The sequence below is a fragment of the Natrix helvetica genome (assembly GCF_964273705.1).
Source record: "Natrix helvetica genome assembly, chromosome: 4".
NCBI lineage: Eukaryota > Metazoa > Chordata > Lepidosauria > Squamata > Natricidae > Natrix > Natrix helvetica.
Genome location: NC_138550.1, coordinates 130,193,591 through 130,481,948, shown reverse-complemented (window position 1 = coordinate 130,481,948; position 288,358 = coordinate 130,193,591). Strand labels below are relative to the sequence as shown.

General features: G+C 37.0%; 1 protein-coding gene across 1 annotated transcript; it reads left to right on the top strand.

The window, feature by feature from the left end:
• Positions 1-95,327: 95,327 nt before the first annotated feature.
• Positions 95,328-285,312, top strand: TOX (thymocyte selection associated high mobility group box). The gene is made up of 9 exons (XM_081953440.1): positions 95,328-96,039; positions 197,116-197,181; positions 210,467-210,709; positions 242,592-242,867; positions 257,733-257,963; positions 273,591-273,671; positions 276,270-276,656; positions 283,594-283,745; positions 285,174-285,312. The coding sequence occupies exons 1-9, from the start codon at positions 95,926-95,928 to the stop codon at positions 285,208-285,210; spliced, it is 1,587 nt and encodes a 528-aa protein (XP_081809566.1). The 5' UTR covers positions 95,328-95,925; the 3' UTR covers positions 285,211-285,312.
• Positions 285,313-288,358: the final 3,046 nt, after the last annotated feature.

Here is a 288,358-nt window from a genome sequence, read left to right as displayed (position 1 = left end):
ATTAGCACTCTTCCTGAGAGCTCTTGAGACCATTTGCGGGTTTATCTGTGCCCTTGGGGTTACCTGTAAGAGTGCAAATGGGGCTGGAATCTTCTTGGAACGGCTTCTAGAACTGCGTTGTAGACAAGAGATAGGTGATGTTTTATCCCTGCCCTTCTATTTAGAGAGCATTGCTCAATGTTAACATAAATGGTCTCCTTTACCCCTCTTTCAAACCAATGGTCCTCTCTATCCAGAATGTGGACTTTGCTTTCTTCAAAAGAGTGGCCTTTATCGAGTCTATCTTAGATGGACTGCTAAATCTTCTACTGATGTGTTTGCTCTCCTATATTATGTCATGTGTTCGGGAAGCAGTTGTTTTGTTTTACCAATGTACAGATCTGCAATGTCTCATTGAATTGTATTGCATATATCACATTGCTCAGTGTCTATGTGTTTTATCCACGGGGTAGACAAGTTCCTGTCTTAGTGTATTATTGGGTTTAGAGTGTACATGTATGTTGTGTTCATTGAAAATCCTTCTGAGCTTTTCAAATATTCCTGCAACGTCTGGAATGACAACGTTGCTTTGTTTGTTATTCTCTTCTTTGTCTGTTATGGAGGAGTTTCTGCTGGGTCTTTTTCTGGATTTGATAAAAGCCAGTTGGGTTTATTATTCATTTATTCATTCATTCATTTTGCAGTATGACATTATTTAAAACAAAGCTTTACACCAACAGAAAAGACATCCAAGGGAGCCATGATGAAGTAATGTATAATTGAAGAAATAATGCAGAATATGTAATTTTCATGATTTGTGTTATGTGATCATGGTACAAATGATATTAATCATGTATGACATTACTTGTCTCCCTTTTTACTTCATGGATGCTTATACTGGTAATGAGACAATGAATTTATGATCCAAATCACAAATTAGCATCAAATTAACTCAACTCTTCAAATCAAATTTTATTTTTCCATCAAATTAAATCAGAACATGGTTACTTTTACATACTTCTTTGAACATGAGATTAATATCACATGTTGGAAAATATTTTTATGCTTAGTAACTCTACTAAAATATTTGAAATTAGGAATAATATACACAAGTGAATGTTGCATGTTTAATAACTCGGTAGCATGACTTGTACATTTATTTGTTATATGACATTTTTTGATTAACTTTAGAAATATTATTTCTTAAGTACTTCTTATTTCATGTAATCACATTTCAGCGATTGTTTGGAAGATGTTTAATAAGAATTGTGACTAAGTGACAGAGCAAAAATGAATCATTTTGAAAATTGGAAAAATAAACATACAAAAATATTCAAAATGACTTTGGGATGACAATTTGGAATGGTTTGCACATTGTATAAATGTATGGTTTCTGCAACTTTTAAATTGTAAACCCTCAGGCGACTCAAGGCCATTTCTCTATTATTTCATTAATCAGTATTAATTTTGCTCATTCAGAGGATATGTTTGCTTTAACAGAATATTTACCCATCCACCTACTTCCATTAAAATATTACATCAAAATGTATTTTAAATTTTTGCTGTGATATACTATTTGCATGGCACATACACAAACACACACACACATACCTACAGTGCACATATAAAAATGTGAATGAAATAAATATGAAAGTTTTGCATTCATTTCCATTGAAAAGACATACAGCTAAAAATTCTCCATTGGCATTGAAGCAGTTGGACTGCAGTTCCACTTCTCTATTCTAAATATCTCTATTGAAATGCAGTGCACTCTTACGTGTATGTAAATTTCAAGGCCCTCATTAGACACTCCATAGTCAGTTTGGATTGGATAGAAGAAAGGGTTAACAGTCTCTCCTAACGCTGTTATTCAAATTCCAATTATGGAACTCTCCATAAATGGCTTGCTGTTGAATGTTGATGTTTATGCATGTACAGTAATTCCAATAGTTTTTATTATCCTGCAAATATTTGACTGAACAGTTCAGCTGTTATTTTTAAAAAAGAAAGCCTTACCCAAAAAGGCTGCTATGAAGGAAATAGTTCCATTCCTTCCAGATTATGGATGGGGAAGCTTTGCCGATCTAGGAGTTGTTAAATTACAATTCTCAGCCTTCTTCACCATTAGCTATGCAATCTGGTACCCTATAAACCAAAATACAGCACCATCTGTAGTCAGATAAGCAAAGTAATATTTATTCAGCCATTAACCAGCATAGCATCATCTTTAGCAGTGATGGCTAACCTTTTTGTTGTTGTGTGCCGAAAGCGCCTGATGCACGCGCACCCATAATGCAATGTGTGCAGGACACCCTGCGCTTGGGCACAACCCCCCGTGTTGCCCCTCCACCTGTGCACATAACCACCCCGTGTGCTCCCTGCACATGTGTGCTATCCCACGCATGCATGAACATCTCCTGCATGCACCTGTGCATGCGTGGCAGAGACCCAAAAACCAGCTATCCAGCGGGAGGCGCACATGCATGTGTGGTGGAGCTGATCTGGGGTGACGACTTGCGTGCTTGCAGAGAGGGATCTGCATGCCACCTGTGGCACGCGTGCCATAGGTTCACATCAGGGATCTATAGGGTGCAGGCAGAAATTTAAAAACAAAACAAAACCAGTAAGTTAGAAAAGATGGGCCACAAATATTTTTGTTTAGAAAAAATGAAGTATACTTATATTTCTTCTGTTGAATTTACAGAATTTCAAATGTCTGATAATAATGTATGTTTGACTGAAATTTTCTTTGATCAATTTTCAATTCAATCTGTAAGATATGTGTGAAGGCTGCACAATACATCTGTCTGACATAATTATCTGGGAAGAGCTCAAATTTGTTGATCCCATGGAAGAGGAAAGGGTTCTTGGGACTGGAAATGTGACTACTTATGTACTAGATTTGGATCGAGATAGTGGTGATACATCTTTTAGGAAGAAGTTAGTTCCACTGTCTCTTAAACAGATGGGCTTTTTCACTCTCTCATCAAGAGACTATTTTTGGATCCAAGTTTATCAACAATTTTCATCCTATCTCCAATATTTCCTTTTTAAAGTTGATTATTGAGAAAATGTTTGGCTTGCAACTGCAGAAGTTCCTGGAAGAAATGAATAATGAGTAGATGGTGTTATGCATGAAATGAAATGAATTACGAACTAAATTTTGCTTTGGGTTTCAGATACTGATTCCAATACTAATCATACTAGTAGACCACCTGAGGCAGAACTAGAATGAGTTTAATGCATCCATCCTGACTTTCTGTAATCTCCCAGCATCCTTTTACACCATCAGCTGTGGAATCTTTTTGGATCAGCTTCAGGATTCAGATTGAGAAGCAGAATGTTCCAGTGGTTCCCTACATATGCTTTGTGAAATTTCTCAGGGTTCTAACTTCTCTCTGTTCCTATTTAGCATCTACATGAAACCACTGACTAAGATCATCGGTGTCATGGAATTAATTATCATCAGATACATGTCTATCACAAACTGACCCAGTGATCTGCCAGGGTTCTTTCTTGAAGATTAAAGGCTTTGGTCCAGACTACACAAGATTAAGTAGACATGGATTTTAGAATAATCTTCTCCCCTCCAATATCTGAAGGCATTAATTTTTAATTCTAAATGACAGAAAAACGGATGCACAATTTGGTTGTCTCCTCAGATTTATGACTCTTGCAGGTGTTAATTGTCCAAGAGGCATTTGCACAGCTCCACAATATTGTCTATTCCTAAATAATAATTTTCTATCAGTCACTCATTCCTTCATGTTCCCCTTAGACTATTGCAACATGCAATAGTGGGGTTGCCTTTGTATACAATTTGGAAGCTGCAATTTGTCCAGAATACATTAGCACAAGTAGTTGTGATATAGCATAATATGCCCATCTAACATCACTACTTTGTGAGCTGCACTAGTTTCTAGTTGGCTATTGGTTCGAGATGTTAGTCATCACCCATGAATCCCTTCACTGTCCAGAGTGTTCTGACCCAGGTTTTCTTAAAAAGTAAGAAGCAGAATCTTGGTCCAGCATAACTGTGAATTCCTTTCAATCACCGTCAACAAGGTTTAACAAACAGTCTTTCAGAGGAATGCTTAACAACACAAACCTTATCTTGCTTGGTGAGCTGCCAAATAGCTAGTTTCCAAATGCAGGGCAAGGCAAAACTTGGCACAGAGTCTCTTATAGTCACAAGCAGAACTTTTCACTCTTGAGATGACCGAATGAATGAATTGTTTTCTGCAAAAGCCCAGTCTCCTTTTGCTCCTCTTTTGTTTGGAGGGACCAATCAAAGCCAAGGTGTGGCTTTATTACTAAGTTGACTCTGCTTTCTTAGTTGTTCTTGTCTTCTGGCAGCTCTGCACATGCACACAGTGGGAACAGGCTCCAGCTCTTCCTCTGCCTCACTGCTGTCTAGCTCCCTCTCTGCCTCCGATGCAGAGCCCTCATCTGAGCTTTCTTCAGCCCCAGGACTGGCCCTTGTTCCTCCACAACCTCCTCACTGTCTGACTCTGCTGCCAGTCCCACTGGCTGCCAGCGGGCTAAACACAGGGTTGATTTACTTACACAACTACCTATGTGCAATTATATCTGGTTTTTTTTCATGAGATCTAACAGGGTAGACAAGATTTGGCCTTCATGAAACAATTGGAACCAGAAGCCATGACTTCTTTGTCACGGAACCTGCTCTTTGGAATAGTTTATTTTTCAAGATTTGGATGGCCCAGATCCTGTTAAGACTTTAAAAACTCAGGTTTTCTCCTGATCGCTAAGTTATGATGTCAAATGAATGTGTCTGGAAAATGGTTTAGGACTATTATGTGTATTGGGTCTTGATTTGTGATATTTCATTTTGTGTTGTGGGTTTCTTTTTTAATTTTATGTTTGCCATTCAAAATTGCATTTGCAAGTTGAGCAGCCAAATAAATCATTTAAGTAAGGTACAATAAATAGAAATCATATCCATGACGAATAGAGAAATGCTGCCGATAGGAACTAAATGTGAAAAACCAGAACGTAATGTAATATTGTCAATTTCTTATTTGAATATTTTAAGAAAATGTTAAACAATCTGGGGTTGTTTATTATATTAAATAATAGAAATGTCAAAACTGAAGAAAAATTGAAAAGTGACTTGAATATTTCTTTAGGGAAAATGATCTCTCAGCAAAATAATGAAGATAGGATCATTCCATTTAGTTAATTCCATTGTAAGTGGACTATGCCATTTTTAATAATAGCTTACTCATTTCTTCCTCTTACTCATAAGATTCATTTATTTGATTTATTAAAATATGATGGTGTCAGCATTAACCCTCCCCTTCTCATTCTTTGTTTTCCTCCCTATGCCCTTCCTCAGTCTGACATCATTTATACAGCATATACAAATTGGCAGCACAGAATTCAAATAAGGTTAACAGGTGTTGGGCAGTGAGGATGGAGAAGATCAAAGTGTCAATTTTCTCCTCACTTTTTCATATTACTCTACTCAACTTCACAGTGGGGGATTTACATTACAATTTACATTAGGGTAAATCATTGTCAAACTCTGCAATAAATCACCTAGATAAGAAAACTTTTATAACTGTTTGTAGATATTAAGTCAATAATGAAAGAAACTTTGTTCCTGCTTTGTACTTCTGCCAGCAGGTTCTCCAAAACATCTGCTCTCATAAGACATCACAAGCAATAGTTGTTGCAGGTTAGGCTAGTCCATGATAGAAGTAAATTTATTTTTAAATGCCAGGTCCTAAAAGAAGACATATCTACTTGGTATCTCATTATAAAGGAAATAGCTTTTATGTCACCCTATCAGCAGCTGTGCAGCTTTGAGGAAAGCTTGAAAGGTCACGATCCGTACCTTTAACTCTTAACTAATTTACAATTTTTGTATGAGAGGAAGAGTGGGAGAAGAAGAATATACATTTCAGGAAAATCATTATGTTCAGTGATGAAAAATTATAATGCTTGATTTTTTTTAACAATAAAAAAATGAACCATTTTCTAAGTTTCATTCCATTTCATTCTAGGGCAGAAATGTCATCCTATACTTCTAGAACTATGTAATGTAGAAAAAGTTCAGTATTTTTCATACCAGATCTCCTTCAAACTGATGAAAGACCATTTGTTTTTATCTTTTAAAATTGTGTTATACAAGAACAGAATTTCAGAAAAAGCTTCTCTGGGTGAATTGAGAAAGGCATATCTGTACACGACATTTTAACTCCACATTCATTTTCTAAGGAGACTATTGCATCCATGATGTAACTACCATAGCTAGACTATGAAAATCTACTAAGCCCTGGATGTTTGGGTCCAAACCAGGAAAGTTACTAATCGTAACTTACCATTAGTAACTTAGATACATACATCACACCTACTCCTTTAAAAATGCTTCTTTGTCTTGGAATCATATTATAGCGGCATGATTCCATATTAAAAATGCATTTCAGTTAAGGAGCCACTGCTTAGGTATGGCAAGATATTTTGGAGCAGGGAGTGTCTCCTAAACTCAAATACATATTTTCCTGAATCATCACTGTGCCTGTCCAGGAAATGAAGGTTCAGCTTCAATTCAACTCAGCTTCAGAAGATATAGCTTCATGCAACACTCCAAGGCATCTCCCAGTGCTCCCCCTGCCCACAACTGAACAATATAACAGGAAACAAGTGACAACGCAAACATTATCTAACAATAAAGTAACATCATCTCTATGTCCATCAACAAACAATCTCCAAGACAAACTGGAAAGAAATTCACCATCATTTCGGAGAAGCAAACATTTACAAAAATTTGGCATAGCATTACCTAAAACTCTCCCACCACTTTATAATTATATTTTGACAGAGACATTCTTTATCATCCTTTTCATCAGTATCTGGAAACCTTCAGCAGTTGCCAGCCCACTACAAGGCCCATAGCCTATGCCTGGGTTTAGCAGTGCCAGACCAGTAACCACTCTCTTCATTTCTAAGTGCCTCCAATCTAGTGGCTTTGCTGCACGGTAGAAATTAAAGGAATAGTCTGAGCCAGGGACTCTGATTATAGCCCATCAAAGCTTGCTACAAGTCATTTTGCCCAGAGGCTCCCTTTAAGCTGAATCCAACTTTATATTTTTAAATACAATATTCTACTTTTCTGCTCAGAGAAAGTATTCCTTCCAAACCAACTTAATTAGTCCTATATGCAACTTAAACCTGCTGACTCCTGCTTCATTTTTTTTATCAAGCAAGAGCCAGCTAAAGATTAATATAGAAACTGATTTGATAGTTCTTTTTAATTCCTAATATCATTCTATTCAATTTAGAAGATTGGTAACAAATTTAACATAGAACTGACCATTCTCATTAATGTTTCTGGTTTAGGATTGATTTTTCAGGAAGAAGCATTTAAGTGATGAAAACTGCAGTTTGTAACTCTTGATTTATTTCTAAAACAATCTCATTTTAAAATCACAGAATTATAGAGTTGGAAAGGACATTTAGGTCATTAAATCAGCCACCTGCTCAGGAAAGAAATTTAAATTGGGAACTGGTAGGACCGGTTTCTCACTTATGGAATGGTTTCTAAACATTGTCAACCCTTGAATTGTTTCACAAGTTTATTTAAAACAGATATTGTTAAACTCAGCTATCAGTATTGACTTTATTATTTGAGACAAGAGAAACAGCTCTGCATCAAATCAAGAGTGGTTGCTGTCTTGGTGTTAAATCGATGTTTCTCAAACTTGTCAGCTTTAAGTTGTGTGGACTGCAATTCCCAGAATTTCCCAGGCAGAATGGCTTGCTAGGTAATTCTGGGAGTTCAGGTTGATACAACTTAAAGTTGACAAATTTGAGAAACACTTATTTAAACCAACTCTACCTGTCCTGGATATTTTTGGAAGAAGCTATTTTCCTCCTGCTTCTCCTTCTCTGACATTTAGCAATAGAGGACCAAGATTTTTCAAGATACCCCTGGTAGATGTAGTTTCTCCAGGATCAATGCCTTAAAGCAGGGGTGTCAAGCTGGCAACACATGGGCTGAATGCCTCAAGCATAGGCTAAGCCCACCACAGCTCTGTGAATGGAGAAAACAGGCTGCATAGTCCAGAACTGTGGTATTACAATCTATCAATCCATTTTTAATTATGATCAATAGTGCTGAGATATTCCAAATATAAGCCATTCTGAGTTGATTAAAAAAAAAAACAGGATAAAAATGAAAGCAACTTTGGAACCTGAAGACTACCTCCAAAAATATATTATGGTAAGGATATATAAAATTTACATGCAATTATACAATTTGCCCACATTTCTTCAAACACTACAAATGGCCATCTAATAACTGGAATATTGGGGTCTATTTTTGCAGATTTGTAAGTGATACTGTGTGAAAGAGAAACAGTAGCCCCCTTCAAGCTATTTAATTCACGTCCCTTTATTTGAGAATCAAGGGGCAGCAAGGTAATATCTGGATCTCATGCAGTGGTTCAAAATGATAATTTTATCTTCATATGAGTAAGAGTTTCCATGACATGGCAAAGACAATAGATGATCAAGGAAATAGAATACAAATTGGTAGTAATTTTTGTATCCTTGTTGGGCTGTGACCTTTGTTGCTTATACAAAAATCCTTGTTAGTTCTAGTACAGAATTTTGTCCCTTTTGTATCTAGATTGCCTATTTAATGCCAAAGAAAGGTCTAAAAGAGAAGATAATCAGGTTTTGCATTATAATTCATTCATGAACCATGGCTATTAAAAGTACATTTATTTTCTACAGACTCCACCATTTGTATCTTGTCTAATGTTACTATATAAAGAAATTAAACAAATGTTAAATATTTCAAAACCACAAGGAAGAAGTGCAAGGAAAAGAGAAAAGAAAACTCTTGGAAGCAAAAAAATGTCTTAGAAAATGGGTCATGATTTGCTATGCATTGATATCATACAATAATGCCTTAGCCTAAATGTCTTTCAGTGTTTTAACCAAATTACCCTTTAAATTACCAGCCAACTGCCAGATGCTTTCCTCATTTATGCCCTCTGTAATTCAAATGCCTTCTTAATTTAAACAAGTGAGATGCTATAAATGTCTCTTTAGTTTAAAAGAAACAGACATACATTGTTGTTTGGCACAAGAGTGTCAAGCATTTATTGGGTCATGGAGTCACAGCCCCAGAGCTAATGACAACCTTACAGGGGCTCTTAGTAAGGAGTGGATTATTGGGGAGCATGGCACAAGTCAATTATGATCATCTCTGGGAGCCGACTGGATAGTGAAGCTTCTCCTAGCATCTTTCCTTCCTTCCTAGTTTTGATGGAAAAAGATAAGCAGATAAGACATATACCGAGTAACAGATCATTTTTGTATGCTTTCAGTTTTTTAATTTTAATTTTGGATTAAAATACATTTACATAAAAAATATATAACATTTTTGGATAGTTCTGTATGTAGCTAATATCATTGTAAGAAACTCCCAGCAAATGTTGTATTGTCAACATATTATTCATGATATTACTATGATATGAATCCTGTTTTAAAGTTTCAGGAATGAGGTACATCAGGATATTTTAAAAAAACTTTGAGAGACAATTAATTTTAATAATACTGATGATGATATTATTGTGATTTACCAGCTCTTCTTGTAGACTCAACACAAATAAAGAATGCTTCTAATGTCCTTTAAAAACAAGCTGTCATATATGTGTTAATCTGCCAGAAATGATCTCTATTATCTCTTATAATGTTCTTCCCTCATCCCAAGTAGCAATAAATGATAATTTAATACCGGAGACACTTTACTCCTTCATAAAAGGTAGCCAAGGGGTATTGCAAAAAGTATTAACAGTCAATGCATATTTTATTTGCAAGATTTTGTCTTGTTTTCATTGTGCCTATTTTTAACTTGTCAGATAAAACATAAAATGTCCATATAGATTAGGAAAAGGAATGAGAAAATTCAATCCTGTCCATCTGAAAAGACAATTATCTTTTGTCTTTTCCCCATGTTTACATTTCAAAACCTGCTGTTAGAAATATTTCTTAAATATATTATAGTACACCATTTTTTAATTTTATAAGTTAGGAGTGGAAGAATACGGAGACAAAGAAAAAAGTGACTATACTCATGTTTGTAAAAGTATTTAATAGCTCTGGATAGGTAAATACTCTATTTTAATTTGGTACGTGATTCAGATCAGGACATTCTGGCATATTTCTTGTTTGGAATAGAAATGTTAATTTTGCAGTGTATCTTTTAATTTATAGGTAACATCACACATACTTTTTCTCAGAAAAGTCATATAACACATAGTTTGTTTTTAATATTATTTTTATGCCTTAATTATTCTTCAAATAGAGCTAGAATTAAGAGTGTTGTACAATCCTACTGAACTCTATTGCCCTGCAGTTATTTATACATACTATATAGAGGTATTTATTCATTGAATCTAGTGGATTAGTAGTCTAGTGTTAATCAAACTTAATTTAAGAGCCATTAATTTTAACTGTTCTGTTATAACCATACCAGAATTATATCTAGGTCATTCTTTTCAGTTGTGTTATGGAAGATGAATTCTTCTGTACAAACTTATACATAGTATTATAGGACTTTGAAAACCAGTGAGGATCAGCAATATATTTGAAGTTGCAAAGAGAAAAATGTGTAACTAAATTGATTCAGACCCCCTCAGAAGTATTCTTTTTTGCCTTCCAAGAAACCTAATCCTATATGTTTAGATTACAAAATATTGGTTTAAGAGCTCAGAGATCCTAACTAGGTGTGTTGTATAAGTTATCATTGTAGAGCCAGAGAAAATGGTTGCAACTGACAGCTTCTTTTGTTAAAAAGCAAAACAGGTTAAAGGTAATAGAATTTTTATGTGCATGGGACCACATAGAGCAGGGGTGTCCAAACTTGGGAACTTTAAGACTTGTGGACTTCAACTCCCAGAATTCCCCAGCCAGTTCCCAAGTTTGGACACCCCTGACATAGAGGGTCATGGCCCCTTTTAATTCATTGACCAGTAGGACACTTAAGTCTGCATCAGTATCAGAGAAGCAGGAAAAGGGGACATGTTAAAAATATGAGATCAAATGATGAAAAGGAGTGGTGAATGAAAAGACTTTTTAAGCTCCTATAGGAAGATACATATTATTGTCTTTTATCATTTGTTTTAAAGATCTTGCTTTCACACCTAAAAAACAAGTGTCTATCATCAGTGGATATAAAAAGTCCCTGTTAAAATGCCAGTTTATTGTGATATAAAAAAACAGAGCAAGATAAATCACTCCAGTTTATATGTTATCAGCTGCAGTGACACAGTGGTTAGAGTGAAGTACTGCAGGCTACTGCTGCTGCTTGGCGGCTGCTTGCTAACTACCTGCAATTTGGCAGTTCAGATCTCACCAGGCTCAAGGTTGACTCAGCTTTCCATTCTTCCAAAGTGGGTAAAATGACAACCCAAATTGTTGGGGGCAATATGCTGACTCTGTAAACCGCTTAGAGAGGGCTGTAAAGCACCCTAAAGTGGTATATCATAGCTCTGCCTTTAATACCATTCTACACAATAGGTTGTTTCTTAAATGTCCAATTTGGGTATAAATCAAAGGATTTGTTGTGGATAAAGGATTTTCTGACAGATAGGCCACAGTCAGTAAGGATGGAATCTCACCACTCTTCTACTCTGATATTAAGCATAGGAGCCCCCCGGACTTCTGGTTCCGACGGCTGACGGCGACGGGCAACTCGTTGCTCGCTCCGGCTCCCCGGTAGGCTTTCCCACTTCTTGGGGGGCACAGGACGCCCCGTAGAGGTGTCCTGCCGGAGGGGCGGCATCGCGGGGGATCCCTGCATCGGCGGCGGGCAGCGGAAGGTCCCCTGCATGCTCAAGGCACCGGGGAGCAGATCGGAGGGCGCATGGGCGCGTCTTCGCTGACAGGCTGTTCGGAGTGAAAAAAGAAAGCTGAAGGATGCAGCGGCGGAGCGGTGAGGTGTAGACTCCCTTCATTCCTATTACCAACTTTAAATCTGTCAGCTGTGCAAACTTGAACTTTTGGCTTGATTTGGAGAGGTGCGGCTGGAGGGGAGGGGGATTTCCCCCCCCCCTTGGACAAGCGGCTGGAAACAAGAGAGCTCTCAGCCCCAAGGGAAGGAGGAGGGGGAGAGCCAAACCAAAGATGTCACACCCCTATTAAATGGATTTTCAGATTTAAACTTTTAAGGTTTAAGACAATGAGACAACGAGATCTGGAAGCCCTGGGAACTTTGAATTTTGAAAACTTTATTTGTTGCCTCAATACCCAAAGCTGGCAGGGCAAGATGGCACACTTCCGTTGTCTTCATGAAATGTGAAACTTGACTCCACCTTTTAGTTTCAGGCTTCCGGTCTTTGTCTCCGTGCTACCTGGATAATTCTCTTGTGGATTGTTTGCTTCTGAACCCCCTGGAGTGAAAAACGACTGCTCTTTTGCCAGGGTGATTAGAAAATTCCCCTGTGCCTGGACTCTCTGTCTCCTGGACTCTCTTGGCTGTTCTATCTCTCTAATTGATTCTTCTTTATACTGACTGGACTCTTTATTTTATAAACAATGGCATCTAAAAGACCACCTCCTGGAAAGTCAGGCTTTGCTGCCTCTGCCCCAACATCTGCAACCTCCAGTCCTAGCACACAATCAACGTTAACAGCCTTCAAGCAAACTAAATCTACAGACCTGGAGCTTCATCAAATGCTTCAACAACTTCTACAGGGACAAGAGGAAATAAAGAGACAATTGAAGGAGATGAAAGAAGAAATTAAAGAGAACCAGGATAAAATTAATAAGAACTCACAGAGACTGGATCTTTTGGAAGATGGGGCGGCTGAGATGAAGGGGGGGATAGAGGGTTTGCAGAGGGGAAACAAAGAACTTGACACCCAACAAATGAAAATAGAGTTTGAGAAAATGTCTTTTTATCTTAGATTTCAGAACGTGATGGAGACAGATGATGAAAACATAAGGGACATCATGACAACCATTTTGGCTGATTATATTCAGAAGGAAAAACAACAGATGGGGTGGGAAATAGACCTGGCCTATAGAGTGAACTCAGCGTATGCTAGAACACACAATGTCCCCAGGGAGATACACATTAAATTTCTTAGGAAAAGCACAAGAGATGAAATCCTGAATGCACAAAGGGGGCAAGCCTTGACATACAAAGATAAGGAGATAGCCATTTTGAAACAGATCCCCAAGAAAGTGAGGGAGAAAAGAAAATTTTATTCACAATTGGCGAATAAACTATACCAGAAGGGGGTGTGGTTTCGATGGTTACTGCCTGAAGGTATGCTAATATTCTGGGAGGAGACAAGAGTTAGAATTAATACACCCATAGAGGCGCAGGCCTTTATGGAAAAAAATAAACTACTCCTAGAAAAACCAGAAGACACTTCAGTAGATGTACAAGACACGGGAGGGGCCGGAGCACTGCCAGCTGAGGGGGATGGGGCGACATCAAGAAAGCTCAGATCACACAAATAAGTAAGAAAATCCATGTGATATAAACTGACCGAAATTACCAATTGAATTTACCACACTGACTATATGCTACTATGTAATATTTGAATTCTATGCAAATGTAGACTATGAGTTTGGAGGGGGTGTGTGCACCTACCGCATTTCATGGCTGCCAAAATTTGTAACCTTTCCCATACCTTTTCCCTTTGTAAAATATCAAAAAACCAATAAAACTTTGTTTATATATTAAAAAAAAGCATAGGAGCCCCCCAGGGTTGCTAAACCCTTCCTTTATTCTTTGTACACACCTGACTGTACCACATTGTATAACACCAACACAATTATTAAATTGGCTGATGACATGACAGTGGTGGGGCTTCTTAATAAGAACAATCAGTATGCTTATAGGAAGAAAGTACAAGGGCTGACATTGTGGTGTAAAGAAAATAATCTTATACTTAACACCCAAAAAACTAAAGAACTTATAATTGACTTCAGGAGGAAGAGAGATGTACATTTACCATTGTACATAAATGGTGAGGAGGTGAAGAGGGTTGGTAGTTTTAAATTTCTGGGCATTTATATCTCAGAGGACCTCTCATGGACTATGAATGCTAACACGCTTGTGAAGAAGGCACAGAAGAGGCTGTACTTCCTGAGAATGCTAAGGAAGATAAATCTATCTCAGCATCTACTTCTGTCCTACTGTCACAGCACCATTGAGTGTCCTGACATACGGCATTCTTGCATGGTATGGGAGCAGCTCTGCAGCGGACAGAAAAACTCTACAGAGAATCATTAAAACTGTCCAGAATATCACTGGGCTTCAGCTACCATCCTGGATGACGTCTTCGCATCTCGCTTTGAGAAAGTTGCATAACATTCTCAGAGACTCTTCCCATCCTGCTTACAGTCTTTTTTGACTGTTGCCTTCTGGCAGAAGATACAGAACAATTAAAACTAGGACCACACATCTTCTGAATAGCTTTTATCCCAGAGCTATAATTGCATTCAACAATGAACTAAACCATCAGTGAGCTATTGGACAGCACTACTTGGTCTGTTGTGTGGATGTGTGGGTGGTTTAGGAGGGGGAAATTTTTTGGTGTGGGTGTGGGTGTTTGGGGATTGCTATATGTGTTGGGTCTGGTCTCTGGGTTTTATGTGAATTTCGTTGTATATGTAAACTGTGTATATAAGTACAATGACAATAAAGTAAAGTAAGTAAGTAAGTATATAAGTCTACGTGCTATTACTATTGCATACTATTACTATTGCATACCATTACTATTACTATGTTTAATGTAACATATAAGATGTACAATTCAGTTGAAAAATAAACTGAAATCTTTTCAGAAGAAACAACAACAGATGTAAAATAATAATTATATAATTATATAAAATAATATTGCATAAGCATGCACATAGTCACATAAGTAGGGATGTGGCTGTGTTCAGAATTAACCAATCACATTCAAAGTTATGTTAAATAGTTATCAGTGCACACTTCTCATCAATTAAAGTGACTATGATCAAGCCCATATAAAGTTCAGCTGTTCTAGTAGGATTTTTTCTGATATTTACTCATTTGTCTTCTACAGTAAAAGCCATGATCTGAAAAGAGGTTTCAAAGCATAAAAGGCATCTCATAATTAGAATGTATCAGTCAGGAGAAGAGTTCAAAACAATTTCAAAAGCTGAATGTATCATGGAACAAAATGAATGGGACTGATTTTTTTTCACCCAAGTTTTTATTTTGGAGGTATTTTTAAGAATCGGCATGAGGATAGATAACCTCTGAGAGGTATTTCCACCCCTGAGCCTCTTAATATGCTCAATGCCAAAATAAAAATCAGCAGATTGTTGGCAAGAGAGAAAAGACCTCTTACTGTTCAGCAGCCATCTTGGGAAGGAGCTCTAAACTCCCCTAGTCTCTCTAAACATATCATTACATACAGTATATTTTGGTAAGTTAGTCAAGAACACTAGGTAGTATGTACCAGATAATAAAACTTTTAAAAATCTATATGCAAGGCATTTGTGGAAATGTAAGGTACTGGACTTAATTGGGCATGGAGTAGGAAAACATAGATCAAGGCCTCTCTTGACTATGCCTGTCTCTCTCAGCCAAATAAATGTTGTTGAATAGTTTATAGTATGTGAGAGGTGGGGGCAGAGGGGGAGCTTCATCAGAAGAAAGAGCTTGCCATGTGTTCCCTCTTCCATCAAATTCTTGAACTTAATGTTTCAGTGTTAGCTTTCTTTCTCTCTAGAACCTTTATACTGTTGCACCAGAAAAAAAAGTATTTAATATTGATCCTTTAAAAGATAAATATGACATAGTTGCATGCTCATTTTGTTAAGTTATTAAGGTTTGTTATGATGCTACATTCTTTGATTTCAACTACAGAATGCAATATGACAGAATACGGTCAGAATAGGATTGTTGAAACCAATCAAAATGATAGATGCTAAATCTGGATGGGATAAACATCTTTACATAGCAAAGACATGGGTAACTATGAGATGGATGGCTCATAAATTCACTATTGACAAAGTTTTATCAGTTATTTTTAGTCTTTAAATCACTTTGACATTAAACATGGTGAGATAGGTACTTTTTATCATGCGAATAAAGATCTGAACAACTAGCAGGTAAAATTTGTCTGTGAATGAGAAAATGAGTTTATATGCAAATATTTCCCATGATCTGTTTATTATGCTTAACATAAACTTTTTGGAATTATTCTACATTTGACAGATAATTTAGTCTTACATTTATTAAGTATTTAAGGACTGACAACATCACATTAATTTTCTTTATTTCCATTTTTTTTCTTTTTAAGGATCTGCTAAAACTGCCGCCTTTACAGCAAGCCATCCATACATAATCCTCTGTAGGGTTTTGGAGAAAGAAAGAAAAAACCCTGAAGCTAACATTTTCAGGGTTTATAAATTGGTTTGATTTATTTCTGTCTCTAAGGCCTAAAACCATTTATTAAAATAACAAAACATTCTCCAATGCTGGTGATGGAAGAACAAAGTCTCCCCGTTGACTGTGTGGTGAGGGTTGACAGATGGCCAAATGGGGTGATAGATTTGATTTTAATGTGTCTTAAGAGAGCAAATGAACCAAAGGCAATCTTCATCTCATGTGAAAAGTTGGATTTTTGTGTGGCTTGTCTTAAACACTGAAGTGCAATTCTCACAGCACTTCATTGATTTTCCAATCAAGCATTACCGTTCAGATGGCAAAAAATAGGGTCACACTACTTTTATAAAGGTTTTCCTGCCTCCAGCATCACACAATTTCTCTGGAAGAGCTTGCAAGAACTAGGATGCAAGTTTCACCTGGTTCAGCTTATTCAGTTTTTTTATGTTCTACTATTTGGGCTGTAAAGTGAACTTTGTATAAAACAAGGCAATTTGGTCAGGGAAGACACTTGCATCACAAACAATATGACAATAAAACTGCAGACTTTCTCACCCTTTTATAGCAAGGGTGACAAAGAATATCGTGTCATTCCCTGACACGAGACTGGCAAGAATACACATGACAAGAGAGACTTGGTATCACCTAAGGTTGCATAAAAGTGACATGCAATAGGATACCATGACATTTTCAGCAAAGTCCTCTGTTTAAATCTAATTTAATTTGATTTTTATCTCGCCTTCCAGAGGCAATGGTTTAAAAAGAATGAACACTGATGATTTTTCTTATGATTCAAGCACTGAAAGAGTGGGGGTTTTAGTTGTAAGAAAAATGTTAGCAGATTTAAAAAAAGAAATGTTATGGTCCATTCAAGTGTATTTTACTACGCTATAGACATTGAGAATGATTACGTATCTGATCCTAACTATAATAATGCCAAAATATGACATTGCATATAAGTATGTAAAGAGTAAAATTTAAGCAAACACAGCTCACTGATGGAAATAATGAGCTCAGTGACATAAAACAATCAGTTCTGACTAAAACAAAAATTACTTCTTTAGTTCTTTTTTTCCAAACTTGTAAAAGTCTCTTATGCCATCATTTGGCTTTATGGCTTTAAAGCTTTAAAAGTAATATAAATTATTTGAGTAGTGCTTGGTTCCCTTGGTTTCATAGAAACTTTCAAGTCACTTTCTTGTCAGCAAGATGCAAGTAGTTTGTCATTATCTTCTTCTAGAATGTATTTATATGCTATTGGTTTGTTGACTTCCCAGGCTGATCTACAGCCATGGGAATTCTTGGCAGTCTTACAAGTATGAGCCAGATCCAATCCTATTCAGCTCTTTAACTTCAGCTAAGTCCTGCTAAAGAGCCCAGCTTTTCTGAATTTCTCTATAGCCCTCATAAATTTTAATTATACTCTGCTTTAAAAACAAATCTCAAATCCATAATCAATTAATATGGTTATTTCAGCAAAAACCTTGTTGATAAATCTTCAATAACACAGAGAGAAATTTAAAGCATTTTATGACCAATGATTCCCCTTCAAATGTTGCTGCATTGCCTCATTGTAGCAGGGTGATGTTCCTGGGAAGGATCAGCAAAATGCCAGGACATTATATCTTGAGAGGTTTTATAATGCAGGAGAAAATAAACAGGAAGAGAGAGAGACAAAAAGATGACAACCTCAAGAGTAGCAAGATGGATAGACACAATTACAATGGTGTACAGTACACTAAGAAGACCTGAAGGACCAATGGTGTACACTAAGAAGACCTGGATAAAATGTACCTATGTAATCTTAAGAATGGTATTGTTGGGTGGGTGGATGGATGGATGGATGGATGGATGGATGGATGGATAGATAGATAGATATATAGATAGATAGATAGATAGATCCTTAGAAATGACCAAAATTATCTTGACATGAATAACATACTCCTATCGTAGAATAACCTCTGCATTGATATATCACTACAGATGCATTTTACATATACATACCTTATACTGTGCAGGCATAGTAGAGCTGTAGAGCTGATTTATGGATATCTTTGCAACCCTCTCAGTAATTTTGATATGTTTATATTTATGTATCAGTTGTTTTCATGAAGTCTTTGCTAATGCATATAGTAATCTGCTCATGTGTAAATATTTGCCAAAGAGGTCTGCCAATTTTCAGTATATTGCTGCCAATCACTACAAAGGCAGCAACAATATTGTAGAGAAATATTAGTGGATCTGCACAGCAAATTGTGCTCATCAGCAGTTCACTCAATCAGGTTGCATATGATGGCGCCACTATGCAGCACATAAATCAAGGAAACCTACTCATATAAAATGAGGTCTTTGTATATTAATCTGCCAGGTCAATGAAAGGAAATGGCACAATGAAACAATTCATGTCCCATACTCTCTTTATTCTTTTGCAGCTATAAACTAACAAGACAACTCTTCAGTCACATGTTTCCAAGCACTGACTTACTGTCATACTTATGCTGTTATAATAGCAGAAATACAAGTTTCACAGATACTTGGTGAGTCATGCACTTCAGTGCAAAATATACATAAGAATAATGGTTTGCAAGTCTGAAAATAGGCACATTGAGATATAAATTATGGCCGGGCAGACATCTGCTCTGTCTAGTTTAGCTTACATGGAAAATTGGGACGATTCATTTCACATAATTACATTCTTGCCTTTCCATGCAGTGGGGGAAGGAACACATAGGACCTTTTCTTTCTCTTTTTTTCTTCAGAATTCAAGTGAATTAGCACTTGTGAGAATATTAGTAGACCTTACTATAGAAGAGGTATAGCAGTCATCAATGCATTATTTCTAGTTTTGCAGTCCCCCCAAAAAAATCTTGGGTTTTTTTGTCCTTGCTATTCTTTAGTTTGAAGAATCTGTTTTTAAAATTATTTTCAAAGGGAATGTAAAATGCAAAAGGAATTCTTATCGGTGGGACCCAAGATTCTTGCATCACCTTTATGAAGGCATGCAGAGGTCTGCAACAGACCGCAATTACTCTGAAAGTCTTTATTGCAGCAAAACCCTTTAAAGAGTCAATTCTAAAGAAACAACTCAAATAGCTTATGATGCCGCTTCCTAGATAGCAGTGTCACAGAAAGGCAATTGTGGTATTCTTCATCCGTCACAACAAGAATGTAAGCTCAAATGTTGTTTGATCAGAGCAAAGTATGGACAATAGTATGGACAGTTTTGAAAGTAAGGAACAAACCAACAAAGAAGCTGAAAAGATTTATTAAACAAAACAAAGAAAGATAAAATAATTTTTAATAAAGCTGAAAAATATTCATGGGGAAAGGACCCAAATAAAGCATGGCAATATCAATAGAGAAGTGTGAATGCAGAACAGACAGATCTATCCTTGACAGGGCAACAGTGAATGTTCTCCAGATTATATCCAATTAGCGCATAATGTTCTTGCTGAGTGTCAGGGCTATCCTGAAGTTCATCCCTAGAAAGGCTTTCAAAGCATATACAGCATACTATTGCAATTACTCATATCTTTCATTAAGTCCATGTGTTGTTTACACTTCTTGGCTATCAGCTTTCAAGCATTTATGTGAATAGTACCATCTACAGGTGGCTGACCTTGAAGATCGCCAAATGCCTCTAAAGGAAGAGATAACACTCCCTGCATCAAGCAATGAAAAACAACAGAGAAAAACAGTAGGAGGCAAGAAAGGGAGAGAAGCTCAAAAAGTTGCTTTAAAAAAAGGTCTAATATCTTACCAAGCCATACTATACACAAGAATATAAAAGAAAAGCCAGTTTATATAGGGAAAGAGAAAAATGGACCACACCATCTCCATCTTCTTTCTGATACAAATGTACAGAGACGTCCTCAAGGAAAATAAAATAAATAAATCAAACAGCAGTGACTAGGGAATCAACATGCCATTCCCCCCCCCCATTAATTACAATTTATGTAAAAGAGAGACTTCAAGGTTTGTTTGTAGCCATTGTCTTGATTTTAATATAGGTGTCTTATATCACATGGGAGCAAATGAGCCAGGGGAAATTATGAAATAAAGCCATGACAAAAACATAGGTACATTTATGTAGTAAGTATTATGTATTTGCTTTCATCCCCCCCTTGGTGTGGTTGATTTGAATGTTGCTAATTTTATTCATTGCTAATTGTTGGTTTTAACTTTCTGTAAACTGTCCTGAATTGGAAGGAGGGGGAGCAGGCACAGGGAAAGAGGGAATTGAATATTCCAATTTTTAAATATTGGCTTGATATCCTTTTCTTTGTAGATTTAAAATACAGTAGTACTCAGTGGAGCTACGCAATTCCTTTGCACACACCTGTTTGTATACAAGACATAATGAAGAAGTTATTAGATATAAGCATAGCATTTGGGCCTAAAGTATCAAAACAAAGTATTAAAGAAAATCTAGATAACTGCTGGAATACATTTTATTAAAATATCCCTTTTCTATTTATAATTACTGATTTCACCTTTGTTCGGATGTGATGAAACCTGACATCCTTTTTGATTCTTATTGTCCATTTTTGAAAAAAAATAATACCCAAAAGGCCTTTGAATTCACAATTCTTTATTAAGAGCACAAACAGCATTATTCAGAAGCTTGTTTAAAAAAATCTTTACAGTGGAAGTTTTAAAAATGGAGAACAAAGACTATAATTCACTATTAAAAAAAAGGGTCAGTTCCAATAATTTTCAGCCTAACCAATTTACATTCTACTTGTAATATTAACATTATTGTAGTTAAATAAAACATTCCCTGTGTGTTTACATTTTAAATGACTTTTTATTGCACTTGTGCTTTTGTTTACAATTAACCAATAAAATATTTATTTTATCTCAGAAATATAACAAGGTTTTTTGTATTTTAATTAGATTTTATCCAAAATCTTCTCCTCCCTTTTAACATATTTTATGACCCAATCCACCACAGGATGTGTTTATCAGAAAATCTCATTATTTTTTAATACATGGCTATTTATTAGTATATTGTGCATATAATAAACTATGCATTGCTTTGAATTGATGAATACATTTACATTCATTTGAAAAAAATGAATGGCCTTATTCAGTTAATCTTACATTTCATATCTCAGAAACACTAAGAGTATAATATTTACATGTTTTAATATATCTTGGGGTTATGTTTATGACTGCACAAGTTTTATTGTAACAGTCTGCAAAAATTATAATCCTGGAAATGGGGCATCATGCATTTTTGTATTGTAGACTAATTCTAAACTGCCTTCTGTGGCGTCAGGATTGATTTCTTACAATTCATATAAGAAAACAAATACAATACATTATTTTCACAAGCTACATGGAACATACTATGATATAATGACTTATTCCCCCAAAGCATTTGACTGTTCTCTGTTGAGAAAGAATAGAATATTTTGTATCATTTAGCCTGACTTCACTATTATTTTTGTTTTTTAACAAAAATATTTTTTTATTTCTAAAAAAAAATATTGGTTTTTCCAAATGCACTAAATTATAATATACTGGATCCCTGAAAAATGAAATGGTCACTGTCAGTATTATAATTATTACCTTTTAATCATAATCTGTACAATCATAATTTGTAACTATAGCTCATGTGTGTTTGAGAGTGTACTGGGTGTATGTTTTTCTGTTAACACGTACTAACTCATATTTTATAATTAGGCTCTTCTACATTATTAATTATTACAATGATTCCTTCCAGTTTTTATTTACTATTGCTATTAACTGATTTATTTTCCATCCAAGACTTTCAGGATGATTAAGTAACAAATGAGGAATTACATGCTGATAATCTCCATTTTACAATTGCAAAAGAGACTGTTTTGAAAAAGGTGATTTCGGGCTTATTATAATATAAAATAAAGTAAATTTCAAATGACATTTATAAATACTTATAGAAATTATGTAGAAAAATGAAAATATATTACTTATCAATCTTAGAATTTATCAATGGTGCTGAAGAAAAAAAAGATATTTTCCTAGTCCCAAGACATTTATAATATTTAAATTTCTGCCATGTGATAGATAAACTAAAAAATTTTCATTCTTCTTCATCCAGGTCAATTTTATTTTAAGTGAATTTTAAATTTATATATTTATATATCAATTTAAAGTTTTTATTTAAATAAATAAAATTGCACTGGAGAAACTTTAAAAAGCATTTTTGAAGAAATAAGATAAGAAAGAATACGTAACTCTCTTATTCCATTCTTAACAGAAGATATAAACAATACCATGTTGAACCTTTCTAGTTTCTTTTTCCTACAAAAGAGGTTTCTGCTTTTCTAAACCAGACTCTGGTTACTTTAGTATTTCCTAGAGATTCTCCTGTTTTGAGTTGGTACAGGTATTGCAAAAATACAGTTGTGCTGAATCTTAATATTCTCAATGTGAACATAGGAACTCTAAAACAAAAGTTCATACCTTTTTGACTAATATACCGAACAAAATGTTATGTGTGTACAATGAATCAAACAAAGGGTACTTGGTGGTGTTTTTTTTACATTTATTTCCCCCCCCCCCCGGAAGAATGAAATATTTTGGAACTATTAAAAAGGCAGAATATTATATTTCCTTAAAAGAGAAATGGCGAAACATGCTCTTGGAGGCAGAAAGCAGCCTCCAAGTCTTTTTAATAGTCCCAGCAGATACTGAGGCCAGATTTTAGAAAGGCAGATTTGGTAATCCATTCAACACAGGATATTTAAAGACAGGATATTTTGAAACAATGGCAGATGGTAGGATTAGCCCTGCTCAAGATCCAACACAGGACAAAACCATTAAGCCACAATAGGAATTATTGCATCACCTCAAAGCAGTCCAAACGTCAACCAAACTTAGTTCAGACAAACACCTACGATTTGTACTTTGCCTATAGACTCAGATATGACCCCTACATAACCGTACATGGCCCCTTGGGAGTCTAACAACGGACTATATTTTCTTGCACAGAAACAGGAAGCTCAAGTGTATAAAGAAAGTATAACCGCCCCCCTCTCAACTCCATTTTGTCAGCTGCCGAGAACCCGTTTGGTTCTGCTTCATCATTAAACCATCTTTCCAATCAGCCTCCATATTTCCAGTGTCTTTCTCCCGGCTTAGAACTGAACCAGGTAGATATTTCTTCCTACATTTCTAATCATTATAGATTTACCAACAACATACTGCCCACCAAATGAAGATGAATTTATCAATATGATAAGGTGTTCCACTATGCAGCCTTGTTCAATTTCTGTGCTCATCAGATGTGTGGATTTCAATTCCAGTTGAAAGATAGCATTGCTGTGCTAGCTAGCTATTAGTTTAATTACAAGCCAAAGTGCTGGCCTTGATCTTTAAAACTGTACATGGCTTAGCACCTGAATATTTGCTGAAATACCTTTTCCATTTATTTTCAATCCAATCAACACTCATAACCTGGGAGAAATTGTGGTTGAGGTTCATAGAGCTATCTTTTTCTATGGGTATACCTTCAGTTGAAACAATCTTCTTGCAGAAATTTAACCTATCCTAATTTTACAGGCTTTCCATAAAGTATTAAAAATTGAGTTATTTTGAATGTATTTGTGGAGATTAGTTTACACCATCAGGCTCACTGATTATTATGATTACTAGTTAAGAAGTAGCTATAGGCCACCACCAAGAGGAACTTGTCTTTATGAATTACCAGATACAGAATCTTATCAGCAAAAACAATTATGAACTCTAGAAATGAGCTTAAAGTACATATGGATGAAATTGATCCAGTTCCTAAATAAAACAGTATGTTTCTACAGAAGCACCACAGGGCACTGCTTATAAAGCTCTAATATCCAGAAAGGACCTGAATTTAATAAAAGGTGACCAAGTTCACAATCTGCATTTGAAATAATGTAGGATATGTATGCATATACATTTGTATTTTCCAAAAGTCCTTCATTCTTTTACCCTAGGATTAATTATAGATATGTTTCTTGTTCACTTATACATGGCAAGAGGAATAGGACTATTAGATAAGATCAAGAGCCGCTAGTTTTTCCACTGCATCTCTATTAATTAGATTTGTATAATGTGCAAATACTAAGTTAAGAATTGCATCATTTGGTCTGGTTTTCTGACATGGGGTATCCTTATCCAAGAGAATAGAATGAAGCCAGTATGTTTTGGTCAGACAAAGAAACCAGCAGAAACTAGTAGCAAATAGTTAACACAGATAGAATCATTGTAAAGCTGAAAGTTCAGAAACTAGCAAACCACAGGAAAATAAATACCATATATATGCACCATATTTCTTGGTGCTTATTAAAGGGAACAATCTTTGAAAGTAAAGAAAAGAACATTAATTTAAATTGGGCAGGAAAGCAAAACAAATACCATAACTTTTTTTTTGAAATCACAATTTATAAATAGCAACCCAAACTGTCTGTTTGACTTAGCAAGTATATGAGGTTTAATTTAGCTCCCAGTATGTCAATGAATTCCAGATGATTTTTGCAGTCATATATTATGGATACCATCTCTTCAGTGTTTCAGTGAATCTTGAGAAGCCAAAATTGTGGCCATTCTATCTTTTAAGACAAGATGCAATTGTTAAGTGCATAGTTCCATTTAAAAAATAATAAAATTTAATAGGTAGTCAAATGAAACATAGCATAAAAATTATTCTCTCTTTGAAAAAGAATTAGGGAGAGGAAATGAAAACTTTTAGATGTTTTCTTTCTCATGCAATGCTTATATTGGCCCTGAATTTGGAATTTCTTATGCTTAAATTTAAACACCTGAGCAATCTTGGAAGAGGTCTCCAACAAAAAGAAATAGAAAATTACATCTGTTCAAAATTATTAGCATGATGAGGCTTCATGTGGTGAATGATAAAAACCAAATTCTATTTTAAGGGTGCATACAAAATAAGTGGGAGAATATTTACATAGAATTATTAAATTAATTAAACCTCTGAATTAACCAACGAGGCTGAAAATGTAATGGGAAACAATGAAAGAGAATGTAAGAGAAAAACAACCTCTACTCCAACAATTACATTGAATAAAGAAATAACTTCTTTTAAAAAATTGGCAATGTAGTAATTTCTTGCATTTTAGCATAACCAACCCAACAGTCAGGATGGATAAGTCACTTCTAGTTTCATATTTGGAGGTGCAATGATAGGGAAAAATAAACAGCATGTGCCAGTTAGATTTTTTTTGTTTCACGCACTGAAAGATACTTAAGTTTCATTGCATTCCTGTAGGTGAGTAGATCACAATCTATTATATCTTCCTCCCCTGCCTTGCCATCTTTAAGATGGCTAAGCAAAGGTTCTGGTACTTATTCTATAGTTTCCAAACATTTGTCTTTTTTCAAATGACACTGTAGCTAGGAATTTTGAAAGACTAAAAATATTGTTTTATTCTTAAAGAATAAAAAAATGGCTAGAAATCTTTGACAACTTTTAGTGTATCACAAGATAACATTTGAAATTGTTTTAATACTGTAGTCCCTTAATATATGCATTGTAATTGTAAAATGTTTCTACAACACAAAACCCTTGAGAAGAGATTTCATGTAAGTTAGGATTAAATAAAAGTAATACAACTGGTGAACTGCCAGATGAGTGGAAGAAAGCAAATTCTGTTCAAAATATGTTCAAGAGAAGAAAAATGACAGATTGGATCACACTAGACATAGAAAATTTATAGGAGATCTTAAAGAGACTTATCTTTTAACCCCATTTAAAAATTCTGATTAGCAAACTAGATAAATGGAGCCATGTAACATGACAGTTTAGTGAAAATGTGATTGGTTAAACAAAATCATAAACAAATGAATGGTGATTCTCAACCAATTATAGAGGGATATCAAAGAAAGTGCTGCAATATTTCTAAAAGTTAGAAATAATGTTAAATATCTCAATAGGTTGAATGAGCTAAAAGTAACACAATGATAGTTAGCAGAGATTAGGGTAAAGTTTTTATCTTAGGAAATAAAAACAAGTGCATTAAGAAATGTACAGTATTTGATTTATACTATTTGTGAAAAGATCAAACTATAGGAACAGCGTTAGCAATGTGATATGGCTGCAAAACATTTCAATGCTACGCTAAATTCACAAGTTTAGTATTCAAATCTTAAAAAGAATTTTTCCAGTTATGATAAGATCAGCTCCAGTTGCATGTTGGAACAGTCTCACGTCTATATAAGTTACAGTAAATTTTGGTATAAGAGATATCCTGGAATTGACTACAATATTCTTCCTCCTGATCTATTTGATAATGCTTGTAATCTCTTTGAAGTTATACATATATAGGGACTATATATAGGGATTGACAGAGGTTCAAAGTGATTGGCATCTGATGCATGCCAGCCCTAATTTTGTTGCACCCTTACAACTGGTTGTAAAGATTATGTTAACCAAGCTCAACCAACCTTGAGTTCCAACATCTGCAATAGACTAGGGAATGTTTTAACTACTAGCACAGGATGTGGGTTGGAATGAGAGAGAAGCAGTCCAAAATACAAGATAGGTTAATTAAAAAAGCACACAAGACAAAATTACTTTTTTAATCCATATTTGTTTGATCATTGATGGAACACTGGAAAAAAGTAATTTTTTCTGCTTTGTATAGGCTGTAGTGGTACTGTCTGGATTGCCTGTGTTATTTCATTTCATTGTAGTCAAAGACCTTAAGTTCATTTGGACACTATATCAGAAATGCTACCTCCTTGGTACGACGTGTGATCTTGAAGCTCCAAGATCGCCATCGATATCTCTGCCGCTGGACAATCTTTTTGGACCTAAACTGTCCTGTAGAAACAGTGATAGAGAAGGGCATGTCAGGGGAAAAAACACCCTGTTGGAGATCAATGGACCGTGGCTGTTTCCCTTCCGCATATCTTTTGAGATATTGAGAAAAATAAGTCTTTAAAGTATTCTAATTAATAAACAAACTTTAATAATAAAATAATAAAAGTAAATGAAACAGAAAATAACTAATTGGTTACATTTTGATAATGAAAACTACGTTTGCCAAAGTTGGCTGCCGAACAAAGAAGAGAGGAATTTGGAATGTGTAACGCGTGCGCAATAAATCACTTTCAGATAAGAACTTTTTGTTTTATGACCTGCGCAATAAAGCTTTCTTAGTTTAACTCTTGAGTGTCAGTTTAGGCAGTTCAGGCTTAGCAAACTTTTTAACATCGTGACACCCCTTCTTTTGCTAGTCTGGGCTGACGTCATCAAATCATCAATTAAGGCACATCTTCTTTCGCAGATACTCGTGTTGATTTGCGGCGAGTGGTTTGTTAAGCATGTCTGCGATCTGATCATGTGTAGAAACATATTGCAATTTAACAAAACCTTGCTTAACTAATTGCTTTGTGTTTTGATAACGAATGTCAATGTGTCTGGACCTAGAACCTGTAAAATGTGACTCAGAAATATAAACAACAGATACATTATCTTCCATCACGGTGATTGGTCGAATCGGACGTGTCCAGATATCTGTGATCAAAGCATCAAACCACGTTAGAGAATTACAAGCATCTGAAACACAAGCATATTCAGCTTCAGTAGATGAACATGAAACAAAACTCTGTTTTCTCACTTGCCAGTAAACAGGACAACCATTTAGGAACATCATGTAACCAGAAGTGCTTTTGCGTGACTTCTTGTCGCTCGCCCAGTCGGCGTCGGCAAAACAAATCAACTTTGGTTGATCAGTGTGTGTTGGTTCTAGCAATAACTTCATGTGCTTAGTGTGTTTCAGGTATTTCAACAACTTCTTAATGCATGACCAATGAAATTGTGTTGCCTTACCTACGTGTCGTGATAAAAGATTAACACTAAGTGCGATGTCAGGTCTGGTCCAACTACTAATGTATAATAGTGAACCAATGACTGAACGATAGAGTGTTTGATCCTCGAACTCAGGACTTGGTTCATGTGTTAAGTTGTGAAAATCTGTTTGCATGGGTGTCTTTGTTGTGCTAGCATCTTTCATGTTGCAATGATGTAGAATGTGGTCAATTTTCTCTTCTTGTGAAAGACTAAACCCCTTCTGTGTCTTTTCAATTTGAACACCTAAATAAGTGCTAATGTGTCCTAAAGATTTTAGTGTGAAGTATCTCTGCAAACTTTTGGCAAAAATCTCACTCATTTTCTTATTTGGACCAATATAAACAATATCATCAACATAAACAAGAATTATCTCATATGCATTGTTAGATCTTTTTGTGAACACGCATTCATCAGTTTCGGACTTAATAAAGCCCATTGAATTTAGTTTGTCAGTAAGACATAAATACCACATTAAACCTGACTGTTTCAGACCATAAAGACTTTTGTTCAGGAACCAGGTATCCCCTTCTTGCTTTCGGAATCCTGGAGGGCTTCTCACGTAGATCTCTTCATCTAGGTCTGCATGTAGATAAGCTGTGTCTACATCAAATTGGAAAACTTCTAAACCAAGAATAGTTGCAGTGGTTAAGGCAATTTTTACACTTTCAGTTCTGACTGTTGGTGAGTAAGTGTTTGTGTAGTCCTCAGGATAACGTTGAGCGAAACCCTGAGCTACAAGTCTGGCTTTGTATAAAGACTCACCATTCGGTTTCTTCTTGATTCTGTAAACCCATCGGGTGCCAATGACTTTCTTGTTTGCTGGAGGTTTTGCAGGTGTGAATACATTAAGTTTCTTCAAACTGTCCATTTCATCCTGCATTGCATCATACCATTTGTCTTGTTCTGAATCAGGAAGCTGTTTGATTTGTGTGAATGTCTCTGGAGGAAGAGTAACGTTGCAAATCAAAGGTACTGGTGTTTTTGTCAGTTGCCATGAATAACGTTGTGGAGGGATTCCTTTTGTGGCCCTCTTGGAGCGTCTAGGAACATCAGTCCAGTCTTCTTCTTCTTCTTCATCATCATCCTCGTCCTCACGTTCGTCGCTAGCATCAGCATCCACGGGTTGCAAAGACGGAACATCAGGTTGTGAAGAACTGGTAGAAGGAACATCTGCCTGCGAATTATCATCAGGCTGCGTGGCATCTGGAACACCATCTCTAGGAAAATAAACTTCAGGATCATTGGAATGAATCCTGGACCAGTCAATGTCTTCCTCAAAATTAGCAGATTGTGAAATGACAATCACATGTTTAGTATCAATGAATTTGTACCATTTTGAATTATCATCAATACCCATAAATCTCAGTCTCTTTGCTACTGTACCTCCCTTTCTCCTTTGACTTAAGGGAGTGTTCACCATAGCATATAACCAAAAATGTGGAGGTTCTTGAGATCAGGCTTGTAGCCATACAGCATGTAGAAAGGAGTTTGATTGATTACACTGCTCCAAGTACGGTTGACAATGTAATTTGCATATTTGATTGCTTCACCCCAGTATGCGTTACTGAGATTGGCATCTTCTAGAAGACAACGCATCATGGTTTGTAGAACCCTTTGTCTTCTTTCTACGACTCCGTTATGAGCCGGTGTATATGGAGCAGATGTCTGATGAAGAATTCCATTCTTACGCATCCAGTCCTGGAAACGCTGAGACATGAATTCTGCACCACGGTCACTCTGGATTCTGGCGATGCGAACTTGGTATTGTGTAGAAACAAACGCTGCAAAGTCTTTAAAGATCTGAAAGGTCTCAGATTTCTCTCTCATAGGATATACAAATCCATATCTAGAATGATTATCTACAATTGTTAAAAAATACTTTCTGCCACCAAGTGTTGGTGGGAAAGGACCCACTATGTCAGTGTGTACCAAATCAAAAATGCGTGTTGACCGGCGTGTAGCGTGTTTGGGAATTGCAGCCGCCTTGGATTTAGCCTTTTTGCAAACCGCACAATCCAAAAACACCTTACACCCCTTTAGATCCAAACCTTTTGCGAACTCCGGCATCTTTCTAAGAACACGGAAACTGGCATGCCCCAATCTTCTGTGCCACTTGTGAATACACCTGGAATGCAAAGGTTTACCAGTTAGTGAATTCTCAACATTAACAGTTTCATGAGGACCCTCAGGCTTGCTCTGAGCAATCTGTTTCTGTTTTCTCTGTTTGTTGGCTTTAGGAGCCTTTGGCACAGTAACGCTTTCTCTCTCTGGGACAACTCTCTCTGGGTTCACATTGTGCCTTTTTGGAGTTTGCATACTTGCCTGTGCTTGCCCTTTAGGCTTTGGCTTTAAGTAATAAACACCACCAATCAGCATAGTTTCAGCAACAATATCACCATCTTTAACTAAGTAACTTGCTTTTTCGAGGTGGTGAACCTGGGACTTTAACTCTCTAGACAAGTGACTTTGACTAAGCAAATTACTGGTTGCTGAAGGTATGTAATAAACATCAGGGATGTGTGTATCGAGTTCTTCAATGTAAACAGTTCCTTTTCCCATAACCTTGCAAGTGTGGTTGGTGAAGGAATACAGTTCTCGATACTCGGGCTCTGGTTCGCCCATCTCTGTGAAAAGTTCCCTTCTGTGGGTAACGTGCACAGCTGCTCCACTATCTAAAGTCCACAAAAGACGTCTGTCGAACTTTGGATCAGGTTGTGGAACGTTGGTTATGGCCAGTGTTGCAAGTGGAGCTTGTGGATCACGCCTTGGACCACGACGACCTTGTCTTCCGCCTCTACCTCTGCCTCTGGAATCTGTTCCTCTGGGCTGGTACGTGGCGGGAGCTGGAACTCGTTGGGGACAATCCCGGGTGTCATGTCCCACACGGTTGCAGGTGTAGCATTTTGGCATCCTTGGAGCGTAGCCTCTTCCTCGGAAGGGACGTCTGGCTGGAGCCTTTGGTGCTGGAGGCCGTTGCAGATGTGGGGTAGCTAACCTGATAGCTTCGTCTTCCACTAAAAGTCTGCAAACGTGGTTAACTGTGCGTTGAGCAATAGGCACGTAGTTAATCTTTGCAACAGCATCTTTCCATTCATAATTCAATGAGTTAATGATGATGCTAATCATTTGGATATCATCGATTACATGGCCATTTTGTCTCAATTCACTTCTCATTCTTTTCAGTTTGGTCAAATGTCCACCAATTCGTTCACCAGGTTTCAACTTCGAACCATGGAACTCGGACATGAGCAAACATGAGGATTCAATTGAAACGGGCCTGTAGCAATCTTCCAAAATAGCCCATATTTCTTGGGCAGTTGCATCAGGTGGAAAGATACCTTGGATCTCAATTTCCATTGACATGAGTAAAGTCGTGATAGCTCTGTTTTCGAGATCTCTTATCGCAGGTGTCCAGGGCTGAAGGGGAGGATTAAAAACCATGGAATGTGTGCCTTCTCTTCGAAGCAAGAGCGCAATTTCACTGACCCAGGCTTTATAATTCTCTCCTGACTCCTTTAATTTGGACTCACCAGTCAAGGGGGTGACTGTGAATACCTGCTGAGGAACAATTTGTTGCTCAGGTTGCAAAGCTGGTTGTTGAACCAGGGGATGCTGGGGTTGCATCATTGGCCTTTGCGTGGCAACATCAAATTGGCTTCCTCGAATTCGCCTTTGGCTTTGCCTTTTTCCATCTAGGGAGAATTCCGCACCGCCAGGGGGTGTTGAAGACTTAACCTTTGAGGGCAAAGTTTGGGCTTCTGTAAAACTCATAGACATATCTCTGAAAATTTGGTCCAATTGCTTAATCTTTTGCTGTAATAATTTTTCTCCGCCAGCAGATGGCAGTGCAGCTTCACTTTTTGGCTGCCTCTCCTTTCTATACGTATGCGGAAGTTCAGTTGACTCAAAGGGACCACATGACCTCGGTGACGTGTACATGTCTCTTTGTTCTAATTGACCAATGAACTCTGTGGGGTGTGTCTTAGGCTGTTGTTTTGAAGAAGACAAGATGGCGTCCTCAGACATTTTGGGAGTGGGGGAGCTTCTTCTACTTCGCCTTATCTCTTCAAAACACACTCTCGCCTCCCTAGCATATTTTTCAAACAGTTCTATTTGATCTAGATAGCTTTGCATTTCTTGCTCATCTGGGGAGATGTCATAAAATCTGCTTTCTGCGTGGGAGGATTTTTTCTGTGCCGGCAGTTGCCATTCATCAATCGTTTGATAATCTGCGAGGGTCTGGGAATGGAGTGGCTCTGGCAGAGTGGGAAGTTTTGGCTTGGCCCCCAAAAATTCATAATCTCCTGGAGATATTTTAGAAGGAGGAACCACTGACCTCGTTTCGTGGATGTCGCGTCCTGTAGCTCCTTCTCCCATATTTGGCTCGGCACCTGAAGGAATTTGTTGTTCCTGAAGCACGTTTTGATCTTGCTTCTCTGTGTCCGAGGGAGCCTCCTTGTCAGAGGAAGCTGATCCATCTGTGCTCGCCCCATCTTTCTTTTTCTTTTTTTTCTTTTTCTCCGACATTGCTAATTAGGCTTAGTCGGTTATCTTAAGATAGCATGAAGGGAAAATACAGCCATAAATTGTAACCATCTCAGCTGGTATCATCAAAACCAAAACTCTGCTACCAAGTTGTCAGGGGAAAAAACACCCTGTTGGAGATCAATGGACCGTGGCTGTTTCCCTTCCGCATATCTTTTGAGATATTGAGAAAAATAAGTCTTTAAAGTATTCTAATTAATAAACAAACTTTAATAATAAAATAATAAAAGTAAATGAAACAGAAAATAACTAATTGGTTACATTTTGATAATGAAAACTACGTTTGCCAAAGTTGGCTGCCGAACAAAGAAGAGAGGAATTTGGAATGTGTAACGCGTGCGCAATAAATCACTTTCAGATAAGAACTTTTTGTTTTATGACCTGCGCAATAAAGCTTTCTTATTAACTCTTGAGTGTCAGTTTAGGCAGTTCAGGCTTAGCAAACTTTTTAACATCGTGACAGGGCACATCCTGTTGATCCTGGGACATTGCAAAGTCGCTGGTAGATCTAGGAGAAGCCCTTTTTTCCAGCAACAGAGAAGCAGCCATTAAGCTGCTGAAAGTTGGGACAGCTCCATAATGGAGGAAAAGCTGGGGAGAAAGTGTGTCGAATTGGTGAGATAATTTTTATTATTAGATGAGAGAACACCCTAAAAGATCAAAAGGTCAAGCGGCAAGCGGCAAGATTAAGGTCAAGGAGTAAAGTTAAGCCTGAGTCAAATTTAGTGTGTTATTTTCTTTAATCCTTTTATTGCTGGAATTTTTACAAATGCTTCTTATTTTTTAAACTGGACTGTTTTTTATTTTTTTTATTTTTTTAATACTTATTGTTTAAAACTTACTTTCTTTTTCTTTTTTCAACGTTCTATTGCATTTTCTTTTTTAAAGTTTTTCTTTTTTCCCTTAAGTTTGGAATATAAAGAGGGAAGTAAAAGTAGAGAAAATGAAGTAACACTGCCACTTAGAGGCTTGGAGGCTTGGAAACATTGTTTTTCTTTTCTTTCTTTGATCATTTGATAATCTTGTGCAAAGTAACAGCTGGTTTTACATTTTAAGGACTCTGAGCTTGTTTATTGAAAATGATAGAGGGATGAGCACGGATTGTTTATACAGGTGCTCCTCTGGGGTACTATCAGTAGTTGGACTGGAGTGAAAAGAAAGCTTGGAATTGTAAGAAAGAAGATTGCAGTGAACTTGGAAAGAGAACTGTTAACTTTGTTTGGAACGTAATAAAAAAGCCTTGGATTCTATATACTGGCAGTGTTTACTATCTGGAGGAAAAAATCAATACAGATGATGTTGCAGCAGGAAAAAGAAAAGGAAGTGACATTGTAGATGATTATGCAAAAAATTAAAAAAATACAAGAACAGAGAACATTGAAAAGAGAACAGAGAATATTGACCAAAGAACAGGAAAAACAGATGAAAAAATTGAGAATATCCACTAAACAATGATGAAATATGAGGACAGATTTCAAAAAATTGAAGAAAAAGATGAACAAAGACATAAGAAAATTGGAGATATTGACAGTAGATTGAGTGTGGTTGAAAAAGACAAGAGGGGAATATTGGAATTGGAGATCGACAGATCAGAATTTTACCTCAGATTCCAGAATATAGAAGAAGAAAAGGTAGAAAATTTGGCAGAAGTAATGATAGAAATTCTGACAGAAGCATTGGTGATAACCAAAGGGAAGATGATGGAAGGAACAGACGAGGGGTTTTGAGTTTTTGCAAGATATGCAGTGAAAAACAAGTTGCCAAGAGAAGTCCATATAAGCTCTACCAAGAAAACAATTAGAACACAAATACTACAAATGGCAAGAGATAAAAGATTGTACTACTATTGGATGGATACAGGATGATGTAATGAAATGTTATAATAAAAATTAATTTAAATTTATTTAAATTTAGAATATTTCACATAAAATGAAGTAATAATAGTTATAGTCAAATAAATGATTAACAATGGTAATAATGTATACATATATACTAGATTGATAATATGAGATTTTATATAAATTGTAAGTGAGGACTATGGAGAGGATGCACAAAAGTTTTGTAACCAAAGATTTAAAAAAATTATACAGAATATAAAATAAAGATGTACTACTACTGGATGGTTTTAGGATGATGTATTGAAATGCCATAATATAAATTTATTCCAAATTTAGAATATCTCACATAAAAGGAAGTAATAATAGTTATAGTCAATTATTGTATATATCAGATTGATATATATATCAGATTGATAATATGAGATTCTATATAAATTGTAAGTGAAGACTATGGAGAGGAAGCACAAAAGCTTTGTAACCAATTGACACACTGTATGTAACTGGAAGATGTTTTTATGTTTTATGTTTTTCTGTGTTTGTTTGTTTGTTTAAAAATAAAAAATAAAAAAATAAATACTACCTCCTCTCTAGTCATTATGCACTCCATAATGTTTCTTCTCTCTGGTCAGTATGTTCCTCTAGTGTTTCTTTTACTAATTTTTAGAAGTTCACCAGTGGCTTTTCCAAAACATGGTCATTAATAAAACAGTAAAATGTGAGGCTACCATGAGTACCAAAGTATCTTTTAAAAACCAGAAAAAAGGCAAGAACTCTGGCACTTCCCTCCTTTGGCTCAAGTGATAGGAAAAATGAAAATTTCCAGTGTTTGAGTTTCCTTTTCTTTTCTTTTTACAATCTGTTCAGAAAACATAAACAAGAATAGCAACCCACTAATCGGAGACCATAGTAAACATAGTATGGGCTGACTATAAGGCCTATCCTTGTACCCAAAGCTGAGGACTGAGTTAAAATCCAAAATTCCTTAACTTTTTTCATTTCTAGCAAGTTTACATAGAGGTCCAGGTTGACAAGTTGGGAGTAACAATTAATAAAGAATTAATAGGTCTGTCCTCAAATCAGTTATCTTCAGTGTGGTATTCTACTGGTTCGGACCAGTCTGCCCGAACTGGTAGCAGAAATCATGGGTGGCCCCACCCACCTGTCCCTGCTTTATGGCATCCTATTTAGGCCTTTTTAAAGCTAAAAGCGCATGTGCGGAAGGTGGAGGGCATGTGCACACTCTCACATTTGCGAACTGGTAGAGAAGGTAAGTAAATACCACCCCTGGTTATCTTGCAAACTGACCACAATCATTTGCCCCAAGTAGAGCGTGGTCAAATCATAGTCGGAGACTGGAAAAAGTGAGAGGAATATTATTCACTTTTACTTAAAGGCACAATTGTTTCCTAAGCTTTCATTTTCAGTTCTGTGACAATGTCCCTTTCTGTAAGTGAATTCTGGTGATAATTAATTGATTGACTTTTTATTATTCTCATTTTCCTATCCATTTAGTCTCCGGGAAATTTCACCCCTTTGTTTTTTCTATACACACACACACATAAACATTTTAATTTGCAATTGTACTAGCTTTTATTTAGTTTTAATTATTTTTAGTTTTATTTCTTCACTTATCTACTATATATTTTTTGAAAATAAATTATTGTCTTTTTATAGATACATATGTCTGCTTTGCTTGCCTTAATAAAATAGCAATAACTGAAAGGAGACACATATGTTCAAGAAAATTATTAGTTACTTTTTTTTAACAGGTTAAAATGAGATCCTGAAATGGGATAGGCAGTCCCTCCATATTCTTTCTCATCAAGGGCATATTACTTGACATTGATAATATTGTGAGCTTCTTTTGGGTTAGCATTCTGCCAGAACAGCATACTGTTAAAATTCCTCTACCTTTCTACTGCAAGGCTCTGTATTTATACCAAAAAAGTCTGCAGTGAATATCAAATAGAGCTACAGAATTTGTGCAGTCAGGAAACCTGATGAAGCAATACTCCTGATCACACAGAAACTCTCTAAATTCATTCCCTCAAATAAGTAACATTTCTACTATACAATAGTCATTTTGAATAATTACTGTGCTGGAGGAATCAGTACTGCAGGACAAATCCATTCATCTGCCATATTTTGGCGTAAGCATAAAATGCTAATAAAAGTTGTTAGATACTTGTTCTAACTACAGTGGTTTCCACCAAGGTCCTCTGTTCTGGTGGGAACAGAGGTTTAATCCTATTGGTCGAAGGGTCTGACAGCTCCCTATAAAAGGGCTGCTGTCAGACTCAACCTTTGCTGGATTGTTCTCACTTGTTGTACTTAATAAAGAGCCTGTTACCATTGAGCCTGTGTGTACCTATCCATTACCCAATTTAACACTGGTGACGAGAATGGGATCGGAAGGCAACTAGGCGAACCAAAAAGAGTGTAGCAATCCAGCAAGTACATCCAGCCCAGAGCTCAGCGCGGCTTCGAACAGCCATTTTTGAGTGGCAAACTCAAAATGCCCTCTGAACATAAAATGGCCATGCACGCCCCACTGACTCCATATGACCCAGTCACCGAGCACTGGGACTCGTACATGCTACGATTTGACTGCTTCCTCAAGGCAAACGACCTCATGGGCCTTTCTGAAGGCTGCAAGAAGAACATGTTCCTCGGATATTGTGGCCGGGAAGTGTTCGAGATGGCGAAAGACCTCTCTCAGCCAATACCACTGCAATCAGTCTCCTGGTCTGTGCTCCAGCAGATGCTGAGGACCCTCTATGCACCCAAGCTGTCCAAGCATGTTCACCAGCATGAGTTTAACATCGGGAACCAGAAAGAGGGTGATTAACAAGTACAATGCGGCGCTCCACAAGGCCGCAGCGTACTGCAAATTCTGAGACCTGGACCAGCTGATTCTGGACCACATAATTTGCGGCGTGTGGGACATTAATCTACAGAGGAGGTTACTCGCTAAATCTAACCTCACTCTGCCAATCGCCTTGGACAAAGCCAGGGGGACCGAATCAGCCGTCAAATCTACTGAGACTCTGCAGTACCAAAGCGCTCCACAAGATGCGCGAAAGAGTACAAGCATTCATCGCGAGGCTGCAGAAACTGAGAGCTCAGAGGGTGAGGAAGATGAAAGCTGCCACATGCGCAGTAGCCGCACCCAGCCAGCGCACAAATTCAAATCTTGCGCTAGCTGCAGAGGAGACCATGCCAGATCGGCTTGCCATTTCTGCAACACAACCTGCCAGCACTGCGAGCAAAAGGGGCACATTGCCAAGGTGTGCCACAGCAAATTCCCTGCCACTATCTGACAGCCTAGAAGTGCACCAACCCGCCAAAAGAGGCCCAACTAAGGGGCCTGGCAGAAGCCACTCTGGCACTCAGAGGGCAACAATAGAGTCACCTACCATACGTCAATCGGCCAAGTCCACATCAGGCAGCCAAAAAAGCTGAAGATCACAGTCCTCATCGAGGACTCTCCATGTGAAATGGAGATCGACACCGGGTCATCACTGACCATCATGCCCTGGTCTACCCAAAAGCAGGCTATCCCTAGCCTAGAGAAGCAATATCGCACTCCTGACATCCGTCTATGAGATTACCAAGGAAACCGGGTCCCCATCGTGGGCCAAGGCACCTTCCAGGTGAAGTTCAAGCAGTTCAGCGGGAAACTCCCAGTGACAGTGGTCAGTGGCAACATGCAGAGCCTCCTAGGGCTAGATTGGTTCCAGGCTCTGGGCCTAGAAGTGACCTGTATCAACGCCTTGAAAGACAACGGTGCTGAAGCCATCTTTAAGGAGTTCGAGGATGTGTTCAGCACAGGTCTGGGTAAGTATGTGGGGACTCCAATTTCCTTTAGTTTGGACCCCAACATAGCCCCAATAAGGATAAAACCCAGGAGAGTACCTTTTGCTCTCCTCCCCAAAATTGACAGGGAAATTGACAAGCTTGTAGGCCAGGGAATCCTAGAGCTGGTCGATCATGCTCACCGGTAGATCCCTATAGTGACACCTGTCAAATCTGATGGGTCTGTCCGCATCTGCATGGACTACAAGTGCACAATAAATAAAGCATTACAACAAAGCACCTACCCTGTACCCATTGTACAGCACCTCCTTCATTCATTAGGCCCCAGAAAAATGTGCGCAAAATTGGACATGGCACAGGCATGCCAACAATTGCCTGCAGATGGTGCTAAGGCAGAGGCCCAAACCATTGTGACACACAGGGGTGCATTCAAATGCATTCAAGTGCCTGCAATTCGGTGTTAGTATCACCCCTGGGCTGTTCCAAAGCATCATGGAATGGCTTTTGCAGGGGATTCCAGGAGTGGTCTCCTATTCTGATGACATCTTGATATCGGCTGCAAATGAGGCGCAACTTTTCAAACATATACAAACAGTTTTAGCTTGAATTAGAGACAAAGGCCTCCATCTCAAAAAAGAGGAATGACAAATTAACGTGCCAAGGGTTGAATTCTTAGAGTAACTAATCATGGCTCTGGGATTCACCTGACCATACAAAAAATCAAAGCAATTCAGGACATCACCACACAACGCAATCAAACCCAGCTGCAGGTATTCCTTGGGCTCTTAATTTCTACAGCGTCTTTCTTAAACAGGAAGCCACCATTGCTGAGCCATTACACCGTCTCCTGGCTAAGAACACGAAGGGGTCCTGGGGCAGAGCTGAGGCTGTTGCATTTGTCACGGTAAAATGACTCCTGTCCACGGACTCCTTTCTGGTACAATACAGCCAGACCCTGCAGTTGGTGCTGACCTGCAGCGCTTCCCCATTCGGTGTTGGCGGCGTCTTCAGCCACCGTATACCCAACGGAAGCCCCTATTGCATTTTACTCCAGGAACTTATCTGCCACAAAGTGGAACTACAGCCAGCTGGACTGTGAGGCTTTGGCTGCAGTGGCCAGAGTAAAGAGGTTCCATGAGTATCTCTATGGCCGGGACTTCGAACTGGTTATGGACCACAAGCCATTGCTTGGCTGGAGATCGACCTACCCCAGTGTCATTATCACCTCGCATGACCAGATGGACCATCTACCTAGCTGCCTACTCCTACCATCTCATCCACCAACCAGGCTCCACTTTGGGGCATGCTGACGCTCTAAGCCACTGCCCGCTACCTGAACTTCTCACTTACTCTACCACCGAGACAACAGTCCTCCTCATTGGCTGCCTTGAGACTGGCCTGTCTCATCCAGTGACGTTGCCCGTCACTCTGCGAAGGACTCCATCATCAAAAAAATGTTGAACTGGGTGTGGAGGGGGTGGCCCAAGGGGCTATTGGGGCTGATTTCAAAATGTATTTTGCCAAACCCGATGAGTTATCGGTTGTAAATGGCTGTTTACTTTGGGGGACCGGGTCGTTGTTCCACCCAAACTGCGTATTGCAGTATTAGAGGCTTTACACATAGGGCATCCTGGAATTGTCAGGATGAAGTCTTTGGCTAGGAGTTACATGTGGTGGCCTAACATGGACAGGGAGATCGAAGAATGGATGGCTACCTGAACACCGTGCCAGGACTCCAGACCAGCTCCCCCAGAGGCGCCCACTAAGGAGTGTGAGTATCCTCAAGCACCCTGGTCAAGGGGGCACATTGACTTTGCTGGCCCAGTTCACGGCCAGACATTTCTCGTAGTTGTGGACACCTACTCGAAATGGTTAGAGGTAGTCCTGATGACCTCCACTATGGCAGAAGCGGTAATCAAGGTGCTATGGAGGCTTTTCTCCATGCACGGCCTGCCCGATATCTTGGTCTCTGACAATGGGCCCCAGTTCATGGCCATGCAATTCGAGACCTTCCTAGCAGCTCAGGGAATCAGGCATTCCTTGGTCGCACCATTCCATCCAGCCTCCAATGGTCAGGCGGAGTGCATGGTGAGATCTGCAAAAGAGGCCCTCTCTATTGACCAACTCCGTGGCCGCCTCTCCAACTCCACTCTTAGACAACCAGAGGTAACTCTTGCATGAGTTAGCCAAAGCCCGACCCAAACAGAGCAAACACTAACTCCTTCCACTGCCAGCTCAAGCATGAGGGTATCGGGAAACTTATCTGGTTATGTTGCAGGCCCGCAGTGAGGTCCGAGTGAACCGGCTCTAGAAGCTGCAGCCGCGGCCCGTGAAAGGTTCCAGGAGCTTCCACCAAGCGGAGCTGCGGAGCAAACAGGTCCGTCCGACCTGTCCAAGGAAACCCCTCCTACTGAACTGCACAGGTCTGGCAAAGCTACCCAAAATCTGCCTTCCTGCATGACTACGTAACAAGTAGGATTGTTCCATCCAAGAGGGGAGGGGTGTTGGATTCTTGTTCTAACTACAGTGGTTTCCACCAAAGTCCTCTGTTCCAGTGGGAACAGGAGTTTAATCCTATTGGTCAAAGGGTCTGACAGCTCCCTATAAAAGGGCTGCTGTCAGACCCAACCTTTGCTGGATTGTTCTCACTTGTTGTACTTAATAAAGAGCTGTTGTTACCATTGAGCCTGTGTGTGCCTATCCATTACCCAATCTAACAAAAGTATTTATACTGAGTTGTTGGATTGCATTCTAATTAGTCTTTTTTTGGCAAGTATTTAGAGGCAGAATGCCTACCTTTTGCCACTCAATGTCATATAGACAACCATTCCATATGTTTATTCTTGGTATTAATTCTTCTGTTTTATAACCTTTCTTTCTTTCAGTTATGGAGGAAAGCAACGCTTTTACTTAACAACTTTCCATGTTACTCATTTGATTTTAATTAGTATTTCTAGAAATATCTAAGATGACTACTACTTGGGTTTGGGGAAAGAGATTTCCGTGTTTTCAGGTGCCTTAAAAATTATTTTTTGGATTAATGAGACTGTGATATAATTCTACAATTAATTTGCCATCTGTGAAATCTTTTAAAGTTTATATCACGGTCATATTATTTGTACTATATAAACTGCCAAGCACAGTGATGGTAGTACATAGCAGCTAGCTACTTGGAGAAACACAATCACACTTCCTTTTGCAAATATTGTGCAAAATCCATAAGAAGTTGTGGGTATCTTGCAAGTTGGACAATTTAAAGAAAAATACATCTGCAACATAGACTATTGTCACAACAAAGAGGAAATACGTATAAGAACCAAATACAGTAACAGTTGTAACATGTTCTACTTTTTCTTACAACTGGCTATAAAAACTAGCAGGGACTGAAAGTTACTCAATAGTTTGGTATCCATCCATTTTTCATCAATACTTGTTGAAATAAGATCTAGTTAAATATACCTATTATCTGGGTAGTCCTTGTTCACAAACTGGTCCAGAATGATTTCAAAAGACTTTAGGAGATTTTTCTCTTTTAAAAAGGAACTTCATATGAATACAGTGTTCAAATCATATAAGTGAAACCAGTGGCTATAGCCAGAATATGAAAAGTTCACTTAGAGTGAAGCTGAATGGTTTTAATATGATTTACTGAGTTTTAAAACCTGTATCACGGTTTTATCTACTAAGAAGATGATTCTTAGGACTAAGAACTAAGGACTAAGTATCTTTGCCACTTTCACCTGTTTAAAATTATAATCCTTTACTATTATGACCATTTGAAAGTATTGAAACCAATGAAGTATTAGTATGCTTACTCAAGTCTTTGCATAAGCACCTTTCTCCTTAGTAGAAATTCATGAAGATTATAATATTTGACACATGTACCATAATCATACTGCAAACTGTATTAGATTTCTCTAATTCTCATGTGATCTTTATTATGATCAATACCATAATATGAATAGGAGAGTTCACATATTCATTTATATCCACAGGTACTTCATTCTAGACAGTTTCTTCTGTGAGATCACAACATATGCACTTTGCTTAATTTAATGCCAAAGGAAACAATCCATTTTCCCATGGAATTTTACTTTGTCATTCATTATAAATTTTCAAACTGGAGAAGTGTAAAACTCATGGGATTGTTTATGACTGACACAATATTTTATCTGCATAGTGAAACAACACACTTATCAAATGAAAGAGAAGAAAAATTACTAGAGATTTGATCTCCCTTACAGCTCTTAATAGTAAAATACGCAGTGTGATTAATGGGCCTGTCAACTATAATGGGAAGAATATGTAACAACTAACTGTGCATTACTTGTTTGTGATTTTTATCTTATATAAGCTCAGCCAAGTGTAATATGGTAAGATTAACTCTTTATACTTTAAAGTAAGACTAAAAATAATATATCCTTTCCTCCATCCCTTCCAATTTTATTAACATCAAGGCTTTGGGCACACATTTCATTAAATCAGTCATTTATAAATAATGTTACTATACAGGATTATGTTCATTTTAATTATCTAAGTAATAAGAATTTGTGGGTAAGCAGTGCTACCTGGATTTAGTTGCCTTTGAAATATGTTCACTGGGGTTTTATTAATGTATTGTAACAATTGTGTTTACTTAGAAAAAATATTGATTGAATAGATATAGTATTATAAAATTAAATATTTATTCTTGCTATAGAGGATATATCATATAAAAGCAATGTCAAGGATATACACATAAGTGGAAGCAATGATATCTCAACCTGATATAGGAAGCCATATGATTGGGGGCTGGTGGGGGCAGAGAGCCAAGTCATGATGTGACTTTGCCCTTCCAAGCAACAGAATGGTTGTGTACTTTATCTTAACTGTTAGTAAAGCAGTTTCTGCCCATAAAAAATCAAGCAGTCAAAACCAATTTTCAAACCAGGTTAAGAATTCTGAAGAAAGGACATATGTTTGAATCCATCAAATGGTGAATGATTTCTTCAAAGAGAATATAGTTTTGCCATCTATGAAATAGGTAATGGCCCAACCCTTTCTCGAGAAGTTGTTACTATATCCCAAAAATCTGAACAACTTTTGTCCAATTTCAACTTTTCTTTTTTTAGAGAAAGTTATTAGTGCTGATTATTATCTGTAAAGCTGTAAATGGCCTATAACCAGATTACTTTGACCTTCTCCCAGTGGTATTTGCTCAACCAACAATAAGGTGACCAAAGTCTAGGAATGTGATGGCGAACCTATGGCATGCATGCCACAGGTGGCACACAGAGCCATTTGTCAGGGGACTCAAAGCGTTGGCCTGTCAGCTGGCTAGCGCGCATGTGCACGCCGGCCAGCTGATTTCGGCCCTCTTTTGAGGCCATTTTTTTTCACTCCAGAGGCTTCCCTGAAGCCTCCAAAGCGCAAAAGAAAACGGTCCTATGGGCAAACTGGAAGTTTGGGAACAAACTTCCGGTTTGCTTGCAGGGCCATTTTTTACCCTCCGGAGCCTTCAAGGAAGCCTCCTGAAGGCCCCTGAAGGCTCCGGAGGTTGAAAATTGGCCCTGCGGACAAACTGGAAATCACTTCCTGTTTTCTTATACGGTCAGTTTTTGCCCTCCGGATCCTTCAGGGAAGCCTACTGAAGGCCCCTGAAGCCTCCAGAAGTAAAAAATCGGCCCTATGGGGAACCCGGAAGTCACCATTCCTGAACTTTCGGGTTCCCTGTAGGTCCTTTTTTTGTCCTCTGGAGGCTTCAGGAAAGCTCTTGAGACCTCCGGAAGGGGTCCGGGGGGCAGAGAGGCTGTTTTCACCTTCTCCAGGCTCCTAGAAAGCCTCTGGAGCCTGGGAAGGCAAAAAAAAATGCAGCAAAAATGGGGGAGTCTCTGGTCGCACGCATGTGCACGCGCATAGCATTATGGATGTAGCACGCCAGCGCACGACCCCCTAGGCTCCACCCACTTTTGGCACAGCAGCCAAAAAGGGTTTACCATCACTGCTCTAGGATCTTTCCTTGGGATGCCTTAAGATATCTTAAGAAATGTTTATTTTGCATGATGGTGCCTGTTCTCTGGAATAATGTGCCTGACAATATACAGTTGACCATAACTCAGAAGGCCTTTAGAAAGAGAATTAAAGTTATTTCTTTTTACATTTGTGTCAGTATGGTTAGATCTCCCTAATGGAAATCTAATAAATTTGAGTCCCTGATTACTGATTTTTTGAAATATTTGTTTTTAAACATCATTGTTTGTAGTGGCTTTGATATTCTTTATTGACTTCTTGTATGCTGCTCAGAATTGTACTGTCTGAGTTGTTCACCCATATAAATGTTAAAATAAATAAGTCAGTTGCAACCACTGAGGTGGCAGAAGCAGCAATGGTTATATCTCTTCCTACATCCATCTGTTTCTTCCTTTCATGCTGTCCTTCCACTAGTTTTTAATGAGTTACTGTACCTGGGCCAACCACCAAAATCTGGACAACCACTAGACATTCCAGGAGAGAACTATGGCAAGCTCTTGACTCTTTGCTACCATTTTGTAGTTGAGCAGAGAAAATATAGTAGTATCAGCTCAAGATTTTTTGAATGTATAGAAAAACAGTGGGTGGCAAGTGGACTCCTGATATCTGAGGTAAGATCTAAGAAACCTATAGCTAGCAACACTGCTACAATTGAATCTCTTTAAAGAATAAGTAGTTTAGAATGCTATTATCCTGTATCCTTTGGTTTTTTTTAAAAAAAAGACAGAAACATCAGGACAAATAATAAGCAGAAAATGAATGAATCCAGTTCACAGAGATTTTTACTCTCTGAACGTACAAATTCTTTACCTTCTATTTAAGCATTATGGCTTTACTGTAAATTCAAAACACACTAGATCAGGAGAAATGCTTTCTAGTTGAATAATACCACCATTGTAGTTTTTACAAAAAGTTTTCTAGGATAAAACTAGATAATATTTTCTGGGTTTGCCATTTAGTTACTGCCTTTCTAACTACAATTTATTTTTGTAGAATTGACTGGAAGGATAGAGCAATAATGTTGCTTTGTCCTGATATTCTGTGCTAACAGCAAGCAATAAACCAAATATTGTTTTCCCAGAACATTTGATTTATATCTCAAACACTGTATTAAATACTGGATGCAAAGGGTGAAAAATAAAGGAGCTAGAAAAATAGTAGTACTGACCCTTATCACTTACGTATGCAAGATCATTACCACTGTAATTTCTGTATTGATACCATTGCTGTTATAAGAATCAAGCATTTTTTTTAAAAAATCAATTTGAAATCATAATGTTTCCATCCATACTATGATTAAACATAGAGTCACAGGCCTTTGCTTTTATGCTTCTTTTAAAAGCTAGCAGATGATTAAGTGTTTCAGAGTGAGGGAGAGAGAAAGGGGCGGGAGGCCTTCGCAAGATTTGTTTTCAATTTTGGCAGGAAATGCCTTCTCTGGCTTGCTTTCCTACCACTGCCATGTGAGCAGTCTGCTAATATGTAAAAACATGCCAAAAGAAAAATCTTTAAACCACACCTTCTGACATTAATGACAGACTATTCATGTTTTACTGCCAGATGCCAAGAAAAGCACTCTGTTCTTTGGAAGTCAAGCTGTGTGAAGTGAGAAAATTCTTAGGAAGTGTGTTTTGAGTAAGTATAATAATAGCATTTCATTTGCATGCATGTCAAACATCATGGAATGAGTATTTCACATTTTAATCATTATTTACTTCCAGAGGTCTACATGTCAAGGATGACTGTTGTGAGGGCACTGAAAAATTCAACAGAAATGCTATATTTCTTCTCCTCCTCTTTCACTTTGAACTTGTACTGTTATAGATGGCCAATCAGCAAGTATCAAGAATAGACTTCCTGTTCAGGTTAGGGTCTGGCCATTGCTTCATGGTCATTCAATGCATTTATAATTTTGCCTTCCTTCTCCCCTTCTCCATCCCTCACATCTTGATTGGGGTCTTAAGATGAGTATTATATTTTTATCCAGTGTTTAATGCCGGTTTTACAACTCTCTCTGACAGTATTACTAGAAACATGTATGAAAATATCCCTAATGTATAAGACCTGTTTTTTACCTGAAGGAGTAAATAGATGCATGAAAAAAAGTCACAGAGAACTATCAAGCAAGTTACTTTTAAAGATGTAGGTCCCAAATTGAGGGTGTGGCCTAGAGGTGGAGCTCTCGCCTCACAATCACAAGGTTGTGAGTTCAATCCTAGGTAGAGGCAGATGTAGGGTCTCCTGCTTGGGCAGGGAGTTGGACTAGATGACCTGCAAGGTCCCTTACAACTCTCTTAATATGTTTAAAAAAATTCAATGAAACAGTTTCCAAGGCGGCTCAGAATGAATAATTACAGTGAAAAGCAAAGAAATCAATTCATGTACTGCTGGTAGGGAAGCTATTAATAGTTTTAATGAAGTAATCATGGGGTTATGATAGGTAAGCATATGCCCTAGCTTTCAGTGTTCATAACTTTATTTTGATGCTGCAGGCAGAGAAATAGCAGTCCTCAGGAGAAAGTAAATTTCCAAGCAGCTTTGGATAAACCATAGTTTTCGCACTATAAGATGTTCTGGACCATAAGACGCACCTAACTTTTGGGGAAGAAAATAAGAAAACAAACCTGCCTCTGCCTCCCAGCAATTTGCCTCCTTGCAGCAAACAGCCTGGTCAGCTTCAGCACAGCCTGGTTTAGCATTAGGAGCTGAATGGTGGTTGGATCAGCCTCCCAGAATACTGCCAATCCAGGCTTCAGGGATCACTGCTGCCCATTGCTACCATCGCCACCCATAGCCATAATTGCTGCCTATTGCCGCCTCCATGCACCCCATTTTCAGCCTCCACGTGCCCCATTTTCAGCCTCTCTGCCTCCCATTTTTGGCCTGTTCCAGGCAGCGGGCATCACCACCGCCATTGCCATTCGGCCAAAAATTGCTGCTTGGAATGGGCCAAAAACAGGATGCATGGAGGCCGAGAATGGGGTGAGTGGAGGCTGAAAATGGCATGTGTGGAAGTGGCAATAGGCAGCGATGGCGGCTATGGGCAGCGATAGTGGCAATGGGCAATTGTGATCTCCGCAGCCTGGAACAGTTGATTGGTGGTATTCCAGGAGGCTGATCCAACCGCCAATCAGCTGCTCATGCTAAATCAGGTTGTGCTGAAGTTGATCAGGCTCTTTGCTGCAAGGAGGCAAATTGCTGGGAGGCAGAGGCAAAAGGTGGGGGCTGGTGGGTGGGTAAGGCTTCAGCAACATTTGCTCTATAAGACAAACAGACATTTCCATCCATTTTGGGGGTGAAAAAGTGCATCTTATAGACCGAAAAATACAGTAAATGTCATTGAAGGTTGAAACCTGTCACCTAATACAGATGAATCTCAGCTGCTTATCCATCTCTTGATAGGGAAACAATAGTTTTGGAACATTACTGTATCATCAGCTTTGACTGTTTCTCACTCTCTTAAAGGAAACTGTATGTACTAAGAGCGCAAAAAATATATTTAGCCATTCCCATTTTCATTTTAAACATTTATTAAGACTGGAAATTTATCATTCTTTCCAGAACTAGTTTACATAATGAAGCTGTGTAATAGTGTATGAGAACAACCTTTGGAGATGGGTGAAGAGATGCTGTTAAGAAACAGGGATAAGAGAGGGCGCAGCCCAAGCTAAATAGTGGCTGGAACAAGACGTTCAGAAGGGACCTTCTCTAGTTTCTCAGGCTGTAAGGGAGATGGTGAGAGATTTGTAATTTCACACTTGCAACATTCTGTTAATGTAGCCTTATAATAAAGTAGAATTAATTCATCTGGTGATGTTTCCTCTCTGGTCTATCCCGCAAGGCTGACATCAATCTTAAAAGTTTGAAAATATAAATCTGTCACCATCTCCTTTACAGATTATAGGTGGATAGTGGGCAGAGCAAGAGACTCAGAAGGAAACCTCCTTGGTTTCTCAAGGTGTAAAGGACACTTCCAGCAGTGAACGTCCCCCTCAAGGTCTCACGCACACCAGCAAAGCCAGATTTTGATATCCTTCCCAAAGGTCAAATGAAGACGACTGTATAAAAATATTCCACAAGAATGGGGCAGGGATAGTATCTATGCCCCCTCCTTGTGGTATTTCATAGATGTATGTGACATATTTTTCCTTCTTGACTTCTTCTGTAGCTTCTGCAAGAGAAAGAGTAAATGATTTTCAAGGCTATGTTTTTGTTTTGTGTTCTAAGAATCTTTTTTTTTCCTTGCAGAAACAGAAGTATGGCTTGAGGGAAAACATCTGGATTAGAACAACAACTGAGAAATTGCTGTGTGTTCAGTAATTCATTTATCCATTTCTACACAATTGATACACATTCATATATTCTGTATCAAAGCTACCAAGGGTGGGTATTTTCCAAACATTTTTAGCTTGCAAGGTGATTGATCTTACCATATCTCATGGAAAACTCTTGTTACATTATGAATGGAGTGAATGATAATCCAAAAGCCTATTTAAAGAGATAATTGTTCAGGAACATAAAATTCAACTATTAAGTCAAAATTGTTTTCTGTTACTATGAGATGAAAATATCACACTGATTTTAGAGTTTTCCTCATGGCCAAGTTGATTATTTGAGACAGAATATGAGGGGGGACAATTCTCAGTTTTTAAGTGACATAAGATGCACTTTTAGAGTTTGTCAATTTAGATGCATGTAGTTATTTAATCTTACAATTCTGTTCCTGAAGGAGAACTGTAATGCACTGAAAAATACAGTTAATACTAGCATCTGAAAATTGTATATTATTGCTAAGACTAACTGACATTGTTTATGATATGACAAGCAATACTGCATTGAAACTGGAATTAATATTGCCTATTTAGCTGTTGGTATTGCTGTTATTTAACATGAATGTATATGTCTGATTATTTACATATTCTTGTTGAAATAGCGAAAGAGAGAGAGAGAGAGAGAGAGAGAGAGAGAGAGAGAGAGAGAGAGAGAGAGAGAGAGAGAGAGATGATTCATATAATCTAACGTGTGTGTGCTTCTGTGTATGAATACTACAAGTCATTAACAATTTAGAAATAAAAAGGTCTATGCCCAGCAATGTAGAAGATAATCAGTTTTGTGAAGAAATAAATTAGCCTATTTCATTTGTATGTTTAAAAGTAGACAAATCTAAACCAGAATTAGTAGCTAAGAAATAGAGATGTATAGCCTGAAACATGAAATTGCAAAGCATTTGAGAAAAAACAATTTTAGTTGGCAGTATGAATAAATAAAATCCATTATGTAGAAAAGGGTGAAAGCACAATGACTTTCTTAGCTATAACTAAGCTAAAATGTAAGTGAATTGCAACACAAAATAGTAACTTCTAGTAAATAACATGTGCAGGTTTAAAAAATGTAATGATGTTGTCTGTTTTCCTGATGTGCATCAAATCTTAGCCAGACTAGTACTAAATAATATATTATATTTTAATGCCACTGCATGTAATAAACTGTGAAGCTGTCTTTTTTTGAAGGGTAAGATTTTCTCAATACATTATTCACACTAACGCCATTAATGAAATACAAAGAATATAGTAAGATCTACAGTGTTCATAATGTAGATGTTGTCTTTTCAAAGAAGGGCTGATTGTATTCTGAATAGGTCAGTCTGTGGGCCTGACATTTCTCTTCAGTTTTCCTATGACCTTTTAATCAGTGCCTTGTTCTTCCACTGTAGAAAATGGAACTGTCTCTTTTAAATCAGTAGATGCAAAAAGCCCAGTTTAAACACCAGATTTATTGTATTGCATTATTAAAATTACAATAACCTAGTGCAGAAAAAGTTACATGTGGACATGGTAGGAGATAAACAACGTTCAGGAAAATTACAGATGAAAAAAATGAAGCAATAGGTAAAAGCCCTGTTAACCTGAAACTATGATTTAACAGAGTGGCCTTCTAGCTTTTTAACACCTGGTATTTCACATCAGTAATAAATCCTGAAAATTATTATTGAACAGTATGTTAATGTATAATATTCAGTAATACATTTTTAATTTATCAAGCTGACATTTTCCTTTAGTTTATAGAAAAGACATTAGAAATAATGTATCAATCCCAAAACATAAAAATATTTTGCTTTAGAATAAAGATTTTTGTGTTAGGATAAAGGTTTGCATTAAGAACAAATAAAGAAAAAGAAAAGCAAGAGAGGAACCTTGCATAAATTACCAGTGTACTATCAGGCTGATATCCAAAATAGTTGTTATATGTCTGGAATCTCTGGCAAAATTAAACCAGGTCAAGAATTAGCAATAGGAAAGTGTTGGACACTATACAGAGATATTTAATAGGAATGTTGTTAAAAATGGATAATCTGATTTAAAATCTACCATAAAGCTCGAGTAATGAGGATTTTCAGATTATTAATATGCTATCATTATGTTTTCCATTTGGCTCTCAGTTTTGTTTTAGCATTTGCTATGAAACCAGAGAGGAGTATTTCAATAAGAAGGAAAAGTGATTATGAAATAAGTACTATGCAGATAGTATTTATAAATGGAATACTTGTCATTTTTTATCATGATAATCACTATCAAAGGAGAAAAACTAATTATTGTTGTTTATTATTTTTTCTACACAAATTTTTGCCACACTAAGAGACCCAAACCTGCTTCTAACTGCTGTATATTTTGTGAGCATTGAAAGTCTGCTGAACAAAGGCGAGTGTGCAGGAAGTATTGCTTGGTTCAGACTTCATACTTGTGGGGAAGTGAATGAAAGGGATACTAGCAAACCAATAAATAGATAAAAAATAGTCCAATAAGATGAAGGCATGGCTGGAAAATAATATTCAGTAGGGACGAAATGGACATGGCCTTCAAAAGAATGTGAGACTTTGGAACTGAAACTGAACTGAATGGGAATTGTTTGTAAGAGTACAGTATTCTCAGAAACTCATATTGTGGATGTGAGATGAATACTCACCTTGAAATAAACTACATCAGTGGAAAAAAACTCATGCATAGCTATGGAGTAAGGCAGAATATTGGTGGGTTTTTATTTGCGAATGCACATGTTCCAAAGCAGAGGTGGTATTCAGCCAGAACTGGTAGTGGAAATTTTGAGTAATTTGGAGAACCGGCAAATAGTCTGGCTGCTTCCCACCCTCCCAGCTGATCTTCTTTTGTTGCCCTAAAGAGGAGAACGGAGCTGGAAAGCAGGTTAGTGGGGTTGGGAGGGAATGGGGATTTTTCAGTATCATTCCCCTGCCATGCCCACAATACCACACACACAAAGCACACACACAGAACAAGTAGTAAAGAAATTTGAATCCTTCCACTGGTCCAAAGCAATAATATTGGCTTGTTGTCTAACATAATAACCAGCTCTCTAATGAGCTGCTTACTCACTGATAAATTAGATTTCTACTTTATACTGGTTAATGAACTTGGCCACTAAGCTCCAATAAAAGTTAGAGCTCTTCTTTTACCTTTTCAGTAGAATAGCAAGAGTTCTCATTATTAATAATCGCAACAGGATTTTTTAAAAGACCATACTATCATTATTAGTCACAAAGAAGGAAAAATCTAAATTCCATAGACATTGTTTCTCTTTTAGGATAGCAAGCTGTTGCAAATTTTTGAGTTTAAAGAACTATTCTTTGGCCAATTATAAATTAGGTTACCAAAATTAAGTAACACAAAAAGAAAATTAGGAATAGAATTTTATGTGAACAGTTTTAAATCTCAATATTGCTGCTGAAAAATACATCGCTATGAGCATATGAAAGAGTCTGTTGAATTTCTTGAGTTTATTATAATATATTTATAACTTGGTACTGTCAAGTAGGCAATTCTGAAAATTGCCCCAGAACATCTGTCAGGCAACAAGGGAAGATTGATATACCTCTTTGAACCATTATTTTGGATATTCATTAGTAGGGGAACTTTATAGGTTTTTTATAAAATCAATACAGATGCTCAAGCTCAAGGTCTTTTTAATAATTGGAAACATACTCATCACCACAACCAAATTCTATAATCTTTAATAAAGGTTCTTTAAGAATTACATGTTATTTTAAGATTGACAACATACTTTTCTTCAGATTAGATCAGGTTTCCATGATATTATTGTAAAAAATGAAATGAGGAAAAAACCTTGAACATGATATGATATGATAAAAACCAATTATAGAAAATATAGGAAAATCTAGTTACATAAACTCTGTGGCTGAAAGAAAACGAACCTTTCTCTCTTTTTTAAATAGATTTTTCCTTTAATAAATGGAATTCTCTGGCATGCCATAAAAGATTCATTCCTTAAGCCCTAGTTTAAAATTGACCAAAGCATGTGGGTTGCTATTATTGTATTAGGTAATTGTATTAGCCAACAGTGGGAGATTTTTTTTTTGTCTCATATTCTAAAATATATTGACTGGCTGTGGTGACATTTCTTCACCTGATAAATATGTGGACAGGAAGAACTTGTTTTTACTAGTCAGGTTTAAGCAAGCAAGTGAAGGTACATCACATAATTAAACAAGGGCATTTATTTTTTTTATCAGTGGTAGTGTTTGGCATATTTATGTGGCCATTGAGTAGATATGGAAATCAAAAGAATATTTCTTAAAATCTCCTTTGTTTGAGCATTTGTTTGTTTGTAAAGTAAGTTAAGAATTCCATCCAGGAAAGACAGAATGAAGGAATGGGAGGGGAAGGGAAGGAAGGAAGAAATGAAAGAATGAAAGAAAGAAAAAGAAAGAAAGAAAGAAAGAAAGAAAGTATTCATTTAGTCAATTGTTTGATGAAAATAATTTATTTTTATGTTTCTGTAATGGTGACTATTACAACTGATGTACATAGACAGTATAAACAAAAGAAAATGACATGCTAGTATATAAAAATTCAGCTTTTTGAATCTTCTCCCCCTTGGAACACTTTTGAACTGTTGCGCCATTGTGTTATCATTGTTGTTCAGTGACACAAGCATAAGCCATTCATCAATTTGTAACTCCCCCATTTCTCTTTCTTTCTCTCTCTCTCTTTTGCTGTCTCGCCTTGTTAATAGTTCCCTAGAAATCCTATCACTTTGCTGGAGGATTGATGTAAGTCTCCAGCAATTAACATAATTACAAGCCTGATTATCTTCTAATTGCATTATGAGTATTTGGTTATTCACTACACAAATTAGAGAAAATTAAAGAGGAGCAAGATCCTGTGGTGTGGGCGGCATGATTTTGAAAACTGTTATGAGCATCCAAATGCAGCAATGTAATGAGACAGTGAAAATATATGCTGTATCTATTTATTTCAGTTTAATGTTGTTATTGTCATTGCAGAAGACTTTAATTTTCCTTCTGCAATATTTGATGACATTTTATTTTCCAACTCACAGCAAAGATGCTAAATGCTAACAACATTATATCTGAAGTAAATCCATATTCTTTAACATAGATTGTCAAGAATGAGATTCTAAGCACTACTTTTGAGAATATGCAGTAGAAAACAAATATGTGGATATGTGTTGTGCAGATTTTTACTAGGATGATTAGATTGGATAACCTTATCAGGACAGAGTGACAAATCAAATTGGCTGAGCAGTTCAATGCATAGATTTAATACAGTATTTTCATAGCCTTCTGACAATTTACTGGCAGAGCTGGAAGCATCCATAACATTTCTTCAATGGTGGTGGGAAAGGGGTGGTGATAGAATGTTCTCTGTGATCTGACTGACGTGACTAGCCAGCCAATGAATGTTATGAACTCTATGAACTTTGCCAATCATACAACTGGAAAAGAAACATGCTTCTATTTTTTTAATCTCTGATCTGCAGTTTGTGTCTCCTTCTTCTGCTAGAATTTGTTTAGGTAAGTATATGCCAGAGACAGTGAGGGAGATTTTTAAAAAAAACATTTTTTTGGTTCTTTTTCAATTCTTTGTGTGATTTATTTTTTCAATTTCTCTAATATGTCTCGTTGTTTTTTAGTATATCTTGGTTCCTTCCCTCTTTCCCCTTAATTTTTTTAACCACCAGCCCCAACAAAAATGGCTTTTAAAGGAAGCCCCCAAAGCCTGTTTTCTTTCTGTTACTTATCTTTTCTGTATTATTTATAAGTGAGGTCTACTGTAAATCACTAAGTAAATTTGAGATAGTGTGTTTTCTTTTTGACTCCTATGTATCTAATAATGAACATATTTGTGTAGTATTAATATATTATACATCATATTTGTAATAGGAATAGCATGCATATCGTTGGAGAAGTGAATTCGATGTCACTCTCTTTAGCATCCTATGAATTATCCTATCAATTATTGACCACAAGGGGTAATGAGGTTTAGACAGACATTTGAGAGCTTCCTCTTGTTTCTTCTTTGTCACTGCTCAAAGTGACACTGCTCATAGGTCACTTCCTTTTTCTTCTTCTTGTGCTCTCATACACACAGCACATGCTCTTTGATTCTAATTAATGATATGTGTGACTTTGCCTACCCCTATAATACATTTTTTGTCAATACATTTCCCTTTCTCTTATAATAAGACCTTCCTCATTAAGCATTGCTCAGATCAGATTTATATTCTAAAGAATGCTCAAACCCACACACAGGATGCTTGAACCACCAGCACAGATCATGAACAATAATCTGCCAATCTCTCATGCAGCAAGGGTCATGTGTTATTAAATAGAAGCAGCTACTGCACCAGAAAAAAAGATGGAGAGATGAGATAAAGTGATGAGATGTATCCCACTGAACCAATAACTACTTTGGAAGAGAGGAAAATAGAAGTATTTTCTATAAGAGAGGAAGACATTACAGACAAAGTTGCTTTTGGGGGGGGAGTAAGGACATTGTAATCTAATACTATATAAACCCTACAGACTTTTAGCTGTACAATTTGGGATGAACATCCTTTGAATGGTGTGGAAGTAGAAATGGATTTCCAGAGGAAACATTTCAGACTACGGGGACCAAGACCATATTCAGGTGACCCTGAGGACACAAATAAACTTCCAAGTGCGTCAACAACTTCTAAAAGGATGCAAATGACCAGCTGTCTGCAAGGAATATAAATCCTTCCATTCCCCATTATTCTGTCAGAGATGAAGAAGCTTCTTGGATGAGAAGCAAAACATCTTTAAAGAAAATAAGAAAGTCCAGTTGCCTCCTGAAAAAGCACCCTTGGGACAACCATGACCTGGATGATTGAGAATCTCTACAGACTTTTTTTTATAAACCCTAATCTATGTCTTTCAGAAGGTGGCAACTGTTATCTTTACAACTCAGTCTTTGGTTTGCAGTGGCAACAAGAATAGATGGATAAATTAAGGATGAAGCTTAGAAGATTTGCAAAGTAAGATAGTTGATATAGCAGAGAGGAGGCAGGTAAAATTATAAGTCTAATCCTTCAGATTGGAAGAGTATTAATAGATTTCTTAGCCAAAGGAGTTATTCACATTAGTCTTATATCCCGGTTTCAACTGAAAATGAGTATCCTCCCTGTTAGATATTAGCATTAAACACTGTAAGTCTCCACTCAGGTCCGCCACTAGGGCAGGAACAAGGGGTTGTTCTGATTGGTCGGGCGGTCTGCCAGATCCCTATAAAAGGGGAGCTACTCAACCCCATATCAAGCTGGATCACTATTACTACTAAATAAAGAGCTGTTGTTGTCACTATCGTCTGTTCTCTCGTTGCCCGAATCTAACATTGGCGACGAGGGTGGGATCGAGAGACAGATAGGACGAAGAAGCCACCTCCAGAATCTACGGATCCAATCCAGCCCCGGGATTCGGCGGAAATCCCGGCAGCCATCTCAGCGCGGCAAATTCGAACGCAGACAAGATGTCGATGCACGCTCCACCAACTCCATACGACCCAATCGCCGAGCATTGGGAATCCTACATGCTGAGATTCGAATGTTTCCTCGAGGCAAACGATCTCACAGGAGTACCGGACTCCCGGAAAAAGAATATGTTCCTGAGCTACTGCGGTCGAGAGGTTTTCGAAACGGCTAGGGATCTCTCTGAGCCAACCCCCAGTAACATGGATGGCGCTACAACAGACGCTGCAAACGCATTACGCGCCAAAACCTTCCCGCCATGTTCGCCGCCAGGAATTCAACACGAGGAACCAGAAGGCGGGAGAATCCATCAACCAGTACGTTGCAGCGCTTCGAAAAGCAGCAACACATTGCGAGTTCAGGGACCTGGACGAGCAAATCCTGGCACGCCTCATATGCGGGTTAAAAGACTTTTCGTTACAAAAACGTTTGTTGGCCAAACCCAACCTAAGCCTGCAAATTGCGCTAGACGAGGCGAGAGCATCTGAATCAGCGGACAGATCTTCCGAAACAATACAACGCCGGTACAGCGCGATCCAGACGGGAGCCAGACAAGCCAAGGTGCATTATGAGGCCGCCGATCAAGACACCGAGGACAGCGAATACGAAGACAGTCATCGCATGCGGAGCAGTCACACAAGACCGGTGGGGAAACCCGAATTCCGTTTGCCACCCTCCGCAAGTTGCGGAGGGAACCACCCCCGGTCTACCTGCCGTTTCAGAAACGTTGTTTGCTTGCATTGCGACAAACTGGGGCACATCGCAAGAGTGTGCCGGAGCGAAGTCCCTGCCACACAATGGCAGAATCAGATGTATCACCGACAGAAGCCCAACCCAGGGGCTTGGCGAAAAAACAAAGGGCGCCCAGAGAGAGAACCAAGGGAGTCAGCCGAGAGAGAGTATCCCCAAAGAGCTGAAAGGGCGTATTCCCAGAGAGCTGAGAGAGAGTATTCCCAGAGAGAACCATTAAGAACCTATCTCACTACAATAGGTCAGGTCCGCACAAAGCGGCCCAAAAAGCTGAAACTCACTGTCCTCCTGGAGGACTCCCCTTGCGAGCTTGAAGTCGACACGGGATCGTCCCTGACGATCATCTCATGGTCAGCCATGAAAAAGGCAATTCCGAGCCTTAAGAAGCGCCAACTGAGAACACCAGACATCCTGTTACGAGACTACCAGGGGAACAGGGTCCCCATCGTGGGTCAGGGCACGTTTCGGGTCCAGTTCAAGGACATCATAGCCCAGCTGCCCGTGACCGTCGCCAGCGCGCCATTACAGAGCCTCCTGGGACTGGATTGGTTCAAAGCCCTGGGGCTAGAAGTCACCGTAATCAACGCCGTGGAGAACAGCAGCGCTGAAGAAATTTTTAAGGAGTTTGAGGATGTGTTCAGCCCCGGCCTTGGTAAGTATGTGGGAAAGCCTATATCATTCAATTTGGATCCAAAAGTGGCGCCAATCCGACTCAAACCTAGAAGAGTGCCTTTTGCACTCCGCCCTAAAATTGACAAAGAAATCGATAAGCTAGTAGAGCAAGGGATCCTGGAACCGGTGGATCACGCGCGCTGGGAAACCCCAATCGTGACCCCAGTTAAGCCAGACGGGTCAGTCCGCATCTGCGCGGACTATAATTGTGCGCGGGCACAATTAATGTCGCCCTACAACAAAGCGCATATCCTGTGCCCGTAGTCCAACACCTATTGCACTCGTTGGGGCCAGGGAAAATTTTTGCAAAATTAGACATGGCACAAGCATATCAGCAGCTGCCTGTGGATAGCGCCACGGCGGAGGCCCAAACTATAGTGATGCACAAGGGTGCTTTTAAATGTAACCGGTTACAATTCGGCATAAGCATCGCTCCGGGTTTGTTCCAAAGCGTCATGGAACGACTTTTGCAGGGTATACCAGGAGTCGTCCCATATTTCGACGACATCTTGGTGTCGGCTGCAAACGAGGAGCAACTAATAAAACGTGTCAAGACTGTTTTGGCCAGAATTAGAGAAAAGGGTCTCCGCCTTAAAAAGGAAAAATGCCAAATTAACGTGCCTAGCGTAGAATTCCTGGGTTATAGAATCGATGGACTGGGTATACACCCAACATCGAAGAAAATTAAGGCGATCCAGGACGCCCCCACACCACGAAATCAGACCGAGTTGCAGGCATTCCTCGGACTTCTTAACTTCTACAGCGTTTTTCTAAGACAGAAAGCTACCGTCGCTGAGCCGCTACACCGACTCCTAGCCAAGAACGCGAAATGGACCTGGGGACGTTCCGAGGCAGCTGCCTTCGCCGCAGTCAAGCGCCTGCTGACTACCAACTCTCTACTCATACAGTACAGCCAAACCCTACCACTGGTATTGACCTGCGATGCATCACCTTTCGGCATTGGCGCAGTACTCAGCCACAGAATGCCAAACGGGAACGAAGCCCCCATTGCATTCTACTCAAGGACTTTGTCATCGGCGGAACGCAACTACAGCCAAATGGACAGGGAAGCGTTAGCCGCTGTGGCTGGAGTCAAGCGTTTTCATGAATATCTCTACGGCCGCGATTTCGAACTGATAACAGACCACAAACCATTGCTGGGTCTTCTGGCGGGAAACCGCCCCACACCGGTCTCCCTATCCCCATGCATGACCAGGTGGACTGTTTTCCTGGCTGCGTATTCCTACAAACTGATACATCGACCGGGTTCCACATTAGGGCATGCAGACGCACTCAGCCGTTGCCCATTACCGGAACTGTTAACAGACCCCACTCCAGAGATACCGGTACTTTTGATTGACTGTTTGGACTCTGGGCCAGTTTCTTCTATGGACGTTGCTAGGTTTTCTGCTAAGGACAATGTAATCAAACAAGTACAAACTTGGGTATGGAGGGGGTGGCCCAAAGGGATTGTGGGACCCGAATTCAAACTGTTTTGGTCTAAGCGCGATGAACTGTCGGTGTTACAAGGTTGTTTATTGTGGGGGGATTGAGTTGTTATACCATACAAACTGCGGAGAAATGTATTAGAGGCTTTGCATGTTGGGCATCCAGGGATCGTAAGGATGAAAGCACTAGCTAGGAGTTACGTTTTGTGGCCGAACATGGACAAGGAGATAGAGGAATGGGTAGCCACTTGTAATCCATGTCAGGAGTCCAGACCAGCCCCCCCTGAAGCGCCCGCTACGGAATGGGACAAACCGAAAGCACCCTGGTCGCGAATATACAGCGACTTCGCAGGGCCAGTGCAAGGGCAAACGTTTCTAATAGTTGTGGACGCATACTCCAAATGGTTGGAAGTAGTCCTGATGACTTCAATTACGGCAGAGGCAGTCATCAAGGTACTACGGCGACTTTTCGCCATGCACGGCCTGCCCGACCTCCTGGTTTCCGACAATGGGCCCCAATTCATGGCCATGCAATTCGAAGCATTCTTAGCAAGTCAGGGAATTTGGCATGCCCTCGTCGCGCCATTCCACCCGGCGTCGAACGGACAGGCAGAGAGAATGGTGCGATCTGCAAAAGAGGCCCTCGCTAGGATGGGCCCGGGTGATTGGCAAACACAAATAGACCATTATCTATTAATCCAACACATTACCCCTAGCGCCACGACGGGAAGGAGCCCTGCTGAGCTCCTCATGGGTCGCCGTTTAAGGTCTCACCTGGACCGGCTTCACCCAAATTACTCTGCCACATCGCCCCCAGACTCCACAAGCAGAATTCGGAACTTTAGCATAGGGGATTCAGTATACGCCCACAACTATGCAGGGGGGACACTGTGGATTCCGGCAAGGGTAATTGGCATCACGGGTCCTCGATCATACTTGTTAGAATTAGAGGACGGTAGAAATTGGAAAAGACACATAGACCAACTCTGAGGTCGCCTAACGCACTCCAACCTACGATCAGCAAATGAAGACTTCATTCCACCGGAAAATCAGCCGATGCAACAACCCGAATATCCAAACACAGATGACTACGGCACTACGGAGCTTGAGATGGAATCTGAGATCAACGATAGAGCGGAGCAGCCTCCCAGCGAGGGAAACCTACCATCCCCAGCCAGCACTACGGAACAAAAGGAACACTCCGATCTCACGCCCGCTCCAACACAACCCGAACTTCGAAGATCCACCCGAGCAAGGCAGAAACCGGCATACTTACAGGACTTTGTCACTAACCAGAACACTAAATCTAAGAGGGGAGGGAAGTTAGATATTAGCATTAAACGCTGTAAGTCTCCACTCAGGTCCGCCACTAGGGCAGGAACAAGGGGTTGTTCTGATTGGTCGGGCGGTCTGCCAGATCCCTATAAAAGGGGAGCTACTCAACCCCATATCAAGCTGGATCACTATTACTACTAAATAAAGAGCTGTTGTTGTCACTATCGTCTGGAGTCTGTTCTCTCGTTGCCCGAATCTAACACTCCCTATACACAGCAAACAAGGGACACTTGGCAAAAAATTGCAAATGAAAGCAGAAGGATGATCTGTATTCATCCACAATTGACCAATCAATAGCAGCAAGGGATATGCATGGCTCTTTTAGCACAGCCCTCAAAAAGGCAGAAATGATGGAATATTTGCTTGGGGTTAAGATAAGCATTCAAGGAACAGACAACTAGAAAGTGACTTCTCTACAGGGATGCAGGGACAAATCCAATGACTTGATGGAATATGGCAGCAACGCAAAAATAGATGTGGCAAGATGCAGCTACTGTTTCCCAGGAACACCTGACCTGCTCAATGTCAGGCTTTACACCTGGCTTAGTAATAAAACACAGATCTTAATTTGATTAATAGATGCAAATTGTTAGAATCAAATTAATAATTATAATGAACATCATTGCTTTTCTTTCTTCTATATTAAAAAATTAAAAATCTAGCAGCAACTACTGGAATATCTTTGAAGGCTGCATCTAAGGCAAGATCTGCAGTGTGGGCTTGAGGCCTTATTTTATACATTGTGGCTTGCCATAAAACCTGTAAGTAAGAGATACAGAATCCCTGCAATTGAACATACTAGCTGATATCAATGCCTATCATAAGTGAAGTGGCGTAGATTTCTCACCTTCCTCATCTCCCTGACTTTACTACATATTTGGTACAACTGTTGTTAATATTTCCTTCGGCTGAATATCCATATCCCTTTCTCTTTTTTTCAGATCCAGAGATTACAGTTTCCATATAATTGGTTTTAAGTAAAGTTAAGCAGCTTAGTATTTCCAAGCTGCAACATGAGAAGCCCACCATGTTTCTTGAAGAAATGTCATGCAAGTATTCTCAAGCATGTCTTATCAGCAGTGAACTGCCATCTCTTGAGTACCAGTTTAGCATTTCCCCCCCAGAGTTTAACTATTTCTGCATCTCCCCCCCCACCCCCCCATGCTTCATTATTTCAATACAAAGCAATAATGACATGCTTAATGGCCAGGAAGAATAATTTATTTCACCATCACCTATTTGTTCATCTCCTGCAAGAAAAAGAAGAGCTAAGTCACTTTTTATTTGTTAGCTTCTGAAGGACACCCATGGTGATAAAAAGAATTCAATCTATTAAAGACATTTTGCTGACCACTGGAAAGGTTTGAAATAAATGTTTCAGCATACTATTTACAATATATTTTCACCATATAACATTTGTACAAATAGTTTTGTGATCATTTAGAAATGAAACCATCTTAGCTGCTCTTTTTTTTATGTTCACATTTTCTTTTAACACTTTGCTAGTTGTAAGAATAAAGGGTGAATCTGGCTATGATGGTGGTGGTTGTTAACACAGCTTAAATGCAATAAATAATATTGAAGTCTTTATAAATTTATGAAGAGAAAAAATTAAAATAAGACCTTTATTAAAAGCAGTGTATTTCAATATTTTTTAGGCTGGCTCAAATATACATCATTTGAAAAGAAATTAAGGATATATCTCTTTCTGACATTTTGCAGATCGCCTGTTCTAAATAAAATGTAGCAAATTATCTAATAATTTGCTACATATTATGCTTCTTTTCTGTAAATATGTGATTGTGCATGCATGATTCTCCATTGCCTTCCTAAAAGTGTAGTACGCTCACTCTCTGTGCCTTTTGAAATATTTTGGAATGCAATACCAACATTCGCAGATTTATGAAAAATTCTGCAATACTTAGCTAAACAAAGCATTCCCTTTTGTCATCTATAGGAAACCAAAATTAGCGTAAAATGCATTTGTTCAGAGCAAGAATGTTCCACGAACCCATGCTTGTTTGGTTTGCCATACCTAAATGCATTCTTTACTATGTAAAGAAAATGAAGAAGTAAGATATGTAACTTTAAAAGATAAACCAATGCTAACGAAGAGCTGAAATCAAATAAAGAGATTGCAGTTCCCAGATTTAACCACTAAACTAAATTCTAACAGCAATAATGCAATATCCTAGGCACAATGATTCAGAAATTAATTCTATGTTTTCAGTAAGGTTTGTTCCCTTGTCACTATGTGTAGGATTGCAACCTATGACATTTAATTTAGAACATTGATAGAGCAATTCTAAATATGATCAGGGTGGTGATCTAAAGCTTCCTTGGTCATAAATTACCCAGACAATGACAGAAGATATAGATGGATCAGACTTCACTACAATTATTAAAACCAACCCAAAAAAATCCAACCCAACAGCCCATATTTGAAAGCACTAATGGTACTCTGTAGGCTTCAGCCAGATGCTTCAGTTGTGAGGCATCTGATCTTTAGTTCCCTGAGATGAATAAAGAGATCCAAAGAGAACTTCATCCTGCCATGACATGAGTTGCAAATAGGACCTCCAAGGTGAACATCACTGTTTGCAAAAGGAAGTAATATTAAATAAGGCAGTAAGCAGTAGTCAAACTCCACTAATCATATGAATAATAAAGTATTTACATTAGTATTTTATTGTGGTAGATTCTATTGTATATTATATGTATTTAGTTATTTCAAAAGCCTAACAGAAATTAGTAGAAAATTAAAATGTCCAATGGAATTGGTTAAAATCTCTGTTCACATTAATTTATTCAGGCTACTTAATCTGTCCTATCGGATCTGAAAAAACTAAGTTCAAATCAGGCTCATTAATTCCTGGATGGGAGATCGGCTTTAGGCTAGACTGAGTCGTAAAAATAAATTTGTTCATGAAAATAATGACAAATTACTTAAATGTTATTCCCAAGAAAATTACATGGATATCTTGATAAGGCAACTAAAAGTTGAGTAAGACCTAAGATGTTAACTTTAAGCTGAGAATGCTGGAATGTTTTTAGATCAATCCCATCTCAGATGCAATTCTGTGGAACCCTTTCCTAGAAAACATCATGCTGGCAGAAATTCAATATGGCCCTTGTAACCATGCAATTCAAGTCCTTCCCACATATTATGCTGATTCCATGCACAAATACAAAGCAATAGGATTTGGATTGCATGATCAAAATTATGATTTTGACTTCTTGATGACACTATTGATGACATTAATTCTTGCTGCAGACTAGTTAAACTACTCTCGAGCAGTGATTCTCAACCTTTTCTTCACCAAGGACCTCCTTTAAATACCATGGCCATGGAATGCCAAGACTTAACTCAAGATTTAAATCATAGCATTTTTTTCGAGCCTTCATAGACCCCCTGTTATGACAGCGCAGACTCATCAGGGGTCTGCGAGCCACAAGTTGAAAACCACAGTTCTAGAGAAAGACCAACACGTTCATAGTCCTTAAGATAATGACCTAGGCCCGTGATGGCGAACCTATGGCACGCGTGCCACAGGTGGCATGTGGAGCCATATCTGCTGGCAGGCAAGCCGTCAGCTCCAACGCACATGCATGTGCCAGACAGCTGGTTTTTCAGCATTCCGGAGGGCCGGGAGGCCATTTTCACATCCCCAGGCTTCAAGAAAGCCTGAGGTGGGTGAGGAACGTGAAAACGGCCTTCCCATCCCCCCGAAGGAAATACCAACTTCAGCTTGGAGGCGAGCAGTGCAACGCATGTGGTGGTGAGCGTGGAGGGGTTGTGAGCATGTGGGGGCATGCTTTGCATTATGGGTAACAGTGCGTATGCACACTATTGTCCATGCACCCTCACATTTTTGGCACTCAACAACAAAAAGGTTAGCCATCACTGACCTAGGCTATTTCAAGTTTTTACATTTCTAATATTAGCATTACGTTAACATGGAAAAGAGCTAGTGGCTAATGTGTAGGATGCAGTAAATTTGGAACTTTCTCTCTACTATTTGGCACTTTTGTTTTCCATCAGTTATAGCAATGGAATTCATATTGGATTCCAGGATCTTTTCTCTGATATGGTACATTGCAATTCGTACGGACCCCAATTTTGAACCCTGCAAATAATTTACAGATATACATAATTCAATAGTACTAGCCAAACCTTGGAGTTTGACAATATTGTTTTCTACATCCAAGCAGTGGTATGAATTAGGCTTACTCAGGAGTAGCATTTTTAAAGCTCACTCTGTCACATAGTGAGTGTAAACAGCCAGCTTATAGTCATTCTAAATCTTCTACAATTTTAAAATATTTTGTCTTTTTTTTAAAACAAGATTGTAATTCTTTTCTTTCTCCTCTAGCACCTTCACTCCACTGCAAATATCTTATTTAATTTTATCTTGATAGTGTGCCATAAAACAGAAAATAATTATTTTCTGATACATTTTTACTGATGGGTCTCTCACTTGTGCTGACAGATCAGGATTTATTGCCATGCTTTAACTTAAATGATAATGTAATGTTCTCACTGGCATCCCATTGTCCTTAGACAATTCATCACAATATATAAATGTTGCTTTTGCACAGGGCTGGAGAAATAGGAAATCTAGCAGTCCCAGATCTTGTAATTTTTAGACATATCTTTATACTCTAACCACAAAATTATCACTATTATTTGTACTATTTTTTGAGAATAATTCCTTTTTTCTATTGTCAGCTTTCACTAACCTGATAGTTTCCAGATACATTAAACTTTAATTCTATTATTCAAAGTCAGAAAGGGAATAGGGATTGAACAATAATTTCTGAGCAAGACTTAGTGTTAAGCATCTTTTTTTTTGTTGACTTATAATCACCTCTATAATCACTTTCATTCATACGTTAAGATAAAGGTAAGGTCTCTTTTGAATTGCTATTTATAATTTCAAGGAAATATTGACTTTCCAATATAAACTGCAGCCCTGGGATTTTCTGGTGATTTGTCATCCAGCACTAACCAAATTTAACCTGCTTAGCATTTTGAGGTCACCCAAGGTCAACTAAGAAAAAACATCCCTGCTAAAGATAACTTATGTTGAAGATGGCCCTATGAGAGAGTTCTTAAGGTGAATTAGACCCTAATATAAAATATTATGAAAATCATAATATTAAGCAATAACAACATGATTATACAGCATTGAACAGACAAAATTATATTTGACAGTTACATGCAATAATGTTTAGAGTTTAGTGAATAAAGAGTCTCTCCACTCTTTACCTGACAATATAAAAACATCCACCTGGATACATAATATAAAAGATTTCAGATATATCAACAAAAGTTCACACTTATCCTCTTTCTCTTCCTCCTCCTCCTCCATCCTACCTTCACTGGAAAGAAATACTCATGAACCAACTATTAATGACCTATAGTAGACAGGCTTTGGTCAGATCTTGCAGTGTGTATCTGTTTTTCTGTGTACACTCCCAAAAATATGAAATCATCTATTTCTTGAAATAATCAACAAATTCATACCATATCATTATTTTACAACAGCTTTATCCACTGTCTTTACTGTATAATACAGGGGTGTCAAACTCACATTGTCACGTTGTCATCATGTGACATATCACAACTTTTTCTCTTTGCTAAAATGGGGTGGGATGTGACACATCCAGCCCACTGACTGTGAGTTTGAAACCCCTAGTCCAGTGGTGTGTTCCTATCAGTGGTGGGTTTCAAAAAAATTTACAACCTCTTCTGTAGGTGTGGCCTGCTTTGTGGGAGTGGCTTGGTGGCCATGTGACTGGGTGGGAGTGGCTTGCTGGCCATGTAACCAGGTGGGAGTGGCTTCCAGCCATGTGACTGGGTGGGTGTGGCCAACTTGTAAAATGTGGTGAAACTCACTTAACAATGCTCTTGCTTAGCAACCAAAATGTTGGCTCAGAAACTCTGACATTTGAAGTACGCAAGTCTTAAAACTGTCAAGTTACAAGACCCTTGCACCCCTAACCCTTTAGAAAAAAACCCCCAGGGGTGTTCAAACTTGGCAGCATTAAGACTTGTGGACTTCAACTCCCAGAATTCCTCCTCTCGCTCTTCATCTTGATGATGTGCGGACGGGCGGGGGGAGGGAGCTAGAACCGGTTCTAAATGGCACTGTAGATTTGTGGAACCTCTTCTATAGAAAAGGTTAGAACTGGCAGGAACCCACTGCTGGTTCTTATCAGTTTGGACCGATTCGGCTGAACCAATAGTGGTTGGGCGGAACCAGCAAACTAAAACTGGCAGCAACCCAGGCCTGCCACGCCCCTGAACCAGTTCCCTGGTTGTTTTTCATCTTGTTTTTCGATTCTGCGCATGCGCAGAACAATTTTAATTGCACTGTGCATGTGCGCACGGCACGCATCAAGCGTGTGCACGGAAAGCACATTCATGAGCTCAGCGTGCACACAAGCGAACCAGCAGCAGTACCTGCCGGAACCCACCCCGCCCTGGTCTAATATATAGACTAGATACTTTGGTTTTAAAATTACAAGTTAGCCACGCTATCAATCAGTGGATACCAGTGGACCTACTTTAAGTAGAATTCTCTACAGAGATCTAATCTATTGTCTTTATTTGTTTGTTTTTAGGTGGCGTTTCCAGTTGAAATGTGCACAGTGTAACAGTTTTCAGCATAAAAGAAAAGCTGAGGTGGATGAGAGAAACATGTTGAAGTCTGAGTACACCCGATAATAACTTGCCTCCTCTGTGGTATGGATAGTGTACAGTACATTTTATTTTATTTTATTTTTGCAATGAACCAGAACATTGTTGTGAGTATTACACAGTCCAATAAGCAACAAAAAATGGAAACAAAGGGTGAGATTTATTCTAAGTCAAAATAATTTCTTGATTTTGCCAAATATTGCATTACACAACACAATTCACATGTCAGGGTTTTTTGTTTTTTTAACTTTGTGACATATTTCTAACAATAGGAAATTAAGTCATTTTGAAGTCAGAGTAAACTACATTGAACTAATCAAGCTTATTTTAGGACAGCTGTGAAAAGGATTATATTACTAACATGTCTTCTTTACAATATTATTTTACATATTAGAACAATCTGGCTGGTTTTCTTAAAACAGCAAAACTCACAAGCAATGTCACATAATGCAGAGAGAGGGAAGAGGCAGGGAAGGAGAGGGAGAAAGAGAGGAAGAAATTATTTAAATCAGAAAGTAAAGAAATTCCCTATTGATCAAACTAGGTTTTTACTGTACAAGTATCCTTCACAGACAAACAAAAATAGGCTTGTCTGATACCTATTTCATCTGAAGATATCAACATGTACAACAGTCGTTTTAACAAACTCCAAAATATCCACCTGTCTCTTTGATGTGAAAAACAATATTATTCTAACATTGTTGCTAGTATGTGATTCTCAGAGGAGCCATTCAGAAGCAAGCAATTATTGCTTCAGATGATGAAAGAATTTGTCTTTCTCGGAGAATGGCTTTTGATACATTCTCAGATCCACCTTCTCTTTTGCTCTTCCTCCCTTTTCATGTGCTTACATTTTATCCAGCTTATTACTTGACCCATAAAATCAAACATTTGGCTCAGACTAGCTATCAATGTTTTGTTTGGCTTTTCATTTGAACTTAGTTATCCACTGAATATATGGGCAGATTGCTTTCTATAAATGCTTTATGCAGAAAGAAAATACATTGTGGGAGGGAGAGGCAGGAAAGAGAAGGTTTGCTTTAAAAAAAGCTAATAACCTGCTTAGGTAAAGTCTCTAACACAACAAACAATCATATACCATGATTCTTGTTTTGCTTCCTACCAGACCTTGCAAATCATGGTTGCAAAATCATAACCTGTATTTCTAGGTAATTGAAACAAAACTATACATCACTGGCAAAGCTGAAATTTCTTCCAGAATCCAAAATCAATAATGCTGAGATATGATAACAGAACTGAACTGATGTAATATCAAAATTAGTAATTCAGTTGGCCTTTTTTAAGAGGAAGAAGAATCATCCAAATTCTTGTTCATATTCTACAGAGAAATAAGACTTTCCAGATTTGTGGAAATTTCAAAAACATTTGTCTTCTTACCAAAAGCTACTTCTACATGGGTTCTAGTACTATTTTATAAATTCTGTAGCCATGGAGTCTTTCCCGGTTGTTTATTTTTGCAGGCACTTTATTATTACTTAGTTTTGATGTATCCAAATTATGTAGAAGCCTGTAGCATTGTCTTCAGCAGATGAACAACAGTGTATCCAAAACAATTCAAACAACCTTTTAAAAATATTTTTAAAAAAATATTTTTATTTTTTATTTATCTCCTACCTTTATTGTTTTCATAAATAACCCAAGAAAGCTATCATACCTAATACTCCTTCTCCTTCTATTTCTCCCACAACAACAATCTTGTGAGGTCCACAGTCTCCTGCTTTCCAGCTTGGTGCCTGAATCACTAGACCAAATTGCATTATCCAGAACTTGTGGGTGATTTCTTCTTAGATGCACCACCTAGGTTCTGGGATTGAATGATTAATGTTCTGCCTCTTCTTACACACATAAAAAGGGGCTTTGATTTCTTGCTCAAATCTACCATTTCATGCCAGTGGACTATTGCTGAAAATGCTCCCTCTGTTTATATTTACCATCTGTCAAATGAATACTCATCAAAAAGTCTAACAAACTCCTTCACCAAAGTGTCTTGAAGAATTTAGCAACGATGCAATAATGTGTTAAAAATAAAGAATGAAAGAAAGAATAAATATAAATAAATACTTCTCTTGGTGCAAAGTGGGGATCCCAGGGATTGGTGTTGGGATTTGTGCTTTTTAACATATTTATTTATATCATATTGTTATCCTACCTTTATTACTTCATAAGTAACACGAAGCTGCAACCATGCCTAATATCCCTTTCTATTCCTCCCCTCGCAAAAAATAATCTTGTGAGGTAGATTGGGCAGAAAGAGAATGGTCATCCAGGAAGTCTTTATACTCAAGATAGGCCTAGAAATCATAATTTCCTGGATTGTAGGCCAGCTTCTTAACCATTAATTACTTGAGGTAGTTTGAAAAATGACGCTGTTGTGATACAAAACTGCTCAACAGGGCAAAATAAAAACATTGTGAAGAGCTCCAAAAGAATATCTCCACATTTCAAGCCAAAGGCAGTTCAGTATAAACAAATGTAAAGTGATGCATGATGACACAAAATACCAAACTTCAGTTCTACTCTAATAGGATTTGAGCTGGCAGTGACTGCTCAAGAAAGGGATGGTGGAGTCACACGCTGTTGTTTCAGGGTGCATCTTGCTGCAAAAAAAAAAAGACGAATTCCATTTAAGGAATGAACATTAAAATAGAATTACTGGATATGAGTGCACAAGTCTATAGTAGGTATAGTGCAGAGTTCTGATTATGCTACCTTAACAGGATATTATAGAATTAGATTAAAGATGCAAAACCAGTGAACCAGAATGATCAAGGAACTGAACCAGCTCTCCTCTAAGAAAGATAATGGCCATTTGGATTGTAATCTTGAATTAAAGCACAGAAGAGAAGATAGGTTGGAAGCTCAAGAAATCAGGCATGACCTATACTGCATGGGGACAAAGAAGCTATTCTGTAGCTCTCAATGTATTCTGCTATTCTATTAAAATTAAGTGCAATGAAATTCAAGACTGATAGAAATATTTTGCAGTCCTGTTGTTCTGCCTCATAATAATATATATGTGTTTACATGTGTTCCTAGCAAGAATCTAAACAAAGAATATATTTGAGGAGGATCATTCAAGATGTTAAGGTCGTATCAGCTGCCAGGCTAAAGCAAGCTATAACTATTTGATCATCTTACAAAGGCAACTCTAGGTGGCTAATGACACATGAAAACAAACAACATCAGCAAAATAAATACTGTATACTATGAGTACTATGAAAGACATGAACAACAAAAAATAAATGACATTGTTTTCATAGTCAGGAAGGATATATTAAAGTCACTACTGCAATGAAGTAGCACCTTCTTTGCTTAATGTCATTCAAAAATATAAGGTGACCAACTTTTTTACAATGAAAAGGAGGACAAATAAATTGGAAAAAATATATCGTAAATAAAAGAAATATTTTATTCATTGCAACAATAATACACTAAAATATGATATATGCATAATAAAAACATTTGCAATATTTTATATTGTAATTATGTTTACATGCCTGTTAATTATTATTTAAATGAGTACTTTTCCATTGAATTAATATTTTTTGTCAATGTATCATCTTCTAACAATATATTGGAAATATCTGAACAAGAAATATCCTTCATATTGAATTTTACGGCAAGTGCTGCAGCTAGAGTATCAACATTCAATCTCGATTTCTCACTTGTCGAAAAATCATTGGCAATTGAAAAAAACTCTTTCAACTGCTGCATTAGTTCCAGGGCAGCACAACGTAAATTGAACAAGTATAAATAAATGTTCACATGGAATATGTTCATTTTTGAAATGGCTGAAAATATCCACCCATCTTTTATCAATTTCAACATGTTGATTTTCCCATTGTATTAATTTTTCAGAATTTAAATATACATTCAGTCTTCCAATTTCTTCAAAGAGACAATTGTCGTCTATTTTAATGTCTAGCATTTCTTTAGATAAACATTCAACACAAGATTCAATATCTGTTCAATATACTTGTGATGAAGTAAAAAAAAACACCATTAAAAACTGTTTAATAAAACATGAATTGTACTTACCTCTGTACAATTGAATATTCACTGAGAAAGAAATAATTACCATGAGTCATTCAATTGCCGATGTACCGTGAGTCTACTGCGTGCGTATGTGCCATGTTGTGTTTCGGTAAGAAGTAAACAAAGCCACTTGCACGTGGCGATCTCTCTCAAGGTCTCCTGTGCGGAGCGCATGCATCTCATAATCGCGTCTTATACCGCACTATACCGAGTCTTGATGAATTGTCATGTCAAATACAAATACATCACATAACGCGCAACAGATTAGTCTTCAAATATCGAAAAGGAGGACATGTAGGAGGACACTTTTCGAGGGAGGACAGAACTTACAAAAGAAGGACTGTCCTCCCTAAAGGAGGATGGTTGGTCACCTTAAAAAATAATAACTGCCATATCTAGGTAGCAAAATATTAATAACTAGATGGCAGTCCAGAGAACAGAAGACTAATTCATGCTAATATCTAGTGGCTATGAGGATTTTTGAATTTCAGAAACAGTCCTGATGGCTGTGCAGAAATCCAGATTTGATGAGCATAATGTGATTCAAATTTGATAACTCTGTCCAAAATTCTTTTTGACATGAGGCTCAACTATATTGTATTTTGCCAATAGCAATAGCAATAGAATAGCATTTAGACTTATATACCACTTTACAGTGCTTTACAGCCTTCTCTACGCGGTTTACAGAGTCAGCATATTGTCCACAACAATTTTGGGCCCTCATTTTACCCACCTCGGAAGGATAGAAGGCTGAGCCAACTTTGAGCCTGGTGAGATTTGAACTGCCAAATTGCAGTCAGTCAGCAGTAAGCAGAAGTAGTCTGCAGTACTGCACTCCAACCACTGTACCACCGTGGCTCAATACCACTTCACATGAACCCAAAATGCCATTCATATAGCATTAAAGATATTACTGGTTAGCTGATATTTTTGATAATTAGAATAGTTTAAATGTTGTATTATTGTATGTTATAGGATTTAAAAGTATTTTAAAGTAATTATCACTTGGAATACATTTCATGTTGGGCAAAATAGAAATATCTGAAACGAATAAACAAATATATTTATATAACTAAAATACTATACAGTATACACTTGAGAGTGTAAATTCTTTCTACATGATTTTATTCTAGAATCTTAGATCATTAAATATGGAATGCATATACTTTTGTTTTTCAAAAAAGTAAGTCAAATTATTTACAAGAGAGCACCAAAAATCCCCAACTTGAATCTGATGTGTAAAAACTATTTTATCTAACAAAAAGATGAATTCTAACAATGTATGTCTGCTGCAGTGCACTATTCCTCTGAGATATAGTAGTTAGAAATGGCATCTTTCAAAAAGAATTACATTATGATTTTAGATAGATATACAATTTGGATGATGTCATTACAAAAATGTGTCCAAGATATTTAATAGAAATTATAGTTGTATATGTGCTTCCATTGAGCAATCTAAATGAATAATCATTGTGGAGATTATTTATTACTGTAACTATAATTTATTAGTTTATTAGTAATATTGTATTAGACTTTTATTTCTAAGACTACTAAAGTCACATGGAAGTTTTAAAAAACCAAATTATTATGTGAATATGAAAAAGGGAGGAAGATGTTTTACAGGCATGCTTTCTAGTTCCCATTAGATGACAATATTTAGGACAAGGAACCAGAAATCCACTCTTTCTGACCTGGTCTCATCCAGTGATTTCATGTAGATTTTGAACAAGAAAGGAGATACTCAAGCCCTGTGCTACACCACAAAGGAGGGGCTGTTTATCCGACTCCAACTGTAACTAATTGCAAAGGAAAGAAGATAATACAGAGTCTCCATATCCAACCCGGATGATGGTCTAGTAGGAAAACGTTCTGCTGAGTGATCCAGGAACACAAGGATCGGTTCACCATAACTTTTGGTAATAAACTTACTACTTTATTGCTATCAAGATAGTCATGCTTTTTTACCTTTTTTCCTATCAATGGGTTGCTCTAGTTTTGTTTTTGTTTAGTTTAGTAAAATTTAAAATACACGATGTAAAGTGAAGAAAGATATTTGAGTACTTCAAGTAAATTAAAGTATTCTGACATCCAAATGAGTTTCTTTTGAGAAATAAGAATAAAAAAGTTGGTCACTGGCAAAAAAAAATAGTTTTTCCTTCTTCCTAGAGATGTAATTAATTGTGAAAAGGCTCTACTATCAGCTTACTGTGGTGGCACAGTGGTTAGAATGCAGTATTGCAGGCTACTTCTGCTGTCTGCTGGCTGCCCACAGTTTGTAGTTCAAGTCTCACCAGCTCAAGTTTGACTTACATTCTTCCAAGGTCAGTAAAATGAGGACCCAGGTTGTTGGGGACAATATGCTGACTCCACAAATCTCTTAGAGAGGGCTGCAAAGCACTATGAGGTAGCATATAAATCTAAGTGCTATTGCTACTTCTGTGCATCAATGTGACGCCAATGAATGATATCCCTATAACATGGCATTTATAATTCATTTGCTAACTTTCTAATCATAGTTCCTATTTACGCAGCTTGTGTAAATAATATGGCCTACCTTGTTTATATGTTTTATTTACATCCTGCCCAACTCCCAACAACTCTTTTATCTCATAAAATCAAATGCCTAATGGAAAGAAAAGTAAGCCTAAATAATTTTGCCATTTATTTTTACCATCAATTTTCCAATGGCAGAGTTCCATTTCATACAAGGGAATTTTCTTTTTTACATGGAACTTTGTCACAATATCATTCAATTTCAGACAGCTGATGGATAAACTGTTACTCGTCAGTTGCTTATCCCTTCCCACAGTCATGGAGCCTGCAAACTGGATAAGGTAACTTGTCTTGCTGAAGTACAAGGCAGACTTTTCATGCTTACTGAATTTTGCAACTTTTCAAACCATTCAGTTGTGAAGACTCACTTTACAAAGCTGCCTGTTCTGAACTGTGTATTTTCTATTGTGAAAATATGTTTGGGTTTGGCCCCCTTTCTGAAGTGTTCAAATTTAACAGAACAATTGGTTAGGTTGAAATGCTCCTTTTGTTCTTCCTACAAAACTGTTTAATAGTGTTAACACGGCAAAGCCACTTTTAAGTAATTTTTTTTAATTCTTTGACTTGATATATCATGGCACAGTATATCATGGTTAATTCATAGTTTGAACAGCATTTTTTTCATCTCAGTGCTAAGATATGGGCAGGACAGGGCTATTATATTATTCATATAAAAACCACATGTGAGCTTAAGATATGATACTAATCTTGCTAGAATCAATAGCAAAACTCACATTTATTTATGAACTGTAGCTTTGTGGTATAATTTGAAGTCATATTAATTTCAATAAATTTATTTCTTATGTATAAAAGTTAGGCAAACATATTTTTATTTCTGTATTATTTATTATACTTGTATAATTTCCCTGTGAACAAACACAATTGAACATGATCTGACTTTATTTTCAGAACACGTTACATTAAAACAGAGGTCCTCAAACTACGTCCCTCAGGCCGGATACAGATCACTAAAGCCATTAATCCAGACTGCGTGGGAATATGAGGCCGCCCAGCCCACATCGCCCCACATACTCACCGGCCCCCACCCACCTTCTGTAGGCCGAGGAGGCAAAAACAGGACATGTGGAGGTCTCAGGAGGCCAAAAACAAGTCCATTTTTGTGCAGCAGAGTGGTTCTGGAGGCTGAGAAGGCAAGAAATGGATGTGCGGAGGCCTCAGGAAGCCAAAAATGAACCCATTTTTGCCTCCCTAGCCAAGAGAGAGGGGGGAGGGGAGGGAGGTAGGGGGAGGGAGGGAGGGAGGTAGCAGTGGTGGATTTCTGCCGGTTCGCACTGGATTGGGTGAACCAGATGGTCAATAGACCCGGAAGTAAGTTTATACCCTGCCCCTGTCACTCACTCGCTCGCTCGCTCGCCCCCGCCCATCCAGAAGCCGCTCCATTGCTCACTCCCCCGCCTGTCTGCACTATCCTAGCCCCGCCCACCACCCACTGATTGGCTACCTCACCAATTGCCCCGCCCGCCTCTAAGAACCCTATCTAAACTCACTTACCTTTTTTCCTGTTGGTGCTCTATTGCTGCCTGCTGACTCCAAGGAGGTAAGTAAGCTGCAACTAAGTGTGGGGAGGGGGGCTGCCGTGGCCCTGCACTATGACCTTTTGCAGCCTTACAAGGATCCCGGGCTCGCTTATAGCGCAGGGCTGCCAGAAAGCGCAGGGGTGGGGATGGCGGCGGGAGCTTACGCGGCGCGGCTGGCCCAAGTTCGGGGACCTTGCAAGGCGTTGGCATTTTTTGCATCGGGGCGTGTTGCAAGAGAGAGGGAGTAAAGACCTTTTCCGGATTGTTGGTGGTGGAGATGCAGGCCCGTGCTCATTAAAGCAAGTCCGGGGAAGTCCTTTGCGCCAGCTGGAAAAGGTCTTCACTTCCCCCCTCTTGCAGCATGCCCCGATGCAAAAAATGGCGAGATTGGAGCACTTGGGGCTGCTGCTGCGATGTCCAGGGAGGCTAAACCAAACCGCGCGCCTCTCCCAGCCACTTTCGCGGCTTCAGAGTAAGCTGCAACTATGCATGGGGTGTGGGGGGGGCTGCCGTGGCCCTGCACTATAAGCGAGTCCGGTGACCTTTTGCGGCCTTGCAAGTATCCCAGGCTCGCTTATAGCGCAGGGCAGCAGGGCCATCAGAAAGCGCGGGGCTGGGGACGGCGGGGGGAGCTTACGCGGCATGGCTGGCCCATGTTTGGAGATCTTGCAAGACCTTGGCATTTTTTGCATTGGGGCGTGCTGCAAGAGAGAGGGAGTAAAGACCTTTTCCGGATTGTTGGTGGTGGAGGTCCGGGCCCGTGCTCATTAAAGCAAGTCCGGGGAAATCCTTTGCACCAGCTGGAAAACGTCTTCATTTCCCCCCCCTTGCAGGATGCCCCGATGCAAAAAATGGTGAGATCGGCGCACTTGGGGCTGCTGCTGCGATGTCCAGGGAGGCTAAACCAAGCCCCGTGCCTCTCCCAGCCAATTTGTGGCTTCCCGGAGTGCCAAGAACCTTCGTGCTCTTCTCCGCGCTTTCCTCGGCTCCTCGTGATGGCAATAGATGTCCAGAAGTGGCAGGGGCCGGAACCCTAGCCCCAAAAGCCAATTCTGGACATCAATTGCATCTATTGCAGTTGTGAGGAGCCGAGGAGAGCTAAGAGCGTGGATAAGAGCGCGAAGGTTAGGGTTACTGGGCAATGTGTGTGTGTGAGGCTGGAGTTATGCTCTCCCCCGCACCCTCCATCCCGGGCGTCGAAGCGCCTCAAAGGGACAGGCAGGCTGCCACAGCTCCACTGAGAAGACATTTCTGACAAGAGAAACTTCTCCGGTCGGGCTGCACCCGAGGTGGTGGAGCGCCAGGAAAAGCCTGCCTGTCTCTTTCAGGAACTCTACTGAGAAGACATTTCTGAGAAGAGAAAGTTCTCTGGTCACGCCCGACCTCATCTCCTCATGATGGCAATAGATGTCCAGAAGTGGCAGGGGCCGGAAACCCTAGCCCCAAAAGCAAATTCTGGACATCTATTGCAGTTGTGAGGAGCCGAGGAGAGCGTGGATAAGAGCGCGAAGGTTAGGGTTACTGGGCAATGTGTGTGTGTGTGTGTGAGGCTGGAGTTATGCTCTCCCCCGCACCCTCCATCCCGGGGGTCAAAGCACCTCAAAGGGACAGGCAGGCTGCCACAGCTCCACTGAGAAGACATTTCTGACAAGAGAAACTTCTCCGGTCGGGCTGCACCGGAGGTGGTGGAGCGCCAGGAACAGCCTGCCTGTCCCTTTCAGGAACTCTACTGAGAAGACATTTCTGAGAAGAGAAAGTTCTCTGGTCACGCCCGACCTGGTGGAGCACCGGCAATTGCCGGCCTGTCGCCAGGGAGAGAGTCAGTGAGGTGAACCACGTGATTGCTCCAATCGCACGGCCGCAGCCCGACCAGAAAAGTTTCTCTTCTCAGAAATGTCTTCTCAGTAGAGTTCTTGAAAGGGACAGGCAGGCTGTTGCTGGCGCTCGACCAGCTCTGGTGCAGCCTGACCGGAGAAGTTTTTCTTCTCAGAAAGGTCTTCTCAGTGGAGCTGTGGCAGCCTGCCTGTCCCTTTGAGGCGCTTCGACCCCCAGGAGGGAGGGTGCGGGGGGGGGAGTAACTCCAGCCTCTCTCTCACACACACACACACACGTTGCCCAGTAACCCTAACCTAGGTAACATCATCAGTGCTAGAAGGGAGTGGGGGGGGGAGGAGAAGAAAGGACAAAAAGGAGAAAGAGAGGGTGAAAGAGGAGGTGGGGGATAGTGGGATCCTTGCTGCTTTCTGAGCTTGGTGGTTTTCTTACAGACATTTCATTACCAAACTAGGTAACATCATCAGTGCTAGAAAGGAGTGGGGTTGTGGGGAAAGGCGGAGGAGGAGAAGTCGAAGGACAAAAAGGAAAAAGATAAGGAGGGAGAGGACTGTGGGGTCCTTTGGTGTTCTCTGAACTTGGTGGTTTTCTTGCAGGCATCTCATTACCCAACCAGGTGTCATCATCAGTGCTAGAAAAAATGGGGTATACAGAGAGGAGAAGGTGGAGGAGGAAGGTGATGACTGTGTGGTGGTCCTTGGTGTTCTCTGAGCTTGCTTGTTTTCTTGCAGATGTTTCATTATCCAAACCAGGTATTATCATCATCATCAGTGCTAGAAAGAGTGGGATATATTAAGAGGAGGAAGAGGAGTGGGGGGGGAGGTGACAGCAGGGTCCTTGGTGTTCCCTGAGTTTGGTGGTTTTTAATTATTTTAGGGAATTTTTTTTATTTATTGTTTATAGAATGTTTATTACAAGAAATGTTATTCCTTTTTGCAAATGTTTTATTTGTGATGCAATATGTTGCTTTTAAGTGTACAGGTTGGTGCATGGTTTATGTGTCTCAAGGTGGCTGCTCTTCTATGGGCAGGCCAGGTTGGTGCAAGGCAGCTTTGCCAGATTTTGTGTGTTTCTGTGTGATACCTGGTTGTTTAGGTAATTGTGAGGTGGTTGCTGGTTCTGTGAGCTTCCTGGCACTGTCCTTTATAATTTCCCACAATGCCTTGATGGTTTTTATTCCAGTGTCTTTGTCTTTCCTGTTCTTAGGGTTAGGGAAAAAAACTGGTTTCATCTGCAGTCTTTTGGGGGGAAATTGTTGTTTTTTGGTGTTTTCCTGGCACTGTCATAGTTTGTGTGTGTGGGTATGTAATGTCCCGCAGTTATCTACACATTAATAATGATCAAGTACTAATAATATTTCCTTATAAATTTTAGTGACCTTTCCTTACATAATTGGTGTTTTCTTTCATACTTTTAGATTTCTAATTGATGTTTCTGTTAGTTAGCAATTGATAAAACAAATCTCACGTGAAAAAGTATTTGAAGCCTTCTTGATTTTAATTGTCAATTTATTCATTCCTGCACATTCTAATATTTATTCATTTTCATATCTTTGTTTTTTCCACTGTTGTGCAAACACAATTCCAACAGCTGTTAACATGTGTAAAATTAAATATGTATTTATTCCCTTTGAAATACAAGTAGTAAATAGTAAGCTACTTATTCAATAAAAGAGTAGCTCTTTTATTGTTTTGTGTACTTATTTTAATCTTATTTAAGTAGTAAGTGCACAAAATAATAAATTTCCTTTTTTATGTCTTCTTTTTGTAGATCATCCATTGGGGCAAAGAATTCAGTGACATCGTCTTGGCCACTCCCATCCGGTCACATGGCTGGCAAGCCACTCCCACCCGGTCACATGGACGGCAAGCCACTCCCGCCCGGTCACATGGACGGCAAGCCACCCCCACTCGGTCACATGGATGGCAAGCCACTCCCACCCGGTCACACAGCTGGCAAGCCACTCCCACAAAGGAGGCCACACCCACAGAGTAGGTTCCAAAAAATTTTGAAACTCACCACTGGTACAGTGATGTGCAGTGAGGTTTATGACTGGTGAGGCTGGTGACGTCATCAAACCGCGTGGTTGCTCCGATCGCACAGGCACAGCCCGACCGGAGAAGTTTCTCTTCTCAGAAATGTCAGAAAGGGACAGGCAGGCTGCCACAGCTACACTGAGAAGACATTTCTGAGAAGAGAAGCTTCTCCTTTCTCCTCCCCCCCCCACTCCCTTCTAGCACTGATGCATTTTTTGCATCGGGCGAGCCCCGATCCTTGCAAGGGGAATGGGATCAAGTGTGCAGGAGGCTCCTCAGCACCAGCCTCAGATCAGCGGGAGCCGCGGTCCCCTTCCCCTGCACACGTGGTCCCATTCGCCTCCTTCCTGAGCCAACATGAAGGGGACCGCGGCTGCGCAGATCTGAGGCTGGCATTGAGGAGCCTCCTGCTCATGTGGTCCCATTCCCCTTGCAAGGATCCCGGGCTTGCCCGATGCAAAAAATGGCGAGATTGGCGCACTTGGGGCTGCTGCTGCGATGTCCAGGGAGGCTAAACCAAGCCACGTGCCTCTCCCAGCCACTTTCGCGGCTTCCTGGAGATTTTTTTTTATTTTCATGATGAGAGCGGTGAGGCTCTGCCTCCCCTGCCTCCCCTGACTGCACGTCACTGCACTGGTAGGTAGGTAGGTAGGTAGGTAGAGAGGGAGGTAGACACAGACACACACACATACACACAAACAGAAGTCCCTCACACACACCGGCCCCCCAACAGTCTGAGAGACTATGAATTGGTCCCCTGATTAAAACGTTTGAGGAACCCTGCATTAAAATATTAATACTTTTAAGAAAAGGGCAGATAATGTTTTATGGTGAGGAGTCAAGTTATTATACTTTGGGAGTGAAGGTTTTGACTACCTCAGAGAACATGATGGTGATATAATAAAAACCACCAAATTGGGCAGGCCCAATATTTTCAGCCGGGCATCTATATGTAGACCATTTTGTATTTATTTCACAAATAAGCTTTCTCTACACGTTAGGAAAATAAGAATTAGTCAGAAAAGAGTATTGCATGTATTATCCCCATCCTTCATGGTACAGAACAGAGGACGTATCATCAGAGACCCTACTTTCTACCTCAATTCTATGTGCCTAAAAGAATTAAAAATGGTATAGTCAAAGACCACTTCTTTTGAGACTGTCCATGCCAATCACCTATGATATTGTACTCAAAAGACTTTGGAAGCTTCTATGCATGTTTATATAACTGTACAGATATAGAAAGGTACAGTTATTCTACCTCTGGAGGTGAGAACGTCCTGCTCCTTTTGACCTTTTGAAAGTGTATTAAAAGCTGCTGATTGGCCTGAGCCCCCAAGGGGGGGCCCTCCTGGAGGTGGCTGATGGATGACCTCATCCCTGTCCTGTCCCTCTGTTTGCAGTCTTAGTAGAATTTTTTAATAAGATTTTAATCCACATAACCTAATGTTTTAATATTTTAATAGATTTTTTAACTTGTTTTATAATCTTGCATGCTGCCCAGAGTCACTTGAAGACCACCCTGAAGTTTCAATGGTTTAGGATGCAGCAATTTATTTATTTATTTATTTCTTAGATTTTTAGACCGCCCCTCTCCCAAAAAGGGACTCGGGGCGGTGTACAGTCAATACAATAAAACCAGTCATAATAATTAATTGAGTAGTAATGGGCTTGTCCATTTGACACCTTAGCTCTGCAAACTACGCTGGTAGTAAGTGAGCTTTTATGTGTGATTCGGGGTAGTGGTTGTTATCTATAAAGGCCTATCTGGCATATTGCCTGTTTATTTGAGGCGCCATCTGTTTCCATTATCTTTACCCCATCTAGGATTCCAAGAGTGTGCTCTGGGATTCCTTGATTAAACAATGTCATCTATCAGGACCCAGGAAGCACAACTTCCGTTTAGTGGCACCTGCCATATGGAATGAGGTCCCTCTGTAATCTGTTGGCTCCTGCCCTGACAGCATTCTGGAAGGCCTTGAAAATCTGGCTGTAAAAATGCTCAGTTATATATTTGACAAAACATGGGGTCAAAAGCACGATTCTTTCTATTGTGGAAAAAGTATTTACAAAAAGACAACTTCCTTTCCATACAATGCATGGGAGCCAGATGAAGGGGCAAGGAAACATTTGAATCTAGTGAAGCTTCAACAATGTTGTATATAAGTGAGTTTCACAACTAGACCAAAGTTCCCCAACCTTTCTGACTTTGCGCTCCAGCCAGCGGAGAAGAGGAGATGGTTCAATGTGAGCTGCGACGAAAAGCATGTGCACGTAGCTCCATTTGCACGAGCGGAGTGCTACGCTTGTTTGCTGCTACGTAAATGGTTATGCACACGTGCTCACCCACCATTTCTATAGCCTGGTTCTGAACGGCTCAAGACCTGGTAGTGGCTGGAGGGCCAGGGATTCAGGACTCCTGAACTAGACTACCCTTGTAAATATTTGGTTCAGTGTAGCCCAGCAGAAATATTCTAATAACCTGGAACAGCTTTCAAAGTCTTCCAGAAGATGCAGCTGCTATAACACTTAGAAGAGATGCTTCTAGCATTTCATTCTACTATTATGGCCATTTAAATTATAGTCATTCTCTAAGCTGAAATTAAATTGTTGAATCCTGCTAATTAAGTAGGATTTATCTAAATTCTAAAGAGTCATCCCCATTGATCACAGAAAAGAAGACATTAAAATTAGTTGAAATAGAAAGTATATGTAAAGAAATGGTCTTTTTCTTCAAGGCTGATTTTTATTAATGGAAGCCAGATAAGATTGCTGATTATATTGTATGTGTCTTCAGCCTTTCAAGACTTTAGACAGCTTGGAATAAATATCTTATAATTTCATCCAGCAACCTCAGTTTTGTGGAAGAAAAATCAACCACTGCTTCTGTGCTCTAAGAGAGACGTGTAGATATTCTAAACAGTGAAAGAGAGCAGATGATTCTGTGTTTGAGCATTGAAAGGGCTATTGATCATTAGCATACTGATTTATTTGGACAATTAACTCACACCTGAACATAAAAGTTTTCCTATAGCTTGGGGATACACAACATTTTAGGACCAAATTTAGGACTTTGGACTTTGATTGTTCACCAAGAAAGAGAAACCAAAGCAAAAATTCAATTTGTCTTCATTTCATTCCACTGTAAATTAGACTTTAATTGTCTGGAGAAGGAATAAGCACCTGTTTTGCTTTTCTTTTTTACACATTAATCTTAGCTATGTTGTCTTAGAATGGCAGTCTTAGAATAAGTCAATATTAAACAATTTGCAATTCTCTTTTAAATATTAACTGCCCCCAAACAGTGAGAACCATCTTTTCTCCCACTTTCCATACTACAATACAATAGCAGAGTTGGAAGGGACCTTGGAGGTCTTCTAGTCCAACCCCTGCCTAGGCAGGAAACCCTATACCGTTTCAAACAAATGGCTATCCAACATCTTCTTAAAGACTTCCAGTGTTGGGACATTCACAACTTCTGGAGGCAAGCTGTTCCACTGATTAATTGTTCTAACTGTCAGGAAGTTTCTCCTCTGTTCTAAGTTGCTTCTCTCCTTGATTAGTTTCCACCCATTGCTTCTTGGTCTACATTCAGGTGACTTGGAGAATAGTTTGATTCCCTCTTTTTTGTGGCAACCCCTGAGATATTGGAACACTCCTATCATGTCTCCCCTAGTCCTTCTTTCTATTAAACTAGACATACCCAGTTCCTGCAACCGTTCTTCATGTTTTAGTCTTCAGTCCCCTAATCATCTTTGTTGCTACAGTATAGGACACATAATCTCTAGGATAAATATTACCTAAATCCAGGAACACTTTGTAGACATAAGAATAAAACATCTCTGGGCTATAGTAAGATGAACTAGAAAAGAAAAGAAAAGAAAAAAATCCAGTTTAGAAAAAAAAAAAAGAGCCACCGCAATTATTGTATGGAAAATCTAAGGTTATAGAAAAACATTTTAGCATTTTAAGTGCCTTTCTCTGTCATTTCCTGTATATAATTCTTTTTTTCAATTCTCAATTTAAAAAATCAATGATTTCGTATTCTGTTTTCAGTTTTTCCTTTTGCTTGTCTCAGTTCTTCCAGCTTTATACCACATCGTCCAACCTTATATTTGTTTCCTTTCTTCTTTCATATCATCTCAAAGCCTTGAGAAGGGAACTGTCTATATAAAATGTTCTTAGATTAGCAATTTTCCATTTCATTTCTTCCTGGTTATAGTTTTTTCATGTAATATTTTTCGGGAAAATTGTTCTTTTCAAGGTGAACAGAATTCCATCACATGATTCAAGCCAAAAGGTTTAAATTTATTTTATATCTGATCTATTCCTTTCATGCCATATGTAAATGTCTGCCTGTCTTTTTCTATCACTTATCTAGTTCTCAAAGAAGACAATGTTGGAATTTTTGACTATGGCATCATGAGTCAATCAATCAAGTATAGTTACAGTTACAGTATCCATGGACTAAATCATGGATACTTTCTGTAGTAAATCAGTAAGTTCAAGATAAGAATAGTGATGATGTGCCATCAAGTCAACGTCAATTGTTAATAACAGCATAGATAGGCCTTAACAGCATAGATAGTCCTTAGCCATGTGGTTTTCTTGGTACAGGGAGGTTTAGTATTGCCTTTTCTCACACAATATGAAATAACGCCTTTGCTATTGTCACTAAAGTGTTATATGTTTGCCTCATATAAATAGCAATAGCACTTAGACTTATATATTGCTTCATAGCACTCATAGCACAGAGTCAGCATGTTGCCCCCAACAATCTGGGTCGTCATTTAACTGACCTCAGAAGGATGGAAGGATGGGTCACCTTTGAGCCAGTCAGGACTGAATTCCTGGCAGTGGGCAGAGTTAGCCTGCAATACTACATTCTAACCACTGCACCGCCATGGCTCCTAAATGCTTTCTTGCTTTAATTGAGTGCCTGAAATGATCTTCATGTCTTGGGTGACCTTACTATGAATATATACTTCTGGTGTATATTCACAGCATTTTAACTCATCTTTCCCATGTCCCATTCAGACATGAAAGGAATATCAACACTACAACTCTGATATTATAATTTACCCTTTAGTAGATCCAGTTAAGGTAAATTCTGAGAAGTAAAGCTATGTTTGACATGACAGGTCTTTCTGTTCTATTTATTTAATATATTTGTAAAATGATTTGAACCAACATGGGATTTTAAAAACCATGATGAAAGTCATGGTGTTTTTTCCCCCTACAAATACCCAATTCAAATCAAGCACACTGTCAAAGGCCTGGGCAAAATGATACATGCAAACTATCTGGGTAATAGAAATTGTAAGTGCCCTCTCCCTTTTGCAAAGCCAAGCCAGCTCCCTGAATTATTTGTTTATTTATTTACTGTGATATATATGCTACTCTAATCCAGATTAATTGGATGTCAAAGACAAGGAAGTGGAAGAGATGACAGTTTGGGAGTAAATGGAAAAATCTTAGAGCAAATGCAATCAAACATGGATAAAAGCCATTTGGAATAATATGTTCTGACAGTGTATGCAGCAAGGAGAGTATAGTCCTGTTTCCATTGCATCTCCATGAAATAGGCCAATGTTGCTATTTTATTCTTTACAGCACCTTCTTCACTAGGATACTGTACAGGAAATGCTGGAGCCATCAGTAGCTCACTGTGAACAGTTTGCAACATTCATAATTGATAAGCTATTCATATACACCTTTACCTGGGTTGTGTTGTTGGGATAGAATATGTTAGTATAGCCAAAACAGCCTCTTGCCTTGTTCTTTTTTTTCTTTTTTTTAGTTTGTAGATCTCAAAGTTGCAGGTGTTATCGGGTAATATAACAGGTTAATATTGTTAGGTTCCCTGCACCAGGACTCAACAGTTAACCTTAGTTCTCCAATTTTACATATTTAATTTGGCTGCTAGGCTTGGACCCAGTTAAAGTGTCTCAAATATATGAAATAGTGTTGTGCAGCTATATAACAAACTATCACAAATCATAATAAAGATACTTTGGACAGCTGATTGCTCTCTTACGATACACATGTAGTATAAAACCCATGCTGTTTGCTTTCTGTCTTTCCTATATTTCATACAACTTTGCCCTGTAATTAATTGTCTTGAAGCTAAGCAATTGTTGGTTGTTGATAGATCTGATATCTTTGCTGTGAGAAGTGCTGGTTCTCATTGGTTGGTAAACTGGCCAATGGAGACCTGATTGTACGGTCCTTCCTTGTAGAAGAGACTGCATTGCTTCCTACCTAAATGAATCAATAATAAAGTCTTTTTTAAATAAAGTTTGATTTGTAAATGTTGGGGTATCTGCAAATGGTTTAAAATGTGGTAGCATTTCCCAGTGATTAAGAGGGAAAGAGTTAGCCTTATATCTATAAACACCTAAGGAAACTCAATATCTGGACTATTTTCTTCATGGATGTCAGACTTTTGGCAGTGTGACTATTATTATGAGATAAACCCAGGAGCAAGACAAAGCATACCACACACAGGAGTCTTTAGACAATTAATAGTGGTTTATATACATATATACAGATGTACACGTGGTAGATAAATCCCTTACCACTCAGCTATGGACACAAGGAGAGAAATGAGATACATGACAAGAGAGAAATGCCTTCTAATGACCACATATACATAGACATATCTTAAAGGGGCAAATGCCTTGTGTGGACCCACCAGTGTTTTAAATAGATTATACCATATTGCTGAATCATCCTCATTGCATCACCTTACAAATTACAGCTTACAATCTTACATCAGCTGGCAGATACTAAATCTTCAGTACCTGACAATGGATGACCAAGGCCAGAAACTGGATGGGTTAGTCTGTTCTGTTAATTGAAGAATCTGGTAGTGTTTTGCTTGGGGGTAATTGTTTACAGAAAGTGCTTCTGAGAAATACTGTTTGGCAACCAGGCTATTGGTCTACAGTGTCTCACATGGTTTCATTGTTTCTACTGTGCTATTCAGTATTTCCATGAATCAATTGATATTTTAGAATAGGGTGAAACATATTTTAGGCAGAAAGGTAATCTATGTTGGTACTATTACATATCATTGGCTTGTCTTTGCCACTATATGTTTACATTTCCATTGCACAGAATGGGGAAACCACAAAACCACAATATTCAGAGGTCCCACTAGAGGTATTTTACTCACGGTATCCTTCAAATTAGAGCCATACCTGAGTTATCATGCAACATTTTGAGATTTTATAAAACTTTGTGTATATTAAGACATGTTTATATTTCAGATCCATTTATTTTTGATCACTTGTACAAACTGTTAAGCTGCATAGCTGAACATTCACAGCTGCTAACCAAACTCTGATGTAGCACCCCAACATCAGAGACATTGGGATACAATTAAACTGATAGTCCCTTATGTTCCCTGCAGCTGCTCAACATTCTTTTCAATTCCAATTTCAAGAAAATCATTCTTAAATTTTAACAGCCAACTTATAGGAGAAAATAGGCACCCTTAAAATGTTTTCCCTTGCCATCTGTTCAAGACTTCCAACAACTACAATGAGCAAGGGAGACACTTATTTAATTTCTTTATAATGTTCTTGATGTTGTATTGCTACTCTTTTAGAGCACTTTTCAGTGCTAAATTTCATTATAGTAAAACATTCTTAGAGAAACCCATTTGGCTCTATTATACCTAAAGATGGTTCCTTTAATCCCTTCCCCCCTCCACACACATATTACACAGAAATAAAGTATTGCAGCAAAAAAACCCATTTAATCTTCATCTTATATTTTTGATATAATATTCTGGACTGATGCTATATTACAGAACTAGATGATTATTTTTATCCTACTTTCTATCCAGAGGGTATTTAGGGTAATTGTTAGTAACAAACAATTTAACAGTTTGAATCTTATTTTTAAAATGATTAAAATAAACTATTGATTAATTCAAAGTGAAAAGATCTGATACAAACAAAAAGCTAGATTTCTGGCCTAGAAACTGAAAGAAGGGGCGGGGGGGGGGGGGAATAAGTATGTTCCACAGCTGGAGGTAAGCCAATATTTAAGTTGAGAGCAACACAGGGGAAGATTCATATTTCTGATTATACTCTTTATATATTGCAAAATGATTTCAGGAAGGCTTATTGTATAGATCACCATATTGTAGCCCCACATAAAACAAATTTGCCTGTAATATCGGTATTTTCTTACATTGAAACCTTAATGGGAATATCATGAATACTTATCTTGTATTTTAAAATGAAGACTTACATATAATTTAAACTTCATATTGAAATTATCGCGTACTGCTCAATTTTGTTAAACTTTATTTTTTATTGCTGTCAGGGTTGTTGTATTCTAAAATGCTGACTCCGTGAGTTATAGTTTTGAAGATAATATTGTACACACTTTTAAAAAAAGATACATTGATCTCAGCTAAATTGATCCAGTTACTATAGTGAAGCCCATCATTATAAAAAAAAAGGTGCAGTGAAAAAGAGAAGCATATTTAGAAAGAAAAAGAAATGGTTCTCTCAGCAACTTTCTGAAAGCAACTTTCAGTACCATCACCCATGGTGTCCTTCTGCCTCAGGTGTTGGGAACGGGAGGCACCATATTATGGTTGTTCTCCTACTTCCTCCATGGCCCATTCCAGTTGGTGTTGGTAGGAGAGGCGAAATCAAGGCCACAATCTGTTAATCATGAGAATAACCTGTAATTTAACCTATTATGTACCCATCATGTACTGTTCTATGGAAATCAGTTTTCACAGTGGCAATGTCCACCTTTCAGCTGTGCTGCATATATGAAAGAAACCTATAAAAACATGGAACTGTTGTTAAAGCACATCTAATACACAAGGTGCAATTGGAATAACTGTAGAGATCTAAAAGTAGTGTCTCTGCTGTTGAGTATGCAGCATGGATAAACCATGTACAGTAGAACCTCTAGTCATGATCATAATGTGTTCAATAACTTTGGTTGCAAGCCAATTTGGTCATGACCCAAACCTAATTTTGGAAATTTGGCACTTACAAAAAAAATGGTGCAGAAGGGGAAATTGACTGCCCAAAAAAAAGAGTGAATTTTTTGGTCGGAACAGAAGTGTTCGCGACCAGAGGTTCTACTGTACTGTTGTTACATATGTACAATAAATGGGACAGCCATGTAAGAAAGTCTCATTACATTAAAAAGAAATGACCAGTCCAAAAGAATTTGGTTCCAGAACAGAAAAACCTGTTGACTCAACAGAAGTATTTTTGCCTCTGCTTCACATAAAACTCAGACAGATGAAATTGTTTGTGAAAATGATGAACAAGAAAGGTGAAGTTTTGGGACAGATGTTTCTAAGAATAACTGATACCAAGATTAAGGAAGCCATTTTTGTTGGTCCACAGATTAGATACAAACATTAATGACAAGCAATTCAAAGGTATGTTAGTGGGACCAGAGAAAATCTCCTGGAAAGCTTTCAAGGATGTCGTTGACAATTTTCTATAGAGAACCAAATTAATACAGCTGGTTGACAAACAGTACAAGAACATGAAGTGCAACATGTCCCTGAAGATTCATTTTCTGCATTCACATTTGGACTTTCCACCAGAAAATCTAAGTGTAGTCAGTGATGAACATGATTAAAGTTTTCACCAGGATATTGCCACAATGGAAAAACTGTATCAGGGCAACTGGAATCCATCAATGCTGGCTGACTATTGTTAGACACTGCAGTGAGATACATTGGATATTGAGTACAAACAAAAATCAGCAGCATTTGAGACCTGTTGAACTCATGCACCATGTTGGAAGCAGCATGTCAGAAACATGAGATTAAATACTGTACATTATAGTTCTTAAAAGTTAATTTCATATTTCCCAAGTTCTTATGTGATACAGTTATTCTGAAATTATATTTGTGTTCAGTTTCAAGGTGTTGATCATCATAATCATAAGTTTTTCAGGAAATTAAAAAAAAATGAAAATAATGATTGTCCAGTAAAACCCAAGTTCATTCAGGGTTTCCTGATTTCAGTCTGAATTACATCTCTTTGTTCTTGACAACTTAAGCTTTCTATTTAAAGAGAAAAAGTATGTGTAAAGTGAACATACTGATATTAAATAAATAGGTTGATTGTTTGATTTAGAAAATACAATATGTACAGTATGAAGTTCAACAATCCAAAATGCCACACCTGCTGAGTTAAAGAAAGTCTTGTAATATAACCAGTTCAGTCTTTAAGGCCAAGCACATTTACTTTAAAGTAATTTAATTTTAAATCAATATAGTTTCTTTAATACAGGCATGCATGGAGTCTATAAGCTACCCAAACATAGCTGGATAAAACAATCTGTAGAAAATCAAGTTACTAAAATAGTTTTAATTTTTATTTATAGTTCTAAATAATTTCAATTACACTTATAACTTCCTGATGACCGAAGCAAGCAAGACAACCTATTGCATATGTCCACCATTACAGAATTTCACTTGCCATTAGCATACTCTTAAATCCATTATATTTATTATACCTAAGATGTATCTTCTGTTATAGACATGCAATTCTGCCAGATTTATTAGTTATACATGGAATTAACTGATGCCGGCTAGTGATAATTATATCACAAAACCATAAGGATTTTTTGATACATTAAACAATGATGATTTATCTATGTATAGGAAGAATATAATTTCATTTCTAGTATTTCCTTCCTACCAGTATATATGCATTTACAGATGAATGCATAAAAGACATTGCACACTAGAGTCATCTCAGAAATTATATTATTAGTAGAAAATTAAATACTGAATTATTGCCCTCTCCCATATCATGCACTTCTAGAACATGTTTATCTGTTACATGCATATCTCACTTCTGTCATGAAAGTTAAAACAGCATGTGAAGAGTTTATGTAGAAGTATTTTCTATTGGGGTTTTGGAGTGTCTGGATACATGCCAAAAAGAATTCCCATAAAGTATATTTATGACATCATGATTCAAATAGGGAACACTTGATCAAGCGCCATGTATAACACGCAGCTCTATTATGAGTTTTACTGTATTGAATTTTGTACTCAATTAACCAAAGTTGTTGAATTTCTCTGATGCAAAGATCTCTTTAAATAGGAATTCTCCGTAGAACATTTATCATTTTAAAGTGTTTGGTATTAGGTATCTATTTTGTGTTCTTTGTTCAAATTTATTTAAGTAACACAATATATAATTGTTAAAAGTACACAGCCCCTTGAACAATTCTGTACATCACAGATAGAGTCTGTGTTCACGCAAAATGATAAATTATAAACGGATAAATCACATTTTAGCTCAGAATATATTGGAACAGAATATTACGGAAGCCAGGTTCTCTAGTATAGTTTATGCTTCAGTATGCTGTATAAAGTCAGAAAATTGAATTAAATAAGGATCAACTCAAACACAGGTAAGTGTGCCTGGACACAGCTGTATCCATATAACCCAAGGGATATTATTTTTTTCCTTTTATTTATATTTGTTTTCATCTATCATTTTTTATTGTAAAATCAAAATATGCTTGCTCTGTGGTTGATCCTACAGCATTTATGTAAAGTCCGTATCTTTTAACCCAAACTCCAAAAGGAAATCCATTAATGGGATGTTCCTGAAGGAAATCCACCTTTTTAACTTTCAACAAGCCTGACTATCCAAATTGGCGAGATAGTAGTTCTTTTTCCTTGCTTTGTCTAGGACAGTGGTCGGCAAGACGCGGCTCGCGAGCCACATGCGGCTCTTTGCACACTTTAATACGGCTCTTCTGTGTGCCGGGCGCCCGCTCCCCTCCCTCCTCTCAGGCACTTCAAAACAAGCGCCCCTTTCCCTTTTTTCTTTTCGACCCACAATGATTAGGGAGGATCCTGAAGTCGGGCGGGGACGAGAAGCGAGGAGACAGAAAAAGAAACGGAGGCTAAGGAGCTTCCCCCCGCCCCCTCCCAGCAAAAATCTAACCGGGGAGCCGGGTGGGCAGTAGCAAATTAGCCGATCACGCCGTGTGATCGGTTAATTTGCTACTGCCCACGCGGCATGATCGGCTAATTTGCTACTGCCCGCCCGGCTCCCCGGTTAGATTTTTGCTGGGAGGGGGCGGGGGGGGGAAGCTCCTTGGCCTCCGTCTCTTTTTCTCCCTCCTCGCTTCTTGGGGCTCCACCAATGGGGGAGCAAGGCCCGCCCAGCGCCAGGCTTTGGGCTAACACAGAGGTCTGCAAAGTTGGCTGTTTTAAGACTGGTGGACTTCAATTCTCAGAATTCTGGGAGTTGAAGTCCACCAGTCTTAAGAGCCAATTTTGCAGATCCCTGGGCTAATATGATTGATGCCCTTGGTGGACTTCAATTCTCAGAATTCTGGGAGTTGAAGTCCACAAGTCTTCAAACTGTCAGGTTTGAAGACCTGGGTTTTTTTTCTAAAGGGTTAGGGGTGCAAGGGTCTTGCAACTTGACAGCTTTAAGACTTGCGTGCTTCAAATGCCAGAGTTTATTGAAACTAAAAACAGTGTACCATCCTATGTATTTTCAGTTTTAAAAATGTGGCTCTCAAAATAAATTTCAATCGTGGTTTTGGCGAGATTTGGCTCAGTTGAAAAAAAAGGTTGCCCACCACTGGTCTAGGAGATTAATAAAGCTTTTTTCTGAATCAAAGAATGTAACTCAGAAAAATATAAGACCAGAAATACAACTGCAGCAATAAAGCATGAATGTTCAAAACTATAAATTTCAGTACATTAATACATTAAAATATAACACAGCTCAAAAAACACCATACTTCAATATAAAAATATTAATTTAAATATTAAAATATTAGTTTAAGGATGGAGATATATACAATGCTAGTGTATGTAGGAATGTCAATATAATTATAGTATACACACACACACACACACACACACACACACACACACACTATTGCCTCAAACTGAGAGATGGGCAGTGGTAGATTGGGTAATGGATAGGCACACAATCGAGCCAAAATTGTTTGTACACGTTTAAAAAGTTGCGCCTCATTTGCAGCCGATACCAAGATGTCATCGAAATAGGGAACGATTCCTGGAATCCCATACAAAAGCCATTCCATGACACTTTGGAACAGTCTAGGGGCAATACTAACACCGAATTGCAGGCGGTGACATTTGAATGCACCCCTGTGCATCACAATGGTTTGGGGCCTCTGCCATAGCGCCATCTACAGGCAATTGTTGGCATGCCTGTGCCATGTCCAATTTTGTGAAAAAAATTTCCGGGGCCTAATGAATGAAGGAAGTGCTGTACAATGGGTACAGGGTAGGAACTTTGTTGTAGAACTTTATTTATTGTGCACTTGTAGACTGCGCAGATGCGGACAGACCCGTCAGATTTGATAGGTGTCACTATGGGGGTCTCCCAGCGTGCGTGATTGACCGCTCTAGAGTTCCCTGGCCTACGAGCTTGTCACTCTCCCTGTCAATTTTGGGCGGAGAGCAAAAGGTACTCTCCTGGGTTTTAGCCTTATTGGGGCTATGTTGGGGTCCAAACTAAAGGAAATTGGAGTCCCCACATACTTACCCAGACTGGTGCCAAAGATGTGCTCGAACTCCTTAAAGATGGCTTCAGTGCCGTCGTCTTTCAAGGCGTTGATACCGGTCACTTCTAGGCCCAGGGCTTGGAACCAATCCAGCCCTAGGAAGTTTTGCAGGTTGCCGCTGACTACTGTCACTGGGAGGTTTCCGCTGAACTGCTTGAACTTCACCTGAAAGGTGCCTTGGCCCATGATGGGGATCCGGTTTCCCTGATAATTTCGTAGGCGGATGTCAGGGGTGCAAAGATGCTGCTTCTTTAGGCTAGTGATAGCCTGATTTAGGGTAGACCATGACATGATGGTCAGTGATGGCCTGGTGTCGATCTCCATCTCACATGGAGAGTCCTTGATGAGGACTGTGACCTTCAGTTTTTTTCGCCGCCTGGTGCGGACTTGGCCGATTGACGTATGGTAGGTGACTATTGTCGCCCTCTGAGCGTCGTGGTGACTTCTGCCAGGCCCCTTGGTTGGGCCTCTGTTGGCAGTTTGATACGCTTTTAGGCTTCCAGGTAGTGGCAGGGAATTTGCTCCAGCACACTTTGGCGATGTGCCCCTTTCGCTCACAGCGCTGGCAGGTTGCGTCACGGAAATGGCAAGCCGATCTGGCATGGTCTCCTCCGCAGCTAGCGCAAGGCGTGAAATGCGATTTAAATTTGCGCGCCGGCTGGGCACGGCTACTGCGCATGTGGCAGCTGTCATCTTCCTTGCCCTCTGAGCTCTCGGGCTCTGCAGCCTCACGATGCATGCATGTACTCTTTCGCGCGTCTTGTGGAGCGCTTTGGTGCTGCAGAGTCTCAGTAGATTTGACGGCTGATTCGGTCCCCCTGGCTTTGTCCAAGGCAATTGGCAGAGTGAGGTTAGATTTAGCGACCACAGTATCCGAAGAACACATTCTTCTTGCGGCCGTCAGAAAGGCACATGAGCTCGTTTGCCTCGAGGAAGCAGTCAAATCATAGCATGTACGAATCCCAGTGCTTGGTGACTGGGTCATACAGAGTCGGTGGGGTGTGCATCGCCATTTTGTATTCTGAGGGCGTTTTGAGTTTGCTGCTCAAAAATGGCTGCTCGAGGCCGCGCTGAGCTCCGGGCTGGATGTACTTGCTGGATTGCTACGCTCTTTTTGGTTCGCCTAGTTGCCTTCCAATCCCACCCTCGTCGCCAGTGTTAGATTGGGTAATGGATAGGCACACACAGGCTCAACGGTAACAACAGCTCTTTATTAAGTACAATAAATGAGAACAATCCAGCGAAGGTTGAGTCTGACAGCAGCCCTTTTATAGAGAGCTGTCAGACCCTTCAACCAATAGGATTAAACCTCTGTTCCCGCTGGAACAGAGGACCTTGGTGGAAACCACTATAGTTAGAACAAGTATCTAACAGGCAGCATATAAATTTAATAAATAAAAATAAAATAAACACTATACTTTATGCCTCAGTCCTACAACTAAAGTTACAGTTCCCTTGGGAATTTTGAAAGGGAGACTTCATTTGTTCTTTCTAATATGTTTAAGGTCTATTAATACCTACATAGAGAAAGACTACTAGCCATTTTTTCATGAAGTCTTCAGTTGTGCAAGTAGAACAGAGGTGTCCACCTGGCAGCCCATGGGCTGGATGCATCACGTACAGACCACGCCTATCCCAGCTCCAGGAAGGGAAAAAACATCCCAAAAGTCATGTGACAGCAACGTGAAGTTGTGAGATTCACACCTGCGACGTAGAAGCTGCTATGTCCTTTCTCCTTTCCTCATCTGTTCTTGCAAATGCTACCCTGTCTATGAAATAGTTATGTCAAAGTTTTCTGGCACTTGTAAGGGAATCTTATTTGCATCCTGGGAATTTGAGACTCAGCTGAAGACAGATTTGTTCCAGTGTTTTTGCTTTTTTAAACAGTCATTGTTCTCTGGAAGTTTTCAAATGGCCATCATTTAACTATTCAGTGTAACTTCATTATCAGTGCACCTTCTACTCATACTGTTTTCTAATATGTGGGAAGTTCAGTTAATGAATCCCAGAAATACTTACTCTACCTTTCATGTAGGAAAATACTTCATGAGATTTTCATCTTCATCAAACTACCCCCAAACAACGACTGCTTAAAGGTTTCAGGCAGAGATGGAAATCTTTTTTAGATAATTGAAGATGCCACGGATTTAACTTGGCCTTCATGCAAGGCATCTCATTTATCAGTTTGTACATGTGCAAGGAGTCCTCCCCTTCTTTAATTTAAGTGTACATATAGAGAAGTTGAAAGCCGAAGTTATGGATACTCAAACCAGCTCCAACCATCCCGAAACCATATTCCTTTATTTTATTTTGTTTCCCCATCTTTTCCTCTGTAGCTCAATCTTTCTTATTTACAGCCCTTTCTTTATTCATTATAAAAGAGTTTTGCTGAGATGGTACCATAGTAACTAGCAGGGGGTAAGAGTGATGGAGAACGGGAGGAAAGAAGGCCTGGATAAGGCTTGTTAGAGCGCCCCCTATCTGCGCTCGCCCTGCGCGCTCCGAGCAAGCAGCAAATGGCTCTGGATTTGCGTGCTCCTTTGTGTGAGCACAGTCGGAGCAAAGCAGCGGCAGCGCACGCCGAATCTCTCCTGTCTACCCCGCTCTTCGAGACGTGGATCAGCCGTTCCAGAACCGGATCTCTGCCTCGCCTCATTCCGCATCACCTCGACGGGAGCTTTAATCCTCTTCCTTTACTCTTCGAGGTAGAGAGCCGTTTGCAGAAATAAAGCGGTTGCAAAGAAAGGGGAGCGGGAGAGCAGAAGAGGAACAAGCAAAGCCAGCCCAAGAGGCAGACGGAAAAGAGCGCAAAAAGCGCCGAACTCTCCCAAGGCAGGCGCGGGGAGACCTGCCGCCTGGGGTCTGCCAAGTGGCGTGGGAGGGCAGACCAGAACTTGAAGTTACCTGCCCTGCCCTAGGAGAAAATCCGGGGCTTTGACTGCCCCTTTCGCAGCCCTTGGCAGACGAGAACGGAGCTTTTCGGAAGAGTTTTGCTCCCTCTCTTTCTTCTGCTTGCAAAGCGTAAACGGATGTGAGGCAGGGAAGGTGCTTCTTTTGCTTCTTCTAAACTCGGGGCGCCTCAGCCTTTGGAGGAGGGGGGACGTTTTGCTTTTGCTTGAGTATAAGCACAAAGAGGGAAGCCGAGGAGTTTGCTTGATGTTTTAGGGCAATGGACGTAAGATTTTACTCGCCACCGCCACCAGCACCACCGCAGTCGGGCGCCGCTCCTGATACCCCCTGTCTGGGACCTTCTCCTTGCTTGGACCCCTACTACTGCAACAAGGTGATTTTGCGTTTTCTCTCTCCAACACCCCCTCTTACCCTGTTCCCCGGGAAGCTGGGCGGTTGGGCAGATGGCTGAGGCTCGAAAGAGAAGACCTCAGGCTCGGCAGGTTGCGCATTTGAGCGAAACCCTCAAAGAGAAGCGTCAACGCCGTTTGGCTGGCGCGCCTCTATTTTAAAGGGAGATGGAAAAGCTAAGCGCTTCCTTTCTGGTCCTGCCGTTATATTGTGGGCGACCTATTGCTGGAAGGGGGGGGGGAGGCGGGGAGGCGTGTGGGAGCGTTGCAAAAGTAATCGCCTTCTCTTCATTTCTTGCACTGTTAGCCTGAGTGCTTCTAAAATATAATCCTGGAAAAGGGGGGGGGTGATGACCAGATGATTGTGGGGGAAGGATTGCCCGTCTCTTGAGTTCTGGCCCTTACTCGTAAGTTCCACAGCAGTGGAAGGAAGCATCCTTAAGAGGAAATAACTCTAGGATCTCAAGTTGAAAGTCTTTGCTAAGTCGTACTTCTGTATATCGTACAAGGTTTGCGGGGAGGGGGGGGCGCTAAATTCATCGCCCAAATAAAGCACTTCTCGGATCTGCTTTCAGCCACCTAGGCAAGAATGACAAAGCATTTGGTTCGGGTGTCAGATCTTAGCAAAGAGTTTGATGGAAGGGGAATTGGAGTTTCAAAAATCAGAAGAGTTGAAGTCTTTGCATTGAAGGTCTGGAGGACTTAGTTCAGAATTAAAAGGCATTTATCATCCTCCTTTACAAATGCAATAAAAAAACCAAACATAAAGCCTTTTTCTTTCTGTTATGTGGGCTGCTGAATAGAGTTGAAGGCATTGTCAGGGCAGAAGGAAAGCAAGTCTAAAGTTCTGTCAAGGCCATGGTATCTCTAGCTACTCAGGAGTAAGTCTTTCTTGGCACTTAATTCCAAGTTGCTACTAATAAAACTGAAGCTTAAGGTTTCCCTTGTGCAGTCATTCTTTGTATTTAATATTTATGTCCAAAAATAAAGTCCAGAATCATATACTGCTTTCCACATAAGTTCTTCCTTTGGTTAATTTTACCCAGTTGCTCTTTTATGAATAACATGAATTTCCACCTTGACCCCTTTGATCCCCATGGGCCCCAGAGGAAAACATTGGTCAGCTTTCACAATCAGTACTTGAAATGCACCTCATAAAGCAAGAGAACAAGTATTGGCAAAAGGATTTATTTAATCCTGGATGTCAGTTGGGCTTTGTTTAAGAGCTTGTTGTGGAAGGTTGGTGCTTCTGCAAGCATTATCAGATGTATTTGTGCCTGTACTTATATGCCTGACCAATGCTAGGTTCTCTCCTGGTTTTAATTGTTTATAAAGATATAGGTGATCAAGATTCTACAGAAAGGCAGTATATTTATATGCTGGAAAGGATGGGGGGGGGGGAATCTACTGTTAAGTGTTATCTCTCAGCTTTGGTGCATGCATGCATTTCAAGTGTTTCAGATTTTCAGATATGCTATGCGAAATATGACAAATTCTGATTTATGCTTGTTTTACAAACATAAGATGTTGCAGTTCTATCATTAAACTCTTCAGCCTTCAGGAAATCTCTAGCATGAGCTCGTGGGTCAGTCATGTTGTATACCATTCATTTCTATCCCTGATGATAAGATACTTATTTTATCCCTTTGATTTTATAAAGTGAAATCTGGACAGCAGTGACACAAGAGATACCATAGAAGAGTCTTGTGTTTTGTGATTTAATGTAGAATGTGGTTCTTGATTAAGATCAAATAAAACTCTTCCTGTAAAAGTTTTCTCTAGGTGTGCTACTCTGGAAAAGAAGTGATAGCTGGACTACTCTCCTCCCCTATATGCAAAGCTGTTTCTGTGCTCAGGCTCTTTAAGTACACAGTAATGATAATTATAAAACTACTTTCACCCTGTGACTTATCACTGTTATCTTTTATGCTGAGTGGTAAGCTTTCCATGCTCAGAAATAAAGAAGTATTAAGTAGAATTAATGACTTAAGTACCAAAGGGCCTGAAGAACCATTTGGCAGTGAAAACTGGACAGTTATTAAATCTACCAATGATTTAAAGCTTCAGAAAGAAGGTAATGACTTGAATACATATTTTGTCCATCATACTCGGAATGGTGGTCCAGATTTAATTTAAAAGTTAAATGCTTTGGAAAATCAGGAATTAAGTTGATATATGAAATCATTTTCTAATTAAGGATTTTAAATCATTTTGGGTGGATACATTTAAAAATCCTTTGCACACATCCTTTCATTTTCTCTTCCCAATCAACTTTTTTATATTAATTATTAGAAATGCTCATAAAAATGAACAAACTTTTTCTTTGACTGTGCATTCTATTTAACCCAATCAAGATAGACAATAAATGTCAAAAATACTACACTCCCATCCTTTTAAAACTCAGGAGTGACATACTAGGAATGTTTCTCATAAGACAACATTCTTTAATCAATAGATATCTTTGTCAAGCTGCTATCCCAATGACCATTGATTATCCTAAATGAACTTAGGATAGCTTTGCTGCCTGGGCCCCTATGAGGCATGTGTTGACTGAGCATCTAATTTTCCTGCATTCTCCTAGTCTCAGTCAATCTAGCTGATTACAGTTGTAATAAAGTCTAAACTTTTTCTCTTGTTTCTCCTGGCTGCAGAAATACACATAATTTAGTCATCTTCTATTACTGCTGCTGGAGTTTCCCCCGTAATGTTGCATCCCCTTCAACAACTTTGATGAATGCAAATAAAAAGACCAAGTTGTATCCTAGAATGCTAGAAACATTTTTATTGCAGGGGGAAAATTTTGACAGGCTCTTGTAAGCATCTACATTCACAATTTATTTCATCTGTACTGATTATAGAAGGTAAGGTAAATATTAATTTGATTTGGTTATTGGCATTAGAGTTGCTTTTATGTTAGAATAATTCCATTTATGTTAGTGGAGTTGTTCTACAGTGTGGGTGAACAATAAATATATCTAAACATGTCAGAAATATTGCCAGGTAATCAGCATAACTTTTATTAGTGGTTTTAGCAAACATGCCCTTTGCATAATATTAAATACATTGTACATAATCTAAGAACCAATATTATCTAGATTTGTGTCTGTTATACTGGTTATAAAGAATTTGGCTTCATAATTGTTTTACATACTACAAAATAGGGAGTTTTTAATTTCCTTTTCTGTTAGCTATCTTTGTTTCAAAAGATTATAAAGGCACTATCTTTAAAATGATGACTTAAACAGTTTAATTGGCAATTGCTGTGTTTTCACTTGCAGTATAGCGTGCTTTGAACATACTGTCTCAGATCATGTTTCTTTCTCCAGCTAAACTCAGAGGGAGAAAAGTGAAAGAACAATGCAAACAATGTTGGTTATGGCAACTGTGTGAGGTATCCTTTATACAAATAGAGAGAATGATGGCTGTATATAGGTCAGTCTTTGAAATAATATAGTGAAACTCATAGGCCAGGCAGACAAATTTAGACTTAAGGTATTATGGTTGATCTCTGAAACTTAGAAGAGAGTTGGTAACCCTCTAACTAGGAGATACATGAACAATGGCATTTTTGGAAAACATTTTGTGGTAAATGCACATTTCCTAGTTTTTTGCTTTTTAGATATGTCCTGTTTTCAATTTAAATATATTTCCATAAAAATATATTCTTAACCTTTCTAGCCACTGTTTTGATAAATTCTTGTATGAAAATTTTTTTGCTGATGATTTTGTCACTTGCCATTATTTCCAACATTGATGATATATGAAGCATTTGCTTTAATATAAGTTTGTTTTGACATCATAATATCCAAATCCATAATTTGGATAATAAGAGGCATGCTGACTTATGCCAAGAATGGTCTCAATTGCTTCCAGTAGTTAGCCTGGCAAAATTATGTATGGACTTCTTTTCTGAAATCTCTTCCTTAAAAGTAAAAGCCCACAGCTAATATACAGTTAACTTGTCAGTATAGTGAAAAAAATCAACCTGATAAGTGTATGAAAGAGGGAGAACATATCCTAAAGAAAACAAGGGAGCAGTTAACACTTAGTACATTTATAAACCACATTTTATAACTTTCAGATTACAGTTTGAGAACAAATTTATAATAGAGCTTTATTATTCTTTTACAAGATTATTTTCTACTATCAACTAAATTATTTTTGATAGGTAAGTATTCGTTTTCTAATGTTGACATTGTAAATACCCAAAGTGAAATTGTAGATGTTGCTGTTTACAAGTTGTCCCCAAAATGCATTTATTATAAGCATAATTCTCCTTGCCTGACACTTAATTTGCTCAACTTCATTACTTTTATTGAAATTGTTAAATTATTGTATTTATTTGAGGAGGTTCTAAAATGTTTTTTTTTATTTTGAGATATATCAGCATATGTGTAAAAGAGGATGCATAAATTCAAATAAATATTGGATTATTTCTGTTTTTACTGCTTAAAATGATACCTCGGAAGAGGATATTTTTAAAAAAATATATTTTTGTTTATTAAAATGTTTCTGTATACTTCAATGTTTTTACTGCTGGGTTGATATTGAACTGTAAAAAGTGTAATATTTTAATACACTTTTTTGAAGTTAGTAAATTTGTTGTTTCTTTTTAGTTGTTTCTTTTCAGTGTGGTCTCCAAAATATCATTGGTTTACATTTGCTTCAAAAAGATATAACTTATACTATTATAAAGCTAAGTTGTCTTATTTCCTGACATAACTGTAACACAGACATAACAATTATTATTATTATTATTATTATTATTATTATTATTATTATTATTATTATTATTATTGCACAACATATGTACAATGAGATTGGTTGAGGTCCCTCAGTGCATGCCCCCAACACAATACAACTAACAATGAAGACAAAAAGAAAAAAAATATCCCTAACCCAATAAATCATATTAACAAACACCCACTCCCATTTTACCAGTGTGAACATGTTACACATTGTCTGTGAGGTCAAAACCTTTCTTAACATTTCACTATGTAACATTTTTATATTTTTATTATTAATATAAAATTGAATATATCATTTTATAGAGAAGCCTTATCTTTCATATGAGAGAGAAATGAACTTAACTAAAATAATGTGACATATACATAAACAACATTTCTAAACAGTTTTCTTTGTAATCATGAATATGCTGAATAAATTGATTAATTATCATCATAGAGTTAATATGAACTGATAAACATACACTCATTGGAAGTAAATCCCACTGAATTCAGTAGGACTTAAGTCTGTGTAAGTATGGTAATTATTTAGTATCAATTGATTATAATTAGGATCAATTGACAATGTTTTCCTTAATCCTGTGAAAATCAAATATATCTGAATAATGTCTACATTTATTATTATAAATGTGAACTTAAATGTGAACTTCCAATTTTAAGTTCATTATTATGTGCATAATTATATTTCAACTAATTTCACATAAACACACTATATGTTTTTGCTCAGGTTGGATAAAAATAAGGAAATTAGTCATAAAATAGATATGAGCAATAGCTTAGATGGGGTTGAAGATTAGAATTGGCTTTAAAAAATTACATCTGGAGCATACCTATGTGAAAACCTTGGGTTTCGTCCTCAACACTCTGAATCATTAAGAATAATAAAATAGAACAGTTTTCCAACTTGGTTTAGGATGAAGCTCCTAGAATTTAAAGCCTCCCTACTGAATCATGTGACTCACTACATTGAGAAGATAGTTAATCTATTTTTTTGGAGAATTGAAGATTTTAATTTCATTGTATCAGGATGCCAAGATGAAGAAGTCTACATTAGACATAACAATATTCAGAGATTTTGGGCAGATTTTAGTTTATGATAATTTCCATGGAACCTATTTTTAAATGGATTGATCTGAGAAGTTGTGGGGTTTTTTTCTCTATTTTTTGGAGAGAAAGTATGCAATAAATGGATTTGTTAAGGTTGGGGTACATATGAATTATTACCACAAAACATTGATTCTATCTATCAGCACATCCTCTTGTTTTAAATTAGGAAAGGTGATTTAGTAGCATATGACTAAATCAACATAACTTTTTTGGAGTTCCTGAATGGTTAGAAACTGCAAGTTGGCTTTGTATTAGTTTGTGGTTTGGTGGGGAAGCATTAAATCATTTTTTGCTGTATAGATTTAGTGTTTTGCCATCTTCATAGTCTTTTTTATTATGCAAACTATTTTAATATATCTCAGATTATTTTTTATTATTATTGTGTCACATCTTTGCATTATTACCAATTGTCTACTCTTTATCACATTAAAAAATAATTGATAATTTTGGTAATATCTAATGGCTTCTGAGTAAGGATACACATATGCAAAATGTTTTAATAAATTACTGTTCTAAAGTGTTTCAGAGAGCTATCTGATTAGGATTAGGATCTGAATATTATTCTAGTGAGAAACCAGAATTCTTGAAACTATATTCATGGCCCAACATAAGCTTATAAAAACGTAATCAGCTTAATTAGGAGTACTCACCATGTGCGTGCACAGAAGCGCCAAAGACTTAAAAGACCGGTAAGGAGCTCGGGTGGGATTCCGGAGCACCATACCGGAACGGTATCCGGTGCTCTGGGCAGGCTCTGGTACACCCGTAACCCACCACTGGTTCAAAAGCATGTAAAAATACAAGTAGAAAAAGACGAACCACCTTTGGTGGGAAGGTGACAGTGTTCCGTGCGCTTTCGGTGTTTAGTCATGCCGACCACATGACCACGGAGACGTCTTCGGACAACGCTGGCTCTTCGGCTTTGAAGCAGAGATGAGCACTGCCCCTAGAGTCAGGAATGACTAGCACATATGTGAAGGGAAACCTTTACCTTTACTAATTTTTCATTGGGATCAGAAAATCAGGTTCTCAATGTAAATACCAATAATACCATTTTCTTTGTTGCCCATGATTTTAGTATGAATGAGATTTCTCTGGGTACAATTTTATTTTAATTTTTTATCCTATTTGGTACATTTATGTTTCTGTTTTTATAACTCTTTTGCTCCAACTTTTTTTTCTTCTGGTTTCTTTTGTGTCATCAAAAGTCTTGAAATAGTTCTATGTCAGTGAATGAATAAAATTTATTGCCTCTTTTCCATGTTTGAGTCAAATATTGGGTCAAATACAGAACAGTTTACTTAATGACCATTCAAAGTTACAATGGTACTGAAAAAAATGACAATTGCAGTGTCCTGGGATCATGTGATCACCTTTTGTAAACTTCTGACAAGCAAAGTCAATGAGAAAGTCAAATTCACTTAACAACTATGTGCTATCTTAACAACTGCAGTGATCCACTTAACAATTGTGACAAGAAAGGTTGTAAAACTGGGCAAAATTCACTTAATGAATGTCTCACTTAGCAACATAAAATTTTGGCTCAATTGTGGTTGTAATTCGAGGACTACCTGTACATATTATATATACTCTGGCTTTGAGGAATATCACTCATCTTTAAACTGCTATATTTGTCTGGTTTCTTCTGATTGTAGTTAAGGTCTGAGTATGGTGTAGCTAAAGTTCAAATTCAATTCCAGTTCACTGAATAACTTTATGCCAGTCTCAAACAATGCAAACCCTAGGAAAGTTGTAGGAAAAATGGAGAAAGAAGTATATGTGTAATGCCTTGAGTTCCTGGATAAAAGCTGAGAAAAATTTTACTGTGCAGAAGAAAAAATTAATAGTGCCTTAATTTTTGTAAAAATTAAGGCACTATTAATTTTTTCTTCTGCACAGTTCGAATTCTCAGTTATATGTATTTTAGTGATTAATTAACTAAGCTGATAGAGGGATTTTCAAAGAGGATATTCTGAATAAATAATAACTTTCTTTGGTGTATCTTGTTTGAATTGTCTGTATGTAATATTTCCTAAAGTTGATTTTATTAGGTTTTTAAAATTGTTTTTCATTTAAAAATGGAAAAGAATATGTCAGATATTGAGGTTTAGATATGCAGTATAAATTAATTGGTTTACTCTTTCTTTTCCTGTTTTGCTAATTTGTCCATAGTTCATAATCTTGACTAGTATCATTTTGGCTTGCCCATGCTACCCGATTTTTTTGTCTGCATATAAGCCAGTGTAATAAAAAGATTAATAATATCTGTGTTCTTTGAAATACATATGGAAAGTATTGGAAAATTGATTAAGGAATGTTAACAATTGTGTCACAAACCTATATATATAAATATTTTCTTTATTTTGAAATCATAACACCTCTCCTGCGCGAGCTGCACTGGCTTCCTGTGGCCTACCGGGTGCGCTTCAAGGTGTTAGTTACCATCTTCAAAGCGCTCCATGGCATAGGGCCTAGTTACCTGCGGGATCGTGTCCTGTCCCATACATCCCTGCGGCCCATTCGCTCCCACAGAGAGGGTCTCCTCCGGGAGCCGTCCTCTAGAGATTGTCAGAGGGCAGTGCCCAGGAGTAGGTCCTTCTCTGTGGCGGGCCCTACCCTTTGGAATGACCTCCCCCCAGACATTAGGACAACAACCGATCTCCGCTCCTTCCGCAGTAAACTGAAGACCCACCTGTTTCGGCTAGCCGGCCTGGCATAACTCGACAACTTTTCCACCCCTTGGTCATTTTTAATTGTTAATTTTAGTTTTAAAACTTTTAATGTTATTGGGGTTTTAACCTTTCTGAGTATTGTAATTTATTTATTTATTTTTTACCTCCTCTGTATGACACTGTGCTGACTGTTGCTTGTGTACGTCGCCCCGAGTCCCTGTGGGGAGAGGGGGCGACTAATAAGTTCAAATAAATAAATAAATAAATAAATAAATAATAAATGATTGGCATGGAAAGAATAGGAAACAAGTAAACTCAGTCAAAATAAGATGAAGATACTGCTTATATATGATTGATATGGCCAGTAAAGTGGTGTTCAGTTCATTCTGGGCTCCTAAAGATTAAGCTGGCAACTAAGATGTGCATTTGGATCCATAATTTTCAAAAAAGACATGGGTGACCTTGGTTTAGAGTAGCTTAGGATGCTAAAGCCATTTTTGATCTTGTCTGGATCAAAACAAATAGTTACAATTATTGATAGCAGGTATTCTGATAGCCTATGATTTAATCTAATAATTTGTAACACATGGTTCTATTTTTAAAATATTTGAAAACCTTCTGGTAATCTATAACAGATTATCAATTTAAATGAAAAGTTCATTATTTTTCAGCATTTTGTCACATTTTGTCACCTGCTGCTAAATCATTTGGGTTCTATCCAGGAGTGGGTTCCAGCAGCCACGACTGCTGGTTCGCTCATGGGTGTGCTGGATGTGCAGTGCAATAATAATTGTTCTGCACGTGCGCAGAAGCGAAAAACAAGATGGTGGTGCCTATGGCGCCGCCTGGAGCACCGGTTCAGGGGTGTGGCAGGCATGGGTTGCTGCCAGTTGCAGCTACCCAGGCCACCAAACCACTACTGGTTCGGCCGAAACAATCCGAACTGGTAGGAACCCACCACTGGTCCCATCTCAAATATATACAGTCATTCACAGAGTTACCGAAAGAGAATCTGTCCATATTTACTTATGTGGGCTCAAGGATAATTATATAAGATCTTCCTCCAAGTGTAGTCTAGAAAATCCAAATAGTGGTAATCAAGTGAGTCTCCCCAAAATAGACATTATAATCCATGATGCACAATCAATCAAAATGCCCTCTTGGACACATATTTTGTGAGCAATACTTTGAAGATCTTGTTGTTACTCCACTGTGCTAGTTTTGTTTTATCTTCATTGTTTTTAATTTAGCTATAGTCAGAGCACTTCCATTATTAGATGGTGTAAATGTCAATCAAATAAAATATACTGTACACATAATTAAATGTTTTTTTTCAAGCATTTGCCACATTGTTATTGCACTGCATAGATTGCTCTCTGCTTTTTATTCTTTTCAATCATTTTTCCATTGTTTGTAGCCGCATTATTTCTTAAGCTTACTTCAATGCCTTCTTTAATTAACTGCTTAACAGTTTTATTTTCTCCCTCCCATCTTCATGTTAGCACCATAAGCCTTTTGCAGACTTTTGACCACCTTCTGATTCTTAGCCTATATTTCATTATGGCCACTGGTTGTCAGTTCCCAGCTAGCATGACTATATGTTAGAATCTTCACTGTGAGGTCTTCTGTTTCCTGGACAAATTTCTTCTTCCACGGACAATTTTCCACCTTTCTTTCCCTCACGTTTTCAGTTGCGAATATGTTTCTAAAACAAAGGGGGAGAGAGGAATCTATGGAAAAAGCACCTTTGATCTTGGGGGAAATGACTTCTAATTCATCACTACTGTAAACTCAGAGAGAGAGTCCAGGTTTTGGACTGTTACTGCGTAGTAGTCCTTCAGTTGTGGAACAGCCTTTTTACAAGTAAAAATACCTCACCTCTGTTTGAGTTTATGGAAAACATTTAAGTGGAATCCTTTCAGAGGGTTTTATTAAACAATGCCTCAAAAATATATTATGAATATATTATTTTCCCTGGGTTTTATTTTTGAGAATTTACTGTCTGATTTATGTTTGTATTTAGTATGATATTCTGCCTTTTATAAGCAATAAAAGTCATATAATTAGGTTAGCATTAAAATTTAATCGATAAAATTAAATAGTTAATTGTTACTTTAGTTCTTATCTGTCAGCTCCTTTGCCTATGCAGCTTTCGGCCTCTAAGCATCTTATTCTTTCTATTTGCTCACAATATAGCTTATTAAGCTGAACTGTTTGTTTGTTTATCACGTAGCTCACACAAATCCATTATGTTCAAACATTAGACAAGTTTTTTCAAGACCTACTATGTTTTGGGAACCTGGATAAGATGTTAACTCAAGACTTACTGTTTCCTCTGCACTCTTACTTAGAGAACGTTTGGTATTTAAAACATATTTTTTTTAAAAAAACATTCCCTTATGTTGGAATGGGGGCTGGGATTCTAGTCCCTTTCGTCTGCGGAATAAATATCGGAAAACAGAACAGAACCAATTTGGGCTTGTGGGGAGAAGCCATCTAAAGAAATACTAAGTTAATGGGCCAGAACTAGCTAGGGACTTTAAAGGGGAAAAAAACCATATAAGATGTTGAAAATGTGTTCTCCAATGGGAAAGGAAATTGCCAAGCCTTCCATAGTAAGAGTCCTTTCTTCCCAGTCATGTGACCCAGGGCAAAACAATTTTTAAGTATTGGAAAGAATTCCAGAAGCTATGTTATGTTTCCTTTCTCTAATCTCGCCTCATTGAAGTTTAGTTTATTTTTATTTTCACCACACTATGTGCACAGGGATTGAAAATGGTGCCAAAAGAACTTTTCTTTTAATAGCTCTAATGTCAATTTGATTTTTCTTATGACACTATATGAAAAAGGTAATATAATCAGTCTCTACAAAGAACTATGATGTCTGCTTCAAATGCAAATAATATTGTGTCATCCTTTTATGCCTGCTTCTAATAATATTTATTTTATGTCATTATTATTTTTTAAATAAATAACTCCTTCTTAATTCTATTTTTTTCCCCTACAACAACAGTCCAGTGAGCTGGGTTGGGCTGAAAGAAAATGACTGAGCGACCACAGAGTCTCAGAATCTTCTGGTTTCTAGGCCATCACCTTTACTGCTGTAACAAACCAGCTGTCCAGTGATACCTTTGCATTTCATGGGATATCTACCATTGTACCTCTGTCTAAATCATACATTTAGGAGTAACAGCAAATGAATGTCATGTGGTAACAACTGTTTTGGTGCAGATCATATCAGAGTTTTGGCACAGCAGGTGGGTTGATAAGCAAAATCCTATAGAAGCTTTTATTACACATTTATTCTAACGTATATGGAAGATATATAAATAATTCTATAATGGATATGTTCAATGTTGCTGCAGTTTATGTTATGGGCTTTCCAGTATGTACACCACATATAGAAAAATGAAAGTCTTGTCTTTTTTTTTTTGAATAAAGGAAACTGGTAATAGTAAAAATGTTCATTATTTGTGTGTTGAGAAAAGCAATAATAGAGAATGGATTCCCTGTGTAAGGGAGTTTAACCACGCTAAGGATACACAATGACTCTCTTTTGAGTTGCCATGTTATAATGTATATAATTCCTTGAAGTACTACAGGCATTTTTCTTCTGTTACAATGGTTGAAAAAAGTAATTTGTGACATAAAGCATAAATCATAAGCATAAGCATAGTCTCAATTCAATTTGTAAAGCTTGTAGGCTGTTCTATTGTGAATTAGGGATAAATATAATATTTCTACTATCTACTACTATTCTTAACTGGGAGATGGGACCCCAAGAAATAATAAATAGTCAATAATGTATATTCATCCTATTTTCTGATGAGAAACAAAGAATGAGAGGTTTCCTTCTTTACTTCTTATTTATCAGTGATCTGGAAGGTTTTATTATGACATCAGTGAAACCACCGTCTTCTCTTTCTGTGCTTCAGAATGAGAAAATGGATTTGGCCCCTTTTCTTTGAATTGAGATTATAGTGAGATTATATACCGGTATTTTGTTTTCCATGACATGGTTTCTTTTTTCTTTTAAATGTTAAATTATTGGAATATATTTTCTTCTTTTGTTCATTTGTGTCTAATTCTTGGAAACTGCCTTGACAAGTCCCTGCAGTTTTCTTGGCAAAGTTTTTTTTTTTAGAATTGGTTTGCCATTGCCTGCTACTTAGGGCTAGAAAAGAATGACTGGCCCAAGATAACCCAACTGTCTTTGTGCCTAAGACAGGACAGGAATTCATGGTGTCCTGGTTTCTAGCCTGACACCTTAATCACCACACCAAACTGACTCTCTGGATATAATTATATATAAAATGATAACTTTTTATAGAGTTAGCCATATAGCTAACCATTCTAAATCTGGGCTATTTTTCTTACATAGAGATTTGCATATTATAAAACATGCCAAATCTGGTTTGGTCCAAAAATGGTTCCCATGATTTTATTGACTTGCTTTTCTTTGACAAGCAGAGTGTAAATGTAGACGATGAAATTGCACAGATAAGCCTTAAATTGGAATGCCTAAAAAGGAAAATAATTCTGAAACAGAAAAAAGGTACATATTATATCCAGCAAATGCAGTAATTAAAATTAGTTAGAGATACTTATAGATAGTAGAGCTTAATATCAAAGTTAATTATATATATTGTGTTAATTTCTTTCTACTGGGGCATAAAAGACTGCTCATAATAGACTCTCAATGCTGTATTCAGTTGCTAAGGATAATAGGATAATCTGTCCAAAAATTAAGCTCTTTGGAAATAAATTATGCTGTTATTTTCCAAGTTAACTTTTGAAAATTTATTGCAGCACTAATCTTTCAAGACCTACTTGTATCGTTAATGGAAATGTGCGTTAGAAACACCAGGTTCTTTGCTCATTAATGAGGACAGTTAATTATGTTAGAAATGTTTCATTTCATCTTTAGTTTTATATTCTGGAGATTAATATTCATGAAGTGGAAGTCTGAAATGTGGCATTAGATTCTAGTTGGAGCTATAGATATTCAGGCAGACCGTTTAAGTGGAACAAGAGCAGAGAGTAAACCTTCTAGAAATTTTCAACCCATAACTGATTGGCCAATAATGAACTTGTTAATTTTGTTCTGAAAAAGTTTTCATTTTTAAAAAATCATGTTGATAACTGGTTATAGCAAACATTATATTTCAATAACAGATAATTTGCCTACTGAAGTTTGCATAATGTGCTAATCGTCTCTAGTGGTTAATAAAAGCCTCCTATCTCACTCCCCTGATGGCTATAAAAGGCTATTAAGTTTGTGGCAGCAGTTCAGGTACAGCTGCTATGTGTTAATAATGCATAATTATCCCACTAATAAACACAGCAAAGGTTATCACCTTCAAGCTCCTAAAATACGTATTTTCTTTCCAAAATATTTATTAACACTTCAAAAGCATATTTGCTCATTTTAGTTAACTATATAGTAGCTTCTTGGGTGACATAGTTTTTAACACCCCAGTTATTCAGTAAACAACTTAATGTATGTTGTAGCTAATACTTTATTGCTATTCTGCTATATTATCTCCTAAGCATTTGTGTACATTGGTCTGTCTATTATGGCGCAATTAAAAACAGTGCTTGGTGGAAATGCCAAATTTTAAGTGGATTTGTTTAAGATAACAGAAAGTCTGTGGGATTCAGATTTGAAGACAATCTGGATTGTCTTCTATCTGAACTTAAACACATGGGCATGCTTACAGTGGTTTTCACTTAGTGCATTCTGCTATGTCACTAACCTCCTTATTGCTCACATATCCTTTTGGTGGGGATGGCTGTATTCATAAAGGCTTTATAAAATATATTTTCTCCAGACAAGGAGGATTCACATGGGATTTCCATTTTGCCTAGGAAACATGCAAATCAATAGGCAGCACTTATCTGCATTGAAATTAGGTATACTGTAATTTATGGGCACAGTGATACTCCATCCCCCAGTCCCTCTTCCATAGCCTAACGTTCTGGTTATGTCTCCTTGGAGAGAAGCAACTGAACAAAATCTCATTTTCATATCATGTGCTATTGTCTTGTGTTTTCTGTTATTCATTTTGATAACCTTGCATTTTCCCTATCCTGTTTTGATTTGGAAACAAATGTTCAGGGAGCTGAGAGATTCAGCAGTGTTTCTGTCATCAAGAGAAATGAGAAAAGCCTGACTTAACTGAAGGACTTTTATTTGTGCTGTACATAGCATACAACAGTTCATTTGTCATGCTTTAAATATATAATACCAGCAATAAAATATGTGCAGGCACAGTTGTGATATATGTAGTGTCTGGCCCCATTGCCATTGTTTGTCGTCTCTACGGTTGTCATACATTGTTCCTTGCACATCATCCCCCTTCAGCAGAATTTGACACAATTTCTAGCTTTCATTGCTGTGTTTTCATTGCACAATATACATGAGTTTGACAGGGTGTGTTGAGGACAACTCTGGCAAGCAATTGATATTTTGAAGTGGCAAGCGTTTCAGCAGCTGCTTGCTTGTGAAAAAGGAATGATAAGATATAGTGTATTGTTAGTTTCGGGCAAAGCATTAAGGTTTAAGCTCTGTAAAAATATACACATTATTCGTCAGTGGGGAAGCAAGGCTTTTATGTTTTTTAGAGCTTAGCTCCTTGGCTGATGTGAACTAGAATGACATTGGTTTAATGGTCAGTAAATGAATAGGAGTACTTTGAATTTGGATTGCTGCCAATTTTGCACCAACAAAAGGACTGACAAAAGAGAGATTTTATGTGAAATGCAAAGCACAAGAAATGTTTTAGACAGAAGTGAAGAAAGAGTAATAGGAAAATTCCAAAAGGAAAGATTGTTCTTATTTTTAAGGCTGTCAGTAATATAAAATAACAGCAGATTAGTTAAATTGTATGTTTCCTGGGTTCAACAGTTTTGGCTCTAAACTATCTCCTGTAAAACTGCAAAATTTGTTTTGCAGATAGCTAATCTTTTAGAATGTATTCATGTGGAATTTACATATTACATTATCTCTCAAGGGACTGTTGACAGAACATTGCAGATGACCACTGCTAAGTTATCCAAGTATCTCTCCATTCTAATGGTGCAAAATTATTATTTAATCAGGTGTGATACTTTCAGAATACAACATTTATTTTGAAGGCAGTTTGTAATGATTGCTTATAATTCAAGATGGATTTGATTTCCATCTGAGTCACTGACGTCATCTGATATCTAAGAAGCAAATTTTCAGTATTTGGATATATTAATTTAGCAGAACTGTGATCTTGTGGCCAATTGCTTTGAGATATGTATCAACAGGCAACAACCATGCAAACTTTTAATATATTAATTTCACATCAATGGGCAGAAAGGCAGTTAGAAGGATGCATTATTTACTCAACTGTTACAACTGGAAGTGTAACTCTTGGTTTTTGCATAGTACTTTGTACAGATCTCCTTCAACTAAATGTATTATTTAAAATAATATCATCAGGTATTTATTCATTTGATAAATTTTACCTTCATTTAAAATATTAGCGCTAAAAGCTTTTGCTGTTTTAAAAACTTTTCTAGAACAAATATGAACAAAAATTTTAAAATCTTGATTTTCCTCTGCATAAAAATGCTTAATAGTAATTATTTTAAAAGTAAAAAAATCAATTTACAGTATATTTATATTATATTATTATAATATGTATTAAATGTAATATATATTATATTTTAAACGTACAAATAAAAAGTCTTATAATATATTTATAAGCTTCATTACCAATAATATTAAATTTTAATCACCCCATATACTTTAAACAAAATGTTTTTTTTTACAGTGTTAACCCAATCTAGATTTTAAAAAATCTTCCTGCTGATAACAAAACTGTTACTGTTTAAACTCTCATTCGGCAGTTAGTTGGTACGCTTCAGTGAATGTTGTCAAAAAGGCTGTTTTCCTGAGTGACGGCCTTGTAAGGATGTGAATAGAAATTTTAATTGTATATCATGTGTGCATTTCATGGAGCTAGTAAATTCACTGCCTGGGTTTAATTTTGCATCTTTATGGATCAAGCACAAAAAGAACCAATTGAAATATTTTCCTTATAAAAGAAACTGAATTGTTTAGAATAAATTTGTCAGCTGATATATTTATGTTAACGCAATCTAAATACAATGAAAATAGTTTGATTATTCAAATTATTCACTCATTTCATTGTAGAATTACTAATAGAAAATGGCAGAAGTTAGTTTCTTACAGCATTTGATTTGAAAAATTATGACCTATATTCTACCTACAAAATTGGCTTTAAAATAAAATAAAAACTTGGTTAACACGTGGTGCAATTGAAGAAATCAATGAAGCCACTTCCTTTTAAGTAATAAGAATTTCTTGTCTTAAAAGGAAGTAAAATTGCCCAAAACGCAATGCGAAAACCTTACATAAAATTAACTGGGATTAAAATCTGTCTAATCCAGCAGGGCTTTCTTCTCTTAGACAGACTATAGATGTTGTCAGAAAACCATATGAGTAATTCATGATAGTGAGAAAGGGTGTATGTCTATTGTTGTTTTTCTCAAGATGGAGGAATGCTTGAAATAATTTTCAGCCCCCAGGGAACTTCTGCATAAAGGTGTTGGTTGGTAACTCAGTTGTGGTACTTAAAAATCCCCACTATTATTTTCAGTATGCAAAGCAAAAAGGAGACACAGTTTAGTGTAACTGTTAAGACAGAAACCTTAACAGTTAGAAACTAGAAATTGTAAACCAGGCTAGAAACTAGTGTAGGAAGTTATCACCTAGCCCTCTCCCAGAAAAATGAAATATCCTAGGAAATATTGAAAAGGCAGAATATTATATTTTCCTGGATGTGAAAAAAGGGAGAAACACATTTTGAACACAAAGTAAATTCCTACAGCTTCCAGCCTATCCCCACTTTGTCAATGGGCCATTAAGAAGACCAAGCTAGTCCACTTTACATAATAAAGAGTTCTCCTCTTCAACTCCAGAGTGATGGGATAAGGCAGGATAATATAAGCCTTCATTCAACTGACCACATGGCATCTGAACTCAATCAAACCTGAATTCAAAACAGCCTATAGAGGGTTGCCCTTGCAGGGGCCCATGGGAGTCTGGCAACCAATCAGAATACATTTCTTACACAGGAACAGGAAACAGATAGGTGGGGCCGAACAGATTATAAAAATCCCTGCAAGCCCTTCTTCAGTCCTTCTCTTCCCTTCTCTTCTTCTCCACCAACATTGAAGCATGTGATCACTTTTTCTGTTCAGGACTCAAGCCATGCGGTCCTGTCCACCATTAAAACCATCTTTCCAAGCAGCCTCCATGTCTCCAGTGTCTTTTTCCCCACTTGGAGCCGAACCCAGAAGGACATTTCTTCCAACACTAGTAAATTCTAGTTCTGCCTTAGGCACCAAGTTAACTGGGAGTCCTTTGGCTAGTCGCTTTCTATCAGCCCTAGGAAACATGCAAATTCAAATTATCTCTGGAAAACTTTCCTTTAAAAATGCAAGGATTTGTCCCCACAGTTGTCAGGAGCCAATAGTAAATAAAAAATACACATGCACTAAAAAAATTGGAAAAGTAAGGGTTTTTTGTTTATAATAAAGACTTTCATGAAACCCTAAAATTTCAGTCGGTTTTTTGCTTCCTATTATCAAAATAATAGGAAACCTAGCTACGAAAAGCTGCTTACAGCTTTCCACTAATGCTTCCTCCAAAAGCAATTCTTAAGGCCATGATTTCATGTTCATTCATGCTAACCAGGAAGTGAAATATTAATATTTCACTTAATTGGGCAATAGGATTGAAGCATCCAGAATACAAAGTTATCAGAATATTCTAATAATAAGCCAGTATGTATTAAATGAAAATGTAGATTCATTAAGAAAACATGGAACACAGTCAGATAAATAATATTTTCTTGCTTTGAATTTGTTAAAGAAGAAAGATTATGACTTATGTTTTTTTCTACGTCATGGAGACATAAATGGGAAATCATCAATCCTATCAGAAAACCTATTACAGTAAGTACTTGAAGTAGTGTAGAGGCCCATTACACCCGGTGATGATACCTTTGTGCTTGTTCCTTGACGGTATTCTTGTTGCTCTCACAGAACACCTGCAATCTACTGTCTGCTTACTGTATAAATTATTATAAATTGTTGCTCTATATTGGGCATGAAAGCTTGCTGAGTGACTTTGGGAACAGTCACTCTCTCTCATCCCAACAGTCACACTCTCTCATCCCAATTCACCCAAGGGTTGTTATGAGGAAAATAGTAGGAGGTAGGAATGTTGCTTTGAGACACTTTCAAAATAATAAAGGCTGACTAAGAAAAATCTAATAAATAAGCAAACAAACTCAGTTGCTCTGCAGTCACGGAAAATATCACAACCCCCCCCCCAGTTATATCTGTAATTCTTTGCATTGGTATGGAGGCAGTGTTTCTCTGCTAGGTCCCAGTTTATGAATGGCAGCATTGGGGGGGGGGGGGCAAATCAACAAACCACTTGGTCCGATGCTATCCAAGTTTTGATTAGTTTTCTTCTCTATTTTTAAAAAAATAAAAAAAGAATAAGCTAGTATATTTATGTATTTTCAAGTATTTAAAAAAGCATAACACAAAATTGGCATGTATAATTACAGTATATATTGCACAAGAAATCACCAAGTTCTAGTCAGGATATTTCAGAGGGATAAGAAGGGTCAATCATTGGTATCAACATGTACTTTCTATTAGGGAGTTAGCTTGGTTGAATAGCTGGCTCAAATAAATACATACTCAGCCTAGTAACAATAGGATCAAGTTAGATTGATATTAAAAAGTGAAATAAATTTTATTAAAATTCAGAATAGATTTGGAGGCAAGACTTCCTACAAGACACACAACCTGAAGTTCCCTAATTTTGTCTTTTATCATTAATTTTCTAGTTGCACAAGTACTTTGTGTACAAGTCTCTGTGCAGCTTTCATCCTCATCTTTGTGCACATGGTAAAGAGGAAAGAGTGACTTAAGGATTATTTGGTTATTTTCTACAGTTAGAAAATTCAGTAATGCTAGAAATATGTTTGGAATTTTGTTGTTGATTCTATTGTTCAATGTGGAAGGTAGGTTATGTGATTACAGTTTCTGAAAATGTAAATTCTATCTTATCTGTATGCTCTTTATATTTTATTACATTTTATAATAATTGTATAATTGTTATTATATATAAATAATAAACTTAATATTATATTATCTTTTTATTGTAGGAGTAACATGTATTTCCATTTGTAACTAGAAGCCAAATGTGTCATGCCAAAATAACTCATTTTTCTTAGTTGCGTCCTTAACTGGTTCACTTCAAACTTTTCCAGAAATTTAACCAAGTTTTATTTGGGTTTTTTATTTTTGTAACAAATGTGTATCTGTATTTTATGCCACCCATTTCCTCTATAAGGTGACTCTGGGTGGCTTATAAGTTATAAAACATGTATTCTGTGTCAGCTGTACAGTTTCCAGTTGGTGTTCAAAGGCAATCTCAAGTACAGTGTGAGTGCTGATGGCATGAACAACTGTCTCAAGGGCTTTAAAACAGCTGAAATTAGTCAAAGCTGGATAAAAGCCTTTTTCCTCAGCCTTCCCCTACTAAAAAGCAGAAGATGAGAGTCCAGGAAAATTTCAAGCTTACTGACTTAATCCTTTGAGGAAAGTGAGCATATCCATAAACGTTATCTTTATCTTTGGGGAAAAAAATAACTTTCTGTCTCTTTTGTCTCTAATTTTTCATAGCCTCCAGAAAAAGGATAAGAATCTCTACTGTACTTTTGGCATGGCTTAAGTACTGTAAAATATAGATAGCTGAGTATTCTGATCATATTGATAGTCTCCTGGGGCAGTTTCACAAAAAAAAATGCTGTGGTTTATGGCGTGTTACAGCTAAACAAGGCAACTGTGGCTTGTTCAACAACTATAGTGGGAAAAAAATCATGATATGTGAATGTATCTATTGATGTGTAAATCCAGCCAATGTTTTTCGTTTCCTATTACCAAAATAAAAATAAATATCCATTCCAGAAATTATTTTTTAAAATATAATATTCCTAAGATTGTCAAACCATTGCCAGAAGAGGGACACTTTTATAGACATATTGAAACTGGTTGAGAATTTATTTGAAGCAATACTTTGTAAGGCACATTGTTATATATGCGCTAAATTAGTCACATCTTACAGAAGACAGACACTGTATCTTCACATGTATTTGTTGCAAATGCCAGCAAACAGAGGAAATTTCTTATTTCCTTGTAATCATAGAGACATCCTAAGCTTGATAGAAGACACAGCTGAAAGAGACACTTGTACTTATGTGCTTTCTGATCTTCTCATTGGAGGTCTTTGCACAGCTGTACTACAGTCAAAAAGCACACCAGTGAATGAAGCCTATAAAACTCATTGGCATATGCTAGCAACTACAGATACTCAGAATGGTAAATAGATTTTCAGTTTCCATTACCCATTAGAGAAACTTGTATTCAGAGGCAATTATGCGTGATTACCATATGCTGGTAATAGTCATCACTTTCTCCTTATCCACAACATTCATCTTTTGTTTGATGGCTCCATTTGATGGATCATATAAACAAGAAAGAAAATCAATCTAGTAAATATGTTTTGACCATGAGGATTTCTAACTGTCTCTAAGTAAACTTAGACTACTGTGAAAAAGGCTACATAAATGAAAACTAGGAGTGGATTATCATACAAAAAGTCTATGAGCATATTTCTAGGCATAGCACATATTTAGTACAATGGAGAACAATGTTTGATGCACCGTTATTTTTCAATTGGCCTTTGAATGGTAGACCTTACTATTATTTATTTTATTTATGTCAAATTTTGAAACCACCATCTCCCTCACAGAGACTCTGGGTGGTAAACAAATATAATACAAATAAATTCTGAGTTAGATTTTAATCACTTGAATAATACTTCCTTGTACTTGGAGTATAGTTTGGAAGACCAAATAATTAATCAGTGATTTTCTCAGATCTTTTAGGCATTTCTGAAATGTGGCAAGCAAACTTTAGAAGATTAAAAAGTTAAAGATTTCCAGGAGTCGACTGGAAGTTCTCCAGCTGAACAGATGTGTGGGGGGGTGAGCTCTGAAGAGCCTCACATGAACCCTGTCTGACAAACCAATTCTAAGATCCTTTTTGGATCAGAACCCCCCTGGAGGGGGGGCGAAGAAGGGGCCGTGTCTCATCAGACACAGAGGGAGGCAACAGGTCCCTCGCAGGTCGGAGATTTGCTCTCTGAATCGGAATAGGGGCAGCAGCATGGTAACATGGCTGCACAAGAAGCTAGTTTCCAGCCAAAACAACTGAACAGGAGCATATTAGCACAAGATGAAAGACTGGTAAGAAGATCTAATGAACTCACAGTCATAAATCAAAACTTGGAAAAGGCAAAAAATCTTGAGACTATAGATAATATTAATGGACAGATCTGGATTTTGGCAAAAAGAAAGAAAGGGAAAAATGGAGGGTTGAATCACTAGCCCCCTTCAAAAAAGCCATTTGCTTGAAACAATTTGGACAGAAAAAAAGAAAGTAGAGAAGTGACAAACCCACTCAAATACAAACTCTAAATTTGGTTTGGACTTGAAATAGAAACCAAACATACCAAAAAGATTTCTTGATCCGAATTTCTTCTAATTAATATATCTTAAGCAACTTTAATTAATGAGAGGTGGAATGTAACAAGGGAAAAAAACCAAGAAAAACACCATTTTCTCACTGACAACTGATAACCTCATCTTGCCTTTGCGGGAAGATTTAATTAACCAACTGTCATAAATCAGAACTTGGAAAAGCAGTAGGCGAAGAGAAACATACCCGAGTTTGGCTGTATGCAAGTTTGTGCCAATTAATATATTTTGAGCAACTATAACCAATGAGAGATGGAAAGTAACGAGGGGAAAAAATAATAAAATCAAAACTGGGAAAACACGAAGTCTTTTTTTCTTTGCAAAAGATCAAGATGGTTCCCGCTTCTCTTCCGCTTCACATTATCTGAATTATCTAAATTTAAGGTGGACTAGAACTTTGAAATAAGAACTGTATAACTAACTGCAATTTTGGAACTGGACTTTATGGAAGAAGAAAAGACTAAGATAGTTCCCCCTGCTCTTCTTCTCTATATCAACTGAACTAGCTAAATTTAAGGTGAACCAGAATTCTGAAATAAGGACTGTATAATTAACTGTAACTTTGGAACTGGACATTATGGAAAGGCGGGAATTTGAAGAATTATGTGAAATTATAAAAAAATATGCATAAATCATTAAAATCAAGCCTAAATAGAATTCTGAACTCAGAGAAGCAGGAACTGAAGGAAGAAGGGGAGGAAGAAGGGGGGAGGGACAATGAAGGGTAGAAATGGTGGGAAATAAAAAGCAGAGAAAAAACTTCATTGGTTTGACAGAGGTATAGGGAAAATTGAAAAGAAGGGATGTGTCCCAACAAAGGAAATAAAAAGCAGACAAAAGATCTCATGGAGGTTGACAGTGGCATAGGGAAAACTGAAGAAGGGGGTTATGCCCCAACAAAGGGAAATAGAAAAGTTTTATTTGGGTTTGACAGTGACTTGGGGAAAATTGAAGAGGGTGGACATGTCAAAACAAAGAAAAGGGAGAAGACAGGAATAAAGACTTACGACAAAAAAAATCAGACAATTAGAAATTAGATCCAGGAAAAAATTAGATCCAGGAAACTACAGACCTATCAGCCTAACCTCAATACCAGGAAAGATTCTGGAAAAAATAATCAAGCAACGAATTTGCGAACACCTAGAAGCAAACAAAGTAATAGCCAAAAGCCAACATGGATTTGTCAAAAACAGATCATGCCAGACTAATCTTATTGCATTCTTTGATAATGTGACAAAATTAGTGGACCAGAGGAATGCCGTTGATATAGTTTACTTGGACTTCAGTAAGGCTTTTGATAAGGTAGACCATAACCTACTACTAGATAAAGTAGAAGAATGTGGGTTAGACAGCATCACCACCAGATGGATTGGTAACTGGCTGACCAACCGCACTCAACGTGTAGTTCTCAATGGAACTGCATCTACATGGAGGGAAGTATGCAGTGGAGTACCCCAAGGCTCTGTTTTAGGCCCAGTACTCTTCAACATCTTCATCAATGATTTGGATGAGGGAATAAATGGGGAACTCATCAAATTTGCAGATGATACCAAGCTGGCAGGAATAGCCAACACTCCAGAAGATAGGCTTAAGATACAGAAGGATCTTAACAAACTTGAACATTGGGCACTATCTAATAAAATGAAATTCAATGGTGAAAAGAGTAAGGTTCTACATTTAGGCAACAAAAACGGAATGCACAGGTACAGTATAGGTGATACCTTACTCAGTAGTAGTAACTGTGAAAGGGATCTTGGAGTCCTAGTGGACAACCATTTAAATATGAGCCAGCAGTGTGCAGCAGCTGCCAAAAAAGCCAACACAGTTCTAGGCTGCATCAACAGAGGGATAGAATCAAGATCACGTGAAGTGTTAATACCACTTTATAATGCCTTGGTAAGGCCACACTTGGAATACTGCATTCAGTTCTGGTCGCCACGATGTAAAAAAGATGTGGAGACTCTAGAAAGAGTGCAGAGAAGAGCAACAAAGATGATTAGGGGACTGGAGACTAAAACATATGAAGAACGGTTGCAGGAACTGGGTATGTTTAGCTTAAGAGAAAGAAGGACTAGGGGAGACATGATAGCATTATTCCAATATCTCAGAGGTTGCCACAAAGAAGAGGGAGTCAAACTATTCTCCAAAGCACCTGAGGGTAGAACAAGAAGCAATGGGTGGAAACTAATCAAGGAGAGAAGCAACTTAGAACTGAGGAGAAATTTCCTGACAGTGAGAACAATTAATCAGTGGAACAGCTTGCCTCCAGAAGTTGTGAATGCCCCAACACTGGAAGTCTTTAAGAAGATGTTGGATAGCTATTTGTCTGAAACAGTATAGGGTTTCCTGCCTAGGCAGGGGGTTGGACTAGAAGACCTCCAAGGTCCCTTCCAACTCTACTATTGTATTGTATAAATTGTTATATGGGGAAATATAAAGCTGAGATATGGTTTACTCCTAAACATGACAATAAAATTGAGATGCTAATTGTTTGAATATGATAATGGAAAGATAACTAAATAAAGGTTAACGTATATGGAATATGGACAAATATGAAACTGTTATGGGGAGATTGTAAAGCAGAGTTTTGTGATGCACTTTTATACATGATAATTAAACTGATTGCTAATTGATTGAATATGACAATAGGACAATAAAGCATGGGTTAAAATATATGAAACATGGACATATATAGAACTTCTAAGATGATGAACAAAGTGAGATGTGTACCGCTTGTTATTCTATATAGTAGATTAAGGGAATTGTAATGAACATTGAACAGTAAGGATTGTCATTTAAAGACAGTTAAGGGTCACCTAAGCCAAGATATGGAAAAATGGAGAGGGAACATGAAATATACTTACAATGGGAAATTATTGAGATTTAAAGACAGAATCACAAATTTGGTGTGTGTAAGGATGCATAATTATACAGATATAATGATGAGAATAGCTGGGAATTATTACCAGGTCTACATCTCGGCCAAAAATAGGCTGGGGGGGGGGTGTTTAAAAACAATTACTATATATACTTTCTCTCTCTCTTTTAAAAAAAGGAGGAAGATATGTGTTAAAATTAAATATGTATATTGAAAAGGAATTATAAATAGCATCAACATAAAATGGAGCCTGCTCAGAAGTTGAAATACACCAAGTAAATGAGATGAAGAGTGTGAAGTAGAGGAGAGAGGTAAGGAAAGAAGAGAGGGATAGGAGAGAGGGCGGGGGGGAAGAGGAGGAGAGAAAGAAGGAATGGAAAGGGGAGAGAGGAGAAGGAGAAATGAAGGGGAAGTAGAGAAGAGAAGGGCGACAGAGGGAGGAAAGGAGGAAGGGAGGATGAGGAAAGAGGGAGAAGAAAGTGATGGATAAGGTACAAATATAGTGTTTGGAGAGCAGGAGAGCCAATAATTGTTTAATTGTTTTGGGGAGTTGATGGTAAGATGAATTGATATAAACATTTAATAATATAATACGATATTGGCTATATAATAGTATACATCTGGTTATATGTTATGAATATAAATTAAATAAAGGGAGACTTGTATAGATCTATTTCAAGCTATTTAGCTCTCATCAGCTAGCCATACCCTTACTGGGATTTGAAATAGATCTATACTAGTCTCCCTTAAATATAAAAAACAAAAAGTTAAAAGATATCCCCTGTCCTGTCGTGACTGAGACAAAGGGATGATAGTCATATCAGATTGTCAGATGAGAGTGCCTGCATTGCCTGTCATCTTGTGGCCAGCATGAAAATTCAGACTCAGTAGTCTTTCCCACCAAAGTGGCATTTATTTATCTATTTGCATTTGCGTGCTAGATTGGCATGTTCTGTGGTGAATAATAGAAGCTCACCCTGTCACGTGGGCCCAGTGTCTTGACTGCAATTCATATTAAAAATTGGCAATAAATTCACTTTGAATTTATTAAAACTTCCTCTAGCTCTAAAGAAAATGACTTTTTGAACAAATTAGTCTAGTTAAATTTTGTGGTCTTTAGAAATGTTTTCTTGTGTTCTGTATTTTTTCAAATGTAAGTTAATTTCATATAAGTGCAGAATCTGAATTTATTTTAGCTAGCTCTGAAATATGAACTAAAGGCCTTTGAATAAGTCACAAGTTACCTAGCAGACATGAAGCCATTCGCTGTTGCTTCCACATCATGTAATGGCAACCAAAGCATCTGCTGACTACAATGAACAAAAGCACTGATATGAGGTACATGCAGTATACAGTATATTACAACTAGAGGTGGTATTAACTTACGGTACCTTCCCTACAGGTTTGCAAATGTGAGCGTGCATGCATGCTGACTTCACTTGCACATGCCACATCCACGTATGCGCTTCGTCTTCCGCGCATGCACTTTGCCTAAAAAGGGGGCTTAAGTGGGATGCCGTAGAGCTGAGTCGGGAAGGTGGGCCACCCGCGATTTCCACTACTGGTTCGGGCAAACCTGTCAGAAATGGCAGAATATCACCTCTGATTACAAGACAAAATGTATATTATAGCAAGCTTAAGGATTTTCCTTTTCTGCTATATCAATCTTCCTGATATTTAAGAAGGGAGTGATTGTTGTAGTTTGGTTGCAATGCTTCTTTTGCTTATAATACAGCAACATAATTCATTCCCCCTCCCTCCTCTGACATTTTCTAGCAGGCTGATAACATACGAGGTAGACTAGTTACTTTTATAACTTAATTTACTAGGCTGCCTTAACATTTAGGTGCCAATATGAAAATGCTTCATTAGTCAAGTTTTCAGTGGTTAATTTTCATCTTTATTCCCCCCCCCCATTTCTATCTTTGTTGAATCATATTTTCTATTTATTATGACTATTATTATTTTTAATATAATTGTACATTCTTTTTTTGTTAGGGACTCAGATAGCTGTCTGAATTTTCTCTTTATTCATTAAAAGCCATTCTGTAGCTTGAAAAAAGTGGAAGTATAGTACTTAAATGATGAAAATATATAATTGTACTTATGAGGAAATCTGTTATTGTGAAAGTGTCATATTTATTGTGATATAAATGTTTGTATAGACAGTTCTTTTCATCGGGTTTTAATTTAATCCATGGAAATTTATGAGCTGGTGACTTCAGAGCTATAGGCATATCTAGCAGGTGTGCAACTTCAATAGTTTTAATCATAGCAGTCACTGTTATAAATGCCATTTGTAATATTGTATACTTAGTATCAATATTTTTATTATCAATATATGCATAAGGGAGAGTCAGGTAGTGGTATTTATACCTTGGGGCATATCTATTTAGTCCTGTGCAAATCATTTTATTTTTATGCACAAATCACTATATTTTAAATTAAATATGATGATATAATTGTATTATTTAAATTGAGGCTACTGAGTGCTTGCTGTGCAAATGTGCAACTATGTAGTTGGGATGTACAAATGCCCTTAACCTGTTTAGATCAGAAGGGAATGATATATGTGGCAGTGTACCTGAAGTTCCTTGCTTTGCACATAACAAAACGTATCTCATTAAGAAATTATGGCTATGCTCCTGTGACTGTATTAACTGAGAATGACTTCCTGATTCATCATGTATAATTTCCTCTGAAAGTATCCTAATTCCATTCTAAGAGAACCTGCGGCAAATCTCAGAATAATGCATGATTCCAGATCACATGTTGTAAGGTTTCAATTTTATGCTACCAAAACATAGATGCCCAGAAGGATGTTATTTTGATCTGTAGTGTTTGCATGTAGAGTATGCTGGGTTGTTTTTTTAAAGAATGTATCAGTAACAGAGTTTTGTTTAAGGTAATTTAATCAGGTTTTTTTTTCTTTGACCTTCTGGGAAAAAACTCCCCATAAAAATGTATTAAGATAATTTACATTCCTTGTCAAATACCATGTTTGTTTCTTGGATAATAAAGGTTTCATTTCCTTGATTAAATGTATGTTTATATTTGACATTTTCCTGTGCTACATAAATCCACATGGTGGTTAAAGTCTATGCAATCCCAGTGCTTAAGTGCTAGGTTGTGTTGAATTTGGACACATCACATAAATAAAAGTGGTTTTACGTTTCACCTTCATCTGGTGGGTAAGCACTCCACCTTTTCTTGTGGAACATAATCACTTCTGACATGGCAAAATTAGATTCTGGCTATTTATTATCTACTGAAATCAAAAACCATAACTGGGAAAGCATGTGGCAAGTTCATTGGAGCAGCTTGCATGCAGAGAAAGAAAGGGCGGCTTTCCAGTTTTTAAGCTCAAGGTGATTTTCTTCTAACACCCAGAGCATTTTAATTAATTATCCTGAAAGATTGAGTAAATTATTATTTGAATACTTTTACGGCATTACATGCTAACATTTCAAGGACAAAGCGCTTTACTTGCTTTTCAACAGTGCTTTACTTGTCAGAATATATCTTCTGAATTTATGCAGTATACTACAGTGTAAAGAATAGTTAAATCTTGAGTACTATGAATTATTATTAAGTGTCTGAGTCAGATTTGATCTACTGGAAGAGGAATGAATATTTATGGATGCTTGGTTGAACTGAAAATTAAGAAAAGTATAGATATTACCTGTTTCTTACAGTTCATACCATTTTTGTCTCACCCCCATTTTGCCCTTTTTTGAATACAATTTGTCCCATATTGCACAAAGTACCCAGTATTGAAGCAGCATAAAACAAATTCTGACAAGTGTTAGTATTCTCCTTTTTATTTTTATCCAATATTAGAGAGATAAGCAACTATGGTGCTATATCAAATGAGCCACGTTTGCTTGTTTATAGGTTCTGTTTACATGCATATTAGAACCATTAACTACCCAATCCCATTATAATTTCATGTGTTGTGCAAAGCCAGTCATTTGGGGGGGAGGGGGGAGGCAGGACAGAGCCATGACCTCAACTGTGTTAAATTTGATCTAGATGAACTTCAATGTAGATGAAGAGAAATGGAGAAAAAAGATAAAATAGGGGTGTGCAGTTATTTAGCTCATTACAGTATACATACATTATTGCCATAATCTGCATATTATCCTAACTCCGTATTTTGGGGACTGAGTAATGCAAACAAATTTGAAGGTGTACTATTCCCGCTATGCTTCCTCTTTTATAGACTTATTCATACAGTTACAGGAATATTTGACAAAACCAGGAAATAATTTCCTACAAAGGCTTTACAACTCTCTTGTATCACATCTAATTCAAACCTAATTCAGAAATCTATGTTTATTGGCACCTGGGGCTTTCCTACCTATACCAGACAGTGTAGAGATGGACTTTGCAAACACACTTTTGGGGGATGTAGATTGATTGAATACCCTGTATATCATGTCTTTACATGTACTCAAAGCATCTACATGTGGAGATGTGATATAACTAATCAAGGAGAAGAACAACTTAGAACAGAGGAGAAATTTCCTGACAATTAGAACAATAAATCAGTGGAACAGCTTGCCACCACAAGTTGTGAATGCCCCAACACTGGAAGTCTTTAAGAAGATGTTGGATAGCCATTTGTCTGAAACGGTATAGGGTTTCCTGTCTAGGCAAGGGGTTGGACTAGAAGACCTCCAAGGTCCCTTCCAACTCTGCTATTGTATTGTATAACTACCAGCTGCATATTCTACATATGGTAAATTCATTATGACATTCAGCAATAATTTTATTTATGATAATGTAAATTGTTTATTGTCAGTGTCATTCAGCTTTTGTTATTCTATGTGATTAGAATAACTCAACAGTTCTGGGGTTCTTACATTGATAGTCATTCAGTGGAAAACACATACAATTCTATGCTGTTAACTGAATTTCCAAATCAGTAATAGCAAGCTGTAGTCAATAATCATTAGATTAGATTAGATGAAAGAATCCTTGTATTATATTCAGAGTTAAAGGAGATGAAATGGGGGAAGACACATTTAGAGTGTCTTCAACTAAGGATGAACTTGACCAAACACAGGTTAGAGCTTCTATTAAGGCCTTTCTTGTGGCCATAAGGGTTCAACCCTGTTGAGCCCTGAGGAAGTGGACAGGGCCTTAGGCCTATGAGCTTAGGCATCTCCTCTTTAGATCCAAACCCCTCCTGGGTCATCAAAGTATAGGGTATGTCATATGAATGGGTCCTGGAGATTCTTTAACTTGGGAAGATTGTTTCTTTACCTCTTAAGCCTTGGCGCCTAAGGCCTCAAGAAGCCATCACTAGGCCCTTTGATACTGGACAACTTTTGTCCAGGATCCAAGCAACCCTTTTTGGGTTGAGCAAGTGGTTGTGTATGAGTTTCAGAGGATCCTCAGTGAAGCTGACTATCTGGATCCTTTTTAGTCAGGTTTCAGACCTGAGTATGGAAAGTATACTCAGGATCTTTTGTCCAGGATCCTCTGCTTCAGAGTTAATTCAAAATTTTGAACTGATTTAAAAATTTTGAACTATGTATAAAGTAGAAAAAAGTTGATTTCCTGCCAACATTCTTAACTCCTTGATAATTATGTTGATTATACCTCTTAAGCCTTGGCGCCTAAGGCCTCAAGAAGCCATCACTAGGCCATGTGGAATGGATGTACTATTGCAGCATCTGGAGGTGAATCATAAGGGAGAAAATTTCATCCTTTGAAGAAATGGATTTAATCAAGATACTGCTCTCTGCTTCAGAGTTAATTCAAAATTTTGAACTGATTTAAATTTTTTGAACTATGTATAAAGTAGAAAAAAGTTGATTTCCTGCTAACATTCTTAACTCCTTGATAATTATGTTGATTATACCTCAAACTAAACATTACAACTAATTCTTGTTTTCTTTGGCTTAATATATAATACTTGAATTAAATCTCTTGATATACCAGCAACACATACACTTAAACATGCTATGTAATTTTGAGTTTTTGAGAGGGTAAATTTAACTGTCTCAATGTTAAGTTCTGTCTTTTGTCACCAAAAGACAAAAATTCCTAAATGATGGCAGATAATCAGCATCCATTAAAACCTAGTTCCAGTCAGTTAGAGTGAGGGAGGAGTGTATTAATTTAATAGGCCGAGAACCTTGTATGCCCATAAAAAAACATTTCTGGATTATGGCCAGCAACAAGCTTTCTGTGGGTATACCATTAACTGCTGGAATTGCATAGACTCGAGTAGAACAGTTCCAGGAAACTTATTTACTAACATTATTATTTAAAAAAAAAAAACAATTTGGAAGCAATTCAGGGAACCACAGCTTATGATCTGGCTCCCCCACCCCCAAGTAATTTATGAAAGATAAAACTACTTTTGTAAAATATTATTTTGCATTTCCTGCATGGATTGATATTAAAGTTGATATTAATCTGCTATATAATAGTGGGAAGATTGACTGCAGTGATGTCAACAGTTGACATTTTCAGAATTTTTACATTTCAATAAAACTGTTTAAAACATTGTAGGGAGTCTGAGCAAGGACAAGAGAGACTAGCAGAACATATTGTGGTTTAAAAGGAGATCTTAAAATCTAGCTAAGTCTTAAAATTTATGATGTGTAAAATTCCATTTTTAGGCAGACAAAAACAACCATTGGAACTTTTTATAAACATAAATTGCTAAGAAAAAGTGACAGTTATTTACAGAGCATTTCTTATTTACAGAGTGAACATAAAGTTGTAACCTATGAACTGGTTACAAAATGAATTTGACTGTGAAATGCTACAGACTTTACTACCCACTAAGTAACTAATATTTATGGGCCTTTGTGGACATTTGCCATTGTCAACACTAGACTAGTCTTTTGCAAATACCAAGAAACAGTTTGATTAGTGGAGAAAATGCAGCCACCCATCCAGGTTTGGCCTGGTTTGGCCGAACCAGAAATGGCATGCCGGCCTGGGCTGCAGAACCTGCAGCGACCCAGGCTGGCCATGCCCCCAAACTGGTACCCCGGTTGCCACCATCACCACCGCCATCTTATTTTTAGTTCTACACATGCGCAGAACAATTTCCATTGACCTACACATGTGTGCGCAGTACACCCACAAGCAGATCGTCAGTAACGCTGACCAGAACCCAGCCCTGCACCCATCTAAGCCAAGTGATTTAAGTGGCTTCTAATACAAAAGCATAAAAGATACTCAAAATAATAATACAATAAATGACTGAGGGTCAAGATGATTATAAATTCCTGGGCCACCCCAGATTCTGGGACCAAAGAACATAGGTTGAAGTCTTCCAACACCACCATTATCTGGGGACTGCCAACTCAGTCATAGCACCAAGTGCAAGCACTATGCAAGACGGAAGTAGAACAATAGCAGCACCAGTGGTGGGTTTCAACATTTTTTAGAACCTCTTCTGTAGGTGTGGCCTGTTTTATGGGAGTGGATTGCGGGCAATGTGACTGAGTGAGAGTGGCTTGGCAGTCATGTGACTGGGTGGGCGTGGCCAACTTGTAAAATGTGATGAAAGTCTGGCATTTGAAGCACGCAAGTCTTAAACCTTTCAAGTTACAAGACCCTTGCACCACTAACCCTTTAGAAAAAAAACCCCAAGGATGTTTAAACTTGACAGCTTTAAGACTTTAAGGTTTAGGTAGGACTCTTAGAGGCAGGCAGGGTGATTGGTGGGCCAGCCAATCAGTGAGCAGTGGGCGGGGCAAGCGTGGTGCGGACGGGCGAGCTGGAGCCGGTTCAAAATGGTACGGTAGATTTGTGGAACCTCTTCTATAGAAGAGGTTAGAACTGGCAGGAAACCACCCCTGAGCAGCACCCAACTGATGACTGAAGCCCAACATTACAAATAAGATTTCCCAATCAGTTATCTATGGAGCAGCACCCCCAGCAGATTTTCTCAGATTACAATAACTGCTCTACTGTTACTGCCTTGCATTTATACTTAGTGCCAGTGGGGTACAGTTTTGACAGACTCCAACTTGGTTTGGGCAATGGATAACAGGTTGACCCTCTCAGCCATAATAACATCAAGATTTGATCTTTTTACTAACTGCAAATGCTTTCCATCTCTTCCAGTGCAGAAATACCTTGCAATCAATTAATTCATTTTTTTCAATTAATATAAAAGTATGAATTTTAAAGTGTGAAGTTGTTAGCCTTTTTTCTTTAACAGTCATACAAAACAATAGTCATATGACATAACACTTAATTTGTGGCTCAGGCGATCTGCTATCTCCGGGGTAGGGGTGATTTTACTGTATTTATTTATTTGATCCTTTTGTATTACGTTTATTGTTTTAAATGATGTTTTATATTCTGCAAGCTGCCTTGAGTCACCATGTGCGAATACGCAGCAATATAAATTAAATAAATAAATAAATACATTTTGGTTAGCATGGTTGATTTAAATTATTAGTATCCTATTCTCGAATGAGATAGGATCAGGGGTGGGTTCCGCCCAGTACTACTGCCAGTTCGCTCATGTGCGTGCTGTGTGCACGCACATGCACAGTGCAATAAAAAACAAGATGGCTGTGCCATCGGCACTGACCAGGGAATCGGTTCGGGGGTGTGGCAGGCCGCCAAACCACTACCAGTTCAGTTGAACCAGTCGAAACCACTAGGAACCCACAACTGGATAAGATCCCTTGCTGGAGAAACATTTGCTGGCTGGACCATCTTGGAAAAAAATATTGCAGCATTAATATACACATTAGGAAAACAATATATGTAGTTTAGAGTTGAATTGTTGAATTCTTTAGGCTCTCTAAGTTTAGCTGCATAGATTTTTATTTACCAGATAGATATAACATCAGTCTGACCAAAAGTGGGATTTTCTAGCTGTTTATATATAGTAGTTTTCCATACCAATTTTGGCAAAGGTGTGGTTTCTTTAATTGATAGTTATCATTGATAATAAATAATTAGCTATTATTTTTCCATTTTTTTAAATCTGGTGCTGTTTCCTCCTTATTGGGTGTTGGCTGTTGGGGGAAATGTGTCCTAGAATGTTTATTTCCTCCTTAAGCTTTTTATTGTGTTGTCTTTTAAATAGTATATAAATACGGTTTATTTCTATATACAGTATCTGTTGAGTGCTAATCTGCCTGAATGCTTTTAGGAATTCCCTAGCATTTTTATGTGCAAGAAAACAACCTCTATATTTCTAGAATGCAGATTGGAAACTGTTTTGATTGGAACGTCTTCACAGATATTTCTTCCTGTTGTGTATGAGCTTTATTTAATAGCTGTGAATCAGTTCAGAAAATGCAGAGACTTGATTAATAAAATACATCACCTGATCTAAGTCATTTAATTATGAAAGTACAGGGACTCTGTAACGTTAAAGTGGAAACATCCGGTGAGATTTGTTGTTCTTTGGAAAATATTCATCACTTGACTGAAAGTAAAAACAACATCAGTTGCTTTGCTTTCATCTGGCTTAGTAAGTTATACTCTTTGATGCTCTGTTATGATATATCTAAGAAGAAGAAAGTATGAACCAATTATATTAATGAAGGAACCAAAATGCAAAAAGAGGTGATATAAATTGTTCTGGGTTTTTCTTGGAATTCCCTTTCCTACAAATTGAGGGGCTGAAAACAAGCTGAATGAACTTGTAAAACTACAATCTTCTGTTAGTGCCATAAGATTGTCTTCATTACTTAAGTGTCTAACTTGGCAATTGAGGATTCTGCTTGTTCTGCTATTGAACAAATACTATTTTTATATCATTATGAACCAACAACAAATTTAAAATACATGCTTTTATCAATATCTTTATTAAATCCAGTTTAATTGTTTTTGAAATTCATTCCAGTCTACTGTGATTAATGTGGAGTAAAACTCCCCTCCCCCCGGTATGTAGAATTGTATCACAGGAGTGATTTGGGATCATCCTGTAATAATTTTATTCAGATTAAGGTAGACAAGCAACTCTATTATCTTCATTGTATAGTCAGTTCCATTATGGATAATAGGAGCCTAATTTAAAAAGATTAGGAGGAAACATACACAATTGAAAACTAAAATCCAATTTTAAGAACTTAAAAGGTAAAATATTAAAGTCTAACTTTTCTTGCTAGTGCTTCCTAACTTTTGAAAGCCTTCAACGGAATTTCAGGACAGCAATAAGGAAGGAATGAGCACAATGAGTCAAAAGATTGATAGTGATAGCACTTAGACTTATATACGGCTTCACAGTGCTTTATAGACCTTTCTAAGCAGTTTACAGTGTCAACATTATTGCCCCCAACAATCTGGGTCCCCATTTTACCAAGCTCCGAAGGCTTTGTCAACCTTGAGCCAGTGAGATTCGAACTGCTGAACTGCTGGCAGCCGGCAATTGGCAGAAGTAGCCTCCAGTACTGAATGCAGTACTGCATTCACTACACCACCATGGCTCTTGAACCTTGGTTTCCTTTTCTAATCAGAAAAGGATATGCATTTTTGTGTAGTTAAGCATACCTTGCAACCTTCCACCACTTTCTATTTGTACATTATATGTAAATTTGGAACAGCAATCTTAATAACTGAATTTAACTTATGCCATATTGAATGTAGTATTATGAAAGCAAATACGATTTTTAAAATGACATCTGTCCTCTGTTCCCAAGATTGATTTTCCATACCAAGGCTTAGGTACCAGGTTTTATTCTTTATTCTGAGCCAAACCCTTGACTTTGGAAAGATGTTAACAAAATAAATTTAGCTAAGAAAACTGGAATTGCACAATTTTGTTTTTGTTTTTAGGAGTGAATTACTGTACCTCCCTGCAATAGTCATTAATAATGACAGATGTATACAGTGCAGAGTTCACCCACATTATTGTCAGTACCAGAGAAAGAGAGAAACAATTTATTACAGACACAAGGGAGAGACAGAGAGAGAGAGGACATCAGCTGAACTACAAGAGCAGAGCAGAGTTGAATGGGAGAGCTGTATGTGATCCTTTGTAAGAGTTTTGTATTTAATTGTAGTGAATAACATTACAAAGCACCTGCTTTTTTACAGGACATAGGAAAGCACATTCATTATTTCTTCAAGAAAATACATTTCCAAAAATAATAGCATGCACATAAATAGATTAGAAACATTTACAATGGGAATAAGAGATGGGGACAAGAGTCACCAGACATACCTCAGCTCTGAGTAATTGACATAGACATGTGGATATAGTGAAGCAAATGTTTAAGAGCTTTTGATATACTTACTATAGCTAGCGCCTTCTAAACTGTTCTCTTCTTCAGAGACCTTAGGTGGTTTGGCTCTTTGATTAAGTTTTTAAATGTAGGAATGGAAGAAGAAGAATGAACATTTGTAAGAAACTGGTTTCACATTGAAAGGTACTACAAAAAGAAGTAATCCCTCATGGATTTAAAGTTTGCTGAATTGTCATAGGTATGCTTCAGTTATCTTTGACCAAAATGAAGTTTAAACACAACCAATGTAGAAATATACTGAGGATGATAAACAATGCAAAGGAACCTCAAGGATGCCTTTAAGGTTTAAATAGAGTACCAGCTGAGTAGATTCAGTTCAATTTTCTGTATCAATTATGTCTTTTTACAGATATTTATAATTACATTGGTTGGGACAACATCATGTGATAAGATAAAAATTCCTTTTAAAGACGTAGAAGGATAAAATATAGAGCAAACAAAATAAAAATAGTAAGTGTTAATGAACAGAATATTATTCTTATCAGAATTTTGAAGGCATTACCTTTTATTAAAAACTTTAATGATATCTAATAATTTCGTAAATAAAGTAAGTAAAATGTGATTAGTAAAAGTGCTGATTTCTACTGTCTACTTTAAAGTAGGGCTCAGAATTAATTTTCTTAGGGAGAGGGTTCCAGAAATTGCACATTTTTCAAACATTTAGAAAAGTTGCAGAATTGTAGAAATTGAAAAGTGAAAAGTCAAATTCAGCCTAGGTGACTGTTCGCACAAATTGACAATTATTAGGAGAAATCCAAAACAAGCCATTGGAATAAGAAGCATGCTTTAGGTTTTTTGTGGGAAAGAAGAAAATTAGCTGATAGGTAGATGATGGAATACTTCAAAATACTTTTTATGCACTTTTTCTGTAGGAAATTATGTATAATAGTGTAATACAATGTAAGAAAGATGATGAAAGATGGAATTAAAGTGTTTACGTGCTTAAAAAAATATGTTGCTAATGGAGATCGGAATTTGGAATAATATAATGAAACGTCATGTAAACAAGGCAAAGCCAAACAAATAACTCCTAAGTGAAATAAAAACAAAAGGGACCAATTTTATTGCCTGTTGAAACAGTTCTATATTCTGTTTCCCAGTTATTATAGTGAAATACATCTTTAATATAAGGAACTTTTGAAATCTGATATGGCAGAAAGAGAAACAATTGAAATCTATAGGACAACATTAAAATGGAAAGAGAATTTCAGTACAGAACAAAACAAATAAGTTTCCATTTTAATATTGAAGACAGGTACAAAATTTTGAATATGAAGTCAGAGAAGCATTAATAGCATAATGGAACTCTCACTTTGGAACATTTGAATGTTGATAATTTGGAAGTATTTTAAGATTACTATTTATCATCTAGTCTTCCGATGCTTGAGGTTTGAGAATTTTTTTGGTGGTATTTTTTGACTGTTACAAGGTGATGGAGGAAGCTTTTGGCCATTGATTTCTATTGCATATCTCATCATCCTGCAGTCTCCCTACTAACTATGCTTTCTCCTCTGTAAAAAAAGAAAAGAAAATATTCCTCCTGATGTCTTCCCTTCAAGGTAATTGAAGGCATAGAAATCTAGAATGATAACAGTGAAAAGAATAACTTAAATAAGACAGGTAGGCATCTTTTTATTTAAATATATGCATTTTCCTCCAATCCAACCCACAAACATTCTATAGAAATTTTCCATCTCTGGAAAAAATATTTAAAGTACTTTTCATTAAAATTGAACATAAAAGGTAACAAAATGCAGAACTTTTTACATAGCAACCATTCAAATAGTTTACCTAAAAACGGTATATAGAAATTCATTTCCTGAAGTCCCCTATTTATTGGATTACTAAAAATATGCTTTTTCTGTGACACATGAATAGATTATAATCCCACTGAAACTATACTGGAATATATTTATATGTAGAGTTTAAAATTGATATGAGTCAGCAAAAGATTTGTAACAGAAGCTGACTCACTTTGAGAGACATTGTTATTAATCATATTATAATCATCAAATTGCATTTTTATATTTTTATTTTATAATAAACACTGATAGTATAATACTATACTAAAATTGATATTTCCTCTGGTCCTTTTAGAATTAAATAATTAAGGTGCATTGGGAGATTTCTCTAAACTTACTTATATCTTTATCATCTTTTTGTTGTTATTATTTTAACTACAGAAAGTTTGCTTTAATGTAATTATTAGTAATACTTATAATTATTCATCAAAATTATTTTTGATTTTCTTTTAGACAAGAGCTATCGTAGATATTAATTAATGTAATTATTAGAATAGAAGAAAGTAAGTATTATCATGGTAGAAAATAACATGATAGTTGTACCTATTATTAACTCCCTTTTTTTCATATTCATATTCAGACATAGACTAATTACTTGTAGATCAGTGCATAGATTTATAGTTTTGTTTTGTAACTAAAGACATTTTTTTACTTTCTTTTAGACAAGAGCTACTGTAGATATGAACGTAACAAATGATTCAATTTCATTCTTATTTTAGGTTTTATGGTATTATACGGCATGTTATATTTATGTCTATTTACTTAATAACTTAACTGCATTATTGAGAATTAAAAATATTATCAGTCTTACTGTTTTTGTTTAATTTCCTTATTAATAAGTTAGCATGCTTGATCGAGTAAATGCAACTTTATTCCTTACCAAAACCTTTCTTTTTTCAAGAAAGTTAAATGTGAATTGTAGAGCCCCAGGGCTTTTCTAAAATTCAGCTTTAAAAATAGCAGGCCTCTTTTTGGAGACCTAAAATTATGTTTGTAAGGTTTATTCAAATTAACATCAGAATGGTTCCTTTCAACTTTTTATACATATAAAGAATTTTCAAGAGTATAGAAGTGACAAGGTTTGAAAGCTTTCTGAATAAAGACAGTTCATTTTCTTTTTTCTCAACAGGCTTTTAAAATGCCTGTAAAAGTATATGAACGTATTGCACAGTAGAATAAAATGCTATTATTATTTTTTTAAAGGAAGTGTCTGCACAAAAAGCTTGTATTAATGTCAATCAATTTCTTATGACATGTAGTCTAAGTGCAATATTTAAACCAGATAGTGCTTAAGGTTGGGACAACATTTCAGAGCATTTTCATCAAACTATCAATCTGTGTTTATAATGCCATGATATAGTAGATTTATATATTATTGAGCAGCATTGTTAACATAACCAATCAATATTACATATGCTCAATTTTCATACTGAAAATTATAAACTTCTAAATTATGGTGATTCTTAGCACAATTTCTTTACTATTTAATATTTAATAAAATATCATCTTCGAAATCAGAAAAAGATTTCATCCAATATTGATAAAGCTCACAGAGGGGCAGTTAATAACATACTCTGTTCAGATTGCCCCTGCCAGTCATATCCTCAAAAGTAGCCATTGAAATAATAGTTTGTGTTTGGGAACTACCCACTAGATCAGGTCTGGTGAACCACACTATTCTGTCCACTCTTTGTAGTATATGGGTTGGATTGGCAGCAAGATTATATAGTTCTACAGAAACCCCTAAGAAAGTTGTTAAACTTTCATTTGCAATTGCCATAAGAAACGAATGGAGTTAAACTTGTTGTGGTTTGGAGCAGATGGCTGCTGATTAGGGTATCAAACTGATACTTTTCAGTGTCAGCTATTGCCTCACTGTTTGCCATTGTATTGCTGCTTAATTCTATACATGTTTTGTTTAATATCATCTGTCTTTTTCATATGCACGAATTGGTCTCTGGCTGTTAAATAATATATGTGATCTCTGCTCATCTGAAGGACAAGCAGGTATTTGAAATATGACATTCACCGTATTTATGATTTCAATTTGGGTTTATGTGTTTGCTTTGTTTATGTTGTATTTCATACCAGCAACTAAAAATAACAATGAAGCCAAGGCTCAATAACAGGACAATTCCAATTATTTTGCTATGTGGCATTAAATCTAATGATTTGTGATGGCCAAAGTAATGAAATTGTGCATTTAGAATATGTGAAAGAATGAGTTACTTTAATCAGACTTACAATCCACATGGGTGGAAAATAATATACAGCATCATGATGTTTCTAAGGCCCATTTTTGGATGTGTATTATGTTGGGGGAGTTAAGAGATAAAGTGAACAAATAAACCTCGTAGAGATTTTAGAAACCTCATGTCACTTAATCCACTCAACTATAGAATGGTTTTTCCTAATTTGCTGCTTTCTAAGGATAAAGTTTCTATTAATTCATCTTAAGACAGAATTTTCCTTCTTAATCTTGCCAACACACAAAGACCCACATACTAAGGGAGTGAAAACTAGTATGGTAACCACATCTTTGGTTCCTTAAATGCCTCTCTTGGCTAAAACAGGCTTTTCACCCCTACTTTAAAGTATAATTAAATAATTAGTATTTTTTCATGTATTACATATATTAAAACATATTTTACATTTTAAAAAAAATCAAATTACCTCACCTCATTTCATTAACTCAATAAAATGCAAATATCTTGCACAAATACTTTGAAGCTGAACCATTTGAATAATTATCTAAACCAGGGGTATCAAACTCAAGGCCTGGGGGCCAGTTGCAGCCCATGGAATGCTTAGATCTGGCCCATGGGACTACCCTGGAAACAGTGAAGAACCCATCCATCTGTCAGGGAAAACGGAGTTTTTCCAGGCCCCATTTTCTAGCCAAAAACAGGGTCTGGGGGAGCATGCATGGTCCACGCTAGCTCTGATTTTGCTTGTAGAAGGCTGCAGGAAGCCATTGTGGTTGAAAGTGGAGATCAGGAGCCCGTTTTCGTTGGCAGAGTACTTGAGCCACTATAGGCACCCCTGACATGAGTGATGTCACTATAGGCCATGCCCACCCTAATCACGTCCATCCTTGCCTCAAAGGTCAAACATAACCCTAATGTTGCCCTCAATGAAATTGAATTTGAGAGCCCTGATCTAGACATTGTGAATCCTTATAGTCAGTTTGGACAAATATCGCTTTATGAGATTCGCAGACCTTGAGGACTAAAAGGAAATCTGCCAATCTGTCCAGGTAAGTATTGGGTGGAAAAAACTGAAGCTCATGATAAACAAATGCTTGTCACTGGGCTTTTAATAGCAGAAAGCACAGTAGCCATTGTATCTTTGAAAGAAAGGGCAAAGCCCAGTCTGTATCAACCAAGCAAGAGTTAGTAATTTTGACTGCAAACTACGATCAGTGAATCTAGTTGAACTATTTATTATATTTTATTTTATAAACTGAGATTTGGATTACATTAATTTGTTCTGATATAGGTAGCTCCCAATTTATGACACATTTGGAACCAGAACTTCTATCACTAAGCAATACAGTTGTTAAGTGAGTTGTGTTGATTTTATAATACTTTTTGCTGTGGTCCTTAAGTTAATCATGTGATAGTTAAGCAAATCCAGCTTCTTCCATTGACTTTGCTTGTTGAAAACCCTGGCAAGGTTGCAAATGCAATCATGTGACACTGGGACTGTTGTAAATACATGCCAATTGCCAAGCATCAGATGATCATGTGACTGAGGGGACAGTATGATAGTCTTAAGTGTCAAGACTGGCAGTAATCACATTTTTCAGCATCATTATAACGTCAAATGGACATTTAATGAATGGTTGTAAGTCAAAGACATCTGAACATGTGATTTTGTAAGGTCTTTAGTTAAAGGTCTGATTTGAGAGACTCATTTTGTTTTGCTTTTTTCTCTTTTTTTTCATTCTAAGGCAATTGTATAAATAATTCTTCTCTGTGGAACGAAAGGGAAGAGCCACTTGATTATATCTTGATTAATTAACAGTACAGATGATTTCTCTGGAGTCAGTACCTGTGGTGGTAGTATCTAGTATACTTTCCCAAGGAGTTGTAGGGAAGATGCTTCAGGGTTGTGAAATAAAATATGGAATTTCTCCTGTAAATTGATGGGTCCAAGTCACCGTTCCTTTTAGGGTCACTGGTAAATATATAATAATACATATTTATTGTTTGCATATTTGTGTCTTATGTATGTGGAATGTTATGTTTTCTTGACTTTCAAACTACTATTCATACTCTGCATAAATTCAATTTATATTCAATATATGAATTATGATGCCTGACACTAAAATAATTATAGTGTTTGTAAGTGTCATTACTTGCACTTAGTTCTAAAGTTCAAAAGGTGATGTTATTTGCTCATATAGAAGGCTTTTTCATCCTAAAGGGGTATATACAATTTCTTGGAAATATACATTGCTACAAATGCATAATATTGAAAACAAAACCTTTTTCTGAAAATGTTTGCAGATATTAGGAGTCCTGCTGTGTTTTATTTACATCTATACTATATTTCAGGAAATATATATTAGCATTTTAAAGCTTTTTTTCTTTTACCAATCTATTTTCACTGATCATCTGCTTAATTACCATTGACTTTCTATGCGATCAAATAAACTCATACTGTTGCTAAAAGCATAAAAGTATGTTAACCATTTCAGGGCTTTGTTAATTGTCTTTATAAATTATCAGGTAGCTTTTTATTGATTTCTTGTCATGTTATATTTTTATCCAAGTTTTTCCTAGAAATTTTGAGTACAATTAAAGACTAGCAAAATAATTATGTTTGGGGTGGGTTCTAATTCTAAAACTAAATAAAAAGAAGCTAAGTATTTCTGTAAAAAAAAACAAGAAAAAAGTCAAGGAAAGAATTGGTCCATTAATGGGAGAAAGAAGCAAGAAGGTGACAAGCAACAGGGAGAAAGCAGGACTGCTTAACTGGGTTTTTTGCATCTGTCTTTACACAAAAAGAAAAAAATCAATCCAACTGATCAAAAATAGTACAGTAAAAAACAGATGAGGAATACAAGTTAAAATAGGTAAGAGAGATAGAGTAGACCACAACCTATTACTTGATAAGATAGAAAAATGTGGGTTAGACAGTAACTATCTGACCAAGCACACTCAACATGTAGTCCTCAATGGAACTGCATCTTCCTGCACCTTCCCAAGACTCTGTTTTAGGCACAGTACTCTTCAACAACTTGATAGATGGGGGGCTCATCAGATTTGCAGATGACGTGAAACTGGCAGAAATAGCCAACACTCCAGAACATTGGCTTAAGATACAGAAGGATGTTGACAGACTTCAACATTGAATGCTGTGTAACAAAATTAAATTCAATGATTAAAAATGCAAGGTTCTATATTTAGGCAAGAAAAACAAAATCCACAGGTACAATATATGTGGTACCTTGCTCAATAGTAGTAACTGTGAGAAGGATATTTGGAGTCCTAGTGGACAATCCCTTAAATATTAGCCAGCAGTGTGTTGCAGCTGTCAAAAAAAAAGCCAACACAGTTCTAGGCTGCATTAAGAGGGAGATAGAATTAAGATCATGTGAAGTGTTAATGCCTTTGTAAGACACACTTGGAATACTGCAATAGTGATAGTGTAAAAAAGATGTTGAGACTCAAGAAAGAGTGCAGAGAAGAGTTGATGATTACGGGACTGGAGGCTAAACCATATGAAGAACGATTGCAGGAACTGGGTATGTCTAGTTTAGTGAAAAGAAGGATTAGAGTTGACATAATAGTTTTCCAATATCTTAGGGGCTACCACAAAGAAGAGGGAGTTAAGTTATTCTCCAAAGCAATTGAAGGCAAAGCAAGAAGCAATGAATGGAAATTAATCAAGGAAAGAAACAACTTAGAACTAAGGAGAAATTTCCTGGCAGTTAGAAGAATTAATCAAAAGAAGAATTTGCTTCCAGAAGCTGTGAATGTTCCAACACTGGAAGTTTTTAAGAAGAGATTGACCATTGTATTACCTGAAGGGTCGTTTTCAGGGCGCTGCAAAGGAGAGTCCAAGCAAGGGTTAAATACAGCCAATCTGCCCAGAACTGAATTGAAACTTTAAACCACGCCTCTAGTGCTGATTATCTTCAGTTTTTTTCAATTCAGCTAGCCCAGTGGACGCACTTCGAGTTTCTCTTCAATTCTAGATAGATTGCTTGGACTCTTAATTATATTATTGGAAGGAAAAGATCGTGTTCTTTAACTTGGAACAGGCTTGGTGAGAGAAATTTACTTTAAATCCCAATTTGGCTTCTCTCACATCCCTTGGTCCTCCCGGTGTCCCGATCTTGCACGGACCCCGCAGGGTCACAGACAGCTGTTGGGGAAGAGCGTGGGTCAGACTGCTGACGCCAGCGCTGCTGCAGCAACCCTGCAATCCCCGCTGAGAGCTCCGTTGTCGTAGTCCGTGCTTTTTACAAGGCGGCGTTCGGCGCAGCCCCTCAGGGCTCTCCTAACCATTAGCGGCAACTTTAAAACATCTGGAGAGGCGGCAGGGAGTTCCAACCTCCATTTGGAGCCACCTTTTTCGTTTTTGATTTTGATTTAACCGCATGCCGCAGCTGCTGAAGCCTGACTCATAGCAGGAGCTGCGTGGAGACTTCATTGACCGGTTAGACTGGAGATCTGGGCCCCTAGCCTTTCGGACTGAAGCGGCAAGTGCTTGTGGTTGCCTGGCTTGCGACCCTTACCTTCCTGCAGGCGCTGGAAGCTGGATTTGCTAGTGCCATAATCCTGCCTGGCTGAATCTCTTCCTGCAACCTTCTGTGTCTCTTCCTGAGCATTTTGGCTTGCGGTGGGCTACTATGAGGTGGTGAATGGAGGTGGTTCCCTACCTGTCTCATTTAAGGCCCTTTATTAACGCCATGGCAGATCACACCCCAGAAAACCCTGAACCAATGGGGTATTCCTCCAGAGCCTTCGCTAGGCAGGTTGGCAAGGCTGCCAGGGAGGCCATCAGAGGCAACAAACCATATTCCAAACCCGGGCCTAAGCAGGGATCGGGGCAGGATAAGGACGCCATACGCCGTCAGAAGGCCCTAGAAAAACAATTTTCCAAGGCCCAGCAACAGGCCCAAGCTTCCCAGTTGGTGGACTCTCAGGAATCTTCCGGAGAGGTTGCCCTTGCCCAGGCTCAACCTATCTCCGATAGCAAAGGGGAAGGCCAGGAATTCTTGCCCATGGCTTCTTTGGCCACGGCAGTTTCACCAGGCCCCTTGATGGCGGATCAGGCCGACCTCTTCGCTTGTCTTCGGACCTGGAGGAGGGACCAGCCCCTGTGGGGCCCTTGGCACCGCAACTGCCACCTCCCAGGCCCGGCCCCAGGCTTCGCCCAGTCGAGGACCAGGGGCCCAACCTTTCAGCGGAAATGCAAGAGGTCATCAACAGGGCTATTTCCCAGGGCATTGAAGCGGGCATGCATCAGAGAGGCAAACACACTTGCAAGACCCGCCATCTGGAGCCCCGGGCAGCTCCTAGTATTACATCCTTTTCCCAGCCTCCTCAGTCCTCCCATTTCTCCCTAGCCTCGGGAGGAGAAGGAAAACTTATTACCTAGGCAGGAACCTGAGTTCTCGGGGGATGAAGGTGATTCTTCCGAAAGCCTACCTTTTCGGGCCTACTTAAATCGACCAACTTCAAAACCATCCTGGATAAGGCTAAGGTAGCGACCCGCATGGGGTCTACCCCCTCGGCTCCGACGGCCCAAGACCCGGATGATCTATCTGGGGACCTTTTCGAAGAACCTGTGTTGGCCCAGGAGACAGTCCCAGTTCCCAAACTATTTCTCAACATGGTTCAAAAGCAATGGCGCGGCCTGCTACCATGACTACCCGCAGCAACAATGATAAGAAGCTTTATACAGTAGATGCCAGCCTGGAGGATTTGCTTAAACTACCTCCAATTGATCCCCCCGTGGCGGCACTCACCTGTACATCTGTTCTCCCCCCTGACTTATTAGCGGGGCTCAAAGCTGAGGACAAGAGGTCCGAGACTGCTTGCCACAAAACTCACCAGGCGGCAGCATGGTCGATTAAGTCATCCGCCTCAGCCTCCTTCCTTTCCAGGGCAGCCCTGCTTTGGTTGAGGCAGTTGCTGAGAAAAATTCCAGCCAAGTTGAGGCAGGATATCAACAAGATCATGGCAGCCACGGAAAATGGACAACCATACGTTTGAAATGGTATAGGGCCACAATGGTGAACCTATTTGTCAGGGCACGCGAGGCGTTGCACATAGCATTATGGGTGTGGCACACCCATGCATGACCTCCCCTGCGCTCTAGAGGCTTTCGCCTAACTGAAAAACCTTTTTTAGCACGGGAGCCAAAAAAGGTTTGCCATCATTGGTATAGGGTTGCCTGTCTGAACAGCGGGTTGGACTAGAAGACCTCCACCGTCCTTTCCAACTCTTTTATTCTGTTATTCTAATCCAGACTGATCTGGTTTCTTTTTTTAAACAGTGACTCTTCTCTTTTCTTAAAACATAGTTACAGAAATAAAATATAGTAATCAGTAATTCAACCAAGTCTCCAAATAATCTGAATACTAATTTAGTGAGTCCTCTTCGTTACATATCCCATTTTGCTTTTATTTGTAAAAATGTTACAATCTTTCAGTATGTTAGGGGAGTTTGGTTTCTCTGTCTATAATTCTGATGAGGTTTTTATTAGCCTGATCCTGTACACAGGTAAGTAAATAGGTCTATTGTTACAGCCATAGGTCATAGTATGATAGAATAATAATATTGCTAGACACAAAGAGGTCAAACTAAGGCCAGAGTTATCATTGACTTTTTTTTTAAGTGAATTTAAATAACAAGCCAAAAGTAGCAACCTGACTATTAACAGTTGGAAACAAATAAGAAGATAATTCAACCATTCAAGGTCCATGCTCTGAAGTTCACCTACATGTGATCTCATTATAAATAGGGCAGTGTAGAAAGTAGTCAAAGTCTTTCACCTGGCTGGCTGTTTAACAGGATGCTTACAAAAGCTCCCTTAAAGATGTACTGAAGGCATTGTCTTTAAGCAAAGGAATATAAAGGCCTTTCTCAATAGGCAATTATGTCAATCAGATATTGGGACAGGTTTCCATATATTTTATTGCAGTGAAACCAAGATGAAAATATGGGTGTTTATATTTTAATAGCATCTTTATTACCGTATATTCCCAGTTGCGTAATGTAGAAAACATTGTTTGGTGAGGTAGAATTCTTGAACACTTTCAAGTTTCTTGTAGTTCCCCAGTGATGTAAAATGCACTCTGATAGCAATGGGAGGTAATCCTGCCTCTAAACTAAGGTATGGAACAGGGTGCTATGGAGAATTGCCAAGCCCCTTCTTATAAAGTTGTTTTGGACTGCTACTTGGATGATAGCCTTTTCATACCATCCATTGATCTACGTCTCCTACACCACCTCAGCTCTGACCTTGTCTTGGAATATTTTAAATGCAAAGGAGCGTAGCTATCCTCCTGCACTAAATTGCCATTAGGAAATTAACAAAGGTAGCAAAAAAGAGCACCCACTATAGTGGCTTTAAAAACATATTTTATATTGTAGGAAGTTATCACCTAGCCCTCTCCCAGAAAAATGAAATATCCTAGGAAATATTGATAAGGCAGAATATTATATTTTCCTGGATGTGAAAAAGGGAGAAACACATTTTAAACACTAAATTCCTGCAGCTTCCTGCCCATCCCCACTTTGTCAATGGGCCATTAAGAAGGCCAAGCTAGTCCACTTTACATAATAAAGAGTTCAGCTCCAGGGGGATGGGTGTAGAGTTCTGGCAGTGACAATGAAGGCATGATAATATAAGCCTTTACTCAACTGACCACATGGCATCTGAACTCAATCAAACCTGAATTCAAAACAGCCTAGAGGGTTGCCCCTGCATGGGTCCATGTGAGTCTGGCAACCAATCAGAATACATTTCTTACACAGGAACAGGAAACAGATAGGTGGGGCAGAACAGATTATAAAAATCCCTGCAAGCCCTTCTTCAGCCCTTCTCTTCCCTTCTCTTCTTCTCCACCAACATTGAAGCATGTGATCACCTTTTCTGTTCAGGGCTCAAGCCATGTGGTCCTGTCCACCATTAAACCATCTTTCCAAGCAGCCTCCATGTCTCCAGTGTCTTTTTCCCCACTTGGAGCCGAACCCAGAAGGACATTTCTCCCAACAATATATTTGCTATACATATTTTATATATAGCAAAATAACCTTGTATGCAACAATTGTCCCTCTCTCATGTTTACATAAGTATCTTGTATTCAAACAGCCAAAAATTACATACTGGGATTTTCTATAATTTAAGGAAAGGACACAGTAATTCTTCATATTGTTAAGTATTATTATATATATTGCTTCACTGGGGTATTGGGCAGATTCATGGTCAGAGAAATAGACATGATACAGAATAGATATTGAATAGAAGCTACAATTATTGGCATAGGCTGTTTATTGCAAAATATGTTAATTACTTAGTTTTAGAATTGTTTTGCTTTATACATGATTAGTAGCCGTTATAGTAATTTTGATAGCTGTTTATAAGTTTACTATAGTTTAGCTTTTTATTTTGCTTTCTATAGCTTGGATGCCAACTTGTTTACAGATTCAAAAGCATAACATTGTTTTAAATATTAGCCATGTAGGTTTTATTGAGCTTTTTTATTTCATGAAATCTGTTCTTGGAAGAAGTTTTGTAAATATTTTAACCTTTTGTTATGACAATTGGCAAAGCTAATTCTTACGTACCTGAAATAATCAGAATTTGTCTGTATAAATTGTGTGCTAGTTTACTTACCTTTAAGGAAGGTAACATGGAAAAACTTTCTAGGATGGACTTTATTCATACAAGATGACATTCTGTCCTTTGATAACATTGATATTTTCCATGAGATCTTACAGGCTAAGAGATAAGTATCACAGTTGCTTTGTTCACATGTTACATTATTCGCATAAATATAGATCACTTGATAAACTTAATTTGGCACTTCTCTTGCCATTAGTTATTTCCCATCTCAGAGGGTATCTGTTGTGCATTTACATACTATTTGACTGAAATTGACTGAAATTATCCCCGTTAGACTATTTTACATTAGCAAGATTGTTGGAATATATCCTTTTACCAGGTGTGCCATCTGCTGCCCATAGCTATATATCCCTCTAGTGGAAAGATGAGAAACCAAGAGATCCCTGCAGTCACATTATTTTTTATCTGTTGAAAGATTATGTTCCAGGAAATTGCAGAGTAACATGTTGAAAAGAAAAGTTTCCTACATTTTATTCCTTTGTTACTACATAGTAAATCCATGTAGTTTAGTAAAGGCACTGAAATTTGAAATAATTTTAAAAATCTGTATATATTTTAGTAAGGTAACATAATAATAGAGTGGAGATCCTACAAACTGGACTAATAGCTTTGTGAATATGTTTTTCAATAGACTTTAAAAATTAAGCTATCCCACTTCTTTAACAATTATCTTTTTTAAAAGGACTGTCATATTAAAACCTATGTTGTTTGCTTTATTAAAGTTCTTCCATCATAAATTTCTCTGTCCCTCTTCTTTTCAGGCTGAAGACTGGGGTGTCTAACTAGTTCACATAACTTTTAACTGGGTTATGAACAAAATTCTAAACATGGAACAATGAGCTTTGATTTGGAACTTGTAGTGAGCAACTGGTCATATGTGGAATTAAATTGCCCATCCTTCTTAGTAACTAACAGCGTATTCCTGTGCTTTGGTTTTATGCAAGGCTAGAAATAGATGTTAATAAAATTACATCCTCCCAGCACCATGCAGTTGCAACATGAAATATTACATTCATTAGAATATGGTAAAATTTTCCTGTATTGCCTTTGCTGCAACTGCACAGCATGTTTTAAAAATGAACATTAGCAGACATTACACATAGCCACAGTTGTCAGTGTTTAATTAAAGAGGGATTCTGCTATGTAGACCGTTGCTGTTTGTTAATGTGTTATAAAAGGTTCAAATTAAAATGCTATACAATTAGTTTGCATGACAAAATGACTTTGCAAGACCCCTACAATAGACAATTTAGAGAAATAACTATTCTGTGTTTAAAATACTAAAGGAGCAACAATTTAAGCAGATGGCAGTGGCTTTCCTCTTGATTATAACTTTGAGGCATGCTTTGCTAAATGGAATCAGCGGGGTTCATTAAGGTCCCGTTTGATGTATCAGTATTATAAAAATACCATGTTAATTATCCTCAAACGTTGCAAGTTACCTCCATTTTCCTGCAATCAGAAGATGAGAGAAACCCTGTGAAGCAAATTAGTCCTAATTGAAAGAAGACTGATTAATATTTAAATAAGGCATTGTGTGAGGGATTCTGCCATGAGAAAAATAGGCTGAACATCTGAATTAATTGCATAGCAGGTTAAATTAAATTTCATATAACAGGTTAGAAGATGAGTTGGCACAGGGCTTTACTGAGAAGCACAATGGCTGAAAAAGCAGTCTTTTCTTTTGGTCTTGGCTGGAATCCATTAAGGTCCTTGTAGCCCTTACCTCTTTGTTGAGTCTCTTTCACTTCAAACAAAGGTACTAACAGAAAATTGCAACTACATTAAAATATCTTTTTTGGGGGGAGGAAAGGAGGTAAGGTAACACCTGTCCACATTTTCTCTATTTCTCTTTCATGTTGGCTACAAAACTGAGAAACATCAGTATTCCCCTCCTCCTCCTCCTCCTGGCATTTAATGAGGATTGATGACATAAAATGCTAATGGTGGAATATAGTTAGAATTGTGCTATTAGTGGGTTATCATGGCCTGACATTTTCACTGTACCAGAGCATACATGTGGAGCCTGTTTAAAGTGATTGGGTTACTTAAGGGTCCCTGTTAGGGATATTTAATCCAACATAAATTACTTATGCACTTTGTTAGTGTACAAAGAGACAGTGTCACATTGTACATGTTGGCAGTTTTCCAGTCAAGAGCTGTTAATTACTGTACAGTTCATGAATTCATTTTCTGGCAATAGAAAGCCAGAAGGAGGAGTTGTGGAGGAAAAATACATCTAACTAAAAATGAATAGGTGAGAATGTAGAACGATAAAATTGTATTTAAGTTATTTTAATCTTTAAGAGTTATGGTGCCATTTGCTTTCATGCTGAAAATTAAAAAAAATGATAGTAGAATTCCCTAATCCTAACTCTAACCCTAAGGGAAAGGTACTTTATTGAAACTCTGGCAAACACATCACTATCTTTGTTTAATAACAAAGAAAAAAGGTCTTTTCTCCATAGGTTTTATTCATATCAAACATGTTTATAAGGCTTGCTATGATGTGTGCTTATTGAACTGTGCACACATTTTAATTTGGAATATAGTGGTATTGTGAAAGATGGTGTCTACAGAGCTGGTGTGATGGACTACAGTGAAGCAGAAGTTTATTGCCCTTAGTGTCAATTTGGATTGACTGCTTCCATTGCTAGCGGCATTTGAAGGTGAGGACAAGGTAGATAAACTGATGAAAAAACATTATGATATATCTACCCCTTACATATGTGGAATGTGCTATTGCATTACTAAAAATAAAGTGGGCATTGTACTATAACTGCCTTTTATTATTTTGGAAAAACAGCTGGTGGATAATACTGAACAATGTTATAGAGTCCTTGTGTCTTTTAATGTGTTTTGGGTTCTTTAAAAATAAGCATTATAATAATTGGCAGAATAACAGAAGGGACCTCTGAGTTATTCTAGTCCAATCTCATGCTCAGGCAGCAAATCCTATACCATTACACACAAATGACTGTCCAATATCTTCTTAAAAGCCTTTAAAATCCTTTATAATTTTTTTTTATCCTTTTAAACATTGCTTATTTGGTCCTACCAAATTTTATCTAATTCTTAAATCTATAGTAAATCTCCCTGAAATGTGTTACCTTAAAGACATTTTGAAAGAATTTAAATAATTTTTATTGTTTGTACCGTCTTTGGATTTTAATTTTTTTAATAGAAGAGGAATTGTAGAATAATGTTTCTATTAATAGCTATCAGTTTTCTACAATTAAGCATTGCTTACAATTCAAAACATTTTTAATAATTTCCAGGTAATAAACGTGCTGATCATGGCGATCATGATCAAAGCATTATTGCTGAAAATATGGAAACTACTACTGAAGTGTCACAGCATGATTATTTAATGTAGCTTCGTTGATCTTTTCTTTCCCTACAAAATCATAGAAAGCAGCAAGAAACCATTAAAATTAATGGTTTAATTTTAATGCATTTAATGCATTTACCTTTAAGTTCAGCAAATATGATTTCATCCTATGTCTATAGATTTTCCTCATACATATGTGTCATTCATTGTCCTCTTGCTTTACAACATGATTCCTGAAATTTGTTTGATTCTGATTTTCAGTTTAGATTATTACTTTGCACTGTAATTACAACTGTCCTTGAAGGCAGTTTGGAAAAGTACACAAGGTAGAACAGTGTCAATCACCTTGATAGCTATAGGGAACAGGTTATACCAGTTCTAAAATTTCCCTGACATTTGTACTTCTAGGTCAGATTTAGGTTATTTATACTGATCTGGAAGATGTGTATTGGTGATTATCTGGAGAACAGCTTTCCCCAGATAATTTCTGGAGTTAGACAGAAACCTATTTCTGCCTAACTTACTTAGACTTATTTCTTCTGCTCTTTTCCCCTGACCGTCCCAGCAAAACCACCAATGTATTAAACCCCTAAATAAAATAGGAAGTAATAAAAGCAAGACCTCATGTCAGCCTTAAAGCAAATTTCTCTTTTTTGTATCAAGTAAGAAAAGTTTTATAAAGCTACATTTAAACTGTTGAATACATCTGAATGTGAATGTGTTCTAAAAACAAGGAGGCAACTAGTGTTTAGCCCTATTCATAAAGTTTAAATAGCAATAAAGTTAAAATAACATTAATTAAATACTTTTATGGAGGAAAAGTAATATTTTTACGTAATGGTTTTGTGAATATTTTATTTATCATATTTAAGAACTGTCAAGTTTCCCTCATAAATACAACAATATACATATGAAACGATGGTTTCTGCTTGGAGTCTTTAAAGGGTGATAGTGGTTTATAATGGATTAACCGTCCATCAAATGGCTGGGATCAATGTTCCCTCTAATTTTTTTTCAGTGTGTGCGGAAAAGTATAGTGTTGAGCGGCATATTTTCATGCCTGAGCACCTGATTTTTTTTTAGCCATTATTACCATCAGAGCAGATGTTGGGGAGGGGGGCAAGGAGGTAAAGGGTCCCCTCTCTCTCCCTCAGACCCCCAGGAAGGAAAGAAGGGAAGGGAGGGGGAGGGAAAGGAAAGGAAATGGGAAAGAAGAAAAAGAAAGGAAAAGAGAAGAAAAGAAAAAGGAAAGGAAAAAGGAAAGGAAATGGAAAAGAAGGAAAGGAAAAAAGAAAGGAAAGGACAAAGTGAATTTACTCAATTAATTAATTACATAGTGAAATTAACACCAACTGTAGCATCTCTGTCTAGTTGTATTTATCTTTAAGAAACAAAAAAAATCAAGCAGGGTGATAGATTGCAGAACTGTTTTCAGAAGTGAGTGTCTTATCTGAGCAATATGAAGACCTTTTCTTGAGCTTTACTTCAGGAAATCAGAAGAAAGAATAATCACTATGTAGTGAGCAGACTAACCCGATTAGTTCACTTCCAAAAACTACAGGAAAAACATGATATTATAGAAAAACACAAAAAAGTTCCGTTTTTTTGGGAGCAATCTGCTGTGCAAGTCACTCAGTAGTGATTCATTAGCACTTCCTCAGTTATCCTGCATTAAAAAAAAGCTAGCAGAAAGCCCTAACATTAGCTGACTTAGGCTAGCAAAATCAAAAGGGCTCTGAAAAAAAAATCCAAAGAGATGAGGATTCTGCTTCCATCATTAAAGAGAGCTGTCAATTTACAATTATCAAAAACAAGATACCATTTATTTGGCCTCTGCACCAATCCATCCTCAAACTTTTGCCCCATATTCATGAGAAGTAGAAATCGCAGGATGAAAGGTATGGGACTTGAGTTTATTTATTAGATTTTTATCCCACCTTTATTACTTCATAGGTAACTCAAGAAAGTGAACATACATAATACTTGGGTATGGAGAAAGGAAGGGAAGTGGAAAAGAAGGAAAGGAAAAAGGAAAGGAAAGGAGAAAGGAAAGCAAAACAGAAAGGAAAGCAAAAGAAAGGAAAGGAAAAGCAAAGGAAGATAGAAGAAGGACAGAAAGGGAAAAGGAAAGAGTGGAATGGTACTGCTCAAAAACCAAGTTTCAAGATCCTCTGGACCCCTTTGGCTCCGGCAGTCCAATTCCCCGCTGCTTCCCTCTCTCTGCAAAGCGAAGGGATCTCAGAAATGCTGCCTAGCTCAGAACGGGGCTTCAGACGCAATGCCTGAGAAACCCCGGATGTACAGGGAAACGCAGGCTACAACCGGCGAACCGCATTTTCCCAGGAACCAACGAAGCCCCAGAGGACCAATGAGAATTCTCCCTTCTGCAGCATCATCAGTCTCCGGGTAGAGTCTTCCTTGATTTGACCAATCACCAGATTGAGGAGAGAGTTTGGTGCAGAGAGGGGAGAGGGGGGATATTTTCAGTAATATTTTAAGACGTTAAAAAACACTGCACGCAGTTTGAAACTTTTGTGCGGTGTTTTCTTGTTATGTGCGCGGCCGCGCAGGCGCACAGCTTAGAGGGAACAGTGGCTAGGATTGTCTTCATACTCCCATGAATGTGCCAAGGGAAGTAGATTTATGCTAAGCATTATCTGAAATGTTGCATATAAAATATTGGTACAAAAGAGTAGAAGAATTTCCAGATATGTAGTGATATCTATGGTATCACTATCTGCAGTAGCTGGAGATGCAGCAGCTACTCCCTTTTTCTTGATGGCATTGAATTCCATAGAAACATGCAGATCATTTTTGTTGAATGGCTGATGAAAGTGAACGCAAGGTTTTGCGGGAGATACTCTACATATGTATGGCCATCATGGATTGCTATTTGCAACTTCAACCTGTGTCCCATAAGGGGCTTCATTTGGTTGGTATTATTGTACTTTAATTGATCAAAGATAATTATCTTGTAGTATATTGTATGTACAAGTATTGATGAAAAGGACACAGTGTGTAGAACGCTGCAATGTAATTGCAGAAACATGATGCTAGTGTAGTGGAAAAATAAATGATTAGATGAATTCTTACATAACGTAGTTTGTCTTTCCATTCAGTATGAATCCCACAGAGTTATTCTAAATCTATCTTTGATATTTAAGGGTTATTATGATTATTTGCTTAGGTAAGATTTCTCAAAATTTCTGTAAATTGGTAGTCTCCACATTTTTTGAAATAAACATTCAGAAAATGTTTATATTGCTAATTAATAAAAAACAATTCCCTCTTTAACAGTTCATATTTTTCAGAGACCAAAATGATTCTATCTGCATTTGTACATATCTTCTCATTCTCTTCCTTTTAAACCTAACATTTGTACCGAAAATATAATCCAAATTAAACATTTATTTTCCACATAAATATTTTATGCCACAATAATAATCTTTAAATTGTTTAGGAATATCCAGTAAAAGATTTTCAAAACCAAGAGGCCAGGAGTGATTTTATCTACAGCTCAATGAAATACTGTTTTATATATATTTCCTAGTGGATTAATTTTACTTAAGGCTTGCTTGTTTGAAATCATGTAGCTACATCCTGGATCTATCTACTTTTTATTTTATCCCTTAATATTTGTATGCTTCAGGAAAACAGGTTTCAGTCACTGAACATAGGAAGGGAAGGCCTTTGCCAGGAAGCAGACTTTAGCCAGATGAATGATAAAGATGGGTAGAATGTGACTATAATTTGTGAATCAATGGATTCACTATCACCTTTCTACATGTGAATTTCACAAGTGAACATCTGATTAAGATTTTACGATTATATAGCTATATAGCCATTTGGTGGGGGTTAGGTTACCATAAAGAATATGATATATTCTACATTGTAATATAATTTATATTTATAAAAACTGTAGCACCCTCCCTGGGAAAAACATGAGCTAGCTTGCAGGCCTTCTCTACAGTGGCCTCCAAATTTTGAAACTTGCTTTTGGTACATTACGTTCATATTTGCAATTTGCAAGGCAGTGGCAGCATACTTATTCCACTATGCTTTTGACCCTCATTACTGAGTAAATTCTGTTTTGATTCTGCCTCATATTTTTTAAAAAACATTTCTTGCTTTGTTATATGTTGCCCAGCATCTCATAAATTCTGCATATATTGCAAATAAATAAACGGTAATAATATACTTTAAATATTTTTGTTTAAATAGGCTATGTTGATATGTTTAAAAATATTCAGTTGCATCTGTGGAACCATGGAATTGGAAGGAGGTCATTTCAGCCACTGAATTCAACTGGCTGCTCAGAGCAAAAATCCAAATTAAAGCAACCCCAACAGATGGCTATACAGCCTCCACATAAACACATTCTGGGAAAGGAAATCCACCATCTCTCTGGGTAATTGGTTCTTCTGTCACACCTCTCATGATAAAAGAGATCTCATTGTCTAGAAAATATGCTATTCTCTATTAGTGGCATTTCATAGATTTTCATTCATTGTGTGATAAAAGCATTTCACATCTTTAAAGATCCCACAACCCAAATTAAAACAAGCATGGCCTGTCTTGTTGGATGTGTATGTTATAAGTTCTCTTATATTACTCTGAGTTAATATCAATAAAAGTGTTTAAGCTCTTTGACTGGTCTTTTATCAAGGCATCTTTGAAACTGCCAGAATATTACGTTTAATTTTTAGATTAAGGATTTAGTGCCATGGAAAATGCTTACTTAGATTTCAGTAGTACAAAAGGTAAGGTTAATATTCTCTGTTGTTGAGAACATGCACAGTTAAATAAGAACTATAAAATTCTGGGATTAACAGAAAACATCTAAAATGAATGTATTTCAGATGGAGGCTTTAGTGTTACTACAGAGACGCTGGTTAGAGGCAGAATCTACAAGTGCTTATATCTTGGAGGATTAATGCATTTGAGATGGAAAACACATTTAAGCTTGTATTGGATTTTCTATTTAACTATTAACTGCACACTTTTGAGGTATCTATGTATGTGACTAAACACATTATTTTTTTCCTAAGAAGCTAGCTTTACTGTTTCAATTTGGAAGATATGGTTTTATCTGTCAGAGGTACTTTTAGATTCATTACAACACTAAATGTACACTTTTTTTTTTTTTACATGAAGTGTAGTGATGTGTATCTTAAAAGACACAATGGTAGTATTTAAATACTTAAAAATAGGTCAACGGTAACAATCTTATTGTAACATCAAATTCTAAATCAATGACCAAAGTATTGGTAATCACAAAATAACCACATTTCTTTATACTTTCTTTTAAGGTGTTTTTGATAAATACAGATTAGCTAGAGTTCCAGGATACACTCGAGATTACCTTTGCAATCAGGTGGATTCTGATCTAAAATCTTAAGTGTTTCATACTTGTATTAAATCTCCTATGGTTACATTTAAGTTTAAAGATTTTTTCCAGTTACATTAAAATATTATACCTAATCACTTTAAAATACATAAAAAGCTAAATTAAGCAAAAGACAGCCAAATGTAACGTATAAGGTTTTTTTTTTTTTAATAATATCCTTGTGCCTTGGAAAATATGCAACATTCGTATTTATTTTTTAAAAATCTCCCTGAAGCCTTTAAAATAGTATAAACTAGTGATGGTGATCTTTTTTGGCACCGAGTGCCAAAAAGGTCATGTGGAAATGTCATGCGCATGCACTCGTTGGGGCCACACTCTGGAAAAACCGAACTTCCAGGTTCTAGCACGCATGCACGTCTATCAATCAACTGGCCAGTGCACATGCACATGCTGGTTTTCAGCAATGCCACACGCGTGAAAGGGTCACGCTGCAGAAAAGCCGAACTTTCAGGTTCTGGTGCACATGCGAACCTGACAATCAGCTGGATGGCGCACATGGACACACCTTTTTTTGGAACTGCTGCACGTGCGAAGGATAGCTGATCGTCGCTTGCGCATGTGTGTCAGAAACCCAGAAGACAAGCAGGCAAAGCGACATGGCTTTGCGTACCACTTTGGACATAAACTATATCTTTTATGTTCCATCTTCCACTTTTAATTTCTCCTGATAAGAGACTCAACTGATGGGAAAACCTCTTAAATCTGCAAAGACTAACATAGCTTAGAAAAGTTATCCTTTATTGTTCTGATAGAAAGTGGGAAGAGGATTCTATTACTTCATAAATTGGTATTGATAGTTTTCATTGGGAAAGACAGACAAGTGTAAACAGTAAATAGGAACAAGCTCCTTGTCTCTTGATTCGTCTTTTCCTAATTTCAATTTATTGAATTTTGTGTCATAGCATTTTTTAAAAAAAAACAATGATACATATATGATGAATTGGCTTGGTATCCCTCAAGTCTCCAAAAATATACATACTGGGACCTGCGGTGGAGAGAGAGTGGAGAAGATCTTCAAATTCAATGAGTTTACTATGTGTGTATAGCTCTGAATCACTTTCTTGAATTTTATTTAATATGATCAAAATCTTTATAACTTTGTAAGTAGTTTAAGGTTTGTAATCTTTCCCATATTACATTGTTCTTCATACTCTGTGCAAAATAGCATTACTTAAATATTTTTTTAGCCAAGCAATCATTTAAATTTCTACTCTTCTCGCAGTGGTTTTATGCACAAAGTGAAAGGTAGAAAGAATGCCCTACTTCTGTCTGTTTTCATTACTCTGTTCTTTCCATGCAGTGTTCTATTTTTTTTTCTTTGCATGCCTAGTGGGATATTAAAGGTTCTGTAATTATTTCAATAAGATCAGGGTTATTGATTTTTTTGTTCCATTTACTTGTTTCCTAATAAAACCTGACTCCACGCTGAGGGCTAACAAAAGTTGAATGCTATTTTTAACCATCTGTTTTGCGTGTGATATATTAGACAACATTTTAAATGCCAGAATTTAGCATGTACACTGTCTCTTTCTAATACTTTTATGCTGAAATTTTAGTTATTGAAATTCACTAATATTATTGTGCTATTAATGTTGGAATGCAAATATTGTTTTGTGGCAGGACTTTGAAGTATTTTTTTTATCTTTAATTGTTTTTAAACCTCTTAGGATTTTAAAGAAGGGACCCTTATTAAATACAAACTGCAGTGCAGCTGGGATTAGAATAATCAAATTGTCAGAATCCAGAAAATATATATAAGTTATAATTGATTTCTCAAGAAATTGGAAGTTTGGGGTTGCTATATTAAGGTAGACTTAACCCAATGTAAACAGGAATGCTGCCATTGTTTGTATGATTGTGATTTGCTGGTCATTTCACATTTTTCCTCTGGTGGCCAGAAACTTCATTAGGTAGAAGGAAATTCCATTAGGTGGAAAGAACGGCAAAATCTGTGTTTCATTTTAGTAACTCACATAAAATCACAACAGAATATAGATTGAAAATATGTCATAGTAACATAGTAGATATTTTATTTTTTGGTAAGTAGAAATTCTGTGGGTTGAATTTTGGAATCTTTTGCATATAGCAGACATGGAACTTCAGTGAATTGCCATCCCTTTTCTATATTTTTAAGACACTTCAAAATAATTGTTGAATATATCATTTATTGAATATGAACGACATAGTGTGTAAATATCATCTGAGATGTTCATTCCTTTGGGCAGAACTTTAGCAGGGTAATTGATGCATTTAATTTTTATGTTGACTTTTACAAAATTTAAGTAGATTTACATAAATAAAACTGTGTCATTATTTTATTTATTTATTTATTTATTTATATTTCCTGTGCCTAGATATAAAAAAGATGTAAGTACTCAGAAATTATTTAAAACTAACTAGAAATCTAACTAACTGGCACAGAAAACAAGGAGGAAAGGGGAGAGTGCCGATAACGAGAGTCAATTCTTACACAGAGAAAGATGATATAACAAATCCATTACAAAACAACAACAGCAGCAACAAATATGGAAACAAACCATCCCACTCATAAGAGGGGGTCAAATAGTCAGGTAGAACAGGAAGAAAAATTAAATACAAAGAAGGTTGAATCATTGTTTTCATAGAAAGGTTTGTCCTTGTACAGCAGCATTTGCTGGAATTCTCTGACTTGGCTTTTAACTATCTTCTGTAAATATTACATGTTTGAAGGTCTTGGATTTCTTAAGAGTTTGCTTAAGTTCATTTCTTCTTACAGGGCAAAGCTGACAATGTTGTTTTTGAATGATGTTAGATAGAAATAGAAATGATCTGCAACTATGCTTATTTTTCTACTTCTTATATCTGCCGTCTTCTCATCCATTTATTGTCATCTATTCAAGAAAACTGGGAAATCTTGGCACTGCCATTATGTATTTATTTGAAATGAAAGTATCCCAGAGTACCTCAGATAGCAAAGCTTCTGAGAAATTGAAGGAACGGGTTATGATGGCAAACAGCTTTGTTGTGTAGCTTTATGGGACAAATGCCAATTATATGAATTTGTCAATTCAAGGTAGGCAAGGAGGTTGTGTTTTCTTGGTTAAAGCTAAATTGTTTATTTTTATTTTTTAAAAAATATTACTTTATCTTTAATTCAGATAATCCTTGATTTTTGACCACAACTGGGTCCAGAATCTTGGGTATTGAGCAAAATAGTCATTAAGCAAGACATCAACATGACTGTTTCACTTGTAACTTCTATCGCTGAAGTTCCAATTGTGTTTGTTAAGTGAAAATCGTGGGCCAATAGGTTGATGGAATCCCAAGTACGAATGTGGGAATATATCAAAGAGTTCGGGAGGGTCCTGGGAGGCCTGGATCAGGCTGCATGTGAACTGGGAGGGTGTTGCAGTGTGGCAAAAAGCTGACCCTGGAAACCTTAGCTGCCCCAGCCTGGCCCAGAAGCACTTATGATGACAGAGGCACTGAAACGTCCTCCTGGGTCTGTCTCACCCTTGTTTAAAAGCCATGGTGGTACAGTGGTTAGAATGCAGTATTGCAGACTAACTGCATTCCCTCTGCCAGGTGTTTAATCCTGACTGGCTCAACGTTGAGTCAGCCTTCTACTCCTCATAGGTCAATAAAATGAGGACCCAGATTGTTGACAGCAGTACACTAACTCTGTAAACAGCTTAGAGAGAGCTATAAAGCACTACGAAGCAGTATTTATTTATTTATTTTTATTTATTCTTCGCATTTCTAAACCGCCCCCTCTCCCAAAAAGGGACTCGGGGCGGTGTACAGTCCACACAATAAATAACAGATAAAATACAAATATAACTAGAACTATAAATATACGTATATATATGTGGAGGAGGTTAAAATTAAGAGTACTGTACAGAAGAATAAATATGGGGCTAAAAGCCCTAAAAACAATTAAAATTAAAACATTAAAACATTACCCTTAAAATAACCAGATGAGAGTATACTACCAGGAGTTCATAGATGTAACATTTATAATTATGCCAGGCCAGCTAAACGGAACAGGTGAGTCTTCAATTTTTGTCGGAAGGAGCGGAAGTCCAAGGTGGTTCTAATGTCGGGGGGGAGGTCATTCCAGAGGGTTGGGCCCATCACGGAGAAGGCTCTACTCCTTGGCGCCGCCCGCTGGCATTGCCTAGTGGACGGCACCTGGAGAAGGCCCTCCCTGTGAGAGCGGATTGGCCGCAGGGATGTATGTGGGAGGATGCGATCCCGCAAGTAACTAGGTCCTGAGCCATGGAGCGCTTTAAAGATAGTAATCAAGACCTTGAAACGCACCCGAAAAACCACAGGTAGCCAGTGCAGCTCGCGCAGGAGCGGTGTTACGTGGGAGTATCTAGACCTCCCCATGATAACCTGCGCGGCCGCGTTCTGGACTAGCTGCAGTCTCCGGGCGCATCCCAAGGGAAGCCCCATGTAGAGAGCATTACAGTAGTCTAGGCGAGACGTCACCAGCGCATGAGTGACTGTGCGTAGGGCATCCCGGTCCAGTAGGGGGCGCAATTGGCGCACCAGGCGAACCTGGTGGAACGCCCCCATTGCCACGGCTGCCACATGGTCATCCATTGACAGCCGGGCATCTAGGAGGACGCCCAAATTGCGCGCCCGTTCCACAGGGGGCAGTAACTCGTCCCCTATGGCCAGCGATGGGGTCAGCTGGCTGAACCGAGGTGCCGGAAGCCACAGCCACTCAGTCTTGGAGTATATATTGCTATTGCTATTTATGCCCTCTGGACTACCCTGCACAACAGTACTTGATGGTAGCACCAAAGCCAAAGTAGAGGCCTGAGGGGGGGAAGAAAGTGGCAGTTGCCTGAGACTGCTGAAGGCTTCAGGCCTCTCTTTCATATCCAGCCTTGGCTCTGTCATCACTGCGGCCATTGAGTACTGCTGTGTAGGGCAACTGAAAGAGTACAGATTGGGGAGAAGATAAGCAGGTAGGGCAAATTGCAAAAGTGTGGATAGGTGGGCTGCCAGTTGCCCAAATTTTGATTACAAGAAATGAAGAGGTTTTGTAGAACAGGGTCATAAGTCCATGGTTTTCAACACCATCTAAATTTAGAATGGTTGCTAAACTGGGGTCATAAGATAGGGATTACCTGTAATTTCCTTTATAGAAGTATATCCCTGTCAGTGTAGATGTAATTTTTGAATAAACATTTGGTAGCATAGCATGAGAGCAAAACCAACTTCTTCTCAAAATTGCTTTTTTATTTGGTAGGTTATTATTTGGTAAGATGAATAATAAAATAAAATATCTATTTTGTCCTGTTCAGTTTATTATTTAGTTGTGGTTACAGGAACTTCCTCTTTGGTTATAAAAAACATAAGATAAATTGTCAGTTAAATAAATTAAGTAACCAAACTGGTTCTTAAAAGTTACTGCTTCTCCAATATAGTCAAGAGGCAGTGGGGCAGTTCACAGGATGAAAGAACTCTACATTATCCTATAAAGTTCTGGTGATAAATTGCAAAATTTTGCTTGTCTTTAGAAACATTTGCTACAATACTGTATCATCCAAAGAAAAGAGAAAAAGAAAGAAAGAAGCAAAACCAAGCATTTAATAGTGAGTGGCATACCATGTGCATGAATCATACAAGTGGCAAAGAAATAGGGGCAGTCAGGCAAAACACAGGTTATGTAGACAGTAAACACAGGGTCAATCAAAATGGACTCAATGTCTATACACCAATGCACAGTGTATGAGGAATAAACAGGGTGAATTAGAAATTCAAGTAAATGAAGGCAGATACGATATTGTTGCCATTACAGAAACTTGGTGGGATGAAACCCATAAAGGAACATACATCTAGAAGGATTTAAATTATTTAAAAGAAATAGACCAAATAAAAGAGGAGGTGGAGTTGCACTATATATAAGAAATAACTACATCTCTACAGAAATAGAGCAGAACAATGATGAGAACTATCTTGAATGCATTTGGGTCAATATTAAAAGTTGGGGGTGGAATAACATTGCCATACGTCAGTGATGGTGAACCTATGGCACGGGTGCCACAGGTGGCACGCGGAGCCATTTGTCAGGGCACGCAAGGCAGATCCAGGAAACTATAAACCTATCAGCCTGACTCAATACCAGGAAAGATTCTGGAAAAGATAATCAAGCAACGAATTAGCGAACACCTAGAAGTAAATAAAGTAATAGCCAAAAGCCAACATGGGTTTGTCAAAAACATATCATGCCAGACTAATCTTATTGAATTCTTTGACAAAGTGACAAAATTACTGGACCAGAGCAATGCCGTCGATATAGTTTACTTGGACTTCAGTAAGGCATTTGATAAGGTAGACCATAACTTACTACTAGATAAAGTAGAAGAATGTGGGTTGGACAGCATCACCACCAGATGGATTCGTAACTGGCTGACCAACTGCACTCAACGTGTAGTCCTCAATGGAACTGCATCTACATAGAGGGATCTTGGAATCCTAGTGGACAACCATTTAAATATGAGCCAGCAGTGTGCAGCAGCTGCCAAAAAAGCCAACACAGTTCTAGGCTACCTAAACAGAGGGATAGAATCAAGATCACGTGAAATGTTAATACCACTTTATAATGCCTTGGGAAGGCCACACATGGAATACTGCATTCAGTTCTGGTCGCAACGATGTAGAAAAGATGTGGAGACTCTAGAAAGAGTGCAGAGAGCAGCAAAGATGATTAGGGGACTGGAGACTAAAACATATGAAGAATGGTTGCAGGAACTGGGTATGTCTAGTTTAATGAAAAGAAGGACTAGGGGAAACATGATAGAAGTGTTCCAATATCTCAAGGGTTGCCACAAAGAAGAGGGAGTCAAACTATTCTCCAAGGCACCTGAGGGTAGAACAAGAAGCAATGGGTGGAAACTAATCAAGGAGAGAAACAACTTAGAACTGAGGAGCCTGCCTGCCTGCCTGCCTGCCTGCCTGCCTGCCTGCCTGCCTATAAGATTTGTATAAGGTGCCATAAAATATAGCAGGTACATAAGGCTTCCACTGGTGGAGGAGGAAAATCACATAGCAAGAAAATTTGCTTTCCCACATGGCTAAGCGTGATCTTCTGGTTTCTATCCTGATGCCTTAATCACTAAATCAGTCTGGCTCTGGTCTGAGGATACCATCATACTGATGTGCTGAGTGGCTCGTATTTGTACATTTTATACTGCAAATTAACCTTCCCATAGTCTTTTCCTGCCAAGATTTTTCCATCAGAATTGCAAGAAAATGAAAATATCATAGCAATACAATAGCACATAGACTTACATTCCGCTCTACAGCCCTCTCTAAGCAGTTTACAGAGTCAGCATATTGCCCCCAACAATTTGGGTCCTCATTTCACCGATCTCAGAAGTATGGAAGGCTGTGTCAATCTTGGTGAGATTTGAACTGCCAAATTGCAGGTAGTCGGCAGTCAGCAGAAGTAGCCTGCAGTACTGCACTCTAACCACTGTGCTGCTGTGACTCCTTCATCAGGCATCCATTAAGATTGTTGTTTTATATAGACTAAGATGTAGTTAGTAATAGCATTTAGGTGCATAAACTGGAAGCAAACCCAACATTGAAACAGTAGTTTTATCTTAATGAATTTCTTTATGAAATTTTCATTAAAATGGTCACTTGAAAATGTATAATGTTATTGAAAACTACTGGAAGCAAGGAGTCACACAGCAATGAAATGTTGCAGCAAAAAAAATAGATTATTCCCCAAAAGTGTTTGCAACATCTTAAAGATTAATGTATTTGTGCTGGCATGAACTTTCATAAACAAAATATTCATTTTATTAGTGGGCAGTGATTTTTTTTAAAAAATCTATGTTTATATTGCTGGCTCCATTGAAACACTACATTTCTACATATCAAGGTTGATGCTATTTATACAATTAGAGAACTCTGTTTCCTTCCAGAACTTGCTTTTAAATGTCAGCATCTTTTCTTGAGGCACCCTGCAACACCCTTTGATATGGAGAAATGATAAGCATCAGGGAGCTGCTATTGTAGGTACCTTTTATAAACCATATTACAGAAAACACTATTCAGAGGAAGGTCAAGAGGGGCAACAGTATTTATAGTGTAGCTTTATACATTAGTCCAAGCTTCACTACCATCTATTCAGGTGGAAGTGAAGTTTCCAGGGCAAGACTGCTTAACTCATGTTCAGGGTCTGGACAAATATTGCAATGCCCAAAGAATAGTTTTAAGATTCTCCTTTGTTATCTTTTGTCTAACACAGCAAGCATTTTTTTTAAACTTTTTAACATTTTGTCTAATATCGGTTTAGTACCTTAGAGTAACATAAAAGTAGCTTTTGGAACATCCACATACAAACCTTTTCAATTTGCTGTAGCTTTTTCTTTTTCTCTGCCTTCCTTTTTTAAATCAATGAATCTGTTTTTTAATGATGGAATTGCAAATGAAGTCAAGTCCAAGGAAATTAATTTAGCCCTGCTCACAGCTATGAAAACTCTGCAAATAAATATGCTTTGCAATAAGGTGTTCTTGACAAAGGGCATAACAAAAGATTGGTTTGTCCTTTAGAGGGAATATTTATTTCGTGTGCTGGAGCAGCAGCAATGATCTGTGGTTGTGACCCTGACCTAGTTTTGTAGCTGCTTTATGATTCAGCTGTATGTTTCAGTCATTTCTGTAATTTAATTTCACAAATTTTACCTGCATGCCTGCCCTTAGTTTATACTAAAAGCATCCAGCTCTATGTCCCATGTTTGTTTGTGTTTGTGTTTAATGTATGTTCTCAAAGAAGCCCTTTAATTGTAACTGTAGGATTGCCTGATTACAGACTGAGTGTCTCGTCCAGGCCCTGCCATAATTAGTAACCACTGTTGACATTTAGATTTAAATTGAATTTTCTTCTAATTAAACCCAGAGGGGGTTTATTCTCTCAGATGTACAGGTTAATAAAATTAGTCTAAAACTGTTAAACAGTAAGCTGAAATCTCGGAGTGCTATGCTAGTGTTGCTATTGTTAGAAAATTTGTGATTAATAATAAAAGCATTCATTAGATTCTTGATTTTCTTTTTTTTTCTTTTAAGATCTGTTAGAGCTTTTAAAAATGGAGTTTATCTCCTTTTGATAACTCTAACAGTATCAGTCTCTGATACATGAATTTCAGATCAGCAGTACTTTAGCATTGATACATGTTGAATATAATATGAAATAGTATTTGTTTTCTTCCAGATATGCAGTGAACGTAATGAAATACTGAAAAAGATAGGACTAGAATGAATTACAGTCTACAGTAGATATTATTTTCTTCACCATAAACATATTGACACACACACACACACACGCACACTGAGAAAACAAATCCAGATTTGGAAAGAATTTATTTGCAAATTATGATGGAAAATAAGTATTTGCTCTCACAGACCTGTACCTTCTTCTTTAAGAGGCTCCTCTGTCCTGCACTCATTACCTGTATCAATGGCATCTGTTTGAACTTGTTATCACTATAAAAGACACCTGTCCACAACCTCAAACAGTCACACTCCAAACTCCACTATGATGAAGACCAAAGAGCTGTCGAAGGACACCAGAAACAAAATTGTAGAGCTGCACCAGGCTGGGACGACTGAATCTGCAATAGACAAGCAGCTTGGTGTGAACAAATCAACTGTGGGAGCAATAATTAGAAAATGGAAGACATACAAGACCAATGATAATCTCCCTCGATCTGGGGCTCCACGCAAGATCTCACCCCGTGTGGTCAAAATGATCACAAGAACAGTGAACAAAAATCCCAGGACCCCACGGGGGGACCTAGTGAATGACCTGCAGAGAGCTGGGACCAACATAACAAAGGCTACCATCAGTAACACACTACACCGCCAGGGACTCAGATCCTGCAGTGTCAGACGTGTCCCCCTGCTTAAGCCAGTACATGTCCGGGCCCTTCTGAAGTTTGCTAGAGAGCATTTGGATGATCCAGAAGAGGATTGGGATAATGTCATATGGTCAGAGAAACCAAAATGGAACTGTTTGGGAGAAACACAACTTGTCGTGTTTGGAGGAGAGAGAATGCTGAGTTGCATCCAAAAAACACCATACCTACTGTGAAGCAAGGGGGTGGCAACATCATGCTTTGGGGCTGTTTCTCTGCAAAGGGACCAGGACGACTGATCCATGTACAGCACAGAATGAATGGGGCCATGTATCGTGAGATTTTGAGTACAAACCTCCTGCCATCAGCAAGGGCATTGAAGATGAAACATGGCTGGGTCTTTCAACATGACAATGATCCCAAACATACCACCAGGGCAACGAAGGAGTGGCTTTGTAAGAAGCATTTCAAGATCCTGGAGTGGCCTAGCCAGTCTCCAGATCTCAACCCCATAGAAAACCTTTGGAGGGAGTTGAAAGTCTGTGTTGCCCAGCAACAGCCCCAAAACATCACTGCTCTAGAGGAGATCTGCATGGAGGAATGGGCCAACATACCAGCAACAATGTGTGCCAACCTTGTGAAGACTTACAGGAAATGTTTGGCCTCTGTCATTGTCAACAAAGGATATATAACAAAGTATTGAGATGAACTTTTGATATTGACCAAATACTTATTTTCCACTATAATTTTCAAATAAATTCTTTCCAAATCAGCCAATGTGATTGTCTGGATTTGTTTTCTCATTTTGTCTCTCATAGTTGAGGTCTACCTATGATGCCAATAACAGGCCTCTCTCATCTTTTTAAGTGGGAGAACTTGCACAATTGGTGGCTGACTAAATACTTTTTTGCCCCACTGTATGTGTGTGTGTGTGTGTGTGTGTGTGTATGTATGTATGTATGTAGTTTTCTTAAACGTTTTATTCCATTAACATTGAACTATCCAATAGATTTGAATTCATCAAATGGTATCACTTTTAGAAAATATCAGATAACATTTATTTTATTCAATTCTAATTTGTACTGATACTTATAAGGAGAAAATTGATACAATAATGATGATTAAAAATAAGGAGTTGACATATTATACTATTTATTAGATGGCTAAATTGAAAAAAGGGGGTGGCTCAGCGGCTAAGATGCTGAGCTTGTCAATCAGAAAGGTAGGCAGTTCGGCGGTTTGAATCCCTAGCACCGCGTAACAGAGTGAGTTCCCGTTACTTGTCCCAGCTTCTGCCAACCTAGCAGTTCGAAAGCATCTAAAAATGCAAGTAGAAAACTAGAGACCATCTTTGATGGGAAGGTAACAGCGTTCCATGTGCTAAGGTGTCCAAAATAAGGTAATTTGAGTTTTGCCATTTGTGTTTTGACTATGGATTTTTTTGGGGGATTTTTTTTCACCAGCCAACTTTTTGTAATATCAAATTGGAGTCTTAATCTGTTTTTAACTGTCAAAAATCAATATTTTGCTGTTTGATTAAAAAAACAATATTTTCCACATCTTTAAAATTGTAAAGATTTTTTTAAAGTAATACTATGAAGTAATATTTGTTGTTCTGAAGGTTCCAAAGTGTTTGTGTTTATTTCCAAAGCCATAAAAAGTGTTTAAGAGGTGAGGCTTCTTGTCCTTAAAAAATGTTACATTCATGATTCTAAGAAAGAATTGTCCCTCCCTCAACTCCCATTCAAGTCATAAGGTTACATAAAATATTCAGTTCCTGTGGTTTATTAATGAGGAGTGGCTGTACATAGTCACATGGTCAACTTCGAAGATCTCTCCTTGATCAAGAGAGAAATTTGGCAGCCAGGATCCTGCATCTCATGCCGATCTCCATTGTAACACTATCCCGCTGCAAAAGGAGACATCTAGCTTGCTATAGCTCTAAATGGGACATTGCATTCAGCTTTATAGAATTGTTTACACAATTACACTTCCAATTTTTGTACGTAAAGAAATGTCATAGCATCTTTTTCAAGGTTTTCATTGCTATGCCATCATTAGTTTGGGACATATTTCTTGACTTTTATTCAACTTGATTTCTTTTTAGTTTCAACTAATGTCATCAGCATAGTGCATATTACTTTTTCCCCTGCAACTTTTAAACCTTGATTACCATCTTTCAGTCTAGGCTCCTTCAACATATATTCAGCATAGGTATTGAGTAAATATGGGGACAATATACAGCCTTCTTTCATTTTTTGTCAACTTGGTTTGGTTTACCATATTTCATCTGGACTGTGGCTTCCTGACCTGTGTATGGATTTTGTATGAGGACAAAATCATACATGATAAATTTTGGCATTCCAATTTTTCTGAAAGCATTCTAGAGCTGGACAGGGTTGACACAAAGAAAAGGTCTTCTACAGTAATGAATTGTATTTTGTCTCTTTTTTGGTATTCATTGGTTTTCTCAATCATCAGTGTTCCTCAGCAATTCTTTCATTTATTCTTTGATCTGTTCTAAAAACCAGCTTTAATATCAGATATTATCCTTTCCAGGTAGCCCTCTAATCTCTCCTGGATGATCCTAAGCATTATTTTGCTAGCATGCGAAATTAAGAATATTATGTAATAGTTTAATTTTATTGATATTGCTGTGAAGATTAGGCTTTTCTAATCTATTGGTCACTGTACCAGAGATGGGTTGTTCCCAGTTCGGCCTGGATCGGGCGAACCGGTAGTGGCAGTGGCAGGAGGCTCCGCCCACCTGTCCGGATGCTTCTGAGCATGCGCAGAAGCATAATGCATGAGTGCACGCATGACCGAACCAGTAGTAAAAAATAATGGAAAGTAATCACTGTACTGTACTATTCTCTAAATTTGCTAGCATAATTTGGTTACAACCTTCACAGATACTTTTTCCCCCTTCTCATATTTGTATAAGTATTTCATCAATATTGATAGTCCAATGTGCTATATTCTTAGAGATTTTTGTAAATTGGGGACATTTCAATAACGTTACTATAACATTAAGCCTATGTATAATGTATATATACTCAGAAGGCCCAAAGTGTTCAATCAGACTGTCTCTCAAATAAGTGTTATCTGGAATACAGCCTTAGGGCACATTTCTTCAGCTGAGGCAACCTCCATATGTGTGGACTTCAACAACAATATTTCAACTTGTTGGTCCTTACTTAGATCTTGCCATAGGACACATATTACTTCCACTTATTTTGAAGTCAGCTCTTTTTAATTCACTGTGATATAAATCTAAATATAGGATATAAATAAAATTAAGGTTCTACAATAATATCAAAGTTTTATTCAATGAAAAATACAATTGTGTCATAGAAATATCCTATGTATACACATAAACACACACACACACACACACACACACACAAGATTTCTATTTTAAATTGAAAGTAAAACAAACATTTAACTCTGTAAAATCCTATTTCGATATTAAGGTGGGAAGTAGGGGGTAACTGTAAGTCATGACTGAAGTATGATAGGAGTATGCTCGGATGTTCCCCAGGAGTACATTTTCTCAGTGGGGCAACCAAGGTGTGAATAAAACAATGAAATATTTATTAAAACACATCCCCATTGATGTACTAAATTTTATATTTTTAAGTTTTATTGCAGCAGAGTCTGTATTTTTTTCTGAAATAATTAAACTGGTGAAAAGTCAATTATCTGGTTCATTATCATGAAAATAATTATTGAAGGTAGCTCTTATTGAATTTTTGTGTGTTTATAGCATTAGGTAACTGTTCCATTTCGTCAGTTTGATTTCCTTAAATTAAGAGGCATGTTTTTTTTTATTACATGTTCAATTTATTTGTTTAAAACTAAAGGTTATTACGGTTTTTGCCTTTGAACCAGTATCAGTGACATCAGAAAAAGCATTTAATCTCATATTTGCCGATGTTTTAAAGTCATCTATTAAGGCCTTTTTAAAATCCTCTTTTTAATTAAGATACAATATAAAATAACAAAGGGGACTTTTTCAGAAGTGGCACTTTGGTTGTGGAATGCCTTTCCCATAGAAGCTTACTTGATGCCTATGTGGCAACTGGTGCTAATAGAAGAATTATTTTGCCTCAAGACACAAGCAACATTTCTGGGCATGCACTGCTGCTCATACTGCACATTTTTATGGGCATGTTTCCACCACTGATTTTGAAGTGAATGTGAAATTGAATATGTCTCTGTCAGTTCATATCTCTGATTGTTTGACATGTAAAGACTCTGTTTGACAGGTTTTGGATGACTTCTCTGCTCAAAAGTTATGTACACTTGTACTATGATTAAGCAAAGATTGATCATTGTGCTTATAAAGAGGCTTTCAGTGTGATAGAAATCTGTAATATGATTGGGAAGTCAGCTATTTCATTGCTCCCATAATGGAAGCTGAAGAGTAATACAGTAGATTTTGGCTTTTATGTAATCATATACAAGCTTCTATTCTCAGTACTTAGTTATTGAAAAAAGCAAAATAAAGTAAAAGGGATCATTACATACACTTTTAGTTCAACAGTATTTTCCACCTAGCTAAAATTTGGAATTATAATTTGGAATCTAAGACTTGCTGTTAGAATCAAATGATGTGCTATGATATAATCCTCCATTCTTCAATTATATATACTATAATCAATTCTTGGTGACATTTAGTGATGATACACAATTTAATGGCATCTTCATAATGTTTGAACATTATTTGCAGTAATAAAAGATTTGAATAGCTAATGTGTGAATGAACCCCAGTTCATGTGTTTCCCAACCACTGCAGTAGTTCCTTCTTTGCCGCTGAAATTAAACCAGCAAAATTACTATATGAGGATGAATATGTCATTATATTATGCAGTTGTGCAAGAGCAAGTCGTTGTTTTATTGGTTCCAAGTTTCAGACTCTGGTTTAGAGCACATAGAATAAAAAAGATCATCACAAAAGTAGTGTTTATTTAATCAGTCGCATTTATATGGTGCCAAACCTTGATTTGTTCGGACATCTGAATCAGGCCAGTTATGGGTATGATTACATAAGCAGTTCACTTTCAATAAGCTGCTGGAAAAGAAATAAAATATTCATTCTTTTACTCATCATAGATATATCTATACTGTAATTGATTATATATTCAAAGTGCACTTTACATTTTAAAAAAGCTGTAAAAATAAAAGGGGGGAAATGGACTAGCAAGTAATAAAACTTACTTATTTAGTTGAATGTACATCCAGCTTCAATTAACTTGCAAATTAAAAGAATGCTGGAATTTAACATTTAGAAGATAAAAATAATAAGCAGGCAATATATTTATTTACACTACTAAGGGTTTTTTCTGTTTAAAACATATCTTCTTGATGCTGTAAAAAGTACAAGATATAGTGGATGCAATTCAGATTTTGCCTGGATTTAGAAGTGGAGTATGGGTTGGAGGGGGGCAAATACAAACAACATGGCTAGGGGGCAAAATAAAAGGCAGCATATTGAACATCAAGTACTGATTGTAATGGTGATCACATGACTAAGGGAAACTCTGAATATTGCAAATGGTCAAAAATTTATCGTTTTTGACAGCACTTTTATAACTTCGAATGGTCGTTGAACAAGTGTTCGCTAACCAAGAGTACCTGGTTCCATATTTCTAGACCAGAAGTGTCATGCTCAATTTCATTGAAGTATGCATCAAGGTTGTGCTTGACATCAGTGGGCCGGGGGGAGTGGCCACGGTGCGCATGGCCAGCTCCACATCACTTGTGTCAGGGGCACCTGTGGTGGCCAAGTGCTAAGGCAGGACTTTCCTCAGACTCCCACATCCTCTCATTATAATCTCTCTCCTTCCTTCCTTCCTTCCTTCCTTCCTTCCTTCCTTCCTTCCTTCCTTCCTTCCTTCCTTCCTTCCTTCCTTCCTTTTCTTATTTTTCCTTCCCTCTTCAGTGTCCTTTCTTCTTCCTTTCCCTCTTTCTTTTCCTTCCTTGCTCTCTTCCCATCTTTCCTTGTTTTTGCTAGCAGAGGCACCGCGTGCCAACACTTCGTTACTTCAGGTGGCCCCATGGGCCAGATTTAAGCACCCTGCAGGCTAGCTCTGGTCCACAGGCCTTGAGTTTGACATCCTGGTCTAGACCATCTAGTCATCAAAAGGTTGTCCAGACACCATACCATTTCATAGTTACTGGTCTAAAATTGGTATTTTCATAAATTATCCTCATACCAAGCTATAAAGAACCTTAAATATCATCAAACAGTTTGAATTGGTTTCAGAAATAATACATTCCCAATTAATAATCTTATACCCTTCTATACCTATAATGTCTCTTTATGTGACTATATCACCATAAAAAAATTAAAATAATACTATATCAAGCAGTTTCCTATCTTATTCTCCATCATAAGAAAATGGGTACTTCTAAGGCATTGTGAACAACACAGTAAATAATAAATAATGATGAAACCATATCTGAGACATCTGAACAAGAGAGAACAAATGCCATTCAAAAAGGCTTCTCATTAAGATACTTAATATGTTTTGTGTTAAAATGCCTATGTGATGCTACAAAAAAGGGCCCAATTATTTTTTTCTGTTTGGTGGGGGAGGCAGGGAACACCTCTAAAATAAAGGCGAAATCATGAAAATACAATGTGTCTTAAAATACAATGTGTCTCAATGTATAAGGTTCTGGGCAGATTTTAAAATTATGTTTAAGTTATCACACCTAGGATCTTTTTCAACCTGCTTAGAGAACTTATTTTTAAGGATTAATATCCCCCCCCTAAGATTTCTTGGCTTGAAAATGGACATTAATAGATACATATATATTTGAAGGATGGAGAAAATTGCTGCTGACTAGAATCAAACCACATTTGTTGCTCATAATTGATTGCCTGTTCTTCAGCCACAAAGATAAATTAGAACACAGAAATACTGCAGTAGAAAAGTGGTGTAGATGTCAGTGACAGTGTGACTATTTTTATCTTTCTGTTGTAAACTGTAGCTTACAGTGGCTGAAATGACATTGAACTCTTCTTCTTTTGAAGATTTACAGCCTGTGTCGTGGTTTGAAGGAGCAGATGTAATGTTTTATGTATTTGAAGATATCAACACTGATGAGTTATGTTTGAAGAGTTTGTCCTTGTGTCAATATAATGTAGAAATTTCAATTTCTTGGAGATTGTTTTCTTTCTCCTGCCTAAATATAATAAAAACATATCACCTATAGTCATTATAATACTATTCATAAACTCTTATTTCCCTCCTCCACTCCAAAATTTTGTAATAGATCACACCATATTTTTTCTGAAGTATATATGTTTTTATTAGCTAATATTTAGTTTAACATTAGGGATATTAAATTTATTATAATACTTTATAGAACTGAGTGATTAAAAAGAGGCCTAAGCAGAATAAAAGCATGCATCAAGGATACAAAATAAAAAGTAGACTAAAGTATTCATATAACATTAATTCCTTGTACCATTTCAGATTGATTTTATCTGAGCATTTTAGGTTAGATTACTGAAGGACCCTTTTAAAAAAAATCAAATTTGCATTTAAATAGAAAATGCTTTGAGCTGAAACTTTCCACTGCATATTTGTGTGTGTGTGTGTGTGTGCACATGTGTGTGTGTGTGTGTGTATGTGTGTGTGTATCAGGGAAAAAGGAGAAGGAAGAAATGGGGAAGGGAAAAATATTTTGTTCTTGTTTGAAACCCTTACATCCCTAAGAGACTGTGGAGTACATAGATTCATTCTACTTATACGCATGTTTTGAAATTAATTGTGTAGCCTATCTCTACAAATGTAAGTCTAATTGCTAGTATTGAAGAGTTGTATGTGAGTTTGATGAATATCCTTTTTAGAGTATATGCTTTTGGATTAAACTCTACTTAAAAAATATGTATTAAAGTCAGTAATAAAATGAGAAAATTACAAAGTATAACCACGCTTGTTGTCTTCAGTTTTGAAGAAGCTTCTTGGATGAGTAATGAAACATCTTCAAGGAAAAAACAAAGTCCAGTTGACTTTTGGAAAAGCACCTTTGGGACTCACACATGAATCATTTGCAAAGTGTTTATATGGGGTGACTCTCGAAAACCAGTTGTAAGTTACAGTTGTTCCAGAATGTAGCAGTGCAGTTAGTAATGGGTACCATGACCACTGCTCTGGGAACTGCACCAATTGCAGTTGGCTTCCAAGTGCAATTAAAGTGTTACTAACAATTATAAAGACCTTAAAAGCATAATTATTTGTAGAACTATCTATCTCCAATAGTTTTGGCCCAATAAGATTGTGCAGGATAGACATACTTATGGTTCCTTCAGTCAAACAGTGTAACCTGTTAGGACATAGGATGTATACCAGAGGTGGTATTCAGCCAATTCTCTCCAGTTTGGGCAAACGGTAGCAGCTGCTGCAGGAGGCTTCGATCCCCCCCCCCGTTGAAATGCACGAGCACTGTGTATGTACAGAAGGCAGAGAATGAAGGTAAGTGAATCCCACCGCTGATGCGTACCTTTACTGTCATGTTCCTGTAGATCTGTCTTTCCATGTCTTTGAAAATGTGATTTATTTCCCAAGTTTGGGATTAGGTTGATAGTTCAGCCTCTATTGATTTTTCCTCCCATATGTTGGGTTTGTTTTTCTTCTGGATGTCCATGTTATTTTTTTCCTGTTAATATTACCAGGTTCTCCCTCACTCCCACTTTTAACATGTAAGCTGTGCATAATCTCCTGAGGTTGGCCAGCTTCTAAATCCAATAAAATAAACACATGATCAATAAGGTTGATTGGGTTTTATTTGCTCCTTATCTTTCATCAATATCAGCCTAGATATCTCTTAACATTTCATTTCCTACAGTCTTATCAACTGTGGACTTTCTGGCAATGAAGTGAATGTCAGAGCAATCAATTTGATTTTGAATCTGTCCTGTTTCCTGTAGTGATATGATAATTCCAGCAAGGCTTAAATTATACAGATAACATATAATAATGTTAGTAAATAATATAAATTTTCCCAGATTTTGCTCCAGAAATAATTGTCCGGTTCTGGAAAACACCAAGCCAAAGCAGTATACTGTCATCAGTTGTTCTTAGAGTTTGAATTTTAGAAAGTGAGACAATATCTTAGGTAATGGTATTAGATTGTTTGCTTTTTCTGTTATGGTAACTACAGTTACCGTTATCCTGTCTTCATTTATAAATGAGGTCTCTGAAAGGAATTCTATTAATTTCTGAAGAACTTAAATTCTGTGCACTTAGTTCGTATCTATCTTAGAATGCATTGGGAATAGTTTTTTCTGGTGCTTATAATGACGTTGCATTATTCAAAAATGGACTTTGTCAACAAAAATGATGGTCCTATAACAGGATGCCATTCTATTGACTGCTGTAGACAAATAATGTGATCCGCTGGAAGGAAATGTGCCTTTTCTCTACTAGATCTGCATTAAAATAGACTGAGTCTATCTATTTGTTCAATTAAATAGAAGTACATGCCAGTGCTATTTTTGTAATGGTATAATAAATATGTTCCTAATGCATCAGGATTTCTACAGGATTTGAAGTAATATTTATATTTCTAAACAAAAACAAAAATAAAAAAGCCAAACAAATGTTACAGGGGACAAAATGGAGGGACAAAAAAATGGGGGGACAAAAATGGAGGGACGTAGTGGCTAAGATGCTGAGCTTATCGATCGGAAAGGTTGGCAGTTCGGTGGTTCAATTCTCTAGCGCCATGTAATGTGAGCTCCCATTACTTGTCCCAGCTTCTGTCAACCTAGCAGTTCGAAAGCATGTGAAAATGCAAGTAAAAAAATAGGAACCACCTTTGGTGGGAAGGTAACAGTGTTCCATGCACTTTTGGTGTTTAGTCATGCTACCACATGACCACGGAGACATCATCTGACAGCGCTGGCTCTTCAGCTTTGAAACGGAGATGAGCACCGCGCCCTAGAGTCGGGAACGACTAGCACATATGTGCAAGAAGAACGTTTACCTTTACATGGCAGGTGCTTTAATACTGATTGTAATAGTGTAATAAATATGTTCCAAATGATTCAGGATTTCTACAGGATTTGAAGTAATATTAATATTTCTAAAGAAAAACAAAAAAGCCAAACAAATAGTAGAGTGGGTAATACCCTATATGTGCATTTTGTTGTTTCATGTTGACCTTTTGTTATTATTGAATTGTTATGGATTGTTTGGAGAAAATAAGAATAGTGTTACCTGTTGATTGAGCTTAAGTGTGTTTCTCAAATTTATTTGTCATAATAGTCATTTTAAAACAAGAGAAATGTGTTTTTTTTAGATACACGAGACAATTAAATTTGAGTTGTATTCGTTTAGCTAGCTGTCATAACTGAGTATGTATCTTTTAGAACAAAATTTAAATGCATGACAAGCACCAGAGGTAAAATTTTCCAAATCAAATCAATCAATGGCAATTTAATTTCTGCCAGCAGTACTAGCTTTGCTGCTGTAAATATGTATTGCATTTTACACATATCCTTGTTACGTTTACTGTGCTAATTATACTGGGATTATTTTGTTAATTTGTACATTAGTAAGGAGCTTTGAGAAAAGGATAAATAGTTCCAAATTCTGTCTTGAAATTTGAAGACAGAGTATATTAAGATACATGTTTGCCCCATCAAAGAGAAACAGATAACTTAAACATTTAAACATCAACTGTATAAAACATGAGACATGTTAATATGTAATTATATTAATTACTGTAATGTAAACTGAAGATTATATAATTAATGTCTTTTTCACATTTATTTTGTACATCAAATCTGAGTTAACAGACAAGAACAAAGCACTGAAAAAATATTCATTACCAATTATAATGGGGTTCACCGCTTTATAAACCTCTTTATTAGTTGATACCATATGCTATGAATGTCAGAAAACGTGGTTTATAACTCTTCATTTTGACTGTGCAGTAAAGGCTAACATCTTTATAAATGGCTGGATTTTATTCCCCAGTTGCACAATGAAGACATGAATTGGTTATTTTCTAGTAGACTTTCATGATAGAAAACATTAAATCTTAAGAATTGCTTCAAGTTCTGAAGAATCATAAATCAAAAAATTAAAATTCAATTGATTTGTACGCAATTTTCATTCCAGAGATTTACAGTACAAGAAATAGATGTGAAATGTATGTTTTTCCATATGCAAGCCAATCATATTTGAAATTATTGATTTTTTCATGAGCAGTAATAATGAGTACATGAAATTTAGACAAGCATAATGTAATATTGGACATTTATAATTATTAATAAAGTCATGCATCGCTGCTTTGAGGTCATAAAAATGAAGACCCAAGAAATATGCTTTGCTTCTCTATCTTCTAAAAATAATGATTAGAATTGATATAATATTGTAGAAACTGTAATCTACATTTCACAACTATTTCAATTTCTTTGAAATAGTTGTGGAAGAATCAGAATAGAACTTCAGCTGTGACAATTTTGGTGAAAATAAATTATAGAATAATAATTTTGTAATAAAAACATTTTAAAAATAGATCTTTTATACTTTTCAAATATGAACAGAATGTAAAATTGAAGTAATAAAATATTTAATCCAAATATTATTTGTATGCAGTTTTTTATGTCTTCCTGAAACCATTATTTCTGAATAAGCTGTAGTTATTTTCTCAATTAATCTAGGTTGTCTTAGATCCTTTTTTTATCACAGAAGACCTGCCAGGTACAATAGATCATTCAGTAATAACGAGTACCCACAGAGCTTCTGTACAGTGGTATAATTTTAAGACTACAAAGCAGTAAAGCATATTCCTTTCAGTGATTAAAATTATAATATATTAATCTTTTTAAGTGTAGTGAATGCCTATGGGACCTTTTGAAAACATATAAATTAATGCAAGTTGAAAAACCTTGCACAAAAGTGTGTATATATCGTATTTCCTATTGCAGATATCTGAAATTGATTGCATTGTTTTTTATAATCTTCAAATATATCTTTACTTTAAAAAAAAACAGATTATATAGTTTAAATTGTGCATTCCATGAAGAAATTCTCAACCATTTCATATTCAAGCAATGATTCAGCATGATATGCAGAAAGTAGAATGAATTGTTTAGAACTAAAAACAATTGTGATTTCTTTAAGTTTTTTTAAGATACAAGAATTATTATTTAGCAATTTTTCAGAGTCTTGGTTCCCCCCCTCCTCCCCAAATTTTATGGTCGACTACCAATATTTTAAAGGACTAACCGTTTTTTAGTTTATTTAGAAAAAAATGTTTCTTTTCTGCTTGAAGAAATAAGGGATTTACTGTATTTCAGAGCCTCAGTACTAATACCTATTTTTCTTTTTATCATTTGAAGTTCTGTTCTGAAGCAATTCTTTTTATCTTCACTTCATGGAAACTCTTTACATTTCTTAATAATTATAAAGTATGTATTATTTTGTAACTGAGTGTGGCTCCTGATTACTATATAAATTTGACTTAGTTGTGCATAGAAAATAACAGAAATAACAATTTAAGAAAAAAAATAACCATATTATTTCATTTATTAAAATAAATAAATGTCTCATCTTTATAACTTACAATGTACTGAAAACAAACGGCAATGTAATTGAAAAACAATTGGATAAAAAGCCAAACAAAATCCAATCAAGCAGTAGGTAATCTACCACATAGTATTTAGAAGCAAGATTCAGAAGTAATCAATATTCATCCATATTCAGAATTTTAAAAATATGACTGAATCTATAGTCATTAAAGAAAGTTAAAGGGTAGTTAAATGGGACTGTTGAAGTCAAAATCTTCAAAAACCAAACAACATTTCTTCTAAGAACCATACCAAAACTAGACTTAGCAAAATGGCTTACAAGAAATTGTTTATTTAAAGTTTAAACTGACACTAGAATAGTTGTGTTCAGGTCCACAGTAAAGTGTTGTTGCATAAATATCTGCAGGGGAGTGTTGAAGAAGGAAAACATTTCTTCAACCTCATCACAAAAGTCACAATTCAATATGTATAAAAGAATGCCTTAAGAAGCCTGAAATGTTCAAGGCAAAGTATTTTATAGTGATGAAAGAAAGAAAAATATTTTCTACTATTATCCTAGACCTGGGGTGTCAAGCTCAATTTCATTGAGGGCCGCCTCAGGGTTGTGTTCGACCTCGGGGGCCAAGGTGGGTGTCACCACTCATGTGCCTGTGGTGGCCCGAGCGCTCTACCAGTGAAAACAGGCTCCCAACCTCCATTTTTGGCTGCCACGGCCTCCTCCAATCTTCGGCCAGTGAAATGGAGCTTGGGAGGGCTGCATGCGGCCATCCCAAGCTCCATTTTTGCTGGCAGAGGCACTGCAAGCCAATCCTTTGCTGTTTCCATGAGCCAGATCTAAGTACCTGTGGGCCGAATCTGGCCCCTGGGCCTTGAGATTGACACCCCTGCTCTAGATATTTTTGGAGAAAAAAGGTAAAGCATTGGAAGCAAAATACATTTTGCTAATCACAGAGGTGGCTCTGTTAGGTCCTGGAATTATATGGCAGTTAATGAAAGCTAGTGAAACAGGAAATATTGTGTGGGTGAAAGAAAGAAAGGATACAATTAAATATGAACATAATCCAGAAGCTAATGTCCCACAGTGTTTGAAGAAAGTGAAGCTGAAAAGAAGTTGTCTGTTTCAGCAAGACAAGGAACCATATCTCCAAATTAGCCATAAATACGCACAAAGAACACATGTTTTAGAATTGTTTTCCCAGTTTTCAAATTTGAAACTGAAAATCTATGGAAGGTTTTAAGCGTGCAGTATCTGCAAAGAGATATGAGAATCATTCTGAGGTAGAAGAGTTCTTATGTAAATGTACTGTAAAAAATATTAAAAAGTAAAAATAGAAAGAATTAGCTCAGAGGTCCCCAACCTTTCTGGCTTACAGACCAGTTGTGGTGGCAGGGGTGAGTGGGCCGAACCAACATTGTTATGGCTGCCTGGGTCACTAGAACCAGCAGTGACTCCAGCCTGCCATGCCCCCAAACTGATTCAGCGGTGTCCGCCGCCGCCACCATCTTGTTTTTGATATTTTAATTGAACTGCATATGCACACACTCATGAGCGAACCAGCAGTAAAGCTGGCCAGAAGCCCACACGCGGAATGGTCTTAGAGGTTTTTGGCTGAGTTTATTTACTGTTGGCTTGTTCAGCAGTTCCTTGATAGGGCTATTGTTTACTTGATTGTTGATCTGATATTACTCTTGCAGTTAATCTGTGCTCATTTGGGTGCTAATTCCTGATTGGGAGATATTTGGTCTCCTCCCTTCCTTTTGGCTTGTTGATTGTCAGTTTTGCACATTATGTAGATAATATTTATGTCTATATGTCTGTTGATGGCTAAGTTGTCAGAGTGCCAGGCTTCCAGAAATTTCCTAGCAATTTTGGACTCGGCTTGGTCAATTTCTGACTTATTGTACCTAATGTTTTCTGGTTTTGAATCTATAAATAACTGCATATAAATAGCACCACAATTATTCTGTTTATCCTTTATCATGCAGAGATTGTGTCAGCTTCTGTTTACTGAAATATGTGATTTGATGGGATGCCAAAACTTTTCCGCCCAATTTGTGGGATTGTTGGTATTAATCATGATAGAGTACATGGGCTGAGAAACTTGAGAGTTGTCTTTTTCAACAAATATGGAAAATAATATATTGAGAAACATTACTTTATGCGGTTTTCAGATTTAGGATTAGCAATTTATCTAACATTCACAGTATTTCTATCACTAGTTAAATGAGAGAAAGTGATAACAAACTTGTCTGTTTTAAATAAGTATTTTTATTTTAGATTAGTGCGAAAGGAGATTGGTTATGCTAATGAATATGCATTGTTTTTATATTTTCTTTGCAATGTTTTAATCAAAGTTAATCCTTTAAAAAATGGGAATACAAGAAGGGATTTTTCCCCCATCTATACTTATGTCTAGTTATCATTTGGTTTTGGTTTTGAAATTAATTCTGGTTTTAATCTCCTGAAAATGGAAAGACAGAAAAAAAGACCTAGCAAAATCAAAAGAAAATATATTAACCTAAAAAAGAAAAGGACAATGTAAAACAGAGTGATTCATATGTATATTTTGTATAGGTACTACAGCACCTATTCAGATGGGCAGGATGTTATAGGTAGGTTTCTTCTGTAAAGATGCTGAAGCCCCTTTACATCTGGTTCTCACATTGGATACATTGGATACATTGTCTTTGGCAATGCTTAGCAAGTTACTTTTACAAATGTCCCTGGAAAATGTTGTTACCTGGTCTGGACTCTTTGGGATAGCAAATGGTTAAAAGGCTAACCTTCTGTAATCCTGTCCTTTGGACATTTTAATAACCTTTGCTTGCCTTTCCTTTCTTATTCAGTGTAGTATTGTAGGACCATTAATATATTGTCTGGCAACATAGCCATTTTCTACCTAATTGGTTGGTTTGTTTATGTATTATTGATAAACTCAAGTCTTGAACTCCACTTTCCTTGGAGGCTGCTTGATAAATGCATCAGCTAATCCCATGTAAGACATAAAATTTTCTGCTGTAGCATAATACATAACATTGCTTTTAGTTTGTATTCCTAAAAGAACTCGGTTGTGCATTTTCAGTGAGCTGTATCTAACAGCATGAAATAAAATCAGATACATAATTCACACTGTGCTCTACATTGCCCAGACTTCAGCTGTGATGCCTTGTAATGTGGAGGAATACCTGTTTAGCTTTTAAATCAGTTTGCGGACTATTCTGCCTTATAAATGGTCACCTGGTGGAAAGCTATTTGAAATATCTGGAGCAGATCGCCTGGAAAAGGTGAAGAAAGTAGGAGTTTTAGCTTGGAGGAAAATAGGCTTTTCTGAAAGTTTCAATAGATTTTTTTTTTAATAAAGAATTTTAAAAACCTATAATTTGATCAAAATACCTGAGACCATGGAGATAAAGTGTTCATGTTTAGCTATCAAAACAATGTGGTCATTAGAGTAGGGCTTTGATGTCAATGGCTTTATTCCCTTGAGAACTACCTGTGTTTTCCCGAAAATAAGACTGGGTCTTAGATTAATTTTCGCTCCAAAAGAGACATTAGGGCTTATTTTCCAGTTAGGTCTTATTTTTGGGGAAATATGCCACTAAATGCATCTGTCTGGCTGACGATGTTAACTGGTGTTATTTGGGGGGTAGGGCTTATATTATGAGCATCCTGAAATTTTTACAACTGGGTCTTTTTTTTCAGGGAAACATGGTACGTGTTGGGATTTGTAGAACTTTTTCTTTCTTTCTTTCTTTCTTTCTTTCTTTCTTTCTTTCTTTCTTTCTTTCTTTCTCTTTTATCCATCCATCTATCCATTCATATCTATCTATCTATCTATCATCTATCTATCTATCTATCTATCCATCCATCCATCCATCCATCGATCAATTCCTCTTGGTATCCCTCTGCTACCAATAGTAGCAACATAGAGGGGTTTCAATTCAGATTAGGTTGTTTTCTCCTGTTCTGTACATTTTTAATTATTATTCTGTTGTTATAAATCTTGATGTATTGCATTGTTTCAGTACATGATGCTTATATAGTATGAATAACTATTATTAACATTGTAATATTTCAATCGCTTATTACTGAGAAGTATTTTATCAATATTAATTACAGTTTAGGATATCAATATTACAAGGATAAAATTATTTGATTTTTTTATCCAAAGTTGAGCATAACATTGAAAAAATAATTTGCAACTCACAATTTGTTGTATAAAATATTTTGATTTTAAGGTTTTGACTTAATATTAAAATATCAATTGTATTGTTAGTATAAATGTGTGTGTGTGTGCTGGCTGACTGGATAGTGGAGAATGAAAGGATTTGCCATATTTTTCAGAGTATAAGACGCACCGGAGTATAAGCCGCAACAAGATTTTGAAGAGGCAAATTTTTAAAAAACTTTTTGCACTCTGCAGACCTTCCAAAAACAGCATGTTTTTCACGAAAATTGTCAAAAAAGGGCATGCATAGCCTTTAAGAGTCTTATAGAGTGATCCTGGGGCTGGGAGGGTGCAAAATTGAGTGAAAAACAGCCAGTTTTTCGCTCATTTCTGCCCTTCCAAGCCCCTAGGAGCACTCTATAAGCCCCTAAAGGCTATGCACGGCCATTTTGGTGAAAGGGGGTGTTGTTTCAGGAGGCCAAAAATGCTGTATTCAGTGTATAAGACACATCCAGATTTTCACCTCTTTTTTGAGGGAAAAAGGTGCATCTTATACTCCAAAAAATACGGTATATTCCTTGCAGGCTTGGTCATTTGCATTCTTTTGCATTCCTCATCATCCAGTCAAAAGAAAAATCAGTCCAGTTGCCTCTTGAAAAAACACCTTTGGGACAACCATGACCTGGATGACTGTGAATATCCATAGACAACCTTGCAAGAATTAAAAGAACTACAGCTTTTTTATTTAATTGTTGATCTAGGAATTCCCTCCAAGAAAATAAAATCCTGGCATTAAAAAGGCCTCTATTCAAAAGGAAGATGCATCTATCTTAAAGAACTTGATAGTTCATTCTTCAAGAAACTAATGTTAGACACTTTCTGTTTTAACAACTTAGGGCTAGGTGCCATGGGATTCATTTTAAATTTCCCCTAGAAAATCCAATCCATAGTTTGAAGGTAATCTTCAACATGGGCTTGTCTCAAGTGCTCCTAGCAGTCTGATGATTATGTGTGCCAGTTTCTGGTATTTGCATATGATTTAGCAGTTCCATCCTTTCTTGTAACGTGATCCGAAAAATGTTACTCATATGCTGGTTACCTTCCAATTAAACTGCGGTAATGAACTTCATCTGCAAATGCCCTTGAAGAAGCTCTCCAAACTGACCAGCAGTTTAATTAAAATATAGCTAGGAATTCAATGAACTCTCATTAAAACTCACAAATGGAATTCCAGTACATATGTAATATAATAGAGAATATAATCCATAAAAACAACTTCTTCTTCATAAAGTACATTATTTCAAAATTCAGAGCTTATTTATTATTAAATTTATATTCTGCCCATCTTACTATTGAAGTGACTCTTAAATAAAAATCCATTTTCCAGAAGAGTTTATTAGTTACCAGATACAGAAATTGAATATAAAATTATAATTAATTCAAGTGTAGCAATCATAATAGAATATTTTCTTGGTATTTTTGGAAGGAATAATGATTCTCTTCCTGTTGTACAGTTGTATCCTGGTGAAATACTTTCCTGGAAGCGATAATCTTAGCAATATAAAATAGTCCTTTTAACATTAAATTCTGGAATTAGCCCTCTTCGTATCTACTTCAGTAATTCTATTCCAACACACTGGTGCTGGAGTAGAAATATGTGTGGCTAATGGTGACCTATTTTAATATTTACTCCTGATTTTTATGATCAATTCAATTGAGATGCCTTTTTTTTCCTGCTGTCTATTTTAAGTCCATTCAGATTAGAAAAAAGTTGTGTTTGGTATTTTTGGTGAGTGGAAGAAATGTTAGCCTGAGAGGATTTCCAGTTGTATTTGAATCTGTCTGTTTAATCAGGTGTGGTGAAGAGTTACAGACACACAAAGAGCTATAGCTAATAGGGCCCTTAGGCCACCTCTCAACCTGCACTTGTCATAGTTCATTTGGTTTTTATCTCTTGCTATCCTAGAACAATGTTTGTGGTGTTTGTTATTCTTATGTGCCACTTTATCTGGAATTGTAGCCTTAAAGATATTCTTCTTGCTAAAGAAAACTAAATTTAAAAGAAAGGCAGTCAAGTTCAGAACCTGCTCCCAAGGTTGTACATTAAACTAGGAATTGGGGGGACAGAGATGGGAACCATTCCAGAAAAAGGTAAAACATTGTTGCTGAGTAAAATACATGGTTGCCAGCTGAATTTAACTGGAGAAAATCATATAATGTAATTGTAGTGATTATCAAGTGAAAATGATTTAAGTCTGATTAGTGACTGAATTGGTTATTACATATGACTAACGTATATATTGCATTAAATGTTACCAGATACCATTGTATAAGAATACCAGTCCTTTCATGAACATTGTTAGCCCTTATTTAAATTTTTTAATTTCCCTTCACATTTTAAAAAAAAGGTTGTTTTTAAAAAGTGCTGGCAAAAGAATAAGATGGAATTGCAAAGTATCCAGATGCCATAATATCAGGGCATTGTTATTTATATTCTGATAGACGGAATGCAGAATACTGTACCGGTATGATATGAAAACAGATTGTACATTGAAGCTAGATAGCTCTGATAATAAAGGGTGCAGTACAGGTAGTCCTCAGTTAACTATGGTAATTGGGGCTTGAATTTCTGTCACTAAGCAATGCAGGCCAAGCTTGATAACATGCAACTGCATCCCTTAGTGACAGCAAACCTGCCAATGTTGTTGTCATTAAGCAAGAATATTAAACAATCTCAGGTGTTTTGCAAGTAGGCCATCAAGGGGAGTAGGCAGGGGAGATTGTGCAGGCAGCCAGCATGGAGCACAGCTGTCTGGCCAGAGATAGCTTCTACTGGGTTGGAAGAAGTGCATAGATGGCGAGCAAAGCTGCGTTGGGAGTGGCTGCTGTCAGGTGGGGAAAGGTGAGTAGTGGTATTAGTGTGTCTGGGCCAAAAGTGCTTGCTATTGGGTGTGGGAGAGTGCAAGCAATTTACCAGAGAAACATATTTCACCAATCTGATGCCTTTAGATACGTTGCACTATTACACATATAATCCACAGATAAATATCTTTCAAATGCTTTAAATCTTAAATAAAAGTGAGATCCTTTTTCTTTTAATCCAAAAAATTCTACCTCAACTGAAAAATGATACTTATTTCTATTTGATAGCTACAGTCAAGTATGTGGGACTTAACAAGTCTCAAAGGCTCTGAGTTATCTAAATTGAGGACACAGAATATCTGTATTGATTGTCCCTTTCAAATTTATGTCTGTGAGGTTTAATTCTATCTTCAATAAATGTTTGTTTGTAGTTTTCAAGACTCTAGCAGTCTTTTAAAAATGTATTTAACCCTCAGGGTCAAAAAAGATGAAATCCCACAGAGAGAGGACATAGTTCACCTCCACATGCCTACAGCTCACATAAGACAATGTAGTAGCACATCCAGGGATGCCTTTGATATGTTCACTATGTCTCTGTCTAGTTTCTCTTCTTCTCTACTTAGCTGGATCCTGTTTGTGCCACCCTGCTGTGTTCAGTACTGCATCTTCCATTGAGGCTGTATGCTACACAGAGGGATGGTAATAATTCTGGGACTCAGCCAAGCACTGACACGTGCAACTCAAGGCACAAAGCTAAAGAGACTTACAGCCTCTCTCAAGTGTTGCATTAACTTATGTCAGCGGTACAAGTAATAAGACAAGTCTGGGTTGACCTCTCTTGTATAGCTTTAAAATTTATCCCACTTATATTCCACATTTGACCAGACATTTGGTTCTGCTAGACATTTAAACAGCAAATGAGTTAATTTAAGTTGCAAACATTGGACTGGGGGGGAGAGAGGAGAAGAGGGAGAGAAAGAAAGGAAGGGGTATGTTTTTATTGGAGAATTAAAATACATATAATGATATATGAGTATGATAGGCCTAGCATGTGAAGGCAAATTAAAATGTGTCTTTTTTTTTTTTTTACTTCTTGAAGTGTTCAAGGGAAATAATTGATGCGAAATCATGACTGACTGTGGACCTAAAATATATCTAGAAGATAAAAACAAATTTAAAACATTGCTATTAAAAACAGTAGAAGAATAGTATGGATTAATAACTTGGAATAACATAAATAAATTAAAAATCAATGTTTTGCTGGTAATATTAAAGTAGTTTTCGGATGTTTAATGGAATGATTTGAAGGTTTATTTGGGGGAAATCTGTGTCTCTCCTTTAACTTAGGTAACTCGAATTGTCAATTAAAGATATTTTATTTTCCAGATTTAAGTTTATGCTATTTTGCAATATGTTGGCTACCAAACAATGATGGAAGAATCTTCAGCATGTGTCTTTTTGGGGCTCCTTCCTGAGCAAAATCACCAGGCCAACACAGAAGCATGCATTCATTATTTCAGCAAGATAAATGAAGTACCCATATGTGGGTCCCACTTATACTTTCTGCTACTTTGGCACAGTCAAGAACTGGGTGCCTTCTGTGGTGTTGCCACTGCATCATCAGACTAAACATCACAGGGGAAGAGACAGACTATGAATTTGTTGTCTTCTTTCAGAACTCATCCATGTGTAACATAGTAAGGAAGCCAGTATATTTTTTTCTTGAGATTGATTCAGTACAATAAATATTTGTATTGAGGGTATTGAAGAGTCTAATAAGAATGACACTTTAATTTTCTATGTGATATGACAGGGTTTCTACTTCAATTAGGAAAATTGGGATTTTTAGAGGAACTATCAGATACGAGCTTACAAGTGGCCTTTTTCCTTCACCTCTTCTTAGCCAATTTCAGGCTATTGTGTAAATCACATACTGTGCTACCAAGTTAGAAGAAGAGATTTTCAGTTTTATAATGATGTATCATTTATAGAGCTGTTCTGTACTGGGCTGCAAAGGTTTCTATAAGATTGGGGTTTCCCTCCCTTCTTGAGTCTAATGAGTAGATAATTTACCTCTGCAATCTGTCTTTGCTTTAGCCATATTTTACCATTTCTAATTTCCAAATTTCATTATTTTCTCTTATTACAGATCCTAAAAATTACTGATTCTGGGCTTTTTATATTATTAATTTTCCTTAAAGATGCTTTTTGGAGAATTGTGTTTTACCAATAATATAGGCTAAAAGTAAAAGGAAATCCTTCCATAACTATAATATTAAAATATAAATAAATCTCTATATGATGCTCTATTGTTTGTTCATACAGAAAGATAGACAGACAGACAGACTGATTACCCTCCCAGATAAACTGGACAGGAAATACAACAACTAATTCTACTTTATGACAAGGGTTCATTAACAGAATCTTGGAAGTCTGAAAGTATACATTTTCCACCACATGGCATGAACCGAGTTGCATGTACATACACAGAGCTCAACTCAGACGAGTGGCAGGCTGGTTCACACATGCATGCAACTTGTAGTTGAACTGTGTGTACAGGCAATGTGCGTGCTGATCTGCCACTTGCATGAGTTGAGCTGCATGTGTACCAGCCCACCGCACAATTGGTCCAGTTCCCCTCTCCCCCCACCCCCAGCTGTATCACCAAGCTGCAAAGTTTGGGAACCCCTGGCTTAATCCATTATGACGATTATTCTGTTTTTTCTCTGCCCGTTAAACTGCTGGAGAATCTTGCCTCTCTGGTTTCCTAGGCTGTATCTCTTTTCCATCTACATATAATCTACATCTTCCATTAAACACATTGAGACACAGACACACACTTTGTACCAACTGCACTTCATGTGTAAAATTTAATTATATGTCATAAGATCCCTGTTAGCTCTTAATGATCACATAGATGGACTATTTCCAACATAATATATGTCCACCTTGATTGTCAGCCTCTGTTTTGGTTACTTGCTTACGGCTGCTTTGCTACGCTTACTTACTATTGGCTGCCATAGGAACGTGGGGGGGGGCATGGTATTGGGGAAGGGAATAATATTGTACTGGAGGAGTCTAATTCTTCTGCGCATGCTGATGGCTGATGTTTGGACTTGGTCAACGCCAACTGTCCCACATACTAACTTGATGAAGCTGTTTGAAGATGCACCCCATATGACACCTTAGGGAGTTGCAGATTGGACACTGGGTTGGGGAATTGGGGGGAGGGTGCTGGGCAAACGTTTGATATGTATATGTTCCCGCCTTCCTGGCTCAGATCTTGCTTTCCTTTTAGCTGCTTTCACTTCGTATCTAGTAAAAGTACTTTATCTCTATTAACATGGAGTTGAGGTTTTTCTTTCTTGGATATTGAAGGAGGCATGCCTGACATTAAGCAAGATCACACTTCGCACCCATCCCAGAGTCAAAAGCTTCCGTGGGGAGAGCACCCAAATGTCTAAGCCCTGCAACAAGCAGGTGAAGATAATGGCAAGGGTCATACCAGCCGAAAACCAGAAGATGACTGGCAGGCAGCGGAAAGAGAGGATCTCATGATGACCCATGCTTTACACCTTCTTCCGTAGGCTTGGGAATGATGGCGTGTCCGTGTAAGTTTCACTGAAAGGGAGCAGGCAGAGTAGGGAGCAGAAGACCTGGTTAGCCTTGAAACATCCCTGGGAACAGCTCCTGGAGCTGGGCAAGAGGGAGGGCCCCAGCCACAGCAGCAACAGTTCGAGCTCCTCCAAGGAGGGAGGGAGAAACCCTGAAGGCACCAAATGCCTCAGATTCCTCACTTGGAGTGAACTACAGAGGAGATCCCAAAGAACTGGGGTTTTTTTTTTGCTGCAAGTTTGTGATTACATGCAAGAGTATGGGAAAGTTTTCTCATCGGAAGTTGCCAAAGTAAGAAGTGTTACTATGGTTTGGGAAGGGAAAACTACTGCCTGGATGTTAGCCTTATGTAATGATAATTTCCCCATGCTGAGGGATTACAAGGAGTTTGTGACTGCCCTGTGGAAATGTTTAGATGACCCCTCCTAAATCAAAATGCGAAAAGCAGGATGAAACCCTTAACCCAGGAAGGAGGCCTGAGGTTGAGTATACACAGGAGTTTCATGAGCTGTTTGTACATATGCTGACCCCAGCTGTTGGGAAGGAACCTGGCTGGCAGCTAGGGAGACGCTGTGAAACTGCACTGGAAGACATGGATGGTGCTGATCTCCTTCCTCCAGGCCAGGAGGAGAAGGAACCCTCCTCTTCCACGGGAGAAAGTGAAAATGATTCAGATGATGACCACTCGATGAGTCCCCGATTGGGCCCCATGACCATCCCAGTAGAATTGAAAGTGCCATCAACTGGAGCTGAGGGGAAGATGCTGACTCTTTTAGACTCTGGGTGCACCTGATGTGTAATCAGTCCGGAGGTGGTGGAGAAAGTGGGTTTAAGACTGAGGACTTTGAAAGTGCCCATTGCCTTTTGCCAGTTGGATGGATCAATCACTGGGGCTGCCCCTGCCCATTTTGTAACTGAACCAATAGAAATGTGGATGGGGGATCACCTGGGATGGATTGGCCCCTCATATTGGGATTACCATGGCTACAGAAATGGAACCCTTACATGAACTGGAGGAAAGGATGGTTGTGCATTCATTCCGTAAAACCCCCTGAGGGGAAGGGGAGGACGTCCCACATAGCCAATGCCAAAACGAACCTAGCTGCCACAGTACAGGAAAAGATTAAAGGAGAAGAGAAAATTCCCAAAGAATATTGGGACCTCAAGGAGGTTTTCAGTGAAAAGGCCTCCAACAAACTACCCCCCCACCGCGCCACTGATTGCAGCATTTAAATTATCCCAGGGGAGAAACTTCCTAAGCCCCAGATATACTCGATGACCCCACATGAAATGAAGGAATTAAAAAAGTTCATTGACAAAAACTTAAAAAGGAGTTTCATACAACCAGCTATGCCACGAGTGGCCGTACCTGTATTGTTCAGAGAAAAGGAAGATGGCTCCTTTCGTTTATGTGGGAATTACAAAAAACCTAATGGAATTTGCATGGAAAATGTATAACCCCTGCCACTCATGAAGGATATGTTAGTCCACTTGGGGAAGGGGAAGATTTTTACCAAGTTGGACCTAAGGGAGGCCTACTACAGAGTCAGAATCAAAGAAGGGGATGAGTGGAAAACTGCTTTCAACTGCCCTTTGGGATGCTTCCAGTTCAGAGTTACTCCCGTTTGGTCTGCAGCGGGCACCAGCAGTTTTCATGCAATTAATAAATGAAGTTTTGCATGAGCACCTGTACAAGGGTGTGTTAGTCTATCTCGACGACATCCTTATCTACATGGAAACACATGAGGAACATGTGACTTTGGTCCGCTCAAGAAACTTCGAGCCGCTGAACTTTATGCCAAATTATCTAAATATGAATTTCATCAGGAGAAGATCGATTACCTAGGATACCGTATCTTCCACAAAGGCATTGAGATGGACCCGGCAAAAGTCCAGGCCATTACTGATTGTGCGCCTCCTTGCACCCGCAAGCAATTGCAAAGTTTTGTGGGATTTGCAAATGTTTATCATCAATTTATTCCCTTGTTCGCTAACATCGCTCTGCCCATTACAAATCTTCTAAAATCTAAAGGAGAAGCAAAACCTAGGCTGGGGAAGCCTTTGAACTGGACTATGGAGTGTTAAGCCGCTTTTGAGAAATTAAAGTGACTCTTTGCAGCAGAGACAGTTTTGAAACACCCTGATATGGATGTGCCATTCGTGGTACAGTGACTGCCAGTGACGTGGCGGTGGGGGCGGTATTACTTTAAACAAATGCTGACGGTAAATTGCAACCGTGTGCTTATACTTCACGTAAGCTTACAAAGACAGAAAGGAGATGGGCCATATGGGAGAAGGAAGCTTTTGCTGTTAAATGGGCTTTGATGACATGGCGACATTTCCTGGAGGGGGCAAAACACTCTTTTGAAGTATGGACTGATCATAAAAATTAGAAGCGTTGAAGACCCTGTGAAAACTGTCACTTAAAACAAGTGCATTGGGCATAACACTTCAACCGGTTCAATTTTATCCTGAAATACATCCTGGGGGGGAAGAACCTTATGGCTGATGCCTTGTCCAGGCTTCCCCAATACAACAGCTCTAAACTGAGAGTGGTTCATCTGGTCATCCCAGCTAGAAATATTGCTGCCCCAATGATTACTAGGAGCCAAGGCCCAGTAGACTTGGATGTAACTACAGACCTAATGAACAAACTCAAAGACGGCCTTGAATCTGATGACTGGTTCAAGGAACATTCTGATGAATGCACCATGAAAGATGGACTGGCGTGGGTAGGAGCTAAACTGTATGTTCCGGCTGACCTGAAACCTGTCGTACTTCAACGGCCCATGATTCGAGAATGGCGGGCCATTTTGGATTTGTAAAGACTTTGCATCTGATTAAGAGGCAATTTTGGTGGCCTTCATTGAAAAAAGACATTGAGTCCTACATAGCCAGTTGTCCCAGCTGTGCGGCCGCAAAACGACCACCGGGGAAGCCCCAGGGTCTCCTCCAAAGTGTTGCCCGTCCTGGGACTCCATGGAAAGAGCTATTAATCACCGATCTGTTTTCCAAACAGGTTCATTTTGTGTCATGTTCCAAGACCCCATCAGTGAAGTCGTTGGCTAAATTGTTTATTTCACATGGAGTGCCTGAACGCATTATTTCGGACAGGGGGATCCAATTCACCTCCCTCTTTTGGAAAGAGTTCCTGAAATTGATGGGCTCTGCAAGGGGCTAAGCTCTGCCCACCATCCTCAGACTAATTGGGGCTTGTGAACGGACAAACTCGGTTTTGGAGTAGTACCTCCGATGTTTCATCAATTATCAACAGGATAATTGGGCTGAACTGTTACCACGCGCAGAGGTGGCGTACAATAATTTGGTACACAGCAATACTGGCATTACCCCTTTTAAAGTTGTGTTTGGTGAGGACTTTGTGCCAATTCCTGAATTGTCTCAGGAGAAACCGCAAATTTTGTCCTTGTCTGAATGGAGTGATCAACTTTGGCAGTTTTGGCCCATGACCCACAAAGCATTAGATGCGGCGCACCAGGCTCACAAACAACAAGCGGATAAGAGAAGGGTTAAGCCTAAAGAGTACCAAGTTGGGGATAGAGTGTTTTTGTCCACCAAGTTTCTGCAAACCACCCAAAAGTCGAAGAAGTTGGGGTCCAAGTACGTAGGTCCTTTCCCCATTGCAAAAATCATAAATCCTGTATCGGTGAAGTTGGACCTGCCGCAAAACCTTAGCAGAATTTATCCTGTGTTTCATGTGAACCTGTTGAAACCAGAGCATACTTCTTCCTTTTGTCGGCCTCAACCTTCACCTCCAGTCCCTCTTCCTATTGAGGGAGAGCAACATTTTGAAGTTAAAGAAATCTTGGACTCCAGAAAACATAGGGGTCGCATTCAGTATTTGGTCTCCTGGAAACAACATTTTCCCCCTTCCCAGGCTGAATGGGTTGACAAATCTCATGTTAGAGCCCCCAGACTTTTGCGGAAGTTCTACACCAGTTATCCTGATAACCCTTGATTTTATAATAGATGTATATGCTATATTGTTACTTTGCATTGTTTTTCCTCTCTCTTTTCTGCAGGGATGATATCTCTTTCTGAAGGAGGGCCGGATGTCAGCCTCTGTTTTGATTACTTGCTTACGGCTGCTTTGCTACACTTGTTTACTATCGGTTGCCACAGGAATGGGGGAGGCATGGTATTGGGGAAGGGCATAATATTGTACTGGAGGAGCCTTGCTCTCACCATCTTCTGCACATGCTGGTGGCTGATGTTTGAACTTGGTCAAGGCCAACCATCTCACATACAACTTGATGAGGCTGTTTGAAGATGCACCCCACATGACACTTTAGGGAGTTGGATATTGAAGAAGACATGCCTGACAATGACCCCTTAAGACTTAAGTCTTCCAGAAATAGAACCCATTGCTGCTATAATTTGTTGTTGTTCAGTCACTATGACAGTTCAATAGCTAACAGGTTTCGGCAAGACTGAATGGCTCTGGATTTTGAATACTACTGGTTCCAGGACTAATTCATATTTGGTGTTGAATAGGGTTGCACTGCTTCAGACAGACCCAATATACAATCTGAGGGTCCTGCTATACTCATGACTTATGTTTGATGAGCAGGTGGCAGAGATGTCTAGGAAGGCCATTGCACACGCCCGTCTTGTGTGCCAATTGCTTCATTCCTGGATCAGCGGGCCCTGCTTAGTGTCACTCATGCCCTATTCATTTCCAGATTGGACTATTGCAATGCATTGTACGTGGGACTACATTTGAGGAGTACCCAGGAGCTTCAGCTAGTGCAGAATGTCATGGCATAGGCTGTTATGTATGCTCCTAGAAAAATCTCATGTTACATCTCTGCTCTGCTAGATGCACTGGTTGTCAGTTTGCTTCTAAGTTCTATTCAAGATGTTGGTTTTTAATCTTTAAAGTTCTTAATGGTATAGGCCATTTTAATCCTCTCTTCACCTGTGGACTGATACATTTTTTTATATTATTAATTTCTTTATTATATTTATTATATATATTTATCAATGATCCAAAAAGCAGACTCTACACTTGAGGGAACACGCTAGGAGGAAGATGATATTTTTATATTTGATGTTTTTTATATTTGTCGTTTCTAACCTGATTAGTATGCACTATCCAGAATTGCTTTTGCTGAGATGGGAACCTATACAAATTTGATAAATAAATAAGTGTTATTGGGGATTCTTCAAAATCAGCTTTTGTTTCCAAAAATTATGGGGAAGACCACTGCCTAGACAATGCTAATCTGAATATCTTTTCAGAAGCCTTTATTGTTATTTTACCAAGTGCTCTTTTGTAGCATATTTGCTGAAACCAGGGTTAAAATGTCGATGTTTTATGAATTTCCTAATAGATAAGGGATGGACTATAGGATGAAGTGATATTCACTTGTAACTTTATAGTGAATGAAGAGTTAATAAGTTTGCCTATAGTTGTAATTAATGTTGAAAGTTTTTTCTATTTGTTTATCATATTACTCATTTTATCTTTTTCTATTTTTTACTTGCTATTTTTATTTTTTCTTTGTTTAATTTTAGCTTGTATACATTTTTGCTATTGTAATCAAAATCCTTAATAAAAGGATTTTTTTCCTGAAAAAAACCCCCAAAGTGGCAATCAATAATTATATACTTGCAACTACATATGCTTACATCAGTTTAATAGTTATAGAGCTTCGAGTTATTACATGCTTTCATATTGATCATATTTATGTGAAATTAGCCTTGAAAGATCATTTTTGCTTCCCATATACAATCATTTTATCTTTCCAGGAAAGACTAACATTAACATTACTCAAGTACTGCCTTGTCAGATTATGCACTCAGTTTTATTTAATAAAGATAGCTTATTTTGCTGGTAAACCCAATTTATTCTATGCTGATGAATCACAATGATTATTAGTAATTATTATTAGTAATAATTGTGGTGGTAGAATTGTCTTAGGAGTTTAAATGTACCAAAACAATATTCGTGGAATTAAAATCTTAAGTAAAGAAACCATGCCAGTTGTATATTAAACGTTTGCATTTGTAAAGTATGGAAAGCTGATATTGATCACTTCAACTGAGAGACTTAAGAATTTATGATTTTTTTTCCAGAGCAGATCCAATAATTTTATTTGCTCAAGCTTCAAAGCAAATAACTTTCAAATGTTAGTTTGTAACAGAGTAGAGAAACTGACATGAGGAATGAGAAAAATGATAACTGGAGCTAAGTAATTTTTAGCCATGTTGGTATTACTTCATATTAGAGCTTAAAAGTGTGTTTTATCTATAAATGAAATTCATATACTATCTAGTTGAATACTGTTTTATAAACTGATAGCCACATCCTTTAATTCAGTGAAGATTTCTTCCAGGTAACAATATATTATATTTGAAATTATATTCTATAAACTACTGGTAATTATGACTTTATTAGAAATTTATTGTTTTTTACTATTTTGGCTCTTATTATGAAGTTTTTCAATAGAATTTTGAGCCTCCACTCACCCAATCTGAATGAAGAGAGAATTTTTCCTGAGGGTCCCATATATTAATAGATACAATGGACGAGCATGAAGGATTATAAAAAATTGGGGACTTTCCTGATTGATTTAGGATGAAATTTTTCATTGCCAATTGATTACATTGATGTTACTATCTATTGTTATTTTATTAACTTCATTATTATTACTTTTACTGGTACCATTTAGAACTGCAATAGGGTAAATCTGTATATCTTAAACTGAATGCTCTTCTGTTCCATGTCGCCGTAGTCTTTGAGTAGCTGTTCCAATTTTCTTTAAGCTTGGCTGAGGCACCACTCAATAGCAAAGTTCCGTTTTGAAAATCACAATGCTGAGTTTTATGGAACAAAAGAGTTATGGCACAAAAATCTCCAATGAAAAGAAAGATACTGTTTTAGGAAGTGACCTTTTCCACCGATTGGCAGCTCCTACTCTTAGAAAATTTGTTGTAATACCTTCTCTGAATCCCCTATAATTTCAATTTTCTGCTCTGCTCCTCACAGTGATAGAGAACTATGCTGGTCGTTGAGTATCATTAACATTCAGCGTCTCCTCATCATATTGCTTCTATAGATTACCTGCTTCCGTGTGTGTTCTTCTAATGTCAACCCTCCTAAGTATTTCCTAAACAGGAAATATGACAAGATGGATTCATTCCGCTTTGTTGTAAGGTTGCATTAACAGAATCTTCCAAATCTGAAGACTCAGGCTTCCCACCTCCCTTTTTAATTACTTGATCCATTTGGGTGGGTCTTTCCTAAGTTTCTATCTCTGACCGTTGAGTGACTGTGGGCACCATCTGCCTCTTTTGTCTTTTTTTTTCTTGTCATAATTTTATTTTATTCAAAAGAAAGTTTAAAATGCAACACTTAAAAAGGACAAAAAATAAAAAAACACAACAATTAAAAATGCATCAGAAAAAATTAAAGCAACACATATACATATATTAATTGAACACTGATTAATACATTACTAAAATGTTGGTTCCCACCTCTTGCAAAACAGGCACTCCCAAAATGTTTAAACTAGTAAATCTATTTGCAAATTAATGACTTGTCTTCTACATATTAATGACAAGATAGCAGGAAAAGACAAAAAGATTCCGAACTCTCTGTTAACAAACTATTATTGTTAACCACTCGTAGAAAGTTTACCATAGCGTTCTGTTTATCACAAATCATCCCAAAAGTCCTGGATCAAATATCCACATTTGTTTCTTACTGCCATCTCTTATCAATTGTTGTCTATTTAAATATAATAAATTCTGTTTCCGCAGTGGATCTATTTTCCTAACAAGGTCTAAATAGAAGTGGTTTCCATTTATATGTAATAAATCCATTCTCAGATCTCCTTCCATCTTTGAAGCAAAAAAGAATTTTTCATTTCCCCATTTCATCAGGTTCCTCATATTGCAAGGATATGGAGGCTTGAAGTTCAAATACATGGGATTGACTCAATAAATTCTCCGGTTATGGGGATATCTCTTTGGTCTGCAACTTCAAATTAAGATTCTTTTGTAAATGTTTATCCAAAACTATATGCTTCTGCGTATTTTCCACAACAATTATCATCTCATCAAACTTTTTTTTAAAGTTCAAATAAAAGCTGCATACTACCCAATAACCTTTTTTGAGATCTGCCCCGTTGCTTGCCTGTTATGTGGTACATTGTTACTTTGTGTTACCTTGATTAGGGAATAAAGAACACTGAACCAAAAAGAAACAAGATGCCTTCTGGTGTCCTCCCACTCTCTTTTTTTATTGTTTCCTAGACAGTATTTCCTCCTCTTTCATCAAGGTCATTTATGGATTCATTACATCTTGTGAGTGTTGATTATAATTTGCTAGTCCAACATATTAACTGCTATATGACACAAGTTGTTTTAGACATTATGGCAAGCAAAAATAAATGCCAGTTAATTTGAGGCAGAGAATTTGGAAAATCAGTCTGACTGATAGCTCAATATTGTTGAGTTAGTTAGTACTACTATACTATATTATTCATGATGGATATGAGTCCCACTTTAATTAAGGTAGTTAATTTCTAGATGTATGGCTGTAGGATTGCGAGCAAACTTTTTATGTGTTATCAATAGTTAATAAAAATTACATTAGATTTTGTATGCCTAATATATAAATATATATCAATGTGTGTATACTGTACTTAGTAAAAAAAAGTTCTTTTTCATTTAGTACCTGAACTTTCTCTTATTGTAATCATTCAACTCTCACTGTTTTTATTTCACTTACCTCGTCTTCTTACGTGTCTGTTTTTCCACCAAGATCCATGCTTAATACAGCCAAATCTGAACCTCTGTTACCAATGTACAGTGTTCCCTCTGAGATTATCTTTGCATAAAAGCAAGGCCCAGCATCACACTTTACATGTAACATAATGCAGTGTTTTTAACTCAGCCAGGTATACAATTTCTGTTTCACTATTTCTGCCTTAGTGCAGCAGATACAAACTTGGTGCAAAAAAAGCTAGAGGCAATATGTAGACTGGAACAAATTCATACAGAAAGCTTGAGTGTTGATTGATTGATCAAAGGTTCTGAGTTTTAGTCTCCACTTTAACTTTAAAAGATAAGAGAACCTGCCAGCCTTCTCTCCATTTAAAAGATTAAACATTTCAACAGCTCTACAAAAGACAGTAGTTTTAGCTCTGGGGGCTTTAGAAAATATCTTTCCAATGGGACTTTAAAAAAAGATTCTTATCAACCTGGGTCAGGAAATTATTTCAGTTACAGAGGGAGTAAAGAACTAAGTTCTTCACTGTCTTTATAAAAATAATCTGGGGGGGGGGGGTCTTTTGTACTTTTCTAAAGAAACAATATATATTTTAGTGGGCTGGGCATCTTATTTGACCATGAAATCTGAAAACCACACTTTGTTCTGATTTTCCTGTTGTATATGAACAGAACCCTACTATCCTAAAAAAAAACTTATATCAATATAATTATTTTTGCAAATAATTCATTCAATTTAGGTAGTGGTACTCTATAATATAAGGAAAGTTTGGGGTATACCAAATATATATTTGAAGGTATTGGATAAAATATATATTTAATCACCTGCTATATGTGTTTTATCAGTCTAAAAATGTGTATTACAATAGGCATGAAGAAAAATATTTTTAAATATTATGCTATCAATTTAATTGCTGAATTGATTGTCATTTAAGTTTAATCATTAATCTGTAAGAAAAAATGTATAAATTATCTTAGTTTTCTGTTGTGGTAATTTCATTTATAACAATATAGACATTTATTTTTATTCTAGTAGAAAAATAGAATCTTTAACTATTTTGATAAATTTGCCTGAAATTTTTGAACATTTACTGTTTTTCCTTATTTTCCAAATGGGCAATACATTAAGATACAACACTGGGTTGATTTTATTTTTGTATGGACCAAAATCGAGAATCTATTAAAAACATTTATTGTTTTTTATAGTACTCTTTCCTCATCAGAAATGTTCAAGTCACATACTTCATTATCCTAACAGCAGTATATATACATGGTATTGAAAATGAACCATTTTGTTTTAAAACAGATTGCAGATGAAAAGAAACCATTCATTGCTTACTGTAATTACTAGAGCACTAATTACCTCTAATCACTGACATCCAGGGTCAATAAGGATGACAACAGAAACAGCCTTTCAAAGCAAGCTGTAATTTTTTTTATTATAGCTATCACATTTTGCTAGAAACATTAAAAGTTGTTGATTTATATTTTATTTTATTTTCTATTTGCAGTTTGACGGTGAAAACATGTATATGAGTATGACAGAGCCGAGCCAGGAGTATGTGCCAGCCAGCCAGGTGGGTTAATTAATCTTCTCTGTCTTGTTTCAAATTGTAATTAAACAAATTCAAAGAATTGCATTGCAAATGAGTGGCACTATCAGTAACTGCTGCAATCAGAAATAATCATAATTTATAAACAAAGCATTTAAGCCTTCTTTCTAGCTAATGAGATAGCACTGATAAAGCACCAGAGTTGACAGTTGCTGAAGACACTACCTTGTTTGTGCTCCAGAATAGAAGCAGCTGTTTTGCCAGCATGATCGTTGCCAAACAGTTGTTATACCTTTAGGAAGTAATCTTTACAGGTGCCTGCTATTTGTTTATCTAACTGCAGACAAGTTAATCATTGTCAGCCACAGGTGCCATAGACTATTGTCTGTTGCTTTACTGTTCTATGCAGTCCTATTTGACAACATGGCTGATTCAGATTTGAAGGATGATGGAGAGATTGTCATAAGTGGGAAATCATGCTATCTAATTGCTTTCCAATCCATGCTAGTCTGGAAGGAAAGTCCAACTAATCCAAAACTAAGTCAGGAAATAATTAATCACATGTGGGTATACCAGGGAGAATAAAGACAATGTTCTGTTGCTAATAGATGGTTATTAATAGCATAATTGTTTTAAATATGATATCTTTATTTAGATAGTATCTAGTAGCCATTAATATGTATATGTATATGTATATGTATGTATATTATATGTGTGTGTGTGTATTTGTGTTACAACCCCTGGTATGCATGAAATGGATCTATACTAGTCTCCCTTTATTTATTTATCAGCACAAATACAACACACACACACACACACACACACACACACACACATAGTCAAGCCTTTGAAATAGAGATCACATTATTAATGCAGTGTGTAATTTCTTTTGTTTGTGCTATATCATGTCATTGGAAGAACCCAAGCTTTTAAGAATTGGCAATATAGAATCATAGCAGTACATAAAGTCAGTATATTAAAGCAAAGATTTGACTAACATCTGACTCAGAACGTTGCTTTCAGATAAAAATGTAGGAGGGACAGAGTTAAGAGGGATCAGCCTAAAATGCCTACCTAGTCACAAGGAAACATTGCATTCCATTGACCAATATTTAACTCCAAGCAAGTGAGTTCATTGGTGCATTGGTTCATTGGTGCATCTAGACATTGCTCAAGACCTATTTAGTTATAGTTCACTGGAATGTACCTTGCAGCGTAAGAGTTGGGATAGAGAGATCAAAACCACTCTCCTGTTGTGCCATCTGCCCCTGTTCAGAAAGGTGTTAGCAATGGGAAAAAATCCTGTGTCTCTCCAAGACCAACCTCTCCACCACATACTCTTTGCCCTAAGATCCCCAGTCCACACAGGCTGCCCGAACATCATGGGTAAGCTTTGGAATGTGACTTTGCTATTTACTTCTTTAGTTATCTTATTGATGCGTTTTCTCATAAGAGATTTTCATTCTTTAATCCCTCCATTTGCTTTCAGGAGCTGGTCAAATGTGACAGAGAATGTTTCTGCTGTTAGTAGGCAATTCTTAGCAACCAAATCCAAGTCTCCTTTAAAATTGTTCCTAATATTATTCTTGTTCTCCCCTCCAACTCCTACTGGAATTGTAACTCTTCCTCCATAGAGAAGCAGTCGTCCTCTTCCTAATCCAGAAAGGTTTGTTTGCCAGGGTTGCAAGGGGGAAAGAAAAGAGAAAAGGAGACTTACTTGCAGTTATGTGAAAAAAGTATTTTATCTTGGGTTGTCTGAGCATTTCACAGCCATGTTTAGCAGGTTTTGTTTCCTTAATAGAGAAACAAAATTCACTAAATACTTTACCAGCTGGAGTAAAAGCTGAACTTCTCAAGTGGTGAAATTAAAACTTTAAATTTAAAAGTTAAAAATTGATTTAAAAAGTAGAAAGAATATTTTAAAAAGCGACACACACACCCTGCTTTTGCCGCAGTTTTTTTTTTGCCTTCCCCAGGCTCCAGAAGCTTTCTAGGAAGCTGGGGACCTGGTGAAAACAGCTTCCCCGCATCCTTCCCCCTCCGGAGGCCTCAGGAGCTTCCCTGAAGCCTCAGGAGAGCAAAAAAAACGAACCTATGGAAACCCGGAAGTGGGGAATGGTGACTTCCTGTTTGTCTGTAGAGCTGATTTTCAACCTCTGGAGCTTTCAGGAGGCTTCCCTGAAGACTCCGGAAGGCGAAAAACGGACCCAAGGACAAACCAGAAATCTTGTGGTTTCCTTGTAGGGCCAGTTTTTGCACTCTGGAGCCTTCAGCGAAGCCTCCTGAAGGCCCCAGAGGTTGAAAATTCCCCTATGGACAAACCAGAAGTCACAATTCCTGAATGTCCGGTTCCTCGTAGGACCCGATTTTTGACTTCCGGAGCCTTCAGTGGGCTTCAGGAAACTTCCCTGAAGGCTCTGGAGGGTGAAAAACAGCCCTAGGAGCAAACCGGAAGTGACTTCTGGTTTGTCCGTAGGGCCATTTTTCATCCTCTGGAGCCTTCAGGGAAGCCTCCTGAAGGCTCCGGAGGGCAAAAAACAGTCCTATGAGCAAACCGGAAGTCCGTTCCCGAAGTTCTGGTTTGCCTATAGGGCTGGTTTTTTGCACTTTGGAGGCTTCAGGGAAGCCTCCGGAGGGCAAAAATTGGTCTCAAAAGAAGGCTGAAGTCAGCTGGCCAGTGCGCTGGCCAGCTGACAGGGCAAGTCTTGCGTGCCCTGACAAATGGCTCCGCGTGCCACCTATGGCACGTGTGCCATAAGTTCGCCATCACGGATATAAGTTAATATTCCTGGTAAAGGTAAAGGTTCCCCTCGCACATATTTGCTAGTCGTTCCCGACTCTAAAGGATAGTGCTCATATCCATTTCAAAGCCAGAGAACCAGCGCTGTCTGAAGACATCTCCATGGTCATGTGGCCTGCATGACTAAATGCTGAAGGCACATGGAACACTGTTACCTTCCCACCAAAGTGATTTTTCTACTTGCATTTTTACATGCTTTCGAACTGCTAGGTCAGCAGAAGCTGGGACAAGTAATGGGACCTCACTCTGTTATACGGCACTAGGAATTTGAACCACTGAACTGCCAACCTTTCTGATCGACAAGCTCCGCGTCTTAGCCACTGAACTACCGCATCCATATCAACACTTCTTTTAGAAATATCTGAATAGGGTCCCGAAATGTTTCAGTAGTAATCTGTTTTTTTATAGAATTGGTCAAGTTGAGATATCAAATTTCCATAGTTATACACATGACTCTTGTCATGGTCTCACTGATGATGATATTCATTCAGTTGTGTCTGACTCTTGGCAATTCTTTGAGTCAGGTCTTTCCACATCTTCCAATTTTGCACTACTTCTTTGAGTTGTTCTATACTCCAGCGGTTGTCAACTTTGATGGTGTGTTATTTGGTGGCCTGGTTTCCTTTTACCATTAATTCTTCCAAACATTATTGCTTTTTTTCCAGTGAACTGCCCTTCACGACATCACCAAACTGGTTTCACTACTACTCACTACTCTTGTTATAGTAGTTCATAATTTATTAAACAGATAACGTTTAAAGGATGTCTCAGACACTTGCCTGAATGATTTGAATTTTAAATGGGAGCATATAGAATAATAACCCATAATCAATCCAAGGTTGCAAAAGCCATGCCAGGGTTGTCAGTAAGTCAGTCCAGAAGTTAGAGATTCAAAGTTTCTTACATAAACAAGGTTCACATGAATATCACACAAGAACTAAAAATCAGACATTGTTTTCAGCAAAGAGAACATGGGTCAGGACTGCCAGTTAAATTAGGCTGCAACCTGCTACCACTAATCAAGAGATTTACTCCCTTGTTTGGCAAGGAGCCCAATGGAAAGATTCCACTCTCTACTTGTCAGGTAAGGGACTGGAAGGCTTTACATTATCTCCATATGGCTACTCCAGCTGTCCAGGTTATGCCTCTTTTTATCAGCCCCATGTGACTGTGATTGGTGTCCCCTGCGGTTTATATCTACAGATTCAGCTGGAACTGCTTCTTCAGAGCTTTGGTTATGATAGGTGTAAGCCTTAAATAGCTATGATGTAATTCAATAATGAGAAGTTTGTAAAAGACAGCTAGGTTCCTTGGACTGAATTTAAGTAAAAAGCATATAGTTACGATGCTATTTTTTAATTTATGAAAGTTATTTGTAGAGTGCTGTTCATTTATAATCTACCACTTGTAGAAGTTGGTTATTTGGGAAGTAAAAGAAAATATTTTAATTGATATATCACCAAATCTATTCTAGGGCATCCAGTAATGCAGTATATAACATGTCAAATAATGGTTTCCTCCAGATTGTAGGTTTATTTTTAAATTTAAATTTCTAATAAGCATCTTATTGAAAAGTTGTATTCCTAAAAAAAATCAGCATTTTAAGTATTATTTAAATTGAACATTTTAAAACTACTGAACATATTTCTGTCATAATTATAACTGTACTATATTTCTTTTATAACTTAAGGATTCTTTACAAAAGTAGATCATATTGTTCAGTATAGGGACTAAGACAGGGAGGCAATTAACAGTTCTTTTGAAACAATGAACTGGTATGATTTAATTTGCTTATCTGAGATTTCTCTAGTTTGCTGGTAATTTAAAATGTTTGAGTAAAAATTGGGTGAGATATTTTTGTGTAACCTCTGTGTCCAAAACTTGTCTTGACAAGTTTAGCAGTATTGTTAGATTAAAGCAACTAGGCATCATCTTGCTTGCATCTTCAGGGCTTTGAATCAAAAGGACTACCGGTAATTGAATTTATTTGGAAATGTAGAAGCACAAACTGTCTGAATGGCTGCTGTTACAAAGCAGCTGCTACTTTTCAGAGAATCATTATGTTTTTCTTTACAAGAACCAATAGTAAACTGCATTTTCTAATGTGGTCATTGCCTTCTGCTGTTCTTCTACCTGAGATACATATATTTAAAAAGGCAGATTACTCACGTTACATATTTTAATTCATGAATATAAAATAGATTGAGGATTCTTTAAAAAAAGAAAGAAAGTATCCTGATTTATTTAACCATTTAGCATTTATTATTTATTTACCTCTTTCCAGAATTCTTACTATCTTCCCAAAGTAGTTGGAGGCATTATTTATTTATTCATCCATCATATTGGCCTGTCATGAAAAAGTGACTCTGGGCAGTGTATGCTACAACTATGAAAGAGTTCATATATAAGAACTATTATTCAGAAAAAAAAATTAAAACCAAGAAATGGACATCAGATAAAGCTTCCAATACTCTTTACAGATAGTTCTGTACTAGAGTCCATTCCTGTATACTGTTGAGTGGTGACTGGCATAGGTAACTGAATACATCGCACCAATGTAGGAATGGGTGCAACTGGCACACTATAGATTGGAGAGGCCCTCCTAGCCATGACCCCAACCTGCCTTTTGACCAGGAGTTGTGAATCCACAAAGACTGGATCTGAGTTGCTAAAATGTGGGCTACCATCTATAAAGTAATGCATAAAAGGCTCTTTGCTGCCATTTAATGATTGTTTTCAGCCTAGATATGGCTGGATAAATAAATCTAAACAAACAAAAGGATGCTATTCGGAGGTACGGGAAGGTAAAAGTCTAAATTTATGTGGTGGGTGACAGGCTCGTTCCTCCATTTCTCTTAAGGAATTCTCACGAGGTGATTGGTGGCAGCTTTGCTGAGGGGAAAGGAGAACAAATTATCCAGCTAAAAGGACTACTGAGAGGCTGATTTTTAGTTATAAGACCCATGACTTATTTTGTTGGGTAGCATGAAATAAAGGTATTATTTAAAATAATTAAATTTTAGCAGCCCTATTTCTACAGTTATGCATGATTTGAAATTTTGTGTGTGCTTTAAAATGAAAGGTGATCTTTAACATTGGTTAGAATGTGTATTAATGGAAGAATCCTTGTGTCTTATTTTAAGACTTTTAAAATCAATTTATCACCTTAAGGCTAACATAAATAAAAACACACATGTCAGTTATGAAAAGTAGAACATCAAACATCTGTATAATTTGGTAATCCAAGGCAACTTGCCTTACAGCATTACTTGACAATTATCATTTCTGTTCAATTTTCAAATCAGTACATGCTTTGGGACTTATGTACGAAGTTGCTAAGTAGCAACATATGGTTCACTACTGTTCTTGTGATGTTGCTGCAAGCGAAGATTGCAATACTAGACTTGAAATGATTTCCACAGACAGCCATTCTTGGAAATAAGCCAGAAGTATAACTGTACCATTAAAATTAATGTTCATTTAGCTTGTCCCAAAAGACTGGTGTTCCTGGGCTGGTGTATATTTTATATATGTAAACATTGTATTCTTAGCAATAATTATTAACATAGAACTATGGATTCCAGATAGATTTTACAATTATTTTACTATATTAATATCTACATTTACCAAGTAAAATATGCAAATTTATTAATAGTTAAACTTTAGCCTAGGAGTAGTAAATGTTTATATAGGAGAGATTTATTTAATGTCCTTGTGGCAATTTTCTATTGTCATCTATAAGAATTTCCTGGTAATATTATCTATATATTAATATAACTGGAAACTCCTGGGACTAAGCACTTTCATCTAATGTGGAACACTCTCCAGAGTTAACTTTAAAAGCAAACTAGGGGGAAACATTATTTAACATAGTCTTCCATTCCGATGTCCTCTGGATATGTTAAACTTCTCCCAGGACTAGGACACTTGGCCATTTTGGTGGAATGAATTCAGTGTATGTGGAAAATATCTGATTAGGGAATAATGAGCACATTGGAGATAGTTCCCACTGCTTATTTATTACTTAAAAAAGTCTTTAGACATCCGATAACCTGAAATATAAAAATTGGTCTACGCTTTCGAATTAATTTTCATAGATGATAGTATAAAAGTTAATCACATATGAGTAAATTTCTCATTCTTATCATTGATTTAATAATAATAATGCAGCAGTGTCTTTGTATTTTGTTTTACAGTTGCATTGTTGATTGGCTTTGTCTATTTTTTGTTTTACAGCAACTTTCTCTTAATCAGTATAATAAGCATGTATTATGTTGTAGCCTATTTTTCCCCCCTTTTATGTTGATATCTGTGCCTTGAAGTGTATATGAAAGAGAAATTTCCACCTCATTTTAAAAAGTATGTTAGTTTTGCCCCATTTTACAACCTTTTTGGCCACAGTTGTTAAGTTAATCACTGCAATTCATAAGTTAGTAACATGATTGTTAAATGAATCTGAGTTCCCCATTGACTTTGCTTGTCACAAAAGGTGATCACATGACTCTTGAACACAGTCATAAATATGAGTCAGTTGCAAAGTGTCTGAATTTTAATCACGTGATCATGGGGATCTTACAAAGATTGTAAGTGTGGAAAATCATATTTTTCAGTGCCATTGTACCCTTTAACTACCACTAAATGAACTGTTGTAAGTTGAAGGATAACTGTACATTACATGATTGAACATCATTTGGCTACTACGTAGGTTTGTTTGTGGGCATGAAAATACTTTGGAACTTTTTATTAGACAATAGCAGTGAACTGTTTCTTATGGTTAAGGTTCCCACTATAGGTCAAGGCAGCTTGACCTATGGACGTTTGACCCAGTAAAACAATAACAATAGCATTCCACAGATTAATCTATTTAGTCTCCCAACGTCTGGCATCTCAACAAGCCCAAATTACTTACTCCAACTGTCTTCAGTATAACATTCAAATGATTACTCTGTACAATCCCAGAGGTATTCATTACAGATAAAATTGCTCTTTCTACCTTGCATACAAGCTGGATTTTCAATGGGAAATGAAAGGCTGCCTGGAAAATAGGACACCTAATTAAGTTAAACTACTCTAGCATTTGGCTTGACATCTTCATTACTCAAAATTAAAAAGATGCTTCACTCGAGCATACAGATTACTATTGTTTATGTTGTTGTCTTAAATTGGCGTCTCACACAGCAGCCTGTTTTCCAGAATTATATATTTTAATAGTTCATATATTTCTTTCAGTTTATAAAAATGTTTAAAGAGTCAGGAGAGCTACTTATAATAGTCCTTACATACAATAAGTACAAGCAGTCTAATGGCTCAAGGCAAAATTATTTAAATGGCTTTCTAGACTTGCACGCAGAAGGTTTAGTTTGCAACTTTATATTTATTAAATTACACAATTTTTATAAACTCAGTACAATGTAATAGAATAAATTGCATTGTAATTGTTCCAAAGCTAAACCACGCCCTTTGTGAGAGATTTAGACTGCATAATTTCCCAGACTTAAAAATCAAGGGTTTTGTTTTTGCTTTTAGTTTATTTTAAATATTGATCCTTTAAACAACCATTTTCAGCAGAATTGCAGATTTTTTTTAGTGTATCCCAGGTGACATCATATTCCTTTCTATATTTTATCTACTGTATATTTATATATAACTGAAATCTCTAGGAGAAAGTAGTTGATGTGAAGTCAATCTGATCTCATTTAATATTAGTTTTGCATCTTTTAATGTTGTCTACACTGAATTATTTATAGGAATGGTGTCATTTAAAATGAGATTACTCAAAAGACTTTTGATTTTGTCTTGTAATTTGCTGTTCTTAGACAACATTGTAGCCAACTTTTGTGTCTCTAAGTGATCATTCCATATACATAACTTGCTGATTTGGGATTCGGCATCAACAATAATGTAATTTGCTGTCATAAAATCTTGTGTTTCACATGGTATTTATTGGCAATGCCCAGAGCCCATTGTGACTCTGTTGGAAGAGGAGCTGTGTACTGTCCATCCCCATGGAAAGTAAACCTCATCTTTCCTTGTCACAATATTGTGTTTTCTGCACACCACTAAAGTGAGTATGTAATGTACACTTGGAGTCCAAGCACACTTATGACATCAAGACAAATACAGATAACATAGAAAAGAAATATTTGCTGATGCAGTTCTGTATTGCACTGTTTAAGGATTTCTCAATGAATTTGTCCTTTCAAAGCTAATATTTAAAACAAATTCACTGTAAATTTAAATATTGACTGCATGAGTCTAAATGCTTATTTACTTATACAATTTATATAGTCACCCATTTCACAGTGGCTTTGAATGACATACAAAAATTTAAAACCAAGGGAAGTGTGAACAAGAAAAATAAAGCAAACCATAATAGTTTGTGTCTCAAAAATATCTCTGTTCAAAGAATCCATAAATTCAAAATAAGGAAATCCAAAAAGGGAAAGTAGGTCAACTAGAATACAAGAATAAAACACTTTAAGTACATGCAATACTGGTGTGTTTTAACGGCTGGATACTTATGCCGCAGTCATCAGAAACTCAATTCTCTATCAACTTCTTCTAATCCATGAGTAATCAGTCAGATCAGAGGTAGGTTCCTACCAGTTTGGACCAGTTCGGCCGAACCAGTGGTGATTTTCCGGCCTGCGCTGCCGGAATCGATAGCGACCCAAGCCTGCCATGCCTCCGAAGCGGTTTTCCTGTTGGGCGGCATGCTTTTTTTCCCTTTTATAAAGTTCTGCGCATGTGCAGATCTCTTTTTGGGCAACTGCGCGTGCGTGCAGAAGGCGTCTGGTGAGCAAGCAAAGTGAGTGTGAATGTGCAAAATTGCACACACACTGAACCGGCAGTAATGCCGGCAGCAACCCACCCCTGAGTCAGATAGATTACTCATTAGAAGGCTTGGTCTTACAATACATTTGCAACTCCCTAGGTGTCTTTCAGTTAATCCTGCTTTGGTATTTCTTTAGTTTAAATCTCTAAATTGGACTTGTCTGTGGTGGTTCCTTGTTCTAATAAAACAGGGTTTAAATCAGTATGTTCCTGAAATGTACAGTATTAAACCTGAGCACAATAGAAGTGGGTAGGACTTCTCAAGGTGGATAACCACTTTGGAAACTGACTTTGTTTGCCATTTAACTTATTTGATACAAGCCAATATGATAGGCATTAATTATAAAACATATGAAAAATGGTTGCAGGTATTGGGTATGTCTAGTTTAATGAAAAAAGGACTAGGAGGGATATGATAGCAATGTTCCAATATCTAAGGAGCTGTTACAAAGAAGTGGGGGAGGCGTCAACTTATTTTCTAGCACCTGAAGGCTGGACAAAAATCAATGGATGGAAATAATCAAGAAGAGAACTAAGGAGAAGTTCCCTGACACAAATTTCCCGACAGTGTAAACAATTAATCAGTAGAATGACTTGCCTCCAGAAGTTGTGGGTGCTCCAACAGTGGAGGATTTTAAGAAGAAATTAGACAACAATTTGTCTGAAATGGTATAGGGTCCCCTGCTTGAGCAGGGGGTTGGACTAAAAGAATTCCAAGGTCCCTTCCAACTCTGTAATTCTATTACTCTATTAATAATGCCATCGTGTACATATGAAATTTACTGATAGCTCTTGTGCAAAGTCAATTTTGTTTGTGCTGCTTATCCATTTTATAACATGATAGAAATATTAATTACAAGTTGCTCTCTTATTCATGGTACAGTGAGGGCATAGCTTCATATTTTGCTCTAAAGGACACAAAAAAGATTGCTCACAATAACTACTTGAAATTATGACTCATTGAAAGCATGACTCAGTGTAATTTCTTCTCAGCTATAATCTGTATGTGACAAGAACAAAATTGAATAGGAAATGAGAGGATCTAAGCAAATAGCAAATGTTTCTGAACTTTTTGAGCATTAGAAAGTACACTACTGTACTATTTATTATTTACACTATTTACTGCTCCAGTAAATATGCAGAAAAAGCCAGAAAAAAATGGCCATTAAAGTGCTGATATAACTTCTACTTAGCTGTAAAACCTATAGTTCTGCTGAAATAAAGTACTTGCCAAATGTTTGTTAAAAAACAAATAGTTAACAAAAATGAACACAATTTACTCTAAAAAATTAGAAAAAAGAAAATTCAAACTAATTTTCTAGAAATGCTCATTTGTCTTGTTGACATCCAGCATGGCTGTTGGTTCACTATTATTTAGAAAATTAACACTCCAGTTCTGTCAGTCATTCACCATCTGCTTAATTAATATTGTCAGCCAGCAGGAAATTGAAAACAGAGAAATCAACATTTAGGTGAATGTATTTATATTACTTTGCATAAAATATTTGTATGTAGTGTGTAATATGTAAAGGCACAATATGAGTCATTTGAACAATGTGTGCACTTTTGTGTACACATATAAAATCTATTTTGCCCTCATTATATATTAAACTGTTTTCTCTTAGCTTGCATTTAAAAAGGAATGTAGACCTGGCTCTGGGATTATGTGGGAAATGAGTGAACCATTTAAAAGTAAGACTTTAAAAACAATTATTCAGTTCTGAAAGAGAGGCCAGTGTAAGGAAGAAAATCAAAATAACTTTACCTTGATTTTATTTGGTTTAAGATGGAGTAGAGTAAAACTTGGAGAGGCTTTCAAATTTATGTTATTCTGCTTAACAACAATAAAGAACAATTCTTGGAATGGCAACTATGTCTGTTTCTTGACCTTGTTTATTTTGAAGGGTTTGAACTAGCCCTCTAGACCTAAAATTTGGTGATAGAACTTTGAGGCAACTCACTGTTTCTAGAAGCAGTTTTTGAGGCATTGTTACAGCATCATCAATTGCAGATTGATTGGTTGATTGATTAATTGATTGTGTAATTTTTTTTATTCCTAGCAACCATATAGATATATTTTCTCTATGACAATCTATCCCTAACATATTTTTTCAGATCTCCTGGTAGTGCCTTCATGGCAACTGTAACTTCATTGCTGGTCATTCTCGTCTTCTCTTTCTTTCCAGTTTTGCTAGCAAAAAGGATCTATTGCTTTTCCAGAGAGCTAGGATTTTGCATAATGTATCCATAATAGAACAATTTGAGCTTGATCATTTGTGCCATGAATGAGAACTCTGGGCTGATTTGTTTGATGGTGCATCAGTAACAGATGGTTATACAAACAACAAACTGCACAATGTCATAATGCAGCTAGCACAATAATTTGGATAAGCCTTACTTCAGCTGAAAGCAGTTCCACAAGTTACTACACAGGTGGCATTGTCCAGAAAATCTACTGGTGAAATTTGGGGATGGGTGTCTCAAGATCAATTCTTGACTTTAATGATGCAGTGTGAATCATTTAAGGTTCAATTCAACTGATATTTCCTATAGATTGGCCCAAGGCCACCTTTTGTCCTTAGTCTGCTGAAAAAACAGACAAATATCTCATGCTGCTCATTGAGGGCAATAATGGATTATTGGAAATTACCAGAATTATTTGCAAAGTTTTAGAGATGCTTTTTAGCTAGGGAAACACCAGCAAATAAGATGAAGTAAGAACACTCTTGAGTTTGTGAGTACATACAGTAGTGGATTTCCAGTTGTTTGCCAGAGATGAGCATTGGAATGATCATGCCCTGATTAACCCATTTTAGAAAGAACTTTTAATGATTTTTTTGTAAAATGTTGGGAAGAACTAATGATTTTTTGTAAAAAATTTAAATAAAGACTCATTGCCTTTCTCTATCATCATGTCTCCTTTTCAAGCAATCTTAGGCTACCATAGCCTCCTGGTCTACTGTTCCTGAGCTGCCACTCAGCTCCTCTTAAGAGAATAGTTAGATTTGGCCAAGGTCAAAGATTCTGATTAGCTAAATTGACACTACCAATAATTGTGGATGGACATAAGTATTCACTATTAAGATTGTTCTTATTAACATAAAAAAGAAGAATCAGAAATGCTGTATTTTCATATAGCACATTTTATATCAAAGCTAATTTTCACTGGATATAGCAAATTAAATTTACTATTCTTTTATGCACTATAGAACAACACTTAAGAACAAGATTTTCTCCACTTATATTGTTTCTGCTCTTGAGTGGCAATGAGTGTTAGGGGGCCTTTTTGATCTAATATTAATTTTATAAATTGCATTCCACTTCTCTAGGTCCTATTCAGCCCCGTGAAGGCTCTTAGAAAATTGTAATGAAGCCTTAAATTTAACCACTGAGGTGAAGAGAATTCTACTTAATGGAAGCAGTGAAAATATTAAAGCTTTTAAACCTCCAAGAAAACTATTTTCTCATTCATTGTATGCCTTAATACAGTAGATAGGCACTTTAAAGTGTGTAAAGAACTATTTACTAGCATTATGCTAGTCATAAACTTCATTTTGCTTGTAAACTTTATATTGCTTACAGTGTTTGAAAAAGTGTTTTGTCACTTTGAAATAGTAATGGATTTCTTTGCTTTTCATGATAGTTTAATTAAACTTTTCTTTCATCTTTCCACAGTCTTTTCCTGGTCCAAGCCTTGAAAGTGAAGATTTTAACATACCTCCTATCACTCCACCTTCATTACCTGACAATTCATTAGTGCATTTGAATGACACAGAATCTGGTTATCCTTCACTGTGTCATCCTATCAACCATAATGGCCTGCTTTCATTCCACCCTCAAAATATGGATCTACCTGAAATCACAGTCTCTAATATGCTTGGCCAAGATGGAACAATGCTTTCAAATTCTTTATCTGTGGTAAGCTTATTAATTGCATATGTGTTTGTGTGTATGGATATATATATGCATGTAGATATGTATCTAAGAAAGTTTTTTGAAACATGTTTTTCAAAACAAATGTACTATTTGTAATTTGATAAGAAGCTTACTTTAAATTATAACTGATAAAAGATATTTGGGGATTGAAAAAAATATTACCCTCTTTCCCAAATCATTAAGGATACTTCTATTTTTGAAGTTAGACGAAGATCTTTCAACATAATGAAGATAGTTTTGCTTGTTGCTAGCCATTTCTCAGTTTTTCAGATACAATACAATATATATATATATTGTGGCAGAAGTAGAAAGGGAATTCCATTGTGGTTACTTCAACAGATAAAACACTGCTCTACTGTATATAATTCCTGGAAGCCAGAGATAAATAAAATGGATGGACCTCTTGCAATCTGCAAGCCTTTGATCTTAAAACCTTGTTAAGGGTCCTCAGTAAATGCTCCTGAATTGTATTGTTTTACAGGAGCATAACATTATTTAGAGATTAACTATATTTAATATGTCATTTTAAATACCCTTAAATATAACTAGATTAAATTTAGAAACTATGGTGGTCCCCTCATATTTGACTTTCTGGAGAACAGCCTCTGGCATGCCAATCAAAGACCAGAATGTATATGCCAATGTTTTGCCAATGATATGGAGTTTAAGGGCCCCCACCTCACTCTCTCTTTGTCTCTGTGACTCGCCCCCTTCTGTCCAGCAAGCTCCAATCCCTGCTTCAGGAAGGTTCAAATGATATGGAGTTTAAGGGCCCCCATCTCACTCTCTCTTTGTCTCTGTGACTCACCCCCTTCTGTCCAGCAAGCTCCAATCCCTGCTTCAGGAAGGTTCAAATGATATGGAGTTTAAGGGCCCCCACCTCACTCTCTCTTTGTCTCTGTGACTCACCCCCTTCTGTCCAGCAAGCTCCAATCCCTGCTTCAGGAAGGTTCAAATGATATGGAGTTTAAGGGCCCCCACCTCACTCTCTCTTTGTCTCTGTGACTCACCCCCTTCTGTCCAGCAAGCTCCAATCCCTGCTTCAGGAAGGTTCAAATGATATGGAGTTTAAGGGCCCCCACCTCACTCTCTCTTTGTCTCTGTGACTCACCCCCTTCTGTCCAGCAAGCTCCAATCCCTGCTTCAGGAAGGTTCAAATGATATGGAGTTTAAGGGCCCCCACCTCACTCTCTCTTTGGATCCTTGGATGTTATATTTGGAGAAGGGTATTTGTTTTTAATCTTCTAAGCCACCCATAATCATTTGTGTGAGATGGGTTACTATATAAATTACTTTTTTTCCCCCTGGACTGAATTAATCTCCGTTCCTACCTGCAGTCTAAATACTGCTTCAAGTTTCACCTTTTGGGATGAAATGAACACAGACTTGATATAAAGAAAAATATCCGAATCATATGAAGATCTTAAGAGGATAAGAATAGTATTTAACACATGTGTACTGGATTCCAGTGATGGTATATTGCAAGACTGTTTCTCTACTGAGGGCTAGAGTTTATTTCCCTAAAGAACTGAAGTTTCATACCTATTTCTTTCAAAGGAAAAACAGTAGAATTTTGAGAGCTTGTGGATATTCAGACTGAGAAAATCATTTTTTAAAAAAGTAAATACAGGTAGTCCTCGACTTAAAATGGTTCGTATAGTGACCATTCAAAGTTACAGTGGCACTGAAAAATGTGACTTACGAACTATTTTTCAAAGTTACGTCTTTCCAGCATTCCCATGATTATGTGATCAAAATTCAGATGCTTGGCAATTAGTTCATATTTATAACTGTTGCTGTGTACAAAGGACCTTTTGCGACTTTGGGGCAAGCAAAGTCAACGGGAAAGCCAGATTCACTTAACACCAGGTTACTAATTTATCAACTGCGATGATTCACTTAACAACTGTGGCAAGAAAAGTCCTAAAATTTCACAACAGAAATTTTGGGCTTAATTATGGTCATAAGTTGAGGAATACCTGTAAAAGCCAAGTTGGGTAACTATTCAAGATACTTTGGGGTTTTAATAAAAAAACTTGAAGAAAAATATTGATAACCTAAAAAAAGAAAGAAAACACACTTCAAGATATAACAGCTGTAGTGGCCTAAAGGTGGAACTCTTGCCTCACAATCAGGAGGTTGTGAGTTCGATCCTAGGTGGAGGCAGATGTAAGGTTGCCTGCTTATAAAACTAGTATTATATCTAATTTTTAATTTATGAGGAAAGGTGAACAGATCTTACAATATTATTTTAAATTGATTTTATAGTTCGCATTTTAAAAAGCATGTCTTTCTATAATTTTGAAAGGAAATAATCTATGAAAATCATTTTGGCTGTTATCTGAAAACATTTAATTTAAAATGTACTATTCATGCAAGATTATGATATTTCACAATATTAGAAGTATGAATCATGCCTTTTTCTCAGTATAACTCTACCAGCCACACGTAATAAAACATTTGGTTCACATATGCCCCATGAATTTATAGCTATAGCTGGAAGGCTTTCCTGGAATCATGCTGCTAGGTAAGGAAGTGAATAGGTAATAGAAGTGAAAGATAATGGAAACTGTAAGGTTATTAGAAAAAAAATAAAGTATGTAACAGGAAAAGAAGGAGGTACACTTGATTTTGTAATAATACTCATGAAAAGGTTTTGGAATTATGATTTTTCAGAAACTGAATATTAATCATAAATGTGACAAGATATCAAAGAATTTTCAGCTTCTTCAATAAATGTAGCTTGTGAATTCCATTCTATTCTGCATTGGCTTGACCTATATCAAAAATTTAGGCCAGGTCTATATAACACATTTTAAGACTGATTACCAAACAATTGGGAGAGATGGAAAGAGGATGATAGGATAATAAAGAGAATAAGTCTTAGAAGAAAGCACTGCAGAAATTTTGGAAATATAGATGGCAAATATGATAGCATTATTAGAGTGCAGGACATGGAATAGTGGTTTAAAGGAAAAAGAAGGGGAAAATTTTTCTTTGAATTTCTGTCCTGAGCAAGGTATTAGATTGTGTCCTGAGTTCTGTTGCTAAGTAAGACAGTTGTTGAGTTTTGCCCCATTTTATGACCTTTCCTGCCACAGTTGTTGAGTGAATCACTGCAATTATTAAGTTAGTAATACAGTTATTAAGTGAATCTGACTTTGCTTGTCAGAAAATTGCAAAAGGTGAGAGAGGACCACAAGAAACTGCAATCATTATAAAAATAAATATAAATAGAAGTTAGTTGCCAAGAATCTGAATTTGGATCATGTGACCACATGCTGCAACTTTCGTAAGTGAAAAATGGTCAGATGTCACTTTTTTAAGGTGCTGTTGTAACTTCGAACAATCACTAAATGAATGTCATAAACTGAGGACTATCTGCATGTAATTGCTATTCTTGATCTGTCTGAATCCAGAGAAATACTTTTTCATTTTCTTTTTTTCCATCTTTTCTTCTTATCCTGGGTATGTGGCACAGAAGCAATAACCAGAGTAACAAAGAAGGCATTGTGTAGTGTAGCATATGAAAGTAACCCAAGCAGCACCATACAAAGATATCTTTCTCTTTATGCTGATTATGATGAGACTTGATTGCAATATTTGCAAGGCCATAGAGATGTGATGAAATCTGAAAGGTATAGCTTCCTTGTTTTAAGAAAGTGCTGTCACCTCAGGGAGAAAAAAAAAAGCTAAACATAAGACAGCAATGTAATCTGGATAGAAGCAAATGTAAATGCAATTTGAGGTTTACTCAACCAATGCAAACTTTCTAAATGATAAGAAGCAATTCTACCATTCTCTTCTCTTTCCATCACACTACCTGTCCTGGGCCTCAGAGTTTAAGAAAGATCCTCAGAAATGAATCAGGTTAAGAAAATGGTAACAAAGATGAGTAGAGAAGTTGGTATAAAGAATTATTAAGAGAGATTGAAAAAGATTAATGTATTTTTCATGAGACATAAAGACTAGGTGGTAGGGATCAAATATCATATTTCAAGAAGGCATAAGAAGGTCAAAGCATGTCTTCCTTTGTTTCAGATTACATGACAGATTTCCAGATTACAGAAATAATGATTTAAATTGCAGGAATAAAGATTTTGATTACATTTTAGAAAATACTTTAAATCAGTGAGAACATTTTAACATCGGAGCCAGTTCTCAGAATGATGGATTTCTTTCAGTGAATGTGCTCAAGTGAACTCCAGACAGTAGGTTTGTGCAAAAAGTTGAAACAAGGTTTGCAATATATGCCAGTGTGATTGTGACACCTTTCTTGATGCGGATAACTCTTTTTCAAGTTTTGCCTGGCTGCTTCACATATTCCCAGTTGTCTATGAAGGCATACACAAATAATAAACAGTTTCACTAGAGCCTTTAATAAAGCAAAGTTGCCATAAAAGGACATAATTGTGGAAACAGCTCAGAAACAATTTTGAAGCAGCAATTTTAAAAGACATGACTACTTTGTATTTACTTACTTACTTACCTACCTACCTACCTACCTACCTACCTACCTACCTACCTACCTACCTACCTACCAACCAACCACATTTTTACACTATAAGATGCACCTGACCATAAGACACACCTAGGTTTACAGGATGAAAACAAGAAAAAAAATAATGAATATGGAGCGCCATCTCACTGTGAATATGGAGTGCTGAATATGGAGCAGCAGTGTAATGAGGACAGAAGATGGAGCCTGAGAGGACCACAGATAGGTGTTCTCTGATGTGCCTGCACTGCGGAAAAGAGACAGAAGAGGCAGACAATGACAAAGACAAAAGTGGCAGGATTCAGCACTGTAAAAGGACAGCAGCCCATATTTTTTTGCTTCATGAGACGCACAGAGATTTCCACCCACTTTTGGGGCAGAGAAAGTGCATCTTATTGAGCGAAAAATATGGTACCTACTTACATATTTACTTACTATTTGTTTATTTATTTATTTACAGAATAAATATTGTACATTACAAAACTCTTCTTTCAAATGCTTTGCCCATCTTTATGAGGTAGCTATCTGTTGGATTAATTCCTGCATTCAGCATGGGTTGGGACTCAATGGCTGAAATAGCCATCTTTGTTCTATAATTCTAGGAGGATCATCATCTGCTGAGAAGGACTCTGTATATCAGTAAATGTTGACAATTTGTTTAATTGCATTCCTGTTTCAGATTCCTTCCTCTGAAACATATTAGCTGGATCAATTGTTGGCTACTCAATGCAAGACAGTTCATCATGCAATTATTCTGCCAGGCCATACACTTTTTAGTAGTGTAAGACCTCACATCTCTGTCAGTGACTATCTGTTGGAATGTCAGTCAGAGTAAAAGCAGGTAGGGGAGCAACATATATGGGTTAATTCCATTAAAATATATATATATTGCATGGTCCTTGGGGCTGTCATGAGCTTGGTTGTTTTCTTGCAGATGTTTCATTACCCAAACAAGTTAATATCATCAGTGCTAGATGTTACTCTGACCCTGATGATGTTACCTAGTTGGTATAAAGAAATGCCTGCAACAAAACAACCAAGCTCAAAGAGCATCAAGGTCCTGTCATTTAAAACATATCCTTCTTTATTGGAAAAAAATATTGCTTCCTTAACTATATTTGACTTTTCTCTCCATACTGGTACAATTGCTCCAGAATTTTTGTCTTTTCTCTTGTTACTTTTATGATTTTTATGTAATTAAAAATTAGGAAACTGTTAGCATAAAAGGATAATTAATTGAGCCAATTTGTTTGCTCATATTTAAGCATTAGCCAATTAGTTATAGGGAATGAGATGTTTTGTAAAAGAGAACAAGAAAATGAGAAATGTACAATGTTATCTCTGCTGGTTGTTAATAAGATGGCAGCCCCATCTCTATCCAGAATACTAGCGATTCCTCAAAATCATTCTTTTTCAGTTCTGTTATATAATTATAAAACTAAATTTATTCTGTGCAAAATTAACATTTTATTTTTTTGTCAATTAATATAGCTGTCCGTCTCCAATTCATGACTCTGGCTGGATAATAACATAATAAATAAATAATAATAAATAAATAAATATTTATTTCTTAGCCGCACCCTCTCCCGAAGGACTCGGGGCGGCGTACAATGAAACATATGAAATAAATATGTGGACAAAACAAACATATAACAGAGACATATACCGAGACATACACAAGGAGGAGGTCGGCTGATGAATAAAAAACAATTAGAATACAGTGATTAAAAAACCCCTAAATAATTAAATATAATTAAAATACCCAATTAAAAACCCGTCAGGAGCGATATGGTTAGATCAAAGTTGAGCCAGGCCAGCTACTTGGAATAGGTGGGTCTTAAGCTTAATACGAAAGGAGCGGAGGTCAGAGGTATTCCTAATATCCGGAGGGAAGTCATTCCACAGGGCTGGGCCCGCCACAGAGAAGGCTCTACTCCTAGGCGCCGCCTCCCGACACTGTCTAGTGGACGGCACCTGGAGGAGGCCCTTTCTGTGCGAGCGGATTGGTCGCAGGGATGTATGGGACAGAATACGATCCCGCAAGTAACTAGGTCCTGAGCCATGGAGCGCTTTAAAGATTGTTATCAAAACCTTGAAACGCACCCGATAGACCACAGGAAGCCAGTGCAGCTCGCGCAGGAACGGTGTCACATGGGAGTACCTAGTACTCCCCATAATTACCCGCGCGGCTGCGTTCTGGACCAACTGTAGCCTCCGGGTGCATTTCAAGGGAAGCCCCATGTAGAGAGCGTTACAGTAGTCCAAGCGAGACGTCACCAGCGCATGAGTGACTGTGCGTAAGGCGTCCCGGTCCAGTAGGGGGCGCAATTGGCGCACCAGGCGAACCTGGTGGAACGCCCCCCTTGCCACGGCTGTCACATGGTCATCCATGGACAGCCGGGCATCCAGGAGGACGCCCAAATTGCGCGCCCGCTCCACGGGGGCAAGTTGAATGCCCCCAATGGCCAATGATGGAGTTAATTGGCTGAACCGGGGAGCTGGTACCCACAGCCACTCCGTCTTGGAGGGGTTGAGCTTGAGTCGGTTGTCATCCATCCAGATCCGTACGGCTTCCACACACCGGGACATCACTTCGATGGCCTCGTTGGGGTGGTTCGGGGTGGAAAAGTACAGCTGAGTATCATCAGCGTACAGGTGGTATCCCACCCCGAAACCACGGATGATCTCACCCAGCGGCTTCATATATGTGTTGAACAGGAGTGGCGAGAGGACCGACCCCTGTGGCACCCCACAAGTAAGGGGGTGTAGGGTCGACCTCTCTTCTCCTGCCAACACACGCTGCGTCCGGCCAGAAAGGTAGGAGCCGAACCACCGCAAAACGGTGCCCCGGACCCTCAACCCCTCCAGCCGGCGCAGCAGGATACCATGGTCGATGGTATCAAAAGCCGCCGAGAGGTCTAATAGGACCAGGATAGAGGAACAACCTCTATCTCTGGCCCTCCAGAGATCATCCACCAACGCGACCAAGGCCGTCTCCGTGCTGTGACCGGGGCGGAAGCCGGACTGGTGCGGGTCTAGATAATCATTTTCCTCCAGATGACGTGGAAACTGGTAGGCCACCACACTCTCTACAACCTTCGCCAAAAAGGGAAGGTTGGAGACAGGACGATAATTGGCCAGCTCCAAAGGGTCCAGGGAAGGCTTCTTGAGCAAGGGTCTCACCACCGCCTCTTTCAAGGCGGCCGGGAGAGACCCCTCGCTCAACGAAGCATTCACTAGGCCCAGGAGCCAGTCTCGTGTAACCTCCCAGGATGCCAGTACAAGCCAGGAGGGGCACGGGTCCAATAAACATGTGGTGGGTCACAGTCGTCCACACTTTCTGTCCAAATCCTCGATGGCAACCAAGTCAAACTCCTCCCAGATCGATTCCTCAAGACTCGCCATGGACGTCTCCATTGGACCACTGGCAGGGACCCAATCCCTCCGGATTTGAGCGATTTTATCCTGCAGATATTTACCAAATTCCTCTGCCCTGCCCTGTAGAGGGGCCTCCCGCGGCCTCTGAAACAAGAGGGAGCGGGACACCCGAAACAGGGCGGCAGGGCGGTTCTCCGCGGATGCAATGAGAGTGGCACAATATTGGCATTTGGCCACTCTCAATGCCACAAGGTACATCCTTAAATGGGCTCGTGCCTGTGTTCGATCAAATTCAGAGCGAGAGGATCTCCAACGACTCTCTAGACGTCTCTTGCGGCATTTCATCACCCTTAGTTCCTCGGTAAACCAAGGGGCCAGGGTGGATCGTTGCCGCCGGAGAGGCCGCAAAGGCGCCACCCGGTTCAACAATTGAAAGCAGTATAAATAGCATAAAACATTAACAACAGCAAAAAGGATAATAGCCAAATTGAAAAACAAAATCACCAGCAGGAAATCAACATAAAAATTGCATGAATTCTGCCACACATCCAAATCCCAGGTCCCATGACAAAACTATATCTTTAAAAGCCTTCTGAAAAGTCAACATGGTTGGGCCAATCTCATCCCTGGGGAAATTATTCTATGATAACACATTGCTTTGTTCTATGTAAAACTGACATTTTATTTTGTTTTCCTAGTGTAAGTCTTGAATCTATCATCTATTACTCCTTTCTTTTCTTTGTTCCAATTGAGAGCTTTGAGAAGCTAATCAGCCCAAGATAATTCAATATAGCATTTGCTAGATTGTATTGAATTATATTGGATGGCTGTAGATTTTGGATCTTTTTTGGGGAAAAAAATCTCTTTAGTGGATAATATCTACTCTATTTTAACGGTACATTTGCTGAATGATAGAATAGAACATTTCACTGTAAACATTCTGACATATTTTAGAAAATAGAAAGAAATGTTAAATGTATTTTATTTTCTTTAAATACTTAAACACTTTGAATGTGATATCTAAAATAGAAAAAGAGACAGCAAAAATGATGGATTTATTACCCAAATGTTACAAATGCTGTAATAAAAATAACAAAGGAAGGATAAAGAGGGAGGATTATTTCAAATGAAGCATATATTAAAAGCACATTTTAAATTCTAAATGGTAGTAAACAAATATTTTGAAAAGAATCATACCTGGAAGTAATTAGATTATATTTTGCACTCAAGGCAGCTATATTGGTATTCCTTTCTTCGTGATCACAATTCATCATTAAGTGATGCAGTCACTAAGCAAAATATCACATTACTACAACATTATGTAGTTGTAATTTGCAAATTTACCGACAGCTTCTCCATTGACTCTACTTATTCTAAATTGATTGAAATGTGGTAAAGATAATCAAACAACCGTAACATACTGCAACTGTTGTAAACCTCTGCCAGTTGCAAAACACATTTCCATCACAAGACCATAGGGACACTGCTAGTCATAAATGTGAGGACTGCTTGTAAACTGACTTTTTCTGTGATTTCGTAACTTTGAACAGTACCTACACAGGGCAGTCCTTGAGAGTTACCTGTATTATACACATTTTGTGTTTTTAATGGAACAATCTGCTTAATTACTCAATATTATTTTAGCACTCTGCTTATGGTCAGGAACCCCTTCTTAAACAAGAGCTCCTGCTAAAAAAAATCAAATATCTAAGAATTAAATTCTTCCTTTTCTCTATATCTAACAAATACATAATTTGGTTGTGTGTCTTTTCATTCATTTCATTCATTAAATCATGCTAAGCAAATTTTATTTATTTTATTTATTTAGTTTGTAGAGCATGTACAAGATAACAGGATAATAATTTACCCCAATCTCCAGATGCCATGATCATCATCAAACGCATGTATTATATAAATAGTCATGCTGACTATTTGTCATAATTTTGGTTAATTGAGGCTTTCACACAGCAGTTTCTGGAAATATATATACATAAAAGCAGCAAGCAGAATATCTTTCCAGTGCCAAGTATAGTCAGTTTTCTCATATTTTGACCAGTAAAGAACAGCTAGTGTACAGTATGTTCTTGTATCCGCATAGCATCTATTATCTGTAATCTAGAGATTTCCTCCAAATGTTTTCTGCATAGCTCCAACTTGAAGCTATATGTAGTGTACTGACACACATTCAGGATTTTCCATCCTTGCTGAATGTAATTACAGTAAAGCTCATTTTGTTGCATTTCATGTTCACGATTGATCCAGTCTTTAGGGGAATACTCTCCAACTGATGTTTTCCAGATATGAACTACAGTTCTTAGCGTACCAATCACATGGTTGTTAGAACTAGTCTTATTCGATATATAAAACATAGGATGCTACCTCCCATCAAATGAGGCAAGCCCAAAGATGATTAGTAATGATTTCCTGTAGGTTTTTTTCTAGCAAAATTTTTATTTCTTGTTCTTCAAAGTAGGGGCTATAAGCCTAACTTTCCAGTACAAAATTAGTATTGGCAGGAGAAGGCTGTTTAACAGCAATTGTGAGCAGTATTTTTTTTTTACTTCAGTGGAATAACTAATACTGTCATCAATGAAGCCAAACTTTTTGCCCTTCTTTTGTTATGCATAGAGATGGTTAAGGGACAGAATGGGTGATTTACAGAGGTAAATTATTTACTATTTGCTCCTTAAAACAACCACGGGAATAATTAGATTGGTTAAAGGACAAATGGATATCTTAATTTTTCTGCAAGGTTCATGAAACCTATTATAGCCCATGAAAACATTTCAACTCAAAACAAGGTTTGGAAATGTTGCTGTTATCTATTATAACTGCAAATAGAGTGCTGGAGCTGCAGGCAGATTGTGTATTTCTTTCCTGCTCATAGAAAATATGCCAAAGTTTGTTGTACTCAATGTGGACATACTGTAATAGAATAGAATTACAACATAGTACCTAAAAAGTGTCATATAACTTAGTTTTCTTTGATTAAGCTAAAATTTGTCTAGAATAGAAAAGAACACTGTGTGGTGTGTGTGTATTTCTTAATCGCATTTTCAAATCTACTGTCATTTTGTCAGCAGATAATTTTTAATACAATAAAAGGTGATTAGATATAATTCCCACTTGATAAGCAATATTTACTTGAATAAGTTATGTAAAATAACATACAGAATCAGATTATTGTAAGTCTTTCCTTATGCCTTTTTTAATAGAAACATGTATCAGTTGTATAGGCCAATTAAATTAATCATGCTGCACATCCATTGTGAAATAAAGAATAATTAGAGATTTTGAAATTTCTGATTATCAGTGATATACATATATTGTCAATCTGCAATCTGTGTAAAAGGAGGTACATGCATATGTGATTACTCTCAATATGATATGAAATCTCAGCATATCAATTTTAACACATCACATTTGTTTTGAATATTGTGCAAGTTATTCTATAAGTTTACTTCCAAATTTGGAAGTCTTTCATAGAGATAAGAAGGTGACAACGTCATTGTAAAAGGAACATGTGCATTAGTAAAAGCATAAGAATAATAAAAATGTGTGAATGTAACAGTAAAAATATAAACTTAATTACTGACTTAGGACAGAAGCCTCTGAAATTACCCAAAAATATAGGACGTTCCCATTACATAGTACTGCATTTTTCGGCCTATAAGACGCTCCGTATTATAAGACTCACCTAGCCTTTGGGGAAGAAAACAAGAAAAAAAAATCTGCCTCTGCCTCTCGGCAATTTGCTTCTCTGCAGCAAACAGCAAACAGCCTGGTCAGCTTCAGCACAGCCTGATTTAGCACTAGCATCTGATTGGTGGTTGGATTTGCCTCCCGGGAATACTGTCAATCAGCTGTTCCAGGCTGCAGAGATCACCACTGCCCATCACCATTGTCACTGCCCATCGCCGTTGCTGATTATTGCCTCCTCTACATGTCCCGTTTTCGGTCTGTGCGTCCCATTTTCGGCCCATTCCAAGCGGCAGGGATAGGTTGTGGTGGTGATGAGTGGCCACAGTGGTGATCCCCACAATCTGGAATAGCTGATAGGTGGTATTCCGGGAGACAAATACAACCTCCAATCAGCTGCTGGTGCTGAATCATGCTGTGCTGAAGCTGACCCGGCTGTTTGCTGTTGCTGCAAGGAGACAAATTGCTGGGAAGCAGAGGCTGGTGGGTGGGGGCAACATTCACTGTATAAGACGCACAGGCATTTTCACCCACTTTTGGGTGGGTTGGGGGAACTACGTCTTATATACCTAAAACTATAATATATACTTCTGGTCTAATTAAACATCCCACACTCTGCATCTATAACTCTGTCCGGCTGTTGAAATAATACAATAGCTGGAAAAAATACCCATCTGCCTTTATATAAATGTGTATATGCAGAAAGCGTCACAAGAAGCAACTCAAAACAGATTTTGACTAAACAGTAGAGGAAGGTTTGCATGGCATACATTGCTTGGCAGAGAAAAAGGCTGTTTTGGGAATTGATGCCTTTTCTTGTCATAGATATAGATAAAGCGTCAAAAGGACTTCAGGGGTATTGCAGATCCATACCAAGGAAAGACTACTTCCAAGTTCCCTTCTAATCCTATGATCCAATGAAGCATAGATACAAAATTATCAATATATTTAACATTCCCTCAAAAGTTACTTTAGAATGAACAAAATAATCAAATAAATGTATGATGTTAATTATATTCCTCGAAACTAAAGAAAAAGAGAAGCATCCCATTTATAAAATTGTTGCAGTAGGTATAATTAGGACCCAAAGTTTTGTGTAGCAAGTGACAGAAGGATACACAATAATTATAGTTTGTTGACAAGTGGGAAAGAATTCCTTTTTTATCTTAAGAGCTTTAGAAACCAAGTGTAAATAAATATGCTATTTGACAGATTGTAATTGCCATCAGCAGGGCATCTTCCCCTTGAATCTGATGGTGTTATTAAAAGGGGGATTACAATTAAGCATTTTATAAAGTGACGTGGAAGTTTATCTAACAAACAGTAATTTGCATTTGATGCTTCTACAGCACTATTTTATTTGCAGAAATGTTGTTGGCTGTGACCTCCCCCCGTTTGGGTCTCCTGCTGCTCTTTTTGTGCTTTGATAAATGATATTAAGCACTCGTTCTCTTCTTTCTGATTCACAGTCCACTTGAAAATATAGTATGCCAGTGATGGATCTCTTTGACTCTTACATGAAACATGCAAGACAAGACAAAAGAAATGTTGAATTCCTTTGATAGATCCAGAACATTATTCCTTTATGTTGCAAATAACAGATTCCATTCAATTTTGTATTAAATCTGTTTCAGTTAAGATCAATAAATGTGTTTCTTTTCTTTTTTTAGGAAAAATACTTTTAAGTTTCAACTTAGGAAACCAAATAATATTAGTAAAGGATATAGTATTGAATAGATATTGAGAAAGAGTATAGGGATTTTAAAAGCTTAATTCTCACATTTGTCTTCAATATTCTCTGTGGGCTTTCATTTTTCTTTTGGTTTTAGACTCACATGCCTATTCTTAATCGATACTTTTCATTTAAAAAATAGCCATATTAGGCTGTGGTCAAATAGCTTCCCATTTCAGTAGCTAGAAAGTTCCTTTTTCTGTTGGTGTATACTGTAAATATTAGACATACTTAAATGATACAGATACATATCATTTAATCAGCACAAACATGCACATTTCTTGACACATGTGACAGCGATGTGTTCATCATAACAAAATCTATAAGATAAAAACAAGAAACAGCTGGCATCAGTGAGTTTAGGGAAACTCTGGTTTTGGTATGGGTTGAAAGAAAGAATAGAAAGTGAACTACATCAGCAAACTGGATGACTTGCTTGATGAGGCAAAAAGAGGTAGATTCCTATAGATTTCTGAACTGCTTGTTTCTTTGTCTTTGGTTTGGGCTTCTGCCTCTGTACATTTATTTTCCTGTGTGTTAGATTACAGAGTCACCTGACTGAACCTGGTTTAATGGTTGCTTTATGTGCTGGTTTGTTTTTCTTGAATGCTTAGTTTCTGCCTGAAGACAATAGGAACAATACTTTCAAATCATACTCTAAGAGGGAAAGGTTTTTTATTTTCATTAAAATAAAAGTCATACTGAAAACATACTACAAGATATTTCCATAGAGAAGAAAATTAAAGGAATATAGGTTCTTGAGCAGAATATTAACTGTACTGCTACTTACATTATGACACATAAACCCGTTTTGGTGAATCATTCTGATGCTTTAGAACTACAGTATGTGGCTAAAGCCAGTCTTTGTTCTGTGATATTTCCATGGTCAACATGCAGATCCAAGAACATTCTATGCCTCAAAGCACATTAAAAAATACTAAATATGAACGGGAAGAATTTAATATCGAACTGTGGGTAGAAATTGATATATGTTGAGAGTTGGAGCTCTCTTCTAAGAGAGATGGAGAAAGCGGTCTGCAAGCAGTTGTTTTGTCTTGGGAATGGTTACCATCTTATTTGATGTGTATTGAATCAAAGCATATATTGAATAAACTGATTGTATCAAGATTGTCAAATCAATTAATTTTTGTAGAACAAGAAGCAATGGGTAGAAACTAATCAAGGAGAGAAGCAACTTAGAACTGAGGAGAAACTTCCTGACAGTTAGAACAATTAATCAGTGGAACAGCTTGCCTCCAGAAGTTGTGAATGCCCCAACACTGGAAGTCTTTAAGAAGGTGTTGGATAGCCATCTGTCTGAAACGGTATAGGGTTTCCTGCCTAGGCAGGGGTTTGGACTAGAAGACCTCCAAGGTCCCTTCCAACTACTATTGTATTGAATTGTATTGTGTAAGTAAATAATACAGTTGGCTAAAATGTTCAATGGATTTTAAAAGATTTAAGATCTTGGTTAAAAACTGAAGGAACAGACAGCAAGTAGTGTTCCAAGTACTGATTCCTGTTGATTAATTAATCGTACATTAATTTATACCTATTATAAATTATAATTATAAACAGGCAGAGAGACGTTAAGGGTAAAGGTAGGTCTATGACAGAATAACTAATACCATTTGCCCTTAAAATAATTCAAAATAGCACAATCCAAATTTGGTCATTTTTGACATCACTGGATTTTAGGGGAAAACATGTGCTGATGAACTGTGAATTATTTATTTCCTATTTGCAGACGAAGCAGGATTCTAGAAATTAATATTTTTCTACGTGTACCTGATATAAAATATTTTATTTTGTGATTCTTATTTAAAGGATTCCTAAGGGATATTATGAGGCAGAGTTTGGAAATAAGGCACTTAAAAGAAATCTCACATATTTGATCAACAGGACTTTTTAAATATCAGTAATTTTTTATTCTTTAGAATATTGTAATATGTCTCCCAGAGTGCACATTTGTAGTGCACATGACTGGGTGAAATTGATTTCATCACCTGTAATTAATCTTTTTTAACTTAAAATATCTGTTTCAATTTTAACTAGAAGAACATAGCAACTCTTGCATATCACATTGCATCTTTAAAATGCTCTTGGTAATTTCTAATGTGGCATTTACCATGTAAATATCCTTATTTAGTGTAAACATCCTTACTTGGACAAAGAATTTCATATAGAGTTCAGATAACATATCTGTTTGTAACCTTGCCATGATATACAGTGCTAAGGAGGAATGATAAATTTATATGATAATGCCTTTTCATTAGTAATGTTAGGAACAATCTGGAAACATTTATTAATATCTTTCAGAGGGAGTTTTGTTATGTTTTTCATGAGGAATGTAAACATTAGAAAAATAATTGATATTCTAGATCTTGAGCTTTACAAATGGCACGATATGGAGATTCATAGCTAAGAGCAGAACCGTCTCTTAGTTTAGGTTTGTGTATAGTTTTTAATTTTTAATTTGTATTGTTTTAATATTTTAATTATTTTTCTACTTGTTTTATAATCTGTAAACTGCCTAGAGTTGCCATATAGCAGAGATGGGCAGCATAAAATTTTAATTAATAAATAAATAATTCCCATACAGCTATAGAAAGTTTATTAAATTTGCATAATGCATGATATGTTGATCATGATTTATTTTTAATAAATAAAATATTTATCATGGTTGCAATCAGAGGCGGGTTGCTGCCGGTTCGGCTGAACCGGTAGTAACGGCAGACGGAGGTTCTGCCTACGCACTCAGACGCTTCTGCGCATGTGCAGAAGCATCACATGCATGTATGAACGCACGAGGAAGCATGCCAAACCAGTAATAAAAAAATCAGCAACCCACCTCTGGCTGGAATGAATGCAAATAATTAATTTATATACACTGGTTCCCAGACTTTAGTCTCATCATGGTCCTTTTAATACATGGTTAGGAATGGAATGTAAAGTAGCATCCCTGATTAAAAGAAATCTGAAGCCAAAGTAGAAAAATTATGACAGAATGTCCTTGGAATTCTGCAAATTCCTCCCATCCACCACAGGCTCACTTCCCCTTCCCAAGCACAGTTAATTATGAGTGCAGATGTCTGTAATTCTCACTTTTATAGTGAAATTAATAAAATAAATATATACATCAAAATTAGATTTTATGATTCCAGAAAATTGCTGTCTGGTGTCCGATACCCATTGCTGAGGTTTCCTCATTTTATAGCATTTTATTTTTATTTATAATAAAAACGTATTTTCAAGATCTTAAACAACAATATTTATGAGGTATTCCAAGGCCTTTATGTTTGCAGGAATTGTCCTTAGAAAACAGTGGATAGCATGTGCTAGCAAGTTGTTTGTGGTTTTATGTGCTTTCTACTGTTTGAATTCAGAATTAGTGTTGTCATAATAACTGTGCACTCCAATAAATGGGGGCATCATTTTAACATGAAAAGAGCAGATGAATTTGTCAAAATGTGGTCCATTGTGATACGAAAATTGAGGTATCTTTTCTTAAGCCACCTTATTGCATGTCCTAATCAGACATGCTGAGCATGAAAAGAAAATTACAGATATACGATTCTGTTAAATAATATAGACAAATCTAAATTTTAGATCAGTAATACTGTTAACTATATTTTTAAACAAAATTCTGGAATTCTGATGTTTTTTTTAAAAAATATCAGATGTGAGGGGAAGGTAAGGAGAGGGTGAGCCAACTGAAGGACTGAAGCCATAGCTGTACTGAACATCCAATCCTAGCAATATAACATGAACCAGTGACCAAAGAATGATGATGTTTAGATGTTGGGTGAAATTAATGAAATTAATTGTTGGTCATGTACATTAAGAGATCCAGTTGGAATTAATCAACAATCTATCTGAACCAGAACATTTGTCACGGTTTCCAATGCTGGTTTATATTGTAACTGGAAACATTGGGACTGTTTTCTTTCATTCCTTTTAAATAACGACTCGCTTTTCAATTTCATGTCCCAAACTTTTTGGATAGGACAAGAGATAAAAAAGCTGAAAGATTAGTTCTTTGGTTCTTGGTATTTTTATTGGACAGATTTCTATGAAAATGTATAGATACTATTGCACTTTTCATTGTGCTTGAACTAAATGAAATCAAAGATGGAAAGAAAAAAGAAGGAATAAGAAGGGACAGCCAAAATAGTTAGACAGGTGTGATCTTATATTCACAGTTTTTATTTCATACTTTTTAAATCCTTATACAAAATCCTAAACCTGTTTGCTTGCTTTCCATATATTTATTGGAAATTTGAAGACCTATTCCAGACCTACTTTCTTCACTTCTTTGGAGAGAGAGGGGTTTATTTACTGCCTTTAGTAGTAAGAAAGTCTTATTTCAATCATGTTTGAAATAACTCATTTTGGACAAGCCTGTGCTGCTCTGCTTACAAAACATATATGAATGGAATATGCAATTACCACAACTCAGTTGCCTGCCACAGAAACATTTCAGCATTATAGCATTACAAAAATAGAATGACATGCATAATGAAAGATTTCAGGATTCACCCAAGGCATTTATTCTCTTCACCTTAATGTTCTCAGCAGAAGCAGAGTATCCATTAAAAGGTACTATGAATTATGGTTGCCTAGCAACTGGAAGGAGCTTGTAACAGCACCACAGAATGAAATGGCTGGTTGAGAAAATGAATTTTCTCTGAGCATTACCCTGTTGAAACTGCCTTTTCTTGTGGAACATAAAGTGCATTTATTTGTCTCATGCATTTTTTATTAGAAAATTATTTGAGTTCCAGAGACTTGAATCATTTTGCTACAGGAGATATTTGATTTTAATGTGTTGTACTAAAATATATGATAAAAGACATTTTCCTCAAAGTAAAGACACCACACTGTTCTTTGTAGCTTCTTTTGAATAAAAAAAAATAAAATCTTGTTTCAGGCATGTCATTTCTGTTTTTAATTAAAAATGGCATAAGGAAACAACAAAAGTATATTTTCAAATATTCATCCTTGGAGATAAAATCTAAAATAACTTCAGACCAATATATGAAAAGTAGGACTACATACATGTATATTTTATTGTGGGTTTATGATGGGTGAATTCTGATTTTAAGAGATTACTCTTAATTTCTATAAAAGCTAAACACAAAAATGGCTATGCCTATTAATCTAAATAATTTGTTCCATTAATCATTATCCTGATTTTTAATAAAAACTGTGCTGAGTATTCAGAGCACTTGTTTGGCAAAGGGTATTAGAATGACGAAGTACTTTCCTCAAGAAGCACTTTGCAAGAGGCCCTGCAAACAGGAGGAACAATCTTTGAAACAATTGTGCAAGCCTTGTAAAGGAAGAAGCTATGTTCATATTTGGAAGCGGTTTGCTTTACCTATGTTCACCTTCTTTGGCAAGCAGTTGGTGTAAAGACTTTGCATAGTAAGGCATAGCCCACCTTTATGGTTTCCTACAGAAATTTCCATCAGCATTAAAGAAGCAGATACAGTAGAATCTCTGGTCACAACCATAATTTGTTCCATAACTTTGGTAAACCTAATTTTGGAAATTTGGCGCTTACAAAAAAAATGGCACGTAAGGAGAAATCGGCCAGAAAAAAAAGTGAATATTTTGGTCAGAACCCGATTTGGTTGTGGTCAGAAGTGTTCGTGACCAGAGGTTCTACTGTATGTGGGCACAGCTGTAGACACCTGTAGACTACAGCTTGTAGTCAGACGCACATTGATTGTAGGCAGGTGTGGAGAAAATAAGAATCTATGAATATTTTAATGCTGAGTTTACACTAATAGTTCTCAAAAAGAAATGGAGAAGGAGCAGTATCAGGGGCAGGTTTGCTGCTTGTACAGAGTGAATTGCAATCTAATAAGATTCACAGTGTATTTGTTGGACTTAGCACTCTGAAAACTTCCATAATGTTTGCTGAAATATCTTCTATTTCCTCCATTTTCTTTCCTTACAAAGCAGCATTTGGGGGTTGTTGTTTTTTGTTTTTTGCTTCATACAAAGAGTATTTTATAATTTTCTTTAACATTTCTTCAATGCAAATTGTTGAATTTATTCATTGTCATGGGATACCTGATGATAATGTGGAAGTCGTTGCTATTTATTTGTTTGTTTGTTTGTTTATTTGATTTACAGTTTCCCATCACCATATAACAGGCTAAGCAATTTTTCCAGTATCGGGGGGTGGGGGGGTGACCTTAGGCCACTACCTTTCAGTTCTAGGAGAGAGCCAATGGCAAACCACTTCTGAAAAGAAACTTTGCCAAGATAACTTTAGGGACTATTCCAGGCAGCTACTAGGATTCAAAACTAATTTGAAGGCACCAATAGAAAAAGGAAAAAGAGTAAATTGTACAATATTCGAGGCAGTGATGAATGGATGATCTGATGTCTTAGACAGTTTAATTAAAAGTGTTAACAATATCTTTTGAAGCTATAATTCTATTGTTCTTAAAATCTGAAAACTATAATGCAGGTGAAATTATGGAGATGTAAATTCATATTAAACGACTTCAGTATTTACCGGTATTTCTAAAATGATTGTATTTTATGCTTAAAACATTTTAAGCCATTCATCCTCCATTGGATTACATGCTGAACTCTTGTTAATTTAGTATCCAGTTCTTTATTAACTGATGCTCAAAACAAACAAACAAAAATCCATTTAAACAGACAATTTATTATGTTATTAGCATTTAAGGTGTTACAAGAAGATTATTCTGTCAGCTCTAGTTTATTAATAATACTGCTTCCAAATGAAGTTATTTCACACTAATTTTCTGTTTCATTGTTTTTCCGTCTACAGAAGACAGATGTTCATAACATTTCTCCTGAATATTTCAATGCTTTGCTAACCATAAAATTATTTATTACTTTCCATGTTTCACTGCATTCATGAATCGTACAGAGAAAAAACATATGATTTTGTACGAAAAACTATCAGACTAAAAATTAACTATAAATTGGATAACTTTATTTTAAATAGTGTAATAATTTCCTACTGTCCTTTAACAACTGAAATTTGAGATCATAGTAATGTGTAACCATAATTACACACTACATACACACCATATTACATAATTTATGTCTACCATCTTTTGTGTATTTAGAGAAAAGATACTGCGAGAAATTTTCCTTATTCCTTCAGTTTCCTAGATTGGGACACACTAAGTTAAAATTTTAAGAAGTTTGTAGTTATTTTCCAACTCCTGTAATAACTTTTATAATGCAATAGTTACAAATGCAATATATTAGCAGCCTAATATTATATAATTAACTGAAAGGTTTCTGTGCAATACATATAGTAAATGTAAAATGTTAATACCGGTATATTTAAAACCCTAGAGAAATTAAACAAAATTTTTTTTTTGCTGGTGTCAGGCATGGCTCATTCAGAAGAGCATTCCAAAACTGAGGTGAAGGAAAGGACTGGAAGGGAATGGATTACCACCGATTTGTATGTCTTTGGTTTATGTGCAACATAGAAGTCATTAATACAAAAAAAAAAAAAAATTGAGGGATTTTGTCTACCTGCTTCTGTATTTTTTTTAAATACATAGCCAGAGGTGGGAAGCTGTCAGTTCAGCCCAGATCACCCAAACCGGTAGTAGCGGCAGAAGAAGGCTCCACCCACCCACCCAGACGCTTCTGTGTATAAGCTTCTGCACATGTTTATAAGCGTTGCGCGCGTGAGCGCATCCGAATTGGTAGTGAAAAAATTAGCAACATATCTATATACTTTTCCCTTCATTTATTCTGTTTATCAAACTGATGCATTTAAAGAAAGAACTAGGAAGAATATGGATGCAGAATGAGACATATGGTAGATGAAAATGCATTAAAAATTGTTGTGTGGCTGTTATTTCTGAAACATTTATCCTAATAGATGGAATCAAAGATATATAAACATTATGCAGAGCCAAATGTAAGCAATGTGTCTGCCAAAATAGTTAAACTAGTAATGACATGATAGTAAACATCATGATGTTGAGCAAATCTTTACTTGTCTCTTGTTCTATTAATTATCTTTTGCTGTAAATAATTTTATCGTAATACATTCTAGTCAGGAGAATACCTTGAGTAAGATGAAGAACTTTGGAGATATATGCTAAAGAAAGCAACTCAGAGCAGATCAGGAAATAATGTGAATATAATTCTGAAAAAATGCTTATTATATAGCAGAAATTGAAAGGAGATAGTACACATTTCAACATCTGGTAGGCATCATTTCAGAAAAACCTGAACTCCCAGATAAGGGCAGAAAAGTAAGGATACAATATCTTCCCACTAGTCTTATTTTAACTGAATATTTCATATCTGCACCCTACTAAAGCTTAAGAAACTAAACATATTTGATGTGTGTTATTTTATTAATATCAGTAGCATTTATTTTCATATAAATGTGTCAATATTTCACTTTAAAAATTGGTCTGGTTTATATAACATATTTATATTTGTCCAGACTCAATTACTAATGTGGGCGGCTATAGAAATCAAATAAAATCAGATCAAAAATTCAGTCAATCAATAATGCCAATAGCTATTTCACTGCAAATTCATTGATGTTTCTTTCTCTGAATGGTATTTAGGAAGCAACTCATGGGTAATCCTATATTATGACCTCTGGTTGGAATACATTTAGGATGTTGTTATTGCTTATGAAATCTCTTTTTCTTATTCTGTGATCATCAGATCATCATATTGGAGCATGGCCTCAAAAATAAAAACTATGGTTGAATAATGTTCAGTATCTCATTCTAACAAGAAATCAATGGCAACATTAACTGTGAATAGTAGTCGTATTATGCCAACAGAAACAGATATATTTCGTTTGTTTGGGGTTTAATTTTTTTTTTGAAACCATCACAAGAAAGCAACTATTCCAGATGAGTTTACACACCAAATGAAGGCTAAAGTTAGGTGACATAAGGGCCACTTAAAATGATAAAAAAGATGCAACTGAAGTTGAAAAGGCTGAGTTTAGATTAAGTTTTCTAAAAAGTTGTACATTAATTGTCTTAATGTATCTGGAATATTAATATAAAGCAATTAAACAAAATACATAAAAATAATTACTTGGTCAATGAATTAAGGTTAAATTTAGAGCATTTAAAGAAAAGAAGAAGAAGAAAAATATTAAAGCATCAGCTTTCTTATGCACAATTATACCTTCTAAGAATGTATCTCTAGCCAGGTAGTGGGTGTTCTTGGAAGGATGAGTGAAGAAGATGGATAGTATATGGCAAATTTATTTCATCCCTGCAAGAATACCCAGGGCATGACTATTATCTCAACTGCCCTGCTAAGCAAATTGACACCTACTGTATATTGGGCGGCAGCAATATATAAAGTTGATAGAGGTAGACAATCACTTTAGAACAATAGAGAAGGCATTGTGTGTGAAGACTATTGTAAACTCAGCAGAATTAAATATGAAACGAACCAACTGCACATTGATATATTAGGTATCCGCAAATTGAAATAAACTGAATTGGATGCTTTTAATTCTAAGTCAAACTAAAATAAAAGAATAAAACAAACCAGCTCCCAAGATTATATTCAGGTTATTTTCAAGGAAAGCCAGTTTGGTGTAGTGGTTAAGACAGCAAACTAGAAACCAGGAGACTGTGAGTTTTAGTTCTGCTGTAAGTGCAAAGCCAACTGGGTGACCATGGGCTACTCACTCTCTCTTAGCCCTAGGAAGAAGTCAGTGGTAAACCACTTCTGAAATCTTGCCAAGAGAACTGCAGGGACTAGTTCAGGCAGTTGACTAGTCCCTGCAGTGGAAACTGTCTTGAACTGAAATGTAGAATTAATTTATACTTGGTCAAATTCTCAGTCTCAATTACTTATAAGTGACTAAGAGATGCAGCTGCAATTAGAAATGGGAGAAAAATGACTAAACAGGTTTTCCTGCCTGGAGCAAGTTTTCCATAACAGTATGAAGCCACCAGTGTTGATTTATTATGGCTATAATGAACTGCAGAATCATCAGATAAGAATTCGTTTTGACAAGAAGTGTTCTTGGACTGTCTGTAAGTTAACTTTTGTTGTTAATTATTAGTTTAGTTTTTTGATAGGTAAGCAATATTATTTAATGAAAGACTTCTTTCATTTACCCCATTCTCAAAGTACATAGACATAAAATAAATATATTTATTTCGAAGTTCTCTAATGGTTACTATAACATTATTTAATTTGATGCGAATGAGCAAAGTGGGTAGATGTAATTTACAGCTGTTTTCTATTATGGTTTCCATGATACATTGTCCTTAGTTAGGCTGACACATAATTATGGAATCTGAAATTTGAAATTTCTGGTACCAATTTTGGGTTTTGGTCACAATTTATAGTAGCGTATCTTTGCTCCTATCGCTTCTGGGCCCTTCAACTAGGATCAATGTAGTACAGAAATAGCATCTGTTTGCCTGGATATATATCAAATTCTCCATTTAACTTATAAATAATCATAAATTAAGCTATTCAAAAGAATCAATAACATTTTTGATAGCGAAGAGAATGATGACTATTCACAGCCCCAAATGGAATATGCCCCCAAACTGAGGCTTTAAGCCTCAGTAAGCAAACATGCCAAAATGTTCATCAGGTTGGTTTTACTTCTTATTTTGAATATGTTTATCATTTCTGATTTTTATATTTTACAATGTCACAAACCAACCTTGTTGAGAACCCCAAAATAGTTAATGTTGCTGGGTTTCCAGGGTTTTAGAAATGTCAAACATTTGACTGTATAGCTTGTAGTATGATCTCTTTACAACCTTCCATTTATTAAGCTATCTTTTTGTTGCCTTGTCATAAAAGATAAATGAAGATTCATAGTCTTCGGTGAATGAAGATTTACTGTTTACATGAATGTAGATTAAGTACAAATTACAAACTATAAATCATCCCAATCTCTTCATTTTATGACTTCATCAGTTTTTTTATTTCTATGATTACTGTGTTGACAGAGGACCTAAAAGAGACCATTCAAAACTCATTTTAAAGTTAAGGTTAGCAATTAGAATGTAGAATGTATAATTTAATTAAACAAAATTTATGTTTCCTTAAAAAACCCAGGACATTTTAAAGATGTTACTGCATTTTTCTTGAAGAAAATATTATAATAATTGGATAAGCTGTATAGACATATGCCTGGAATTGGGTATAGTACATAGTGAAAGTCTGAGATTGAAAAAGCAGAAATCAATTATATGTGCAAACTCTTTGATTGCAAAGTTCCAGGTATATATATATATCTATATAGATATATAGATATATAGATATATGAAAGAAATCAGTGAACAAATACAAAAAAGTTCAGTAGTTCTAAAATACAGTTGAATGAAATGCATTTTTAATAAATGTATATGCTACGAATTGATAAGCTTTGATCTTTCTCTTCACTTGCCCTATTATTAGTATTCAAGAACAAATAAAAACTGAACAATCTAATACGTCATTAATAGAATGAATAGAACAATATATAGTTAATTGCTGTTTTATGCGAGAAATCCCAGTGTCACTAAATCATATTTTGGATCATATTGTTTAAAACCCTTCTTAGGAAGAAAGACAGTTACTTGTACAGGGATGTCAAGGATAGTGATATCTACTGTAAAACCCCATTCAACAATGCTGTTGCTACCTAATTTAACAGTATCTGCCCGGTGCTTGAGAAAAAAGATAACAGTGCATGCAGATTTATCCTCAAATCATTTCATGTAAAAGAAGTCCTTAGTGGCAAATCTTGACAGAGGTTGACAGAGCTTTCATATAAGCTAAAGTGATACAGTTGTTTATTCCGGGTCTGGTAGTTGACTTAAACAACTGTAGTCCTACAATTTAGGTGATACAGGATTAGATTATCTGTGTTCTTGATCTGATTTTGCATAGAAACTGAACTATATTTGCCATCAAATATCAGCAAGATGGAATCTTGAAGATTTTCTAGTTTCTTATAGAACCCCAGCTGTGCAAGATGTACTCTCTACATGGGGCTTCCCTTGAGATGCACCCGAAGGCTGCAGTTGGTCCAGAATGCGGCCGCGCGGGCAATCATGGGAGGTACTAGGTACTCTCATGTAACACCTCTCCTGCGCGGGCTGCACTGGCTACCTGTGGCTTTTCGGGTGCGTTTCAAGGTGTTGACTATCATCTTTAAAGGGCTCCATGGCACAGGACCTAGGTATTTGCGGGATCGCATCCTGCCCCATACATCCCTGCGGCCGATTCGCTCTCACAGGGAGGGACTCCTCCGGGTGCCGTCCACTAGGCAGTGCCAGCAGGCGACGCCCAGGAGTAGGGCCTTCTCTGTGATGGGCCCGACCCTCTGGAATGACCTCCCCCCCCCGACATTAGAATAACCACCGATCTCCGCTCCTTCCGCAAGAAACTTAAGACCCACCTGTTCAACTCAGCTGGCCTGCTCTAACCGCAGTTTTAATTCTTCTAGCCTGCATTTTAAATTTTTAGGGGTAGGTTTTTTAGGTTGTTTTTAATTTTTAGTCTACTGTACAGCCTAATATTTAATTTGATTTTAGGGGTATTTAAGATTATTTAATTTTATATACTGTTTTTATCTTGTTGTCTGTAAATAAATAAATAAAATAAATACTCTTATGGCAATGAAAGGGAGCCCTGTCTTCACCCTTAGATAGACAGGATTGTCCTGAGGAGGTCCAAGATCTCCCTTGCTAGGACTGTTTGTTTCCTTATACATAGATAGGGAGGGGGAACAATGATGTTAGTGGTTTGGTTTAAATCAATCATGTTTTCACAATGGCTTATTCCCCATTGTATGTATTCTATCTTCTGTTTTTATCTCCAGTCACAGACATTTTTAGTTATAGACATTAGATTTTATCAACATATATTTATTTTATTTTATGATGGTTAGTTTTATTGCATGGTATGAATGGTTTTTAACAGAAAAGCTAAAAATAACATTTTCTAATGTTCTTAAATCAATCTTAAAATATGTGCAAAAATACACACTTCTCGTAGAATATCGTATTGTAAGTTCCAGTTGCTCCAGAACTTCCATAACAGAGTGCTACATTTAAAACGCAGCCGCGCGGGTTATCATGGGGAGTACACGTTACTCCCACGTAACACCGCTCCTGCGCGAGCTGCACTGGCTACCTGTGGCCTTTCGGGTGCGTTTCAAGGTATTGATCACTATCTTTAAAGCGCTCCATGGCATAGGACCTAGATATCTGCAGGATCGCATCCTACCACACATGTCCCTGCGACCTATTCGCTCACACAGGGAGGGACTCCTCCTGGTGCCGTCCGCTAGGCAGTGTCAGCGGGCGACACCTAGGAGTAGGTCCTTCTCTGTGATGGGCCCAACCCTCTGGAATGACCTCCCCCCCGACATTCGAACCACCACCGACCTCCGTTCCTTCCGTCAAAAGTTAAAGACTCACCTATTTCAATCAGCTGGCCTGGCACTTTCTTAGTTTTACCTCCCGGGGATTTATTTTAATTGGGTTTGGGTTTTTAATTGGGGATGTTTTTAGGGTTTTAGAATATATTTATTTCTTGTACAGCCTATCTCCTCCATCCAAATGCATTTAATTGTTTTATGATTGTATTTTTATCTGCATTGACTGTACACCGCCCCGAGTCCCTTTTTGGGAGAGGGGGCGGTCTAGAAATCCAAGAAATAATAATAAATAATAATAATAAAAAATGTAATTAATGTAGTGTATCTTGAAAATATAATATATGTATCTTGAGAAAAGTTTCTGAAAATTACATTAGACTGCAGATAAGTACAAGTGTGGTACTAAATGGCATTTTGCAGGCATTTGATATGTTTACCATATATGGAAATTTTTAAATTATTCAAGTGGTAATTTAATGAATTATTCCAATACTCTTTTTACGTGAGTTGATTGGAATTTTAACAAGTAAAAAAATCGAATCAATTTAAATTAATTTTAAATTATTATTCCCCGATCTGGGTGCCTTCCAAATGCATTAACCAGTTGCCGAATTTCAAAATGATGGCTGAGAATTTTTGAGATTAATCCATGTAGTTAGAGATGATCAAGGTTGGGGAAGACTAGTTTAAATACATGTACTAATATGATTTACATGAAATACATGTCAGGCCTGCAGTTATATTTCTTTTAGTATCTTTGGCCTTTAATTTTGGATATTTGGAATGCTGACAATACATATATACAACTTATTTACAATTTCATTTCGCTTACTAGAATTTTAAATATAAATAATTCAGTATCTTGATTTAAATGTAATTGGAGGCATGATTCTTCTAACTCAATGATGTTTTGCTAGAACAGATATTGAATAAAGTTACCATTGTTCATCCTTTGCAGTTCCTGATCAGAAAATAAAACTTCTTATGAAAAATATGTAATGATCATCTATTTTTATAACATAATGCAGTTGAAAATACTGCTATTTATAGTGCTACAAAATGTGTAAAAAATGAGGTGTCATTATTTTACCTTCTATGTAATGTTTAAATCATAATTAATTGTAAGGTATTGATAAAAATGAGCATGCACAAGCTTATATGTAAGTCCTACTTCTCATGTTAACATATACCTGGCAGAAACACTATTAGAAGTTTGAAAAGGTTTTTAAAAAGTCAATTAATTTTTTCAAAATGGTTCACTATTAAAAGCTTTATTCTTTGCTGAGAGGATCCAAGTCAGTGAAAACTGCAAGATCAAACTAAATTGAAGACATTTGTCCAAATTAAATTGGAAACATGCACAAAGAATACACTAAATGAACATGTATGCTGCTATAATCATAGTTTTATTATCTTTAGCTTGCAGGCCAGACTTTTAATTATGATCCATTTTATATCAGGGAAAACCATGTTTTTAGGATTAAAAACCTATTTCTTTAACTGCTCAAGTTAAAGGCTGTAGTTTGATACATTCTAGGCTACAACTTTTATAAAAACCAGAGAACACTTCTAATAACACTTTTCTAATTTAATGGTTCAGTGCACAGTCAGTAAAGATTTAAATAATTCAGAAAGAAAGCCTATTCTCTTCCTTTATTGGAAGTTTGAGTCAGGCAAATTCTTTGACATTTAATAGGTTTTAACCCTTTTAGCAACTTCTTGCAATGAAATTTATTGGAGGTTGTTTTAAATAAAAGGTTATTATATTAAAGTGAACAGCAGTCAGTGTGTTTCTTTTATGATTAGTTCTAAGACCTTGGCCTGCATAACTCAAAGGTTATTAACACATCAAGTAAAACACAATGCTAATTTTCAAAAAATGAAGTGTATACTAAAATGTTACATTAAAACATTTGTGTTGTTACATGATCGGGGGTGGGAAATCTACTTTAACATTTAATTATTTTAAAGACGCTTAAGATAAGTTCTATCAGTTAATGCAGTACAATAAAATTCGATGGCTTTATTTTTTTTACAAATTTTCCCAAGATTAATACTAGGAAACAAGAACTGATCTTAATTATAGAAGAATTTCCTATAAGCTTTGTTTTATATTACATCTGTTTTGTACATTGACAATGTCATTTGAATGAATTTATCAAGGCTATTGAGGCAGCCTTGATAAAACAAAAAGTAGCCATTATTTAAACCCTTTAAAAGGAAATTCATCAAAAGGTCTTGACACCTCCTCCTGTAAAAATGAAATGCAATTCCAGCTGCCGGCTTGGATTTAGTGAAACATTGGCACTCTTTGCCCCTTTGTGAAAATTTTAAACTGATGTATTCCAAATATAGAGTGGTGTGCTGGCCTAGTGGTGAAGATGCTTGCTTCCCACTAAGGTTTAGTGCTCATTTGTAAGGTAGCAGCAAATGTTCCTCTCTTAGGGTGTAAAGAAAAAATATCTACTGCAAAGTCTACATGACATCAGGAAGGACATCCAGCCAGTAAACGTTCAGCTCTATTCAGTCGAATTAAGGAGTTGCACGGTCATAAAAAGGGAGAGTATTCCAAATAGTATTCTATCTTTCCCCCCGAAAAGAGTGGGTGAAAATCTGGGTGTGTCTTATACACTGAATACAGCATTTTTGGCTCCTGAACCCCCACCCTGTGAATCTCCTTTTTCGCAAAAATGGATGCGCAGAGGGTTTGGGAGGTCTGCAAAGGGCTGAACTTGAGGATGTGTTGTATTAAAATGTTTACCAAGTTGTCCCTGTTATTATGGAGAAAGCAGTATTTAACTATTAAATTGTTACTTTTTGGGAGCCAGGGACAGAGGTAGAGCAAAAAGTGCTTGTTCCAGTTCTGGCAGGGTCTAAAATCATGCCAACATCAGGCCATCAATTCAAGAAACCAATATTTATTGTCAAACCACAGTTTAAATAAGCTACAATTAGATATACCATATTTTTCAGAGTATATGACGCACTGGAGTATAAGACGCACCAAGGTTTTGAAGAGGCAAATTAAAAGAAAAGTTTTTGCACTCTGCAGATCTCCCAAAAACGGCCCATTTTTCGCAAAAGCGGGCCTGTTTTTAGTCCAAAAAAAGGGCATGCATACCCATTATGAGGCTTGTAGAGTGCTTCTGGGAGCTGGGGGTGGCAAAAACGAGGAAACAAATGGCCCATTTTTCGCTCATTTTGGTCCTTCCCAGCACCCAGCAGCACTCTGGAAGCCTCCTAAAGGCTATGCACAGCCATTTTTGCAAAGGGGGGACGGGTTTTGGGAAGCAAAAAAATGCTGTATTCAGTGTATAAGGCGCAGCCAGATTTTTACCCTATTTTTGAGGGGAAAAGGTGTGTCTTATACTCCAAGACATACCGTATATAGAAATAAATTTCATTTATAGTTCATTTTCAGTCTTCTGATCTGCTAAATGTGAGTTCAAAGCTAAAAGGTTTATAACAGTTCTTCCTCATTAGGATAATAATAATGAATAGTGCCTAATAAGGATTTTAATTGACATTTATTTTTTTAAAAAATCAATCAAATTAAAAAATGAGAAAATTTGGATTAATTTAAATTTGGTAAAGTTAATTTAGAACATTTTGGATATACCATCTATTCCATATATTGAGTATAGTTCCTGATTGTTGACAAGCAGATTTCTGGAATTGTGTTTGTTTTTATGATAAATGAAAAATACATGTTTCTAATAACAGGTTCCTTTTTATTTATTAGTAAGAGCATTAACCACAATAACTGTGCTGCTACTACTTTCATTACTATATCTGAATAGCTCCTCCTAACAGTATGGATTGATTGTATAGTAAAATCCGTACAGATCTATTTTAAGCATACTTCGGTCATTCTGAAGTGATTACATATTTCATCAAACATAATATATTTATCAAATATGTATTTCAATGATTTTTCCCAATAATTTAGTTTATTGCAAAAAAAATTCACTTATTACTTCATTTCATATCAAACTAAATATAAATGGGTAAGGTTATTTTTCAAAATATTTGTTTATAACAAAACTATAAAAATGATGAGTAAAAAAGTAATAATAGAGTATAAATTAATGTATGATGCATTGCATCTTGAAAAAATAATGTTTAGGTTGACTTTTTATGTATACCAAGTTTCTATTGTACTGTCAAACAAATGTAAATAATTGACCTAATGCTACTTACTTCTTTTGTATTTACGATCATAATTAAGCCCAAAATTTATGTTGTTATGTTATGTTGAGACACTTGCTAAGTGATTTTTGCTCCATTTGATGACCTTTCTTGCCACAGATGTTCAGTGAACCACTACAGTTGATAAGTTAGTAAGTTATTAAGTGAATCTGGCTTCCCCATTGACTTTGATTGTCAGAAGATCACAAAAAGTGATCACGTGACTCTGGGACACTGCAACAGTCATAAATATGAATCAATTCCCAAGCATCCAAATTTTGATCATAAAAATATTGCAAGGTTGTAGCTTTGAAAAACGTTCAGTTGTAAGTCGAAGGCTACCTGTATTGTATAGCTTAAAGTTGAAAACGTCAGACTGGTAGTTTTAAAGAGCTGATGTATTTTGTCTTAATGAAGAGGGAAATATTCTTTCTTTTAGTGCCTTCTCATTTTTTTATCTTAATAAAGTTTATATTTATTGCTCAAATTAAAAAAATAAAATGAAATCAAGCCCACAGATGTAATTTATTAAGCTCACAACTTTAGAGCCTTTAGCACTCATTTATAATGATTTCAGAAAATGAGTTGTGTAGTCAAGTAATCAACCAATCATTAACTCACTGTTTTTTTCCACACAGAATATTATAGTAGCTTTTTGGACAGCCTTGTATATTAAAACTAGAGTCCAACTGTTTAAAAATTCTACAGTTCTTTCAAAGCTAAATTGATTTGGAGAGTGATAAAATTTAGATATAATTACATAATTTTAGCCCATGTTTCCTGCTTGTGAGGCTTTATAATCATGATCTATAAAAGTAATTTTTTATTGCTGTATTTTAAGGTAAGGAAAATTTTGCAACTCATATGGTTTCATTTATTTAATGAAATTTTAAATGATTTTTCAGGATAAATTGTCTGAACAGTGGAATAATAACAACAAATAGTAAATGTATAATATGATTTCTTTTAGATGCAGGAATTACGGAATGCAGAAGGAACTCAATATAATTCCCATGCCCAGATAGCAACCATGAGGCCAAGGGTCCAGCCCGGAGATATGAGGCAACCAGGAATAATGCAACATGGTCAGCTGACAACTATTAACCAGTCACAACTAAGTGCTCAGCTTGGTTTAAATATGGGTGGAAACAATGTTCCTCACAACTCTCCATCTCCCCCTGGTAGCAAATCTGCCACTCCTTCACCATCCAGTTCAGTTCATGAAGATGAAGAAGATACTTCAAAGGTATGACCAACCCTTTTAAAGCAGTGGTTGTTTGTAACCAGCACAATAAAACTTTAAGCATTATTTAATTTTAAAAAATTAAACTTTAATCAATTTTAAATGCCTTTTTTCAGGTGTGATACCATTTATAAATTCTATACTCAAAACATTATAATTGAGAATTTCTCACAATAAACAGTATGCCTCCATAATGTGTAAATATGTTAACTTTCTTTTTTTCAACCTCATCCCATTTTAACTAAACATACGTAAATGCTTCATGTAATAATTATTCAAGATATTCCATTTCTTTCCTGTTGTATATGATCCATTAAATATCAAATTAGCATCTGAACTTCAACTATCTGCAATTTCTATTTACATTAATAGGTTGGGTCAATAGGTTTGTGAATCATAAAAATGTCCAAAAAAATTAAAGGCCTGAGATTAGAAAAAGAAAAGAAACCATAACTGAATCTAATTTATACAACATTATTTACCATACCTCTTGTATACTCACCTACTCACGCAAACCATTCTTCCACTATACCTTATATTATTTCATATATTGCCTTTTCTTCTTTAAACTTGCCCTTTTCTTTTTCAAAATTACGTAAATTCTATTCAATCATAATTTCCCAATACTCCACATCTTACAACCACAATTGAGCCAAGAATTTCTGTTGCTAAGCAAAGCAGTTGTTAAATGACTTTTGCCACAGTTGTTAAGCGATTCACTGCACTTGTCAAGAGAATCATGTGATCATTAAGCTAATCCAGTTTATCTGAGTTTACCTGCTGGGAATGATAAACACATGAACCTGGGAGAGTACATTTTTCATATATACATGCCAGTTGCCCATATTTTGATCACATGATAATGGGGATGCTGCAATAATTGTAAGTGTGAAAACTGGTCTGGACTTCCCATGCAACTTAAAACTTGTTCAGATGGCTCAATTGTTGAGGTGTAATTTTTATACTCCCTCTCCTGTGGTTTGTATCTTTTGCTTGTATTATGTTTATTAATACTTTTTTACATTTTTACATTTATTAATAAGGTTTTATATACACGTACATTATACATGTACAGGTTTTATTTATTGTTTCTTCTGATTGTTGTTTTTCATCCAGAGTTAACATGAAATAGGCAGATTTATAAATGTAATTAATATATAAATACTTGTATGTTTATATTCCAAAATGGTACACAAATTGATCTACTTGATCTCATTTGTTGCCACATCTTACCATTTTTTTGCTCAGTTTTCTGGATAGCACAACAACCTTTGTCTTTGATACATTTATTTTGAGATCCACAGTCTTGTTATATCATACATTCTGTCTCTTATTTGGTACAAACTGGACCAAAATTCTTTTCAGTTATCATCAGCATTTGTTATATATTTCTCCATAGATACCTTTATGTTGAATGAATGAATGTCAAATGATTCACTAAGCGATTTACTCTCCGCCATCCTTTATTTCCACCATATCACATTCATTAACCAAATCTATACTTCTTTAAACCCATAATTTAAGCCTATCAACATTTGTTTGCAAATATTTCCACAAAATAAATAAATTTCAAATGTTACTTTTCATGTTCATAAATCATGATTAACTGAAGGCCAAAATTCTGATTTGTTACCCCTACCCAAGGCCTTGTTACACTTCAAAAATTTTCTTCTGTGTTAAAAGCCTGCTAAATACCTTCACAGGCATGCCTGACCATAAATGTTATAGCATTATTTCCAATTCCACTGTTCAACAAGTTCACATCATTTCCATAGAATTCTCTAGATTGCTCCTGCTGGCATTTTTTTTACATCAGTTTCTTTTCACTTCATTGCTTTTATTTTTAATTCAATTTAAACTGCTCGAAGCAATTTAATTAACCTTCACACACTTTCCAAAATACTTATTTCGGTCAGAATTGGTGAATATTTTTGCCATCTTCTTTCATTTTAACTGTTCCTTGGTATCTTTTGATTACATTCTTTGTGCCTATTTTCTCTCTTTTAACATACTATAATAAGTTTCCTCATCTTCATTTTGTGAAGCAATCATTGTCATGCCTTCATCATTACTGAGTTGAACTGCAATGTACTGCAATGCATGGGACTACTTTTGAAGACCCATTTAGAGTGGGTCAGAAACTACAAAAAGTACAGAATGCAGTTACCCCCTTTGTTACTGTGAGCTAATCACCAAGAACATATTAGCTTATATTGCGGGCTGTTACATGCATTTTTATCATCCTCCTACTTCATTCCACAAGACATCATTTTTATATTTGCATTTGTATAATTCCACCTACTCCTGTAACACCTTGTAACAAAATTATTTTCATTATATTCCAACCAGTTTTCATATACTTTTCACATCATGGCCCCACCTTTTGCTTGGAGTGGCTACTAGCTAATTATGTTTCCACTATCTTATCTTTCCAAAAGCACCTCATCAAGTGTACATTCCCTTGGTGAGAATTCTCACAATCTATATTCTATACCATGGGTGCCAAACTCGCCATATCAAGTTGCCGTCCCATTATGTATCGCACCATTTTTTCCCTTCATGGAGCTGAGGTGGACATTGCATGCACGTGACACATCCGGCCTGCGGACTGCCAGTTTGACACCCCTGATCTACACTGTCTTTCTGATGTTGGGGGAAGGACATAAAGTAATTACTGTAGGTCCATTTTCTGGCCATCAAGATATGTGGCTATAGGATTCAGCCCTTCCTTATAATGAATTTCACAAAAGATTAACAAAATCAAACTTTATTTATAAAAAATAAACCATAAACCATTTTTATTCTTTTCAACTTTATTAATATGCTACAATTCACTATTGAAGAAGGTAAATGCAGACCTGTTGAAATCACAGGCAAACAACAGCTTTAAAAGAAAAATAAAATACAATAGACCCATTGGTCACGAATGCTTCTGACCACGATCAAATCAGGTTCTGACCCCCCAAAAAATCACATTTTTTTCGCGGCCAATTTCCCCTTCTGCATCATTTTTTTTTGTAAGCACCAAATTTCCAAAATTAGGTTCGGGTCATGACCAAATCAGTTTGCAACCTAAGTTATGGAATGAATTATGGTTGTGACCAGAGATTCTACTGTAATAATAATAATAAAGCAATGTTACTAGTATACCACAGGAAAGTTTTGGTCTGCTACAAATAATAAAGAAATACATGGTAAAGAGATTGGAGTAGGTTATTAAAATTTGAATTGGCAAAGCTTTTATCTCCTCGTGCACAGTCTGCACTATGATTAGAAAGCTGAAGTATACATAATTATAGACCTTGCATATATAAATAAAAGAGATGATATTTGCATAGTACAGAGCAATAAACACCAAAGTTTTACAGCATATTTTCTTTTTCTTCAGATATAGTATATAAAGCAACTATCACTCTGATTCACTTTTCCTAGATTTTCTTTTTTCCAGAAAATTCTAGTCTTTAATTTGAGCTTTAGGGAATCGGTTATTTCCTCTTTTCTCAATTTCAACCGAGCAATGGTTGCCTTGATTTAAAAAAAACAAAAAGCTGTTTTTTATCCCCTCAAATAAAAGAGAGAGGGGCATCTCTCTTTGTACTTACCTAGAATCAACTCTCTCTTATGAAAAAAGACATCCTCTATTTGTATTTGTATACTTATTGGCTCTGAATGTCAGACTTGCAGCATATTTAATCAATTTAATTTAAAATCAGATATTTTTTCAAGTATTACCCTCAGCACTCCATCCAAATCAAATCAGGCATTTTCTCCCCTCCCCCAACCCACTTCTGATTTAGATAAATATAAATTTATCAATAAGCAACTGATATTTCTGAATAATTGTTTCTGAATACCTTTAAAGTCATCTAATATCTACTTTCTAATTTTCCTCAACTTAGATTTGACCTCTTAAATATTCCAAGTACTAGCTTGAAAAACAATTCATTATTTTGGTTCATTGAACATGCATATTCTGGTAATGCTATTTATAATTGTGACATGCTAGACACATGGTATTTTCACAAATCTGTATTCTTAACTAGATGGATGGCTTTCTCCTTCATGGGTATTTAAATTTCATATATGAAAGGATTTCATGGAATTTAGAGAACAGGGTATGAGAGGATTGTCAACAGCAAATGTTAACTAAGTGAAACATGATCACTAAAGCTTTGCTGTGGCCTATTCTGTTTTTTGTAGCAGAAAACTTAACAGTTTACTTTATTTTAAGTAGAATATTATGTTGTTTGAATTAAAATCTGTTTAATCTATGTTCAATAAAACAGCTCTCCTACCTTCCATCTAAATCCTGGAATTATTGCTGTTTATTTTAAATATGTGTTTGGGTATTAGCATCTCAGGGAGCACTTAGATATCATCATTACACCTTTTTTGATAGTCTTAAATCCTCATCTATCTATACTTGTGATCTATTATTTGTGAATCGTAGCTAATACAGATTTTTAGAGTGAGTGATTTGTGCTTTCTTGTGATAAATAAGTTAAATACATCACTATAATTAAGCAATAAGGCCTGTCAGGAGGTGGATTACCACTAGCTAACTATACCTCCAGGGATTTTGAAGTAGAAGTCTTACTTTTGCTTAGCAGAATAAGAATGAGAATTTTTAAACAATTTCCCATCTGTCTCCATTTTGATGGCTAGCAGCAAAATCTGTATAACTGCTGATTGGTTAGAAGCATAAGATTCCAAAATCACCCTCTTCGTTTCCAAGTTATTAATGTGAAATTAGTTTTAACTTCCTTGTTTGAAAAAAAATCCAGTGAATTTCACCCTGCCTCCGAGAGAGCAGTTCACCCTGCCTCCGAGAGAGCAGTTTTCCTATCTAACCATCTGTGTATGCCAGTAGTTACTTGGTAAGTAACTATTCTAAGTAGCTGAGTAATTGTTAGCTAAAAATGTATAAAAATTTGGGTTTTCACCTTTGTGCTGCAAGTTTATTATCTTGATCCTAAAGGATAAACATGGTTGTTCTGATGTTAATAAAAAGTGAAAAGACTACACTTTGAAAGAAAAAGAAAATTCTACGTCATAAGCATTCCAGTGCTGAACAAAGCCATAATAAATTTAACATCGCAGATTTCTTAATTTATGTTTCAAAAACGTAAGACAATCATGCATATAGTTTAAGGATCTTATAAACAGATGTTTAATGCTTTCAGAGTGTACAGATCCAGGGGATGGATAATGCTGACTTTCTGCACTGATGCTACAAGTACTAGGTTCCTGATGTTTAGATGATCACATTATATATGGCAGTGTTATTCGGTAGTAAGGAATTTTAATTTTGCCTTTGAGTGCTGAGAGAAATATTATGATTGTAAACCCTGAAGCTGACCTGACCGTAGCCATTTTGAGGCTTTAGTGTTGCCACACTGGAGCTGAGGGATAGGGAGGGGAAAATAGAGATAGATGAAGTTTTGTAGCCAAAACAAAATACTTTGCCCTGGGTGTCACGATGTTAAAAAGTTTGCTAGGCATGAACTGACATTCAAGAGTTAAACTAAGAAAGAGTTATTGCGCAGGTCATAAAAGTTCTTATCTGAAAGTGATTTATTGCGCATGCGTCACACATTCCAAAATTCCTTTCTTCTTTGTTTGGCTGCCAACTTGGCAACCGGAGATTTTATTATCAAAATGTAACCATTAGTTATTTCTGTTTCATTTACTTTTATTATTTTCGTATTAAAGTTTGTTTATTAATGAAAATACTTTTTACAGACTTTTATTTCTTTTCTTAATATCTAAAGAGATATGCGGAAGGGAATCAGCCTCGGTCCATTGATCTCAGATTTCTCCAGGGTGTTTTTCCCCTGACAACTTGGTAGCAGAGGATGGTTGATGATACCAGCTGAGATGGCTACAATTTATGGCTGTATTTTCCCTTCATGCTATCTTAAGATAACCGACTAAGGCTAATTAGCCATGTCGAAAAAAAAGAAAGATGGGGCAAGCACAGATGGATCAGCTTCTTCTGACAAGGAGGCTCCCTCGGACACAGAGAAGCAAGATCAAAACGTGCTTCAGGAGCAACAAATTCCTTCAGGTGCCGAGCCAGATGTGGGGGAAGGAGCTACAGGACGCGACATCCACGAAACGAGGTCAGTGGTTCCTCCTTCTAAAATATCTCCAGGAGATTATGAATTTTTGGGGGCCAAGCCAAAACTTCCCACTTTACCAAAGCCACTCCATTCCCAGACCCTCACAGATTATCAGACACTTGATGAATGGCAACTGCTGGCAGAAAAAAAATCCTCCCACGCAGAAAGCAGATTTTATGAATTCCCCCCAGATGATGACGAAGAAATGCAAAGCTATCTTGATCAAATAGAACGTTTTGAAAAATATGCTAGGGAGGCGAGAATGTGCTTTGAGGAGATGAAGAGAAGTAGGAGAAGCTCCCCCACTCCCAAAATATTTGAGGACGCCATCTTGTCTTCAAAACAACAGCCTAAGACACACCCCACAGAGTTCATTGGTCAATTAGAACAAAGAGACATGTACATGTCACCGAGGTCACGTGGTCCCTTTGAGTCAACTGAACTTCCGCATACGTATAGACGACTGCAGCCAAGAAGTGAAGCTGCACTGCCATCTGCTGGCGGAGAAAAATTATTACAGCAAAAGATGATGCAGCTTCGTGAAAGTTTTAAAGATTTAGCTATGAGCCCTTTAGAAGCCAAAACTTTGCCTCCAAAGGTTAAGTCTTCAACACCCCCTGGCGGTGTGGAATCCTCCCTAGATGGAAAAAGGCAAAGCCAAAGGCGAATTCGAGGAAGCCAATTTGATGTTGCCACGCAAAGGCCAATGATGCAACCCCAGCATCCCCTGGTTCAACAACCAGCTTTGCAACCAGATCAACAAATTGTTCCAATGCATATTCCTCAGCAGGTATTCACAGTCACCCCCTTGACTGGTGAGTCCAAATTAAAGGAGTCAGGAGAGAATTATAAAGCCTGGGTCAGTGAAATTGCTCTCTTGCTTCGAAGAGAAGGCACACATTCCATGATTTTTAATCCTCCTCCTCAGCCCTGGACACCTGCAATGAGAGACCTGGAAAACAGAGCAATCACGACTTTACTCATGTCAATGGAAATTGAGATCCAAGGTATCTTTCCACCTGATGCAACTGCCCAAGAAATTTGGGCTATTTTGGAAGATTGCTACAGGCCCGTTTCATGTTTGCTCATGTCTGAGTTCCATGGTTCGAAGTTGAAACCTGGTGAACGAATTGGTGGACATTTGACCAAACTGAAAAGAATGAGAAGTGAATTGAGACAAAATGGCCATGTAATCGATGATATCCAAATGATTAACATCATCATTAACTCATTGAATTATGAATGGAAAGATGCTGTTGCAAAGATTAACTACGTGCCTATTGCTCAACGCACAGTTAACCACGTTTGCAGACTTTTAGTGGAAGACGAAGCTATCAGGTTAGCTACACCACATCTGCAACGACCCCCAGCGTCAAAGGCTCCAGCCAGACGTCCCTTCCGAGGAAGAGGCTACGCTCCAAGGATGCCAAAATGCTACACCTGCAACCGTGTGGGACATGACACCCGGGATTGTCCCCAACGAGTTCCAGCTCCCGTCACGTACCAGCCCAGAGGAACAGACTCCAGAGGAAGAGGTAGAGGCGGAAGACAAGGTCGTCGTGGTCCAAGGCGTGATCCACAAGCTCCACTTGTAACACTGGCCATAACCAACGTTCCACAACCTGATCCAAAGTTCGACAGACGTCTTTTGTGGACTTTAGACAGTGGAGCAGCTGTGCACGTTACCCACAGAAGGGAACTTTTCACAGAAATGGGCGAACCAGAGCCCGAGTATCGAGAACTGTATTCCTTCACCAACCACACTTGCAAGGTCATGGGAAAAGGAACTGTTTACATTGAAGAGCTCGATACACACATCCCTGATGTTTATTACATACCTTCAGCAACCAGTAATTTGCTTAGTCAAAGTCACTTGTCTAGAGAGTTAAAGTTCCAGGTTCACCACCTCGAAAAAGCAAGTTACCTAGTTAAAGATGGAGATATTGTTGCTGAAACTATGCTGATCGGTGGTGTTTATTACTTAAAGCCAAAGCCTAAAGGGCAAGCACAGGCAAGTATGCAAACTCCAAAAAGGCACAACGTGAACCCAGAGAGAGTTGTCCCAGAGAGAGAAAACGTTACTGTGCCAAAGGCTCCTAAAGCCAACAAACAAAGAAAACAGAAACAGGTTGCTCAGAGCAAGCCTGAGGGTCCTCATGAAACTGTTAATGTTGAGAATTCACTAACTGGTAAACCTTTGCATTCCAGGTGTATTCACAAGTGGCACAGAAGATTGGGGCATGCCAGTTTCCGTGTTCTTAGAAAGATGCCGGAGTTCGCAAAAGGTTTGGATCTAAAGGGGTGTAAGGTGTTTTTGGATTGTGCCGTTTGCAAAAAGGCTAAATCCAAGGCGGCTTCAATTCCAAAACACGCTACACGCCTGTCAACACGCATTTTTGATTTGGTACACACTGACATAGTGGGTCCTTTCCCACCAACACTTGGTGGCAGAAAGTATTTTTTAACAATTGTAGATAATCATTCTAGATATGGATTTGTATATCCTATGAGAGAGAAATCTGAGACCTTTCAGATCTTTAAAGACTTTGCAGCTTTTGTTTCTACACAATACCAAGTTCGCATCGCCAGAATCCAGAGTGACCGTGGTGCAGAATTCATGTCTCAGCGTTTCCAGGACTGGATGCGTAAGAATGGAATTCTTCATCAGACATCTGCTCCATATACACCGGCTCATAACGAAGTCGTAGAAAGAAGACAAGGGGTTCTACAAACCATGATGCGTTGTCTTCTAGAAGATGCCAATCTCAGTAACACATACTGGGGTGAAGCAATCAAATATGCAAATTACATTGTCAACCGTAGTTGGAGCAGTGTAATCAATCAAACTCCTTTCTACATGCTGTATAGCTACAAGCCTGATCTCAAGAACCTCCACATTTTTGGTTCATATGCTATGGTGAACTCCCTTAAGTCAAAGAAGAAAGGGAGGTACAGTAGCAAAGAGACTGAGATTTATGGGTATTGATGATAATTCAAAATGGTACAAATTCATTGATACTAAACATGTGATTGTCATTTCACAATCTGCTAATTTTGAGGAAGATATTGACTGGTCCAGGATTCATTCCAATGATCCTGAAGTTTATTTTCCTAGAGATGGTGTTCCAGATGCCACGCAGCCTGATGACAATTCGCAGGCAGATATTCCTTCTACCAGTTCTTCACAACCTGATGTTCCGTCTTCGCAAGCCGCGGATGCTGATGCTAGCGACGAACGTGAGGACGAGGATGATGATGATGAAGAAGAAGAAGACTGGTCTGTTGCTCCTAGACGCTCCAAGAGGGCCACAAAAGGAATCCCTCCACAACGTTATTCACGGCAACTGACAAAGTCACCATTACCTTTGATTTGCAACGTTACTCTTCCTCCAGAGACATTCACACAAATCAAACAGCTTCCTGATTCAGAACAAGACAAGTGGTATGATGCAATGCAGGATGAAATGGACAGTTTAAAGAAACTTAATGTATTCACACCTGCAAAACCTCCAGCAAACAAGAAAGTCATTGGCACTCGATGGGTCTACAGAATCAAGAAGAAACCGAATGGTGAGTCTTTATACAAAGCCAGACTTGTAGCTCAGGGTTTCGCTCAACGTTATCCTGAGGACTACACAAACACTTACTCACCAACAGTCAGAACTGAAAGCGTAAAAATTGCCTTAACCACTGCAACTATTCTTGGTTTAGAAGTTTTCCAATTTGATGTGGACACAGCTTATCTACATGCAGACCTAGATGAAGAGATCTACGTGAGAAGCCCTCCAGGATTCCGAAAGCAAGAAGGGGATACCTGGTTCCTGAACAAAAGTCTTTATGGTCTGAAACAGTCAGGTTTAATGTGGTATTTATGTCTTACTGACAAACTAAATTCAATGGGCTTTATTAAGTCCGAAACTGATGAATGGGTGTTCACAAAAAGATCTAACAATGCATATGAGATAATTCTTGTTTATGTTGATGATATTGTTTATATTGGTCCAAATAAGAAAATGAGTGAGATTTTTGCCAAAAGTTTGCAGAGATACTTCACACTAAAATCTTTAGGACACATTAGCACTTATTTAGGTGTTCAAATTGAAAAGACACAGAAGGGGTTTAGTCTTTCACAAGAAGAGAAAATTGATCACATTCTACATCATTGCAACATGAAAGATGCTAGCACAACAAAGACACCCATGCAAACAGATTTTCACAACTTAACACATGAACCAAGTCCTGAGTTCGAGGATCAAACACTTTATCGTTCAGTCATTGGTTCACTATTATACATTAGTAGTTGGACCAGACCTGACATCGCACTTAGTGTTAATCTTTTATTACGACACGTAGGTAAGGCAACACAATTTCATTGGTCATGCATTAAGAAGTTGTTGAAATACCTGAAACACACTAAACACATGAAGTTATTGCTAGAACCAACACACACTGATCAACCAAAGTTGATTTGTTTTGCTGACGCCGACTGGGCGAGCGACAAGAAGTCACGCAAAAGCACTTCTGGTTACATGATGTTCCTGAATGGATGTCCTGTTTACTGGCAAGTGAGAAAACAGAGTTTTGTTTCATGTTCATCTACTGAAGCTGAATATGCTTGTGTTTCAGATGCTTGTAATTCTCTAACGTGGTTTGATGCTTTGATCACAGATATCTGGACACGTCCGATTCGACCAATCACCGTGATGGAAGATAATGTATCTGTTGTTTATATTTCTGAGTCACATTTTACAGGTTCTAGGTCCAGACACATTGACATTCGTTATCAAAACACAAAGCAATTAGTTAAGCAAGGTTTTGTTAAATTGCAATATGTTTCTACACATGATCAGATTGCAGACATGCTTAACAAACCACTTGCCGCAAATCAACACGAGTATCTGCGAAAGAAGATGTGCCTTAATTGATGATTTGATGACGTCAGCCCAGACTAGCAAAAGAAGGGGTGTCACGATGTTAAAAAGTTTGCTAGGCATGAACTGACATTCAAGAGTTAAACTAAGAAAGAGTTATTGCGCAGGTCATAAAAGTTCTTATCTGAAAGTGATTTATTGCGCATGCGTCACACATTCCAAAATTCCTTTCTTCTTTGTTTGGCTGCCAACTTGGCAACCGGAGATTTTATTATCAAAATGTAACCATTAGTTATTTCTGTTTCATTTACTTTTATTATTTTCGTATTAAAGTTTGTTTATTAATGAAAATACTTTTTACAGACTTTTATTTCTTTTCTTAATATCTAAAGAGATATGCGGAAGGGAATCAGCCTCGGTCCATTGATCTCAGATTTCTCCAGGGTGTTTTTCCCCTGACACTGGGAACCAAGGACATTTCCACAGCTGGTCGGAGAGAGGAGTAAGGTTAACAGGCAACGGGACGGCACCTTGATTGGGCCATGTGACTGATTGTCTGGGAAAGGGGAAAAACTTTTACTTTTAATTAGGTAAAAACTGTGGGAATATTCAGTTTTCACCAGCCTGTGCCAATATGATATGCCAAATAAACCTATTCTTTGAGGAACCTGCCTTGGAATTCAACAGAAATGCCAATTTGTATAGGAAAAAGTTCTTACTGAATATAAGAAGAACCATGGAATATTTTATTATTCTAGAAAAAGTTGTTTGAGGTGATACCCAAAGAACTACTATTATTTTGTTCTTATACATAAAAAAATGTTAATAAAAAATTTCAGTGGGTTATATGTTTGAGTTCTACTTTCATAAATGCTATTCAGAGAGAAAACTGACTGGCGTTGCATATACCACTGCTCGTATCCTTAAGCTTGATTAATGAAAACTGATGAAAGCTGGTGCAGTCTTAAAAAAATAAACAGCCCTGTCGCCTCACGTAAATTTTCTCTTTCAGTCCCAAATTCCAGAATACAGGTAGTTCTCAGCTTATGACCACTGTTGAAATTGGAATTTTGGTTGTAACTCATGATGCTCATAAATTGAGACAATTATGTTTATGACCAGACCATGTTAAAGCATCCAATTTTACCACAGTTTTATAGTGGTGGTTAAGTGACTTAAGTTATAAGTCCAAATCTATTCTCCCAAATGGGTGTTTTTGCCGGAAACTGATAAAAAAAATTGTTGCAAATCATGGAAATACATAACCAGTGGAAAATGTGAGCCACTTGCCAAGCAACCAAAATGTGGTCATGTGACTCCAGGAAGTTAACACATTTTACGACAGCTGGAAGTCATAAAGCACCCTTTCTAGGGCAATTGTAAAGGGCCAACTAGTTGTTAAAGGGCTGATTCTAAGTCAAAAATTACCTGTTTATTATTTCATCCTTGAACTAAAGAAAAGCCTAAAGTTCTTTTAAATATTAGCAGCATGTAGACATGTCTTAACTTAGCTCATGAAAAGATTTTGCTAATTATCATACCAGCAGAGATACAGACTTCTTCTTTAAAAAGTGCAACACAATATGACATCGTTCCTAAGGACTAAAAGGAAATAACCCTGTAAGGGACATATATTGCGTAGACTGTAGCTGAAGATTATGCTATATTTCCTCAGGAGACTCATAAGCCAACTAACCAGAATCCTTTACAGCAAGCAAAAATTACTCTCCCACATCATCTCTTATGCTCCTGGAACTCCAAGAGCATAAAGACTTCACCAGGCCCTGACAACAATCTTATTCTATAAATCTCACCTCCTTGAAGAAAAAGAAAATAAATTGTTCCACACTTCTATGAGCTTCACTCAATATAACACAGGAGTTTCAGAGATTTTCCACAGCATTATAAACTTACCAGTTGCTCTGTCAACCAGTTAGAACACTCCAATTCTTGCATGAGACTTATTATCTTGCTCCACTAAACCCCCACAAAATATAAACTCTGTGAGGCTATACAGTATTTTTCCTTGCTTGAGACTTAAGTAGCTTTAGAATAAGAAATAAAATTTAGACATACAGCTATCATCAAACTAATTCATCCAAGGACAACACAAAACTACAGATTCATCATATTTCAAATGCATTAAGATGCATGAATGCCTCATAAAGATTTAACACTGAGTTGGATTTCTACACTGAATACTGTTGCCAACAAACTGAAACCATAGTCATCAATAAAAAAAGGTACTCTTATTCAACAAACTCTGCAGGGCAGAGTGAGACATCATCCAAGGTTTCATGAGCAGCAGCAATATGATCATTAAATAAACTGACACAGAAAGGGCAATTGTCATTATGAATCAAATGGATTATTCACAGAAACAGCTCTCCAAAACTATGTTATATCCTCAGAACCCACAGCAATTTAATGGAAAGAACTATACAATCTGATGCACTTTCCAGAAGACATACAAGACTATACCTACATAAAAATATCACAGGATCCTTCACAAGAATTTTGTATATTTTTCAAAAAGAATGCAAACCAGGTCATCCCATTGACATTGTAATCATCACAGCAGCCATTTAACTTTTGTGGATCTTGAATTCAGATATTATGCTGCCAGCATTCATAGATGTATAAGAAACACTAAGAATGCAAATGACCAGCTGTCTGAAAGAAGTATAAATCCTTCCATTCTCCACCGTCCAGTTAGAACTGAAGAAGCTTCTTGGATGAGAAGCAAAATGTCTTCAAAGAAAAACAAGAAACTCCAGTTGCCTCTTGAAAAAAACATCTTTGGGATAACCACTGAAATCAGGATACCTTGTCCCTAAACTGTATGACTTATAATTCTCCCATACTACATTATGGTTAGCAATGACACAGGGTTGCCAACGTCTTCATGACTGACCCTAAAATCTCTCTTGTAGTTGAGATACATTGATGGCATTTTCATCATCATGAGGATCATTAACTAATCTCTAAAAATTCAGCAACGCTCCATCATCAGCCTCATGCATATCTGTTTCCTGCTGCCATCTAGAACATTCCACCAGATATCCAGGCTCTACACTACAACCATATTTGTTCTGACCTACTTGACATATATGTACAACTGATGGACTTAAGCCAAGCACTGTACAAGATCAATAGGCAAATCAATTGAGCCAGATCCATTTCTAGAGGGCACTTGTTAAAGACAAACTACAATAACAGAATAGAACGGTTTTGGTTGTTCCCTAGTTACCAGCTTGAGCGCTTTGTTGTATAGAATTTATAATGCATAATGACACTGCACTTCCTGAACAATATATAGCACATCCATACTTGAATATAAACAAGATATCTAACCTATCCAAACAAGAACCTAATGTCCAAGTGTTGTGAAATTAAGAAGTGTTTATCATGTCTTCTTACTTCTGGTTAGTGTTCATAGATGCAGTCTGCATGTTTTCTATCTTTTCCCACATAGTAGCTGATTCAGTCCTCACATTGGATGTTGTAGATGACTCCTGTTTTTTCTTCTTGGCCTACTGGATCTTTTGATTTACTTAAGATGTTTTGGAAAAGCAACCCTGAGCAACATATATTCACGTCTATTGAAACTGATCATCATATTAATGAAAGAGTTTAGATAGAATGAAAACAAACTGTAAAGTATAATATCATTAGATCATATAACTTTATAAATGAATTTTTAAATAAAATAAAATAAGAGGTTAATAATTTGGATTATAAAAAGGCTATAATTAAACTAAAGTTTAAGATAAAAATGTCTAAATTCATATGGATGAAAGAACAGAGATTTAGTTTGGTTTTCAGTAATAATTGCAATAGTTTGTTTTATAATGTTTTTTTTTTCTTTTTGGTAGATCAATGGGGGAGAAAAAAGACCTGCCTCTGATATGGGAAAGAAACCCAAAACTCCCAAGAAGAAGAAAAAGAAAGATCCTAATGAGCCACAAAAACCTGTTTCTGCCTATGCATTATTTTTCCGAGACACTCAAGCAGCTATTAAGGGCCAAAATCCAAATGCTACTTTTGGTGAAGTTTCTAAAATTGTAGCATCTATGTGGGATGGCTTAGGAGAAGAGCAAAAGCAGGTAAAGTGTTACATTGCTTTTGAAATTATTAGTTTATTTACCTGCTATTTTTAGAACATTTCTTTTTCTCACTAAAACAAGTTCTCATTATGCCCATATATCCGAGAACCAAATTTGTTTTACACATATTTACCTATTGTCTTCAGACTAGTGTTAAAAAGAGGAAAAATTACATATACATGATGTTACTAGATGGTCTAAGAATTTTCTTGTGAATTGGAATGCTTGTGTTGGAGATAACTACTTTTTGCAAATTGTGAATATAATAGGCATTTCAAAATCGACTTTGTTGAACCATGAACTGCATACCACTCAAAATAGGAGCAGGATGATATTGTATTCCTATCAGAATAACAGCTGGAAGGGACCTTGGAGTTCATCTTGTCCAACTTCCTGCTCAAGCAGGATACTCTGTACTATTTTAGACAAATAGTTGTCCAGTCTCTTCTTTAAGGTCTCATTTTGGAGCACCCACAACTTCTAAATCTTCAAATTTATCCTTGCATAGATAACCTATATACATTTGGTTCACTGTGGAACTGAGCAGATTGAGTTTTCAAATATTCTTATTATGCCTACACTTGTTGATGTTTTGAAAATTAACATAGGTCCATGTCACGAGTAGCATTGGTTTGCACTATTCATTTCTATGACTTTACATCTAAATTCCATATTACTTAACATCAGTGGTCTGTTAAAGATATATTTTTCAGGTGTTTACTAACAGTTTTTGCAATTCCAAACTTTTTTTTGTTACTCTTCCCCTTTTGCATATTCATGCTTTTTGTGCATACATTTTAATAAAACAAACATGGATGAAGTTTTCCTACTTTTCATTTTGAGGCCATCCTTGTAATTCTCATTCTAATATTTCATTAATTTCGACCAAGTATAACTTCACTTACAGTAGCATCAATACTAATGGTAAGGTAATAATCAAAATAATTTCACCAATTTCAAATAATGCTTTTTTCTGTCTATAGTGCCAGAGAATAATCATAATATTTTGAGATTTTCTAACATTTGTAATGACTTAATATATTGTATTGGTTAGATTATATTTTGTAAATGACTTTGCTTAATAATACAGTATGATAGCTGTATGAACAAACAAACCTGAACAAATTACATTATAATTTTTCACCTACTTGATTGTTAAGTTAAGAAAACGGTTTTATTGGATAATTGAGTTTTTGTCATTGTTTTTGTTTTTTTTAAAAAAAATCAGGACAATTATGTTTAAAAAGAGAGATAACGTTTTTAAAACCAAAAGAAGTGTTAAAAGAAGAAAAAATATCAACAAAATGAATGGTGTTAATGCAATGAAAATTAATTACATTTACAGAACAATTAAAGAGCCATGTGAGTGATCTGCACTTCAGTGCTATAATAAGAATGAATTAACCAAATGGCACCAGCATGTGGACAAATTTATCACAAATATTGTCAGGCAAATGCCTCTGACAGCATTTTTTTTTCAATTACAGGCTTGAAACTGTCATTGTTTGAGGAAGTTGCATTGCTAGCTAATTGAAAGGAAAATAGGGTTTTTTCCTGTACACCGCTTGGAGAGTCCAAGCAATGGGTTAATTCAGTCTGCTTGCCCTTAGGACTGAGGAACTTTTTTTCCTTTAGCCACACCTCCTGGTGTAGTCACTCCCCAGAATTATTCCTCAGTCAGCCCGATTCGGATGCAATTAGCTTGAGCTCCTAGCTGAATTAATCCTTTTTTGGCTTGGACTCTCTATTTTTACCTTTCTTTTTTCCTACAATCTCCCCTATTATTGTGTGCCTTTTTCCTTCTTCGTTGCTGCATTTTCTCCAGCAGATTCTTCGTTCTTGAAGGCCAGGAGGTAAGTCGGAAGGTGGGGGGGGTGCTCCTCAGCCGATCCGAAAAGGACGGCTTCGGGGCCTGCCGCTTGTCTTTTAAAACGACGCGGCTGCAGCGGCAAGGTCCATGAATCCCCAGGCCCCTCGTTTGTTATTTTAGATGGAGTTTTTTCGTTTCCCCAGCCTGCTAGAGGACCTCTGCCGCAGGGAGGAGTGAGCGATGGTCGCCATCGAGGCGCGATCGCTCCTCCAGTCTCCCTTTGCCCCCACGCTGTTGCGGCGGCCATTTTTGGGCACGGAAAGTTCGCGCTCTTTTCTGGCCGCCATTGCACTTCAGCCACGCTATGCAGGAGACCGCTGGAGGTGGCAGGGCCTGGCAAGGGCCTCCAGGCCGGGCCCACCAGCCTCCATTTTCCTATTTTTGCGAGCGGTGTTGGTTCCTGGGCCGTGCAACAGTCACCATACCGGCTCAGGGAGGAGGCCTCTGTAAGGTGCAGGCCAAATCCATTTTTTCGCTTAGTCATTCTCCTCCCTGTTTCTCCTGCGGGGCCTTGCACCCGGGTGCAGGCCCCGATCCTACTCCTGGGCCATCCGACTGGTTTCTTAGGCAGGGGCTTTGCATTTTTGTTGGTACTTTTATATCTCAAGTGAATTTTACTCAGTTCATTCATTAATCCTTGCATTTTTTTCTTTTTCCCCTTGAAGCAGACCAGTCTCGCTTCTACTTCTACTGCCTTGTCATAGCATTGCACCATCTTGTGTGGTCATTGACTATGGACCTGCCCAGCCCCCCTGATTCCCAAGACAATAGGCCAGGCCTCTCCCAGGCCCCTAGCAAGGGTTCCTCCTCTTCGGGGAGTGGGGATGCGGGCAAGAGTGGTGGTGGGGGATCTGGGAAACATCGTTCCAGAACCCCATCAGTGGCAGAGGCCAAAGATGCTGAAAGGCGCCAGCGTGCCCTTGACAAGCAATTTGAAAAGGCCAGACTCCAGGCAGGCAGGGAGCCATTCCATTCTGGATTTCCCCCTTCTCGGGAGGATCTCCAAATGGTCCTTTCCAAGGAAGTGGAGTCCCAGGACCTATCCCCAAATAGGTCACTCGCGGAGCCGGCTTCCCCAGCTCCCTCCTGGGCCTGCGAACAAGCCTTTCCCCCTGGGGATGCTAGCATAGACGACATGCCAGGGGAGGCTCACCCTCCTCTTGAGGAGGCCCTAGATCCCGATTCGGATCAAGATGAGCTCTCTCCCCGCATGCAGGAGCTGATGGCACGCGCCATTGCCAAGGGCATTACCAAGGCCATGAAATTTAAGGATCCTCCTGCAGTGGCCCCTAAGGGTTCCGGATCCGGCCAGGACGCTCCCCCTCCATCTAAGTGAGCTCGCCACCCCTCCCTGGAATCTTCTGTGGTCAGTGAGGCCTCGGCCATTGAGGACCCTGACCCAGAGGCCCTAGGTTTGTCAGACGACGAGGACCTCCCTCCCGAGGCTCCCGCCTTTGCGGGCCTATTTAAACCCAGCCTCTTCAAATCAATCCTCCATAAGGTCAAGGCTACCACCAGGGTGGGGATCAAGCCCAAACCGGCCGCACCAACGGCGGACTCGACCCCGGTCAACCCCAACACTGGACCCTTGTCTGTTTCATCAGCTGTCCAGCAGATTCGGCGCCCCGGCAGTCGACCTCTTTGCGTCCAAAGGCAACACGCAGCTCAGGCACTTCTACACCCGGTTCTTCACTGCTGTATGCCTTTCCTCCTCTACCTCTCCTTCCTCAATTTATCACCAAGGTCATCGCGGAAGGGGCAGAAGTCCTTCTAGTAGCTCCCCACTGGCCCCGCAGGTCGTGGTTTGCCTACCTGGTTCACCTGTCGGTGTCTCCTCCATGGCGCATCCCACCGGACCAGATCTCCCTCAGCCATGGGGCCGTTGTTCATCCGGAGCCCCAGTGGCTTCAGTTGGCCGTCTGGCACTTGAGGGGGACCAACTGAAGGGCGAAGGTTTGTCAGATGAGGTGGTGCGCACCATACAGGCGGCTAGATGCCATTCTACCACGAGAATTTACAATGCGTCCTGGGCCGCCTTCGCAAAGTGGTGTGAGGAGCTGCACATCGAGCCGACGACCACATCTGTTTCCCGAATTCTAGATTTCCTGCAAGGAGGACTCAACAAAGGTTTGGCTCCAAACACACTTCGGCGCCAAGTGGCGGCCCTGTCCACCGTCTGGTCAGGCGACCCCCTTTTACCTCTCAGCAAGATTCCGAGGGTGCGCCTCTTCCTCAAGGGAGCCTCTAATATCCGTCCTCCCACTGTTCATCGCTACCCTACTTGGCAGCTGTCCGTGGTCCTGCGGGCTCTCTCTGCTCCACCCTTCGAGCCTCTCCGCACGGCGTCCCTTCGCCATCTGACGCTGAAGACAGCCTTCCTTGTCGCCATTACATTCGCTCGTCGGAGTTCCGAACTGGTGGCCCTGTCTGTCCACCAGGACCTGTGCGTCATCCACTCCGACAGAGTTATTTTGAGGCTGGACCCGACTTTTATCCCAAGGATAAATTCGTGGTTCCACAGGGCGCAGGACATTGTCTTGCCTAATTTCTGCCCTCACCCGTCGCACCCCAGAGAGCGCTCCTGGCATACTCTCGATGTTAGGAGAGCCTTGAAGGTCTACATCGCTCGGACTGCAGAGTTCCGGAAATCGGAAGCCCTCTTCCTTTCCTTTCAACCAGGTTCCTTGGGGAAGAAAGTTTCTTCATCCACGATTGGCAGGTGGCTTCGAGCCTGCATTACATCAGCCTATGAGTGCCAGTCCAAAGCAGTCCCGCGCGGCATCACCGCGCACTCTGCTCGGAGCGCGGCCACCTCTGCGGCCTGGGCCACTCAGGCCTCCATACTAGACATCTGCAGGGCTGCTATGTGGTCCTCTCCATCACTCTTCGTGCGACACTACAAGTTGGACTTTTTCACCTCGGCTGAGGCGTCTTTTGGCAGGCATGTGCTCCAGGCGGTTGTGTCAGAGACCGAATCCCAGGAGCCTTCTTCTGCCCACCCGGATGGACAATAACTTGGGTATGTCCCATTGCTTGGACTCTCCAAGCGGTGTACAGGAAAATGACCATTGGCTTACCTGAAGGGTCCTTTTCTGTACACCGCGGGAGAGTCCAACCCACCCTGGCTGTTTTGTGCCGGGATTCGGGTTCTTCATGTCAACAGAACATCATCTTGGACGCTTCGTTCCATCCTCACGTACTGACTATCTAATAATTCTGGGGAGTGACTACACCAGGAGGTGTGGCTAAAGGAAAAAAAGTTCCTCAGTCCTAAGGGCAAGCAGACTGAATTAACCCATTGCTTGGACCCTCCCGCGGTGTACAGAAAAGGACCCTTCAGGTAAGCCAATGGTCATTCTCATAACAAAAGAAAGCTTTCAGAAAACACTCTGGATTTGGTTTAGCATTTTAGCTTTAGCATTAGATCCTCCCATGCTATGTAGCCAATTGGGCAGCAAGGAATAATCCAGTATTTTCAGTTTTGGGGGAGTAGATCAGCCTCTTCCCAAGTGATGTTTAAAGTCTTTAAGTCATCTATGAACATTCTTAGCCATATATTTTAAGGCATCCTCTTGGTCATTTGGCATCGGAAACTCATTGCCATGATGGGAATTTGATTATTCTCCATGCAGAGTATATGATCTTCAAGTTACCTATGTCTCCTACGTGCAACAATGTCATGTAATTTGGAGGGGAAACTCTTTTACAGCACTTCTTCATTAGTAACATGGTTAAAATAGCAAAAATATAATAGGATTCTGTTTAACAGCTGTAAACTTATTGCTTCTTCTAAATATATACTACATATCAGATAAAAAATAATTAGCATCTTTCTTTGTTTTTTACCAACCTTGGAAGGATGGAAGACTGAGCCAACCTTGAATAACTAAGGATCGAACTCCTAGCAATGAGCAGAGTCAGCCTGCAATACTGTATTCTCACCACTGTGCCACCACAGCTCTACATTCATTGAGCACCCATTAATTCTTGATATATCTTTGTTTTATTTTTCTCATGCATACTTTAGGTACTTTAGTTCTAAGGAATTCTACTATTACATTTCTTTTGATTTATCCAGTCCTCATTCGTATGTAACAAAGTGGGCAGTAGCATGCTCTTAAACACAACCAATTATCAATTAATTCCATGCAACTGCTATACTGCTTTTCTATCAGCATTTATATGCCTTATAACACTGCTTCCAGCATTCATTCACTTCAGTTCTTTACATTTAATTGCTTTTATTTTTATTCTCTCTGCTGGAAGCATCTTGCTTAGTTTTCTTCACACATTTTTCAAATCATTTTTTTCTTTCTGTCAAAATTGATGACGGTGATTGTCTTTTTTTTAAAAATCACTTTTTATGTCAACCACTCTTTGCTCTCCTTTGTTCTCTGTGAGTTTTTTCTTTCTGCTTACACACTATTAAAAAATTCCTTATCCTTATTTTGTGGAGCTTATTTTCCTACCTTTATCACTTCTATTAAAATGCATGGTTTTCATCAATGAAATCTTCTATAGAATGCTTTTTAGTAGGAAAAACTGTAGACCAAATTATTATTTATTAATATTACAATAATAATCTATAATTACATTACTTCTTGCAACATAAAGTAAATATTGAACAGTTGAGGCTCATTTTGGTCAACATAGCATGAATGCAACCAAAGTCCAGTTTTACCCTAAGCAACTCACTGTATTCTGTGTAAGCTAGGATTTCTAGAGACTACTTTTTACTATTGCTACCTTCACTTCACCTATCAGGGAGTATATGCAGTGTCCTGACACCCATTCTAAATATGGCATGAATTAATTTGTCTCTTGTTTTTTTAGAATTTATACACAAATCATTGCAGACAGTTCTTTCAAGTGTTTGCCAGATATATTTATGCTAATTGATGGAAATATCCAAGGGTTTCTCATTTTCCAGCTGTGTTTATTTCATTACTATGTCGATTATTAAAGGAAATCACTACAGTTTGACAGTTTATCTTCTAAACTAAAGAGAAACAAATGTGTAATGCATTAAAGAACATGCAATAAAGCAAATATGAACATTTGCTACATCTTTTCATGTGATTCAAACCTTAAAGCAAAATTCAAACAATGATCAATTCTCCATTAATTTAAACCAAGCAACATTGAGAGCTGTACTGGCGCAGTGGTTAAAATGCAGTACCGCAGGCTACTTCTGCTGTCAGCTGCCTGCAATTTGGCATTTCAAATCTCACCAGGCTCAAGGTTGACACAGCCTTCCATCCTTCTGAGGACAGTAAAATGAGGACCCAGATTGTTGGGGGAAATATGCTGATTCTGTAAAATGCTTACAGAGAGCTCCAAAGCACCGTGAAGTGGTATATAAAGTCTAAATGCTATTGCTATCTGCCAGCTAAGTTATTCTGTTTTACCATTATTATTATTTGCTAGTGAATTAAGAATACTTAATTGACTTATCAATGCTGCAAAAGGATGTATCAAGATGAATTTGTTTTGTCTACTGTGTGTGTGTATGTGTGTGTATACACACACAGAGAGGGGGGGTAAGGCGAGAGAGAGAGAGAGAAATTTTTATTGCTTAAAATGAGACGATGGACTAAATGTACTACTTATAGTTTACATTATAGGATTCTTTCTGTAAAATGTAAATATTTTATATTCCAGTAACTTAAAAGTTTGTTTCAGGCTTTTAAAACAGACATTGTATTCAAAATATGTTCTGTATAAAAATACTCAGCCTTTTCCTCACTTTTTTCACTTCTGATGCTGATTTTCCAAAGTAAGATTATGTAGGATGGAACCAAAAATGCTAGAAAGCTGTCCAGCCAAGATGTAAATGACTATATAAATCCTTATTGGATGTAACCAATGAGAGCTAACACTGTTTATATGCGAAAATTGTATATAGTAGGTCTACCATGATTGATTGGTGGGCAGGCTCAGTGTGAACGATATGATGAGAATGCATCTGTGGGTGGATAAAAGATCAGCAAGGATTGTTTCTTGTGTAAGTGGAATGTTGTTGGGATCTGTTGTGTGTCCCAGCTTTAATTTCTGAAAATATACAAATTACACAAGGCCTTTAGTTCCCCCTTTATTCCTACATTTATATTCATGTGAGGCTCTGAATATTTTTTTTCATAGAATCTAAGGGTTATTGACCTTGTGCAATTTTCCTCATTTTTTTTTCTGTCCTCCCTGCGCTGCCTTCATAGTAGACCCTTTTACACTCAGTTCTTTGTAACAAATTTTCTTTAGGTTTTTTCCCCCCTACTAGATGTGATTTTTCATAATGGACATATATTGACAAGATCTAAAAGCAAATCTTTCTTTAATTAAAAAAAAATACTCTATTACACTATGTTCTTAATGGTGATGCGACGGATTCTTTTTACTTTTTTGTAGTCGAAAACTTTTTTTAAAAAAAAATCAGAATCAGATGTAAATGTATTAAATGAAACTTAAGTTCTTAATTGAAGACCCAGTGCAGCTATAATAGCAAAAGCAACTTAGAAACAAATTGTCCTTGTTTATGTTATTGTGAATGGCTTTGATATCACACAGAGCTCAGTACATCAGGTAGTTTTCTTGAAAATGGAATTCCATGCCCACACAAAACGTGCTGTACAAATTTCACATCTGTAACAACATCAATCTTAGCTGAGTCCTAGCTGGTACTAGCTGATCTCAGTACACGTGAATTTGAATGTGCATGTTTATTTAATCCTTGTCCTTGGTTAAGGTAGCAGGAAGGCAGGGTTATGTACCTCAGGAAAGATTTGTTATCATCAGATAAGGCACTCCAGAGAATGGTTGGAATGCTGTTACCATATGCTTTCTTTCAGGGCTGCATAATTTGTTCTCAGGAATATTAGCTGCAACAGTTCAGCTCAATAGCAACACCTCATTATTTTATCCCTCAGTATTTATTCCTATGTTTGACGCCTCATGAAATTACTGTTAATGTGTTTATATAAGGGCAGATCTGACACAAGTGGGAAGGATTTAATTTCCCACTCAGTCTTTCCCGCTGATACATCCTCTTTCGCCTGGTAGAAGTGGCAAGTGTAAATAGTTAATTTGCTTCAATTATGAGCCTGTCCTGCTAAATTAGAAGCAGCAGGGATATGAAGAGCTAGAATTATACTTCTGAGGCAGCTGACAAATCCTCTGAGCCCACAAAATCAAATCATTTACTCCTCACTGGTGCTCATAAACCCACTAGATAAATGCTGCAGCTTATTCGGTATCAGTGGATGACACTCACAATATGACTTATGCTTTAGGAAAGTGTAAATCTTTTGAGCACATAACCAGTATTTGTATTTATAATACATTTTTCTTTACCAAATAACTGCTTCATAATACTTTAAAATACTAAATATGTTTTGAACTGTTTACAATTTTCTGTGAATTTGTTGGGCCTTGCTCTAAGATTTGTAAATCTCAAAGAACATATTTTAATGATATCCAATATAAGTTAAACATACCACATTTATCCTTCATGTGAACATAGAAAGTTAGTTTCTAATATTTTCTCATTTTCTCTTGTTTTACAAAGATACAAGTATAGGAAATAAGTGCATTTACTAAATAGAAATATGTCATATATCATACAATCCATATTTCATGCAATTCACATTTATTTGCTTTATAACTTGTCTTTATATTGAGATCAGATATGTCTCAGTTATGGCATTTATCGAGTAAAAGAAAGGTCTGTTGTTTTAGAAAGAGCGGTCAGAGTTTCAGTAGACTCATAGCACATCAGCATTCCTCATGTTTTTCTACAATTATAAAAATAACAAACTCCAATTAGAACCATCTGATTGAGCAGTCATCTTTGGAGAAACAGCTAGTAATTTCCCACTTCCAAGAAGTGAGCAGGGACAAAGCTACAGGCTATGACTCTTGTCTAGAACAACCTCCTGGTCAAAATCAGACTACTCTCCTCCCTGTTTTCAAATTTCAGGAAAAAATTGAAACCTGATTCTTTTGTCCAACATTTAGAGTTTAAATTGATATTACCGATATATGTATGTGAAAATTTACAGAATTGAAGCTTTTGTTTGATAAGATTAGTTGTTTTTCTCCTTTCTTTATTTGTTTTAGTTATTTGATTGTGCATGTTTTGGTTTATGATGTAGCATTGCGGTTTTTGATGTTCTGTACATCTTCTGCAATGTCAAGATCATTATTGGTTTGTGGGGGGAGGGAGGAAGGAAGGAAGGAAGGAAGAAAAGTCTGACATAATGTTAGAAGATCTAAAAAGATCTCCATACATTCACCTTATTTCTCCTATGTTTCAGATGAGCAATTTGATATGAACAATGCAGTCATTTTTTTGCAAATGGTTTATTGAAACTAGACATTATGTGAGACAGGACAAAAAAATTAAATATTCAAATATTTATATATAACACATAACAAATGAGGTTACAAATGTACTAACAGACTTTCAGTATGACTGATTAGATAAGTATGCATTTCTCAAATAATATATTTTTCCAAATAGTTTATTTTTAGAGGAGAAAGACCATTTCAGCTTCACTAAAAATAAAATGATAGAAACAAATTAGGTTTTTCTATGAAGTCCTTTGGGACTTATCTTCCTTTCAGATAAATATAGCATTACTTCCTTCTCTTAACACAGTTTCCACCTCATTATCTTTCAAGGATTAAAAATTATTAATGCTCCATGCAGGTAAGTACCAAGTATGAGAAAGAATCCAACATTTTCTATAGTTTAAAGATATTTTGTTATCACAGTTTTTCTTATTTGGAACAGAATGGAATGGCAGTAGTCAGAGTAGGATAGGACGGAAATCTTAAACTCACACAACAGAGGTGTTACATGGCTATATGATGACAGGCTTATAATTCCCCATGCTGCTATATTTTGGATCTGCAGCAACTTTCTGAATAATCTTCAGGATTGAGCCTTAAAGCATTCCACAGTCATGGATCTCTGACTCATTTCCTTCTTCCCTGCTAATATCAGCTATCTCTGATTATAGAGAAAGGAAAAAAAGTCATTGGAACACAGTGTGTCCTTTGCTGGGAATCACCAACCATCCACCAATGTGAATTCCTACCCATCTCCCTCCACTTCCTTGCTCCCACAAAAGCACAATCTGATATATAATATAGGTGAAATCAGGATCAGTCTGAATTTGTTGTTGTTGAAGATGATAAGACACAGACAAGAGGTAAAGCAAGATTTCATTTGGCTTCAATTTAAGTTTTTGGCCCATTATCTTCTGTATCATGATATATACATGGGTATTTTAATACTTGTTTAGAAGATATACGGCCTTTTCTTATTCAGAAAATAAGTGTTATTAGTATATTGACACCACCAGACTCAACATTTCTGATGACTATTACTAGATGCATTACTATTGTTTCTCCTTCATATAATGTAATTTGGAAGTTGATTCTATCTCAAAACTAAACTTCAACTAAAATTTAAAAGTGTTCTCCAAGAATGTTAACATTGTAGTTGGACAGATACCATCTAAGAAAGGGAAAATTATGGTTGGTTAATAGTTGATGCTTCTAAGCATGGATAGACCACTGTCTCCTTTAAGTCTGATAACGTGTCACATAAATAAATACAGTATTTCTCATTCCTGGGTTTATCTAGTCAATCATTAAATTAAAATAACCCAGTATAGGCATTGGTCAAGAGGGTATATGTACCCAAGAAGTTTTAAGCATCAAGTCCATATTCTCAAGTTTCAAAAATTGAAAATAACTTCATATATAGACAGTACATTGGACTTCTCAGTAGGTATTATATTTCAACAAGCAAAAAATAATAATCCAAAAGTTATTTTAAATTTGAATTGCCTTGCAAATTTATCTCAACAGACCTTTAAATGTTGTAACACTGGAATATTAAGTGTAGGTGACAGTAAGTACTTGTAACAAAAGCTGTTTGATGACTACTTGAAGATGCAATTTAAGTTTCAAAGTAATTTTTTCCGCTTTCACTGTCACAGAGGACATGACTCTTTACATTAACATATGTTCAAAAACCTCCCTATGATATTTATATCTTATGCACTATGAATATCTTCTGGTTGGTTTCATCATCTGAGACTCTTCAAAATCCAGGGAGAAGCTTAAGCTCCAAACTTTACTAGACTCTATCTCAGCCAGTTTACTTTGGGCCACAGGTTTGGTGCTTTAAAACCAGAATTCCTGCTGTGTCTCATTGACCAATTGCCAACTACAGGTCTTCCATTAAGAGAGTTGGTGCTCTTATCAGCTCTGGAAACTCCACCAACTTATCCTTTAGCTAGAAGTAATGCTGTTTAGAAAAATTAAGTGAAGAGCGTTATAACCTCAAATCAGGTAACAAGATCAAACTTAATCACCAATGCATCTGTAACCGTCAATAATACATGCCAAGTCAATTTTTTTTATAATCAAGTCATAATGAATAACGTTTGTTGTAAACTAACTAGCAGTATCACTAAGGAAGAAGTAAGCCATGCCCCCTGACATCTGGTAGAGGGAAGGGGGACTAGAAAGTTTGGTGATCACATTGTATTGTTTCTGATCTGTAGATATCCAAATCCTTTTCCATCTGTGAATGATAATCTGACTTGGAATTGTTCCACAATTTCCCTCCTAACACATATTCTATATATGTCTCATACAAACATAAGAAAACAAAAGGAAAGATAAACTCTGTACAAAAAACTGTGAACCTTGTCATTGCACATCTGAGAACGTATCTCCTGGTTATTGACAGTCTTCAGGAATGATCAATTTCTTTGGGCTTCAGAGAAAGAGGAAAATGCACCCTCAAAAAATATATTTCCAGTAGCACTTCTTTCTTGGCATAAATTTCTAATAAAATTACTATTGTGTTTTTTAAATGCTATGTTTCCATATGTAAACAGTCATCTTTGTGTGTTTTAAACAGATCATTTGTGGCTTTCTACTCTTTGGACTACAACTGTGCTTAATAGACTGTAAGCCAAGCTGTTGATAAAATATGTTTGTTGCCAGGAGGCTTCCTTGCAGACCAAACATAGTAAATATAGATTTCACTGTAGATTTGGAGATATCCAGAGATTAAGAATTATCTGAAGTTTTGCACAAATTATTCTAAATATATTTCAGATGCTTTCATCAAACATGTTGTGTCTTATATAGGAATCACTGATTGATGATGATATAATTTAGTGGTAACATACCTATTAATATAGTAATTCTTAGTTGAATTCAAATGCTTTGTTTCTACTACATTCACAGAAAATTACACTTCTTTTATGTCTTCGCTGTTATACAACTTGCTGTTCCCTAACTTTGATGGTGCAGAACAGGGATGTCAAACTCACGTCAATATGGCAGCATCATGTGACGTATTGGAACTTTTCCCCCCCTTCGCTAAATCAGGCAGGGGCATGGCGAGTACGTGATGCTTCCAGCACGTGGGCCGGTAGTTTGACAGCCCTGATCCAGAATATAGAGATTCATTGAGTGACTCAGCTATGTCAATTACTCCAACAGTGTGTTTTCCATCTTAGAATCTTTTGTTATATTTCAGCTATAAAATAATATTAATAACTCTCTCCCTTATCCTTAACCATTGAGTATTAAATAGTATATAACTAGAGGAAATGGTATCCATATGATGAACTGACATAATAGTACTTAAGTATAAAGTTCTATAGAACTACCATTAATTGGACATACGGAATGAGAAATGTCAGAAATAAATATGTGATATATTATTCTTATTATGTTTAGTATTTGTTTTGAATATGAAATAAAAAAATTATGCAGATGTATTCAAAGAGAATGAAATTTACATTCTTGCCTGTTCTTTCAGGTCAGGCAAATTTAATTTTAGCTGCCAGAGAGGAAAAACTGTCAAGTAATGGGTGTTTCATTTTCTTGAAACAAACAATATATTTTAGCAATAACTACAACCAATCAAGTAAGAAAGATTACTTGTTATAAATCCTTACTGAAACAAAATGTGCAAAGGTTTGCAATCTGAAAAATTGCAAAAGAAAGTACACATGCCAGCACACAGTTAAAATCAACATATTATTCTTATTTCACTCTATATTTATAACCTTGGAATCATAGGATGCCAGTTCCTTAATGATGATCTTACATTTTCCTGGGATGTGAAATCTTTAATCCTTTTAAGAAAACTTAAAGCAAAGATAAGAGAAACTTGCATGCTGTCAAAACCATCACTTCGGTGAAATAAAAAAGCTCATTTTGTAACAATGCAATGCTGTTTCATAAATAATTTTATAGTTTTGAAATGCATTACTTGGAAGTGTATGCCTGAGCTTTATATTAAAATAATGGGCCTAATAAGTTTGAAATATATCACTGCAAACTTACAAAAACAGCTTTTTTCTGAGTATACATCATGGAGACAATAGGTTCATAGTAAAATAAATTAAAAAGACCCAGTAGCCCAAGATGAAAAAACCAGCAGTCATCTACAATACGCAGTGTAAAGACGGCAACAGCCACTATTTAGAACTAAAAGCTAAAAAGAAAACAAAAACACCAGAACATCACCAGCAATCAACACTCAGGTCAGCAGGAATTAACACCAAGAGCAATACCAGACAAAACAATCAAGCATTAAACAATATCCTAATCAACTACCAATTCAGACATAATTTGTTTTAATTATTTTAATTGGTTTGGTAATATATTTTAGTGGAATGTTTTCTTGTACACTTCCCAAGGTCACTTTGTGTGAGAGGGGCAGCCATATAAATTTGATAAACAAAAAATAATAAATTATATCCATGGTTTATTTCCAGTATAAAGAAGCAAAGATGACTTAGTGTTTGTACCTGTCTGTGTATGGTATTTTATGCAGTGCTACAGAATATCTCCCTATTGAATTTTCCTATATTTTAGATCATGACATTTACACATGATATAGATGTTTGTTAATTGATGTTTTCAGAATGATGTCTTCATATTTCCTTCTGAGTTTGTTGCTGATGACTCTTGCCACTATTACTGTTATGACAGGTTCATGATTTTGAATAGCCATTACAATAATGGCTTTATTATTATTTCAATGTATTATCTGTCAGACATGCATCATTATTTTGGAGCCGGCAAGCATCTCAGGTGAAAATTGTATTGCTAACCAGTATTTCAATTGATTGTGAAAATTGTCCCTTAAAGCAAGGCAGTATAGTGTCAGCCGGGACTTCCTAGCGAGCAGAAAAAGGTAGCAAAATATGCTAAGTCTTGTTCTCTAAGCCTATGTCTTACCATATCAAACTCAGTCAATCATTGAATCAGAATTGTGTATGATAATTTTTTTATCAAAATGAACCTAATTTGATTGAGATCTTATCCAGTGAAAATTTTTATTTTATGATCTTCACAGATAAATTGCTAAAAATGCTTTATTCATGGTAACTGAAAATTATTGGAGCTGTAATTCAATACATCTGGAAGAGGTATTAGTGAGGGTAGCAGTATGGTAGTTTTGGTAAAATAACTATATATTTGAAGCCCTCTCTTTCTTTTAATAATTAGTTCTCAGATTAATGATTCACATCACTCTTGGCAGCTAAATAATCTGTACTTTCACATTTTAACTCTTGTCATTATTCCTTGTAAGAAAAAGTTTACTGAAACAGATAATTAAAAGCATAACACTTGTTTTAATAAATGTATTCTTGAGGATGAGATTTTATGTGAGAACAAGATTGACTTTGTTACTGATTTTTATCTCTTGTTTTTTTAAGGTATATAAAAAGAAAACTGAAGCTGCTAAGAAAGAATATCTGAAGCAGTTAGCTGCATATAGAGCAAGCCTTGTATCAAAGGTAACATGGGTTTCAGTTGTCATAGAATTTTGCAGAATGAAATTATGAGCAGGACTGGAAATAAAAAATAGTCACTACAAAGTTGGCTTCTTCAACCTGGTGTGGTATAATGTTGGACTTCAGATATCAGAATAATGATTCTGTTGTGATTGTCACAACTGCCAAGCAGCAGCTTTACTGGCTGACTATTTTGACATATTTTCCTAACATGTCTAGCATATTTAATTTTGTTTGGATTACTTTAAAAATGGCCATGTTCATTTAAAAATGATGTTAGAAATATATGCTGGTATAATATTGGAAAATGTGCCAGAACATTCTCAAACCTTTTTGCCATTCTGAAATTAGCCACTAGTAAATGAGCAGTGTCACTGAAATTAATCTTGAATGCTTTATTTGACTCTTGAACACTTTATTGGCCAAGTGTGATTTGACACAGAAGGAATTTGTCACTGGTGCAGAAGCTCTCAATGTACATGCAAAGCAACAGAATCATCATCATCATCATCATCACCATCATCATTATTTTATGAATGTGTTTTGTAGTCCACTTGCTTTATATGTAGGAGTGAATAAATAAAATATCAGTTCATAAAGCATTCTAGATAATGCTATTCAGATTATGAAATTATTTAAAACATTGAAACATTTTCATTGTTCTAAGTTGCAACTTTTATAAGTTTTGCATGTAGTTTAACAAATTATATAGCATTTTTTAAGATATGGTGAGCTGCAACTTTGTTTCTAAAAAAACATGCACTTTTCATTACTTACCCATGGCTTTTGCTGTTCTTACTGAACTGGCTAGATTTGTCACTTCATTTATTGAAGAGTTATTCCTAAATACTTTTTGTTTCCAGTTCCAACAGAATACAACATAAAAATCTATCCCAAGAAATTTAAAAGATAGGAAATCCATATCCACTTTAGTGTAGAGCAAAATATAGAAAGTTCCTTTGTCTGTCTTTCTGTCTGTCTATTAAACTTTTTTGCTGCCCATCTCCCCACAAGACAACTCTTACAATGAGTGAAAATTCTCCAGACTTTCAAGCAGAATTATTTTTCTTCAAATGCCAGGCATTGAATTTGGGACCTCCAACATGGAAACCAGGCATTATACTATTGAGTTATGATCTATTTCAGTATCTCAGATATGTGGTAACAAATAATTTATAATCTTTCAGCCCCTGAAGAATAGCTTCATTATGAGACGGATGCTTACCCTCAGGTTTCTGAGAATCATGCATAAAGATCATGCTTTGTATTCATGTTTGGTTCAAGGATTTTTACATTGCATTCAAGATGGCTGAATAATAATTTGCATTCACAAAGTTCTCTTGAGTTCTGATTACACAGGATGGTTAGTTAATATCCTATTATGCATTATCAGACCCAACTAAGATCTGACTGCCAGGGCTTCATGCTTTTTCTTCTAAATGCATGTAATTTTTATATCCTGAAATATAGAATAGCAGATACATTTTTATACCATTTATAAAAATTAAATTATTTTGAAAACTCACACAGAAAAATAATCTTCTCTTCCTCAGAAGTTTAAAATATATTAGATTTTGAATTAATATACTTAAACCTTTCTTGCTAAATCCTAAAAAATCTGGGGGGAGGGTTCTAAAACATTCAAAAAGTTTTCAGTTCTTTATAGTATGCAATATTTGGGTGTAACAACTGTTACGAATCACTCACAAAATGAACTTTATAAAGAATTAAATTCTATTACCATTTTTATTGGTATAAGAATGAAATACCATTGATATGTTCTACTCTTTTTGATGCAACTTTTGCCTTAGTTTCTAAAAAGCTGTACTTCATATTTTTCACCTTTTCAAATATATATTTTTATGTGTGCAGAAACGTATACATGTACCACTCGGCAGAAATGAAAGGCATACTTTCACCTACACAGAGAGAATTGAATGCCCTTTATCATTTCCCTTTAATTTTGTGCAGTTTACTGAAGAAAATATGTTTTTGTTACTATCATTATTAAAGCTTGATGGGGGCAAATGAAGTTATCATTTTTTCACTGTACATTATTACAGATAATGAAGCAATTTCTGTAATGTGCATATATGCTGATTGGTGGTGATGGTGCATATATCAGAAAGAATACAAATGGCTCTCACGGGCTCCAGTGACCCTAGAAAGCTTAGAGTCACATTAAACTTATTTTGACTTGAAAATGGAGCAAATGTGACATCAAGGTCATAGAATAAGGGCATATGGGAAACTTCCATCATTTGTTTTGACATAGAACCACTTGCTTTCAAAGGGAGATTTTATCAATTTTTTTCCTTGCATACTTCAATAGTTATTGTTCAACTTCTCCTTAAGATATAAATTACTATTCAGGAACATGTCTGCTGGCAAGCCCTCAAGACTTAATACTGTACTCTTTACTGCATTTATGTGAGAACATCAAATTTATAATGCAGGTATTAAAAAACAACAATGTAGGAAACAGAGAAAAAATTATAGTTCTTTTTAATGTTAACGTTATTGGTGTCTTGTCTCTCAGGATAACTGCGCATCTCAGATGTCTACTAATTGATGGTGGGTTTTTTTTTCTTTTTTAAACAGAGCTACAATGAGCCTGTGGATGTTAAGGTATCCCAGCAACCTCAGATGATGAGCCCAAAGCAGCCAGTATTCCATGCATCCACACAGCCTCATTCAGCAATGTACTTAGGTTCCCATTACCACCAACAAACAGGAATGAATCCTCATATAACAGCCATACATCCCAATATTCCAAGGAATATAGCACCTAAGCCTAACAACCAAATGCCAGTGACTGTTTCAATAGCCAACTTGGCTGTAACTCCTCCACCAGCCCTTCAGATGAGTCCTCCAATTCATCCACATCTCAGTATACAACAACATCAGACACTCACGATGCAGCAATCCCTTGGAAATCAGCTGCCAATGCAAGTGCAGTCTGCTATACATTCACCAACAATGCAACAAGTAAGTTCTTGCCGAATTTTAAGTTGTTACCCCCCAAAAATATGTTATGAATAACTTCTTTTATTTACTTAATTACCTTATGTAGTTAAATTAGGAAACTCGGCACATGAGCACTCCCTATTGACCTTTGTTAAATGACATTTGCATCCTGAAGTAAAGTATTAAATATAGTTGTAGGGAAAGAATTGTTGTGATCTATAACTCTAGGTGTACAGACTATTCCGCAAGCAATGACCCTAATTGTGGAGAGCATAGGTTTGCTTGCAAGAAAGAATTACAACATGACATCATTTCAGAAATATCAGTGGGAGGGAATTTATTGGACATGTTCATATAGTGATGATTCTCAGTTGTCAGCAAGTTACAATCTTTGGAGAACGTATTTCTCCACAGTGAAAGAACAACTAGATGCTCAGCTCCTTAACCATATAAAACACTCCAGTTTTAACATATTGTGTGGAAACTGGCACAGCCATATCATAATTCTGTTGTTGATTATATCTAAATTTAACCTACTTGATACATATTTTTGAACTTAAATTTCAGTTGGACATTCTGATTTAAACCTGAATGAAAAGCAGAGCACATTTTCCAACTTTAGAACATATACCACATCTATATTCAATTCCCGTGTGATGTCTCCATAGATGGCGTAGAAGTAGGAATATTATAGAAGATCCTAGCTTTCACTACTTTATTGTAATGAAGAACTGCGGGTTGCACTATTAGTTCTGTTATAGTATGGTATTATTTAATTTGACAAAGTATAATAGGAGTGCCATCAATTTATATCATAGCCGGAAAATAAGTTTCTACATATGTTGTATCCTTTTTTTGTAAGTCTGATCCTTATACGATGTGTAATTCAGACATTTTAAGTTAGCACATGCCAAAATTACCTAACCTTTTTCATAAGCACAAGCATTAGATTTTTCCCCCACTGTGCTTTAATTTACACATGGTTAAAAAGAATCCATTATGTTCCCTTTTCACCTAGAGAATTTGCCTCTATCTGAAGTTTCTCATCAGTCGTATTTTCTTCTAAATTCATTAGCAAAAAAAAAATCACAACAGGCTAACTAGTTAAGTTCCTTGTAATATTCATAAGCAAAAACAGCTATGCATTTTCTTTGTCGTTATCATAAATGTAAGTATATCTTATACATTTTATTTTCAAGTAAAACTATTTGATAATGACTTCTAGGAAATAGATCATATAAATATGGATGTCTTTATTTGCACTGCTAATTACTTTTTGTAACTTACCGTAGATTTGCCTACTTACCCATAAAATGTAAATAGAGTTTTCATTAAAACGGAATAAAAAATATACTGTGGTTCAAAAACTACCTCATTTTGTTTTGCAATATATTTCTTGCTTTGCAATATTCAACAGGCTAATCTACTGCATACAGAATAACAGAGTTGCAAGGGACCTTGGAGGTCTTCTAGTCCAACCCCCTACTTTGTTTTTTAAGTTATATACAAATATTTTGAGCTCAGCTTCCTTCCTAAATATTGATGTTCTGCCTGGGAGTCACCTTATTTTCTTACCTGTGTCCCTAAGTCAAATTGCCTATTTTCAACATTGGATGTGTACCATTTATATTCTAATATGTCATGTGTATATTTGTAATTACAAACAGCGAATTAAAACAATCTGCCTCTTCCCAAAAAAAAACTTGGACTAGGTGATCCATAATTCCTAGTCAGGTTTAGTAATGCAAGTTTAAAAAATGTTGTGCCTTCATGTGTGGATATATGACAAGATAATGATCATTTCCCAGTGACTGGGACATAGTCAATTGCACCATATGTAACCTGTTCTAATTTCCTAATAAGAACAGGAAATCAAGGTATTGAGCTTGGAGGGAAACTGACTGAGTGCAGTGATGGAGTTGAACCACAGGAAAATGAAAGTAGTATAACTCCTTAAAAACCAAGATAGGTACTTGCTTAATTCTGCACTATATACTGAAACCCATGAAAATATGAGCTGTATATGGCAGACATTAAGAGAAAGAGGCATGTAATCACTATCCAAAAAGCACCTTTATAATCTGGTAGAACCAGCAGTAGTGGAGGCAGGAAATAACAAGTAATAGTGGTGGAAAGATCATTGTCTAAGCATAATTATAGCTTCTTCATCTTTCACCTTGGAAAGACATAGGGAGGAAAGTCTTTATTTTCAGATTTTTGTCAACTTGAAAGAGATAACATGTGTTGTGCACTAGGGAAGAAGAACATAAGTAAAAGTTTTACATATTGAGTAATCCTGATAACATATGAATGTACCAAAAGTGAGGTTTTGTTTTATTCATAGTAATATCAATATTCTTTGCTAGAATAATTGATATAAGATGTAAACATTGAGAAGCACTGTTCTTATAACATCATATTGAAAAAGCCTTTTCTCGTCTCTGTAATCTCTGCATGATGAACAGATACCTACACAAACATAAACACACACACATACACACACTTTTTTTTATTATTCTTGTATTAGTCAACTATAGCAGGGACTGCTTGTATTTAATTTCCATGAGAAATGGACATGGATTTCAATATATTCACTTCTACTCTTTTACAACATTTTTAAAATTCAGTTAAGTATTTGGTTGTATTTCATTCCTTTTAGCCACTTCCCCTACTCACTCCCCCTCGCATTGTTTTTCTTAATGTGGTTTAGGAGAAGGAGAAAAATCATTAATATCTGTCAACTGTCCTTATAACCTTAAGGGAGAATCTTTGTGTGATATCATACAGACAGATTTTCAATTTCCTTGTATAATAAATAGATGCTTTAGAATTTGGATGTAATTTAAGAGTTTTAAAAAACATCACATTGAGATTGATGAATAAATCAGTTGTGAAGACAAAACATAGATGCCTGTTGAAAATACCTCTCTAGACAGGCAGGAAATGAAATTAGTTCCTGGTAAAGTGGGAAGATGAGGGTCACTGTTTATGTTTCGCTGGAAGCTTTTTTGTACTTGCTATATAGACCCACACAAAACCCCCAAGTAAGGATACAGAAATCTAATTAAAGAGCAAATGTGCCATCTGACGTCAAATTAATCTTTATCAAGTGCCCTATTTTTTTTTTCAGCATGGAGCTAGGAAATGAACCTTAAAATTCAAGGCATGCCACAAAATGGTTTTTGATCTTATCTTGGGTGGCACACCGCATAACATTTACCATTGTGTTTTTAGCTCATAGAGTTTCAGTTTTATGATTTTTAAAACAACTGTATGCAAAGCTCTTCTACTGATACCTGTTTCTGTATCAGAATAGTTTACCTGACCACTCATGAGCTGCTCTTGAGAGTAAATAAAAGAATAATTTGAAACACTATATTCTCAGTTTGTATTTCTGATATTCCTCCATTAACTTTGTGATATAATTTTAATAAGCATTATTATACCAACAAAATTAAAATTAAATCTAAGAAACTGAAATATTAGGATGTACTTTCATTTATCCTACTGTTTTCCAATTAACAATAGAAAAAGAAACTTCATTAATAAGGAAATCTGCTTAAAAATTTAAATTACAGCTTATTTATTCTTTCTTGAGCAGGAGCAGAAAAGTAGGCTATTAATTCAATAACATTTTGCTTATTGTTCTCAGTATTAATAAATCTAACTTTGTTCGGAAAACAAAAATAGAAAGTAAATCAAATAATCCGAGTTGTCAGTTCCAAGACAAACAGATGTAGAAGGATTTCAAACCAGACATTTCAAAAATAGTCATGCAGTTGATTTCTGCAGGAGCTAGAATGAGCTAGCCCCACCTTCATTTACAATAATACAATAGTAGAGTTGGAAGGGACCTTGGAGGTCTTCTAGTCCAACCCCCTGCCTAGGCAGGAAACCCTATACCATTTCTTGTTTCAGAAGATGCTTTGGTTCATGAATTATTGTGAATCAGTTCAGTGGATCAGTTGACTAATACAAAAGTTGGCAACTCAAAGGTTGCAGATCAATTTTTGTGGATCCCATATCTTTTAAAATATATAAACAAAATTGGACTACTTTAGGATTATTTAGGAGAGAGTTATAGCAATATAACTTACTTGTAAACGTTTAGCCTTTGGAAATAAAAAGAACAACTTTATTTTTTAAAAAAAGCTGGAGTTTTCTTTATCCCTGTTCTGTGGGGTTCCTCGGGTTTAACCAGAGATGCAGTAGAACTTCTGATCCAGTGTTTGGAAGATATAATAGGAATAGAGGAAACATGTTAAAAGTTAACCTTTGAAAAATGTAAATACTGTTTGTGTATAAACAATACAATTCCATTCAACTCCAATGTTGACTGTAGATATTGACACAATTATTCTGAAGGGCGGATCTATAAGTGAAGGTCCTGTGTTCATAACTCTTACTTACTTTCGGATTCATAGTTATGTTATATTTTTTTCTTATTTTAACTTTGAATTCGATGAAGCCCATTAAATTCTGAAATTGACATGGATTGCTTGCCTTTACTCGCTTTTAATTACTATTAAAATGCAGTTAATCATGGCTGAATTATAATTATCAAGAAAGGAAACTGAATTTGCATATATGAAAAGGCTCAAAAATTATAAAGGTCACAAGTTGAAGATTTTATATCTTATACTGAAGAATACATTCATGCATATGTTGATTGAAAATATACATTAATCTTACAATTTTTTTAAAAAAATGTGCATTAACAGTTTGATGAGTATATAGGGCTGGTTATTGAAATTATTTCATTTCAAAGTGTACAATTAATTTGTTGGATGCATTTGATTTCTTGATGCACTTAGTTCTTTTTTAAAGCTGGCATTTAATTGTATATCTTAAACAAGTTAATTTTATGCAGGATTATACAAAATTAAATGTCAAGATAAATTATGAATATGGATAATTGGTTAAATTTAATATTCTTTAAATAAAATATTAGCCGTAGTTTGTCAGATAGAACAATGTTTTTAAAAGGTATTAATCATTCTTCGATGCATACAATGAAAGGACAAAGAAGCTGAGGTTTGCTGAGACATCAGATGGTCTTTAAGATTTGCCTGGAGAAAACTGTATTACTATTTTGTTTCAAATGCACGTCTTGTGTTTTAGAGTATTCCCGAGACAACTCATAAATTACATGAGCATTATAATCTTCAAGCTTCACTTAAAATACAAGAAATCTTTTCTGTTAAAAATCTCCAATACAGATTTATAGATTTAAAACAATATCCATTCTTAAGAATTGTTATCATACTACATTTAAATGCAGTTAAATGTTAACTCGGCAGTTAAATTAAACAGTTATCATGTGGAAAAGTTTAAAAAGTACCCTAAGGGAAGAGCAGCATAGAGATTAGGCGAAAATTATGTGTTATACAATTTAACAAGACATCACAGAACTAGGATAAAAATTAGCATATATGACTTATTTATAATAAAAAGAAATGTCATGGAATAAAATTTTAGAATGACTGTTTCAGAGAAATCTGACACCCCAAATTACATTCAGATGTTCTCAAATATGCTATGTGTAGCATTTAAATAAATACATTGTTTTTAACTTTCCACTGGAACACAAAATATCAAGATTTCCTGAGCTATTTGTCAAAAAAAAAAAAACACCAACCCCACACCTTTATATAGACACTCCAATCAGCTTTGGAAATCTGGAATTCATTTAGAAGGGTGATTACTCTTTTGCTTTCTCCCTCCTTTCCCAATCATTAGAGGCTATCTATTTTATTTTAGTTGCCATATAGAAAAAATAATAATTAGAAAGTGGCTGAATTTAAACATTATTTTCCATCATCATATTAAACCATTCCTGAAATTAGTTGACAGGAGCCTGTAAATCTGTAAATACTGTAAGAACTTCCATTAATGGGCCAAGTGAATAGATTGCAGTTTATATTCCTACAATTAAGGACTCCATAAGTTCTGTATCTTGGCCTATCTGAAAATAAATAGTGCTTGGAAAGTTTACCCTTGTTAAATGAACCCGCCTCATGAAATAGTAACATGAATAGTCAGTTAGAAACCTGTTGGTTTAAGTTAGGTATTTATTCTGTTTGTCAAATATAAACTAGTGAGAAGAGAGTGCAATTTCTGACAAATTTGTTCTGCTCAGTTAAACGGAACGTTTACTTAATGTATCATCCTCTGATGTCCTTGGGAAGTTTCTTTTTAGCTGGTTTGTTCTGTTTTCTCTGGTGTACATTAGTTGGTTTATTATGATACACAATAAAGCAGGTCTCCTGGCCTTTTGGCAGTAAAGCGTTCTTGAAAATCTGATCAGCTTTCTGATTTGGAAAACATTTAAACATATTGAAAACAACAGCAAGCAGGGGGTTAGAGAGGGAGGGCTGTTGGTTTTTTTGCTACATTAGTCTAACAACGGTTAAAAAGCTTTAGTTGATTTTTTTGTGTGTAGTTGAGAAAGAAGTGCAAATAAAGGAAGCAGCAGATGGTCCTTTTGTGGCTGAACCAAATAAAAGGGTTTAGAGAACAATAATTGTGAATAGGTGTAGTCTAATAAAACACTCAGCCACCTGCTGCCTGCCTCCTTCAAAAAGATTCTGTTGCATATTCTTGGAATTAACTAATAGAATATCCTTGGTTTGAACTGAAATATGAGCTTCAAGAAACACACAGACCTTTCTTTTATTTTCTCATGTTGAATGCATTGAGTTTTTTTTCTTTTTCTTTTTGTTTTAAAGCTTTAAATGTTTTGTTCTTTGTTTCAACATTCTCTCTACATGATTGCAATTTGTTGTCTGGCATTTGTATTAACCGATTAAAATTATTGTTTGAAAAGCCACAAGTGCCCATCTATTTTCCTTTTGCAAGTTTCAGAATGGCAAAGAACAACTCAGTACTTTATCAAGCCTTTCAATTGAGAGGTTAGCTTGCATAATTAAACCTTGTTTTATTTTATTTTTGTTTTTAGGGTTTTACTCTCCAGCCTGATTACCAGAATATTATCAATCCAGCATCTACAGCTGCACAAGTTGTTACCCAAGCAATGGAATATGTTCGTTCAGGGTGCAGAAATCCCCCAGCACAGACTGTGGAATGGAATAATGATTACTGCAGTAATGGGTGAGCAGGCAGTGCATGCCACCTGGCATTGAGTAGCATTTAAAACAAAAACTGGACTCGGGCATGGTTTTCATTTTTATACAACAAATATATTCTAGAGGCTAGCAGAAATATTCATATAACTCACAGAAGGATCATTTTCATATGCCGTAATTAAGGAGAGAAGTTTTGGGAGAAGATCTTGCACTACAACTAAGATTTACTTTTCAAAAATTCTAGACTGAGAAGGGACAATTGCATTAGCTTATATAAAGAAGTCTTTGTTAAATAACTCTGGTCAACCTTGAACCTTGGCTGCCATTGTTCTGTAGCCAAACTTGGGGAACTTGTCAGGCAGATTCAGAAGACAGTATAATTTATATGCAAGGCTGCTGCTTTCTGAACTTTTTACAGCTTATGACTACTTCATTTGACAAATACATTGATCATTGATCAAGAGGGCCTTATGCATAAGCACAAGGAGCTCTACTCTTACAGATGGTTTGCTATGTTCATTTATCCTTTGCAGTATAGCAGTATACTTCATCTCACATCCTTTTAGAGAATTTCTTGACTCTCAGGAAGAGGCTTTAGAGCAGGGGTATCAAACTGGATATCGGCATTGTAGTTCTCCATGAGCCGGGGGGGAGACAGGACGGATTACTCCTGCAGCACTCTGCCGGCCAAAATGAGGCACGGGAGGGCTGCACAGCAGAGTGCTGTAGGAGGCCATCCAGGCTGAAAATGGGGTATGGGAGTGGTGGTTTTGGCTGCCTAAGGCACTGGAGGCTGGTCTTTTGCTATTTGCAGACCAGCCCCATGGGCTGGATTTAAGCACCCTGCAGGTTGGATCTGGCCTTGCTTTAGAGCATGTAGGAGATGGCAAGTCCAATGTCTTATTACATAGACAGAGTTCCATGCCTATATCTTTGCTCCTCCAATTGTAGTTCACTTATGATGTCAGACTTAACCATCCAACTGGGCTTTATGACTCCCATAGGAACACTTCTCACAAAGCATTCATTTTCAGGGCATTTGACCTGAAGGAAATTTGCAAAGATTATATTTTCATTCAGCCACAATACTTACTAATTATAAGAACTATTAATTTGCAACCTCCCACCACAAAGTGCTATAAAGAAAAGAGGTTTTAAAATCCCAGGCCAGAATAAATATAACGTTTGAGAGAATAAAATTTCTGGAGTTTCCCCACACAGGTTTTTCTCCAGTATCAAAAGAATATGGTTTCCTTTCAACAATGAGCTTTCTGTGAAAATAAAGCTTCACCCGAGTTTAATGAGAATATGAAATATAGTATGACTGTTTCAGCAGCTTTGAAAAATCACAGCATGGATTCAGAGATTAACAGTATCCCATCCCTTATCCCCGCTTACATTTGCTTTTTCATGTGACTCCTAACTTCTTTTTTCTCCCTCCTCTCTTCAACAGGGCCATGCAGAGGGACAAAGCGCTGTATCTTACCTGAAAATATTTTGGAAATGCATCTCTTCTTTTCTCTGAGGAATGCAGGAAAGTCTTTTTCATCATGGATTGCTTTATGCAGTCAAGGCAGTTCTGCATTTATTTAGAACATACAAAGTCGCTAAGCACTTAGGACTATTTTTGCTGGTGGGTCATTCACTCTGGGAAAAAAATGTCTTGTTCCTCCACCCCTCCTTTCTTTTTCTTTCTCCTTCCTTAAATGGACATTGCTTTTCTTCCTTCCTTGCAGAAGGAGGATTGGACCATTTGGATTTTGTTGATTTTTATTTTTGCTGTGAAGTGCTGCGCTAGTAACTGCCTTAGCAACTGTAGATGTCTTGGATAAAAGTCCTGGATTTTCCATTGGTTTTCATAATGGGTGTTTATATGAAACTACTAAAGACTTTTTAAATGGCTTTATGTAGCAGTCATAGCAAGTTGTAAATAGCATCTATGTTTCACTCTCCTAGAGTATAAAATGTGAATGTTTTTTGTAGCTAATTTTACTTTGAAACTGGCTCATTCCAGTTTATTGATTTCACAAAGGGGGTTAAATTGGCAAACATTCATATTTTTACTTCATTTTTAAGCAACTAATAGTTCTATATTTTCAAACTCTGAAAAGATGAAAATTATTCCCAAATGATTTTAATTAAACAGAAATTGGCTTTGTGTCATTAATTATACAAATAAAAAAGTGATATTGGGAAAAGAGCAAACACATTTATTTTGTACTGCCTAAAACTGCTTTTTTATCACTTTATGTGTAACAGTTAGTAAATGTCATTTATGTCCTCTTATGTATAAAACTGCCAAATGCTTTCTTGATATTTTATTAGATGCAGAAACAGATTGGAAACAGCTAAATTATAATCTTTACATATGGCTCTGTATTATTGTTTCTTCATCCTGTGTCTGTATTTAATCTTTTTTTATGGAAGCTGTTGCGCCTATTTATGAAACAATAAATATAGGTGTTTGTAAGTAAATTTGTTAGCATCTTAAAAAGGATTTTTTTTAAAAAAAATTACTTTTGTGGGCATCAATGTATTTGCTGCTGATATGATTTTTTTTTCCTGTGAGATAAATAAAGCCAACCAGCTTTTGTGGCAGAAAATGGAAATAAAAAGAAATTATTCTGTACTTCATATGTCGAACTGAGACCAAAACAGGGGAAAAAATAATTCCACTCTATTAAATCAAAAAATTTTAAAATATTTCTTGCTAAGTTCAGTCTTGAGCTAGCATGATGATGAAAGAGTGCACCCAAAGACTGTGGAGGGAAGAGATTCTTGCCCCTATTCTCTTCTGTGAAAGGAAGATTACTGCATATTCATAGGGATTGTGTTGTTTGCAGAGGTCATTCAACTGCTCATGAAGTAGAAAAAGAACAACTTACAGCTGTGCAGCCCCTATAATCTACTTGAATTGCTAGAGTACTGCTATAATTCTGAAGCAAGCCTTTACATATTCAAATAATATTTCACCTGCTCTCAAAAAAAAAATGATCAGGAGAAAGGATTATAATTATAATGGAGAGAAAATCCACAAAATTTATTACTGTTATGAAAGCACAAAGTAGACTTCCATTATCCTTTGGGGTATGAAATATCAGGAAAAAACATGATTTGTTGCTTTTTTTTCTTGCTGGCCCAATAGGAGAAAAGAAAATGAGAGACCAACATTGAATATGCATACTGGCTATTGTCCTGGACATTGAGGAATAAAGCAGCTTTGATAAATCTATCTTGGATTCTAAGTGTGCAAATGAGTGCAGGCAAGTGAGAGGAAGAATGACTTATTGATTTACACCAGTGTTTCTCAACCTTAGCAACTTTAACTTGTGTGGATTTCCAAGTCCTAGAATTCCCCAGCCAGGATAGCAGAATAACAGATATTAAAAGGTGCATCTGATTTCCTATCTGTAAAGTGAATATATATGAAACTGTTCTAAGTAATGACTTCTTGTTTGGTAGCTTTTTCCCATTATAAACCATATAGTATCTATAGACGTATGGTGACATTCTGCCGACTTACTCTTGATTATGATCTCTGACATTGAAGGAATTTCTCAACATTTGGAAAAATAGGCTTCTTTTTATAAAGATGAACAATATCTGACAATGTGTCTCCACCTTTGGAAGCTTCTTAGATAATAATACACAATACGTAAAAAAATGGTATTTACCTTTGCTGTAGACAACAATATTTAAATGCAAAAAATATATATGATATAATATCCCACCTTTCATGGGAAAAAATCCAAACCACTTGGTAGGAAATAAATCTATCAAGTATCATCCTAATGTTTCCCAAAAATATTTAAGTTTCTCTGCTAAGCAGTTGGATTCTGCTTCATATATAAAATAGAGACATTATAATAATTAGAAAAAGAATGTTATTCAAATGTCAAAGAAATACAGTATCTTTGGTTTGGTTTGATATAAACCTTGAAACATTTCAACATGCAAGAACTAATAGTGAAAACCAAATGTGATTATTCAAACAGCTGTAGATGAGGCCTAATTTTATTATTTTTAGTCCATAGAGGAATTCATGATTGCACTGTTTGTCTTTATATTGAGTTGTTTATCAGCACTAATAATTAGCTAATGTTTTCTATTAACTTTATTTCAATAAAACATCAAATCCCACTGAAATAAATGCTAAATAATTTCAATAAGTAACTGTGAATCAGACTTGACAGGATTTGATAAGAAAGTCTGTATTCTGTTGCCATCTTTTTAGAGAAGATTTAGAGACATAACCTAGTATTTAATTTCAATATGAAGCATAGTCCAAAATAGAAAAATATATTAATGACAGTTAAATGACATCTACAGGGATTGCTTCTTGAAACTGCTAGAGTAGCAAGCTTACATAGAACATTATGAAAGTTGCTATTATATTACAGAAAACCGGGTGAGTTTTATGTCCAGGAAACAATAGGATATACTATTTAATTATTTACCTGAACCCTAAGAATTAAAATCATAACATGTAAAATGATAAAAACTGTCCACAGAAAAGTATAACTTTACAAGTACGATTGTTGTGCAAAAAGGCTGGACTGACATCTATAGATAATCAATTTTAAATCAAAACTATATTTTTCTTCGACGTACATTATCAAGCTTAGGCTATGCTTTGTA

What these genes read in the sequence shown, in the direction of transcription:
- TOX (XM_081953440.1), top strand. Translation starts at nt 95,926, where the DNA reads ATGGACGTAAGATTTTACTCGCCACCGCCACCAGCACCACCGCAGTCG. An exon ending in AGTATGTGCCAGCCAGCCAG is followed by an intron (nt 197,182 to 210,466) that starts GTGGGTTAATTA and finishes ATCTTTCCACAG; the next exon opens with TCTTTTCCTGGTCCAAGCCT. An exon ending in ATGAAGAAGATACTTCAAAG is followed by an intron (nt 242,868 to 257,732) that starts GTATGACCAACC and finishes TCTTTTTGGTAG; the next exon opens with ATCAATGGGGGAGAAAAAAG.